Here is a 264,120-nt window from a genome sequence, read left to right as displayed (position 1 = left end):
GCCTCCCCGTCAATCAGTCCTCAGGGCCTGCCTCCCCGTCAATCAGGCTTCAGTGCCTGCCTCCCTGTCAATCAGGGTCAGGGCCTGCCTCCCCGTCAATCAGGCTTCATGGCCTGCCTCCTGTCAATCTTCAGGCTCTTCTGGCCTTTTTCTCAGCTGAGCTCTGGCCTCCACTTATGCCTTCCATCCGCAGTCACGGGGGCGAGTGCAGGATTTTTTTTTCTGTTTCTTTTGGGGGGGAGGGAGGGAGAGCAGCCCGCTGTCCTGTAAGGGCAGCTTCTAGCCAGCATGGCTGGTCGGGGTGGAAGGAGAAAACCGGGAAGGGGTGGCCCTTAGCTGCCAGTCTGGAATCTTAGGACCAGAGGAACTTGGAGAGCCCTTGCGCCCTCATTCTAACCGCCTCTAAATGGAGACCCCCAAAGCGGGGTGGGCTCCCCAGCAGCTTGTGAGCCCGTAGGACCTCCGCAGGCCTCCTGGCCTGCTCCTGCTCTAGTCAGGGACATAAATAATAACACATTATTATTTCCTCTTGCACTTCCCTCTCTAAAAGGCAGATAGAGAAGGTGCTCAGGTCCTTTGCAAACTTCTTCTTTTTCCCTTGCCCTTCCTCTCTCTGATTACACCCATTCGCTTTTCTTCTCTATGCTTTTTTTCTCTCTTTCTCTCTCAAATAGGCTATTTTGGAGAGCAATTTTAGGGTCATAGCAAAATTCAGAGTCAGGGACAGAGACTTCCTACCTGCTCTCTCCCCACACCCGTTCATAGCCTTCCCGGTTACCAGCATCCCCCACCAGACGGGTACATGTGTTTCAGTGGGAGATCGAGCCTACATTAACACATTATCACCCAAAGTCCATAGTTTACCTCAGGATTCATGCTTCGTGTTTAGAGCTTATGCGTTGGCACAAATGTGTAATGAATGACAGATCCAGCATTACAGCATACAGAGTCGTTTCATTGCCCTAAAAATGTGTGCCTCCTCATCCTCCTGTCCTCTCTCCTAACCTCTGGCAACCGCTGATCTTTTATTGTCTTCACAGCGTTGACTTTTTCAGAGTGACTTCCTTCACTTAGTAATAGTCATGTGCGTTTTTGTTTCCTTCATGCCATCCCATGACCTATCAGCTCAGGAACTTGTTGTAATGCTTCAAAATGGTGTGAAATAATAGTAAAAGCGTGATTTCAACATCAAACGAATAACAAAGCATGTCCGTTAATGAACCACATCCAACCTCAGGGCTCCCACAGACTCCCAATCTGAATCAGAAGCCCCAATTCTACCACGACCGTCTAGAGGACTTGATGCTGTAGTTGGGTTTTCCTCGAAGTTATATTCTTCATCACCGGCAAAGCTTTTTTTTTTTTTTTTTAGAAAGGTTTGACAAGATCTTTAAAAGATGAACAGTAGGCAGAGAACCAATTAAGAATGTTGAGCAGGCCGAAACCAGTTTGGCTCAGTGGATAGAGCGTCGGTCTATGGACTGAAAGGTCCCAGGTTCGATTCCGGTCAAGGGCATATACATTGGTTGCGGGTACATCCCCAGTAAGGGGTTTGCAAGAGGCAGCTGGTCGATGTTTCTCTCTCATCGATGTTTCTAGCTCTCTATCCCTCTCCCTTCCTCTGTAAAAAATCAATGAAATATATAAAAAAAAAAAAAAGAAAGAAAGAAAGAAAGAAAAGAAAAGAATGTTGAGCAGCCTTGAGTATCTACCTATAAACCAGGAGGTCATGGTTCAAGTCCTGGTCAGAGCACATGCCCAAGTTGTGGGCTCCATCGATCCCCAGCGTGGTACGTGCAGGAGGCAGCCAACCAGTGATTTTCTCTGATCATTGATGTTTCTCTCTCTCCCTCTCCCTTCCTCTCTAAAATCAATTTTAGAAAATACTAAAAAAAAAAAAAAAAAAAAGAATGTTGAGCAGAGTTGTGGTCAAGTTTGGACAAAGAAAGTCCTTGCACCCTCAGCCATCTGAACCCAGAAAGGGGGCTGGGTGGGTTGCTGGCACCACTGTGATTGACATTCATGAAGAAGAGACAAACATCAGAAACCAGGCCCCATAAAAGCAGAAGCTGGTGCTCAGAAAAGCACCCCAGCCCTCCCTTCCCCCACAGGATAGAACTTGGGCCAGATATCTACATATCTACTTCCTTCCCTACTGACTAGCAGTTCTCAGAAAGGAAATGGAAACCAAGTGCTGTCTCATTTACCGAAACTGAAGACCTCCTGGAGCAGGGGTCTTCAAACTACGGCCCGCGAGCCACATGTGGCCCGCAGAGGAGTCTGATCCGGCCCACCAGATTTTTTGGGCAGTGAGTGCAGCCGAGGTGTTACAGTAGGAATTAGTAGTTCATATAGTCCGGCCCTCCAGCTCTCTGAGGGACCGTGATCTGGCCCCCACTTTAAAAAGTTTGAGGACCCCTGTTGGAGAAACAAGGCGGTGTAGGCAGGTAGGGGCTCCTGGGCTGGGCCAGTGACTCCTCCAGGTGTGGCTAGTAAAAAGAGAATGGGGTGTCCCGAAGAACAACTCGTCACCCAGATGAACTTCCCTAATCTCACCATTCAGTGAAGCAGAGAAATCCATCCCTCGTCTCAGCGGGTGAGGTCAGAATGATGACTTGCTGATTCTTCACTACATTCACAAGATGGTCTGCTTCCTTCTCAGTCTCGTTCTGCAGGCCTCCTCGTGTGCGCAGCACAAACAGAAGCTTATTCTGAGACGATGAGAGGCTTATGCTCAGAATCGCAACATCGCTGCTTCCTGTGAAGAACAGAGTGCTGAGTGAGACCCACTCAATACAGGAGGGCACCCGTTAGGCTCCTGGCACCCAAGGTTCCTGTTATCTGAGTTCTCATGGACAAAGGTTTGCCTGCACGTGTTTCCTGCTTGGCACCCACTCCCCAAGTTCACACCCGGGTTCTGACTTCTGGGATCACAGAGTTCGTTTTCACTTTCTTTGCACTATCCACCAGTTTAAAACGATCACATCAGTAAGACAAATACTTCTGGGTACCAGACATCTTGTAGGGTGAAACTAAGAATAAAAATGAACAAGAACTATAGTGCTCTCACATTATAGAGATATGTAGTCCACTTTAAAAAAAAAAAAAAAAAAAAAGATATTTTATTGATTTCTTACAGAGAGCAAGGGAGAGGGATAGAGAGTTAGAAACATCAATGAGAGAGGAACATCGATCAGCTGCCTCCTGCACACCTCCCACTGGGGATGTGCCCACAACCAAGGTACATGCCCCCGACAAGAATCGAACCTGGGACTCTTCAGTCCACAGGCTGACCCTCTATCCACTGAGCCAAACCAGTTAGGGCTGTAGTCCATTTTTAGCATAACTGGCAAGGTAAAAAAAAAAAAAAAAAGTCTTTTGGCATATTTAAAAAAAAATTTTAACCAAAAGATTCATAAGTAATGTTTAGTAATATTTGTAACAAGAACTGCACAAACCATCCCTATAATGATAAATACTATCTGATCTCCAGTGTCTAGGTTAGAAGAGAATTTTTTATACTATTCACTTGTTTCCCATGTACCTGTGCCTACTCTGGAATAGCATCTTCTTTATATCCACTTGGGAAATCCTTCACTGAGATACGTTTCTAGAAGTGAAATTACTGAGTGTGTGCTTGAGACCTCTGATATGCATTATAAAATTGCATTTCAGGCATTTCTAAGAGCTTTACACTATGTTTGTCCTTTGTATATTTATTAAGTTAATTTACTCAACCAATATTTATTGAACAACTACTATGTGCCAGCACTGGGACTGCCTCAGTAAAAAGAAGACAAACAAAAGCCCTGACTTCACAAGCTTCCTTTCTAATGTGAGCAGACAGACAATATACAGATAAGTAAGATGATACGGCATGGCAGAGGGTGATGTGTTCTAAGGTGAGAAATAAAGGAAAAGAAGGGATAGGGGTTCATTAGGAATGGCTGCAGAGCTGGGGGGGTAGGGGGGCCGGAAGGTAGTGTGTGAGGACAGATACAAAGGAAGGGAGGGAGCCTCTGACAGGCCCAAGCTGCCTGGCTCTTCCTGGGAAGCATAGGAAGGCTCTGTGACTAATGCAGAGAGCAAGGCCTGGAGGAGGGGAGGACCAGAGGGGGACACTCTGTAGAGGAGGACCTCAGCTTCTATGCAGAGACAGGAACCTGTTGGAATGTTTTCAGCAAAGACCTGTGTTGCTGATCTGACTCATCAGGTACCCTCTGAATGCTGGGGGGAGAATAAAGGATCAAGGGTGGAGGCAGGAGAATCAATCTGTTAGGTCAGTGGTCAGCAAACTCATTAGTCAGCAGAGCCAATTATCAACAGTACCACGATTGAAATTTCTTTTAAGAGCCACATTTTTTAAACGTAAACTTCTTCTAACGCCACTTCTTCAACATAGACTCGCCCAGGCCGTGGTATTTTGTGGAAGAGCCACACTCGAGGGGCTGAAGAAACACAGTTTGCCGACCACTGCGTTAGGTGGTTCTTTGATTAATCCCTTGAGATGTATGGTGGCCTGCACCAGGGTGGCAGCAGTGACGGTGCTGGAATGGGACCAGCATCTGTATCATGTTGAAGACAGAGCCAATAGATTCTCTGTCTGGTTGGAAGTGGAGTATGAGAAAGTGAGAAAATGGGATGAGTCAAATAGGACTTCTAGATTGTTGGTCTGAGTAAATGAGCGATGGCGTTGTTTTTTACTGGAATGGGGAAAACCAGAAGTGGGACAGTTTTGGGGTGATTTTAGGAGGGCCATTTAGGCATGACAAAGATAGAACACCGTAGGAAAGGGATGCTGGAAGCGCCAACTGAGTGAAATGTTCCTGGAAGAGGTGGTGGTTGTTGTGTCCAATGCTGCTGACAGACCAAGTGAGATAAAACTGAGGGTTGATAATTTGGTTTAGCACAAATGAAGGTCACTGGTGACCTTGACAAGCAAGAGCAATTGTAATGGAATTGGTGGTGGTAAAAGCCTGAATGGATTGAGTTAAAGAAAGAATGGAAGTCAAGGAATTAGAAATGTCAGAGCAAGTATAGATGGCTCCTTTTAAGGTGATTACTGTGAAGGAGAGCAGAGGAACGGGGCAGTAACTTGAAGAGAAAGTCAGACAAACGAGATTATCTATGTAAGAAGCGGAAAATAGGATCCTGGCTGTAGGCTGAAGTGAGTGGTTCATTAGGGACAGAGAGGAATGGGGATTTCTGGAGACACATCCTTGTCCTTGAATAGACGAGAAGGGGTGAGAGCAAGTACCCTGGGGAAGGGGTTGATAGGAGCATAGAAAGTTCGGTAACCAAAGGGAGATGCTAGTGCATGGGATGATACAGTGGGTGAGTGGGTGAAAAGTCTCTTCTGGTTGCGACTGTTTTCTGAATGAAATAAGATCATCAGTGTAGAGGGAGGATGGAGCGGAGAAGCTGGGAGTTTGAGGCGTAAGAAAGGGGTTGCCAGGGAACTTGGGGGAGTGGGCGGACTAGGGAGATGTATTTCAGAGCAGGGTTAAAGTCCCAGCAATTCATAGTAAATTGAAAGTTAGGGTAGCGCACACAGTTTTGTGTTTTTCTTCAGACCTATTCATCTGTGAACATCTGTACACAGATGAGGCTGAGAATTGGACTTGGCCAGTATTGGAACCTTGGCAAGTGACAGAAATCCTGTTTTTTGCCATGTGTGTTGTACAAACCTTTCCCAGTTTGTAATTTGCCTTTTTCCTTCCATCTGTTTGTGTGTTTTTTTTAAACTACAGAAACTTTATATATTTATATGGTCAACCCTATGATGCTTTCCTACATTTTTTCCATTGTTTTTCTGCCTGGATACTAAACTACTCCCGACTGTAACATGGAAAGGAAACTCTGCACACGGGCCGCTCCTGGAACCCCTGCCCACCTGCCCCGGGACTGGCTTCTCCCCATAAACTTCAGTTTTGCTCGCAACTTCATTCTTAGATTTCGCAAGTCAATGAACACAGACTCAAACACCCACATTTTGGTTTCGCTATGATTTTCTATTCTTTAAATCTTACTGGATTGATTACTTATGTTTTTATGCACTTTAAATTCCCCTGAGATACAGTTGCGGTTTTATTTTTATTTTGTTAGTGATTCCACAAGCAAATTTCCAGAAGAGGTAATTTTCTGATACTTTACATGTCCAAAAATATCTGATGTTTTTCCAAATTATTTATATATATATATATATATATATATATATGTATGTATGTATGTGTATGTATGTATCTGTATGTATGTATGTATATATGGTAGTTTGGGCAGGTATAGGATTTTTATATTATAATCTTTTTCTCTTAATATGTATTGCTATGGCCAATGGATAGAATGTTCCTGGCCCTTTGAGATAACATGGAGGGACCTGGAGTGTATTACACTAATCAAAATAAGTCAGTCAAAGAAAGACAAGTATCACAAGCTCTCACCCACATGAGGAATCTAATGAATAACATAAACTGATGAGCAAAATAGATCCAGAGACATAGACGTATGCAACCGAATCTTAGAGGGAAGGTAGGGGTAGGTGGGGGAGTGAGAAGAGATCAACTAAAGAACTTGTGTGCATATATGCATAACCCAGGGACACAGACAATAGGGTGGTGAGACCTGGGGCAGGTGTGGGTTGGAAGAGGTTAATGAGGGGAAACAGTACTTTCAACAATAAAGATTTTTTAAAAATAATAAACACCTAAATATCAAAAAAGAAGAGATTTATTAAATAAGTTAGCGTATAATTAGTAAAGAAGTCCATAAATCATTTTTTTAAATGAGGGAGATAAACATCCATTGATAAGAGAACAAGTCCCTGTCGGGGGGGAAGATAATGCATAACAATATGTGTACTGTGATTAGATTTTGAAAAATATTATAAAACCCTACATGGATATATTATGGTATATCTATTTTTTGTATCACTATATCTGGGAGAATATGTACCAAAGATGAACAAATCACTATAGAGATTATAATTCATGTATGGGGGAGGAAGAACTTCCACTTTTATTTTATAAACTCTGAATTATTTGAAGTTTTAAAATGATGCCTTATTACTAATTAACAAGTAAATCATTTCCTACAGCTTCACCCTTCCTCATGCCTTGATTTCACTTGACACTGTTAACCACACTCCCTCCTGCCTTAGGTGCTTCTTCCAAGTATTCCTATGACACACCGTACTTGTTCCAATTACAGAACCTTTAACTTTAACTTATAATTGCCCATTTGTCTACTTTTCCAAATAGAATGAAAAGTCAAGAGCTTCCCCTACTTTGTCATTTTATGCGCCACCCTACCAAGTACCAGGACAATAACTAGTCATTGGAAGTGTCCGTGTGACTTGAAGGAGAACGTGTGTTACCTAGTTCTCTGGAAAGGAGAAAAGGCCATGTTCAGAAGGCGAGAAGGGGAAGTGATATACGCAGGGTGGAAAGTCCTGACGGGGAGCTGTGCTCATTGGCTGAGCAGCCAAACCACAGGGGGATGGTTCCCTTAACCGCCAGCAAAGAAGGTCAAAGGAAAGGAGGCAGAGACTTGTGGGAGAAACCATGCCAGGGTAATAAGAAGGTAACTTGCCCTCTCCAATGGGGAACTCCACACTTGGGTAAGAGAATATTATGTAAATGTGTTTCTCTGATGACTCAGTAGTTCACATATCCTAGATGAGAGGGATACACAGGAGCAACATGGAGCTTCTGAAGGGTAAGTTCATCACTGTAAAAGCAGGACTTGCTTATTAGGTTAAAGACTAAGCTATCCCCAAGAAATAAATACCAAAAAGTAAATATACATCTACACACAGAGGCCTAAATAATATGCAAGTTCATTTCCTTCTCATGTTCCAGGCCCACGGTGAGCGGTCCAGCTTGTTAGGGAGTTTCTTCCCCCGAATGCCACCCACGGACTCAGATCCCAGCCATTTATTGCCTCACTGTTCCCCAAGGTGGCACTTTCGTTCTTATGGTCAAAGTTAGATCGTGGGCACATTCGGGATTCCAACCAGTAGTTAAGGGAGAACAGAGGAACTCAAAGGCAATGACTTATCTCTTAAGGGAGAGATGACCCAGAAATTGCATCATATAACTTCAATTTACATATAATAGTTTCTAGTTGTGAAAAGAGGAAGAAGATCTAGTCTCTAGCTGAGTCTCCCTGTGTGTAATTACCTAGTGTAATCTCTATTTCCACGGAAGAAGGGAAATAATGGATTTTGGTGAAAAACTTGTTTTGCAATGTAAAGAAATCAATATGACGCTCATAACCTGTAACTCCGGTGGTCATCAAATGCTGGTCTAGACTCCTTACTAACCCATATGCAGTACAGAAACCAAGGCAGTAATTAAAGCTAACTGTATTCAATGTAAGCAGTGGTCCCTTAGTATGAGATAACATTCTTATTATTTTTTTTGTTAAAATATCTTTAATGTAGAGTAATGATGGTAGATAGCATTTTAAATGTCCTTTGTAAAATAATGTAAAATAGAGCTTTGGCATCATACCCATCCCCCCATTTGTACATGTGTATCGGTTAAGATTGTACAGATCCTTGAAATCCTTACCTGGGACCAATGCTCTATGTGACAACCAAGCACAGAGGATCAGCAGAGAGGCCAGTAGTGAGGACATTTATTGTCCTACTCCTCCTTCAACATACATGGAAGGTGGCATCTCACCCCCAGAATAGGATTCTTAAACTCTGCCCACTGGGCCCAGCATCCTCCATTTTCCTTTCCACAGCCAGTGAGGTCCTCTTCCTCAGGCTCCCATAGTTTCCTCCCTTGGCATTGCACTGTATCAAACGTTGATGTCTCTCTCCTGCTACTTGACTATGAGCACCTCAAGCATAAGAACCATTGCTCAGTCTAGCAGGCTTGGCTCAGTGAATAGAGCAACTTCCTGTGGCCTGAAGGGGCCTGGGTTTGATTCCTGGTCAAGAGCACATATCTTGGTTTCAGGCTCCATCCTGGCCCTGGTTGGGGCTTGTGCAGGAGGTAACCAATGGGTGTGTCTTTCCCACATTAATGTTTCTTTTTGTGTCTCTCCCCTTCCCTTGGACTCTCTCTAAAAAAGTCAATGGAAAAATATTCTTGGGTGAGGATTAACAACAACAAAAATAAAATATCATGTGTTCATTGAAAGTGCTCATTCATTTTCAATATAAAAAAACCTGTTATTAGTTCACCATGGCTGCCACAACCAATACTATACACAGGGTAGCTTAAACAACAGAAATTTATTTCTCACAGAGTCTAGACATCAAGATCAAGGCATCAGCAGAACTGTTTCTTCCGAGGCCTCCCTCCTTAGCCATGGCCACTTTCTCACTCTGTGCCCTCGCTGTTTTAACTCTGTGCACACCGATCCCTGGTGTCTCTTCCTGCATCCAAATTTCCTCTTCTTATATCCGTCGATTGGGTTAGGATCTCAGAGGAACATCCATGGATTGGGTTAGCATCCACTCTAATCACCTCGTCTCTTTAGAGGCCCTATCTTCAAAAACAGTCACATGCTGAGGTACAGGGCAGGGTGGGGGGCAGGGGGCTAGGGCCTTACCCTATCAGTTTCGGAGTGGTCACAGTTTAGCCCATAATAACATCAATATGACCTTTGCTGATTTAAAAAGTAATCTATCTTTTTAAAAAAATCAAAGTATACAGGAATGTGTAAGTAGAAAGTCACAATCCCTTTTACACCCAGGAGTGGATTCCTGGAAACTGAAGAGAGGGTTTATTTATTTTTAAATTTGTTATCTTTTAATTACAGTTTACATTCAGTATTATTTTGTATTAATTTAAGGTCTACAGCATCATGGTTAGACGATCATGTACTTTACAAAGTGTCCCCTCCAATATTTCTAGTGCCCACCTGGCACCATACATGATTACTACGATATTATTGACTAGATTCCCTATCCTGTATTTTACATCCTCGTGACTATTTAGTAACTACCAATTTGTGTTTCTTAATCCCTCCCCCTTTCCCACCCAGTCTCCCAACTCCCTTCCCCTCTGGCGACCATTAGTCTGTTTCCTGTATCTATGAGTCTGTTTCTGTTTCATTGGTTCACTTATTTTGTTCTTTACATTTCACATATATAGTGAAATCACATGGTATTTGTCTTTGGCTGACTTATTTCACTTAGTATAATAACTTAAGTCCGTCATGATGCTGAAAATGCTAAGATTTCCTTCTTTTTTTATGGTCAAGTAATAGTCCATTGTGTATATGTACCACCATTTTTTTATGTGCTAGCCTATTGCTGGGCATTTGGGTTGCTTCCACATCTTAGATATTGTAAAGAATGCTAGAATAAACATGGGGTGCATATGTTCTTTCAATGTTGTGTTTTGGGTTTCCTGACATTTATACTCAGAAGTGCAATTGCTGGATCATAAGCAGTTTCCGTTTCAGTTTTTTCCACGGTGGCTGTACCAATCTGCATTCCCACCACCAGTACACAAGGGTTCCCTTTTCTCCACACCCACGCCACTAGTGGTATATTGCATTTTATTTGATTAATCCCCTATTGATGGACATTTGAGTTATGTCCAGTCTTCTGGTATTATAAAAATACTGCAATATGCCGAGACTGGTTTGGCTCAGTGGATAGAGCGTCGGCCTGCGGACTGAAAGGTCCCAGGTTCGATTCTGGTCAAGGGCATGTGCGTTGGTTGCGGGCACATCCCCAGTAGGGGTGGTGCAAGAGGCAGCTGATCAATGATTCTCTCTCATCGATGTTTCTAACTCTCTATCCCTCTCTCTTTTTCTCTGTAAAAAATCAATAAAATATATATTTTTAAAAATACTGCAATACGCCCAGAGCAGCAGCTGCCAGGCTGGGAGCGGCCAGGCCTGGAGCGGCCGGGCCTGGAGCAGCTGGGTCAGGTGCGGCCAGGCCCGGAGCAGCAGCAGCCACTCCGGGAGCAGCCAGGTTGGGAGCGGCAGTGGCCAGACCCGGAGCAGCTGGTTGTGGAACGGACCAGAGCAACAGAGGCCAGGCCCAGAGCAGCCAGGCCCGGAACAGCTCGCTCCTCGCCTGCCTCCGCCCCAAGGCTGCCTCTCAGACATGGCTGGAAACTTTTGGGGGAACTTAAGGGTCTGCTGAATCAAATGAGGAAGGCTTAGATCTGGATGTGTTGAGTTAGATCAAGTATAGTGCTGGGGTGTTGATCTGTGAGTGCCTGGTGTGGGGCCTGGATGAGGTTGGTTGATCTATTTGGAAATGTCTTTTGTGTGAAGTGTATCCTTGGGCATGTGGAGGTATTATTGATTTGAGAAAATGCTAAGTAACTGATTTACTATCTGAAAAATTTAAAGTTCTAAAAGTTTAAGGTCTCTTGCCAAAAAGAGGTTTTAAAGCTAACACCTTAATTTTAATGGAGAAAGGGAATGACAAGCCCTTCCCACCCAGAACAGGTAATCCAATTCCAACCAGCAGCTATGTTTAAACAACTTACACTTGAATGGCTACACCTTTTGATAGCCTAAGGGCAAGTTTACATGTAAACAAGTTTGCTCTCAATTCCCAGGGCAGAAAAAAAAAAACAAGGTTTAAAATTATTAGATTTTAAAATTTATTCTTAGAAGTGTAAAAGTTTATTAATAAAAAAAAATTTAAAAAAAGAAGATTGAAAAACATGATGAACAATAATAGTGGTTCATTGTAGTAGAATCGGCGATATGGGAGGGGAGTAGACTGACTGTTCTGGGGGGGGGAAGGGAGGGAGGAAGAGACTGAACATAAACTGTGCACCTATGGATGATGACAATGGGGGGTGGGAAGGGGGCAGAGGGTGGGATGGGAACCTGGTGGAAGGGGGAAGAAATGAGGAACCTTTGTAATATTATGAACAATAAAGATTGATATAAAAAAAAATACTGCAATACACCTATGGGAGGATATCTGCAGGATAAATTACTTCCTTTTCATCTTTCACCAGAATCTCATGTTCAGTTGATTAACAATGTTTGCACTGGATGGGAATATACACTAAAATCTTTGGTTTCATAGCAAAGACTCACTCATGTCATAGACGAAAACCACCTCTCAAGTATCTATTCCTCACACTAATTAACACCAAACGCTGCTGTCTGGCTACGAATGAGCACTTCCTTAGTGCCTCCCTTGCATTGGCAGATTGACAATGGGATACACACACACAAGTAACACCATCAACGCCTACGGAAAATGGAAGCACAATACCAGGAATGGGAGCGCAACGCCAGGCAGTGTCCTCATAGCACAGCAGCCCACTCACTGCCTCAGAGTTCTTAATTCAGGTTGACATCTCAGCAGTCTCTACGTTGGTTGGTGGGTTGGTTAGTTAGTTGGTTTTCGTGTTTTCCTTTTGCTAATCCTCACTCAAGGATATGTTCCCATTGGTTTTTAGAGAAAGTGGAAGGGAGAGGGAGAGACAGAGAGAAACATCGATATGAGAGAAACACATGTATTGGTTGCCTCCCACCCATGCCCTGACCAGGGCCAGGGATTGAGCCTGCAAAGGAGGTACTTGCCCTTGATCTGAATTGACCCTGGGACCTTTCATTTGGAGGGCAGATGCTCTAGCCACTGATCCAAACTGGCCAGGGCAGCAGTCTCTAGGTTTGTGGGCCTTCTGGGGAAGCTTACAAAGTTCAAAACTTTGTAAAAATTACCTGCCGGACTTCTTAAAACTGTGATCCCTGGGCTATTTCACAGGCTCCCACTAGCAAGGACAGAGAAATGAAATTCATCATTTTCTAGTCACCAGTCCAATGCAGAAGCCAAGATACCCTGAGCAAATTCCAAACCGAGAACTGACTGTGGCGTTCATACATCACCCCTTGGGCTTGTCATTGAGTCACCGCCCTCAGGAGGGGTAGGCTATAATAAAAATACCAGCAACCCTTTACTGAGCACCCACTACCAGCCATTACCCATGAGCGCCACATGCATTCTTGCTGTAGCTTCAGTCCAGTGCTGAGGTCAGCTGGGTCCACAAGAAGCTCATGCCTGCCCTCTCAGTTCTTTCCCCCTCCCAATCCCCCAGTAGTCCCCATCCTAGACTCTCATTTGCCCTAAGAGCTACTGAAGTGACAATATCCTTGCAGGAGGGGACAGTGTAAACGGAACCATTTACATACCCTTTTGACTAATGTTATCATATTCTTTACGTGATAAAAGAAGGATGGCATTTTCACAGGGAGAGGAGGTGATGGATCAATAGATGCATTGGGGGCAGGGGGCGGGGGGAACAGAATGCCCCTGGGAAGGGCACAAGGCAGGACAGACACACCGTGAAGAGCTGTTTGCCTCAGAGTAGTCCCTGGAATGTAGCCACCACCATTACTCCTCTCCCAACTTTATTTTATTTTTAAAAATATATTCTTATTGATTTCAGAGAGGAAGGGAAAGGGGGAGAGAGAGAGAAACATCAATGATGAGAGAATCATTGATAGGCTGCCTCCTACATGTCCCCCACTAGGGATCGAGCCCGCAACCCGGGCACGTGCCCTGACCAGAATCGAACCCTGACCTCCTGATTCATATAAAGGTTGATGCTCAACCTCTGAGCCACACTGGTCGAACTCCTCTCCCAACTTTAAATCTCTCTTATGAATGCATGGGAAAATGGAGGGGGAGAGACAGAGAGAAACATCAATCCAGAGAGAGGCCATGGCAGATTGTTTGACTCTGCAGTGTGATCATAATTAACTTTATTTATTGGCTCATCAAGTAGTGGCACGCTCCAGGATCAGAGACGTATAAGCAATGCATTGGACAGTCTTCGGAAGTTGCTTATGGGATTTATGAAGGGTCTTTGGGATAAAAAAAAAAAAAATTACAATCAGCTCAAAGAACCGTTTCACAGTGACTGTTTTCCAAGAATTGATCCTGGGTCTCTGAGCACACCCTACGGTCAACTCCCAGAGGCATGAGTTACCAAAGCCCAAAGCTGCTCCCTCTGAAGACTTCTCAGGGCAGCGAGGGGGGGCAGGTGGAGTGGAATTCCTGTAAAAGTAGGTCACATGGTTCATTGCACATCCTTTAGCCAGGAATTAAGCAAAAAGGCAACCTCACTAGCTCTTTGATCTGAGTCTGTTTGAAACTGTCGCTGGCAGCAACCTGGCTTTGGTGTCTTCTGAGCCAGGGCAGGGGCCTGGGCTGGGCCGGATCCTCCTGCCCCTCCTGGCTGGCCAAGTGCCGCAGGCTCAGTGCGTGTATGGGGCAGGAGGAGGAGAACACCCCGAGGGTGTCCCACTGGATGGAAGCCCTAGCTGGAAGCACACAGGTAGGCTGCAATTAGCATATCCTCCCAGAGAATTTCCCGGAACAGACTAAAGACAGACACAGGGTCTTATCCAGTCAGCTCCTGTCCTGTCACAAGGTCAGCGCCCCAGGGAATTGCACAACCTTTACAGCTTCTTGGGAAATGCACCGTCAGTGTCCAAACCTCTTGCTCAGCCTTGATAAGATTTCTGAGCGATTGCAAAAGTGAAAATAAAAGCCAAAGCTCTTTTGTGCCTCGGTATTTGTGAATAAGACAGGAAGTGAGATTTGAGAGCCATGGACCATGGCTGAACCATCCTACACTTTCTGTGGGGTGCTCAGTGGAATGCATGGTCTCTATGCGGAAGAAACGATGCTGCTAATGACAGGGCATACTCTTGTCATATCCCTCAGTGACTGATGTAATGTTAAGACTGCTAGGAGTTCAAAGACCCTCTGCTCCACACCTCCTTACCACCAACTTGAGATAAGAGAGATGCCACTTGCTGCTGGGCACTCAGCTCACATGGCAGAAAAAGCACTAAGCTTTGAATGAAACAAACAAACACAAAAAAAATCTAGAACTTCAGTCTCCACCCAGCCCCTTTCTGGGGGTGGCTTTCAGAGAAGCCAGGGGGCCTCAGCTTCTGTATTGGCAGGTTGGAGGGATTTCTGCCCCTAACAGGCCGTGACTGTTATTTTACTGAGTACGAACAGTGCGGTGCCGACAGGAATGTGGACGTACAGTGGCTCCTACAGAGTCAAACCAGTAAAATTCACACATAATACATGAGTTACTTTTAGAAAAAAGTCATGGAATTGGAAATGTATGACAAGAGAGTTTTTTATATGTTTATTTTTCTGACTTAATAGAGTACTACATGTCCATTGTATTAAAACACACACACACACACACACACACACACACACACACACACACACCAGACCAGTTGTCGGCAAACTGTGGCTCGCGAGCCACATGCAGCTCTTTGGCCCCTTGAGTGTGGCTCTTCCACAAAATACCATGGCCTGGGCGAATCTATTTTGAAGAAGTGGCGTTAGAAGTTTAAGTTTAAAAAATGTGGCTCTCAAAAGAAATTTCAATTGTTGTACTGTTGGTATTCAGCTCTGTTGACAAATGAGTTTGCCGACCACTGCACCAGACTATAAAGAAAAAAGTGAGGATTTCTCAGAATTCCATGTGAACATACAGTTGCTCCTCCATTTACAGTGGAATTACTTCTCAATAAACCCAGTGTGACCTGAAAATCTCGTAAGATGAAAATGCATTTAACACCCCTAACCTACCAAACCTCATAGCTTTTCTTTGCCTACCTTAAACGTGCTCAGAGCAATTACCTTAGCCCACAGTTAGGCAAAACCATCTAACACAAAGTCAATCCTATATAATAAAAGGCTAATATGCAAATTGAACGAACGGCAGAACAATAGAACAACTGGTCACTATGACGTGCACTGACCACCAGGGGATGTGTGTGGGACATGGTGGGAGTTGGCCGCGGCAGGATGGTGGAGCAGGTGAGCGGGGGCACCAGACCATGGTGGGGTGCCAGTCGCTGTCATTGGGGCAAGCCTCTGGTGGTTACTGAAAATTCTTTGTTTCAGCACACTGTGGTCCCACCTGGTGCTTGCACCTGCTTCCAGTACCTGGCACCAGTCCCCATCACTTGGCACCATCAGTGGGTACAAGCAGCAGCTGCTGGTCAATTGCCCCTGAGGGCTTCTCCACCTCCCCCTGCTCCTGAGGGGCAATCAGGGCAGTAGCCACCACTAGCACCCGCTGACGGCATTGGCCTCCCTTTCACCTGCTGCTGGCACTGGTCCAATCACTCTAGGCCATCAGTGGGTGTAAGTGGGGCCAGCAACCTCAGAGCAGGGCTATCTGCAGACAGGAGACTGGGGGCCATGGAGGGAGGGGCCAGGCGGGGGCTCAGAGGATGGACTGAGATCTATCCCTGTCCCTACCGTAGCCTTGTGGCCCACAGTTCCTTTCAAAGTGCACAAGTTCATGCATTGAACCCCTAGTATTATAATATTGAACAGCTAGTGCAATGTAGTATGTGTAGCTCTTTTGTACCATTGTAAAGATGAAAAGTTTTAAGTCCAACTATCATCAATCTATCTTTACTTCCCAATATGTTATTGGAGAATTCCTCATATACATGTGGATGAGATCATGCTACATCTGCTTTTGACATGTAACAAGATATTATTGGTATAACTTTGCAATGTATTTAACAACTCTCAGAATTCCGAGCAAAATGAATTGGGCATACTATCTGGAAAGCTGATCTGATCCGAAACATGATGGTGATTTGAATTCCCAGAAAGGACTGAGTGAGTAAAATAAGACTGATGGGCAAGAAGCAAAGCAAAAGGAAGCCCCAAATTCCCAGATTATAGACCAGGCACTGTGCCATTCACAGGCAGAGGCCATTCACTGCTAATACCTATCGCCCATTGTGGCTGCTCCTCCGTTACCACCAAGTCTCCTATTTTCCCTGAAATTACTGTCATGATCATATGACGGTGGTTGACTTCATTTTCTTTGTCCTCGTTACACATTCAAACGTTCCCCTCTTCTGTGAAAATATACTTTCAATACAGGCCAATGTGCGGGGGGACTTGGACCATTTCACCATCTGGGAAGAAGCAGGCTTGCTCCCCTCGGGGTCAGATGCTCTCTAGCATCAACCCGTGAAGAGGTTGGGGCCCCTTCATCCTCATTCTGGGGGTTCTCTGCACATCTCTTTAACCTGGTTCCTACATCTTCCTCCTTCTTGGTTTGTTTCTTTGTTTTAGTGAGGGACACAGCTCAAGAGCCTCCTGAGAAAGACTATAAAGGCAGTGACCTTGTCCTGACCTTGCGTATCTAAACACACCTCCATTCTATACTTAATACCTCCGTCCCATACTCCTCTGCTTCCTGGGAGATAACTTAACGTTATCTCCTTGCCCTTACGTTGAATCTCTCATTTCTAATGTTACACTTCTTAATGTCTAAGTTTCCTTTGAGCTTACGGAATGTTCCTTTTACAGATAACCCAGATAGCACTCCTATTTTCTCTGAACTCTGAGGACAAGAGCGTTTGTTTCCCATGGTTTCCGTTGGCAGAGTTTGTTTCTTTCAAGTTGCTTTCTCCCATTTGCTTAGGTCTTTTTAATAGGTATTCCTCAAATACTTGGTGGTCACTGGCTGTGTAGTTTTTTTTTTTAATGTATTTTATTGATTTTTTACAGAGAGGAAGAGAGAGGGATAGAGAGTTAGAAACATCGATGAGAGAGAATCATCCATCAGCTGCCTCTTGCACACACCCTACTGGGGATGTGCCCGCAACCAAGGTACATGCCCTTGACCGGAATCGAACCCAGGACCTTTCAGTCCGCAGTCCGACGCTCTATCCATTGAGCCAAACCAGTTTCGGCTGTGTAGTTTTATTAAATACAGGACATTAAGAAGAGGAGGTGCTGTGTGCATAAGGGGACTCTTCATTGGGTTTGCTACAGGATGATGTGACGCAGGCCAACACCTGGGCCCAGGTCAGTGCAATTCCTCTTCAGCTGATGGGATCACCCAGGGGATTCCTCCCACTTTCTGCCAAGAAAACAGAATCCTGGCCAATAGGATTGTGGGAGCACAGTGGAGAAAAAAGATTGAGTAAGCTTCAACACACAATTTACAAACTTGCACTTCACCTTCATTCTTCACTTGTAGCTCCATCCTTTCCCAGAGTCCCTCTGTGTGTTCCTACCACAGGAATAAGCCTTCAGTTTCATGCTGAGTGAGGGAGAGGTCACCTTCTACTTGCAAGGAACAGGGGTGGGAGATTGGGGATTTACCAGCTTCTTATAAAGACTTCCCGCCAAATCCCTTGTGAAACGCCCACCCTCACTCCCACTGCCTAAGCTCCCTGTTACTCAGCATTTTCAGGGATCTAAATTGTACGTCGGGTTGGTTATCAACAAGTTTAAGATTCACTTTTTTGGTGTCCCAGCTCAATTACTACATGCCCACCTGAGTCCTAGTTTCTAAAGTGTTAATTCGATCATCTCCTTCCCGTTCCCTTTGTCCTCATGTATTTATGTTTTGTTTGAAACTACTTTATTGTCCTCCTAGCTAGGTGAAGGAGGGAATGGGTTGGAACGCTTATGTTTAATCTGATATTTTGAACTGGACTGGCCCAGATTCTAAGCTGTTATTAATGTGTTATGGAGACATATATTGTGAGGTTTGTTCTAACTGTTCTAGAGAGACAGACATGAAACCTAGAAAGCACAAACACAGTCACTGAAGAAACATGGTAAGCATGGTTGGATGAAATGTCCATCAGCTCTCTCCATCTTTTCCTGTTTTGGTCACATGCTCACCAGAAATCTTCAAGTTACATGAAACTCAACCTCAATGTCCGAGGTAAAATTAACAACCTAACACCAAAACCAAGTTCTCTTAAGGCATTTAACACCTTATGAAGTGGCTCTGGATCTGTGCATTTCATGTCAGAAACCATGCTCATACCTGCTCTTTCCTCAGCTCCCACATCTACTCATCACCAAATCATCTCCATAGGCATTTATCCTGAGTCCATTTCTTTTCATCTCTACTGCGAAGACCCCATTGAAGTCATAAACACATATCCATTATACTTTTTTTTAAATCTTTATTGTTGAAAGTATTACATATGTCCCTCTTTCCAACACCAGCCATCTCCAGCCCACCCTCAGTTATACTTCCACAGCGGTCTCCTAACTGACCTCCCTGCAGCTATTCCAGCCCTTTCCCATGCTGCAGTCACAATGTTACACCCAGATTTGTGATTCCCAAGGACCACCAGGGAGCCGAGTCTGATGCAAAGAACAAAAGAGCCTCTTATCCATGCCAGCATGGGCTCTGTCCCACTTATACCAACAGCGGCATGGTGGAAGAGCACAAGCTTCAACAGGTCAAGAGGTTTTATAGGGGTGTTGATGTCACTGCTTTGGCTGACCCTGATTGGTTGGGTGAGGGCTAGGATCCAGTTACACAAAATGGAGGATAGCTCCTCCCTGCCCCACAGTACAAAATGGAGTCAGGAGTTAGCCCCGCCCCGCCCTGCCCTCTCAACACCTTTGCAAAATGCAAGTCAGATCTTGTTCTAGTAGTCTTCCTCCTTAAAATCTTCAGTGAGTCCCCCTGCTGTAGATAAGGACACAGTCCCTAACAAGTCCTGCAGGGACTGACCTGTCTCTGACTTGTCTGCTAATACTCCTTCCCTTGCTGTCTGGTCCCAGCGAGGCTAACTTTAAGATCCTCTTTTATTCTGATGTTTCCCACCCCCCAGTCGGCCCCTTCAGGCAAAACAGCTCCCTCCTACAACTGCTCCCAGCAGCCTACCTGCCCCCTTCATGTGAGCACAGCTATCACCTACTTATTCCTTAGGTCTCAGTCCTAATTCTTTAGGGGACCCTGGTAAAATCAAGCTTTTTAATATGTTAGGTGTGTTTTTTTGTTTGTTTGTTTGTTTGTTTTTTATTGATCTCAAAGAGAGGAAGGGAGAGGGAGAGAGATAGAAACACCAATGACGAGAGAGAATCAAGGATCAGCTGCCTCCTGCACGCCCCACACTGAGGATCCAGCTGCAATCTGGGCATGTGCCCTGACCAGGAATCAAACCGTGACCTCCTGTTTCATGGGTCGATGCTCAACCACTGGGCCACACCGGCCGGGCTAAAGTCAAGCTTTTTAAAAGTTTACTCACACATGCTTTGTTTCTTTATAGCACTCGCCTCACTTAGTAATTAGGCCCTTGTTTTCATCTGTCTTCCTTCCAGAGAGCCAAGGACCATGAGTCAAAAAGCATATCCATTGCTTTCACCACCATGTTCTGTTCTCAGGGCCACAGCGAGCCTCCTCCTGAGTATGAGAGCCCAGGTCACTGGCCTGGCCCAGAGTCACCTACTCAGTGTCCCTTACTCTCCAGATCTCCCTGGGACGAGGCTGCCGTGAGGCCTCACCCGAAAGCACACCTAGGGCTTCTTCCTCCACCAGGACTTCCCCACTCCTTTCTGGTTTCACACCCAAGAACTTCCTTCACAGTCATTTGCCCACAGAGCTTCACGTCCAGATCTTCCTCCTAACATCCTCCTCTTGCTCAGCGACAGGTATTAAAATTTAAAAATAGCTTTTCCTTTGTCTGCTGAGACGGAGTGTGCATCTGTGCTCATCACAGCCAAGTCCTCTGATTTCTGCTTTTGTGATCTTAAGTCTTTTGCCCGTCTTATTCACTCAGATTAGGTTGTGTGTGTTTTTAGGTGTGATGTCCATACAGGAAAGGAAATAAATCTGAAGGCTACAGCTCAATGCATTTTTATACATGTCCCCACCCATGTCAACACCACCCAGACCAAAACTGTAGCTAGGAAGGGCTTGCTGCCGTCCGGGCCCTGTGCTCAGCACCTGGCTCAGGATGACTTACATAAATCTCACAGCAATCCTGGAGGTATGCACTGTCCTGCCTTTACAGATGGAGACACTGGAGCACGGAGAAGGTAAGTAAACTGAGTCAGGCTCAAGAGTCATGTGTGGCCCTAAATGGTTTGGCTCAGTGGATAGAGCATTGACCTGCGAACTGAAGGGTCCCAGGTTCAATTCTGGTCAAGAGCAGGCACATCCCCAGTATGTGCAGGAGGCAGCTGATGGATGTTTCTCTCTCATCAATGTTTCTAACTCTCTGTCCCTCTCTTTTCCTCTCTGTAAAAATCAATAAAATATATATTTTTAAAAAAGAGTCACGTGTAGCTATTGCAGGGCCTCTCTCCTTCCTAGCTTAGGAAACAACACAGGGAAGGACGAAGCACTGTGGTCACATGAGGGACACAGAAAGGCTCACCTTTCTCACATAGACACTGAGTGACCAGATTATTACGATCTTTGGATGCATAATAATCTGGCCACTCCGTGTACATCCTATATAATAAAAGGCTAATATGCAAATTGTCCCCTCAACCAAATGCCCATGTCTCCTCTCCCTGATCAGGCTGGCTGGACTCTACCCATGCGTGAATTCTTGCACCGGGCCTCAATTTGCATGGGAGTGCAGGCTCTTTCCCCTTTTCTCCACTGTATTTATATATATATATATATATATATATATATATATATATATATATATATATATATATGTATTTATAGCCAGATTATTATTTATTCAGAGATCATAATAATCTGGCCACTCAGTGTATATTGATCTTGCAACTCACACAGTTTCTGTCATCACAACTCTAGCAAATATCACAGGGAAACTTTTCATTGGTTCAGCATGGGTCACATGCCCATTTCTGAACCGAGAATGGAGTACCCTGATTGGCCACCCCTCGGTGACCTGACTGTTCCAGTTGCTGGGGCATGGGTGAGCCTCCCTTGAACCACAGGGGAGAAAAGGGGGAAGAGCCTGCACTAGCATGCAAATTGAGGAAACAGAGAGTAACAGGTTTCATGTCTGTAGATTCCCAGGACTTTGAAAAGCTTTTAAGATGTTTTTCTTATTATTACTGGTTTGCCAACCTTGGGTGTGCATTGGAACCAGCTGGGAGCACCGCCCAGACCAATTAAATCACGTCTCGGGGATGGGGCCTGGAATGGGTACTGCTGCAGCTCCCACGGGGCTGCCTGCCGGGGCCCAAGGGTGGACACACATGCTGTGGTTTGGTCCGGGGCGGAGGAAGGGTGGCATTCTCTTGTTTTGCATTAACTTGTCATTCACAACAGGAAGCCTGAGAGTAGAAGGAGGTCTGGAGGTAACAGGGACATAGCTTTAGATTTTTTTCTGCATTTCTACTTAAAAATAGACAGAACAGTTAACGAGAAAAACCAAAACCCCTAAACAACATATGCAACCTACTGGGTACAAGCGGTCTCACCAACCCCGACGGAAACACGGGAGAGGGCAACCACAGGCAGTGTTTTGTGGGTGAGGGCAGAGGCATCTAAAGGAAGGGAGACAAGGACACCCACAAAACAGTGCATCTGTGGCAGTGCCCCCTGCAGAGCAGCCTCACCCCAGGGAGATGCTCCTGGGAATGGAATCAAATGGAGCAGAACAGAGCCCAAGAAAGAGGCCTTCCCACCAAGGGGGTGGGGGAGGGGGTGAGGAAGAGTCGGGAACTTCACAAAATAGCCAACTGCAACATATGGATGGGAAAACAGGAAACTTTAAAATCGAATTATCTTTGGCAGGAAATTTTCTGATAAAATTTCTGAAAATTTTCACTTTACACACTTCTTATTTATTTATTTTTCCCAGTGAGCATTTAATATGTATTGCTGGAACAGTGAGTATGTATTTTGTAGCATGAACGTGTTAAAAGGGTGTGTGTGTATATATATATGTGTGTGTGCATGTGTGTGTTTATATGTGTTATACACGTAAACAATTAATTTAATATTGCAAAGTAGTTCTCTGAAATCCAGGCATCTGAACTAGCTTGTTTATCCCAAAGGCAGAGCAGGTGGGCCTGCTTGGAGGTCACCAACGTGAAGCCCGGAGTATTTTGTTACCTTTATCCAGGTAAGCAAGGGAAGTGGGACATTCTGAGAAAGACTGAAAAAAAACAAGCTGCTAAGGAGGAAAGGGGGACATAGGTAATACCTTCAACAATAAAGATAAATTTTTAAAGTAACAACAACAACAACAACAATAAAAATAATAATAAATAAAGCCACAGGCACCATAACCTTGCATTGCAGACTTGGTATCATTTGCACACTGAAGTTATACACGGTAAGTGGCTGAATAAATGAATTTAAAACATGAATGAGTGTAGAATGTAGAAATATCTTTAAAGCAGTTTTCTAATGAACCTTAAAAATCAAGTAAGGGTTTCAGGAAAATGAAAACCCTAGAACAGTGATTCCCAAAGTGGTCTATATCCACCCCCAGGGGTCTATGACAACCTGCAAGGGGTCTACGTCAGCGAAAAAAAAATTTGGGGGTCCATGAAATGAAAATGGGGGTCCATGATAGTGGATCTCAACATACACTGATAGTACCTATTTACTTACATCATATTATCTTATAATATAAAAACATATAAATTATTTATAAAAGTACCTATGAAGTAAAAAATTTATTATATATGTTTATAAAATTGTGTAAGTTGTAGGATAAAAACCTGCACATAATGATATACCAGTATCATCTTGTTACAAGCATACGCACAGTAAACATTCTTGCCAATTTTTGTCTCAAAGCTTCGCGAACTTGCACCGACTTGTTCAATTCGTCACTCTATAAATATGAATGTGAGAAAAATATGTTCATTCGTTTCCTGAATCTTGAATAGGAAAGTGCTGAGAAAATATTTAAAAATATATAAACTGGTAGTTTATCATACAAATTATAGTGAATCAGTGTTATTTTGTTTGAGAATGCCGGAGAAAAGTAGGTACATTATTTTTTATTAAATTTTAACACTAAACTTCACTACAGTTAGAAATTTACAAAAAAAATCAATATCAGGTAAGTAGGGGGTTTACCCAAAACCGAAAAACATGGCAAGGGGTCTACGGCACAAACAAGTTTGGGAACCTCTGCCCTAGAACCTTGAACTGCAGAGCCCTGGGAAGTGCTGGGTAGAACTCAGTTTCAATCATTAGAGTCGCCTGAATAAGTGACTCACTCTTGTTCTCTGCTACAAACATAGGAGACACTTCGTGAGCATGCACAACTTCTCTCCCTCCCCCGCAGTTAGCTATGGCCCAGCCTCCTCTCTCCCTTAAAACATGTTAGAGCCCAAGTGGGAGAGTCTAAAGTTCCCTCCATTAAAGAGAGAGAGAGAGAGAGAGAGAGAGAGAGAGAGAGAGAGAGAGAGAGAGAGAGAGAGAACCTTGGAAAACTTCAGCACAACTGCTGTCCACACCTGGCAGTGGTTACGGTTGGGCCTTGGAATGGGCCTGTGTTTGGGAGATGAGCCAACCTATTCCTCCTGGGGCGGCCCCGGGCACAGGGCTTGGCCTCTCTGCGCCTCACTTTCTCCATCCGTAAATGGGTTTAATACTGTACACATGCTATTGTGATCATAAAGGAAGCAACGAAGGTAGAACATTCAGCCCTATGCCAAAACATTGGCTATTAGCAACAACGACAACAATACCTTACAGTTACAACCTCAGTATGGCAGGACACTGGTGTGAAGGGGGAAACCGGCATTGAAAACCACCCATCTCTGAGTCTGTTCCACTCTTCTGGAGAGCATTGTGCTAAACAAAGTGAACCCGTCAAAGACCAGCGTCACATACTCTCACGCACATGTGAAACTTAAAAAACAAACTAGACCCAAAGACAGAGAAGATGGAACAGACTGGAATCTCAGAGGGAAGGCCGGGGTGGAGGGGGTGCGGGGTGGGAAGAGATCAAGCAAATAACTTGTCTGTGTCTATGCATCACCCATGGACACAGACAATAGGCTGGTGCAGGCCTGTGGGGGGGCGGGGTGCAGGCTGGAGGGGGTCAATGGGGAAAAAGGGGGACATCTGTAATACTTTCAACAATAAAGATTAAAAAATAGTCTGTTTCATTTTTAGTAAAACTCTTTAATTCCTTCTATATTGTCCTCATCTTTACTCATGTTAATACGTCATTTACTCTTCATTTTTTAAAACTATGAGTACCTACTATGTGTAAGGCACATGCATAGTTGATGGCAACTGGATAGAAAAGGTACAGGTTTTCTCCCCTCTTACTTGGCTCCTATGACATAGCATTTCCGTTTCGGAGTACTCCTCAGTGAAGGGTGATTCAAAACCAAAGAGGTACCCACTGGGAGGGGACCCCCACAGACAGCTCCTCTTCTGCCTCTGAGCCAACAGGCCTGGGCAGCCTGCAGCTGTGCCAGCTCCTTCCTTCACTCCCCCCCCTGCCCCTCCCCCACCCCAACCCGCCAGCAGCTCCCCTCTGTAGAGTGGGAGGTGGGAGGTGAGAGGGACCACAGATTCACCAGCTGATCACACAAGAGCCCCAAGCTCCTCTTAGCACTTGTGTTCTGAGCTGTCCGTGCCCAAGACCTTCGTAAGCACGCCGCCCTCGATTGGAGTCCCTGATGTGGGCAGAGCTCAGCCACAGCTGCTTCCTGCACGCAGTTGCAGCTGGCTGGTCTGTGCCCTTCTCACTCAGGTGACTAAACCCTCTGGCAGTTTAGTGCTTGTGTGGACGGACTTAAAACCTGCTCTGCAATGTGCGATTTTAGTTAGAATTTATTTTTTAAATATATATTTTTTATTTCAGAGAGGAAGGGAGAGAGAAAGAAACATCAATGATGAGAATCATTGATCAGCTGCTTCCTAACATCCCTTCCCCACGCCCACCCCCTACACCCCACTGGGGATGGAGCCCACAATCCCGGCCTGTGTCCTGACTGGGAATTGAACCGTGACCTCCTGGTTCATAGGTCGAAGCTCAACCCCTGAGCCCCGCCAGCCGGGCTGGGGCAGTTTTAGTGTCTGCAGTCTCTCCAGTCAGTTTTCCTACCAGCTGTCAGTCAGGGACTCTGTGTGTGTTCCTTACCAGGGCCCAGCTCCCACCAGGACTCAGCAGCGTGTGCACCCCCCCCCCCCACACACACACACACACAGACACACACAGCTTCTGAGCAAAGTGCTCAGCCAGGGGGGACAGGGGCGGGGTGGAGGGTGGAGGGGATGACGGACTTGAACCAAATGCCGTGACTGCAAAACGGCCACGTGCTCCTCCTCGGCTGGGCTGTCCCAGGACCACACTGAAAGGAGCCGCTCTCTGCAGAAATCAGAATACCGCCTCCTTTCCCCCACTTCCTCAGGATGGAGCTGACTTCTGGCGTCCTGTGTGCCTCTGTCCTGTTCTCCTTTGCCCGTCGGGAGGGGGGCTTGCTCTCTGTGCTTCTCAGATAAGTGCGTTCCCTTCATCGTGGCCCTTTTCCTGGTTTACAAAAGGACATTTTAAAATATTACTTAGCCTCCTCTGAAACAGACCAGACATCAAACAGAAAACAAACCCCTCTGTGAGGCTGGCCTGGCCCATGGCTATTGGTTAGTCACTGAGACCTGTTCCGACACCCACCGGCTACCGAGAGGGAAGGATTTGTCTGCCCCAACATGAAACAACCCACACAGCTCCATCCTGAGCTCCTGCTTCTCTCTGTACTTTGGTTCTTCCCTGACCAGCGGCCTGTCTCTCAGGCCCTTCTCCGCCCCAGCAGGCTCTTCCCAATCTCCCGTGAACCCGGGAATCAGAGAGCCTGTTCCTAGAACTAAGTGAATCAAGAGCATCAAGTTCAGAGCAGCTGGACTATACCCTCAGAGGCCTTTGGCTCCAATAACCGCAAGTCCTGACTCATCGTGCTCTGACAAGGAGCTGTATTGTCTCACGGAACGAGGAAGCTTGCAGAGGCTAGGGTTCAGGCGCCGTCCTCCAGGCCCTACTCCACTCCTGGATAGAGCTGCCAGCTCTGCCTCCTCTGTGGCTGCACCCTCCAGCCGGGGCCACCTAGCTGCCGTGGTCCAGGCCGCGCTCCCCGAGCAGCCGTTTCCCAGGAGGTAGGAGGAGCCCTGCCTCTGTTTGGGGGGACTAAGAACCTTTTCCAGAGGCTCCCCAGCTGGCTTCCCATGAGGTCTTGACCTGACGAAGGGGTGGAATTCTCATGGTCGCCTTGGACTCCTGAGCATCCATTCTGGACCAAACTGGAATTTTCTCAGCAAAAAGTAGACTCCGGGAAGGTAACCAACAGTCTATGCAAGAAACTGAAATCATTGGTGTGCTTATGATTTTTTTAAACCATTTTTTTATAGGTTTGGAACTGTGTCTGTAATCAGTTCAGATCTGGAGCCAATCACTTTTAGAAAACTGAGATGTATTAAAATCAAATCAAATGATAATCAGAGATGTTTCGTGAAAGACTAGCTTTGGGGCTCCCTGTACCCATAAATGAAGACCACTCTCTCCTCCTGGACCTGATGCTGCAGTTGGGCGGAAAGAAAGGAGTGGGTGCCTTCAGGCCCGCTTTCCTGAGCTCCAGCCTCTCTGCAGAGCAGAAGGACCTGGAATGCGATCCTGCGGGATAATGGGGTCGCTGGGAAACGTGGAGCCCAGGAGCAGAGGCAACCCCTGCAGAGGGCAGAGCCCATCCAGTGGAGCACAGGGGGCTCCTGGGAGCTCCAACTGAGAAAGAGAAAGACGATTCCATGGCTTTCTTCTCTCCCTTCTCTCCCAGGGCCTTCCCTGCGGGCAGAGTGCAGAGAGAGCAGTGACTATTAATCCACTTGGACTACATTGCTCTCAGGCCTTCCCACCCCAAGAGATGGGCTCCTCCTGGGCCCTGGCCTCCCCTGCGGTGTGTGGAGGCTGCTAGAGGTCCATCCTGGGGTTCATGAGGTGAGGAGGGGAGGGGAGCGGGGTTGTCTAAGAACCCAAGTGTCCTAGTGACCAAATTAGAATTTTCTCAGCAAAAAAGTAGACACTAGTGACACCACCAGGACTTGGAGCCCAGCCACCCTGAGCACAGGTGCTCTCCCTATGCCCAGCATGCCCAGCGTGCAAAGTCCGTTCCTCAAGCTCCTTCTTCTCCAGCCTTTGCCCTGCCCCTGTGCCCACCCAGGCATGGCATTCCTGCTGTGGATGGTCACCACTCAGCTTCCAGACACTGTACTGGTTGGAACGAGAGGGGCTGGGTGCAGCTGCATGGGGGGAGGGGAGGGAGAGGAAGTGAAACAGAGCCTCGGCCATGGGCCTTGGCAAGTGAGAAGGGGACAGGAAACCCACAGCTGCCGATGGCAGATCCTGGATTCCACTCCCTCCCGACGCCAGATTCAGATGAAGAAGTGGAAGTCCCACTCCACTTGCTCTGATTACTCATTTATCTATTGCCAAAGCCACGACTAGGATTTGGCTGGCACAGATACCAGCCAGCCGAAGTGGCTGCGCCCTCGAGCCGTGCGCACACACAGAGGGAGAACCCTGATCTCCACAGAAGTGGCCGTGCGGATAGGAGTCTGGGGAAAGGTCGGGAAAGCTTGGCACTGGAACTGTTTATAGGTGCTATGGAACTATAATAACAAAGACAAGTCCAAATTAATTTTCTAAAAAGCCTGCCTCGTCCATATAAAATAGCCTTAATTAGGGACATATCCACGTGGAGCAAAATGTTTTATAAATATCATTCACTGGTGTGAATATTGATCACATATTTCCACAGCAACAGTCAAACACATGGGACTTCAACACTGGTGTTGCCTTCCTTCTGAAGTTGGTCATTGTTTTTACAAACTTGGTCAACTGAAAATATTCTCTCTATAACTGTCAATTGGGTAAAGGATTTTAAGAAAAGTTTTGTTTTTCTATTTTATTTATTTAAAAAAATTTTTTTTATTGATTTCTGAGAGGACGTGAGAGGGAGAGTGAAACATCAATGATGAGAGAGAATCATTGATCGACTGCCTCATGCACATCCCCTACTGGGGATCAAGCCTACAACCCAGGCATGTGCTCTTGATCAGTGACCTCTTGGTTCATGGGTTGATGCTCAAACACTGAGCCATGCCCGCTGGGCTTGTTTTTATATTTTAAAATTGAGTCACAACACCTATATATAGACATCAGTTTCTAGAAGAGGAGTTATTTTTTACATGTTTTTATTGATTTCAGATAGAGGAAAGGAGAGAGAGATAGAATATCAATGATGAAAACCATTGATCAGCTGCCTCCTACATGCCCCCTAATTGGTATTGAGGTTACAACCCAGGCATGTGTCCCAACTGGAATCAAACCATGACTTCCTGGTCCATGGGTCAATACTCAACCACTGAGCCACGTGGGTGGGCTAGAAAAGGAGTTATTTTTAAATAGTGCATGGTCGGTAAGCTACCGTATTTCCTCAGAGTTGTCTCCCTTGCCTGAGAAAATAATCTAACACTAATGGAATGACTTGATTAATTAGTGCAATTAAACAAATGTTTAGGTGCTGGGAACCAATTCCAGAATGTAATAATAACAAGGGTTTTTCCAAAAGGTTGGTGAAGCTTGGGCGGCTCAACAAGGGTGAGCCACATATGTAGTTTACCTGTTGGAAATGGCTAAGGCACTTCCCCCAAGCCTGAATAGTATAATAGCTTGCTGCCAGACAGCTCAGGGCATTTTATTGCCTCCTGTTGGTCAAACACCTGAACAGCTGTAGGCTATTCCCCAAACTGATAATGCTTCTGTATTCTACCCTTTGATACAGTACCCTTAGAAGTGTATTATCTCCACCTTGCCTTAGGACAGTGGTCCGCAAACTCACTAGTCAACAGAGCCAAATATCAACAGTACAACAATTTAAATTTCTTTTGAGAGTCAAATTTTTTCAACTGAAACTTCTTCTAATGCCACTTCTTCAAAATAGACTCGCCCAGGCTGTGGTATTTTGTGCAAGAGCCACACTCGAGGGGCCAAAGAGTCGCAGTTTGCCGACCACAGCCTTAGGATAAATTGTGTTAATAAAAAAGCGAAGTCCTGAGTGAGTGAGGAGAGTCTTTAGCTCCCTTTAGCTGAAGCTCCTCTGACCCCCAATGCCTATCAACATATCTTTCATCTCCGGACTCCTCTTTAATCATCTTCGCGCAGCTCATTTCTCCAGAATGCTGAACCCTCTGTAAGGCTGGGAAAAGGACCCTGGCATTTAGGCCTGGGTGTTCATTCCTGTGTGGGACACAAAAATGTGCTACCGTCAGGGTGCTGGCCTTGGAGAGGGGAGGGCAGGTAAGTAGGGGGAGGCAAATGGAGTGGGCGAGAAGCGTGCAGAGAGCTATGGGGCTCAAAGGAAGAGGGAACACAAACATTTGTAGGGAAAATCGTGCTAAGAGCCGCTGTGGAGGGAGACGCTTGCGGTGAGCCCTGAAAGGTGGAGGAGACCAAAGACACATTCCTAGGCTGGGCTCTGGAGCACAAACACCCAGGACATGCCAAGAGTTAAGATAGGGATTTAAAAAAAAATATGTGTAAAATATTTTAATTTCACTCCTTCTAAACACACATTGCTTTTCAGGGTGCTGACCTGTGTCCCGGCCATTCTGGACAGCCTTCCATTGCGAGCCCAGAGGGACTTCCACCAGCTGGGGGACCCTTCCCTTTGGTGCTCCAGACACGATGCCCCCTCCTCCCACCCCATCGCTCACAGTAAACCTTCCCTTGTGCTTTACGGAAAACAGCCTTACTTCGTTCGAACTGAGTCCACGCATTCAACAAATATTTACTGAACAACATCTGCTGTCTCAGGCAGTGCCAGGTACGAGTCATTGGCAGGGAAATACAAGTCATCTGGGAAATGCAAATCCCAACCACAGCACTGCCCCTCACACCTGTCAAATGGCTGCAGCGAGAAGACAGGTAACAGCTGGGGAAGGGGGGCGCAGTGTCAGCAGGAAGGGTCAAGTGATGCAGTGGCTACAGAACGGGGTGGAGCTTCCCCAAAGAAATGGGAGGTAAAGCCCCAGGGGACCGGGCAATCCCACATCGGGGTATTGGTCCCACATCATTGAGAGCAGAGTGGCTCGGAGAAGTCTGCCCTCCCGTTCACTGCAGCACCAGTCACGCTGGCCAAGATGAGGAACCGACCTCAGTGCCCACACGGATGAGTGGGCAAAGGAAATGATGAACACGACATGTGGTGGACAGGGTTGGTCCTCCGGAACCCCTGGTCAGGCCTGCTGAGAGCCATCTATGTGGGAAAAGTGTTGTTTTAGGATACATCAGAGGCAATCATTCTTTGCCCAATAAATATAAGACACCATACATCTCAAAGGAATTAATCAAAGAACCACCTAACGCAGTGGTCTGCAAACTGTGTTTCTTTGGCCCCTTGAGTGTGGCTCTTGCACAAAATACCACAGCCTGGGCAAGTCTATTTTGAAGAGGTGGCATTAGAAGAAGTTTCAGTTGAAAAAAATTTGACTCTCAAAAGAAATTTCAATCGTTGACCTGTTGATATTTGGCTCTGTTGACTAGTGAGTTTGCGGACCACTGTCCTAAGGCAAGGTGGAGATAATACACTTCTAAGGGTACTGTATCAAAGGGTAGAATACAGAAGCATTATCAGTTTGGGGAATAGCCTACAGCTGTTCAGGTGTTTGACCAACAGGAGGCAATAAAATGCCCTGAGCTGTCTGGCAGCAAGCTTTTATACTATTCAGGTTTGGGGGAAGTGCCTTAGCCATTTCCAACAGGTAAACTACATATGTGGCTCACCCTTGTTGAGCCGCCCAAGCTTCACCCAATTGTTGGTACAAAAAAGGTACATAGATTTGAAGCAGGTTGGCAGCAACAGACGGGCGGCTGGGTAACATTAATGAACACGGTGGATGCCCCGGGAATTCCTAATCAGCCCTGACCGAGTCCTGGGTGAGCAACCCTCCCCTCTCCCCCCTCCTCCTCTTCCTCCCTCCTCCTCTCCCCCTCTCCCCCTCCCCCTCCCTGAAGAGCCGCGACTGAGGCCAAACATCCTGGCCTCTCAGGGCACAGACTACGACACCCAGGGCTCTTGGGGGGAGCCGGCAGTGCGTGTATGAGGAGCCAAGTCCTCTGCGGGTCAGCAGGACTTTGCCTTTCATTTTCTTGGTCTCCCAAACACTCCCCTATCTGCTCAGAAGAGGCGGCAGTCTCTAAAAATAAGTGAATAGCAACCGTGTATTTTTAAAAATATGTTTCTGGATATTAAAGTAGAAACATCTTTTTTTAAATATATTTTTATTGATTTCAGGGGGCGGGGGAAGAGAGAAACATCAGTGATGAGAGAAAATCATTGATCCACTATCTCCTGCATGCCCCACACCAGGAATCAAACCTGCAACCCGTGCATGTGCCCTGAGCGGGGATCAAACCCTGATCTCCTGGTTCCTAGGTTGACACTCAACCACTGAGCCACACTGGCAGGGCTAAAGTAGAAACATCTTAAACCAACCGTATGCAGTCAACTGTCTCATTCACACGTGGGGGTGGGAGGGCAGGTGCTCAGATAGAATCTTTTCGGTGCAGGACAGTTATCTCCGGGCTCAGAGATAACTCCCCCAAAAGAGGCAGGTCCGGGCCTGGCGTGGCTGAGCCCTAGGCAGTGCGCTGACACCACCCAGTGCACCACCTGCAAGCAGCGGAAGCAGGGCCTGGCAGGGCAGCCAAAGGTCAAATTCCACGAAACCTGACAGGCTGGAAGAGCCATCGCTGATGAGCATGGCCGGGAGGGTGTCCATAAACGGCCCACTTAACCCCTTCACCACCTGACTCTGCACCTCTGCTGGCTGGAATGGCAGGAGCCTGAGCCGCATACCTCCCCTCCCTCTGAGCTCTAATGGAAGTTTGCCGAGAGCCTTGTGACCCGCCCAGAACACGGCACCGGAATGCAAAGCGCTGGGCCACAGCCGCTGGCGTTCTGTTGTCCGTAGTCCTAGCCCTGCTTTATAGTGTTGACTCAGAGCAGAACTGAGTCAGAGGGTTCTGTTTCTGCCGTGCATTCAAGAAGGTGGCAATTATTGCAATGTGCCCTTCTGGTGGGGTGCAGCTGGGATGGCGGACACACACTGAGGCCTCCGGCTCCTCTCCTCGTGCCCCCCCTGACCAGTGGAAGCGGGGTGAGGTGCAGGGTGGGGTGCAAGCTGGCGGGGAGGGTGTCCCTGGGCCGTCCCTGACAGGTGTCTGGGTACATGCATGGATTTGCCTGGGAATCAAGCCCAGGTTTTGATTAAGAAAACATTTCAGCTCAGATGCTGTGGCTTGAGATTTGAGTGAGAGAACAGAACGAGCAGCTAGGGAGTGAGGCTGGGGATTTGGCTTCCGACTCATTGATTCATTTCCTTCTGAGTCCTGAAGACACAGGCCCAGACCATGCCCAGCCCTCAGGCCCCGCACCACACCCTGATGGCCATCAGAGGGTTCCAACCGGCTCGGCTTCCACTTCCTTTTCTAGACGTTTCTATCGGTTCTATCTTCTGGAAACCTGCCAACCCAATCCTTTATTTTATTAATTTAATTGGTACATTTCTCCCACTTTTTAATATCTGAAATCAAGAAGGGATTGGCAATCAATGCATTTGGATCCCGGCCCTCCTTTAAACACGCCCCATGTTTTCTTCTGTCAGAGATTTGGCTAAAAGTATTTTTTTTTCTTTCTTTTTTTAGATCAGTGGAAAGCCAACCCACCTTTCCAGACCCAATTGAAACCTAAAATCTCCTTTCAAAAAAAGACACACCGTTCTCATCAGCCCTTCTAAAAGCTAATTTACTTTCTTCTGACCCACAGTGGCACTAACATCTAAGTTTATAGATTCTATAAATACCTACCTGATGTTATAGTGATGTGAGTCCCTATCTTATTTCTCTTTCCAGATTATGAGAATCCAGAGGGAAAAGTATGCCTCTTACTACCTTGCCTTTTTCATAGCAAGGAGTACATATTTTTCTCCATTTGATGACCCATAAATATTACTGCAGGGAAAGAAGAAATAAGCCCACAGCTGTACACAATTATGCCTAAAGAATAAAACTGAATACAAAAGGGCAGGAACAATAACGATACAAGATGCCCACAGTGCTGGTTAGACAGGGGGAAAGCCAGCTGCAGAGCACTGTGTATGGGATGGGTTTCCTTTTGCTAAATCAACAACCAATTCCTCCCTGCCTTATGGGACATGGATGCTGGCAGGCAGGCGCAGGCCTGAAGGTGAATATCAGCACCTCCGGAGAGTGGGGCTGAGGAGATGAAACTATGGAAGTTCACAATAGATGTTTCCCTTTTTAGTTGTTTCTCACACACACATACACACACACACACACACACAGTTACTTGGCTTTGGACTTACAAATATTAACAAAGTACGTGAATTCGTTTTGCCATAAAAAACAAAGGGGAGGGAAGGTGGGGCTGGCTGGGTGTCGCTTTGTGGGGAAGGGGAAAGAGAAAGCCCTAACGTCAATACAGAGAAGGTTGTGGGTTAGGAGCTATGACAACCAAGCGGTCAGATTAATTCAGAAAATAGGAGAATAAATAGCTCCCTGAACCCAGAGGAAACAGAATTCTGGGGCCTTGTAAACTGGAGGATTTACAAGCCACTCGCACAGAAAACAGAGGGGGAAGGCCAGGCCGTTGGCCAGAGAGGCAAAGTACGCTAGTTTAACAACAACAAGAAAACCTCTTGTGTGTAAGAAGGTGTAACTGAAGCCAACTGCTGCTCAAGAGGCATCTCTCCAGCCGAGACCGGTTTGGCTCAGCGGTAGATCGTTGGTCTGTGAACTGAAGGGTCCCAGGTTCAATTCCGGTCAAGGGCATGTACGTTGGTTGAGGGCACATCCCCGGTAGGGGGTGTGCAAGAGGCAGCTGGTCGATGTTTCTCTCTCATCCATATTTCTAGCTCTCTATCCCTCTCCCTTTCTCTCTATAAAAAATCAATAAAATATTAAAAAGAAAAGAAAGAAAGAAAGAAAGAAAGAAAGAAAGAAAGAAAGAAAGAAAGAAAGAAAGAAAGAAAGAAAGAAAAAGAAAAAGAGGCATCTCTCCAATGTGTCTACCTCGGAGGAGCGGCTCACCCGAGGCACTGCGGGCGGGAAGGCAGTACGTGTCTATGTAGCCCGTGGCACCGCCACACTAGTTCACCACGCGGGACGCGTGGACTATTTGTCTTTACTATTCGTCACAACTGTTAACTGTTCTATTTTTTTTTTTTTAACTGCTGACCATGCACCGGGCATCGTGCCAAAGGCCTTCTGTTTTATTTTATTGGTGCCTCCCAACAACCCTGTGACATTACTCTCCCCATGTCACAGCTTAGGTAAATTAAGCAAGGAATGGAGTTAGGATTTGAACTCAGAGACTCGGTTCGTTGATCTTTTACTTCTTGCCTCTGCACAAAAACGTCCGTTACAGAACCATACCTATTATCGCTAGACATCCTGTTATTCCTATTTCACCTTCCCACCCCACTCTCGTGTGAAGGTAGACCCCCAACGGCCGTCTCTGGGCTGGAGTCACCAAGAATCCCCATCACACTCTCGGGTCCGCTCCTCCATCCACTCAGCTTCCTGTGTTCGTGAGAAACATAAGGAATAGGCTGTTGGCAGGCAGATGGTCCCAGCTCTCACTCTTGTCCTTTGCTAGCTTGTGGCCTTAATCCACCTTTTTCCTTTTTTTTTTTTTTCTTCTTTTTTTCAAATTATAAGAGAAAGTTTATTCAGAAATAAACTTAGACCTTAGGAGGAAAAGGGCAGAGAGAACGCATCTGGGGAATGAGGGAGGAGGGAAAGGCCTGGAGGGCCCCCAGGAAGAGGCGCTGTGTCCTTGCTCGGTGCATACCTGCAGCCTGACTCAGCGGAGAGAGACAGAGGCATGCGAGTCGCTGCGTGAAGCAGTACAGGTTCACAATCCCTTATCCACCAATTTGGAAGTCCAAAGAGGTTTAATAAATGAAAGACTTTTCATCACTCATTTGGCATCGAAACCTGACCAGACCTGAGCTCACCAGGCGACAAGGCGTGCCCTGGGCTGGCTGGAGGCTGTTTAATCGCAGGGATCGCAGCCAGTGCTGTTCACACATCTCGCTGCTGAAAAGTCCATTTGCTGTATCATAGGGCGGTGCCCGCCCTCGCCCAGGGTTTTATGTAGAGATGGTATATTTCCCTTACTGTCTATCCAAGATCCAAAAAGCCCTAAATTACAGAGCACCTCTGGACCCCAGGCGTTTCAGAGAAGGGATTCCATACGCATACGTTCCTTCTCGTATCCACCCCTACCTTTCTTTAGAGAGTTAGAGTGTTAAGTGCTTTCCCGAGTCTAGTGCTTTGATTATACCAACACTTTTTTACTTTAGAAAATTCACGTGTCCGAGTGGAGCCCTTTTTAAAACATTATTCTTGTAGTGGAGTCATTACCCACTGTCCCCCTTCCCCCATCCTCCACCCCCCATACACACCTGTCCATTGTTTCATTGTTCATTGATTGTGAGTCACTAAAACGTTTTCCACGGGTGTAACTTTCCACCCCCACCGTCCCTAGACAGAGTCTAAATGTGGCAGACCGCTTTATGAGGCCGTTGTTGGTTGGTTGATTAGTTAGCTTTTTTGGATTATGGGAAGCAGGTTATAATCCCATGCCAGGTGATTACCCATAATGTGGTTATAATTAAGGCGATCCAGACTGATGAATCTGAGGGAAAGGGGGCAGGGTGGGGGAAGAGATGAACCAAAGAATGTATCATATGCGTATGTCTATTACCTATAGACGCAGACAATAGGGTCAATAGGGTGGTGAAGGCCTGGAGTGGGACGGGAACCGGGTTTGAGGGGGGGTGGGGAGTGGGGACGGGACTGGAGGACATCTGTAATATTCTCAACAATAAAAGTTTTTTTTTAAAAAAAGAAGAAGAAGAGGAAGAAGAAGAAGAAGAAGAAGAAGAAGAAGAAGAAGAAGAAGAAGGAGGAGGAGGAGGAGGAGGAGGAGGAGGAGGAGGAGGAGGAGGAGGAGGAGGAGGAGGAGGAGAAGGAGGAGAAGAAGAAGAAGAAGAATTAAAATAAATTATGGAGATCCAGATGAGCCTTAAATTTCTGACTGATCTGAGATTCCCCTATCTGAATTTTCCCAGTATCTTACACAGACGTGTTTTCCCGTTTACCTGCCACATGCTTTTCTGGCATTTTGGCCAGCATTCCTGGCCTGAGGTGTTACACCATCTTATTTGAAAAGCCATTAACTCTGGCACTTCAGACATTTAAACATTGCCACTGACTGCCATTCATTAAGTGGACATTTCTAGGACGAGGGTCTGAGTCATGAAACCTAATTCTCGGAGCCAAGGAAAGATTTCCAACTGCAAGGTGGGGGCGGGGGGGTGCTTCTCACTGACCCTTCCCCGCTTTGCCATGGGAACCCGTCTGTGGCCAGGACAGCAGACTCCGCCCGCAGGCACCTGGCCTGGGCGCCTCAGATAGCCCAAGGGCACCCTTCCCCAACGACTCCGATTCCGCAAGGAGCCACCAGTCTTACCGCATGTGTATGAGAGTGCATGAGCGTTGTTTCATCCATCAGTGACTACAGCTACGGACGGGGTGGAAGTAGCCTATGGCTTACATTTTTTTAATTTTAGTGGGGAAAAATGGACATTTCTTAATGTTTAACAGATACAGCTGTAAGTGTCTGCTATTTTACAAGCCTTTCATAAGGTTCAAGTTGAAATAATGTTGATTTTAAATCCACACTTTAAAAACATTCATGAAACATATATATATATTGATTTCCTGAGAGGGAGAGAGAGAAAAAAAGAGAGAGAGGGAGAGGGCAATAATGAGAGAAAATCATTGATTAGCTGCCTCCTGCACACACCCTACTGGGGATGAGATTCTGGTTGATAGGCCAATGATCAACCACTGAGCCACACAGGCCTGGCCATGAATTCTTCTAACGTCTGTGTGGCATAAGTGAATGTAAGTATGCCCATGCACCAGGGACTGATCAAAATAAAGATGCCAAGTATCGTTCTACCTCAAAGCACATTTCATCCAGAAATAAGATTGAAGACCTCAGACTCTGCTGAGTAATTGCTATGCAATCTGCCTGCTTTCTTCCATGTACCAGGTTATCCTTCCTGACTCTCAAGGGCTGCCCTTGTCTCTCAGAATACTGTTGGACAAGCTATGGGCTTGAGACCTAAAGACTACATGAGGCAGGCAATGGCCCCCTCAGAACGTGGGCTGCCCGGCCGGCTGACATTGGGCTTGGCCATCACTTGTTCTGGCTATCCTACCTAATTTTATATAATAAAAGCATAATATGCTCATTAGACTGGACGTCCTTCCAGACGACCTTCCGGACAAAGCTGGGGCTGCAAGGGGGAAGGCCTACTCTCGCATGACTTTCCTGCACCAGGCCTCTAGTTGAAATGTAAAATGCCAGTGTTCCATTCCCCAATGTGATATAGCTGTTCAACACCACATGGCTGCACCGAACTCATGTTGTTTCTTCTCTGAAAGACAGGGTGTGGTTCACCGTGATCTCTTTCCCTGCCACCACAACTCCTGGCAATATTTCAAAAGGAGGCTTCCCTGTCACCTGGGTTCAAGAATGAAGAGCTGGGACGGCATGGCTAGGTGGTTGAACATCGACCTATGAACCAAGAGGTCACAGTTGGATTCCTGGTCAGGGCACAGGCCCAGGTTGTGGGCTCGATCCCCAGTGGAGGGTGTTCAGGAGGCAGCCAATCAGTGAGTCTCCTCATCATTGATGTTTCTATCTCTCTCCCTCTCCCTTCCTCTCTGAAATCAGTAAATATATATTTTTAAAAATGAAGAGAAACTAAGTTGACCACAGCCAGCCCACGGTGCAGGGTGGTCAGTGAGCCATCCCATTGCAGGTATAAACTGCTGAGATCTGGGGGATGTTTGTGACTGAACGTAACCCAGCCGATCTTGCCTGGTTTTGAGTCCCATTTCCTAGCTCCATGACCTTGGACAAGTTAGTCCCCTTTTCTGAACGTAACTCATGTGTCAAACAGGGATGATATGTAAAATTACTGGTACATAACAAAAATACTAGTTGTCATAACTATGAACTGTTATTGTTAATAATAAGAATTATAATTCTTATATCCATGGGGAATTTTCTTCAAATTTATTTTAGTGATTTTCGGGGGCGAGGGGGTGGCGGTGTTATCTGAAAGAGAAGGTATAAGATATTCCTTTTTAGTAATGCACAGTGACAGAGCCAAACTTTCCGTGCATACACGGCTGGCCATCCGTAGATAGAACAAGAAATGCCTCTTCAGTGTGATACAGCTGTTCAGCAGCACAGGTGTCTTCGCTGGAGTCGGTGTGTGTGCTTTATTCCAAGTTCTCTATCATTGAAGACAGCCCAGCCGGTGGCAGCCCCTCTGAGACTGTGGACCAACTTCTCATATGTTTACATCTTTCTCTGAAAAGAATCCTGAATGTTCATAGGAGTCTCAAAGGGCTTTGTGAACCCTCTCCCCCAAAACCGGAAACTACCATCCCTCTAGATAGGTTCAGAGGGTTTCATCTCTGCTGCTAACTTGGAATTGTTCAGCATCTGGCAGTGATTCACTCAGAAACGCATCCAATTAAAAGACTTCAAAAGAAGCCAGTACTTCTTACAGTGAACGTGTAAGTTAAATGAAGCTGGATAGACACATACACATACTCACATGTGTGTATATAAACGCGTTCTGAATTTTAAACAGAGGGGCCTGATTAAATGGGGTTTCTATTTCGGGACTATTCCCAGTAGAGCTACCTATATTTGATAGAAAGCGCTAATGTACTATGAATATTCATAGACGGGAACTGCCTCTTAGGGCCCACAGCTCGGTCCTGTGCAGGACAGCATGCCCTCCGCCCCTGAGCAGGGGATTTGATCCCTTCCCCCTCAGCAAACAGAACTAGAACTGTTACCAGCGTCTAGAACGGTCACCGTGTCTTATTGCAGCATTTGACTGAAGCCTCATCCCACAGCCCCCGGGGCCAGGACTGCCTCTGAGACACTGCCTTTGGCCTAAGAACGGGTTCTATCTGTTCCTGTCCCTCTACTTGCTCTTCGTTTCATCAACACGTCCTTCTGGCCTTGGACGAAGGTGGGAAGGGGAGGGCCGAGAACTGGGGGCAAGGGGCAGCATCACCAGGCCGGCCACCTCCCTCTCAGGAAGTCAGTAGAAGGTCTGTATCAGTCAGCAGCCAGCCTCCGTCCATTGCTATCAACATACCCTCACATTCGGGGTCTAGAGGGAGCCCCCAGGGAGCCACTTGGTGCCGCTGATGTTGAGGTTGATGCGTCTCTTAGTCTCTCTCTGCCTGGCACGGTCACCTCCCCACCCCTCTCTCAGCCCTGGACACAAGATGAAAACTTCCCAACCCTGTGAAAGCATGTAGTAACCCTCCATCCCATCAATCCAGCGCTACAGCCTTTTCATGAGAGAACAAAAATAAAACCAAACCAATCCCTACGATTACATTACCACCAGAAACGGTTACTGCAAATGTAAAGACAAAAGGCTGGCTGCAAGGCTGACGCAACCTTCAGGGCATATTTTATGGGGAAAGCGATCCCTAAATCCTCAAAAAGAGTTTCTTAGGTTGAAAAAGTACACACAAGGGCTATTAATTCCCTATGTACTACCTCCAGCTAAGTAAATACTGGGGGTGGGGAAGGAGTCAACTATTCTTCCAAAGAAATACAATTTCCTGAAAATAAATACTGGATAATTCCTATTTTTGTCATGAAAAGTATAATCCTGCCATGTGTGCCTCCGGCAAGCGGGACGAGTCACTCAGCAGCGTTACCTTCTTCACTGGGCTGTTTCCACTGCAGCCGGCCGCATAGGTGCGTGTGACTGTCTTCCTCTACATCCTCACCCACTCAGACTACGACCAACATAAATCAACTGACCAAGCACATATGCAGATCAAAGAAAGGCTTCGGGTTAAAAGGTAATTGACAGTTAGATTGGGTATCCATGATGTGAAAGACACGCGTTTGAAAGCATTCTTTACAACAGAAACTTCCCAGGTATTTCCAATGGTGTTTGTCTAGAGCACATGTGTCAAACACAAGGCCCGCGGGCCAAATCCAGCCCGCCAGGCCTTGCAATGTGGCCCGCACTGCACTCCGCTGTCAGTTTATGACATTGTCAGTTTATGACTGTTCAGTAAACCATTCGGCCCGCGATTTAGGCTGGATTTTAGATTTTGGCCCCTTCTCTGATTGAGTTCGACACCCCTAGTCTAGAGTATTTACACTCAGAGAAGAAATAAACAAAAAAAAACATTACAGGGTGTCTATTACTGGGAAAATATGATTTTCTTTTCCTGTTTCTGAAGCTTAAGCTTTTTTAAAAATTATTTTTTAAATAAATTTTTATTGATTTCAGGGAGAGGAAGAAAGAAAAAGAGAGAGAGAGAGAGAGATCAGAGATGAGAGAGAATCATTGGTCGGCTGCCTCCTGCATGCCCCCTACTGGGGATCGAGCCCACAACCCGGGCACGTGCCCTGACCAGGAATCGAACCGTGACCTCCTGGCTCATAGGTGGGTGCTCAACCACTGAGCCATGCCGGCCAAGCTGAAGCTTAAACTTTTAAAGGGAAAACAGAAATGATGAAAAGCGTACAATTCAAAAGCTGGGTACAGTTCTAAACCCCTCAGCCACATATAAACATTTTCATTTTGTAATAAAAGAATTCGAGCTTTAACAACTCAAACTATTTATTCCAGTGACTGCAAAGTGTGGTCTCCCGACCGGCTGCACCAGTTTCTTCTGGGAACTGGTTAAAAATGCACAATCCTGGGCCCCACCCAGGAGCCACTGACTGAGTTGGGAACTCTGGGCGTGGGCCCGGCCCTCTGTGATTTAAAAAGCCCTCCACGTGATGCTGACCCAGGAAAACTCTGAGGACCACGGATTTCTTTCAAAAGCATCCAGCGGGCCCCTGCTGTGTGCCAGGCGCTGGGTAAGGCATCGGGGACACCAAACTAACCACAGGACCCACAGTTAAAGGAATATAGTGAGTAGAGCCATTGGCTCTTGGAAAACAGGAAAATAGGAGACCCCCCTGGCCTCCGCTGGAGCAGATTGGACTTCTAAGGAGAGGGGAATGGGAGAATGAGGCAGTGGTGCTCATTCAGGGTCACCTGCAAGGATCTCTCACAACCACCGCCCTGGGCCTGCCAGGACCTCTCGAGTCACACTTTCCTGGCAAATGGCTCACAGAATCTATTTTTTATTTTTATTTTTAAAATATATTTTATTGATTTTTTTACAGAGAGGAAGGGAGTAGGATAGAGAGTTAGAAACATCGATGAGAGGGGAAATCGATCAGCTGCCTCCTACACACTCCCCACTGGGAGCGTGCCCACAACCAAGGTACATGCCCCTGACTGGAATCGAACCTGGGACCCTTCAGTCCGAAGGCCGACGCTCTATCCACTGAGCCAAACTGGTTTCGGCCGCAGAATCTATTTTAAAATGTTCCCCGTCTCCCTTATGCTCCCCCGGCAGGAGTAACGGTCCGCTGTGGCCTTGGCTCGGCTGCTGAGCTTCTCACCACCTCCCTCCCATCGGCTTCTCCAGGGGGATCTGTGTCTTACCTGCACCGAGACAGAGCCCAGGGGAGCCACAGGCCACAGAAGGAGAATCTCTGGGGACAGGGCTCAGAAATACACATCTGCACAAATCGCCAGGTGATGGTTAAGCGCACGCAGTTTGCAGCATACTGTCTGTGGGTCTCCCCGGGAGCCACTTTTCAGTGCTGCACTGCAGTCTAGCCCCCAAGGTTCTCTCAGCAGGCAGTGCTCCCTCCTCCTTTTGTCCCAGGACATGTGTGATGGGCAAGTCCCAGCTCCCCAAGGATGGCCACATCCTGGTCCTCAGAATCTGTGACTCTGCCCTGACAAAACGCCTTTACAGGTGTGACTAAGAGAAGCACCTTGAGATGGGGACTATCCGGACAGGCTCAGTGTAACCACATCCTTGCAGGGAGGCTCGTGGGTCAGAGGAGGGAAGACGTGACAATGAGAGAGCATTACGGGTGCCACGCTGCTGGCTTTGAAGATGGAGGAGGGGGGGCCACAAGCCAGGGAACGTGGCCTCCAGGAGCTGAGGAAAGCCAGAGCGCAGATTTCCTCCAGGGCCTCCGCAGGAATGAGCCCTGCCCTTGCCTGGGGTCAGCCCTGCCCTCTCCTGGGATCAGCCCTGCCCTCGCCTGGGTCAGCCCTGCCCTCACCCATCCAAGCTCTGACCCAAATGAGGGGCCATGAGTTACCCAGCAAAGGAAACGAGTACAAAATGTAAAAGATGCAGAAAGGAAAATAATTCAGGGACACACGGTGCTATTTCTGAAGCAGCCTGCCTTGTTTGGAGACCCTCCCACCCCGGAGATGTCATAGTTAGGGTCCCCTTGGGATCTATATTTATTAAACAATTCCTCTGACTCAATTAAACCTATAGTGAAATGATCATAGTAAGCAATTCTATAACCTTAAAAGAAAAACAGCAGCCCGGCTGGCGTGGCTCGGTGGTTGAGTGTCGACCTACGAACTAGGAGTTCATGGTTTAATTCCCAGTCAGGTTGTGGGCTTGACGCCTAGTGTGGGACATGGAGGAGGCAGCGATCAATGATTCTCTCTCATCGTGGATTTTTTCCATCTCTCTCTCTCCCTTCCTCTCTGAAGTCAATAACATTTTATTTTAAAAGAAAAACAACTCTCAGGTGCTCGGCAGTAGTAAGATTCCCTTCCCAGGTTACGTTTCCACAGCACTGTCGTCAGAAGACGTGGAAGGCCCTCTACTGGGCACAGCTCACAGCACCCGCTTCACTCCTGTTACCCCCGGAGAGCGGACATGTCTGAAAAGACTCAGTTCAGAGAGAGAAATCCGGAAAAGCATTCATAGCGGACATTCTTCCCGTGATGTCATCAGCTGTACCCTAAAGCCTGGGAAGGAACACACCCTGGGAAAGCCGTCAAAACCCTCTTACATTAGCAGAGACTTTTAAAGATAAAAAGGTGAACAGCTAACTCTCGCTCACACATTGCTGGCTCCGTGCTCACGGGGTGGGGAGGAGGTGGGCTTCTTGAAGCTGTGCTTTCCCAACTGGAGCGAGCACCACCTCCCGGGGAGACGTGTGAAGCACAGATGGCGGGACCCCCCTCCCAGGTTTCTTCCCCAGAAGGTCGAGGCGGGCTGAGGGATGGCATTCCTGTGGGCTCGGGGCGCCGCTCGGCTGTCTGAGTCTGAGCGTGGCCACAAGAACAGCGGCTCTCACACAGCCTGCTTGCCAGCATCTCAGAGCTTGTCCAAGTCTTGGCTCCTGAGCCACAGCCCAGGCAGCTTACGTCTGATTTCCTGGAGGTCAGACTTTCCAGATGGTTCCAATGTGCAGCCAAAGATGCAAACAGCTGCCTAGAAACCAAATAATAGCCGTGGAGAATGAACCCCTTAAAGGTCAGAGACCAGGGGCAATGGCCCAACCTCTGGCTGCTCCTGGGTCCTAAAACCCCCTCTCAGGCAAATGTTCTGACTCTGATCCAGAGGAATGAGAATACAATGCCACAGCCCACTTCCCAGTCACACAATGACATTTCCATTGCACCTCAAAGTTAGGGAGAAACAGTAACCTGTTGAAAATGACAATGCAATTCTAAATACTGCCTGTCTGTTTAAAATTGTATAATAGTTTCATAATAAATTGCAAGACAAGCCTTTAATCTCTCTTTTTTTCTTTCCTTTTTTTTTTTTTTTTTTTTTTTTTTACAAAAAGACTTAAAGGAATGATCTTTTCTTATATAAAATAAATAAAATAAAATAAAATAAAATCCTAGTGCTTTATTTCTCAAATAGCTCCAATATTTTCTTTTTCTTCCTTTCTTTCTTTTTCAGAGAGTGGAAGGAAGGGGGAGAGAGAATGAGAGAAATATTAATGTGAGAGAGACACATCGATTGGTTACCTTCCCTACACGCCCCAACCAGGGCTGGGGATCAAGCCTGCAACCAAGGTATATGCCCTTGACCAGAATGGACCAGGAACCCTTTAATCCGAGGCCAATGCTCTCTCCACTGAGCCAATTAGGGGGTGATTTCCCTCTCCCCCCCCCCGCCCCCCCGCCATTGTTTGCCTCAGGAGAGCTCTCACCTGTTCAGAACATCCGTGATCTGGTCTATTTACTAATTCCCATCCTAGATTTGATTGACATCTGTACAGAAAGATAATTTACTTTGGATTTGAGCACCCCTCAATAAATATTACAAATCCCTTAAGCAAATGTGTTTGTAATGTGAGGTAAGAAAGATCTATTAAAGCCCCATTTATTTCTCCCGGGCTATTTGCTGTAAACGTTCCTTAAATATTCACTCCCCTATAGAAAGGAAACTTAAAAATGGAAAAACTAAAATAAAGAAAGAAAACATATACATTCTTTCTGCTTTTACCTCCTGGTGGGAATCTAGTTTCTCGCCATCCTCTTTTCTGTTTTCTCCGGGTGTGGTGGAGGACGGGAGCGGAGACTGACCCTCGGGACCACATCTCTCTTTAGCTCATTTTGCTGGGAGATCCTGTGACTCCACGGGCTGGATCACAGGGGTCTCCCACTGCACACAGGCCAGGCTTTATCTGTGGAACTATTTAGTAAAGAAAATCAACCCACCGGGAAAGTTAAATGAAGGTGAGTTATGTGACTTACTTCATCAATGTCAGAGAAACTAAAATGTGAAAATGTATGTCAACCGGGTTATTTCACATCAAACGAGTCATACACGTGCACATAAATAACTGCTTTCAGACTGGGAGGGGGACCCCTGATTTAGTCCAACTAATGTGCACATACAAACATACCAAACAAAGATGTGATGTGTGAGTCCGACTTTCGTTTGACTGTAACATAAAAGCCTGTTTCCAGTGTCTGTGTATTATTTTCTGATAACACGAGGGCTGACAAGGATACCCCCACCTGTTTATAAGTGTAAGTAGGTCCATACCACAAATACTATAATTGCACTCTTGTTGTTGTTGGATAGTTTTCTACATAAACACATGAAGATTCCCACAGTAAAACCACCCGTGTGGGCTGCTACAGTATGTGAATATATCCTAATGTGTTTAACCCATCCCCTACGGATAAACATTTAAGACAATCCAATATTGTAAACACCTTGGCAAGAAATAACCATGTAGCACGCACCTAACTATTCTGAGCATCTCCAGGGAGGTTCCCAGACACAGCTCACCTCTGTGCTACATGGGTCTCCATGTCCCTGTGCTTGCCACCCGGTGCCAAGGTCGCACCTTCTAGATTTTTATTAGAGAACTAGAGGCCTGGTGCACAAATTCATGCAAGATTGGGGCTGCCTCGCCCAGTCCAGGTCAGAGCTGACTGTCTGGGGGAGGGACCATGGGAGGGTGGCTGGTCGTGGGAGGTTGGCTGGGGAAGTGCACTGACCACCAGGGAGCAGCTCCTGCATTGAGTGTCTCCCCCCTGGTGGTAAGTGTGAGTCATAGCTTCTAGCCAGTCAGCCAGTCATAGCAAGTCGCTTAGGCTTTTATATACTAGTGTATAGATTGTACTTTACTATATACTATGTACTAGTATATAGATTGCACAATGCCACTATTCCTAGTAGTTAGGATTGTGCTGCCACTAAAATTAATAAACCCCCAAATTTCAGCAGCTTAACCTAACTAATGCAATTTTATTTCTCACTTACCTAAAACCGGTTAGGCTGTGGAGATTAGGGACTCTTTCTCCAGCCTCCTTCAGAAACAGCCTGTGGTCCCAACAAAACCCACCCCAGCTCACCGGCACCGGCACCCAGCCCACAGGCAGGAGAGAGGCCAAGAAGGGTGGAGAGGCAGTACGAGCTCATCGCTCACCACCTCTGCCCACAGTCCCTTGGGAAGAAGTCCTTCTTGGGTGCACACCTGGCTGCATGGGAGGCTGAGAAATGCCTGCTATTTCTGTGCCCAGAAGGAAAAATCAAACAAGTCTGGCGTATCGCCAGCCAGTTTCGGTCACAGCACTGTAGGCAGCATGCAGCCTTGGACTCTGTAATTCCCGTCCATAGGGTGTTGGCGAGGAAAATAATGCTGAAGTGCAAAGGTGTTTATTCTGAGGGGGAAAATCCATGCACAAAAATAAATATATAAGTAAGCAGAATGTTCATGTGGAGCCCACTTATGCAAGGAAATATCACACAGCAGTTAAAAATGATTTTTATTAAAACTTCGAATGCTACAGGAAAATGTTTCTGATGTGATATTAAGAAAAAAAAATAGGACACACATTTTTACACATAAAATGTACAATGTGCATGCTTTAAAAGAGCAATCAACGTGGCAGAAAGGAAATGTGCCAACGTGACAACACCTGCCACCATGTGAAAGGAGTTTGTCAGCTTCTTCTCTTTATGATTCTTGTTGTCCAAATTGCCCAAAAGGCAATACCGTCATAATCAGAAATAAAATACACAGTCTCCTAAAACATCATAAACTCACAGCCACATCTGAGTGTTCTAGTACTCTAACCACCCCAAGTGCCAATGTATTTCATAATGAATTCAGGAAAGTAACATAATAAAGTCACATATCTTTATCCTTTTAGAAACATTACTATCCTATATAATAAAGAGGTAGTATGCAAATTGACCTTCACTCCAACACACAAGATGGCTGCCCCCATGTGGTCAAAGATGGCCAGCAAGGGAGAACAGTTGGGAGGGCATTTGGGGGCTGTTAGGCTGGCAAAGAAAGGCAATTAGGGCTGACCAGGACAGCAGGGGAGGGCAGTTGGGAGGGACCAGGCCTGCAAGGGAAGGCATTTGGGGGCGATCAGGCTGGCAAGAGAGGGCAGTTAGGGGTAACTGGGAGAGCAGGGGAGGGTAGTTAGGAGTGACTGGGCCTGCAGGGAAGGGCAGTTGCGGGGGACCCAGGCCTGTAGGAAAGGGCAGTTGGGTGGGGCGGCAGGGGCGGGGGGGACCCAGGCCTCAGGGGAGAGCAGTTAGGCATTGATCAGTCTGGCAGACAGAAGCAGTTAGGGGAAATCAGGCAAGAAGGCAGGTGAGCAGTTGGGAGCCAGCAGTCCTGGATTGTGAGAGGGATGTCTGACTGCCTGTTTAGGCCCCATCCCACCGGGATGGGGTCTAAACAGGCAGTCAGACATCCCTTGAGGGGTCCCAGATTGGAGAGGGTACAGGCTGAGCTGAGGGACACACCCCCTCATGCATGAATTTCATGTACCAGACCTCTAGTTTAATTATATAGTTCAGGAAGGATAAAGGTAACAAAGTTTCTCCAGAGATGACACTCCTGTAGGAACGCAGTTTTTATGTATGTTTATATAATGCTTTCTGGTTTTTAAATCTTATTTGCAAAAATTGTCTGCATCCCTCTTTAAAGAGAGTCATTCTCTATGGCGTTGTTTTCTTTCTCTCTCCACCCATCCTCTCCCCCCACCCCCACCTCCACTCCTGCAATGTGCACACCATAGGGGTACCTGGAACTTGGCACGGCCAGATGGTGCTTACTGCTCCTCGGGTTTCCAGCAGACGCTCACTGTGTGCAGCCAACTGCTTCTGCTTCGGCCGGAGGCTGACAAATAAAGACACCCAGCCCACCCGGCTATGGTCCCTCGCTGGTTTCTCAGAGCACGAAATGGATGTTGGCCACATTTCATCAACAGTTTCTACCAGCACTTGCCTGGCCAGTTTCAGACTCTTCCTCACCAGATACCCCCAGCTCTCGGCCACTCGCCTGAAATGTGCCTATTATCCTCCCTGATGCGGACATATCTCAGAGACCTCGTGGGGAAGTTCCGTCCCTGACCACCACACTAAAGCAACGGATGCAGCGGGTCACACCATTTTTGGGTTTTCTAGAACATAAAAGACACCTTTGCACGGCAGAGGGGTCTGCTTGTTGTGCCATAACATGACGTCTCAAAAACCATGTGCACAGCTACATTTTAAAATATTTCATTGCTCAAATCATGTGACCCTCATCTGAGCTGTTAGCCACTCATCTTGTTGCTGGTGGAGAGTCTTACCTTCAACTTGTATAAAAAAAAAAGAAAAAGAAAAAGAAAAAGAAAGAAAGAAAGAAAGAAAGAAAGAAAGAAAGAAAGAAGCAATACCTGCGAAGCACAATAAAGAGAGGTGTGCTGGGTGGAGTGCTTCAGGTCCATTGCTTGTCAGTGTGTGAGTGAAGGGTTGTTGGTGTCTCTGCTCCCACTGAGGGTTGTTTTTATGTCAGAACGGATTAATGCTTCTCTTCCTCAGCCACTGTGGAGCGAGGCTTGCTTGTCTAAGTCTGTGGTCCATTAACATGCATGACTAATTGTCTGCCTTCCCTTCCCCATGTGCTCTCACGGGGATCTGACAACGTGGGCAGAAGGGCCGGTGGAAGAAATTGGGGGTGGGGTGGTGTAACAAAGCCTGGTGCTGCTGCTTTCTTCATAGAGACTGTCCTTCCCACTTATTTTTTCTCTCTCCTTAAAAATGAATTCCTGGCGTTCTCGCTCACTCCCACGTTGCTGTGTCCATGGATTATTTTCTATTATAAGTTGTATTTATGATGCTTTCCTACTTCAAAACCTGGGTACCTATTAAATGCCTTTATAATTATCCCCAGGTCTGAATATATTTTTACCTATTTTCTGACCATGCTTGGCAGACAGTGGGTAGCAGTGCAATGGCAAAAGTATGAAGCTACTGACACAATTCTGGGATCTAATCTTTAATGTTTTTTGTGGGCTTTTTTTTTTTTTTTTTTTTTTTTTTTGCCAGGGATTATGTAGAAACTTATAATTATGTGTGGCTTCGGATTTACTTCGTCTTTATCTCCTATGAAAGTATAATCAAAATCGGCCTGCTCCTGCTCGGCTGCAAATCTCCTTAACACGTCTTTTCAAACGGCTTCCCAATTTTCATTTTCTCTGTCTTTTCTTATTATATTAAATCCTGATATCTGGAAACCGAACCATAGAGTCGCATGGCCACGTTCTCCTTAAGAGCGCAGATCATATCTCTTCCTCCTTTATTTTTACATCACCGCCGTGGTGCTGGAAAGTCCTCGGCAGATTGCAATTAGGTGTCCAGCCTGCCATTGTGCTGCCCCCAATACCACGATTACGGAGAAGCCACCGCTTCGTTTAGCACCCCGCTCAGATGGCTGCAGCGATGGCTCTGACGCCCAGTGCCATCCCCACCCTTTAATTACAACTTTTAATCTTCCCTGGTTTGCCATTCTTTCCGTAGATTAATTCTATTCTTTTCTCTAAAATTCAAAAACAGTCTGAGTTGAATAATGTTTATGAATAAAAATTATAATATCCTGTTGCCTTTCTCCCCCCCCCCCCCTCTCTCTCTCTCTCTCTCTCTCTCTCTCTCTCTCTCTCTCTCTCTCTCTCTCTCTCTCCCTATGGATCAGCCGGAGGGATTTTGTTCTTCCCAAACTCCGTGACCTATGACATTGGGAGGGTGCTGCGATGGCAACCCAGATTGATCCTGGGCAGTCAAATGCATTTCTGAGAATTTCACTCTTCCTCTACTTTTGTTTTATTTCTTTAAAAATATTGTTATTGGTTTCACAGAGAGAGGGAGCGGGAGACCAATCCTATTTTCTGTGGATCCTCCCTGACGCCCATCCCTCTGCACAACCCGCAAGGACCCCAGGGCCCAGGGCTGCGGGCACAGCGACCATCTCCTGAGTGTGGGGGACAGCGGTGCTCAGGGCTGGCGGTGCCAGGCGGTGGAGAGCAAATCTCTTCCTCACGAAATGGGCGGTGGAGAAATATGGGTAAAGAGGGACTCTGAGAAGAACATCCCCGAGGCTTTCTTACCACTTCCCTCCCTCCGTCCAGGGGCTGTGATGTTCCTGGTCTGACCCGGTCATGTCCAGGGCGGTGCTGGGACCAAAGGGCTGAAGTCTAACAGGAGCCGTGCTGGCAGGAGGCCCTGAAGCAGAGTCCCCGCTCAGAGGCTCGCTCTCGGCCCACGGCCCGTACTCAGCACCAGGAGCCCTGGACCGGCCCGCTCATGTCCGCAGCCGGGGAGAACCCGCAGCACCCACTCTGCACCAGCCCCGAGGTGGGAGCCGGTCAGAGCCTGAGGCGGGGTCCCGGGGGCCACTGACCTGACCAGCCCAGGCCACTGGGGTGCAGAGGGCCCGGCTTGAAGCCTCTGCCCGTGGCACCCACCGTGGTGGACAGGTGGCCCTTCCTTGTGGGTTCAAGTCGGGATGCACAGAGCAGCCCTGCAGCGCCAGCAGCTGTGTGTGGCGTGACGGGGCTCCCTGCTGTCCCTGCTGCAGCTCCTCTGGGCCTCCCTCCTGTCGGTCCGCGCGGGTGAGCCTGGCTCTCCTCCCAGGGCCCTGCGTCCTTTTCCTGCCACGCCGCGCCTCCGTCGACAGAGAAGGGAGGAAGGCCCCATTTTCCAGTCCCAGAAAGGGCCAACGTGGTACCTGTGCACCAGGGCATTCTCTGCTGCTGTAACAAAGAAGGCTCTCTTACCCTTTGAGACAGCATGGAGGGGCCTGGAGAGCATCATGCTGAGCGAAATAAGCCAATGAGAGAAAGACAAGTATCCCATGATCTCACTCCTGTGTGGAACCTAAAGAACAAAATAGACCGACAAACAAAATAGATCCAGAGACATAGACGCATGGAACAGACTGTCCGATCTCAGAGGGAAGGCGGAGGTGGGAGGGCGGGTGGGAAGAGGTTAACCAATGAACTTGTGTGCATCTAGGCATCACCCATGGACACAGACAATGGGGAGGGGAGGGCCTGGGGCGGGGAGTGGGTGCAGGGTGGAGGTGGTCAATGGGGGAAAGGGGACATCTATGATTCTTTCAACTATAAAGATTAAAAAAAAAAAAATCATTCTAAATTCTCAAGGTTAGCCAAGCTTGTTCAATATGGATCAGCGGGTCCTGTGGTTTGGTCAAGAGCATGAGACTCTCCAAGAGCAAGTGGAAGTTTCTGGACCAACCTCTGGCCCCGCTTTCCTGAGCTCTGTGTCTCAGAGATGAGAAGGGCTAACTGAGGGGTATGGTGTTTCCTGTACAGACAGACATACACACACCGCACAAAATGCTTCACCCTCCCAGGGGCAAGGACCAGTTGAGCCAATATGATGATGAACCATATGGTTTAGATGTCATGGTCAAAGTTCATCATTCATATATATATATTATTGATTTCAGAGGTGAAAGGAGAGGGACAGAAATATCAATGATGAGAGAATTATTAATTGGCTGCCTCCTGCACACCCCTCCTGCATTCTTCCTCCCTTCTCCCCTCTCCCCCACACCCCCAAAGATGGAGCCTGTAACCCGGGCATGTGCCCTGACCCAGAATGGAACCAGTGACCTCCTGGTCCATAGGTCGACGCTCAACCACTGAGCCACGCCAGCCACTGAAGTGCATCTTAACTAAGCAAATCAGGCCACCCAAATCTCCAAATTCCTATTCCGCTGGCTCAGATCAGCCCTGGGAAGTCAATTACCGTCATTGAGACTCCATTTTCTCCCAGCATTCCTCTAGGCATAATGAAAATTAACAGGACACGGCGCTGATTTCCTCGGGGAAGGAAGAGTCCCCTTCTGGAGCCCAGGCCCATTCAGAAAACAAAGCATTCTAATTCCTCACCATGAGCTTTCCGAATGCTGGGGGGCGGGGCGGGGGGGGGGTCATTAGTCATCGGCAAATAAACTACAGGGTCAGAGTTCAGTTCAGTGCGCCAGATCAGTCACGGTTAACCAGAAGATTCGCCTGAGGGATGAAGCGGGTAGACATTCGCTCAGGCTTTAAATCGCCCATGAGAATCAGGCCATGATTATAAAATGGGATTCATGAAGTGCTCTTTCAAATCCCAGGGAAGAGTCATTTCTGAAGCCATTTGTTAAGTTATTGCTTCCGACGATTGCCATGTCTGCAATCCCTGTCGGAGAGCCGAAAGAGAACCTAATTTTAGCTACTTTTCCTTTAACCTCTTACCTTTCCTAGGAAAAAATTTATCCGGGAAAATCAGAAAGTCAAACCTCCTAGGAATAAACACTTTAGAAGACAGAAGGAAGACTGTGGGGAATGTTTTCACAAATGAACTCAAGAGGCGTTACTAGCCTTGGCTGGTGTGGCTCAATGGATAGAGCGCCATCAGCCTGCGGACTGAAGGGTTCTGGGTACAATTCCCGGTCAGGGCACATGCCAGGGTTGTTGGCTTGATCCCCAGTGTGGGGCTGCAGGAGGCAACCGATCGATGATTATCTCTCATCATTGCTATCTCTACCTCTCTCTCCCTCTCTCTCCCTCTCTCTGAAATCAATAAAAAAAATTTTTTTTAAATGGCGTTACTTAAAACTAGTGGCAAGAAAGGCCCCCCTGGCCACAGCTGTGGGACCTGCTCCTGAAGGTCAGAATGTGGCAGAAAAAATGTTGGTGGGAAAATTAGCATTCCTGTGGCCCCAGAGATGAGGTGCAATTGTGTGCATACATGCATCACCCAGGACACAGACAATGGGTCGGGGAGGAATCGCCATGTGCCTTTACCCAGCACCATCACCTCAGCACACATTGGGGACCCACTAAAACGCCGTGGCCCATCTGAGTGCTGACGGTGAGCCATTGACACTCACCACATGCTTGGGAACAAGCCATCAATGGCTCTCTCTCTCTCTCTCTCTCTCTCTCTCTCTCTCTCTCTCTTTCTCTCTCTCTCTCTCTTTCTCTCTCTCTCTCTCTCTCTCTCTCTCTCTCTCTCTCTCTTTCTCTCTCTCTCTCTCTCTCTCTCTCTCTCTCTCTCACACACACACACACACACACACGCACACACACACGTTTAGACTTGTACTATTGACGTGGGTGTCGGAAAGGGAATGAAGGGGGATTCGGTTCTGGGATGGGGGCCTGGGAAGCTGGGCAGAAGTTGGGTTTACAGTCCTGGCTAGAAATAGACTGGAGGGTGGAAGCCTGGGATCTGTCAAGAGCAGAAACAAATGTTGTTTTCATGCTCACATCCACACAGCTGGCTCTGCCGCTCACCCCGGACCTGGGCATCTTTTTCTTTTCTTTTTTTTTTTTTGTTTTGTTTTGTTTTGTTTGATTTCAGAGAGGAAGAGAGAGAGAGAGATAGAAACATCAACGATCAGAGAGAATCATGGATCGGCTGCCTCCTGCACACCCCCTACTGGGGATCGAGCCTGCAACCCAGGCCTGTGCCCTGACCAGGAATCGAACTGTGACCTCCTGGTTCCTAGGTCAGCGCTCAACTCCTGAGCCACACCGGCCGGGCTTAAAGATCGCTGTGAACACCTGGACTTGGCTCGCCACGGCCAGCCTTGGCTTCGTTACCAGGGCGTGAGGGCGGCAGAGTCAGGACAGCGCAGTGCACCTGGGAGACGCCCTGTGAGCGTTCAGTCCTGGGGGGCCCGGGGCCCAGGTCTGCAGAGCTTTGGGGGCAGCGCCAGCGGGTCACACAGTGGGCATCGTCTTCAGGAGGGGCATCAGCCAGGTGACCCTACTGTGTGAGGAGTCCCCATTCCTACACTCCCGTCGTGCCTCCCTCTCTGGAAGATAGAGGTGGGGAGAAGGGGCTCTCCCAGCGTCCTGGTCGGCTGGTGGCGGATAAGCAGGGGTGCGCACCGCTTTACTCCAAGGAACCCCTAAGTGTGACCGTGTCTCCCAGACCAGGTCCCACGTCAACGCGTCTGCTTCCACTTCAGAGCCATTCTCTCCACCCCTCATCCCCCCACCCTGACCCAAGCTCTGAAAAAGGCCTCACCTTGGACTCCCCTCCACCACCCCAAAGGGACCTCATCGCTCTCTGGACACTAAGGGCCTCAGGACCGCCCTGGGCTCAGCCCGCCCCCCCCCCCCCAACCCAGAGCCACGGATGCTGCTGTGAGCACTCAGGGGGGCTGGCGAGGGCCCCGCAGCCGCTCTCACAGGCCACTTGCTGCCCCCCTGCCCTGCCCCCCTCATTTCCCAGGGCAGGGGCAGAGGCAGAGGAGGTGCGGAAGTTGAAGCCACAGGCCCAGTATTGCTCGGCTATGGGGGCGCTGAGGCAGGATTTGAACCCAGGCAACCAGGCCCCCGGAGCCGCGTCCTAACCAGCGTGCACGGCGCCTCTCACCTCTAAAGGCGCAGCGGAGGCCGAGGAACCACTCTGTGCCACGCAGGCGTGTCAGAAAGAAAAACACAGCAATGTTAGGGTCTGTGCGCTTCTTCTGTAACCGTTTCGTTTAACAGCAGCCTCTGCTCTGGAGGCAGGAGGCTTACGGCTGACTAGGCCAGTGTCGGCAAACTCCTTAGACCACAGAGCCAAATATCAATAGGACAACAATTGAAATTTCTTTGGAGAGCCAAATTTTTTAAACTTAAACTTCTAACGCTACTCCTTCAACATAGACTCACCCAGGCCATGGTATTTTGTGGAAGAGCCACACTCAAGGGGCCAAAAAGCCGCATGTGACTCAAGAGCCACAGTTTGCCGACTACAGGTCTATGCTGTTGGCAGCAATGGGTGGGACATAAATAAAACACGTGAAGCATGTCTCTGTCTTGTCGCAGGAAAAGGGAGTTTTCTAAAGCCGTGGGAACGGTCTCGGTGGCTAAGGGCTCCTTCTTGACGCAGATGCACGTTCCCGCTGAGCAGCTGGGAAGCCTTCATGTCCTCAGTCTGGCCCTGTGGCCAGTGGCTCCTTCGCTCTGGCCCCGCACAGTTTTCTCATCAACTGCTTTGCTTCTGAGTGGGTTGTGAACCTGGGGCTCACCACATGATGACAGAAGTACAGCTTTTAAAACCCTGCCTGAAAACCTCATGCTAACGACACGGCATGTGTGTGTGGAGGGGAGCGGGGTGGGGGTAGGGTCAGTGCCTAACAGGTGTTACAAACACGTAAAGCAGTGTTTCCCAAAGTGTGGTACGTGTACCCCCAGGAGTACGGGAAGAGTTTGGTGGGGATATGCACTGCACCGTGCTTAGCTACGCCTAATTCTACGTTCTCATGAGTACGAAGGGTACTCAGCGTTATGAAAATTATAGAAGGGGTACACGTATGTCAAAAGTTTGGGAAACACTGATGTAAAGAAAGTGAAAGAAGATCCATTTTTTACTGGAAGCAGCCAAACAAGACTCACATAAGACCATGATCAACTCATATAATCTCTCTTGTTCGAAGTACTTTAAGATAACACTGCAATAATTCCAGCAGAAGTTACATAAGGCGAAACTAACACAAACGCCTGGGACTTAGCACTCGATGAAAATGTGGAAGCACCGGACACTGTGGAGAGAGATGTTTGGGGACGTGTTGCTCAGGAAATTCCAATCGAGGGAGATGACGAGAAGACACCCCAGCATCCGAAGCCCAGAGGACATGTGTCCCGCACCCCCGGGCACGGGGTCTAAAGCGATAGCTCAGAAGGTATTTCAACAACAGACAAAAGTGACTCCAATTGAAGAGGAAACCGGAGCACTAACCCACAGAGAGCCAGCCAAGCTGAGCAGCACAAAGAAAGCCCCGTGGCAGATGCAGAGCAAATCCACGGGGCCACCCCACGCCACCCAGACTCTGTGGGCCAGGGATCCTGCCCGCCAGTGTGGCAAATGCGGCATGTTTTGTTCCAACACTCAGTCAGAACAGGAAAGGAAAATAGAACCATATATATATATGTGTGTGTGTGTGTGTGTGTGTGTGTGTGTGTGTGTGTGTATGAGTCCCAACAGGTGGGATCCAGCCAGCCAGGGGGAGGGGCCACAGGCAGTTGGCTAGTCGGCCCCACCCCACCCCACCCCCGTCAAACTCCCAGTGGAGGAGATAATTTGCATATTAGCCTTTTATTATGTAGGGTGTGTGTATGTATTATATATGAAAACTGTGGTTCAGATGCAAATAAAGCAAATGTGGTGTGACTTTGAACCTGTCAGAGGAAGGATCCACATGACCTTGATGATTCCCCTCATGAGGATGTGAGGTTAGTCACAGACATGACATGTCTCCCCCCCTGATCTGTAGTGAATACTCTCCATATAATTCTGTCACAACCATGAGTATTAGCCACTGGAGAAGAGAATGTGAATGAATAACCTTGACCACGTACAAATAAGGGGTCAGCAGCCAGAGTTGGGGAACGTGTGGGGAGGAGAGGAGAGGGAAGTATGGGGAGATATGTCTTCATGGCACCTCATGAGAGAAAGAGACGATGAGAAGTAGAGGTTTCCATGCACTGTTTAGTTACAAGGCAATGAGTAGAAGAACCTTCCAGGAGTCAATATTCCCACTGACCCTGACAGGAAAGAATATCCATCGCCCTGGCCGGTTTGGCTTGGTGGGTGGAGCATTGGCCTGCGGACTGAAGGGTTCCAGGTTCGATTCCGGTCAAGGGTGCATGCCCGGGTTTCAGGCTCGATCCCCAGTGAGGGACTTGCAGGAGGCAGCCAATCCATGATTCTCTCTCATTGTGGATGTTTCTGTCTCTCGCTCCCTCTTCCTTCCGCTCTGAAATCAATAAAAATATATTTTTAAAAAACTAACACCTGTCATTTGCTCAGATTTCTACCACCCTCGGGAAGAGCATCCATCCCCTCTCCAGGACACATGCCTCTCCAGCCAGGCTCCTCTGATTCCAGAAGCGTCTCCCACGGAGCCAGACAGCTCACGTGTAGAAAGCTCTGCGGACCCTTTCTGCCTGTGACAAGCGTTGGGACACAAGACGGAGGTGCATGAACAACCATCGTGTTCCCTCGCCATCAAACTCCTGCTGTCTGGCTGGTGGTTCTCAGCCCTCTCCCTTCAGCCCCCGAACCTACTGTGACCCAGCTCCAGGCCACCCTTCAAGCCCACATGGCCAGTGCCCGAGGCTCCCAATGGCCAGGGATGGCCGACGGTATGGATGGAGAGACCATGGAGGTTGGCGAAGGGTGATGCTAAGGATCTGAACTTCTTCCCTATTTGTCTGGTCACAGCGAGTTCCTCTCCTGCCTCTCTCACTTACGTCTCTGAAACGTCAAGCTGTACTTAATCCATCACCCCTCAGCTTCCCTCTGTAAAACGGGGGCGATAGTGTCCGCCCCACAGTCTGTATTGATGATCACATGAGATAACATGCAGGGCATTTAGCTAAGGGCTTGACACATACCCGTGTTTCCCTGAAAATAAGACATCCTCCGAAAATAAGATCTACTTACAAGTTTCCTTCTGAGTGAAATATAAGGCATCCCCCCGAAAATAAGGCACCCCCCCCCCTAGGCTAAACATGAGAGATTTGGTCCACTGATTCTGAAAGAAATGGAGTCACAAGAAATTCACCAGGAAATTCAGGAATTGGATTGTTATGATGATGTTCCAGAAGATGATGACATGATTGTCATTGAATAAATGAGTAAATTCTTGATACTGTAGGATTCACAGTTTGTCTGGTTTGTGTTGACAATTACCGTACTACCGTACCGTATACAGGTAATAAATTTCCTTTATTTTCATTTAACAATAAATGTACCGTATTCTTCTTCATGGAAAAATAAGACATCCCCTGAAAATAAGACCTAGCACATCTTTGGGAGCAAAAATTAATATAAGACACTGTCTTATTTTCTGGGAAACAGGGTAGTAGGTGGCAGGACATGTCACAATTTCCCTGCCCTTCATAGACTGAATGTGTGTTGTATATGAAATGTTCTTAATATGTGTGTTCTTCTTGTCCCTCCATTTAAACATCTGTGGCCATCAGTAGAGCTTTTAGAAGAATGCTCTTTTCAGTCTAAATCTGCAGAATTGTAGGGCCAGTGCACTACCTCAACACAGCAGAGCCACCCTAGCTCATCACCGCCTCCGCCAGACCAGAAACTGGATTGCTGCTGCCCCCTGGTGGCTGACAGGGGAATTTGCGGAAGTATTTCATAGAAGCTGTGTCCCAGAGGGAGAGCTTGGTGATGGCAGGGAGTCTCTGTTTCCTGAACAACGGTGTCTGTGAAAGGGAACGTGTGCTGGTTTGTCTCTGCCTTTTGGAGTATAAATCAAGGTCAAGGTGACACTGGGCAAAGATGTAAGTCTGGCCACGGTTGGCTCAAAGGATCTGAACTTCTCTTCTGTTCCTCTTCCCTTACTGTCCTTGACTTCCCTTGTCTGCCCTATTCATTCTCCCCTTGTTCAGAAAAAAATGTAAAAATCTGATGAAATCATTCACTCTAGGGTGAATCACCAAGGGAACGTGGCTGGTGTTCTCAATGTTTACAGTGTCAGCCCCCACACCACAGGGTCTCAGGTTCAATTCCCAGTCAAGGGCACGTACCTGGGTGCAGGTCTGATACCCGGCCCCAGGTCGGGGCGCATGCTAGAGGCATCTGATCAATTTGTTTCTCTCATCTCTCTCCCTCTCTCTCTCTCTCTCTTTCTCTCTCTCTCTCTCTCCCTACACCCCTCCCTCTTTTACCCCCTCTCTCTTAAAAAAAAAAAAAATCAGTGGGAAAATACCCTCAGGTGAGGAATAATGACACCGAGCTCTGATTCTGGCCACCTCGGCCTGGGCGGGTTCCAGGTGGGTGCAGTGCGTGGTGGGACCCGGGAATGGATGAAGCTCAAACTCAGCTCCCGTGGGAGCCACGTGGGAGGGCCACGAGTGTCGGTGCTGCTCACACTGCCGGAGCCCAGGCCGGAGCTGGGCCAGGGGTGGCCGGAGCGCGGGCGCCTTTCCAGTTCCCACCCTTCCATCGCAGCCACTGGTGCGGGGACCGGCCTGGGACGTGCTCGCAGATGACTCAGAGTTGGGGCCACAGATGAGGGCGTTTGCCTCCGCCCGCCACTCTGACGGGCAGAGCTCCGTGCTGTCCTCGGTTACGAAGTTTGTAGTGTCCACTGCATACGTGTTCCATCAGAACTGTGTCCTGCACGCGTGTGGCAGGAGGACAACGGGACAGCGAACTGTTCCTCCTCTATCAGCACGATCTATGAGACGAGCTAAAGGTGGAGGGAGAAGCAAGCCCTTCCACCCAGAACCACTGTGGCGCTGGTGACTCACCCGAGGGGCGTTCCCTCTGGCCCGGTGACTCCCGCAGAGAGACCCGGCCTCGGGTGGCCCCTGGGGCACTCCACACTCGGGTCTCCTGCCTCGTGGTCACCCCCACCATCTGTGGCATCTCTTCCTCCCTCTGGGCATGGTGATGTGAGGGAGGACCCGCCCCTCTGTCCCTCTGGGCATGGTGATGTGAGGGAGGACCACCCCTGAAACTCTTCAGAGAGGAGGACCCAGCCGCAGCAGCAGGTGTCACATTTAGCTCCACAGAGACCAGCTGGGACCCAGAGAGCCCTCTTCTCCTTCCAACCCCCCAAGTAAGCGGGCTGCTGCTTCCCTCTGACCACTCTGGTGGCGAGCAGACTCCTTTCTGTTCTAAACTCGATCAGACGTGCAAGGAGGAGAGAGCGGTTAACGCGGCTCCGCTGCGCGTCTTGGCAGCACCCCAGCTTCAGCCACTTCATTGACAGGAGAGGCTGCGGGTGATGCAGCCCGGTAAGGGAGAGGTAGGATTCGGAGTTAAATATCACACGTGCCTCGGTCTTTCTTTCTTGATGTTCCAACCAGTAAGGAAACGCCTCAGGCATGTTCCCGTGTGAGCACATGGGGCTCGCGGTGCCTCACGTGTGGCCAGACAGTGAGCTCCCCCCTCTGCACCTCCCACCCCCTCAGGCCATTGCTGTCTCTCCCTGTGGGAGGTCTAACCTCCACTTGTTGGGGACATAGTAACCTGAGAGTGTTCGTGTGGGAAGCAGCCTGGCCTAGGTTTTCTTTTTTCTTTTTAAACAAATTTTCATTGATTTCAGAGAGGAAGGGAGAGGGAGAGAGAGAAACATCAACGATGAGAGAGAATCATGGATCAGCTGCCTCCTGCACACCCCCTACTGAGGGCAGAGCTCCAAACCCCAGTATGTGCTCTGACTAGGAATCAAACCATGACCTCCTGGTTCATAGGTCGATGTTCAACCACCGAGCCATGCCGGCCCAGCTCTTCATTCTTTTTTTTTCTTTTTTTCTTTTTTTTTTCTTTTTTTTTTTTTTTAAATATTTTATTGATTTTTTTACAGAGAGGAAGGGAGAGGGATAGAGAGTTAGAAACATCGATGAGAGAGAAACATCGATCAGCTGCCTCTTACACACCCCCTACTGGGGACGTGCCCGCAACCAAGGTACATGCCCTTGACCAGAATCGAACCTGGGACCCTTCAGTCCGCAGGCCGACGTTCTATCCACTGCGCCAAACCGGTTTCGGCGGCGCTTCATTCTTGAACCTGGGTGACAGAAAAGCCTCTTGGTGGAATATTGCCAGAAGCTGTGGGGCAGGAAAAAGGAGGATTCCGGAGAGATGGGTGAGAGAGAAGGCAATGGTGGGGAGGACTGCTGTGGCGCCTACATCCCCGTCCCTGCCAAACCCACACCACGGAGTCCTTTCCAGACCTGCCTGCGTGTTTCCTGTGTGGGAGCCTCCGGACGCAGAGCTGTCCGCTGCCACACAGGCCCTTGAGTGCGCACTGGTCCTGACAGCTTGTGGGCGGTGCTGCAGCCTGGAACGCATGGAACTGCTGAAGCCCAAAGGCCCTGGCTTCGGAGGGAGGGTTTCCCCAGATCGTCCCGCCTGCAAGGTCCTCGACTTGGGCCGACAGGGACCGACGGGGACCCACTGGAAGTCACAGGCAGCACACACCTATTTTTCTAACAAGTACTTATTTTTATTGATTTCAGAGACAAAGGGAGAGGGAGAGAGAGAAACATCAATGATGAGAGACAATCATTGATCAGCTGCCTCCTGCATGCCCCCTACTGGGGATCAAGCCTGCACCCCAGGCAGGTACCCTGACGGGGAATAGAACCAAGAGCTCCTGGTTCACTGGTCAATGTTCAACCACTGAGACACACAGAGAGAGATTGATTGCTTCCCACACATGCCCCTTCAAAGGCTGGGGAACCTGCAACTGAGGTGCATGCTCTTGACCAGGAATCAAACCCACCACCCTTTTGGGCTACAGGCCAATGCTCTAACCATTGAGAAAACTGGCCAGAGCAGAGACAGGCTTTATTTAAATGACCATATAAATACTCAATAGTAAAAAAAAAAAAGGCTCTCTAAAGCAAGGCTGCATCGCTAGCTCAGACAAGAGTAAATCCAGATTTGTGAAAACTGAAACTTAAGGTTAGGTTCAGGGCCCAGGGCGGGCACTGGCGAGCGGAAAACTGAAACTTGAGCTTCATTTGTTTTATAGCAAATTCACACACAAGCTGCCATTTTTAAATCAGGGACTCGTTGAAGAAAGACAGTGTCCTGGTCCCGAGCTCAGCTTATTATTAACTGGTTGTCTATCCCAGACGGAGAGACAACCCATTCAAACGGTGTTTTCTGAGCCATGTACCGGGTCGCATGGTCCTATTCTGAGTACCTATTCATGTAGGAGGGAACAACGTGACTTTTTCATGAAGACACACACATGGATACTGGAACGTGAGATAATAATGATGGGAGGTCGTCGCCTTTTCAGGAAACTTATTTTAATCACAGTTGAAGCCAAATGTTCTTCTCCCTGCATCTGAGACCTTGAGAGAAACTGCAGTGCTGGCGCTGCTGTGCGTGTCCATCCTTTCAAACATCCCTTTTCCCATCTCTGAGGACAAATGGCTGGGGCGGTGCTGCCGAATGAGAAGTGTGCACCTGAGCCGTCAGCTTCGGGCTCTGAGGGCAGCCAGGGAGCAGTCAGCAGGAGCACCGGGAGCATCTTCCCTGTAGAGAGTGGGGAACCCGGAGCCGCCAGCCTGCCCGCTGGGCACATCCCTGGGGGCACCCCCCAGAGTGACCTGGTGAGAGAGCAGCCAATATCACAGCTGCCCAGGGAGACATCGTCCCGGGACACCCGTGGCAATCCTCCACAAACGTGAGTTCACATCACCAACCATCTTCTCCTAAGACCCGGGGAAGGAAAAGGCTGAGAGGATGCATGGCTCCTCATGCCTGCGTCAGTCCTCGCTAGCATCTCCTTCGTCAAAACTCCTGCAGAAACACTGGAGCCCTAAGAAGAAAATCGAGGAGGAACGAAGCCAGCCTGTGGGTACCCAGAGATTTCACTTCTTGGACAGTCTGTGTCCTCTCAACACAGACCTGGCTTCCATGGTGCTTTCAGAAGGCATTCGGTTTTATAGCCGTTTGCATGTTTCATCCATTTACCCCAGATCTCGATGAGGCAGATAATTGTTGGAACAGACAGACCTTCCCACGTGCAAGAGATGATGAACCTATTGCATTCGATTTTGGTTTTCGTGTTAACATGCAATGTAGACATTTCAACACCAGAGGGCAGTGTGTGAATGAAAACAAAGTTCCATCGCCACTCCTCTAATTTAATTTCCTTGTTCAGTACACCAAAGTAAAATCGCAATCTGAAGTCCCTTTCCCCTAAAGACATTTTACGTCATTTCATGCTTTAGGAATTAAACTTAGAGGTGGATAGACGTGTGAATCGTGAGGCTAATTAATCAAGTGAACTCAAATCATAATGGAAATTAGAAAGATTAATTTCACAAGCAATCATTAGTCATGGAAGCTCTCGTGTACGAATAATCAGAGCTGTAAGTGTGATATGGTAATTGTTTCATTACAATGGGTTGCATATTTTAAAATAGGTCAAACACTCCTGGCCTTGGTGTCCTTGCTCATAGCCATCCTACGGGGAGGAAAGCTGAGCGGTTGCTGGGGGAGAGTCCTGTGTGTCTTCGAATGAGCAAGAGAGAAACTGGCATTAAATGGTGTCGTCAACAGGCTTGCTGATTGGCAACTTGCTTTGGTCCGTGGATGAAAAGGTCAGCCCTCTGTGAGGAGGGGGATGGTGCTTTTGATGAGAGATGGACTGCGGCGGGAGGGTGAATTATATTATTTTTGTCCAATATCGGAATTAATATTTTGTAAGTGTTATTTCATTCCAAATCGCACTTGGCATGGGGCTTGATTTTAAAAGTGCCCCAGTGTGCACTCACCGTTGGCGACAGCGTGTGTTAAAAACCAACCTGGTCTCTATACTTCTCAGCTGCGATGCCTGTGTGACTTCTCCATCAAACTCACACGCAAAACACGTGCTGTTGTGAACTGTCCGTGAGAAATCAGGGTGCAGGCGTACGTGGGATGGACTTTCAACAAGATGCCTTGTTGTTTCTGAAACTGTGGTGGCATGGCCACGAGAGCTGTGAAGACTGCTCCGTGGTTTCTTAGGGGTGAGCGGAGCTCTGGGGCAGGATGCATGCTGTCACCCGAGCAAGTCTCTTCCACGTAAAAACCTCCTTCTAGCCAGCGGTCGGCAAACTCATTAGTCAACAGAGCCAAATTGCAACAGGTCAACGATTGACATTTCTTTTGAGAGCCAAATTTTTTAAACTTAAACTTCTTCTAACGCCACGGCTTCAACATAGACTCGCCCAAGCCGTGGCATTTTGTGGAAGAGCCACACGCAAGGGGCCAAAGAGTCGCAGTTTGCCGGCCACGGCTCTAGGTGAACGGCCCTGACCTTGTTCCCCACATTTCCTCCCTCCACCTCGCTGGGTGTTCCCGGCGGTCTGAGTTGGCTCTGCTTTGATGGCCTGACTCCAATATTTGACTCATGTCCTGAGAACTGTATTCACCCCTTCAGCCAACAGCGGTTTGCGTGCCCACCACGCTGTCACCCTTCCTGGTCCTGGAGAGATGGGGGACACCAAACAGACGGCACCTGCTAATGCGTCCTGGGCAGAGATCAGAAAGGCAGAGGAGGCCGCTGGGACCCACAGGCTGGCAGAGGCTCCGCGGGCTCGGAGTCGGAAGGAAGCCCATGATGAGAACCCACTGGAGTGGGAGAAGAAGGACCAGCCTCGCCAGGGGTCATGTGGCACTTATTCTCCCTGCCCGGGGGCCACTGGAGGCCTGCGGTCTGGGAGATGACCCCGGCTGGTTTCCCCTTTGAAAGCCTATCCAGGAGGCAGGTAGGGAGGCCCCGGTGGACGGTACACAGTGGGACTGCGCTGTGGCCATGGGATGAGGCAGCAGGCAGACGCGGGGCGGATCTGAGGGGATGGGCTTGCGGTTGGCAGGTGAGGGCAAGAGAGTCAGATGGCCCCTAGGTTTTCAGTGAGAACCGGGCAAGGAGCCTGAGCAGAAGCGGGTTTGCCGAGGGGGGTTGAGGGGTGGGGGAGGTGCTTTGGCCACAGTAAACTTGAGGCAATTATTAAAGATCCAAGGAGAAACATGGAGTTGGCAACGGCGCATGGGAATCTGAAGCTCATGGAAGAGATAGGACTGGATGGCTAGATCTACAGTAGATTCCTTTGACCCTCAGTGACCGGTGGGAGGAGATCCCCATGACACTCAGTGACTGATGGAGGAGGAAGTCACTCAACATATCGTGTCGACAAGAAGCCGTCCACAAAGCAAAGCGACCAGGAGGACCCGATCTGCCTGAGGGACTCGAGATGGCCCCTGCGAGCTGAAGGCCATGAAAACCACGTGACTTCTTTAAAAATATTTTTTATTGACTTCAGAGAGGAAGAGAAAGATAGAAACATCAGTGATGAGAGAGAATCCTGGATCGGCTGACTCCTGCAGGCCCCCTAATGGGGATCCAGCCACAGCCCGGGGCGTGAGCCCTGACTGGGAATCAAACCCTGGACCCTTCCGTCTGCAGGCTGACGCTCTATCTATTGATCCACACCAGCTCGGGCAACCATATGAGGTCTTCACCAGCATCACAGGAAAGGGTGGCAGGCCCTCGTTACAGGCAGACCATCACCTACCCAGTGAGAGCTGCTTAGGGAAATAGACGGGTAATTGCTCGCACTTTAATCCACAACGCGCCCCAGGCCACTTTCCTGCCAATTCCGACTGCGTCCCTCATAAATATTCCAGAGAGCATGTGCTTCCCCCAGACGGGGGTTCAGCCAGGGGCGCACAAGAGGGCTTGGGAAGGAAGCCCATGTCATCATTTTCCCATTTGTCTTTTGTGTGTGACTCTTTGTAGCAGAAAGAGGGGAGAAAGCGGAGCCCAATAAGGGAAGGCTAGACGCTGAAGGGGCCTCCACCGTGGGCTTAACACCCCCCGCCCCACGTTTTCATTTCTACCCTGAAAACGCATTTTACACAGTCCGTCCACCCTCAGTGTCCAGCTCCTCTCTCTTTGGGGGAAAGACTTAAGCAAAGCTCTTCCCTCGACGGCGCCCTGTGGGTCGCAGGCAGCAGGACTCCCGGGTCAGTGTCAGGCTTGCTCTCTTGTTCCTCCAGAAGAAGCTGTGCTTCGGGGAGTGGAGTTGGGGAGGAGAAAATTTCAAATGGTGGGTCCTAACTCCCTTTAAACTCGAGGCTGAAACTGCCATTTTCAAACCAACTCACTCTGTCAGGGCTCCTCCCACCCAGAAGTGAATGGATGCACACACACCACGTGAACACGCATACACACTGACTACCTGGAAGCCATATACACACTGGCTACATGGAACACTCATGCACACTAAACTACCTGCAACACATACACACTGGCTACATGGAACACACATACACACTGACTACACGGAACACATGTGCACACTGACTACCTGGAACACATATACACACTGACTACATGGAACACTCATGCACACTGAACTACCTGGAACACATACACACTGGCTACGTGGAACATACATGCACACTACACGGAACACATGTGCAGACTGAATACATGGAACACACATACTACATGGGACACGAGCACTACGTGGAACACACTGGCTACATGGAACATGCACACGCTTATTACATGGAACACAGAGACTATGTGAAACACACATCATACTAACTACATGGAACACAGAGACACGCTGACTACATGGAACACTCATGCACACTGAACTACCTGGAACACAGACACACTGACTACATGGAACATGCACATGCTTGCTACATGGAACACACATATACACGTACTACATGGAACACACATACACACTTCCCTCCTCCCACCCTTCATTGAGGAGCCCACCCCAAAGTCAGTGTCCTTCACTGTCACATCACGCCCAGCAGCAATCCCGGGGCCAGCAGCGCTCTTGGTTTCTTATTTTCATGTAGCAACAAAGGATAACCATTCCACATGTGACAACGCTAAGAGAATAGATTACAAACCAGTTTTCACCAGAGATGCCCTGATTACAACTGTTTGCAGCCGTGGCTGCAGGGCTTGCTGGGAGCTCAAACCAAGCAGCAAACAGCAGAACCTGGGGTGGGTGGCAAGCTTCTCATCAAGCGAGTACAATTGGGGGGTTTTCAAATATTTGCTTAAAAGTGTGTCCGTTACTGCCCAGCCAGTGAGGCTCAGTGGTTGAGCATTGACCTATGAACCAGGAGGTCACCGTTCAATTCCTGGTCAGGGCACAGGCCCGGATTGCAGGTTCCATCCCCAGTGTGGGATGTGCAGGAGGCAGCTGATCCATGGTTCTCTCTCATTGATATTTCCCTCTCTCCTTCTCTCTTCCTCTCTGAAATCAAGAAAATATATTTAAAAAATAGAAGCGTGTCCTTTACCTTCCAAGAGATCAGCTCTGGCCAAGCTGATGTTGACACAGCTGCTGTGCTCCCAGCAGAAGGCCCGGATTGCCCCCCCGCCCCCCCATACCCCCAGCAAGCGGCCCTGCCCGCCCCCTCATAAAACATTCAGACCCCTCCTGCCCAGGTCTGTGTGCCGCTCTGGCCACAACCGCCCTGGGAACCAGGTGTGATGATTACCACTCAATAGCACCATTGTAAAGGCCGGGAGCAGCCTGGGGCTCAGCCAGGGTTGCACAAGGAGGGTTGGCAATGGACCCTGCCTTGAAGCCAGGAGGGCTATTACTCCCATAACAGCAGTCATTTATGACCGCCCACCAGGGCCAGCTGCCTCGTGTATGAAGTAATGAGGGCAGGCGATGTTCCTGAGCGGCTCATGACATGCTGGGCACTGTGAGAGTTTTTACCTGGATGTTGGAGCGCTGCCTCTGCTGAAACCATGACCCCCAGGCCCACACGTGGTGTGTCTGGGGGAGGTGGTGAGGTAGGGCTGGGGGCAGGGGTGGGATTCTCAGGAGCAGGCACCGCTTTCTTCATGCTTAGTCCAACACGCACTGCGTTCTGGCAACATCTAGGGATGTAGGGAGGGACTTCCCAGTGGAAGTTTCCCTAAGGGACAAGGGGTGTTAGAGCAGAAAGGCCTTTGTTTCTTTTTTTAAAAAAAAAAACACACACACACATTTATTTTATTGGTTTTTTACAGAGTGGAAGGGAGAGGGATAGAGAGTTAGAAACATCAATGAGAGAGAAACATCGACCAGCTACCTCCTGCACACCCCCCACTGGGGATGTGCCCGCAACCAAGGTACATGCCCTTGACTGGAATCGAATCCGGGACCCTTCAGTCTGCAGGCCGACGCTCTATCCACTGAGCCAAACCGGTTTCGGCAAAGCCTTTGTTTCTTTCTTCCACTATCATGTGGGTTGGTGTTGGGTATAGATTTTATTTATGTATATATATTTTTAAAATATATTTTAAAAATATATATACATATTGATTTCAGAGGCAAGGGAGAGGGAGAGAGGCAGAGAAACATCAATGATGAGAGAGAATCATGCATCGGCTGCCTTCTGGAAGCCTCAGACTGGGGATTGAGCCCGAAACCCAAGCACATGCCCTGACCTGGAATTGAACCCTGACTTCCTGGTTCAGAGGTCAATGCTCATCCACTGAGCCATGCCGGCTGGGCTTTATGTATATTTTAAAGCAAGGGTCTTTCAAATACTCTTCTCTTGTATTAAACTCAAAAACTGGTCTATAAAAATAAGAACAAAAATGAAACCTTTATTACCTGTTTGACCCTTAAATATATATACACTCCGCCTATGTGAAATAAACAGTGTTGGTGTTCTTCCTTTTTTAAACATTTATTTTTAAATTTTCTTTTTATTTGTTTTTTTAATACTATTAATCAGGCTTCTTCCCCCAGTGCTCCGCAGGATGCATACTGAGAATTCATTTTTTTTTTTTACATTTATTTTTATTTATTTATTATTTTTTTAAAGTATATTTTATTGATTTTGTACAGAGAGGAAGGGAGAGAGATAGAGAGTTAGAAACATCGATGAGAGAGAGAATCGAACCCGGGACCCTTCAGTCCCCAAGCGGACGCTCTATCCATTGAGCCAAACCGGTCTCGGCAACGCTGAGAATTCTTAAAGCCATACACTCTCTACCAACACAGAAAGGCTATGTATCTCTATGTTTCCATGCCCTGTCTTCCAATAATAGTCAACACAAAGGAAGTTACAAATGCCGCTGAAACCGGTTTGGCTCAATGGATAGAGCGTTGGCCTGTGGACTGAAAGGTCCTGGGTTCAATTCCAGTCAAGGGCATGTACCTTGGTTGCGGGCACATCCCCAGTAGGGAGTGTGCAAGAGGCAGCTGATCGATGATTCTCTCTCTTTGATGTTTCTAACTCTCTATTCCTTTCTCTTTCTCTCTGTAAAAAATCAATAAAATATAATTAAAATAAAATAAAAGGCCACATGTACCCCCCCAAAAAAAGAAAGTTACAAATGCCCATGATGATAAAAATATATTGATAGCAAAGAAAGTAAAAAAATTAATTTTTAATGCAAATAGGAGGGGGAACATTAAATGCTTTGTTCTGTTAGGCATCATACAAAGGGCAAAGAGACCCCCCTCCACGGAGACTCTACAATTGACAAGGATCTCCGGACTATCAAAAATAAATTGAGCTAGAAAAAGTACCAGCGTGTGCGCTACCTCTTTTATTTTAAGGGCAGAGCTTTCTAGAAAAACTCTTATTAGCAAGAAATGTCTTTTGCTGCCATGGTGATCTTGTCATTTGAAATGTTCAGTTACTTTTTATTTTTATTTATTTTTTCCAGCAAATTTTGAATGTGTTATGAAGGTGATAGCTGAACCTCTTTTCTTCCCTAGGTACTCCTCTGGTTGACATTTGCATATTCATTTGCATAATGCTATTCCTGATAAAGCTCTGGTTCTTCCAGGAAGAAAATCAGCAATTATTATTTGGGCATGGAATAATGAGAGCACAGAAATGTTAGCTCCCGACCTCATTTCAAATCTTTTAAAACGGGGCATTAAAATAATATGAAGACGTGAAGTCTTAAAGAAAATTACCATCCCATCACCCAGGCCCAGTTTCCTCCCAATGATCAGGGTGTCAGGGTGTCCCCAAGGTGAGGTGGGGGGAGGTGGGGGTGGCGTGGGGTGGGGCTGGGTGGGGCAGGGGAGGGTGGTGTTGTCAGTGACCAGGAAGTGGAGGAGAAGGCAAATTATTCCAGGAAACCCTGCGACAGATGAGGGCTTTGTTCCCTGGAGGCTGACTCGCCTGTGACAGCTGGCGCTGAGATCCCACTATTAGGGCAATATTAGCCTGTCCATCTGCAGCCCCGCCGAGACAGCCCTGAATGAGCCACTATAGCCCCAAGCAGCACTTGCTTTTAATCACCGTTGAGTCTTATTGAAAATCACTGTAGCCCTGGCTGGTTTTGCTCAGTGGATAGAGCCTCGGCCTCTGGTCTGAAGGGTCCCAGATTCGATTCTGGTCAAGGGCACATGCCTGGGTTGCAGGCTTGATCCCCAGAAGGGGGTGTGCAGGAGGCAGCCGATCAATGATTCTCTCTCATCAATGATGTTTCTCTCTCTCTCTCTCTCTCTCTCTCTCTCTCTCTCTCTCTCTCTCTCCCCCCTCCCTTCCTTCTGAAATCAATAAAAATATATTTAAAAAAAAGAAAATCACTCTATATATACTAGAGACCTGGTGCATGAATTTGAGAATGAGTGGGGTCCCTCAGCCTGGCCAGTGATCAGCATGATCGAGGCCCACTCGCCCAGTCTCAATCGGCCCCAATCAGGGCCGGCTGGCTGGGGGAGGGACCACAGGAGGTTGGCTATGGGAGCACACTGATCACCAGGGGACAGCTCCTGCATTGACTGTCTGCCCCCTGGTGATCAGTGCATGTCATAGAGATGGGTTGACTGGTCATTCAGTTGCTTGAGCTTTTATATATATATAGACTAGAGGCCCATTGCATGAGGAGATTTGTGCAATAGGCCTTCCTTCCCTTAGCTTCCAGCACCAGTTTTCCTCCAGCACCCGGGACCCGGCCTTCACTCTGGCCGGAGTTTGCTGCCTTTGTCTTCGCTAAAGACTCCAGCAGGAGTCTGCCATCTTTCATCTTTGTCTTGGCTATAGACTCCGGAGTCTGCAGTCTTCATCTCTTGCTGCGGCTGGAGTGCTGCTTCTGTAGACCTCTTCGCGCCCCACCCGCCCTCCCTCTCACAGCAGGCATCCTGCCCTGCCTTGCTACTTCGAGCCTGGAGCAGCTGGGCGGCCACCATCTTTGTCCTTCTAACTTGCATATTCCCTCCTGATTGCCTGGTGGGTGTGGTAGAGTGATAGTCAATTTGCATGTTTCTCTTTTATTAATGTAGATAGACACACCCATTTGCCCATACATATTTGCTTAGAGATAAAAGAGGATTGTTTTGTAACCTCAGCATGTCTTTTATCTTTTTAATTTTAAAACATTTTTATTTTTTAATTAGATTTGAGGGACAGTATAGTTTCAAGTGCACAACCCAGTGATGATGCATTTCTATAACTTACAAAGTGATCATCCTGATCAATCTAGCACCATCTAACACCACACAGTTATAATATTATGACTACTAGTGGCCCGGTGCATGAAATTTGTGCACATTAAAAGAGGATTAATTAGAGAAAATATTTTAATATTGCTATTTGCCCTTTCTCTATAATAGAAGTGTCAGAGATGAAAGAAAATTAGTAAAATGTATATGAAAATCTTCCTCCTGTCAGAGTCTGGGGTGCCCCACAGGACCCACAGTCAAGTCCCCACCCACTCACATGCACCACACACACATTCACACACACACACACACACACACACACACTCACACTTTCTCACACACACACTCTCACATACACACACACACAAAGGTAGTGAGGTAAATATTAAAAATCATTATTACAGCCGGTACCGGTTTGGCTCAGTGGATAGGGCGTCGGCCTGCAGACTGAAAGGTCCCGGGTTCGATTCCGGGCAAGGGCATGTACCTTGGTTGCGGGCACATCCCCAGTATGGGGTGTGCAAGAGGCAGCTGATCGATGATTCTCTCTCATCAATGTTTCTAACTCTCTATCTCTCTCTTCCTCTCTGTGAAAAATCAATAAACTATATATATATATATATATATATATATATATATATATATATATATTTTAAATCATTATTACATAAAACTAGAGGTATGATGCATGAAATTCATGCAAGAGTAGACCTTCCTTCCCCTGGCTGCCGGCACCGGCCCGGCTTCCCTCCTGCACCCAAGACCCAGGCTTTCCCCTCAGCCCCAGCTTCACCCGGAAGGTCGTCCAGAAGGACGTCCAGTCGTATTATGCTTCTATTACTATCGATTACTTTATGGTCAGAAAACACAATTTAAAGCATAGAAACATATATTTCAAAAGAATGAATTCATAGGCTTTTCTCTCTCCATTGATCTGGAAACTGCTGGCAGAGTTGCTTGGGGAATGCCCATTGCTAGACTGAAATGTGAAGCCATAGTGCTAAGCACTGTTTATTCTTTATAATTCCTCAACGTTCACAGATGAACTCTGTTTCTCTCTCTTTCTATGTCTTCCTCCCTCCCTCCCTCCCTCCCTCTCTCCCTCCCTCCCTCCCTCCCTCCCTTCCTCCCTTCCATCTTGTCTAACTAGAGGTGTTTCACTCAAAGTTCCTATAGGTGTTGGGTATGATTATTTCTGCCAAGCTGCATTCCAAATGGTTGAGATGGGGTCTGGACTATAAATAGGTTCCTTTAAAGAAATGGTTTTCAGAAAGAAAACATATGTACATAGACTCGCATATTCAAACCATATGCAGCAGACTCTTTTGGTTGCTAACACAACACTCATCTTTCTTTTTCTTCTTCCTCTCCTCCTCCTCCTCCTTTTCTTCCTTCTCCTCCTCCTCCTCCTCCTCCTCCTCCTCCTCCTCCTCCTCCTCCTCCTCCTCCTTCTCCTCCTCCTCCTTCTTTTAAATCATGGCAGACTCCTATTGAACTCCCCTGGCTACTCCTCTCCCATGTGACTCAGTAATGAATCTTGGTTGGTCTAAACCCCTGATTGGCAAACTGCAACTCGCAAGCCACATGTAGCTCTTTGGCCCCTTGAGTGTGGCTCTTCCACAAAATACCTCTGCCTGGGCGAGTCTATTTTGAAGAAGTGGCATTAGAAGAAGTTTAAGTTGAAAAAATTTGGCTCTCAAAAGAAATTTCAATCGTTGACCTGTTGCTATTTGGCTCTGTTGACTAATGAGTTTGCAGACCACTGGTCTAAACCAATGCTGGTGGAACAACTTCTCTTTCCATGATTATTTTAAGCAGAGGCCTGTGATCGTATTCTGGCCAATAAGCTATGAGGAAATAATTACTGGGGGCGGGGGAAGGGATCTATTCTTCTACGGGATGTTCATGTGCGTAGGGAATGACTGGCTGCAGCCCTCGTTGTGCCTGGAGCACATTAAGAGGGAGGATGAGTCTGACAAGAGCAGACTGGAGACACACACAGAGAACCTGGCTCCATGGGGCGGCATGCCACCTCTGCATTAGCCAGCCTTGGAGCTGCCTCTGCGCTTACCTTTACTGAGAGAAAAGAAACCGCTCCCTCATTTAGCCGCTGAGGTGGGGACGTTTGACTTCCTGTGCAGAAAGCATTCTGGTCAGAGCCGTGCCAAGCACATGGCCTAAAGCGGAGTCCTGTGAACACAATACTCCCACTACACTGCTCTCTCGGGCTGTCTGTCCTTCCTTCCTGCTAAGGAGGCCTGGCCTTGGGCACCAGCCACCTAGGGCTGCGCTGTGTTTACCTGGCCTTCCTGGCGGTTGGTTGACACCAGCTGCTGCCGCTCAGAACAATGCCTAGGACCTGGCTTTCCCCCTGCCGCCAGCTGGCCTCAGAAAGGGGGAGGTGCTGTGGATGTGAGGGTTAGTCACATCCCAGGGATGGCTCCTTTCGGTCCCTGAAAAGCCATGAGAAAAGGAGTCACCAGGCAATCAAGGTCCCATCACTTGATGAAGCCCCAAGGAGCATCTATTTACTCAGTTTCTTGGGTGGAGCCCTCAGGAAGGTTCAAAGGCAGCAGGACATGCCACAGACATGGACAAAGACGCCGCAGGGAATATTTAAAAGCCCGACTTGCTTCAAAAGCATCTCTGTTACTCTACTCGTCCTTGCTGTCCAGCCCCAGGGGTTTCCGGATCAGCAACGAGGCTGTGTCCCCTCATATCCCTCCTGGGTTGTCATATCTGCCTCACATAATTGGAAGGAGGGGAGGGAGAAGGAACATTAATGGATCAATACTGACAGGAGACAACCATCTCCACCTCCTGACAGCTGGGTCCCAGCTCCCCGTATTGGCAAGCCTGATGTCGCCCTATTGTTCATCATATCTATCCCACGTTGTCAAGTTTCAACCTTGCAAATAAGAATAGGAACCCACGTTATTGACAAGCTCCTTATCCCTCAAAATCCTTCAGGAAAAGGAGGAAATAAACCCATGGGTTATTCACACACCCTTCCGCTCGCCTCCCAGAGGCCAGGCCTGGGAAGACCCTTGCCCGTGGACTCCTGTTCTTGGCTCCCCGGTCTCCGCTGATTTCAGCCGAATTTAAACCTTGGCAGCTGGTTGTGAGATCGAAGCCGGGGCTGAAGGTCACGAAGCCTCCGTTCCCCAGCAAAGTTAGGCTGACAGTCTCATTGCCAAGAGTGAGAGGTGTTACGTAGGTGAAGTGCTTGGCCTAAGGACTCGCACGCAGTCCAATGGCCACCAACAGGAAGGCCTGCCGGATTGTGTCTTTGTTGCTGACAATTCTGCTAAGAACACTGGAGTTGGGTCCTGGAGGCTTTTATGCAGTTTGATCATAATCCCCTTTTCCTAGCTTCATCCTAAAATGGAAGAAACTCAGCCTACTATGGAGGAATTAAGTCATCTTAAACTAATTACAGGCAGAATATTGACAGTGTTAGATTAAACGTTTATTTAAAAACTAATGGCCCAATGCACAAAATTTGTGTACGGGGTTGGGAGGTGGAGGGGCGGTTCCTCACCCTGGCCTGAACCCTCTCCAATCTGGGATCCCTCTAGCAATCCAGAACCACTGGCTCCTAAATGTTCACCTGCCTGTCTGCCTGATGCTCCTAACTGCTCTCCTGCCTGCCTGATGCTCCGAACTGCTTTCCTGCCTGCCTGATGCCCCTAACTGCTCTCCTGCCTGCCTGATGGCCCTAACTGCTCTCCCCTCCTGGCCTGACATCACCACCCCCCCACAACTGCCTAACTGCTCTCCCCTGCCAGCCTGATCCCCCTAATTACTCTCCCTTCCTTGTCTGATCCCCCTAACTGCCTATCTGCTCTCCCCTCCTGGCCTAAACCCCTTAACTGCCTATGCCCTCTCCCTTCCTCTCCACACCTTCAGAGCTCGGCTCAAGAGTGCTGAGAGCTCTCTGCTAAGACCCCAGCCCTGTCCTGATGCCCCTCTCTGGGCTGGGTGGTGCCATGAGCCTGGGCGCACTTCCGCCCCCGAGTGGCAGCCTGATGTCCTGGTGGTGCAAGTCCCCACCCCCATCCCTGCCCACCAGCTCCTGCCTGTTGACTGGTGGGTCCTCACTGGGACACCAGTAGGATTAATTAGCATATTATCTCTTCATATATATATATATATATATATATATATATATATATATATAGTATATATATATTGTGTATATATATATATTGTGTATATATATATATATATATATATATATATATATTTTCAATTCAGAAAATTAACACTTTTTCTTTAGTAATTATAATAACGCTTCTTTTTCTCGTGCAAAGAAAGACATTGGTGCAACAAGGCCCACTTTCATCCTGATTTTACTACATACTGTACCAGCAGGAGATACGATTCAATCCACAAGGGGGAGACAGGCTCACGCTAAGTTTCCTCAGGGAAAGTGATAAAAGAATAAAAATGTGATTCTGCTCAAAGACTTCTTGAAATTTCTAAGACATTTTAGGTTTTGTCATTTTTTAAAGTATATTTTCTATTTTATGAAATAAAAAAGTATCATAGAACAACTTAGCAAATCTCTTTTTCTGTTTGTTGTTGTTTTTGTTAATTCTTTCCCAAGGATATTTCTTCATTGACTTTTAGAGAAAGTGGAAGGGAGGGGGACAGACACACAGAGAGAAACATCAATGTGAGAGACACACTGATTGGCTGCTTCCTACACATGTACCAACCAGGGCTGGGGATGGAACCTGCAACCGAGGTACATGCTCTTGGCCTGAATCAAACCTAGGACCACTTCTGTCTGTGGGCCGATGCTCTACCCACTGAGCAAAACCAGCTGGGAGTATCCTGGGCATGTTGTCCCGAGTGCGTGTGTAGGCTTCTCTATGCACATCATCGGGGTGGAGATTTCGGTGTGTAGGGGGCATTTTTTCTCCCCTGGAGACTGTCGGGTGGATCTCCAATGTGTCTGTACAATTTTGATTCCCACGTTCACTGAAAAAAAGCCTCTATTTCCAGCATTGCCTCACCAAACTTGGGTACTACTACTGTCCTCTCAGTCTACTGAGTGTGGAGCAGTATCTCATTGTGAGTATAATTTCCATTTCCCCCATCTGTGAGACTGGGCACACTTTCACAAGTTTCTGAACATTCTAGATTCTTCTTCTTCTTCTTTTTCTTTTTAATAAACTCTTGCTTCTCACACTGAAATTTCCATCAAGGCGAGAACAGTCTGTATTATTCATAGTTGTATACTCATTACCTAGCACATAATAGGTAGTTCTAATTCTTTTCTGAATGAATGAATGAAAGAATGAATGAATGGGTGAATGAATAAATTAAGTGCCAGGTGCCCTGATAGATGCTAGTAAATGTATTATTTCAAAAATTTCAATGACAGTCGGTGCTATAATTACTTCTGACCTTGAGGTTCATGGAGCTTAAATAACTTGCCAGTTCCACAGCTAGTCCATGGTGGAGAGTAGATTCAAACCCTGGTCTGTCTCATTCCAGAGCTCACACTCTGAGCATCCCACCTCCCTTCACAACTCCGCGGAAGGACAGGAGAACAATGGACAAATGCACTAAGGAGCCTTAATCCTGTTACCAATTCTTTGTCTTAAATGAGCTATTTTACCTTGATTCAATCTCCAAGGGGGAAAAAAAAAGTGTTATGATGTCTGAAAGTACATTTGCTTTGGAAGACTCAGAAGATTTTATTACTGTGGAGTCCTCGGACCCGGAGGGAAAAGACCCCTATTAAAGATGAAGGCTGTTGCCCCTGGGCTTCCCCTAGAGACCACCTGTATGGGAGCTCATGCTCTGCACCCCAAAAATAGTCACACACCCCGCCACCTATGAGATGGCCCCTTGTAACGTCCCAGTGGCATCTGAGACTCGCTTCTCCAAATCCAACTTCCCATCCTGCCCCTGTCCCAGCCAACCCGCCCACCAGCTTCCCCCCAGGGGAGGACAGCCCGCCTGGCCAGCTGTGCAGAACAGCAGGGAGTCACCCTTTCGGAGACCCTTCTTTCCCATCTCACACCCAACCCTCGGCAAATTTCGCTGGCTCTGCCCCGCCACGTGTGCCAACCTGGACCTCAGGTATCGTCCTCCCCTTAGCACCCTGTCCCATCTCCTCTGCCCCCAACTCTCTCCTCAACCCAGTGGCAGGTGACCCTCTTCTCACTCAGCCCATGCCTCCTCCTCACCTCCAAAGCCTGCACTGGCTCCCAGCTGGCTCGGTCTGGATAGAGGCTCCAAGGAGTTAAAGGATTCTTACGATGAAATGGCAAAGGAATTTTAAGAGAGTAATACCCAAATTTCTTTTTCATCCTCAGCTGCTCTAAGAAATCTTTTTTTTTTTTTTTTTAATATTTTTATTGATTTCAAAGAGGAAGAGGGAGAATTAAAAGCATTGATGTTGACAGAGAATCATTGATCCACTGCCTCCTGCATGCCCCCTACTAGCTCACAACCTGGGCAGGTGCCCTGACCGGGAATCATTTCTTGCCCGGTGGTAGTGTGGCTCAGTGGTTGAGCATTGACCTATGAACCAGGAAGTCAGGGTTCAACTCCCAGCTTTTTTTCTTAGGCATCAGGAAGGTCATTCAAGGGATAGTCAGACCTCTTACCACTAACATTTCATCTTTTCAAATGACAGGGTGAAAATAATCACGTGAGAAGCTTCACATTATTCATGTGGAGGGGTTGGAAAAGCTCAGTTAATCATCGTCTTTTTAAGATTGACTTTCACAACTGATTAGGCCCCAGAAGAGTCTGGAAATAGGAACCGTCACAATAGGTTAAGGAGCCCAGACTTCAGCTCCGCAGATCCATCAACCAGCAAGCACACGAGAAGTCTTGTAGGAGCGCTGAGTTCTTGGGGGGAGGTGACAGGGGAGGGCTGGGGGCGTTGCAGAGGCTAGAGGGGGCTTTTGAGTGACAGGAGCCCTGTCCCTTTGGGAAGGCCCTCTAGGAGGCATGGCTCTCGGCTCCCACCACCCCCTCCGCAAACCTTTGCTGACGGATGGGGACTTTCTTTTTTCACTGGTGGGCTCACAGGGAGGTGCTCACAACGGCCCCTCTGAGTTCCTCCTTCGCCACATGGTTTCCCGGTGGATTTCCATGTGCAGGGATAGGCCAGCCCCGGGCACCCGGCTCCTCTTTCCTGGCGATCCAGAGCGAGTCCCTGAGGCTCAGCCACGGGAGTTTCTCTCAGTGCTGTGGGGCAAAGGGCCTCTTGCAGGTGGGGTGGCGGGAGCCTTTCTCTGCCAAGGGCCACCTGGATCTTTATAACATCATTCTCAGCCAGACAAATTATCAGCTTAGAAACGCGCCTGCTCTGTTTGCTCTAGCATTTCCTTAACACACCCCTAACACCTTGGTAGGGCCAGACCGAACGATTTCTCGGGCCTCATACGGCCACGGCCCCACCTGGTCCAAAAATCAGGCCTTCCCCGGCGTGGGCAGAGCGTGTGGGCAGAGCATGTGGGCAGAGCAGGGAAATTAGGTGTGAAAGGCGAATTGGAGGATGAGGAGTGAGGAGTCACCAGTTCAGGGACAGAGTGAAGGGCCTGGGAGTGGCCGTGCGGGGGCCCACAGGAAGCTCTCACCCTGTGTCCCCGGGGTCTGCAGCCTGGCACCGGGCTCCGGGCGGCGGGCTGAGGCTCAGGCTGAGGCTGTGGACATGAGTCTCCAACTTGTCCGCCAGACCTCAACAGGACACGTGCCTTCCCTAATCAGCTCCCCAAGATCCATTTCTTCCCCAAAGAGAACATTCTTCCATGGATCCGCATGTGGAGCAGTGGTTCTTCCTGAACGCTGGCTCCCGAAGTGAAGTCGAGTCCTCCCGCTGGCCAGGCGTAGACTCAGCACCAGGGACCCAGAATCTGTGGTCGGACCCACCGCTCTTTGATGGCTGCAAGGTCAAAGCCAGCGCAGTGCTGGCAGGACAGCAGGTGCCTGCTCCTCTGGGGCTCCTGGGGGCACTGCCTCCGGTATCATCGCCCCTTCACAAGCCTCAGGGCCTGGGTTCAAGGCAGGGAGGCCACAGCAGTGCCCGAAGGCCATGCTCCTGGCGGGTGTGCGCTCTGCCGCTTTTCTGAGGATTGATCCTCCCTCCACCTGCCACACGGACTGAGACCCTCACTAAGGCCCCTAGAGGCTCCAGGCACGGAGGTCCGTGGGTGCAAGAGACACACCCCAGTGTCTGGGCAGGGGACCCGCCAGCTCCAGGGAGGGGGGACTCCACAGGGAGGGGGAACTCCCTAGGGAGGGGGGACTCCACAGGGCGGGAGGGGGGGCTTCATGGGGTTGGGGACTCCCCAGGGAGGCCCTGCCCTACAGCTCTGTCCCGAGCAGGCCGCTAGTTAATGATAAGAAGTGGGATAAGAGCTGCTTGTGGCCTGAATGGCTTCCTTTTGGGGAGGAGAACGGAAAGGCAGAGATTGGCACAAGCACCAGCTCCCGGCGTAGCTTCCCTCCAGGAAAGAACATTTCGGAGCCCTCACCCCTTGAGGCTGCCTGGGAGGCACCTGCCCTGCTAGGGGGTTGTCGTGTGTCAGGGTGGGCCCTCGCCTTGAGGGGCCTGGCGCCCTTTTCCCAGGGGAGGTGCTTAGGATTAGAGCTGAATGAAAAGAGCAGCGGTAAGCAGACACCCACCAGAGAGGTCTGTTCCCGCAGCCAGTCCTGCGCTTTCTGCAAAGCTCGGAATTAAAAGGGAAAATCCCCGGAAAATGCAGTCATGGGGGTCCTTTGTCTGTATCCTACCCTCCATCTGCGGAGGGGAAGGGAAGGCTCCAGGCTCCACGGATTGACCTTGGAGGTGGGGGGGAAGGGGGGCGGCTTCGGGGTGAAAGGGACAATTAGGAACAAGGGAATAGGAAGCCTCCAGGGGCCTTAGGAAGCCCAAACTGCTGTGAGGGCTCTGCCTGGGGGCACACAGGAGCTCCTGGCTCAGAACGGCTCCCCACTTCAGGTCCCATCCAGCATAATACTGCCCTTAGAGACAGCCCAGTGCTCGGCGGAGAGCGACTGACAGGCGCTCGGAACTGACACCTCCTCCTGGGAGGACTCCCACGTGAACCCCCCAGTCAAAGGACCATGCTGTGACCTGTAGTGTTGAAATCCACACCTGGGGACCCGGTTTCACATGGTCAGTGAGCACTGTGAGCAAACCCTTGCTCTCCCTTCTTGAGTTTGGTCTTCAATTTTCTCCTACCATGGAGTCCTGTCCCGCCCCTGGACTGCGGGACTCACATGGGCAGCAGTCCCCTACTCTCCCTGCCGCCCCCTCCCTCGCCCCTCTTCCCAGGCTTCAGCTTCAGACTGGGAGTCACCCCTTCAGATCCCCTGCTTCTCAGGCCTTTGGACTGAACTGACTTAGACCACCAGCTTTCCTGGGTCTCCAGCTTGCAGACAGCAGGTCGTGGGACTTCTCTGCGTTTATCTATCTCCATCTATCCTCTCTCTCTCTCTCTCTCTCTCTCTCTCTCTCTCTCTCTCTCTCTCCCTCTCTCTATCTTTCTCTCTCTCTCTCTCACACACACACATCTGTCATCTCCTATTAGTTGTTTCTCTGAGAATCTAACACAGCAGCCCCCCCTGAACTTGGACAGAAAGTTGTACCATCAGTTGAGGGTGGCTGTGGCCTCACAGTCCTCCATTCACACTGGCATTGAGCATCACAGATTTTTCTCAGTCTTGCATCCTGAGGCAGGTTTTTCCTCTTTTGAGATACTCGTCTTTCAAGGTGTGCATTTATAATAGACTAGAGGCCTGGTGCACATGCAAGGGTAGGCCTTCCTTCCCCCCGCTGCCGGCACCAGCTTCCCTCTGGCACCCTCCAGCCACCGAAGGCACCGGGGACCAAGGGTTCCCTCACAGCCCCGGCTTCATCTGGAAAGTCGTCTCGAAGGATGTCCAGTCTAATTAGCATATTACCCTTTTATTAGTATAGATGCCTATTTCTTCAAAATTGCCAATTTGATCCAATGGATAGCCATTTCCTTGCTGGACATTCTTCTGCACCTTCTTCATATGCCCGACAGCTGAAGGATTTGATTGAAAACTAGCCCACACATTAATAGCGTGAAAAGAAATCACCTCTGAAGGACTTGGGGATCTGAGATTTCCATTTGAGGTCTTTCTGATAGGGTTGTGCTATCTCTTTGATTAGGAAGAAGCGTGTTATTGGTGTTTTCACACTTTGCTTTTTAATCCACATCTCGGACTGTCTTTTCATTTCTTCTGTGTGTTTAGGCCTTGACTTCCTAAAACTTTATTTTAGTGGCATTGTCTGCCATGATCTGCTCTGTGGATTTCTTGCTCAAAAGAGATCACATGCAGGCAATCCTTGCTTTGCATGACTGCCGGAAACCAGTTCCAGCATGTCATAATTGCAAGAGTTTCATCAAAAGGTTGATGGAACTTGGGGACTCAATAAGGGCTGAGTCACATATGTTATTGCCTGTTGGGAATGGCTAAAGGCATTTCTCCAAACCTGAAAAGGATGATTGCTTGCTGCCAGACAGCTCAGGGCATCTCAATCTACATGTTATTGCCTCCTCCTGGCCAAACACCTGAATAGTTGTAGGCAATTTCCCAATCTGACAATGGGTTCTGTACCTAACCCTACCCTTTGATGTGTATATCTCCACCTTGCCTTAGGACAAATTGTGTTAATAAAAAGCAAGGGGTCCTGAGACAAGGAGAATTTAGTTCCTTTAGCTGAGTCTTCTCTGACTCTCCCCAATATGCCTTTCAAAATTACATTTCGTCTTTGGACTCTTATTTATGCACAGCCCCTTCTCCAGATTGCTGAACCCTTCTAGATGCCAGATCAAGACCACCAGCATAACATGACACTGTTATATGCATAGAATTCATGTATTTTGGGACTAGGTGCTTGCTAAGGTATGTCCATTACCACTGAACCAGACAAAAGAAGTGGTTTCTTCCTATTTGCATGCATTTTAGTTGACTTTGGTGCTGTGTGAAACAAAGACTGCCTGCATTCTTTCATTTAAAAAATACATTATTATTATTCCAAACTTCTCCATACTCAAATACTTCTTCTGCATGTTGTTTGGTGCTTTGAACCAGGGCACAATCAGAACATTGAAGGAATGTTTTCTAACAGAGGAAAGGTCACAAAGGTGGAAGACTAGCCAAACACAGCCTTGCAGAGTGACATGATGTGGAGTGTGGGTGGGTGGTGGGGGCGTGTGTGCACTTTGTATGTTTCTCTTTAAAAAAAAAATGTATGTCTAGTCATTTCAAAGAGGAAGGGAGAGGGGGAGATAGAAACATCAGTGATAAGAGAGAACCATTAAACGGCTGCCTCCTGCCTACTCCACACTGGGGATTGAGCCAGAAACCCAGGCATGTGATGTGACTGGGAATTGAACTGCGACCTCCTGCTTCATAGGTGAATGCTCAACTACAGAGCCACGCTGGCCAGGCTGTATATTCTTATACAACTCAGCTGGGTGCAGTTTCCTGCATTGCACACAGGCAAAGGCAAAATTAGTGCCATACTCAGATTATTCCCTGATGCATCAAGCCTGTTGGGACAAATTCACAATTTCAAAATAAGTGTAAAGGCAGAATGGACTGTATGGAGATGACCACTGTCAGGCAAGTGGAGATATTGCATAAGCATTTGTCTAGAATGCAAAGATGAAGACATCAAAGATGAAGATATAAATCAAAGAGCCATCAGTGTATACTTATATTTAAATCCACGAGGTCATCCAGGGATTGAGTATAGATAGAAAAGAGACTCAGGCTGAGGTGCTCCCACATTGAAGGGTTAAGTGAGGACCAACTGGCGAAGGAGCCTCAGAAAGAGCAGTTTGAGATGTGGGAGTAAAACTGAAGATTGTTCTAGAAACAAAGAAGAATGTGTCTCCAGGGGAAGAGAATAGTCAGCTTTGTTCAATTCTGCTGGTAAATCAAACGTGATGGGGACAGACAGTTAATGATTGTTGGAGTGGTATGTGCAAGGGCTGGTGGCAGAGGGCTCAGGGGAGAACAGAAGGAAAGGACTGGGGGACAAGGATGGATAACTCACTCCATCAAGGCTTTTGGACATCACAGTAGCCACATGTCTGGACAGTCAAACATTGTCCCCAGCTCTCCCTTACCTCCTCTTCCCAGGGTCTAGGAAGCTCAGTGTTCTAGAACTCTGGCACCTGCCCTGGTAGGACGGGGGAGAAGCCCAGGAAGGCGTAGGCTGTCAACATGACTATGTGCTCCAGGGGTGGGGTGGGGTGGGGGGAGGTGGTGGAGGGAAATCCACTCTGCACCCCTGACCTGCCCCCCTAGAAGCAGAGGCTTCCTGTGACTTGACCACCCTGGGGGCACTTTAGAGTCTGCCTCCTGGAAGAGGCGCTTTGGGAAAATTAGGCGCTAGTGGAGCCTTGAAAGCTACGCCTCCCACCAAGCCAGAGTCAGAAATGAGCGAGTTTTAGGTAAGTCCAGGCCTTTCCCCCGGAAGTGTGGGTGAGATCCATATCCTCTAGGGCAGTGGTCAGTCGGCAAACTCATTAGTCAACAGAGCCAAATATCAACAGTACAACAATTGACATTTCTTTTGAGAGCCAAATTTTTTAAACTTGAACTTCTTCTAACACCACTTCTTCAAAATAGACTCACCCAGGCCATGGTATTTGGTGGAAGAGCCACACTCAAGGGGCCAAAGAGCCGCGGTTTGCCGACCATGGCTCTAGGGAATGTTTGCCAGGCCTACCTGGTGGATCACTAAGAAAATCAAAGGAGGTAACATGTGTAAGAAAGCATCTGAAAACTGGTAAAATCACTCAAGCTGAAGGCGTTATTACCACCAGCATTAGGCTCTGGGCCAGAACCTCTCTCATTTTTTTTTTTTTTTAAATATATTTTATTGATTTTTCGCAGAGAGGAAGGGAGAGAGATAGAGAGCCAGAAACGTCGATGAGAGAGAAACATCGACTAGCTGCCTCTTGCACACCCCCTACCGGGGATGTGCCCGCAACCAATGTACATGCCCCTGACCGGAATCGAAACCGGGACCCTTCAGTCCACAGACCGATGCTCTACTGCTGAGCCAAACCGGTTTTGGCAGAACCTCTCTCATTATCCGTGGGCTTAATGTGAAACTTTACATTTCTCTCAACCTTCCCCTGGAAGGGAGAAAGGCTAGGCCTACACGTTTGCATGTGCACTTTATTTATGCCACTGCATTTGGCTTGTGGAATTACCATTCTAGGTCCTGAGATCACTCGTTTGCTTAACAAAGGCAATGCATGTTCCACGTGCTATTAAATAAAATTAAAAACATAAAGTACCATAAAACTCAATTAAATTCTTCTCAAAGGACTCTGCAAAGCGAACACTTTTACAATGCCAAAGTAATTTCCTCTAGTCGAGCACAAGACGCAGCTTAAAAATTAACATATTGCATGCACACAAGACTAAATGGCCCAGCTGGCGTGGCTCAGTGGTTGAGCATTGACCTAAGAACCAGGAGGTCATAGTTCAATTCCCGGTCAGGGCACATGCCTGGGGTTGCGGGCTAGATCCGCAGTAGGGGTCATGTAGGAGGCAACCGATCAATGACTCTCTCTCATCATTGATGTTTTTATCTGTCTCCCTCCACCTCTCTGGAAACACACACACACACACACACACACACACACACACACACACACACTAAATGGTTTTGCCCTGGACTGCCATAAGAAGAGCTGAACTCAGGGACTCCGTTTTTGAAATTGAATCCAATAAAACTTTTATTTTGGCTTCATAAACCCCATTCTCTCTTTCCTCTTCCTGCCTCATTTTATTTGTGAAGCTATAATGAACATGGCTTAATAGAAAAACGTCCTGAGTCATGGGAATTCACTTTGAACGTAGTTCTGCTGTAAAACCTCTTCTTGGCATCAGTTTCAATGAGCTGACCCTCCCCTTATTCTTTTGTTTAAAGATGATGGAAACCGGTAGGAGGGAACCCTGGGGGTGAGGGGGATGGTCGGAGCCCTCACAGCCTGCAACAGGAAGTCCCAACGGGGCGACCCACAGCCACAGGAAGTGGGGCATCTTTCTTCCCAGAGTCACTGCAGCTGCGCAGATGGGGGAGGCCACATTCCTGGGGCGACCTTCGCTTAATCACTCTGACCAACAAAGCCCCAAACTCTGTCCTCAAAGTTGCAAGAGTACTTTCTGCTTTTAAAAGAAGTTTGACTCCTCATTTCTTCGGGGCCAGCCACTGCTGTGGGACCCGCCCCTGACGCCCCCCAGGAGCCTCCTGTCTTTGGGTTACCGCTGCCTGGGACTGTTCCCAGTACAGGGGGGAAGGGATGGAGACACCAAAGAGTCTTAAAGTAAAGATCAACCTCAGAGTTTGCCACATTTTATATATTCTTTTTAAAAATATATATATTTTTATTGATTTCAGAGAGGAAGGGAGACAGAGAAATAGAACCATCAATGATGAGAGAGAATCATTGATCAGCTGCCTACTGCACGCCTCACACTGGGGATCAAGCCTGCAACCAGGGCATGTTCCCTGACCGGGAATCGAACTGTGACCTCCTAGTTCATAGGTCGATGCTCAACCCCAGAGCCACACCGGCTGAGCTGTAGCTTCTTTTATGCATTTCAAATTAAGGAGGGAACATAAGGAAGATTTAACGGAGGTAGGAGATTAGATAGTTAGGATTAGGTGCTCTCTTGGGGGGTCTGAAAGGGGACATTTCCAAGGTGCTCACCTAGATGCACAGACACACTGGTCTGGCCTTTCTTAAGACAAACATAAGCCTTTTAATAAAGAAGCTGGAGGCTTGGGACATAACTACTCACCACGAGCTGCCCAGTTAGGAATGCATGGTCACATCACCCTGTGAGGCTTCTTTCCATAGAACCCCATTTTCATCCGCAGAGGCCATTTAACCCAGTGGTCAGCAAACTGTGGCTCGAGAGCCACATGTGGCTCTTTGGCCCCTTGAGTTTTTAGCAAAGGCCAGCTTGGGAGTACCCTAATTAAGTTAATAACAATGTACCTACCTATATAGTTTAAGTTAAAAAAATTTGGCTCTCAAAAGAAATTTCATTCCTTCTTGTACTGTTGATATTTGGCTCTGTTGACTAATGAGTTTGCTGACCACTGTTCTAGGGGAAGTATTGGCAGAGCTTGTCCTGGATGGGTTCGAGTGGCTAGGCAACCAGGCCTCAGTTTATAGCGGGAGTTACTGAAGGGAATAAGAATTTTGACCTCCTTGACAAATCCCTTCCATCATCAGTCCCACTCATCCCCTACTAAGTGAATCCCAACAAGCGAAGCGATAACATAGATGAGTTCATTTGTCAGCAGCCCCACCCTCACCTCCGTCAGTGCCATAGCACCTCACTCTGAGATGCAATCATAAGGTTTTAGTTGAAGAGAAAGGCCTCCCACTTAAAATGAAAGCATTGGCCATTCAGAGGCTATGAGAGACACCCTAGAATCTCCCTCTGCACACCGTGCTGGGAAGAGAGCGAGAGGGATCAGAACACAGACAGTACCATACATCTGCCTTATTACCTGTTACCCCAAGGAATTCTGACATTTGGAAATCTCAGCAATCAAGATTTTGAAAACCATCCATCAAGATGCTTCTGTGGTTCAGCAATAACTCCAAGGATGGATATCAATGGTTAAACAACACCTGAAACAGCCCTTATTAGCTTGCTATTAGGTTTTATCTCTACCTTTAGAATTGGGGGAGACTGGGATGGCTTAAGGAAAGCACAGCAGGAATGTTCACGGAATAAGAACCAGATGCAAAGAATTAACAAAGGCTCATTTTCTTCAAAGGGCAAGGCCAATGCATGATTTAACGCGGAAAAGGGGAGAAGAGAACTCTGAGGTTAAGGGCTTTGTAGCTGTCGTGAATCTCAGAGTCATTTCCTCATTGCAGCAAACTAGAGTGGAAGGCCACCATGTGCCCTTTACTCTCCCCTCTTCCCTTCCTCCAGGGCGGTCACATTCCCAACCAGCTTGATGGGTCTCCAAAGTAAACACAGCATTTCCAGTCATCTTCTCGGTGGCTGTTCCTCTAATGCCTGGTTACTACCAGGAGCGCATCTGGCGGGTGACTAGGAAGCTCTGCTCCTTCTCTCCGTGCTGCTGGCTGGAGCGCAGGCACAGTTGTTGGAGCAGAAGCAACCATCTTAGAACTTCAGGGGAACTTGGTAACGAAGGCTACTGTGGACAGAGCCCTCAGAGGAAAAGAGCCTGGCCCACCCTGGGCCAATCTCCAGACATAGACATGAGAAATAAACAAACGTCCATCTTGTTTGATGCTTTCTTTAAAAAGTGTATTTTTATTGATTTCAGAGAGGAAGAGAGAGGGAGAGATAGAAACAATGATGAGAGGGAATCATGGATCGGCTGCCTCCTGAAAGCCCCGCATTGGGGGTCGAGCCCGCAACCTGGGCATGTGCCCTGTTGGGGAATCAAACCACAATCTCCAGGTTCAACCACTGAGCCATGCTGACCGGGCTCTTATTAGATTCTTAATTGAAAATTTTCTGTTGCTCCAGCTTTATGTAATATTAATTAATAAACCAAGAGAGTGGTCTTGATCCTTGTCTCCCAAGGAAGACACTGAGATTCAGATGTGTTAAATAGCCCAAGGCCATCTAGCCGATCAAGTTCAGAGTGCTCTTTGTTCAACGCCAAAGCCTGGGAGCTCTGCATTGTACCATGTTTAAACTGCCATAGACAGTTAGAGTTGGGTAGGCCTTTGGGTAGAAGGAAGCTTAGTTTTGCTGTTCTCTAGATCTGGGACAGAAGAAAAGGGTTTTCCTTAGAGTGAGAGTTTGGTATATGTGCTGCCGAAGAGAGCACTAGAGTGAGAGTTTGGTAGACCTATGGTGCAGCCTGATCCATAGGAAAAGTCACACTCTTGTCACTGAGTTTGTCTCCACCATTGTTTGACAAAGAGGGATGATTCGAATATTCAGTCTTTTCTTTTTGAACAAATGTTAATGGACCTCTCACTGCTAAGCATTGTCTGGCATTGGAGAAACAGCAAAGAACAAAAGGACAGATACTCTTGCCTTGATGGAGTGGAAGTAGATAATACATGGAATAGTAAAATAATACCTTTAATATATATATATATATATATATATATATATATATATATATATATATATATATATATATTTTTTTTTTTTTACAGAGAGAAAGAGAGAGGGAGAGAGAGTTAGAAATATTGATGAGAGAGAAACATCAATCAACTGCCTCCTACACACCCCTACTGGGGATGTGCCCTCATCCCCTTGACTAGAATCAAACCTGGGACCCTTGAGTCTGCAGGCCAATGCTCTATCCACTGAGCCAAACTGGTTAGGGCTAAAATACTATTTTAGATGAAGAAAACTAGAGCAGAAAAAGGAGTCAAGGAATGCTGGCGGAGGTGACAAGGAGAGAAGAAGAGGGGAGGGTGCATTTACAGGGAGCGGTCAGTGAAGGCCTCACTGAGCAGGTGGCATCTGAGCCAGACCTGACCTGAGCTGGAGCACACAAGATGGATGTCTGAAGGAAGAGCCCTACAGGAGAGGGACTAGCCAGGACCAAGGCCCTTTGTGACACAGCAGCGTATCACCTGTCTGTTAGTGCAGCAAGGAGGCTTGCGTGCCTGCGGCAGAACCGGTGCAGTTATAAGATAGCGTGGGGGGCCTGAGGGTGGAGGCCTGGTAGGCCATTGTAAAGAATTTGGCTTTTCCTATAAATGACACGAGAAATAGAGGATTCTGACCAGAAAATTAAAAACACGACTCAAATATTTAGAAAGAAACTTTGGTCTGCTGGGTAGAGAACAGCCTGGAAGGTCTGAGACGTTGGAGCAGGAGACCCCTCAGAGCCACTGGTGCCCTCTAGGCAGGCTCGGAGGGCCGGCTCCGGTTCCAGGGATGATGGAGGAACATGTGGTAGCTGAAAATGCCGACAGATAATAAATCCTTATAAACTCTGGACAGGATATTTTGAAAAAAATGTTCAAGGCCCTGGCCAGGGGTCAGAAGCAGGCAGAAACTGGAGAAAATTCCACCCTTAAAAGTTAGGCCTTCACATAAAAGACTGGATTCTGGAACAGCCCTAACGCAGACCTCCCTGCTCTACCCGGGCCCACAGCCTGGCTTAGCTAACTGCACTCTCACAGTGCAGTTTAGTGAGTTCTTCTGTCTACTTTGTTCACTCGAAGTTTCAAACACAAGCACTTATCGAATATCTTCAGTACAATGCCCTGTCTCTCAGCACAAGCACCCACATGTTTACATGTTCCCCCCAGGAAATCTCAATTAGTGGCAGGAACACACACTCGCGAGTCCTTTGTCTCGTCTAGCTGCCTGGCTGATCCGCAGACATGTACCGTCCTGATGAGTTACAGAGCTGTGTGAGGTCATATGAGGCCAGAGAAAACACACGCTCTATTTCTCACTGCTCAGGGGCAGCGAGGACAAAGCTTATCACTGTTTTGTTTACTTATTTTTTAAAAATAAATCTAATGCTCACTCAAGGCTGCACTACAGGAGGAAACTTAACCCAAAGTCCCTGCACATAGGCTTTCTATGTCCAGTAAACCATGACCCTCACAAGGCATCGCCTTCTCAAACTCACGGTGCCCATCATTTGGTTGTCTCCTCTCCTTTCTTTTTCTATATACTTTATTTTTTTTTTTCAAATGGTTGTTATGGTTTAGGTCTGTGATGTCTAACATGATAGCCGTTAGCTATACGAGTGGCACCTGAGCATTTGAGATGAGTAGTTTGAATTGAGGAGTGTTGAGTATGAAATACACATTGCATTTTGAACCTTTAACTAAAGAAAAATTATAGAATATCTCATTAATGTGTGATATTGATTTCATGTTGAAATGATCACATTTTAAATGTATGGGATAAAATAAAACATATAAATACTAGAGGTCTGGTGCATGAAACTTGTGCACAGGCCCTAGGACTGGCCAGTAGTCATGGCTGATAGGGGCCTTCCAGCTGCCAGGCAGGGCCTCCCTTCCCCAGTTGCCGGCTGCTGGCTGGGGCCTTCCTTCATTCCGCACCATCCCCTGGTGATCAGCACAGGTCATAGCCAGTGATTGAATTCCTGGTCTCCCAGTTGAACTCCCGAGGGGACAATTTGTATACAGTGGTGCCTCACACAACGAACTTAATTCGTTCCAGGAGCAAGTTTGTTATGCGAAAAGTTCGTTATGTGAAACGCGTTTTCCCATAACAATACATGTTAAAAAAAATAATTCGTTCTGTAGCATAAAATATGCTAAGATGACATAAAAAAAGATAAATTTTTTGTTATTATTTTTATTTAGATACATCTAAAAACATAATTTTTTTAGAAGCCATGATATAAAAAAAATATTGAGTTTAACTTGAAAGGACGACTGCCGTGATACGTGCGTGATTTAATTCGTAATGAAGAACGATTGCCGCGATACGTGCTTAAGTTAAGCGCAGTGACTAACGACTGCCTGCAGTGCCTGCGCGGAAGGATGCAATACATCTGCAGCAATCGTGGAAGCTCGGGCGACTTCGTTGTGTGAAACGAAGTTCGTTGTATGAATCATGAAATGAAGTTCGTTGTGTGCAGCGTTCGCTGTGCGAGGCGTTCTTTATGCGAGGCACCACTGTATTAGGCTTTTATATATATAGATAGTATTAATTTTACTTGATTATTCTTACTTTTTAAGTGGCTGTCAAAAAATTTAAACTTAACTTAGTGAATTACACTTGTGGCTTACATATTTCCACTGGCAGGGCTGGTATACACGTAGAGAGAATTTTCTGAGGAATTCACTGTCATTTTTGAAACTAATCAATACTGCATGTACATTTCACTTGGATTTTAAAATTTTATCCAAAAATACAAGTTGACATATTTGCTTTATATATATTTTTAAAAGGGCTAGCTGGAGAAGTGCTCAGAATTCAGAAATCAAAAAAGAAAAGAAAAGAAAATTATAATGAAAAATCCTCTGTGCAATGAGAGGGTTGTAAGAACAGAGAATCAGCACTTTGTGTCCAGAAAGTTTAGCAATTTTCCCAGCTTACTGGATTGTGGGAACTCAGATTTTCCGAGGAATAAATATGCTATTTTTAACATTTTATGATACTATTTGTCACAGGCTGTCCCCCGAGAGTACCAACAATCAATTTCAAACAAAACCAACTGCAAACACTCCTGCACATGAAAGCTGGGCCATCTGGCCTGCTCCCGCCCCGGCCACAGCGGGTGCGCCCGTAGGACTCGATACTTAAGCCTCCAAAAGCCTTCATCCCACTTCCCATCCCGGGGATGGACGGAGAGGCTGAACCATGGCCCCGGGCCAGCCCTGTGCCCGGTGAATTCAGCGCTTGCAGGTCCCTGGCTAAGACTGCAGCCTTCCTGAGGGAGGCCCGTGCTGTGTCCCAGCGACACCACTGCAGTGGCTCAGAGTGCGTTTCCCCTAGTGGAGAGGAGAGCTTTGGTCTAGAAAGTACCCAGCCAGCACCCCCTAACCGAGCCATCACAGTCCTGCCCTGAGCAGAAGGCTTCAAGCAGGAGGTGCAAGTCCTATGAGGCTGGGGCTGCGGTACTGACTACCCCTCCACTCAAGGAAGGAACAGCCCACAAATGGAAATAAAAGGGGGGAAAAAAACAAAAACGTGCTCATTCAGTCAAAGGCCCTAACGCTGCGATTGGCAAACGCGGCTCTCGAGCCACATGCGGCTCTTTGGCTCCTTGAGTGTGGCTCTTCCACAAAACACCACAACCTGGATGAGTCTATGTTGAAGAAGTGGTGTTAGAAGAAGTATAAGTTTAAAAAAGTTGGCTCTCAAAAGAAATTCCAATCGTGGTGCTGTTGATATTTAGCTCTGTTGACTAATGAGTTTGCCGACCACGGCCCTAAAGCAATGGAAGACGCCCAAAGGGGGGGATGTGGAGGGACGGAGAATTGGGTCCAGGGAACCCAGGCGTCTCCCTTCCCCAGCAGTCTTTCAGAAAAGTCAGCAACTTGGCACTGAAAACCCACTGATGTTGTCACCTTTTAAAATAAGCCCCATGGTGAGTTCTTTCCTAAAGGGAAGAAATCCAAGCAAAGTTACCCCTAAAATACGTTTTCCAAGGATATTCTCCATGTCAGTTGATCTTTCAATGACGAGCGAATTTAGAAGATGCTAGTTCAGGTAAGAGGCAGGGTCTTCAAAACAGCATGTATTTGTCAGTACACACTTGTTGGACAAGGTCACCTACTCAGATTCAATCGGCAGACGCACCACAGCTCTCACCACACCATAATGCTCACGAGAAAATACACACGTATTCCCAGCTGTGATAACAAGACTCGTAGGAAAGCACTTGCCTCAGTGGGAGACAGATTTCATTGTTAAGAGGGTCATTTTCAAAGTATCTGTGAATATTTAAGCAGAGTGATGTGAGCCAAAAAGTTACCACAAGATCAAATGTTGGAATAAATGCACATTATGCCATAATCATCTTAAATAGTAAATGCCCGTTGCTGTGGCCACACTCATATGGAGTAAATGGTAGAGAAGACAGGGAAAGTTTCAACTTGTGTTAGGCTCAATGTAAAGTCAGTGCTGCCATAACTTCAGTGTTAACTGCAATGGCAATGTCGTAAGTTGCATATGTATATACTGAGCACAACTTTTATTTACATATTTTTATGAGGAGTCTTACATTTTTTATGTTGTACACTAGAGGCCCGGTGCATGAAATTTGTGCACAGGAGTGGTGGGGTCCCTCAGCCCAGCATGCACCTCTTCAATCTGGGACCCCTCAAGGGATATCTGACTGTTCGTTTAGGCCTGATCCCTGTGGGCCTAATCTGGCAGTCGGACACTCCTCTCATAATCCAAGACTTCTGGCTCCTAACCGCTTGCCTGCTTGCCTGCCTAATTACCCCTAAGCACCTCTGCCTGCCTGATTGCCCCTCACCACCTCTGCCTGCCTGCATGGTTGCCCCTAACCACCTCTGCCTGCCTGCCTGATTGCCCCTAACCACCTCTGCCTGCCAGCCTGATTGCCCCCTAGCTGCTCCCCTGCTCGCCCAATTGTCCCTAACTTCCCTCCCCTACCATCCTGCTCACCCCTAACTTCCCTCCCCTGTAAACCTGGTTATCCCTAACTGCCCTCCCCTGCAGGCCTGGTCCCTCCAACTGCCTTCCCCTGCTGACCATTTGTGTCCACACGAGGGTGGCCATCTTGTGTGGTGGAGTGATGGTCAATTTGCATATTACCTCTTTATTATATAGGATAGTCTTTGTAATATTCTTCTCTGTATTTGATGGGTGTATGAATAAATGAAAGGGAAGCAATAATGCAGGAAAATATAGAAAAATATCTGCAGAATCAATATAGTATTTTCATTGGAAGTTCTCACAATATGTCTTTTAATTTGTTTTTTATTGATTTCAGAGAGGGAGGGAGAGAGATAGAAACGTCAGCGATGAGAATCATTGATCTACTGCCTTCTGCATGTCCCTTCCTGGAGATTTTGCCCACAACTGGGGCATGTGCCCTGACCGGGAATTGAACCAGTGACCTCCTGGTTTATAGGTCGTTGCTCCACCACTGAGCCATGCCAGCACTGACCCCCCAGGGCAGGCCATGATCAAATTCTTTCTCTTAGCAATGAGGTTGGAGGGCAATAAGTAGATAAAACACTGTCACCTATATTTTTAAGAAGCCGGGCCGCTAACACCCTGCAATGACTCTTTCAGCATCTCCCTGGGCTTTGCCCATGCTGAAACCCCCTCCCATGCAGGCAGTTTGGATAGCGAGAGTCAAGTGCAGGATCAGACACATGAAGGACTTTCCCCATGAAAATTGTGCTGAAAGAGAGCTGGTTCCTCTGAACATATCCAAAGCCTCTTCATGTTACACCGTTACACTGCGGCTGAAATACCTCAGGCTGGCGATGACACAGAGTTAACAGTAACACTGTAGAATGTTAATCACGATGAAGAGAGAAAAATAACGAGGCAAAGTAAAAAGCATTCCCCCTTAAAAACTGGCATTTAAGGAGATGTGTTAATTAGGAAAACACCAGGAGACAGAATCTTATTTGTTTTCTAGGATTTTTTTAAATCTAGAGTATATTGCATTATTCTGATTTCTATTTTCAATTGCTTCTAATATATATATATTAGAAGCAATTGAAAAATATATATATATATATATATATATATATATATATATATATATATATATTAATGTATTTTATTGATTTTTTTACAGAGAGGAAGGGAGAAGGATAGAGAGCTAGAAACATCGATAAGAGAGAAATACCAATCAGCTGCCTCCTACACACTTTCTACTGGGGATGTGCCCCCAACCAAGGTACATGCCCTTGACTGGAATCGAACCTGGGACCTTTCAGTCCTCAGGCTGAGGCTCTATCCACTGAGCTAAACAGGTCAGGGTTTGTTTCTACTATATTTAAATGGTGCATTTACCAAGGACAATGTGAGCTCCAGGTGCATGTCATTCTACCCCCTGCTCCTAGAACAGGACTTGACATATAGGAGGTGCTCAGGAAACATCCCACTCAATCGTTCAGCAAATACTTAGGTAGTGTCTGCCGTGTGCCTGCCCCAGCCTGGAAGCTGGGAATATAGAAAAGAAGAAAAGTGAAAAAACCAAAGTCCCCACCTTTGTGGAGTTCCTCTCACGCAGGGACGAGAAAAACTCGTCAGCCTCATGATGAGAGCGGTAAGCAGTTAACATTAGCTCGGGGCTTGAAAGGAAAGCGTGCCTTTGCCGTGATTAGCACACATTTCTGACTCAAAAAACCCCTCAGTAAGGATGAAGAATAGGGTTCTCCTGAGAAAACGGGGAGGCCCCGGGGTGAGGAGGAAGGCGATGAGGAGTGGGGGCAAGCAGCAGAGAATAAACGTTCCCGAGACACAGTGAGCCGGGCTGAGGAGGGAGAGATGGAGGTGAGGTGCGGACCACCATCATGCACCCCCACCCTCGGGGCAGTGGGAGGAGGAAGGGAGTGTGGAGAGACGTCCAACCTCGGGCACACAGGCCGCCCGCCCGGAGTGGGTGGGGGCGTGGCCTGGCAGAAAGCAAGTTCATTCAAACACACAGGATGTGGCCACTCAGAACGTTCCCACAGCGAGTCTTTCTGAAAAGTTAATTTTGTGACTTAGACAAATAACTCCGGTTTCATGAAATCACCTTTATAGCCGAGTTCTGGCAGGCTGATGGGGAGGAGGGCTGTAAGAGGAAGTCCTTCCTCATTGAAGAGGACGGCGAGGCACCCAGCTCGACAGCCGCTGCCACCCAGCCGTGTTTCCTCCCATCATCATCACCAGCCCGAAACCCCCTCTTCATTATGTTTTTAATCCTCTCCACGGATACTTTTTCCTTTGATTTCTAGAGGGAGGGAGGAAGGGGAGAGAGAGATACACCGATGTGTGAGATACTTCCATTGGTTGCCTCCTGCACATGCCCCGACCAGGGCAGTGGGTTGAGCCTGCATCCACGGTGTGTGTCCTCGATGGGGACTCGAAACTGCATCCCCTCCGTCCACAGGCCGACGCTCTAACCACGGGCCCACACCCTCCCCCTCCGCCCTGGTGGCTACGCCTTACCAGCTGTGCTCAGACAGCTCAGCCAGCCCCTGTCGCCACAGTGTCGCCTCCCAGTCCCCCGCCTCTCACCCCTCCTCCCATCAGCCCATCCATCAGCAGGGCCTAGACTCAGGCCGGCTCCCTGTGCTCCCTGCGGACCGCAAGGCCCTGTCCCTCGGGCATGGAAGGAAGCGCATGTTCCCAAAGACCGGGGAGGGAGTGAACAGTGGCCCGAGGGACGAGGTCGAAGGTGGTGGACGCGGTCCAGGCCGGCAGCGTGGAATTCTGCTTTGTCCGCAGGCTTTTTAACATTTCTGACCCGAGTGCTATGATCTTTGGGGGTTAGGACTTGGTGTTTTTCAGGGAGGCAAGAAAGACAGGGCATCATGTTGCAAAACAGCTACAGAAATGTCTCCCGTCCTTACCGATTAGATGCAACACAGATGAGGTCGGCCTGTTTACAAGATGAGGTTCAAGTGCAACGCAGTCTTTCTTCCCTTCTTTCTGGGTGTACCCATGTGCACACCCACATGTGCTCATCCATGCATGCGCACACCACACACACACACACACACACACACACACATACACACACACCATCTCCCGAGCTGAGGCTCTGGACCCTTTTATTTTGGAAAAACAATGTAGCCACAAGAGACGGAATCATATGGTCTCAAGTAACAGCGCGCATCTGATGGTTTTAAGTGTCCGTCTGTCAGCTCCAAGGGCAGGGAATCTTGGGAGCAGCGCTGCTACGCCAAAGCCCCCTCCAGCCCTCCCCCAATGTCAGTGCAAGTGGGGCTCTCCCGCTGGCTGTCAGAAACAGGAGCCGGGCCTATGGAGTTTGCTTCTCTAGCATCTGAGCCCAGATTTCGGGGAACAGCAGTGCGCTACTCCCTACACCCCTTAAACGGAGCGTACGCTCAGCTCTGCGGGTGCAATTGCTTCTCCTCCGGGGCCAGAGCGGGGGTGGGGGTGGGGGTGGGGGGTGGGGTTCCGGACCATCTGGAGCCAGCCTCGGCCTGCCTGCAGCAGCCTGTCCCACTCTGCTCACTGCCATCTACCCCGAGTGCCGAGGACAGGCTCCCGATGTTGAGACCAGTCACACACACACACACACACACACACACACACACACACCCATCCCCACAGTCCAGTGGCTGGGAAAATACTCCCATCGCTGTGGCCAGTTTTGTTTGCAGAAAGCAGATTGGATCACATCATCCGAATGTTCTTCTAAACGGAAGTATTTCATCAGAGGAGCGAGAATTAAGAGGGAGGCAACCGAGGAAGCTGCACTTACTTTTTTAAAAAAAATCATGTGCCCTGTGACAAACTCTATCCCTGGGGGGATACCACAGACATGTCTGCCTGTGGTGAGTGCTGAAAAGCGTAGTGTTTTTGTAAATGTTGTTTCTCACTGTTTCACTCCAAACTGCCTTTCCAAGAGCGTGTTTGTGTCGTGGCTCGTCCCTCACGGGAGTGGCTGCAGCATGCCAGGGCCCCCGAAGCAGAGAACTGAGCCCATCGCCTGGAAGAGCGCGGAGTGTGGCTCAGAGGCTGTTTCCGAGCTGCTGGTCACCCTGCACGCAGGCACCCGGGGCGGGACCTGCCTCTGAAGAGAACAAGGTGAAGTTACAGCGGAAATTAAACAATATATATATTTGTATTGATCTCAGAAAGGGAGAGGGAGAGAGAGACACATCAATGATAAGAGAGAATCACTGACCGGCTGCCTCCTGCCAACCACTGTTTAGGCAGTTCTAGACGCCACCCATGGCATCCCATCTGGGGGGGGGGGTGGGTTTGGGGGGATTCTGGCAGGAAGAACAGATAATTCTCAGCCACAGTATCCAAGCGCTTGTCACTCTGCATGACCAGATGCATCTACTGTTCAGGTTCAGGTTCAGGTCGAGGTCCAGCCGGGCAGGCAGTGCAGGCGGCTGAGAGGAAACAGCCTCCGCCCGTCAGAGATGGGAAGCCAACTGGTGCCATCCACCCCCGACCGCTGCCATCGTCTGTGCCGAGTCTGGGCACCAGGCCCCGGCACAGAACCTGTGCCCCGTGACAGTCAGAGGGTTTTCCAAAGAAAACAAACACCCAGACACCCACAAACACCGTCCTCTCCATGTGTGTTGTCACGTAGATTCTACAAGTGACGCTCCGCTTGGGGCTGCCCTCTCCCCTCCGGGAAATGGCATGTCTGGCAGCAGCCAACGTGCAAAACCCTTTTTGAACTTGATTCCCCCAAAATGCTGGGTCGGTCGGATGGATTGTCCCCATTGGAAAGTATCTGGTGGTTTCACGTGAATATAACAGGGCTGAGTCCCTGCCTAACGGACAGTCCAGCCTTCTCAAAGCTTCTACTTTAAAACCTGTTTACAGCCCTGGCTGGTGTGGCTCAGTGGATAGAGGGCCGGCCTGTAGACTGAGGGGTCCTGGGTTCGAATCTGGTCAAGCGCACATGTCTACGCTGTGGGTTCCATCCCCAGTAGTGGGCGTGCAGGAGGCAGCCGATCAATGATTCTCTCTCTTCAGGGATGTTTTTAATCTCATCAGGGATGTTTTTCTCTCTCTCTCTCTCTCCCTCTCCCTTCCTCTCTGAAATCAATTAAAACAAACAAACAAACAAACAAACAAAAATCTGTTTACGAACTTCAGCAAATTCATTCTTCAGGTCATTTTTAAGGGCTATATGAAGGAATCTTGATTACTTTGCTTACATATGACACTATCCCTTTTAGAAGTTAGGATTTAAGAAACAATAGAAAGGCAGTATCACCAGAGACATTGTTACTGAAACAAAGAGGGTGAATATGTAGTTAAAGGACTACTTTCAGGTTCCTCAATGGAGGAAAATGTGTATTTTCTGCTTTGCAATGACTCAACAACCCTCTCCCTCTGTGTATGAGCTCAGACTGACACCAACTTAGTTCCGATCTGACCTGCAGACACGTGGCAATTATCATTGTTGCATATGAAATGAATGTTCCGTACATTTCCCTTTGCCTACAATTTGCTCTCCTCATGAAGAACTGTGTGTGCCTTATAGCCCTTAAAAATGACCTGAAGAATGAATTTGCTAAAGCCTGTGTGTGCCACCACGCCTGATGGGACTGTTCCTCTCATTTGCAATGTTAACTTCAGGAGAACGGAGTTGGCAGTGACCGCGGTAGAAAAAAAGGCAGTCCCGAGTTTCACTCGCTCAGCACTGCACAGGAGAGCATGGATGGGCGATGACTCGGGAGCGATTACAGATCCATTCCGTGGAGAAGACAGCGCGGGACTAGAGACACCAAACGAAGACTCGGACTCCACTTCCAGCACCGTCTGGCCCAAACGATAAGCCACGATCATCGCCCACGACCTGCAGCGGAGACGGTGAGAGAACTGGGAATGCCATCGGGCCTCTCCCCTCCACAGACGCCGAGTCCCAGAGTCCCAGAGGGAAACAGCCTCCCCTAAAGGCAAACCACCCGCAGGCATCACACCGGGCGTCCCTGTATGAAGACTCTAGGGATGACGTCACAGGCGGATAACTAGCAATACAGACACCACGGAGTCCGCGAAAAACCCAAGAGCACGGCAAATTAGAAGTTGTTCATTTATTATATTTCAAGGCAACATTTAATATCTCCCCTCGGCCACCCACCCATATGGTCCCACTAGAATTCCCGAGCCCAAACCCCAGTGGCTGAAAAAGGGGCTGATTTTGTTCGTAAATTAGAACTCTGAGTTATTGTTACCCCAAACACCCGAGATGGTATTTCTTCGTCTTATTGCTCCTCCTTCTAGCACAGGAGTGCTAAGGTGTCACGAAGCCCTAATACTCACACAGTGTCGTCAGCACACAAACAAGGAGCAGAAGTGAGCGTAGGCAGGGCTGCGGGGCCGGGAAGATCTTTTCAGCAGAAGGTGCGGGTCCTCCCGATGTCCACGTAGGGAAAAAACTTATTTACACAACTCCCCGCTCCCCCAAATCCATCCCAGGAGACTGCAGAGCTAAATATAAAGCTTCTAAAAGAAGCCTTAGGCCAATGATCTTCATAACCTTGAGTAAACAAACATTTCAGAAACAGGAAACACAAAATACTCACCACGGGCCAGCGCTGGTAAACTGGGCTACACAAACATGGGCCATCTGTGCACCGAGATCCGGGGAGAGAGGAAAAGGCAGCCAGAGGCTGGTGGGGAGAGACACAGGCCACGCACCTCTGAGGGAGGCCTCGCACCTGAAGTACAATTTCAAGTGAAAAAAGAAAAAGAGCCACGACTCCAACCGAAACATAAAAAACGGTGAAGTACCTGAACAGGACCTTCACCCGCGATACGCAAACGGCCAGCGCTGGAAAGGCGACCAGCTCACCCGCCATCGGGAATATGCAAGTTCAAGCCAAATCCATCCAAAGGACCAATCCGTGAAAGACTGACCGTCCCAGGTGGGTCAGGATGCAGGGCCCCTGGGGCCCCCGAGCATGTCAGACGCGTGGCCCTCGGAGTCGGTTTGAGAGAACCGACTAAAGCAGAACCCCTGCCCCTCTAGGGCCCCGCAGCCCACTCCCAGGTGCAGAGGCAGCAGGTGTGTGGTCACCAGGAGACACACGCAGGAACGTGGGCAGCAGCGTCTGCAAGGAGCCCGAGCAACAGTGCAGTGATTACAAGACTGCAGCCCATCCGCGGGGGGTTATTATACAGACACACCCAAACTAGTCACCTGCAACAACGGGAATGACTCTAACAGTGTGATGTTGGAGGAGGAAGGTCAAGAAGAGTGTATACTTTATGATTTCACTTTATATATGTGTATATATATACACACACACACACACACACACACACACACACACATACTAGAGGCCTGATTCCCCCAGCTGCTGGCACCAGCTTCCCTTTGGCACCCGGCATCCGGGCTTCCCTCTCAGCCCTGGCTTCATCTGGTAGGTCGTATGGAAGGACATCCGGTATAATTAGCATATTACACTTTTATTATTATTATATCTATAATAAGTAGGGAGCAAAGTTAACAAATGGACTAGAAAAGTTACTTTTGTGGGGATTATGACTGGGATGGAGAAGGGATTTCTGGGAGCTAACTTTGAGGTGTACCTTGTTTTGGGTGCGAGTTGCACAGGTGTGTTCACTTTGTAAAAATCCTGCCATAGGTACATTTCTGATGTGTAGATCATTAAAACACGTAATGAACCAAATAAACTGATGAATGAAATAGAAATGGAGGCATAGACACATGGAACAGATGACAGCTGTCAGAGGGAGGGGTTAGGGGACTGGATGGAAGAAGGTGAAGGATTAGCCGAAGCACACACATCACCCACAGACACACAGCGGAGTGCTGACAGCCAGAGGGGAGGGGGGGCGGGGCTGGGTGAAGGTGGGCTGGGGGTGGGGACATCTGTAACGGTGACAACAATAAAAACATTTTTTAAAAGGAGATGCCAGGTCCATTAATTGGTGGGAGAAAGGAAGGACAGAAAGATGGAGGGAGAAAGAATAGAAAAACAAAAACAAAAAAAGGAAAGTGGATGCGGGGGGGGGGGGGGGGGGTAAGAGGGTAGGGGAATATATAGTATAAGTGAAGTGATTAAGAGAGTAATCTTTAACGCCCTCATCACAAGAGAAAATAGTAATCATGTGGCTTGATGGCTCTTGACTACTCATTCTGTCGATCATGTTTATAACACATACACATACATCAAGTCATCATATTGCACTCCTAAAACTACAGACGTTCTCTGTCCATTATCTCAAAACTGGAGCAAAACCATTCCTGACGAAGCACGATGGGAAGGTGGCGGGCGGCTGCAGTTCTTCCTCTCAGCGCCGCCGGGCCTTTTGGTAAACAGGGAATTTAAGTTCCCAGACCCTCTTCCTTGGTTACAAAGTTAGATTCTGCTGACTGGCATGGCACTGAGCGGGTGTGGCCACCCTGCCAGCAGCAGCAGCAGCTGCAGGAGGGGAAAGAGGAGGAGGAGGAGGAGGAGGAGGAGGAGGAGGAGGAGGAGAAGGAGGAGGGGGGAAGGGGTGCTGGCGCTGCAGGCGATTAACTCCAGACTCTGAAACGACCTCCAACGCAGAGAGCGAGGCCAACAATTCCAAGACCTGGAGGAAACCAACTCCAAACCACGGCCACGGAGCAGCCACGGAGCAGCCACCGGAGGGGAGCCAGAGAGGCCGCAGAAGGTGCCAGCGGGACCACACTGGCCGGCGCGGAGCCTACTGCACACGGGGATGAAGGAGCCCACGAGGGACCTGCTGCCATGAGGTCCACAGAGCCGACCCTCTGAGGGGAACACCAGCTACGAATGGGAAGTCTCCCTGCTGTTTTTCCCACAGGAAGATCCATCATCGATAGAGTGACCCTGAGAACTGCAGAGCAGGGAAACCCCACGCCCAGCTTAAAGACGCGCCGACCACCACGCCGCCTGGGACACCTCAGTGGACACCTGGAGGAACTCACTGGGCCTTCCCTACAACTCCACTGTCAGCACGATGGTTGCTGGAGCATCTTAGAACCCAAAGCCTCACCTCTACATGGAAAAGAGCAGATAAAAAGCCCAACACAGTTGTCCGTTATCCGGAGCCTAAAGGAATGTTAAACCCCGCTCTCAGGATCCTAATTGTACTCAATTACAGGAACTTAGGAGTTCTCCCTGAGTCTTCCAACGGCGTGATAAAAAGCCACTTATTCTCCCAGACGTTAGCCAAATGCTCAATGCAGGGGACTGAGCCCGACGCTCAGAATCCTGGGCCCTGGTGCGTTGCCATTACAGACACACCCCAAGCCACGGTCTTTGAACTCGAGTTGAAGGTCTTACGTCTGAATACTGCATCTGACGTATTACCCAAGGCTGTGTGAGGCAAACCTGTGACCTGTCTCCTGCAGGGCACGTCCCAGGCCCCTTTCCTGCCTGGAGGCAGATGGAAGTCAAAGTCAAGACCACCAGCGCCAGCCACACTGCAGCCGTGGCGACGGCCACGGGCCAGTTTAGTATCGCTCCCGGTGACTGTTCTCTCAGGGAGCACGTGGCCTAGCCGACAAGCTCCCCCAGGGGCTGCACGACCAAGTCAGGCCTGTGTAGCCAGGAAAGCTGCCACTGATATTTGAACTCTCCACGCAGGCTGGTGACGGAAGCTCAGAGCTTAGGAGCACCGGTGTGCACCGGCTCTAGCAGGGCAATGCCAAGGTCGATCCATGGCCTATCGGCAGGCAGTGGGGGCAGAAGCAGGCCGCGGGGTCGGCGTGGTTTGTTGCTGGTTTGCGACAATTGAGTTTTCTTTGCAGTGGTGACCTAGGTGTCATTTCGGGGTCCCCTGGAGCGTGCGGCTCCCTCCTCATGTCCAGCGAGGTCAATGGAGCCCTGCTTTCCCCAACGGCGAACGCTCACCTCGGGACTGAACCAGGGTTCACACTCCACTTCCGGGCTGCAGACCTGGAAGTCACTGCTCTCAGCGGGCACCCTCCTCTTCACTGCTGGCTTGCTCCCTCCGGGAAGGAAAGGGGGCGTCTCTACAGACACCCGAAGCCCAGGAACACTCCCTCGGCGGCACTGGGGGTGCTCTCCCCCCGCTGCCTTGTTTAGGGGCCTCGAGGAGGCGGGCCTCACCCTGGTCCATAAGAAAGCTTTCTCGCTGAAGCTCAGAAAACCTTTCCACCAAAGCTCATCACAACCCACCAGGGTGAATTTCAGGATCCGAAACCACCGAATACTGCGGTGACGTACCAGGATGTGTATGCCAAGAGAGTCCCACTTAAAACCACTTTGTAGAGATCTTTTTAAATCCGAGCAGAATACTTACCCAAAGTTTGAGATTACAGTGGTGCCTCACACAACGAACTTAATTCGTTCCAGGAGCAAGCTTGTTATGCGAAAAGTTCGTTATGTGAAACGCGCTTTCCCATAACAATACATGTTAAAAAAAATAATTCGTTCTGTAGCATAAAATATGCTAAGATGACATAAAAAAAATATGCTAAGATGACATATTTTTATTTAGATACATCTAAAAACATATTTTTTTAAAAAAACAACACACATTTTTTTAATTTTAAGACAGACTAAGTAGAGTCTACCGAATCTTGCACATCTTCATCCATTTTCTGCTTTTTGGCCGATGGTTTCATGAAAAACCTGTCCAAAGTTCGCTGTGCGAGGCACCACTGTAAATGGTTCCTCTATAGCAGTGTTTCCCAAACTTCTCTCATGATGAGAATCACCTGGTGGAGTTGTTAAACTACGGATTCCTGAATCCCAACTAAGAGGTGCTAAACTAGAATGTTTGGGAGCATATAGGTAAAATTGTATACTTAACTTAGTGCTCTGTACAATTTTACCTATATGCTCCCCAAAATTCTAGTTTAGCACCTCTTAGTTGGGATTCAGGAATCCGTAGTTTAACAACTCCACCAGGTGATTCTCATCATGAGAGAAGTTTGGGAAACACTGCTCTATAGGAAACGAATGCTGAAAAACATATCACTCTAACAGCCATTGCACACGATCCGCAAACAACGAGCCGGGGACCTGGAACAAGGAGGCCCCTGGAGAGGCTCCTCCCCTCCATCAGCGCACGGCCTGGGAGGACGGCAGGGGCCTGGCTCCACACGGCAGCGCATCCGGACAACGGGAGACTGTGCCCCTGCCAACAGGACAAAGAGTGAGAACGGCAGAGTAACGCCGACAGCACACTCGCTTTTGTCTACTAAAGAGAAGGAAGCCAGGAGCCTGTGTTTTCATCTCCTCCGATAAGCTCGCACACAGCAACGCAAAGGCAAAGGAACACAACGGTGACTTCCGGGAGGGCGCGGGAAAGGGCGAGATGGAGAGTGGTACCTTCCCTCTTCTTAGACGTACTGGCATTTGAACAATGGGAATGCAAGAGTTACGCTTTCTTGAAAGGCTGGTTTCCTTTTCCTTTATTGGTTTTAGAGACAGAGGAAGGGGAAGAGAGAGAAACATCCGTGTGCCGTCCCGCTTATTTCTGCATCCACTGGTTGGTTCCTGTCTGTGCCCTGACAGGGATCCAACCCACAACCGTGGTTTTCCAGATGATGCTCTAACCAAGTGAGCTACCCGGCCGGTGTGATATATTAAATATTAAAAAAAAAAATTTTTTTAATGTGGAATCTAATACACAAAATAAAATAACAAACAAAATGGAAACAGACTCTCAGAGACAGAAGGACAGCTGTTAGAGGGGAGGGGGTTGGAGGGCTGGGTGAAGAAGATGAAGAAATTAAGCAAAAACCCTTCCAAAAGACCAACAACAAAATACCACAAAACAACAACAAACCTCATAGACGCAGACAGCAGTGTGGGTTGACCAAAGGGAAGAGGGGTGGGGAAGAGGGTGGAGGGTGGAGGGTGGAGGGGGGATAAATGGTGATGGAAGGAGACTTGACTTTGGGCGTGAACACACAGTAGAGTGTACAGCGGATGTACTGTAGAATTGTGTACGGAAACCTGTATAACTTTATTAACCCATATCACCCCAATCAATTCAATAAAATTACAAAATAAAATAAAAACACCTCCAGGCTCCGAATTTCTACTCACCTGTTTGAGGAATCATCAGCCTAGCCCTTTGGGTAGACGCTGGAGGAGACCGAAGAAAGCAATTGATTCCTGTGTCGGCACCAATGCACACAGAGGCTTCTGGGAACATCTTAAGGAAGCAATGGTTTCAAGCACAAAAATGAAGAAAACAACAACAACAACAAAAAAAACAACCCGCAGAAAATACTTTCAATGGAGGTTTCTGGTTTCTAAGACAAGTGAAGTTCAATGACACAGAGAGCACAGAATGTCTGGTGGGAAAGCCTTTCTGTGAGACACTGTATTGACACACACCATAGGAAAAGTAGCTCGGAATACAAAAATACAGCTGCGACCCAGGAAATGGCACCAGATTAGAACAGTTTTATTATTTAACAGACCATGGCATATACATTATCCTCCAAATGGAAAACAATTTGGTTCCAAAGTTTAAAAGGCAGCTTCCAAAACGAGTCCGTAGTGTAAATTTGAAAAAAGAAAAGAAGTCCTGCAAGTGAACAGTTTTGATTCTTGATTAAAATATGCCCCCTGCACAGTCACCTCTCTCATACAAAATGTATTTTATAAATAAAACTTTCCAAAAAAAACCCCCCAAGATCTTGTATGCTTATTGCACATCATATAGAACGTTTGCCGCCACCTGAAAGGACCCCAGCCCTCCCTTTAGTCAGCTGTTGAAAGGATTTGTTCAGATATGTGTGAAACAACACCCTGCCCATGTAGGATCATACATGCTGTCTACCAGAAACGGAAAATATAACCTTACTAAGCTGCTCCTGTCATTTTTTTTTCCCCCTAAAGGAAGAATGACTGTTTTCTAAGCCATGGCAAGAGGTTGAAACCAATGAAAAGTCCCGTTCAAATGTCAGTTTCCTCTTTTCACACTCGGAGGCATGTTACCCAGTTGTACATTTCTCCTTCCTAGGACCAGCCCTTCTCGAAGGGCATAGTGTCGAAACCACACCAGGGCTTCCGCATCACGCTGTCCATCAGCAATAGGGACTGTTCTGGTCTCCACAAAACCCCCACAATCAGCCAGGATGCCACGGCCTTAAAAGCAAACAAACAAAAATTCCCACTGACGTTCCCTACCATCGAGCCCAGAGTCTCGCTGAGGAGGCCTTCAATAAATAGCTGACGAGTGAACGAGCCGTCCTTAAGACCGCTCCCCATCCTTAGCTGCGTTAGTGATGTATGAGTAACACGCGGGCTTGGGGTGCACAGATCTAACACGAGGACTGAACAGAGGACACGCTGTGGACACGGTCGCCACTGCAGTCCGGTCCCGGGGTCACGCACAGGAGGTGTGCCCTCAGGGTTAAAACGATTCAATAAAAAGTGATTAGTCGAGTGTTTTTATTTCGCCAAGGGGCTCTAATGGTATCAGCCTTGGACAATTCCCAAACATATGATGAGCCCGAACCAAACCAAACCAAATTGCACTATTACAAAGAAACGAGTCCGTGCGCGCAGAGGGGGCGGGGGCGGGGGTGGGGGCGCCCGCTAAGGGACCGCCACTTCCAGGAGCCGGTTGTTTTTCCGCTTGCACGTGGGGACGCTCCCGTTCTTCTGGTTGCCCTGGATGAACTTCACGCACACCTTGTCCTGTCGGAACTGCACCAGGAACCTGGGGGAGGACAAGGCAGGTGAGTGCTGCGCGGAACACTGGCGATCCGTGGCTCCAGCTTTCCAACAGACCCTGATCTGGACACGCTTCTCCTCCCCATCAGCACCCTGAACATGGGGCCATCAGCTCCGTGTACACAGGTCCCATCAGCACCATGTACACAGGGCCCATCAGAACCGTGGACGTGGCCCCATCAGCAGGTGGCACACACCGCTGTAGCTCCGGCTCAGCCCTGAGTGCATCCCTCCAGGGCGGCGGGCGGCAAACTCATCAGTCAACAGAGCCAAATAGCAACAGGACAACAATTGACCTTTCTTTGGAGAGCCAAATTTTTTAAACTTAAACTTCTTCTAACGCCACTTCTTCACAACAGACTCGCCCAGGCCGTGGTGTTTTGTGGAAGAGCCATACACTCCAGGGGCCAAAGAGCCGCATGTGGCTCCAGATCTCGAGCGGAAAGACCAATGGGCTCCTTTCCACGCCTTTCTATTTCTGTGGGGCAAGGGGTCCTACTCAGTTATCAACAAAGGAAGGAACGGATTTCAGGGAAAGAGGGTTGGAGGGCCCAGCGTCGAGGGCTTCTCAACTTCAGCTGTTCACAGTCTGGCCGCACAGCCTTGGCCGCACCTGCCCACTCTGCTGTTATTTCCCACCTAAGTGTGTATTTTCAAAGTAGGGAACCGTGTAGCCGGCTGTGGGGGGGTGTAAAGCCCTCTGTGCCTCCATCCCGTCCAGGCAGCCGGCCAACCACAGGCTCTCCACCCCCGCCCGAGGGGCTCCGCAGGGGATACAGACCCGCCGCCACCACCCGGAGCCCAGCATCCCCAGTCACAGATGTCAACGAAGGGAGCTTCGAGTTCCAAAACAGCGGCCGCCAGCCGGGGGTTCGCAGACCGCCGGGGGTCCGTGAGGTCCGAAAGGCGGGCGACCGCTGCTCTAACAGGTTCCATCAGCTCAAAACAATGATTGACTGGACCCCAACTAGCCGTTAGCTTTTTCCTCAGTAGTCTGTGAGAAAGGACTCAATAAGGAGAGCGTTATTTCGTCCACACTGCCATTTCCAACGCAGAGTACAAACAACAGCCCATCTCCCACCCTATCCAGACACCATCCTTCGTGCAAAATGAGAACAGACACTGAACTAAGGGTCTGTAAGCGCCAACACACCCAGGAGGCCATGTTCGGCTTACGCAGGGGTAGGAATGGGCGTGGATTTACTACAGAAAGACTTCTAGAAAGAGCTGAAATAGAACAGGCTGGCAAAACCGTAACTAGGAAATAGAACTGTTTCCTGAACAACCTGGTTATGTGCAAAGGATTATGATAAATGCGAGGAAAGTACATAAGCAGATAGCAAACAATCTACCGAAAAAAAATTAAGTATCAAACCACACAGTGGCTCAAATTCATTCAAATGATCTCATATTGATAGACTTAATAATTGGGGAGGGAGAGGGGAGTACTCCAACCTGCCTGCAAAAAATGTCTCTATAATTAGGGCCCTAATGTCAAGGAAAAATGTAAATTTCAAGAGCAGGCCCCTGTCCACATGGAACACTCACTCTGTAAAACTAGTTATCAACATGTGAAACTAAAGGCATCAAAACACAGCACACCGCCGAAACTGGTTTGGCTCAGTGGATAGAGCGTGGGCCTGTGGACTGAAGGGTCCCGGGTTTGATTCCGGTCAAGGGCATGTACCTTGGTTGCGGGCATATCCCCAGTGGAGGGTGTGCAAGAGGCAGCTGATTGATGACTCTCTCTCATCGATGTTTCTAACTCTCTCTCTCCCTTCCTATCTGTAAAAAAATCAATAAAATATATTAAAAAAACAACAACACACACACACACACAAAAAACACACCACTCTATTTCATGCTACCACCACCACCAAGCCCCTCTTTCCTCAGTGTCCTCTACTGCACTGCAGTGAATGGTTATCACCATTTGGGTTCAAAACCTAACTCCCAATCTATTAATAAGGCCTTGTTTCCCTTCAAACTACACTTGAAACCTATTGCTCACAGCTCCCACTCACAACCTAGCCCAGTGGTCAGCAAACTCATTAGTCCACAGAGTCAAATAGCGACAGGACAATGATTGACATTTCTTTTGAGAGCCAAGTTTTTTTAAACTTAAACTTCTTCTAATGCCACTTCTTCAAAATAGATTTTCCCAGGCCGTGGTATTTTGTGGAAGAGCCATACTCAAGGGGCCAAAGGGTAAGGTGACCAGACATCCCGCTTTTGGTGGGACAGTCCCGATTTTTGAATCTTTCCAAAAATCGGAGCTTTTTTTTTTAAAAACGCTGCGGGACTAATTGTTAAAAATCAGGACTGTCCCACCAAAAGCGGGACATCTGGTCACCTTACCAGGGAGCCACATGTGGCTCGTGAGCTGTAGTTTGCTGACCACCGCCCTAGCCTAAGCCACACCCTCCTTGCCCGTCATCCTCAGTGAGGACAGCCTGGAGAAGCTCCCAGCTCCTCCCCTCCGCTCCAGAGCTCCACAGGGCCGGCCTGCCTCTCTCTCCTCTCCCTCGGTCCCAGAGTCTGCCCCAGGCCTGCCTCTCTCTCCTCTCACTCTGTCCCCGAGTCCACCCGGGCCTGCCTCTCTCTCATCTCACTCTGCATCCAGGCCTGCCCCGTCTCAGGGCTTTTGCACCTGCGGCCGCCCTAAAAGGCCACCCCTGGACTGTTGCCTGGCTCCCCCCCTGGATTCCAGCCTCAACACAAGTGTCACTAAAATGAGACCCTCCTGATCTCCACAGCCAGCACCCTCCGGCCCTTCACCTGCTCCCCCCTCTAACGTACGCCAGGTCACCAAGTTATTCTATTGGTGCATGCTTTCCTCTCCCACTAGAGGTGAGGTGCAGGAAGGAGGCCCCCGGTTGCTCCCTGCCCACCATCATCTGGAACTATGAGACACACACTGGGCTCTCTCTAGCAGGGGCTGCACCGACGAGTGAGCTCAGGTCGCGTCCGTCCCCGAAACAAGGCAGCCGGGAGCACGCAGGGTATGCCATAGCGCATGCACGTACTCATCGGAAATCTCGATGTTGAGCTTCTGTCGGGTCTGGCTGAGAGTCGTCCGGTAGAGCTTGGTGGCCATCTCGATCAGGTGGTCGCTGCTGAAGAGGAAGTCCCCTTTGCTGGCCGCCTCGGAGCCCTGGAGGACAAAGTGGGCCAGACGGTGAGGAGGCGGCGCAGGAGGCAGAGCTCGCAGGCCGCTGAGCGAGCACACGGTCCTGTAAGCATCAGTTTGGGGCGCATCCTTCCGGTAAACGGGCGACAGAAGCAGTACTTCTCCCACACCGCTCCCCGCACGTAGGTAACCCCCAGCTCCCCAAAGCTGTTGGACGGGCGGAAGCGCCCTCAGGGTCCCCAGGAGCTGGCTGGAAGCAGACTCGCTGGCCTCCCGCCTGGTCACCTGCTTCCACACACAGGTCCGACCTCTGACCTCACCTGGAACTCGCTCTCAAAGCGCTGCTTAAACCCTCCCCGTTGATTCGGTTAAAGAAGTCAGAGCTGTAACAATCGCCAACAGTCAGCCCCGGGCCGTGGCTCTGCTCGCTGTGCAAGGGACCCCCCTGGAGGGCGTCTGAAACACGGGGTGCTGGCGCCCCTCTGAGACCCTGGCCTGGCTGACCGGGCATGTGGCCTGGGCAGCAGCGCTGCCTTCAGGGGTGGCCGGGGCTCAGGATCATCTCGGGCTGACCATGCCTCCACCAGGCTGAGAGTCACAGCCGAGGAAACAGGCCGAACGAGGCTATAATGGATTGTCTCAGGTTCGGACGCCGCTGGCAAAGCCACTGTTAGTGAGACACATGTCGCTGAACGTGAAGACTGTTTGCTGCCTGTTTATTTGGTGACTGTTTCCCGGGTGGCAAGCCCTATGGGAAGCACTTTACATTTAATCCTAGAACGACACTACGAAACAGGTGCCGCTGTTCTCCTGTTTTAAAGAGAAGAATGCCGAAACCGGTTTGGCTCAGCGGTAGAGCGTCGGTCTGCGGACTGAAAGGTCCCAGGTTCGATTCCAGTCAAGGGCATGTACCTTGGTTGCGGGCACTTCCCCGGTAGGGGATGTGCAAGAGGCAGCTGGCCAATGTTTCTCTCTCATTGACGCGTCTAGCTCTCTATCCCTCTCCCTTCCTCTCTGTAAGAAAAATCAATAAAATATATTTAAAAAATAAAAATAAATAAAGAGGAGAAGAATGAGGTCGGCACGGGACGCTAAAGGGCCTGGCCAAGGTCATGGCAAAGTCAGTGAGGCCGACTCCAGGGGTTCAAGTCAGGACGGTCCTGGTTCAGCTAAGAGCTCAGAACACAGACTATCTCCAGGTCCAAATTCTCGGGCAGATGACTGTAGTCACATTCTCACTTCAAAGCCCCAAAACTGAAGACGATCAAGACAGTTACTAAGTCGGTTTGTGGATGACACCACCGGAGGGAGCAGCGTTTGAAACCTCTTCACAGCCCCACCCGTTTATTCTCAAAGCGGTGCCCAGCGCAACGGGCGCAGACCGGAGCCGCTCGCTTGGTCCGACGGTGGCTCCAGCCAGCACGTCGCTAAGCGATTCAGCTCCTTCAGTTCCTGAAAACCCTGAGCCTGAGATTCTCTCCCGGAGGGACTGCAGCCAAAACCCCCCCATCAGGAAGAGGAGCATGGAGTCTTCCGGCAACAGGACCGTTCAGGTATGGGGCACGTTGCCCCGATGGCCAAACCCTTTCGGTCAGGCCAGCGGGGGCTCCTTACCTCCTTGAGGTGGATGGCGAAGAAGCCGTCGTTCTGCGAGCTCATGGACACTTTGGTCACGTCCACCAGGGGCACCTCCGACTTGATCTGGCCGGACTTCTGATCGGCGAGGAGGAGGTTGTTGTTGGTTAAGAGGAAAATCCGGGAGGTGCTCTGAAGGAAAGGAAACAGAACAGGATGCAAAACCAGCGATGGAAAACGAGCCCGAAGGCCCGTGAGTGTAAAGCATTCGTTATTTGCAGAAATGCATATTTCACCCCAATATGCCTCGGCAAGCATGCCTCTGCGAACCGAGAACACGTGAAGCACAGGCAAGACATGTTAATTCACAGACCAGTGTGAATTGGTACATCAACAGGCACAATGCCTACGAACCTGGAAGGCGCGGGGTGTGTGTGTGTGTGTGTGTGTGTGTGTGTGTGTGTGTGTAGGGAGTGGGGGGGGGGGGGTGGAGAGACAACACCCCCCACAGCCACCACGCTGGGAACGTAAAGTGCAAATTTTATTTATTTAAAAAATATATTTTATTGATATTTTACAGAGAGGAAGGGAGAGGGAAAGAGAGTTAGAAACATCGATGAGAGAGAAACATTGATTGCCTGCCTCCTGTACACCTCCTATTGGGGATGTGCCTGCAACCAAGGTACATGCCCTTGACCAGAATCGAACCTGGGACCCTTGAGTCCGTAGGTCGACGCCCTATCCACTGAGCCAAACCGGTCAGGACTAAAGTGAAAATTGTAACATTCGACAGATGCGGCCCACAGCCCACAGGGGATCATTCACCTTGCCGTTCGCACGGTTGATTTTGTTGACGACCTCAGCAATGATGATCTTTTCGTCAATGGCATCTTTGAGCTTCTTATACTTGGGATTCTTATTGATTTCCAGGTAAGCCCCTTGGAATGGCTGGCCAACACTAAAAAGAAAGAACAAAACCAAATCCCTCCCATCAGACACAGGGTCAGGTGAAAGTACTGCTGGACAAGACAACAGGCAGCTGATTCCAAAGAAGGTCAGGCGGCTCCATAGAAAGTAAACTTATTTTATGAGGAGCTCCAGTGGCGCAATCGGTTAGCGCGTGGTACTTATACAGAAAGTAAACTTATTTTATATGTTTTATATGTTGTATTTGCATCTGTCTTCAATACTAATGTAAGTTGGAAATGGAGCCTTAAACCGGTTTCAAATACACACACACACACACACACTGAGTGGCCAGATTATGATCTCTGACCACATAATAATCTGGCCACTCCGTGTATATCCTATATAATAAAAGCAAATTGTCCCCTCGACCAGAATTCGACCAGCAGGCCAACCGCCCATGTCTCCTCCCCTGGCCAGGCTGGCTGGATCCCACCCATGCACGAATTCATGCACTGGGCCTCTAATACACACACACACACACACACACACACACATACTGAAAACATTTAAATATATACACTAAGTGGCCAGATTATTATGATCTCTGAACACATAATAATCTGACCACTCAGTGTATATATTTAAATGTTTTTATTGACTTTTTTTTTTTTTTTTTTTTTAGAGAGAGAAGAAGGGAAAGGGAGAGATAGAAACATCGATGAGAGAAACATCATTGCACACCTCCCCACTGGAGATCGAGCCCACAACCTGAGCATATACCCAGACTGGGAATCGAACCAGTGACCTCTTGGTTCATGGACCAATGCCCAACCACTGAGCAACACCGGCTGGGCTCAAATATATTTTTGATGTGATCCTGGCATTTGGTAGGCAGGACTTTGATAAAAATCTTATCGCATGGAACAATCAAGGTAAAAATCACTCACAGGAAAGACCCAGGACCCAAGTGCAGGGCCTCACCTGAAGGGAAAGGCAGTTCCTCTGATCCGTGACTATCAAAGTAACAGCTGCCCACAAAGGGCTTATTAATCCCTTTAAACAACACGCAGCAACGGAACACAGAGCACAAACATCGCCATCACCTGATCCAAAGGAAAAGCCCATGTTCTCGCAGAGTAGGACAATCAATAATTTTCTAGGGAGAGTAGGGCCAGAGCAATAGGTCTTAGAAGGAAACTACAGAACAGGTGATATTATCAGGAAATTCTGACTCCAAGAGGCAACACATGAAAGAAAAACCAGGCCTCTCCTCCTAAGAGGTGTCCCTACATGACAGAAGTGGCCACGTAAGCATCTAGAACCGGAGTAATTATCTCCCAGACAGAGTGCTTCCCACAAGAGGCGTGATCGTGCACATACGCCGAGACACGATTTTCCTGGAGACCTGATGGGGGACACGCTCAGGGCAGCTTCTTCAAAGACGCACAAGCACACCAACAAAACCCTGCCGCTGCATTCTGAGCTGGAAAGTTCTGGCAATGTGCACATACCACTTTGAAGGCTTGTGTGGTGGGTGGAGGATTGGGGAAGCACAATCCGTGACGGCGGTCAGTTTCACAGCTCCCAGGACGGACAAGGCCGACACCCGTGGGCCGAGCTTCACACAGTGGAGGCGAAGGAGGGGGCACCCGGGCGGAAGAGGCTGCCCTTCACCCCGACTGCCGTGGGTGATGCCTCCCCACCCCCCAAATTTATCTTGACGTCGTTAACATTTTTGTTACTGTCCACATTCAAATGTGTTCTTAATAATAAAAAGCGCTAAGAGCCTTTGAACTGGTTTCCTTAAAAATGCATTTTCCGCCCTCTAGTTAAGAGTCATCCACTGGGAATGTTAATTAAGAAGGCTACTCTACATGCTAAAAATAGAAAGAAGAAGTGGAATAAAACTAGCTGCCGGAGAAAGCAGAGAGACGGTGCTCCCGCCTGCATACGCTGCGTACAGCAGGCCGCCTGGCCGACTTGGGATCCAGTCACCGTGTTTGACTTAGAAGAGTACGTACCACCTCGAGCCGCCAGCCCAGCCCACCAAGGACGCCGTGTCCCTTCCAACATCTAAACCAAATGAGTCTGGCCAGTTCGGATCTTTTAATCCTCTGAAAGGAAGCGCTTTCAAATGTGCATGAAGACACAGAGAATACAGGTGTACCATATGCAGTGTATGTGAGTACATTTAGCATGTAATGCATTTATTGATACATTTCTAGGCCATTCTTCGGGGGAAACTAAAAGTTGTTACAGATTTGGCTTGAAACCATACAATTTATTTTTTCATAAATGCCAGATGAAAAGGAGGTGGGAATTCTTGGGGAATGATGAACTTGGGGGATGTAGGAATACCTGATGAGCCGTCTGTATCAGGGAAAGGAATTCACTCGGCGAACCTGCCATGGCTATGCCTTCCTTTACTGAGTAGTTGGTGTCTACAACCAAGGAAGTGAACTCGCTGCCCGGGCCTCGAAAGCCATGCCCGTGCAGTACTCAGAAAGTGTACGCTGGCTCGCTCTCTCATGGCTCTTACAAACGAATTCTGAGCCAGCTCATTAAATAAAGCAGGAAGACTGGAATGGTGATGACGGTAAATGGCCAACAGAAATTGGGCCAGACTCTGAAACTTACGGAAACAGGAACTTACAATGCAAACTTATCTTAGTAACCTACACAATTTTTATTTTAAAAAGTGACTTCTAATTATTATTATTTTTCAAATGTTTTTATTAATGTCAGAGAGAAAGGGAGGAGAGAAAAACATGGATTGTCTGCCTCCTGCACGCCCCCTATTGGGGACCGAGCCCCCAACTAGGGCATGTGCCCCGACCTGGAGTCAAACCATGACCTCAGGTGCAAAGGCTGACACTAACCACTGAGCCACAGCAGCCGGGTGTGAGTTCTGTTTAGTGAAGTGTTCGAGCTGATGCCAATGGAATAAAGGCAAGAAATGGCCGTTGCTCCAGAGCGTTTGTTATTTCTACATAAATATGCTCATAAAGTAAGGCATGCAATTAAAAAAAGCTCTCATGGAGCACCGAAACCTCTACTAGAAAAGACCTGCACGTATCTGAGATATTTTTGAAATGCTGACCGCTGTGAGGGAAGCACAGACCCCATACCTCGATGGGTAAAGCGCCTTCTTGTCTTTGAAGAGCTCGCTGGCTTCCAGCTTCTCCTCGTAGATAAGCTTCTGCTGGTCTGTGAACTGGTCCCGGTACTTTTTACACTGCAGGACAAGAAGACAAGGGAAGAAAACGTAAGACATCCCATGTACAAATAGGTCATTCCTCATCCTCACATGTAGTAAGCCCATTTAATATGGCAAGAATAAATGTGGATAAACTCTGCATTTAAGAGCATCGGTGTGGCCTTCCCTGTCCATTCCTCTGCTCACAGTGCCGGCTAGGGACACTCTCTCCGCACGAGGGTCCTCTGGCGGCCTGGCCTCTCACCATCTGCTCATTGCGACGGCGAACCCTGCTGCCCCCAGTCCCGAGGCCGCCACCCTCCTGGAGACTCGCAGGAGGAAAACCACCATGTAAACTCAGAGCAGACAGGGCTGACCCGCATCAAAGAAGAAGAAGACCCGTGCGAAGAAGTTCACATGTTATTATTCCTTTCTCCTATAGCCCTGGTGGGCAAACTGCAGCTCTCTGGCCCCTTGAGTGTGGCTCTTCTGCAAAATACCACGGCCTGGGCGAGTCTATTTTGAAGAAGTGGCGTTAGAAGAAGTTTAAGCTTAAAAAATGTGGCTCTCAAAAGAAACTTCAGTCGTCGTACTGTTGGTATTTGGCTCTGCTGACTAATGAGTTTGCCGACCACTGTCCTATAGGGTCATTCCTTCAGAGAGGATGAAAACAAAACAAAAGGCAAGTGGGATTTGAACAGGAAAGACGACACAGCCACACACACCCCTTCCCTGGACAAGAGGAGACCCCGGGCACACCTGCCACGCGCGGTCCCCGGTGAGAAAATAAAATACCCGCCCTCCGCCCCCATCCTCCAACAGTCCCCTCCAGGCTAGAGGAAGAGGTGGCAGATATTCACTTCTCACACACACAGAATGTGGTAAGGAGTCTCCAAAAAGAAGACTTTTTTTACCCTCCACAAGTGGAAGATCCTCTTCAGCTCCTTGTGAGTGGAATCCAGGAACAGGAAAGGCCTGGGCGGCCAGTTCTTGTCGATGGGAGACAAGGAGGGCATCTTGCTTTTCATCTCCAAGAAGTACTTCTGCATCTGTGTCGGGTTTGAAGGGAGATGCCAGGTGAGCGAAATACCAGAAAAGTCCTTGTTTTTCACAAATCAGATCAAACAGCAGCCTCTGCCAGGACTGGGCAAATGTCAGGCCTGGGAACTCTGGACCGTGACGTCTCGACTCCCATCCCCGTGCGGGCTTCGGGAATCGGAGCCCCACCCACCAGTTAAGATGAAGGAAGAACATGGACAGTCGTCCTATGTAATAAAGAGGTAATATGCAAATTTACCCTCATGCCCTTGCACAAGATGGCTGCCTCATGTAGTCAAAGATGGCCGCCATAAGGTGGCTGACAGGGGAGGGCAGTTGTGGGCTATCAGGCCACAGGGGAGGGCATTGGGAGTGACCGGGCCAGCAGGGGAGAGCAGTTGGGAGCTACTGGGCCAGCAAGGGAGGGCAATGGGGGCGATCAGGCCAGCAGAGGAGGGCAGTTGGGGGCGATTGGGCCAGCAGGGGAGCGGTTAGTCGTTGACCAGGCTGGCAGGGGAGTGGTTAGGGGTGATCAGGCTGGCAGGCGGGTGAGTGGTTGGGAGCCAGCAGTCCCGGATTGTGAGAGGGATGGCCCAGATTGGAGAGGGTGTCCCAGATTGGAGAGGCTGGGATGAGGGCACCCACCCTGCAACCCCATGCACAAACTTTGTGTACCAGGCCGCTAGTTCTAATAGAAACAGGAATGCTTACTCCAGCTAACAGAGCGCTGTGCTATCACGCTCTGTGGCTAGTGTTACTTAAATTTCAACTAAAACAAAACAAAGTACATAAGCCAGCTCCTCAGTCACAGGTGGCACTCCGAGGGCTCCAGAGCCCTGTGTGGCCATGTGGCTGGTGGCTGCCCACAGCACCGCAGACATAAGCCATCTGCACCCTTCCAGGCCCGTGGACGGCACCGCCCGCCGGTCCTCCAGCGGGGCCGGCGCGGAGGTGTCAGGCCGTTACCCCGAGTTAACCCTCCAGCGCTCACGAGCTCGGTGCTGTGATCCCCCCGAGAATGAACCGAGGCCCCGGAGTGAGGGGCTCGCTCACCCCGCACCCTGTGAGGTGCTCCCTGCGCTCACCTCTGACAGCACAGGGAAGCCAGGCCCATCTGGGCGGCTGGGCCCTGCCAGAGCCTTCTCTCCTGCTCCCGCTCCCCACGGCTCGCTGGCCGGCCTGGCTGAGGCAGCTCAGGGCAGCTCAGTAGGGCAAGACCTCAGTATCCCCAAATCCCCACATTGAAACCCTACTCCCCAACAGGAAGGCATCAGGAGACGGGGCCTCTGGAGGTAATGAAGTTTAGAGGCCACAGGCCACGAGGCTAGAGCTCCCATGATGGGCCTGGCACCCTGATCAGAAGGGACGGAAGAGAGCGGCTTCTCTCTCCTCGCTGCTGCCATCGCCACAGCCGACAGCCTGCCCGGTGACCCTCGGTGCCCGCCTCTAGGTCTGCGAGAAGCAGATGCTGACCCTTCCAGCCGCCCGGTCAGCAGGGCTGTGGTCAGAGCAGCCTGCACTACAACACCCGACTTTCCCGGCTCATGTTCCCCCAACGTGTGTTCTCCCCGTCAAATAATAACTTTTTATTTAAGCAATGACATCCTATTAACTACACTTGGGCCACGGATAGCTCTCCTGGGACAATGCTGCTGCGTGCGAGGGAAGGGAGAAGCCCCTGACTCAGTGTGACCACGAAGACGGAGCGTGGTACGGGAGGCGCCTGTGACGGCTGGTGTGTCAACGCGTGGCCCACGGTGCCCGGGAGCCTGGGCAGAAGGCAGACTTACAATCCTCTGGATCGTGAACTCGTAGATTTTCTTCCCTGCGTTGGCTCTGAAGAACTTCCTGTACTCCCGGCGCACCTGAGGGGGAAGCAGATGGGGGTCAGCGGGGTCAGCGGGGAGCAGGTGCCTCTGGAGGGAGGGGGACGGCAGGCGCACACCGAGCCCGGCGCCAGGTCAGAGGCAGAGGAATGCAGACATGCCCCGTGGCAGTGCCCAGCGTTGCGGTATTTTAAACCCTTTTAACTAACTGCTCAGAAACCTGATGATTCGATGAAAAACATCTTATAGGCCCTTTTGTAGCGGCAAATGCGTCCCAGACCAGAGCATGCTTCAGGAAAAGATGACAGAAGGCGATTTTCATTTGGAATTGCTCTTAAAAGGGGGGGGGGGGGAAGGCCTGAAGAACTACACTGCCGTTTCCAAAAGCCATGCATACGAAGTTGGAAATGGGAGGGTACTAAAAATAAGAACAGAATTAGATTTGAACTAGCACTGTCTTCCATCTAACTGCAATGATTTTCCTCTCATCCCCGCTCCTACCCATCTTCCCCCGGATACTGCCGCTGCGCTGAAGACATCACCTCACAGCCATTTCCCGCTGGCTACCCGCTGTATTCACGCGGTATGCTACTGTCTAACCAGACACCGGTGCCAGGCGTTTGCTGAATGCATGAACAATGCAGTTAAATTTTGAAATCGAGGGGAAAATAAACTATTTTTTATCATTAAGCTATATATGGGAGAGTTAGACTTTCGCAAGATATTAGCCAACTTGAATCATTCAGGCACTATAGGTACCTTTCGCTTCTAGTTTTCTGGGTTTAACTGTAGGCTTAAACTATTTCTCCACCAGGAATGAGCAACCTGCCTACCACATTTAGTGTGTAGAAAAGTGGTATTTCACATGTGTCTTTAAAATGAGGACTTCACACAGGAGCCCAGATGGCAAGCTTCTCTGACCAATGTCCTCAGATCCAGCCATAGCGGGCCATCCCCATGTGAGGAGGACGGGGTGGCCCTGAGTAGTGCTCACTGCCCTCAGATGGGAAACGCATGCTCCAAGCTGCCGGAGGCCCCAGTGGCTACTCCACCCTCCCCTCTCCCCATCTCTCGCCCCGGGGGCCAGCCTGGTCCCTGTGGGGATGTGAGGGCCAGGCCCTCTCTCCATGCCTGCCCAGCACTGAGGTGTGAACACCCTCCCCACACCACGTAGGCAGTCATCCTCTTATTCATCGTCTCCGTGACTGATGCTCATTTCCCTTTCGGCTGTGGAGTTGCCAGATTCGTAACCATTTCAAACCTCAAACTTACAGGGGACAAGGACAAGGAAAATGGCTCCTGAAATTATAGCAGTGCAGGAATGCAGGGACTTTAAGGTTAAAGTGAGGTTTCGGAAACACATATCCTTGGACACATAAGCCCGACTCTAGTGATTATCCGTGTAGCTGAGCTCACAGCAATGTGCTTCCTGAGAGTCACAGGACAGGCCCTCCTCCCCAAGCGACAGCTACACACAGAGGAAGCCTGAGACCACAGGCTGACACACAGACTCGGTTCCCTTCATGGGGTCACGGGGTCCTACGGGGCCTGCTGACCTTTGTCATTAATTCCACACAAATCACGTCATCTCCGGGGCAAAACCACTGCTGTTACCAACATCCTTCTTTACAGTAAAATGTATAAAAGTACTGCACTTTTGGACTTCAGAGAAACTTAACCCTCTAAACATGGTAACATGAAATGCTTCTGTTTTGATAGGAACTGGGGGGGAAAAAGACGGTTATGTCCAGCCCAGGTACCTTCAGCTAAAACAGCGTTCGTCCACACACTGAATCCGGTTTCTAGGCAGCGAGCAGACGCTCCTAACGTGCGAGGATTTTTTAAATCACACCCCGTTAGTTAAACCCAGAAAACTGAAGATAACCATGGCGTGCTGGTAGCAATCCTCATGGAGGTAAAAATCCGGCCTGGTGGTGTTGGCTCCATTCCTTACAGTCATTAGGATGCAAGTTGGAACAGGTGAGTAAAATGGGAAATGAAATCCTTCGTTTGATTTTATTTAGAAAGTAGCTATAGATCTGGTTCAGAATTCTTAAAACAGAAGATCTTTAAAGTTCCTTCATTACTTTAAAAATTCATTGATAAATATTCAATGTAATCAATCAAGAAGGTGAATTTACTAAAAGTTTATATGCTAAAACTCGCAGGGAAAGTGCAGATTATTCAAAGCAGAGGTTGTGGATACTGCTAATGCTATTCAGAGTCAAGGCCAATGGTTTCTGAATCATACTCAACTATTTAGAAAAAGATGAACTGTAATAATACTCAAGTAAAAATAACGAAGAGGAATCAAAAGGGACCTAAGACATCTGGATGGCTCCCAAGGGGGACGAGCTGCTGAAGGTTAGACAAAAGCCCGTCCTGACCAGGTGGCTCAGTCGGCTGGAGCGGCTGTACACCAGAAGAGGTTGCAGGTTTTTTTTTTTCTTTTTTGTTTTTTTAAATATATATTTTTTTATTGACTTTTTACAGAGAGGAGGAGAGAGGGATAGAGAGCTAGAAACGTCGATGAGAGAGAAACATCGACCAGCTGCCTCTTGCACACCCCGTACCGGGGATGTGCCCGCAACCAATGTACATGCCCTTGACCGGAATCGAACCTGGGAACTTTCAGTCTGCAGACCGATGCTCTAACAGTGAGCCAAACCGGTTTCGGCGAGGTTGCAGGTTTGATTGCCAGTCAGGGCACACACCTAGATTGTGGGTTTGATCCCTGACTGGGGCGCGTAAGGGAGGCAACCAAGGTTTCTCTCTCTCCTTCCTCTTCCTCTCTCTCTGAAATCAATAAACATAGCCTCAGGTGAGGCTTAAACAAGAAAAAAAAAAAAAAAGAAAGACAAAACCCTTATAATGTCTAAAGGTTTTCCAGAGCTCAGAGTCTCATTTGCCTGCGTGCATCCTCACCTAAAGTGGGAAACACCGCTTGGAAATACATTAGAAGCCTCACTGGCGTGTAAAGTCCTCGTATTTGTCAAGATCTGTACCTGTGAGCAGAATCCTCTGGTTCCTATGCTGAGCAACTAGACTGAAAGTCACTTAGAGAAGGCTCCGCCCAGCAGCCATAAGAGCAGGGGAGGTGGGGGAAGGGCATCAGAGCCAGATTCTGCCCTGCCCCCCTCCACCCGGGCTGGGCAGTCAGACCCGGGCCAGCTCCCAGCTCAGCTGCTGAAATTCTGTCTCACGAATTAAAAAAAAACACAACAACACATGTCATCCTCCTAAAGATGACATAAAACAGAACTTCCTAACAAAGAGTCTTAAATAAAGTGCGCTGCCCTGGCATTACTTTAAACCTCGTACTTAAAGAAACACACCCCAGCCCCAGCCGGTGTGGCTCCGTGGTGGGAGCCTCGGCCGCTGGACCAAAGGATCCTGGATCCGATTCCCAGTCAAGAGCACGTACCTCGGTTGCAGGGTCCGCAGCCCCGGACCGAGCACATGCGAGAGGCAACCCATCAACGTGTCTCTCTCACATTGATGTTTCTCTCTCCTCCTCCCTCCCTTCCACTCTCTCTAGCAACCAATGGAAACACATCCTTGGGGGAGGATGAGAAAGAATAATAAAAAGAAATAAAGACATACATCACAACAAGATCAGAAAACGTTAGTGTACAGCTTTGTCTTCCAAAGGAAACACCATTGGCAAGATGGCCCGCGGGAGCCAGTGCAGAGCCGTGAGCTCTCGGTTAGCGAGTGCGAGGCCCCGCGCCGCCCGGACGGAGAGGAGGGGAGGCAGTACCTTCAGTCCAAGCCAGTAAGCCCAAATGACAGCGACCGCATGCTTGCGCCTAGCCTCCTCCTTCAAGCGCTTCAGCTCCCTCCGAGCCTGGAAGGTTTCAGACAGAGAGTGAGAGAGAGAGCCAGAGGCAGACAGCACACGACCAGGAGGAGACCCACCACAGCGGCCGCCAGGAGCAAGGGATCCAGGGGGCAGAGGGCCCTGCAGGCAGGCCCACACACCCACAGGCTCGGCGCCTGGCTGGTCGGCCTATTTTCCGTGCGGAGACAGTCCCAGGGGAGGACAGCCTGCGTGGCCCCGGGGTAGCACTCCTGTACCCCTAACTTCCATCCTTTGCCTTTCCCCCGTTCCCCCTCCCTCCGCACAGCCTTGGACTCTGAGTGGCTCCTAAGAACTCGGGGACACTGGCCTTTGCTGCCAGCCCAGGGGCTGAGGTGGGGAGCCCCGGGGCCATGCGATCGGATGTGTAAAAAGGCAACCACTGAAAAGGGGAAGAATAAAGGTTGTTCCTCCCTCAAAATTCTGCCCGGTTAGAAAACGGAAAGTAGCGTGCTATCAAAATGTAATCTTAGCAAAGGCCCCAAACGGGGAAATAGACTGAGATAAAAAGTGAAACAACCTGTAGGTTTAAAAGTCAATCTCAGGGGAACGCTCATTGGAGGCACGTGATGTGAAAGGGCAGGAATACCCGGGCACTGGCTTCACGCTGCATTGTGGGGCAGACGGGGGCACGCGCTCACAACCTCCGCGTCCCTCTGCCTCTGCTAGGACTCTGTCCCCCCGTTTGCTCAAGGGGCCAGCCTGGCCCCAGCTGGTGTGGCTCAGTGGTTGAGCATCAGCCTGCGGACTGACGGGTCCCAGGTTTGATTCCAGTCCAGGGCTCATGTCCAGGTTGCAGGCTCCATCCCCAGCAGGGGGGCACGCAGGAGGCAGCAGATCAAATGATTCTCTCTCCCCGTGGATGTTTCTCTCTCTCTCTCCCCTTCTCCCTTCCTCTCTGAAATCAATGAAAATATATAGTTTTTTTTTAAAAGATAAAGAGACTAGTGTGCTCTCCACCAATTTCCAAGAGGAAACACACACGAACAACTTCGGGGAGGTTGTGGCCACGTAAGACCGTTCTGCGGGCAAGTGTCCCCTCTCGCTTTCCCCCCAGAGATGGGCTTACCACGCTGGGAAGGTGACTTACACACCCAGGACTGTGCTGCTACGTGGCTCCCATTTTTAGCAGGGCCGACCTCTGATCCCCCCGAGGAACCAATACTCTAAAGACCCGGCCCCTGGGGGCACGTGAAATGTTCACAGCGCCCAGGACGCTGCCTGGGGATCAGCGAGGGCCCCCAGAGGCCTTCGTTTCGGAAAACAAACAGCTGGTGCGGAAATGCCTGGGATTCTTCCGTGGCCATCCCAGCTGGCTCTGGGTGGACGTGGCTTCCCGTGAAATCACAGAAGGCCATTCTTTGCACACAGAGTATCTGGCTTAGGGTAACCAAGGGCGGCCCGTATGCCTGGAACATCGCCTCCTTCACGGATTAATACACTCTAGGCCAGTGGTCGGCAAACTCACTAGTCAGCAGAGCCAAATATCCACAGGACAACGATTGAAATTTCTTTGGAGAGCCACATTTTTTTAAACTTCAACTTCTTCTAACGCCACTTCTTCAACATAGACTCGCCCAGACCGTGGTATTTTGTGGAAGAGCCACCCTCAAGGGGCCAAAGAGCCGCATGTGGCTTGAGAGCCGCAGTTTGCCGACCAGGGCTCTAAGGCATGCGTTAAGGGGTTTCGGCCGTTCACATGTGGTAGCAGCAGCTCTACGGAGGCCCAAATCCGACCATTCTCCACATGCCCCTCGCTGCCCATCCCCCTCCCCGTGGGATACCTCCAGAGAGAGGCCGGTACATGGCAGGGCAGGGGGAAGGGGGAAACGGAAAAACTAAACATGCAAGCCCCCGAAGAGTTTTAATGAATCAGCAGCTACCCTAGCCCCTCGTTAGTAAGCACAGTCCCGTTAGCCTATCTATGCATGCGGCAGCTGTCCCGGCACTGATGCCCCCCACGGCTCCTGCCCGCGCACGCCGGCCGCGGGGACGCGCACTGCGCGCGCCCTGCTGCCGCAGTCATCCACCATGCCATGCGAGCGCCGCGGGCTGACGACGGCCCACCCCAGGCCGGGGGACGGGATGCGCGTCAGTACCTTAGCTCCGAGCCAGAAAGCCCAGATCACGGCAATAGCGTGCTTATTCCTAGCCTCCGCCTTCAGCCGGCTCAGCTCCCTCCGCGCCTGCAAGCGTGTGACAAGGAGTGACAGAGCGCGTGAGGCGGGAAAGGCGGCCGCGGGTGTCCGACGGAGAAGGAGGGCAGACAGACACCATCACCGCCACACGGTCATCGCCAGCGCGCGTGCCACCCGTCCCCCTCCTGCACCCCGGGAGCGGCAGAGAGCGCCGAGGCAGAGCGTGCTCAGGAGCTCAGCCGGAACGGTCCTGCCCCAGGAGGGGCCCCAGCTCTGCACGCCCCGAGCCCGCCGTGGCGGGCGGCCGGCCCACCTGCGTCCCGTGCCAGTACGCCGCGATGGTGGTGGCGGCCTCCTCGCAGCGCTTCTGGTGCCTCAGCTCCCGCAAGATCTTCCGGGCCTGCGGTGCAGAATCAGCCGGGAGAACACATGGTTAGCCAACAATGGGAGCCGCGGTGACCTGAGAAAACCCGGAGAGACCGCCGAACCCCCTCCTCGCATGGAGGACCCACAGCTTAGAGGAAAGGGAAAGGGGCACCTGGCGGTATGACGGCTCAGTGGTCGGCTTCGACCTGTGAACCAAGAGGTCGCGGTTCAATTCCCAGTCAGGGCACATACGCAGGGTGTGGGTTTGGTCCCCAGGAGTGGGTGTGCAGGAGGCAGCCAATCCATGGCTCTCATCACTGATGCTTCTATCTCTCTCCCTCTCCCTTGCTGTCTGAAATCAATAATATGTATAACTATCTCTCTATATATATGTAGCGTGTGTGTGTGTGTATATATACAATATATATACACACACACACACACACACTAGAGGCCTGGTGCACAAAATTCATGCACAGGGGTTGGGGGTAGTGGAGTTTGTCCCTCAGCCCAGCCTGCACCCTCTCCAATCTGGGACCTCTTGAGGGGTGTCCAACTGTCCTGGTGGGATCAGGCCTCAACAGGCAGTTGGACATCCCTCTCACAATCCAGGACTGCTGGCTCCCAACCACTCCCCTGCCTCTGCCTGACTGCCCCTAACTGCTTCTACCTGCCAGCTTGATCACCCCCTAACCACTCCATTGCCAGCCTGATCGATGCCTAAGTGCTTCCAGATGGCTCCTAACTGGTCTGGTCTCCCCCAACTGCCCTCCCCTGCAGGCCTGGCCCTCCTCAACTGCATTCCTCTGCAGGCCTGCCCCCTCAAAGCTGCCCTCTTCTGCTGGTGTGGTCACTCCCAATTGCCCAAAACTGCCCTCCCCTGCTGGCTACCGTGTGGCAGCCATCTTGAGTCTACATGAAGACAGCCATCTTTAATCACATGGCGGCAGCCATCTTGTGTCTTGGAATGAGTCAATTTGCATATTACTTTTTTTTAATCTTTATCACTCAGATTATTACAATTGTTTCTCCTTCCCCCCCCCCCATATCTCCCTTCCACCCAGTTTCCGCCTCAACCCCTGCCCTTACCCTCCCCCCACCGCCACTGTCCTCATCCATAGGTGTACAATTTTAATCCAGTCTCTTTCTGCACCCCCACACCCTTTTCCTCCTGATAATTATCAATCCACTCCCTTTCTTTGCCCCTGATTCTATTATATTCACCAGTTTATTCTGTTCCTCGGATTTTTAATTCACTTGATCTTCTTCCTCTTCTTAAATAATACCTTTCAGGATTTCATATAATACTGATTTGATGATGATGAACTCCTTTAACTTTTTCTTATCTGTGAAGCTCTTTATTTGCCCTTTAATTCTGAATAATAACTTTGCTGGATACAGTAATCTTGGTTGTAGGTTCTTGGTATTCATTACTTTGAATATTTCTTGCCACTCCCTTCTGGTCTGCATAGTTTCTGTTGAGAAATCAGCTGATAGTCATATGGGTGCTCCCTTATAGGTAACCAACTGCTTTTCTCTTGCTGCTTAGAAGATCCTCTTTTGTCTTTTGCCCTTGGCATTTTAATTATGATGTCTTGGTGTATTCCTCTTTGGATTCCTCTTGTTTGGGGTTCTGTATGTTTCCTGTACTTGTAAGTCTATTTCTTTCACCAGGTGGGGGAAGTTTTCTGATATTATTTCTTCAAATGTGTTTTTAGTATCTTGCATTCTCTCTTCTTCTGGCACCCCCATAATTCTGATGTTGGTACACTTGAAGTTGTCCCAGAGGCTCCTTACACTATCTTCAACTTTCTGGATTCTCTTTTCTTCTTGCTTCTCCAGAGGAGTATCCTTTGGCTCTTTGTATTCCAAATCTTTGACTTGATTCATGTGATCCTCCAGTCTGTTGTTGGATCTCTGTATAAAATTTTTTATTTCAGTCAGTTTATGTTTAATTTCTAGTTGAGTCTCAATAAATTTATTGGCCTTTTCTAGGAAATTCTTGAAAAACCTTATAACCGTGGTTTTGAACTCTATATCCAGCCTTTTGTTCTCCTCCATCTTTTTCGTTTGAGATCTATTTCCTTGTCTCGGCATTTTCGCTACTTCCCAGAGTTGGTAGGATGGCTTTGTGTGTTTGGTGTCCTATATGGCCCAGTGGGTCAGCTTCCTCAGTTACCTGAGGTAGACACTCTTGGTGCTCCCCTTTATGGACTGCATGTACAGCCTTGTTGTAGCTAAGTCTTTATTGTTGTTGGTATCCCTGGGAGGAACTGACCTGCAGGCCAATTGGCTGTGGGTATCAGCTGTGTCTACTCTGGGATACCTTCTGTATTGGAGACAGTCTTATAGGATCAGACTTGCAAAACTGCAGAAGGCTTGGATGGGGCGGAGTATCAGGGCTGAGCTGACAGTCTTGGCTTCCCGTAAGCCCTGCCCTTGTGCGCTTGCCTGAGTTTCTGCCTGACCTCTGCCTTCCACAGTTACCCTGAGTTTCTGCCTGACCGTCTCAGATTCCCCGTGCAAGAGCGTGGGTGCCCCAGGAGCTAGCCTGGAATTGGGATGGGTCTCTGTTGTCTGAAGCTTCTGACTCCTTCCGATATGGAAAGGCAGGCGTGAAGTGGCCAGGTCACAAAGGGGGCTACTGGCACACGGATTCATGCACTGGGCCTCTAGCATATAAATAAAAGGGGACACTGCTAATTAGCCCAAAATGGACGATGAGAATTCCTAAGTGAAAACACATCCAGCCCGACAGGGTAGCGCCCACTGAGCCTGGGACAGCAGCCTCACATGCCTGTGTGTGGGACGGGGAAAACCGGGCCACAGCCAGACAAGCTGGCGCACAGCAGACAGAAGGAGCAGGCCTCACACTGAGGCTGCAGGATCTCCAACAACCCCCCCAAATCCGTTCCATCGCTTTCCGTATTGTCATCATTGGAGGACATAACTGTAGCTATAGTTTTAATTCAAGCAACGTTTAAAGATGTGCTAATATGAAATTCTCACGTCCAAAAACGCTTCTCTCCAGCAGTTGCTGGAAACTGATCTTGTGGAGGCAGGAGGCCTGGCTGGAGGTGGGCCCTGTGTCCTGCCCCCGACGTCGCTGGGCTGGAGACCCCACCCAGGGCTCCGTAATGAGACCAAAGACCCATCTGCCGGCGGCGACAGCACTTGGGCTACAGGCTCGGATTTGGTCTCTGGCATTTGCTGAGGGAGGACTACGTCCTGAGGCTGTTCGTGGGCCCAGACAAAGCTCATTAGACGCCTGGCCCACGGGCCCAGGTTCTTTTTTAAAAATTCCTTATTGTTGAAAGTATCACAGCCCTAGTCAGTTTGGCTCAGCAGAGGGCAGAGGGAGCGTCGGCCTCCGGACTGTAGGGTTCCAGGTTCAATTCCGGTCAAGGGCACATGGCTGGGTCACAGGCTGGATCCCTAGTGTGGGGAGTTCAGGAGGCAGCCCATCAATGATTCGCTCTCATCGTTAGTGTTTCTATCTCTCTCCCCCTCTTCCTTCCTCTCTAAAAACATATTTTAAAAAAAGAAAGTATTACTTATGCCCTCCTTTTCCCCATTGACCTCTCTCTCTTCGCCTCCCCGCGTATTGTGTGTGTCCGTTGGTTATGCTCATATGAGTCCAGGCCTCTGCTCTGAAGAGGTTCCAGGCATCTTGAAGTAGTGGCTCCGGGTTCAGCCCAATCCACACAACCTCCGACAGAACAGGGTCAGCACAGGCCTGAGTACCTCTGACCCCGAGTGGGGTTAGCAACACCTTCCGCAGAAGGCCTGCCGGCGATCATGTTGGGCTTTGCAGGTCACATGACCACTCATCAGCGCCCCACTGCAGCGCGAAGGCAGCTGCAGACAGGAGGCAGACAGAGTGGGCGTGGTCCACGGCACCAAGCTTTACGTGAACGAACTCTGCGGTTCACATCTGCCTTTGTTATAGGAAATTTGCATTTCATATCATTTTTTACATGAAACTGTCTTCTTTGTCTTCTAACAATGCTTTAAAAACATCAAAACCTTTCTTTACTTCCTGGCCATTCGATAACCATTAGGCTACCCGTGGCCCGTAGTTTGCTGACCTCCAGACCAAGGAGGTGCCCCCCTGTTACCCACTCTCCCAGCTCGAACGGCCAGAGCTCAGGACCTCCTGACCATGTGCGCATTACAGGGCAGCAGAAAGATGATGGCCAGGAAGTGAGAGGCGGCGGGGGGTCGGGAGAGGGAGGTGGGGGGGGAGGGTTTTGCACAGGTGAGGGCCCCCTGCGGCAGCCTGGACTACACACCGCCTCCCTCGCCAGCAGGGCAAGAGGATGTCGAGATCACGCACAAAATTAGTTCAAGGACTTCCTGCTCCGAGAACAAAGCTCTGGAAGAGAAAGCCAGTGAGGAGGAAGCGGCCCAGACTGGGCCACCGGGGCCCCAGCTGGCCAGTGTCTATCCTCCCGCCTGGCTGTGTAGGGCGCAGGCAGCAGGCAGGAGGGACCCCCTGCAGGGACCCCAGGGCCCCAAGCAAAGAAGGCCTATCCCTGTCACTCACCTTCCAGCCCCGGATGTACGACTGGATCACCAGAGCCGAGCGCTTTGTCTGCTGGTACCGCTTCTGTTGCTGTAGGAGGGAGGGGAGGTGTTAGCACACACGGGGGCGGGCGGAAGCAGGCGTGCGGCCCTGAGCACGCAGAACGGTGCCTTCCCGTGTTATCGTTTATTGTATTGTTTATTCGGATGACCACGGGAGAAAGCGTGGGTTGCTCGCTTGGTGCCACTGCTTGTTGGCCACCCATGTGCCTCCCGGAAACCAACATGTAAAGATACCGAAACACACAACAACCTCGAACCACACCCCACACCCCTCTCAGTGCTGCACTTCCCAGGCAAGGAGCTCCCAGCAGCAGGAAGGGCCAAGTGTCTGAGAACTAAAGAAGGCCAACCCTGCCGAAACCAGTTTGGCTCAGTGGGTAGAGCGACGGCCCGCGGACTGAAAGGTCCCAGGTTTGATTCTGGTCAAGGGCATGTACATTGGTTGCGGGCACATCCCTGGTAGGGGGTGTGCAAGAGGCAGCTGGTCGATGTTTCTCTCTCATCGACGTTTCTAGCTCTCTATCTCTCTCCGTTCCTCCTCTCTGTAAAATATCAATAAAAAATATATATATATATTAAAAAAAAAAAAAGACAACCAACCCTTTTAGCCAAACCCCAAACTCTACGAACATGTGGCCTCCGCTTTCTGGAATTAAAGCCACTGTCAGCGCTGCTACAGTAAATGGAGAAGAACCAATGGTTTTGAAAACGCTGACTCTACCACTGCCCAGGGGTTAAAGGACACAGTCTCCTTCGGTCCGCGACCACGTTCGAGAGGGAGACGTCCCACCCTATCTCCCCCAGTGGGAGGCGCTCTGACACACGGAACGTGAGCTGACGGAAGACGTCCTGCATTCCAATCGCATCAAGGCCACTCAGCAGCGGGGCGACTGTGGACAAGCTCCCTAATGGGTCATGCCGTCGTTTTCTCGTCTTTACAAAGGAACCAGAGCCCTAGCTGGTTTGGCTCAGTGGGTAGAGTATCAGCCTGCTGACTGAAGGGTCCCAGGTTTGATTCCAGTCAAGGGCACACACCTGAGTTGCAGGCTCCTCCCTGACCCAGGCCCTGGTTGGGGCTCGTGCAGGAGACCATCCATCACTGTGTTTCTCTCACATCGATATTTCCCTTTGTCTTACCCTCTCTCTTCCACTCTCCCTAAAAATCCATGGGGAAATAGCCTTGGGTGAGGATTCAAAAAAATTAAAAACTAAGACTAAAGGGACCACAGAGGCACGCGTTTCACGGGCTCGCTGGGAGAGTCAGGCACGGGCAAGGGCATGCACAGAACACGTGAGGCACACGCGGCAGCTGGGTGCAGGACTCACAGCGTATCTCCGGAACCAGGCGGCCACCACGATCTGGCTCTTGCGCATCAGCAGGAAGTGGGTGCGGCACTTCCACCCGCGGTAGATCTTCTGGATGAGCGTGGCCAGGTCCTCCAGCCGCTGCTTCCGCAGGTCCTCCAACTTGAATAGCTGCAAGGAAACAAGAGGCAGGCCCGTCACAGACCGAGCACACACCCCTGGCATCCCGGACAGAGGTTCTCGGGAGGCCAGAGGGCACGATGGTGGAAGCCACCGCGCTGAGAAGAAACAGGAGTAACTAACTGTCTTCATGACAGACACCAAGGCCCACAGCCCACGGGGAAACGATTCTGACGAATTCACGCAGCACTGAATTCAAACAGCACCTTGACACCGCCATTCAGATTCCAGAGACAAGGCACTTGGGAGGGATCAGGGGAGGGCTGAGCGCAGCTCAGGTGTGCCTGCACACCACCCAGGAGGGTGCATTTATCAGTCAAAGAGAGGAGCTGGCCTCGTTCCTCTTAAACATCTGCAACCCTTGCCAAAACCAGTTTGGCCCAGTGGATAGAGCGTTGGCCTGCAGACTGAAAGGTCCCATTCTGGTCAAGGGCATGTACCTTGGTTGCAGGCACATCCCTAGTAGTGGGTGTGCAAGAGGCAGCTGATTGATGTTTCTGTTTCATCAATGTTTCTAACTCTCTACCCCTCTCCCTGCCTCTCTGTAAAAAAAATCAATAAGATATATTAAAAATAAAAAAATCTGCAACCCATTCCAAATTCTCCAGATTTCCAAATCGCCAATCAACTGTTATACGGACTGTACTCTGTCCCTGTCTATTCTTTCACGAAGCCTTCCTTAGAATCCTACCGAGTAGAATTTTAAGTGTCTCTTCTTAACTTAAAAAAATTTTTTGAGTGCCTTCATGTACTTCTACATAATAGGGCTGCCTTTCCTTAAATTGTTAAAATAATGCAGACATTACAGACACAGACTGAGTTTATCTCTGATTCCTACAAATTAGCGAGGCGTCGTTGCAGGAACAGGTTCTTTGTGATTTCTCTCCTGCACGGCCTTGTCCGATCAAAGGCGTTGGACGTCTCATAAGAAACACACGCGCTTCTGCCATGACCCCGCACTAGCCCCTCCCCTTGGGCATTCGAGATAAAACGAGGACGGGGCGTTCTTGGCAGCATCGGGGGTCACGTCCCCAAGGGGACAGACTTTGAAGACCCGTCCCCGTGATGACGACGTACGTTCGGAGTGGAAAGGTTTCGGCGGCATACCGTTCTCGGGTTCCGGATGAATATCTTGGATCGGCCGAAGGAATATTCTTCCACAGGAATCTCCAACTCATTAAACAGCACCTCCACACCAGCCCTGCAAAACAATGGAAACAGTGAGCGTTCCGAGTTACCGAAGCAGCTTATCGGAGCTGAAATCACGCTATCAGATTCCCCGTGGCACCAAACAGCAGTCCCATTCCCAAGCAGCACAATCGCTCTTTCAGGGAGTATCCTTCTATCGAAGAATCAAGACGGAACCCCACAAATTAAACCGAGCCCGGGAGATGCCAAAAGAGCAAACTTGGGTTCAGAACTGCATATTCTAAGAAAAGGTAGTACGATGGCCAAGGTCTTGATTTCATTCCCAGAAGCAACACTTGTATCAAATACACCCACAGCAATGGACCCCCGGGCCAGGAAGGGGTGGGTGTAAGTAAGGGATCTATTTTTAACTCACTCCATTGATTCTCAAGGATATTTTAAACATTGCTTCTGCCCATCAGGGTGTGGACAGAGCCCGAGAGAGAGTGCTCAGTGCAGGACGAGGGAGAGCATGGGACGGGAGCGAGGCCTGGGTGTGGCTGATCTCTCTGTCCTGGACCCTGGCTTCGACCTCACTCTTTACAACTGAACACCCCACCACCTGCGGGCCGAGCGCCAGGCAGGGTCAGCCCCCTATTTTGAAGAAGTGGCGTTAGAAGAAGTTTAAGTTTTAAAAATGTGGCTCTCAAAAAAGAAATTTCAATCATTGTACTGTTGATGTTTGGCTCTGTTGACTAATGAGTTTGTCGACCACTGGCCTAGGTCAAGGCACATGCGGGTTGTGAGCTCGATCCCCAGTGGGGGGAGGGGGGGGTGGTGGTGCAGGAGGCATTTGATCAGTGATTCTCTCTCATCATTGATGTTTCTCTCTCTCCCTCTCCCTTCCTCTCTGAAATCAATAAAATGTATTAAAAACAACAAAAGGGGTGACTTCAATGACTGGAGGGTCACTAACAGGCAAGGAGGGTCACTAACAGGCAAGGCCTGATTTCATTCTGGAAGTGACTCTTCCCCTATCCCCCACCCCACAAGCACAGCAGCTCTCCCTGCACATGGAGTGCCGGGGGCTCCCCAGGGTGCGGCCTGCCATGGCCCAGGCTCCGCCTGAGACTGGATGGGTGAGTGCCATCAGGGCCGGGGAGGCGGACATGTATTTTATTATGTACATGCCTCTGAGGAGGGCCCCTGCCTCCCATCTAGTTCTGCCAGCAAAGACACTGACACCTTGGATTCTACCCAGGCGTGCAGACCTGGGTAGAAAGTGGGACCCTCGCTCCCACCCCTGGACTCTCCCTGAGGTTAGTCCTCTCGGCTGAGAGCAGTGGTCCAACATGCCTGTCCAACTGTACCCTCCATGACTCCATACAAATGCACTGATCAACTATGAACCCCTCCTGACTGACCACAGGACAGGTAAGTTGCCAGCATGAGTTTGTAAGCCCTGTTTGAACCTTAAAGAAAACTGAAACTTCTGCCTTGACCGGTTTGGCTCAGTGGATAGAGCGTCGGTCTGCAGACTGGGGGGATCCCAGGTTCGATTCCGGTCAAGGGCATGTACCTTGGTTGCCGGCTCATCCCCAGTAGGGGGTGTGCAGGGGACAGCTGATCGATGTTTCTCTCTCACTGATGTTTCTAACTCTCTCTCCCTCTCCCTTCCTCTCTGTAAAAAAATCAATAAAATAAATAAAATAAAATAAAAACACACCCAAAAACTGAGACTTCTACAATGAATTAAGGTTAACACAGAATGACCAGGGTGGAAAAGGGTACGAAGCAGCGATTCCATCCCATGTTCCATACACTGGTTCTGCCTCGGAGCCTGTGAACAACACGGGTGAGCCGTGTACTTTAAGACTTCACAGCTAGGCATGGCAGACGAGCGCTCACCTTGCAGGCCCTCTCCAGTGAGGCCAGGTCTGCGTACACAGCATCTTGTACCGCTCCAGGCACGGCTCGTAGGCCTGCCGGAAGGCGTAGCCCGCCCGGCGTACCCGCACATTCTCCAGGAGGCCCAGGTACCGGATCTGGTGGCACACCAGGGCCTCGCTGAAGATGTGGGCGGCCTTCTTGTCATTGGGCTTGATGCACCTGAAAGGAAACCAGGACGTTACACTCTGCCCCCAGGGATAACCTCTGTCTGGGTCTCCCAACGTGAGAGATGAGGACTCACTACTCCTGGGAAACCTAGTCATTCCTTTTGAAATTATTGCAAGTCACTTTTGAAAAGCCTAAAATTTAAGACACTACCTCTACTGCCATAAAAAAGCAAGTCCTGTCCCGGCTTGTTTGGTTCAGTGGATAGAGTGTCGGCCTGCGGACTGATGGATCCCGGGTTCGATTCCCAGTCAGGGCACATGCCCAGGTTGCAGGCTCAATCCCCAGGAGGGGGCATGCAGGAGGCAGCCGATCAGTGGCTCTCTCCCATCACGGATGTGTCTCTCTCTCCCTCTCCCACAATAACCTGATGAGTCAGTCCCCCTGCCCTTTCACCGAGTGAAAGAAGTCTGACATAGACGACACATTTCATGATCCCCTTAGGACGCTCAGAGGGCTTCAGGTTAGAAATCAGTCCTGCTGCCACCTCGGGGAGGGGGGAAAGGGGGGGGGACAGGGACGGCACAGGGCCCTTCTGGATAATGGAAATGTTGTGTATCTTGGTCTGAATCGGTCACACATACACGGGAAACTTCAACAAGGAGTACAATGAGCACTCACGTGCTTGGCCATATTTCATTATGCATTTATCTCAATGAAGGGATTAAAAACACGGCGCCATGCCCTGCCGGTGTGGCTCAGTGGTTGAGCATCGATCCCTGAACCCAAAGATCACGAGTTCGATTCCCGGTCAGCAAACATGCCTGGATTGGGGGCGTGCAGCAGGCAGCCGATCAAGGTTCCTATCTCTGTATCCCTCTCCCTTCCTCTCACTATAAATACCAATAAAAACATATTTAAAAGAAGGAACTCAGTGTCTCGATGTCCTTGTACTTCCTTCCTTTTTAATAGGGCAGCACCAAAGGATGACATCTACCCATTTGGGAAAAAAAAAAAAAAATCAGGAAAGAAACTGGTCATAAGGTTCCTGGTTATCTTCTTATGAAACCAGGGTTGTTACCTAATTAACATGTTCTACTCAAAGTGCAACCAAACAGGGGATTTTGCCTGCTCATATGTTGCTAAGGAAATCTTAGGTAAACAAGCCAAACACAAAGCGTTCCTCGCTGTCTCCTGGTAACTGGGCTTTCAGACTTGAGAAGGCGCGTGGGTGTGCGTGTGCGGTGGAACCCGACCTGACACTCAGCTCCCAGTACCTCGCTCCCCAGATGCACCGAGAGCGACTCCGCTTGGCGCCGTCTCCCCCGAACCTGCCGGCCAAGCTGCCCGGGACGCAGGGGGAGCCCAGAGGCTTCTCCGAGTGTAGCTACTGCTCTGAAACCTCCCGCCGGGCTAGCAAAGATCTCCTCCTCCCGGCCCTCAGCCTCCGGGGAGAGGAGGCGGCACACACTCCCGAAAACCAGAGTTGCACTGAGACCCCCTCGCTCCAACGTACCAAGTTAACATAAAACAAACCCAGAATAATCCAACCGTTCATGCAGAATCCTTTTAAAAACCTGCCTATTGCTTATCTTCTTCAAACTAAGAACATACCTTGTTCAACATTTTTAAATCACTTACTTAAAAAAAAAAATAAAGGAAGTTGAGACCCCCGACCCGTACCAACAACCCAATTAATTCCATTAAATGTCTGTGCCACCCCCCCCTTCAATCCCTTACTGGGGGGCAGAGGGGCCACTGGGGCATTTTTTAAGCAAGCCTGTGACACGGGGTCATCTGATCGGTGCGTGCTTTTGTCACCCTCTGCGTGGGCTGCACTGAGGCTGAGCAGACAGGACAGGACTCTCCCCGGAGGGGCCTTCCCCCGTGAACCCTCGGGAAGGTGGGGGCCGAAGTACCGGATGTAGTTGGGATTCTTGGTCTGCAGGTTCTTCATCAGCGTGGCCACGGACGCCTTGAACTGCGAGCCGGCGGTCGGGGGCCGCTTCAGGTTGATCTTGGTGGGGTTCCCCTCGGGGAACAGAGACTTGATGAGGGTGTGGCCCGCCTTCCACATGGCCTGGGACAGGTCTCGGTACAGAAGGTCGTTGTTTTTGTCAACAAATCCTTCCACCTGGTACAGCACCTGTAAGCGACACGAGACTCAGCGATGGGCACTCCCACACCTGGATGAAATATTCCCAGACACTCGCACGCCAAGGTGTCAAGCCACTGGTGACGTGGTCCCGGGCCGGCTCCCTCCCAGTGTCCTCTTTCCCATCAGGTCCCCAGCACGTGAGTCGCCCTCTGATGCCGAATGAGCGTCCAAGGTAAAGGCCAACTGCCTAACTCACAGCAGAGTTTTGAATAAATTCTATGACCATTTCAGAATCTGTAAGAATAAACTCCAAAAATGTTAGGCTTAGCATTTTCAAAGGAATCTCTCTTTTTTTGGTGTTCGAGCACATTTTTGAGGTTTAACTTTTATTTTTTTTTAGTTCACAAGTGCCAGTTCTAATCTGTTTAAAAGCAGACTGGAAGGCCCAGCCAGCATGGCTCAGTGGTTGAGTGTTGACTTATGAACCAGGAGGTCACGGTCGATTCCCGGTGTGGGGCAGGAAGGAGGCAGCCGATCCATGATTCTCTCTCATCACTGGTGTTTCTCTCTTTCCTTCCCTCTCCCTTCCTCTCTGACATCAATAAAAATATATTTAAAAAAATTAAAAAGTGCACAGGAAGAAATAAAGTAGACATAAGACCAAATTTTCATCGACATCCCAAGCCAGCAGCACTGACCAGAAAATATATTTTAATTACATAGGCCAAGGAAGAAAATAAAGTACAAGTTTCAATATTTTAAAATTAAAGGTAGGTCAAAAACTACGTACTTCATCTTTACTAAATACATAATTAAAAAAATTTCCCTCTTTGGAGTTTGCAGCCTTATTTATAACAAAAGAAGTATTAACTACATGCAATATTCTTTTAGAAGTATAAAAATTAACCTATTATTAAAACTGGCTTTAACATTAAAAATTAATTCTCCCAGATATTAACCAAATGAATAAGTGTGTGTTTTTTTAAAGTAGATATTCTCCCATGTCATTTCTAAACCTAAGAATATTGTTTCCTAAGTGATTTGTGCTTTTAAACCCTTATTACTTAAATTTTTACTGGCAAATCCCCTTTGTGTTGATAGATCTTTTTTATAGGACGGCTCAGAGCTTGAAAATAATAAAATCATTCTTTAGAACACATTCGAACTCTGTCATGAAGTTCACCGGCTTTCCTTTCAGCCTGGGCATTAGTGAGATTTTGCTCGACGTGGTCCAGATTCTGTGGAATATTTCCTGATTCTACTATTTACTTTCTCACTGTTCAACTGCAGCTGGCATTCAACCTTCTGTTAGGTTCAGGTGCACACACGGTGGTTAGACCTCGTAGAAGCGATGAAGTGAACCCTGATACACCTGGCATCCATCGACCCCTCCCCTCCCTCCCAGTTAGTACACGACCCCTGACTCCATCCCTGTGGGCCTGCCCTCCAGCGCCCCCTCCCCTGTCGGTGCCTACCTTGCCCACATGCCCACCTTACCCTGCTGCCCGCCCACCCCCACCTCACCCTGTCCCCCCACTACCTTGCCAGCCCCCCCTACCTTGCCTGCCCCCTCCCCGCACCTTGCCCCCCCCCACCTTGCCGGCGTAGTGCTGGATGCGGAAGCAGCTGTGCGGCAGGGAGGTGTCGTTGAGGAAGCGCGAGCACCGGCTCATCCTGCTCTCGAAGTGCTGGTGGGTGGCGCACACCTGGTTCAGCTTCTCCAGGAAGGTGTCGTCGGTGACGGTGCCGGGCCGCAGGCACTCCTCGTCCAGCATGGCCAGGATCCCGTTGGTGTTCTGAGGGTGGAGCGGGGGGAGTCAGCACACAGTCACCCCGGCCCCGAGGCACCGCTCACGCACAGGAGCAGCAGGAAGCAGACAAGCAACCCCACAGAGGCCTGCGCGCCCTCCGTGTCCGGGGGTATGTGTGTGGGGGGGGCACACCCTGTGCCCGTCCCCCGCCTATGCTCCCCCCACAGAACAGGCTCCGGCGTCACCGTGCCCGGAGCTGGCTAAGAGCTGACGATCACACGGTCAGGAACAGGTGAGTGAGGCCTCATACCCAAGGCAAACACAAACGTCAGACACTCAAGTGACAGATAACAGCCTCTGCAACACTGTGGTCACAGACCACAGAGCCCGGCCTGGGCCGTGATGGATCCCGAGCTGGAGGAGGAAGCTGGTGTCGGACGTTTCCAAACGGCCCGTGTGCTCAAAGCCAAGCTCGCTTTCTGGGGAAATGAGCTAAAAAAGGGACCCCGGGCGCTGCTTTGAACAATCAAAGCCACCGGGCTGTGCTGGAAGGGTGTCTGCTGAGCATGAACTCCAGCTCCCTGTAAAACCTCTGCACGGATGTCCAACAGGAGGGAGCACGGGCTGGGCACCAGACCCCGTGATCATACTCATCCCACGAGCTAGGAGCCCACGAAACTGGGCCAGAGACCGGCACCTTCCGCTCTGCCCCTCCGTCCGCCTCTGGGGCCCCTGTGTGTGCATTCCATGAGGACGATCCGCCCCCCCGACCTTCCACCCCGCCCCTTCCAGCAGGGAAGCCCCCAGTGGAACACACAGGGCCATAACACTCTCCGCCCCACATGCATTCAATCCCACCAAACCCCGGGACGTGCGGGCTTGCAGGAGCGAGGGGGTGGACGGCCCCCGAGGAAGCTTCATTGTTAGGTGATTCTGGAAGGAAACGCTTCCTGTAAGGACCCGGGCTCCCACGTGAACTCAGATGGAGTCTCTTCCATCACACACACAAGGGGAATTTCGGCTGAGAAAAATCTGGTTAAATTTAGCGTATTACCACTGTTGTTTTTCCTCCTTAAAGAGAAATAATGAAGTGCAATGCTGTGTTTACGAAGGGAAACGTGTTGGTCATGACTTCCGAAAGTTAAACTCCTCGGTCACAAAACTTACGGGGGGAAACTTTCAGAAAAATCCACTGCTTTTCCGCATGTTAGACTCGCGTTTGAACTGCTTAAGGATATCGGTGTTCACATGCCGACGCCGTTCAGAGGTTTCCAAACAAAGTTCACTTTTTAACTGAAAACTAATGATGCTTTATAGGGGTGTCGAACTCAATCAGAGAAGGGGCCAAAATCTAAAATCCAGCCTAAATCGCGGGCCGAATGGCTTACTGAACAGTCATAAACTGACAATGTCATAAACTGACAGCGGAGTGCAGTGATGACAGCGCGGTGCGGGCCACATTGCAAGGCCTGGCGGGCTGGATTTGGCCCGCGGGCCTTGTGTTTGACACATGTGCTTTAGAATATTGGGATTTTTTGTTTTGTTTTGTTGGTGTTTTTTTAGATATATTTTACAAATCCGTGCACCGGTGGGTCCCTTTAGCCTGGCCTGTGCCTTCTCAAAATCTGGGACCCCTAGGGGAATGTCGGAGGCCCAGTGCACGCATTCAGTCCAATCCCCGCAGGCCAGCCGAGGGACCCTCACCGGTGCACAAATCCTTGCACCAGGCCTCTAAGATACATGTAAGATCTTTGGTTAATCTCTTCCCACCCTGCCCCCTCCCCCCTTCCCCTTGAGATTCATCAGTCTATTCCATGTTTCCATCCCTGTGCATTGAGCATCTGCCCCCTGGTGGTCAGTGCATGTCATAGCTATAGGTTGAATGGTCAAATGATCACTTAGGCTTTTATTTAGAGAAACTGGTTTTCACAGAGAAGGGAGAGGACAGAGAGTTAGAAACATTGATGAGAGAGAAACATCGATCAGCTGCCTCTTGCACGCCCCCTACTGGGGTTGTGCCTGTAACCAAGGTACATGCCCTTGACCAGAATCGAACTCAGGAACCTTCAGTCTGCAGGTCGAGGCTCTATCCACTAAGCCAAACTGGTTAGGGCTAGGAGACTATTTTAATGTTTGGTTTCATCAGGATTGTCTGAGAAAAGACACAGGCTAATTCCATCCTTTCTAAAAGGACTGTGAGCGGTGACTAGGAAGGGACAGGCCGGACATGGAGTGCCTGTAACCACATTCCGGGTGCATGGCTCTCGCCTACGACTGACATGAAGGCTGCAGGATGATCAAGGTCACGCACTATTTCTAACTACTTTGCTATCAAGGCCAGGACGGTTCATCATCCTAAGCATAAAACAAGAGTTTTCATGAACAAACCCATGTTCCTGCAATCAACTCAACCTATATAATAAAAGGCTAATATGCAAATCGACCGAAAGGCAGATTGACCCATTGCTATGATGTGCACTGACCACTAGGGGGCAGACGCTCAACACAGGAGCTTCCCCCTGGTGGTCAGTGCGCTCCCACAGGGGGAGCACCACTCAGCCAGAAGCCGGGCTCATGGCTGGCGAGGGCAGCAGCAGTGGCGGGAGCCTCTCCCACCTCCGTGGCAATGCTAAGGATGTCCTACTGACATCTTAGGCCCACTCCCCTAGGGATCCAGGACTGCGAGAGGGCACAGCCCGGGCTGAGGGACATGCCCAACAAGTGCACAAATTTCGTGCACTGGGCCTCTAGTTTATAATATGATATGGAAACAAAAATCTTAGATTCAGAAAGCTTACTAAAAAGTATCCTGTAATTTCTCAGACTTCAAGCCTTTCCCCGTATACATGCACATATGTGTGTCTCCTGAGAAATCCATGGCCGTGGCCGCCTGTGAAGCCACACATGCAGTCTCCCCCGACACATGCTCCGAACCAATGGGGGCTTACACCTGGCCAGCTCCCGGGGCCCTCCACCCGGCCCCTGAGCCTGTCCCTTTACCTTCGAATAGCATGCTTTTTTTAAAGAAAAATTTAGTAAGCACATTTTCCAGCTTTCTTCAGATGTCACTGACATATATAACGTCAAGTTTAAGGTGGACAACGTGTTGATTTGACACACATAGACTGCAGAACGATTACCAATACAGCCACAGCTGTTGGCTAATGTCACTATGGCCAAAACAATCACCATTTCCTTGTGTGGTGAGAACACCTAAGTCCTCCTCTCCTAGCAACTTGCAAGTACATAATGCAGTATTGTTAGTTCCAGTCCGCTCACTGTACTCTGCCTCCCCAGAGCCTAATCCTCTTATAACTCCCCCCCCCCAGCCCTTTACCCCCCCTGCCAGATTCTGGCAACCACCACAGCACCCTGTTTCTCTGAATGTGGCTTTCTTTACATTTCAGATAATCGTGCTCTTGTCCTGGAGCATCTGTCTCGGTCTGGCTTCTCTCACAGAGCATCCTGTCCTCGAGGTCTATCCCGGTTTGCTCTAAGTGGCAGGACTTCCTGCTTGGTCCTGGCTGAGTAACACTCACACACTGATCCCCACCCCACCTCCTTTACCCACAGAGGAAGCTGGTAGGTTACCCCCAGCTCCTGGCTACGGTCGCTAATGCTGCAACGAACACGGGAGGGCAGACCTCTCTCCGAGATCCCGGCTCCCCTTCCTCTGGCTACGAACCCAGAAGTGGAATGGCTGGATCCCACGGTGGCTGTATTTTTAATCTCTCAGGGAGGCTCCGCAGTGTTTTCCATAGCCACGGCACCCATTTACATCCCCAGCAGCAGCACACAAGGCTTCCCTTGTCTCCCCGTGCCCCATGGAAATGATCTCTGTGATAACCGCCACCGAACCGGATGGGAAGAAGTGGCTGGAGCTTTAGAAACGAAATGGCTATTTTGCTTCCGCAAAAACCCGCGCGGCTGCTCCGGGCCTCCTCCGCCCGGGGTCCACACCCGCAGGAGCCAGGCCTGCTGCGCTGCGGGAGCATCATGATACGGCGACGGGATACGCCCAGGGAATCGGGCTGAGTATCCGAACCTCCCGTGGTCCAGGCCATCGTTCAAGAACCACGTGCGACCCCGAGGGCGGGAGCAGAGCCTACGGACTCTGCAGTTCCCGGAGAAAAGCGCCCCAGGAAGGGAAGGCTCAGGCTCAGCCCTGACGGCAGGCAGACGGCTCGCAGGGAGGGGATTGTGTCTCCGGGAGATGGAGAAAGCCGTGCCCAACACTCACGTTTTCTATCAGGTCGCAGATGATGGCGTTGTTGAAGTAGTCGATGTGCGTCCATTCTATGTCCTGGAAAACAGACCGGAAAGTCAAAGGTCACATCATGATGCTGCAACCTCACCCGACAGGGGATGGCTCCTCCCCAGCGACTGTCCTTCACTTCCTGTCTCCATGCTCCCGGTAAAATCAGGGCTGCCCAGGCCATCTTCCAGGCCCCATGCTTGCTTGCTTTTCTTTCTTTCTTTCTTTTCTTTCTTTCAAGTATATTTTATTGATTGTTTACAGAGAAGAAGGGAGAGGGAGAGAAAGTTAGAAATATCGAGAGAGAAACATCGATCAGCTGCCTCCTGCACACCCCCCACTGGGGATGTGCCTGCAACCAAGGTACATGCCCTTGACAGGAATCGAACATGGGACCCTTGAGTCCGCAGGCCGACGCTCTATCCACTGAGCGAACTGGTAGGACAAGACCCCAGGCTTCCTAAGCCGAGGTCCACCCTGACATCCTCATGGAAATGAACACCCTGGACCTGCTCTGAGACGGCTGCCCGTTCTGCTCCCCCATCCCTGGCCCTTTCCCATGCTTCTCCCTGGCCCTGGGCCAGACACGGACTCCACAGGCCCTTGGATCAACATTACTGTGTGTGTTTACAGTGTTTACACGGAAAGAAGTCAGCACTTGATCCCAAGAACCTAAGGCCTCAATTTTTCTGTTCTTAATTTGTAATCCGTGGGGAACATTAAGTTCAGTGAATCCCACGTTGGACAGCAGTGAGCTATTTACTTCACGTGTGAAGACAGTTTGGTGCGGAGAGAAAATACCTTCAATCTCAGGAGGGACATGAGAGCCGACCCCCAGGCCCCGACAGAGGCCGATCTGAGGCTGCATGGAATGGTCTGTGTTTGCTTACATCCTGCCCGTCCGTGTAAACAGTTACTTTTCTTCTAAAGGGAAAGAATGGGTTCACCCAGCAAGGGGGGCAGCTTCCTACCCTTGCTCAGAAGTGTCCTCAGCAATCCATACAAACTGTTTAAAGCTACAGATCAAAGCCCTCGCGTTCTCTTTACGATGAAAAGACAGGAAGCGGATTAATCTGGCTTCTAGGATGTTTATGTTACCAAAATGTGTCAGGCCAGTACAAGAGTTTCTAAAGCATCGGGATCATGCTAAAAGGAAAACATTTATGACGTTGCTTTCAAGGAAATGGGTTGTTTTACTAAGTCAATGGGGATAAAAATCACATTAGAAAAGTCTATACTGAGAAATAAACATTTAAAAAGAGAATTCTGCATCCTTAATGACTTCAATTGACACTATAAAAATGAGGAATACCTACTATCATTACCCTTGTACTACAATAGTACTATAATATTAAGGCAAATAAATGCAAAGGAAATAAAAACACATAAAGTCATTCCCTTTCATTTCTTGAAATAACTATACTTAAAGATTGACTTTTAAAAATAAAAAGGAAAGGGTATGCCAAAACAGGTTTGGCTCACTGGATAGAGCATTGGCCTGGGGACTGAAAGGTCCCAGGTTTGATTCCAGTCAAGAGCACATCCCCAGTAGGGGGTGTGCAGGAGGCAGCTGATCGGTGTTTCTCTCTCATTGATGTTTCTACTCTTTATCCTTCTCCCTTCCTCTCTGTAAAAATTCAATAAAACCTACTTTTTAAAAAAAATAAATAAAAATAAAAGGGTAAAAACCAAGTATGTGCTTTACCATTAAGGATAAAAGGACTTTGTAAACATTCCTTCTTATTTTTAAACTAGTAGCCCTGTGCACAAATCTGTGGGCCAGTAGGTTGCTGCTGCCCTCCTGTAGCTCCCTGCCCGCTGCCCTGCCCTCTCCTGTAGCTCTCCGCCACCTGCTTGTAGTTCGCTGCCCCTCTCTGCTGCAGATCCGTGATCTGGTTGTTAGACCGTCAGTCGGTCGTTACGCCTCACAGCGTAATGGATAATTAGCGTATTCCTCTCTTATCATATAGGATGTCATTAAGTGAGACCGTCTCCATAGCACTAGTATAATAGCTGGGATTATAGCAAGCATTCAACAGAGGTGACCTATTTTCACTATACATTTTTAGGAAACCAGTGCTTTCCAAGATGGAACGACACCACTGTGTTTTTCCACAGATGGTTCTCAAATGCACTGTGTCACGTAAGTACCACACCGTCAGCCCCCAAGGTCGCTGGCGCTCCCCCTCTGCAGTCCCACTCTCTCCTGCCCCCTGCCCCTGGCGACCACTGGCCTGTCTTTATCACTTGGCCTCTGTAGCTTCGCCTTTTCTAGAACAACACACAAACAGAAGCGTCCAATTGACAGCCTCTGGCCTGGCTTCTTGCACTTAGCCTAGTGTGAGACTCGCTCCGGCAACCATGTGCCTCGATGGTTGGTTCCTCTCGGCGGGCTATGCAGTACGCCCTCGTGTGGATGTACCACAGCTGTTTGTCCACTCACGTCAGACTTCCCTGAACACAGTATCATGTCCCATCATTGCAGTAAAACCCTGGGGGACTGGAGTCGCTAAGCTGGTATTTATGGAGCACCTTCTGTGTGTCACACATTTTGCCAGGCACCAGCAGCACAGCAGGGGGGGGGGAAATCCCCATTGGCCCAGATGTCAGACAAAATTAATGTTCAAAAGACAGCAGGTAGCTGCACTTAGGGGACACTGATTGTAGGGTCAGGGCTGTACAGCCTCTGAATCCAGAATCTGTATCCTGCATGAACAGGGGACATTTAAAAACTATATGTCGCTGAAACCATTTGGGTCAGTGGATAGAACATTGGCCTGCAGACTGAAGGGTCCCAGGTTTGATTCCAGTCAAGGGCATGTACCTTGGTTGCGGGTACATCCCCAGTGGGGGGTGTGCAGGAGGCAGCTGATCAATGCTTCTCTCTCATCAATGTTGCTAACTCTCTATCCCTCTTTCTTCCTCTCTGTAAAAAAAAAGAAAAAAAAATCAATAAAATATATTTAAAAAACAAGCAAAAAAAATGGTATGTCCACATTACCTCCCGTATGTACTCCTCCTGCTCTTCTTTAAGGGTGAGCTCGATGAAGATCTGCTGCAGCTTCTCATTACAGTAATTGATGATGAACTGCTCAAAGCTGTTGTCCTGTACGGAAAACAAGGAACCATGCCATCAGCTCTCCCACAACCGTGACCTCTAACCTCTCACTCCGCGAGCAGCGTCACACCCGGCCTCAAACTGACCTGGGGCCCGGCACACAGTCCCCAGGACGGAGGCTCACACTCTGAGACACGTAAGAAACGTCCATGGGGCAAGCGAATGAATGGAGGACACACATGGAGGCAGTATGTGAAGGATCGTGATTTTCAGTGGAACATCCCACACACAGTGAAGAATATAAACAAACACATTTCCCCCTGAAGATTCAGAAGGAAAAAACAGAGCTCCATAACCTGTCACCCAAGTTTTTAACCTTCTATCTACTCTCACGTGTAACTTTGGAGCTCATGAAGGTCTCCCTGTGTGTATAGATGTGTGTACATATTTATTGATTGGTTTGTTGTTCATCTGTCTCATGAGAAGGTACACTTCTAACTATAGGTCCCTTGTTCACAATGTAGGCACAACAGCACCCCAACTAGCACTTAATAAGTACTCTATATGCACCTGATGAGCCAGTGAATGGACTCCATATGCACCTGATGAGCCAATGAATGGACTCCACATGCACCTGATGAGCCAGTGAATGGACTCCATATGCATCTGATGAGCCAATGAATGGACTCCATATGCATCTGATGAGCCAGTGAAAGGACTCCCTATGCATCTGATGAGCCAATGAATGGACTCCATATGCATCTGATGAGCCAATGAATAGACTCCATAAGCATCTGATGAGCCAATAAGTGAACGGCATGCCTACAGAAAAACAACTCACGGAATCAGCATGTCAAAACCGTCTCCTACTTAGAAATAATCTCTCCTCAGAGGCTCACAGAGCTACTACTCTTATGACTCTCAGCACTTTCTCCTTCCTAGTAGAGCTATCTCCTGTGAAATCAGGGCGGTGATCCATGCCTAAACCATCTCTGAACAGTCAATCCACTGGGAGGTATATCCTGGAGCTGGGGTCTTCAAACTACGGCCCGCGGGCCACATGGGGCCCGCAGAGGAGTCTGATCCTGCCCGCCAGGTTTTTTGGGCAGTGAGCGCAGCCGAGGTGTTACAGTAGGAATTAGTAGTTCATATAGTCCGGCCCTCCAGCTCTCTGAGGGACCGTGATCTGGCCCCACTTTAAAAAGTTTGAGGACCCCTGTCCTGGAGGCACAAAATGCTCGTCTATTGAATGGACACCCTTCATCGAAACCACATGGTCTAGGAAGAGGTAGTTCTGGTAATAAAACTGGTGGGTTTCAACTCTATCCCTCCTCTTTGCAGAGAGAGAGAGAGAGAGGGAGAGACAGACACACAGACGGTGGTATTGGGAGCAAAGGATGGTGGGACCCCACCAGGATCAGCCTGACTCTTCTCCCCCCGAGGGGGCGGGGGAGGGCAGGCACAGGAAAATGAGTGAGCTGAGAGGGTCAGCAAGCCACAGAACTGATCGCCCCTCCCTGTGGATCCATGGAACTTCCGGACTTTGAACCTCCCCTTAAACAATAAAAGCGAGGAAACCTGATCTTTTCAACTCAACTGTGGCCCCACCTGGGACGTAAGTATTGAAAGGACACGTGCAAAGCGCAGGCAGCTGGCCACATTTCCCCTGGAAGTCGGCTCACCACAGGGAGGACCCAGCTAATCAGAGGACTTTGGACTAGAAACCGTAGATCACACATGTATACGGTCACGGCTGATCCTTTCATGTTAAATGCAGTCAAGGATAAAGGGTGTTTTTTTTAAATCCCAAAGTTTATAAAGGTCACATCTTGATGCTCAATACTTTCAATAAACAGAGTCTTAGACACAAAGGCAGTCTCCAGTCCCCATCTTCGCATAAAGACTTAAAACCAGGTGCTGCAGTCCTCAGAGGTTAACCATTAGGTTAGAAGCTGCAGCCAATCGGGTAGAGATATATTACTATTACTGTTGTTATTACTGTTATAACCAGTATAACAACATTACATACGGGAGAAATTCTGATTTTCTTCGTTTGGTAAAATAGGCCCTCATAGAATGCTACTAGCACAAATGAAAACCTTAGAGATAAAAATCAGTATTTTAACGGTTTATATGAGCAGGTCTTTATGTTTGTTTTTATTTTTTTAGAAAACAAATTCATAGAATACATCCTCCCTAGTAATTGGGTAAGGCTGTGCCGTGGGGCTTTTTTTTTTTTTTTTTTTTTAATAAATGTTTTATTGATTTTTTACAGAGAGGAAGGGAGAGGGATAGAGAGTTAGAAACATCAATGAGAGAGAATCATCGATCAGCTGCCTCTTACACACCCCCTACTGGGGATGTGCCCGCAACCAAGGTACATGCTCTAGACCGGAATCGAACCTGGGACCTTTAGTCCGCAGGCTGACGCTCTATCCACTGAGCTAAACTGATTTCGGCAAGAGGCTGTGTATTTTTATACTAAATCTCCCAATGGCAGGTGCTGGGGGGATGGGAGCAGTATGCTCAGACCCAGGACGCAGCTGTGCACAGCCTGAAGGACACCCCAAGGCCAGGCCACGGGACACACACGAATGAGGGCCCAGAGCGCAGCCTCACGGCCACAGCACCGCGCGCAGAGCGGTCAGAGCGACACTGACTCTCCTCGGTCTCTGAACACCCTGCGAGGACTCTGTCAGTGCCCACATGGCTGCTGATGGCCTCGCTGCCGTGTGCATGGATGGGAAAGCACGTCACCCAGGCACGCACAGGCCCCATGGCACACGGGACACTCGCTGCATCCTGGTATGAAGGGACAGATACACACGTGCAGTCAGCGCTTCGTGTGCAACAAACGCCTGGGAGTAAACTCTTAGGGACAGTTAATGGCGGTGTGGATGGCAGGAGGGCCGTCCAGGCGTTACTTCTGTATTCCTGATGGCGTAACGCGTTAGATTCAGACACGTGGACCTACACGAATGTCTGAGCGGAGGCTCTGAGAGGCGAGACCTCTTCGGGGAGAAAAGGGTCTGACTGACGTAGTGACACGCCCCGTGACTCGCTCGCAGCCCTAAGGCTTCGGAGCCTAAAGCCTCCCATTCTGAATTACCAGGAAAAAAATAGCACGTGCGTGGCATCCACCCAGAGTCAGGGCGGGCAGCTGCAGGTCACCAAAAGGTGAGGAGTTCAGCGAGATCCAGGTCCTCCCTCCCCCAGCTCCGCAATCCCGCCCCCCATGCCACCCTCCTCTGTGGGACCCACTCCGTGCAGCCCACCCCTGTGCTATAGCCGGGTGTCTCCCCTTCAAGCACAAGCAAGGTGCTAGAGCGTTCTGGAGACTCTGAACAAAAGCTTGGCTCTCTGACCTATCCTGTCGCTGAAAGAGCAAAACAAAAACAGAAAGCATCGGGGCAGAGCGCAGCTAGCTCCTTCCATCCTAAGGCCTACCTCACAAGTACTTAGGGAAAAGCCGAGTCACTTTAGATGGTCAGCACTGCCGAGTTTAATTTCATTCTTCCAAGGGATGGCATTTATTATTTTAGAGAGAGATGCTCTAAATATTACCCACAGATCAAAGGCCATGTTTTCAGTTCTAAGAACATCCAGACTGAGCTGTGGAGAACTGGAGCGGTTGAATTATAACCTTCCTCCTGCACAAAACCGGGCTTATGTTCTCCTGGATGTATGGCTGGGCTTTCCTCCTCTGCGGGTTTTTTTTTGTTTTTGTTTTTTAATACATTTTATTGATTTTTTTTTTTTTTTTTTTTTTTTTTTTTTACAGAGAGGGAGGGGGATAGAGTTAGAAAGACTGATGAGAGAGAAACATCGATCAGCTGCCTCCTGCACACCCCTTACTGGGGATGTGCCTGCAACCAAGATACATGCTCTTGACAGGAATCGAACCTGGGACCCTTCAGTCCGCAAGCCGATGCTCTATTCACTGAGCCAAACCAGCCAGGGCTTCTCTGTGAGTTTGAATGCACTTCACCCAATGCCAGGCATCAGTGCTCCACGAATCCGCTTCCCAGGCTGCCGGGAGGTTCACGCGGCCTGCGTGGCTCCCCGCGCCCAGGAATGTGGCCCCCAGCCCGCGGGCCAGCACCCTACGCTGCCGGGCATCAGCTCCAGCTCCTGTTCAGAGAAGGACCGAATGCATGCCAGGTTTCTGCCAGCTCAGCTGAAGCCGTGTCCTTGGGAACAGTCAGGGAGGCCACCAGGCAGGATTCGGAAACAGAAACTTCGGGGCCTTTACTGTCCACTGAGTCAAGCGAGGCCCAGGGTGTTCTAACCACCAACCCTCACTCCTGCCGTCGGTGTTCATGGGACAAAGACGGCTCCTCTCAGAGCTCAGGTTATTTCCACGCATGCAGACAGCGTCACAGACACTCTCAGGTTCACCACTGAGGTGCTCTGCCCCCTCCTCCCGAGGCCACGGCCCCGTGACCTGGCTCCCGGGCGCTCGACCCCCCGGGCCTCTGACCTTCACGGATTCCCGTTTTTCAGAGCACCAGGACAGCGGAGCGGGGCGTTGGGATATGTATGTATTAGAAGGAGAAAGACGTGTGCTAATTCGGTACCAAAGGGCATGTGGGAGTGCCCAACCAAATTTTTATTCTGACTTCCCCAACTAAATCTATTTATAAAATAAGGAAGTTGTTAAAACCAAGATGTTTGGAGGATTGTCTGAGAAGATGTAGACGGGCAAACAGAGAGCACAATGAAGACAATAAAAAAAAATATATTTTTAAAACTTCATTACAAACTTCAGCAGAAATTATTTCAACCCTGAGGCAGAATTCGTCGTGTAAGAACACAGCCGGTGAGACCCACTAAACCTCTAACTCAGCACCCCCTCTTCCCCCGACCCCCGTGTGGGTCGCACAGAAACGAAGTGACTGGCGCTGCTGGCATGGCCAGAGCCCAGCTGTTCCTTCCTTTTTCGCAGCACCATCCTGCCTCTTTCCAAACAGCTTACAAATAAATGAACACCTCAGGAATAATGTCCACACACCTTGTTGGAAATTTCCCGCTAAGAATTCTGCATTTGCCATTTCAAAAGTCAGGTGCTAACACAGGAAGTTCTGTTACACACAGCAGTGTTTCCAAAATGCCACTCTTCGTACTCAAAACACATCCAAACACACACACATCCTGTTATATCTGCACAGAGGTCATTGGTTGATTTGAAGTTACATTAATTATATAAATATTGTCTATGGAAGAGTTAATTTCCAACTCTTTGAAATTAACAAAGATAATACAAAAAAAAAAAAAAAAAAAGAAGAAAAAAAGCGTACCTCAAAAATTTCAAAGCCGTAAATGTCCAAAACGCCCATGACCTTCTTCCTCACTTTGGTCTGTGCCTTCAAAAGTTTCAAAGTGATGGGTTAATTTAGGCATGAAAGTGACACTAAACGCACAGCAAGGTTAGCAAAGAGCTAACATGCTAATTAGACCAGACGGCAGAACGATCTTTCGGAAAGACCAGTGCTTGGGGCCCAGGGCTGCAAAGTAGCTGGGGTGGGTTTCGAGGGCCGAGCCCCTTGCACAAATTTCATGCATCGGGCCTCTAGTGTGTATATATGTGTGTATGTGTGTGTGTGTGTGTGTGTGTGTATATATATATATATATATATATATATATATATATACACACACACACACACACACACACACACACTAGAGGCCCGATGCACGAAGATTCGTGCAATAATGGGCCTTCCTTCCCCTGGCTGCTGGCACTGCCTTTGCTCTGGCATGGAGCTGCCTTTCTGCTTTCCCCTGCTGCCCAGAGGCCCAGAGTATCAAGGGGTAGTGCAGAACGCCTGTGTCATTGCCATGGTGATGACACAAGCATCCCGCCCTGCCCCCTGGCCACTCAGTGCCTGCATATGCAAATTAACCTGCCATCTTTGTTGGGTTAATTTGCATACTCACCCTTGATTGGCTGGTGGGCATCTCAAAGGTACGGCCAATTAGCATGTTACTCCTTTATTAGGTAGATTACAAGTCAACTGTGCCTCGTTACCAGCATAACTGTGACTTAGTGTTGTGTTTTTTTAAAAAAATATATTTTATTGATTTTACACAGAGAGGAATTGAGAGGGACAGAGTTAGAAACGTCAATGAGAGAGAAACATCGACCAGTTGCCTCTTGCACCCCCTACTGGGTATGTGTCCGCAACCAAGGAACGTGCCCTTGACCAGAATCGAACCTGGGACCTTTCAGTCCACAGGTCGACGCTCTATCCACTGAGCCAAAAACGGTTTCGGCCTTAGTGTTGTGTTTTAAATGTCTGAGATAAGAGGTTGGCATGGAATCTTTCAGAAATTTGAATAGCAGATGACGTTTAAGGAAGGCAGTAGTGATGCTTAATTATGAAAAAGGATTTCTCAGTCTCACAACAGGCAGGGCCTTTCAAAGTCGCCCAGGCCAATCCCCTCATTTGATGGAAGAATGGTAGTAACGAGAGGGGTCACATGACCTTTCGGGCAGGGTGTCCAACTAGTCAGCAGAGAGGCCAGGACGCTGAGAGTGAGTCTGCAAAGACTGTTTCATTCACTAGAGAGATTGCTCACCATATGGCACAGCAAAACAGAACCCGAGAGATTTCAACCCCACACGAGGGAAATCCTTCTCAAGGAACAATCCTGGTACACGGTAACCAATGATTTGATTATAAAGTTAAGGTATCTTTCCGCCTGAAGTTTATACTCCGAATGCCATTTACTGCAACCAATCTATTTGGTTCGGGAGGCTCCGTACCTTGATGCTTTCATTGATTCGATTCACCAGCCATGAGAACAACCTGCTGTAGAGGTTTTTAGCCAGAGCGTCCCGGGCATAATACGCCTAGAAGAAAGAAAAAGAAAAACTCAACATTCCCCCGACGACCACAGTGCTTATCTCCCATAAAATAAGATTAAAAAAATACACATTTACAGCTCTTTTATCCCAAACTTCTTCTCAAAGCCAGTTCTCATTACACTCTGGATGGCCAGTCAAGCCTCTGAGAACTGGTAAAGGAGTGGTAACCAATACCCTGATGATAAAATTCAAGCATCCCCTGATGTAAAACTATCGAACTATCGGACACCCCGAGTCCCCCCCGTCGGGGCGCTGGGCGCACCCACCTGCGCCACGTTCAGCGTGGTGGACACCTTCTCCTGCTTGGCCTCCACCGTGCGGAAGCTGAACGCCCGCTCCAGGACCGCCTGGTCGATGCCCGTCAGCTCGCAGATCTCCTTCAGCTCTGTGGGGCGGGAGGATGGTGACTGGGCGTGCCCTCAGAGCCACGCTCCCGGCTCAGGAGTCCCTCTGCGGCACGTTCACCCCACACCGCACAGGACACCCCGGGCGCAGCTGTGAGCACGCTTCTGGCAGCTTCACTAGAAAGCCGTTTGGAGCCGATCGAAAGCGAGGCTTCTTTATCTGGATTAAACATGGTGGGCAGACACTCAGGACGCGTTGGCCAGACAAAACGGGTTCTGCCTGGACTTACCGTTCTTATCCTTGATTTTGCTTTCGTCTAAGCCGTTCACTCTCGACTCGGGCTTGAACTCGATGTTCCCCAGTTTCAGCACCGCGGCCACCACCTCCAGGACGGCCTCGGCCTCGTGGTCCATGAAGCCCACGATCTGCATGGCATTCTGGGGGACAAACACCCGTGTTCTTTCTGTAGTCCTTTTACTTATTTATTTTTTTAAATGAATCACATAACACGTTTGTTTCTGAAGTAACAAAAACAACAACCACCAAAAAGACAAAGTGTCCCGGAATACAGCATCCAGTGGGGCTTTCTCTTGGGCAAGGGTTCAAGCTGAGGGTCTGGGAGCCCCCAGGGCCCCTCAGGGGCGGTGACAAAGGTGGGGGGCAGGGGGACAGGAAGGCAGAGGAGGCTGGGAGCTGAGTCTTGGGTTCCCACCCTGTTTCTGTGTGTGTATACATCCATCTTCTATACTGGAACTCTACTGCTGGAAAGAAAACCTTCCATAACCTCCTCGTTCACGTTACACATGAGAACAAGTGTGGTTGCAAAGATGAAGTTTGCAAACCGACCCAAGGCACTGTGGGTAACAAGGCACATCCGTTCAGTCATAAATTTGCACTGAGTGCCAACGATTTGCCAGGCAGAGTCCTTGGAGGGCTGGTCTAGAACCCACGTCTCACGACTGTGTCCAGGACTCCGGAGGCCTTGCCTTCGACGGCGTCCACAGCTTTAATAGGGACGCCCGTGGAGACACGTGTTCTTTCCGAGAAGAGCCCGGCTTGTCGGGTTATGCCGAGGCCACCCAGCATTTCTAACATACATAGCGGTAGAGAGAGCAGGGAGAGAACCACAAGGCGTCCCGCTCACCCTCAGAGATGAGCTGGTGACAATCCAGTTTCCTCCAGGATACGGCCCACCCCTCACCCCCACTCCCCACCCCCCACCACCGCTGTCTCGGGTTGAAGTAAACATCCGTTACCACAGCACGTCCCGAAAGCAGTGATTGTCAAAGTGCCACGGGAACACAGAACAGCCTATCAATTAAAAGACTTTCTCTAAAGGCGAATATTCCTGATTTTGTCACAATTGCTCAGAAGTTACTTAAAAACACAACCTTCTGTCTCAAAAACAGTTTTGGCTTCCTATGGTCCTAGACCACATGTGTCAAACACAAGGCCCGCGGGCCAAATCCAGCCCGCCAGGCCTTGCAATGTGGCCCGCACCGCGCTGTCATCACTGCACTCCGCTGTCAGTTTATGACATTGTCAGTTTATGACTGTTCAGTAAACCATTCGGCCCGCGATTTAGGCTGGATTTTAGATTTTGGCCCCTTCGCTGATTGAGTTCGACACCCCTATCCTAGACCATGTTAAACTTCCCCACCTGAAAACGCACTATTGGCCTCTGGTTATGAAAACAGTTCAGAATTTCAGTGCAACCTCAAAAGAGTCAAACTCCAAACTCATACAGTCAGAGGCTCCTGCTGACGAACAGGAAAATCGTTGGCTCCCTCCCATACGGCATGGCCTTCGCCTTGCACTTCCGCGCTAGCGAAGAGACCACAGCCAACGCAAACACAACCGGGGCTTGCGGAATCCTGAGCCTTTCTGGAGCACGAGGGGACACAATTTGTTACCAATTCCGACTGAGCGACAAAGCGCGGTCGCTGTCACTTTAAAGAGCAATGAGAAGGGTAAGCTTACCCTCACGGTTCTGAAATTGGCCGCATCGTCCACTCCGTTCACTCTGGCCGAGTCCAGACTCAAGTAGTTGTATCGGCTGAAATCCCGCTCGAGTTTAAGTTTCTCTGTTGAAACACACACACAAATCGATCAGCCACCTCAACAGCCCGAACCATCTTTTAACAGGAAAACCAGGAATCGCTGTTTTCTGAAATCACCTTTCTCAGGGTTGTTCCCAGTTCTCCCACATTTATTCTTCACGGGCCAGGCCCCTTCCATAGGTTTATCATATAAAATGTCTTCAGTGTCCTATTTCGTGTTAACAGGATACCTGCCTAGCCATCCCTGCACCAGGGCATGCTGAATAGAGGGCAGGGATAAGGGTCCCCCTACCCCATGTGTCGGGGTGCTTTTGAACTACTACATTGGGGTATGTTCCAAAAAGCGGCGTGCTGGGTGGGAGGCTGACCACTTCATGGCTTGTTTGGGGTCCCCCAGGAAGAAGTCCTCCCTCTGGGGTGACACCCACAAGCTCTGAGCAGACCAGGCTCCCCCCTTCCTAGTAACCCCCCACGCATGCGCGTGCAGTGGGCACTCCAGAGCCGCTTCCATGGCCTTTGCCGACTGTTCCTGAGGATGAATCTCCCCACGTGGCGCTGACTCGCCGGAGCTCCTCCGGTCTCAACCATTTGTGCAGAACTTTTCCTTCCTGGGCTATTGCGCTTGGGTGCTGCACCGATGCACTTAACGCATTATCTCAAATATCCAGAGGGGAGGTTTTCAAGCTCTAGTTGCAAACGCCTTCCCACTTTATTTCTCAGTCTTCACGGAACCATGCTTCCATCCAGGTGTGCATCCACAGCTCCCTGCTCCGTCCCCTCTCCCCATATGGAATAAAGCTATTATTCCATCTCACTGTTTTTACGCTATCATTAGCCCCTCCCCCAATGTGTAGCTCTTTTAGGAGGCCCTCTTGAGACAGGAGAGGCACAGGGACATATATCAAACCAACACTGGCATGGAAGCAAAGCAAACACACTGTGTTCTTCAACCAGGGTCATGGAAAATGTGTGAGGAGGAGAGGAGAGCAGGTGAGACACTTTTAAAAGGATGCTCTGGGGGAAGGAAGGGGAGGGAGGACAGGAGGGAAGAGATCAACCAAAGAACTTGTATGAGCCTAAGCATAACCCGTGGACACAGACAAGAGGGCGGTGAGGGCCTGGGGTGGGGGCGGGGCTGGCCTGAGAGAGGTCAGTGGGGGGGAAATGGGGCATCTTGTAATGCTTTCAACACTAAAGATGTTTTTTTTAAAGGTGAATTTAGGAAATAGTTCAAGAAGAAAGAAATGAAGAGAATGCTCTAGAAAACACTGTGACATGGCCTGCCCGGGCCGTGATGAGAGAGAGCACCATCCATTCACTGGCACGAAGACTGGAGCAGGCACTCACCCAGGAGCTCCTCGGAGGCGCCGGAGAGCAGCTGGTAGAAGACGTGGAAGTTCCTCTCGCCCCGCGGCTGCTTGACCACGCGCGACTTCTCCAGAAGGTCTACGGGGAAGAAGGACCAACCCAGGGCAGGTCAGCTTGGCTCTCACACCCACCACGGTTCTCCTCTCCCTTCCCCCGTCTTCTCCCGTTTCCGATTGATAGAAAAGTACCGGAAGGCACATGTTCCAGGCACATGTTCGAGGCCATGTTCTATGACTGTACGAAGTCAAAACTACTTTTGAGACAGGAGGTTGTGTTTCTGAAACATCAGAAACCCTCTGGTTCCAGGGAGGAACGCAGCCCTAAGGGAAGCCCCGGTGAAACGCACTGCGTCCCTCAGACAGCAGCCTCACGCCCAGCGAGGTCCACAGCACACGCAGCCACCGGCCCGGAGACAACACGCTGACACGGACCGCCCCTTCACATGGCGTGACATCTGCGTCTCCCGCACGGAGCCTCACACGTCCAACCAGGCAAGGAAGGGCGGCTTTACCCACCCACAAAGCAATTACGGTAATAAATCATTTAAAGAGTCTGAGGTCTGACGGTGTTTTTGTAGACTTTTCTCACGGAGTCCCCCACCCGTTTATGAGGAATTACTTAACAGGTGGAAACTGATGGGCCGAGAGAGGAAGTGCGACTGGAAGTCAGGCCGCCGGACCCATGTGCAGGCCCCGCAGCGCAGCCACACGCCCGCCCCTGGCCCGCCCCCGGGAACAGTGAGCCACGTCCTTGACAGCGGGACACCTTGGAGAATAAAGGTGGCTCTCACTCAGTGCTACCCGGTGGTATTTGACAGCATGCTGTCATGATTCCAGGTCATTTTCATCCCGTAAACTTGCAAGTTTTCAAACTTTCTCCAAGGGAGGGAAGGATAGAGGGAAGGAAGGAAAGGAAGGAGGAAGAGAGGGAGGGAGGGAGAAAGGGAAGGAGGAAGGAAGGGAAATGGCACTGAGCTCCCTAATTCGCGTCATGGGATCCACACCAGCATCGGCCCAGGTCACGTTCAGTGCACACGTGTGGCATGCCAAGCCCCAGGGGTCAAACACAGGAGGTCACTGTCAGCAGGAGGAGACGGGTTTCAAGGAAATCTAAAAGTGGGCCAAGAAGCAGAGAACAAAAGCACATAAACACAACGCTACGGGCAACAGGGCGGGGCGGCGCTCTTAAACGCTCATCCCTGTCCTTCGGCCTGGATGGCGGCCAAGGCCTCACCCAGCGCGGGCTTCCTACTGAGCCGAAAGAGAGAAAACCGATGGAAGGCACCAGGGAGACAAGATTTCATCTTTCATCGAGAAAGACTATGCAGTGTCCATCGTCTCTAGGGACTGGCCATTTCCATCAACCAGCAGGTCAACGCTGAGGTGCAGAACAGAAGACAGAATCGGGGGGAGGCTGAAAGGCAGCCTGACATCATTCGCCCCATGGCTAAGAGCACCAGCACCGTTCCAGACCAGTGGTGGGCAAACTCATTAGTCAACAGAGTGGCAAACAGTTTACCGACCCCTGTTCCAGACGGAAGAACCCACAGCTCTTCGTTGAGAAGCTAATCCTTACAGAAATCCCTCAAGCCTGGAAGAAAGTAGCTCAATTACATTATAAAATATATAAACAAACGCTACAGGCCTAGCCAGTCTGACTCAGTGGATAGAGCGTTGGCCTGCGGACTGAAGGAACCCAAGTTCGATCCCAGTCAAGGGCACATGGCTGGGTTGCGGGCTTGATCCCCAATGGAGGGAGTGCAGGAGGCAGCCGATCAATGATTCTCTCGTCATTGATGTTTCTTTCTCTCTCTCCCTCTCCCTTCCTCTCTGAAATCAAGAAAAAAATATATTTAAAAAAAATAAAAACGCTACAGCTTACCTCACCCATTCATGCGCACACTGCTTCAGTCATCAGCCCACACACCCACCGCTCCCCCCGTGTGCCGGGCACCATCTGGGAATGAGTGGGCACTGACTACAAACACACAGACCTTCTCCTGTTGGCGCCCAGCATCCCCTGCTCACCTCACCCCCGCCACCCACAACCAGAGCAGCAGCTCTGCCCACGGAGGGAAGCCAGGCCCTGAGAGAGAGCACGAGCACGGGGTGGGGGTGAGGGGCAGGGGGCAGGTGTCCTTCACCGCCGAAGCCTACCCCAAGCCTCCCCCTGGGGTAAGGACCGTGCCAAGTCCCCCACGCATGAGCCTACCCGACAGTGACACCTTATCGATAAGGACAGATAATGACCTGGCGCCACGCATCAACCCCATGCCAACGGGCCAACCACGGTGCTTCCTCAAGACACCAACACTTCCCACACTGGGGAGAGGGCCACATGGTGCACCGCGACACGGCGGCCGGGCTGCTCCGGACAACGGCGCGCAGTCAGGCCGCGGCTTCCCGCTCCGGCCGGTGGCCGCCCGGTCAGAGAGGAGCGTTCCCAGCTGAAGTGCCCACTCATTCCCAGACGGTGCCCGGCTCATGGGTGGGCAATGAGTGAGTGGGCTGATGACTGAAGGAGTTTGCACATGAATGGGTGAGGTAAGCTGTAGCGTTTTTATTTTTTAAAAATGTATTTTTTCTTGATTTCAAAGTGGAAAGGAATGCTGGTCGGTGCACTTCTGGACCCGCGCAGCTCGCCCGAGAGATCGGTGATTGCGATCACATTCAAGAAGGAAGCGGGGGCCAGGGGCCGGGGAAGGGGACGCGCCCTGCCCTTCCTCCCGCAGGTGCTTCTCCTGGTTATCTCACTCCCCGGGGCCCCACTTCACAGATGAGAAAAGCAGGCCCCGTGCCACGGTTACCAAGCCACAGAGCCAGGCTTCAGTGCGGTGGTGGCGAAGGCTTTCTGCTCAGCCTGCTCTTTATAATTTCCCAGCGGAAAGGATGCAGACCCCAGAAACACATGGACATGTGTGCTTCACAGGAGGCAGCCGATCCGTGATGCTCTCTCCTCAAGGAGGCTTCTCTCTCTCCCCCTCTCCCTTCCTCTCTGAAATCAACAAAAGCATTTTCTTAAAGAAATATTATCTCCCACCAACCAAACATCTGGACGTGCTCCCGTATTTTATCTCAAATGACCAGATGTTTGCCAGTGTCTGTCTTACACCCGTCTCCTCATGCCAGTCCCTCCGCGATGCTCTCGGCTTCAGGTGAGACCGTGGCACAGCCCGCCTCCTCCGGGAAGAGAACCCGCGACTGCCTTTCTTTTCTACTCGCTGGGCCCACGGCCTGTGCCCTTCCCGGGGTCACGGTCCCAGCCGCCAACCTGCTCTCACTCAGCGGCGGCCGGACAAGGAGGCAAAATAGGCTTTCCCGCAACCTGGCGGGTCTTGTCTTCTTTTCAAGTTTGATGCTGGCTTTGGGCAGTTTGGAGAGAACAGGAGGGGTTTGCCCAGCGCCTCACCCCGGTCCCCGAGGCCGCAGCTCCCCGTGACCCCCTCTGAGTCAGCCCGTCTACGCAGAGCGAAGTCTCCTGCTCTCACCACTAATGGACCCCTTTCCTCTCCCCAGCAAAGGATCCTCCAAAATACCAGGGTGTTCCCATTACCACAAACTTCAAGGCAACTTCCTTGTGGGAACGAACAGTAACCAGCACCACATGAAACCCATTCGCGAGGACACAGTAATCCTCCCTGGAAAAGAACTGAGGGTTTCGTGTTTATTCTCCATGGATACCCAACAACGGGAGGGCGGGCAGGCATGTCTGTGTGGAGCTCACACTTCAAGACGTAAGACCCACGTTACTGTCTAATCCTTGTAAGAAAGAAGGTAAGAAAGTAATCCTTACACGTTTTCCCAGCGCCCTCAAAAGGAATATTGAATCAATCATTTCAGAATCACAACACATTGGTGTTAGGTTCCATAAGGAAAACAACAGCAAGCGTATCCTCATTTTAAAAAACGTGTATTGCCCTAACCGGTTTGGCTCACTGGATAGAGCGTCGGCCTGTGGACTGAAGGGTCCTAGGTTTAATTCTGGTCAAGGGCATGTACCTTGGTTGTGGGCACATCCCCAGTAGGAGGTGTGCAGGAGACAGCTGATCGGTGTTTCTCTCTCATCGATGTTTCTAACTCTCTATCCCTCTTCCCTTCCTCTCTGCAAAAATCAATAAAATATTTTTAAAAAAAACAACAAACACTACCTACCCACTGGCGTTCCTCTAGCCTCGAGTAGGGCTGGGTTTGTTAAATAGAATAACCGTCGGAGAATCTTCTTTATTACTGGACTGGCTTAGGGTCAAAAGTAATAAAATACAGTTGGACTAATACACATTTCTTTAGCAGACTCCTAAAAAGTTTTTCAAAGGAAAAGATTATGCCGCCTTTAAAAAATACTTAAAATTATAGAAGACAACTTGAAACCTATAGGTTAAAAGTCTAAGCAGTATACAAAGATGTAGTCTTACACCCATCTCTTAAAGACGCATGTATCAACAATATTCCATTTTAAACACATGCTTTACTATTCTAAACTTCTTTAAAGGAATTCAAATAAAATACTCACAGTTACTGATCACTCCTCCCAGGGGGTCACCTTTAAAGTCGAACTCGATATCCATGTATTTGCCCTGCCAAAGAAAGACTTGGTCAGTTTTCAAGATCGCCTCAGAATACTCAGCCAGCGCAGCACCCTCTTAGAGAACAGCAGCGGCGTAAGCCCTTTCTACGTTTGTTTAAATGTAATTAAGAAAGACACCGTTTATGTAACCATGACGCACAACAATATGCCTCCAGGAATAATTCACATTAAATACCCCATTCGCTCCAAACTACCATATCCCATGGCTGATCCAAGAGCAGATCATCTCGGCCATCATGTAAGTTTCCCAATTTCAGGTATGTTTCAAATTATGGAGGGGGTGTGTCTTCCATTCAACAATAAAACTGCGGGAAATACGTATTCCTGGCATATGCATTCGTGTGGAAGATAAATCAGTTCATTTTTATAGGCAAAAATATGCGTAAGCCATGGCTAGAAACTCCACACACACACGGGGCCCGGGGGGAACACTTAAAAGTATTGTTTCTATATCTACTCAAATCAAATACAGGACCACGTGGGTGACCGGCTTTGATCTAGATGACACAGCCTCCTTATACAACCAGATCCGTGTTATACTTTATAGACGGCGTGTTAAACACGGGGAAGCACACGTGGCGCTTCACAGGGTCATTTTCCCAGAACTGCTCTGTCACTGCCTGGTTAAAGAGTAACCAGGAATAGAGAATGGCCCGACAGCTGCTTTTTGTTTGGAAAAGGGTGTGGTGGTCGAAGAAAGAGGCTTTGGTGTTCTACCTTCCTAAGAGCCAGAGAGATGGTTGGTAAACCACTCTCCCAAAGAACGACTGACACTCCTCTCTATTTGCGAAATCGAGGGGAGGGCGAGGATGAAGGATTGCCCAGCACCCAGTCCATAGAGCCACTGGTGACTCTTTCTTAGCTCGCACACTCCTGCCTTCTCCTTCCCGTTATCCTGGGTCTTATGCCCTTTTAAAGCCTTCACAGCCCTAGCCAGTTTGGCTCAGTGGACAGAGCATCAGCCTGCGGACAGAAAGGCCCCGGGCTGCGAGCTCAATCCTCAGCAGGGGGCGTGCCGGAGGCAGCCGATCAATGATCTCTCTCATCATTGATGTTTCTACTATCTCTCCCTCTCCCTTCCTCTCTGAAATCAATAAAAAACATTAAAAAAAAAAGAAAAAAGAAAAAAAAAGGCCTGGCTGAATAGTCATGAAGTAAAGGCCTATAAAGGTCTATGAAAGTAGTCAGCAGGGAAACCAAGGCCCAGCTCCTGCCCTCAGACCTCTTGGCCTCGGGGGCTGGAGAGAGAGACACAGGACTGTACAGGGCATGGGGTGCCTCCTGCCTGCCGTGGGCCCTGGTCCCCTGCAGAGAAGAGGGGCCGCGGAGAAGCAGGAAGTCTGCCTCAGCGTCAGAGGCCAGGCAGGCAAGGAGGGGGAGGAGGAAGGAGCAGGCGTCAGAGCTGGCCTCCTAAAGCCGTGGTCGGCAAACTGTGGCTCTCGAGCCACATGCGGCTCTTTGGTCCCTTGAGTGTGGCACTTCCACAAAATACCACGGCCTGGGCGAGTGGCCGTGAAGTGGTATTGAAGAAGTGACGCTAGATGAAGTTTAAGCTTAAAAAATGTGGCTCTCAAAAGAAACTTCAATCGTCGTACTATTGATATTTGGCTCCGTTGGCAAATGAGTTTGCCGACCACTGTCCTAGAGGATGGGGCGGGATGCAGAAGCCCACCGTGACATTGAGATGTGCGCCTGACAGCCCAGCTGGGTCATAAAGGTTCCCAAACAAGGGTGCCGCAGCCACACTGGCCTCCTGACAAGACCACTCCGGCTGGCGTGCAATGGACTGGAAGAAAACCAGGCCCGGTGTCTGATAGGAGGTGGCAGTCATCGGGGAGAAACGTGAGTGGCTTTAAGCAGGAGTCGCAGCAAAAGGGGAAAATAAACAGAGCAGAGAGCGAGACGGCAGGTCGCCATGACAGGTCCTGGGTGGGTGCACAAGGTCAGAGAGGATTCAAAAGCCCAGGAATGCAGCCGATCCGTGGGAACGCTGGTCTGAAGTGAGAGCATGCCTAGGAGACAACCACAGGGTCGACCAAGTATCTCCGTAAAGAGATGGAGAAGGTCATGCTAGCTCTGGCTGGTTTGCACAGCGGGTAGAGTGTTGGACCATGGACTGAAGGGTAGCGGATTCAATTCCTGGTCAAGGACACGGGCCTCAGTCGCAGGTCTGATCCCCAGTCCCGGTAGGGCTCAGCAGGAGGCAACCAGTTCACATCTCTCTCTCACATCGTTGTTCCTCTCCCCCAGCCCCCCTTTCCTTTTCTCTAAAGATCAATGGAAAAATATCCTCGGGTGAGGATTAAAAAAGAGAGAAGTTCATTCTGGGTTTACCCGTCACACGCTGTCAAAGGAAATGCAATTTCCATGAGTCATAAACACGGCGATAGATGGTCGCTTTGTACACAAGTAGAGAAATTACTAAAAAGCTGGGCGTGAATGACTTAGCCTATAATCCAGTATTAATTTCATATCCTGCCACCTCTGTTACATTAGGATTTCTCTGAATTTACTTAATAAGCCAAGCCTTCCAGCAGCGCTCAAATGTCACAAATAGTCAAGACTGAGCAACATGGTTTTCTTGATATTTAAGGTCTGTGGACTAAGTGTATTTGCACATGTTTTTTGTAAAGCGTGTGTCGTTTGCAAAAAAGCCAAACACAAGACCTCCACAAAGCAGCGTGATCTCTTGGAAGGACCTCTCTCTGCCCACGCTCCCGGGGCTGCTCCTTCTATTTGTGTAATGAGATTAGCTGTGTTTCCACAGCAGGGCGGGCAGGGCTAATCCAACGGGGAAAAAAGGCAGAGCCTTCTGCTGTCCAAGCCATCAACCCTCTCCTCGGAGGCCACGCTCCCGCCCGGAGCACTGGAACCCAAGGGGGAACAGCCAGAGGAGCTGACGAAGGGAGGGGGAAGGGCAGGCAGGGTCTGCGGCAAAGAAGGCGTCAAAAATCAGAATGGGTCCCGAGTCGTGTACGAGAAGAGAGTTTATCAAGTCAATGATCTTTAAAACTTGTTAAACTAGAAAAAAAGGAACCGATTTCAAGTCCTGGCCGGGTTAATCCATTAGTTAGAGAGAGCATCGTCCCAATACACCAAGGTTTTGGGCTTGTGTCTAGTCAGGGCACACACCAGAATAAGTGCATAGGTAAGTGGGACAGCCAGTCAATGCTTCTCTTTCCCTCTCCCTCTCTAAAACCAGGCAGTGAATAAAAAGAAGGAACCGATTTCAAAGTGCTAGCCTCACACTCAGCATGCTCCCCCTGCTGCCTCCAGGAAAAACCCGAGGCGGGCCGGGGCTGGGTGGGGCTCAGCTGGAGAGGCCTGTAGGCAGATGTGCAGTCATGCAGAGATGAGGGGAGACGAAGCCGGAAAGTTCTCTCAGTGGAATCAGCATTTTTTCTAACTCAGCCCCATGCCAAGCAACAACTGGCTTCAGCTTCTATTGTTCAGCCTTCTCTCCCCGCCCCCATTAGCTGCCAATCCTAGTGACTGTCTCTCTTGAGCTTCAGAATACACCTCCTTCAGTCCTGGTATCGCTGTATAAAGGACAAAACCGGTGCAGCATACAAACTCGGTTTCTCCCTCCTTCTACTTAATTTCTGGTTCTTAATTATGATTTCTAAATACCAAAATTTAGACAAGTGAAGAGTTATTCTAAATAGCCTCATTCAAATTGCTCATGGAATCTTAGGATAGGCGATGAGAAAACACGAAAAACAAAAATAGCTTGTCACTCCAAGAATAAGAAAAGGGAAATTCCAGAAAGCCAACCACCTTCCATATAAAACTCTCCGTGTTTCAATAGCAATGGTGTTCTTGTTGTTCAATGTGCTTATTAAGAAATATTAAACATCTCCTGGCTGTTTACACACGCACGAGCTAAATATTAGTGTTAACACTTGTGCTTTACAAATACTTACAAATCGAGAGGAGTTGTCATTCCTGACGGTCTTGGCATTTCCAAAAGCTAGGAAGAAAGGGATTGGTGCATGGTTAAGTGGACAGGAAGGCATGTCCCACAGAAAGATAAAGCAGCCATCATACTTGCCATTTATAAATCCTAGAACTTAAAATGTCTAAAATTTCCACAGAAGCACACTTAACAGAAGTCTACTAAAGCTCCTGTGTCTTTTAAGTCCATAGAAAAAGAATGTCATTCCTATGATTCATGGAATTTCCCCCCAGTTATTACTGTAACTCAATCTCGTTTGACTCAGGATCTCGTAACCGTGCTGACAGCAGGGGATGGGGTGGCTAGCAGGCACGGCTTCTGAGCCCTTCACCATTATCCTCGGCGAATAGGGTCATTTCGGTGATAACTACTACTGGCGATTGCCAAAAGTGTTGTGGAGCTTGCTTAGGTCTCCAGGTTAAATAAGGCCCCGAGAAGCTTTAAATTGCTAAATTAGTTTGGAGTCAAGCTATTTATATCAGAAAGACGAAGAGATTAGAAAACTAACATCCTTGCCAAAACTTAAGTGAAACTTTCTAGAATGTAAAGAAAGCCAAGCCCGGCTCAGGGGTTGAGCGTTGACCTATGAACAAAGAAGTCATGGTTCGATTTCCAGTCAAGTCACATGCCTGGATTGTGGGCTTGATCCCCAGAATGGGGGCATGTGGGAAGCAGCTGATCCATGCTTCTCTCTCATTCTTGATGTTTTTCTCTCTCTCCCTCTCTCTTCCTCTCCAAATCAGTAATACATCCTATATAATAAAGGTCTAATATGAGAAGTGTCTGACTGTTCCACCAGTCACTATGATGCGCATTGACCACCAGGGGGCAGACGCTCTGACTGGTAGGTTAGCTTGCTGCTGGGGTCCAGCCGACAGGGATTGGATGAGATTAATGATTGACTGGCTGCCTCCTGCGGTCCAGTTGTGCACCAATGGGGTCCTTCAGCCTGGCCTGTGCCCTCTTGCAATCCAGAACCCCTTGGAGGATATCAGAGAGCCCGTTTCAGCCCGATCTCTGTAAGCCAGGACGAGGGACCCCACCGGTGCATGAATCGGTGCACTAGGCTTCTAGTATATATATATATATATATATATATATATATATATATATATATATATATATATATATATATATAATAAAAAAAAAAAGAAAGCCAAACTGGCCCAAGACTCAAAATCCAAGTGGGTTCCAATCTCCACTGCTTCAGAGCCGAGTTCCCACACAGGCCCCTTTGAAATGAGGGCACCTAAGAACCACAGGTGGATGCCACCCGGGCATACCGTGTTCTGTTGAGCACAGGGGCTCACAGTGTCATAAGGTAAAAGGACTGCTTCACACACTGTGCACAAGCAGGGGAGACTAAGTAAATGTGCCGTGTAAGCAGACACGACCCCTGTCCCATGGTCTGGAAGCCCCCCTGTGCGCCTCACACTCCACTGTGCACATCCATGGCCTAGGGCCATGGTCGGCAAACTGCGGCTCACGAGCCACATGCCGCTCTTTGGCCCCTTGAGTGTGGCTCTTCCACAAAACACCATGGCCTGGGTGAGTCTATGTTGAAGAAGTGGTGTTAGAAGAAGTTTAAGTTTACAAAATGTGGCTCTCAAAAGAAATTTCAATCATTGTACTGTTGATATTTGGCTCCGTTGGCTAATGAGTTTGCTGACCATTGGCCTAGGGATCTTGCGAAGGCACAGACTTGGGTCCAGCAGATCAGGGCATGATATTCTGCGTTTCGGCCGGTCCCTCGGCTGTTAACTGGGATCCGTGGGCCACACGGCAGCTGGTAAGACTGAGACACGATGACGTGTGAGCAGAAGTGAATGTCCAGATGGAGAGACCAGCATCACATCTCTGGAAGCTTCCATCACCTCATTCAATCCAGCGGAGAGAAGATAACTGGAGCAGCATGAGCTCACACGGTAACTCAGGCCGTAAAACTGGTCTGAGTGTTGAAAGCAACCTCAGGATCAGGCAAGGAAGTGAGTGTTCAAGTTCAGGTTCATTTTAGATATTCAGCAGCCAAACCTGATGTATTTCACATTAGCTGGCTTTTTATTTTTATTGTTTAAAATATATTTTTGTTGATTTCAGAGAGGAAGGGAGAGGGAGAGAGAGATAGAAACATCAATGATGAGAGAGAATTACTAATCGGCTGCCTAATGCACATGACTTATGGGGATTGAGTCCACAATCCAGGGATGTGCCCTTGATGGATCCTTCAGTCCACAGGCTGATGCTCTATCCACTGAGCCAAACCGGTCAGGGCACATTCGCTGGCTTTTTAAATGTTTTTTATTTATTTATTTTTTTTAAAGTGAGTCCTTGCAGAAACCGGTTTGGCTCAGTGGATAGAGCGTCGGCCTGTGGACTGAAGGGTCCCGGGTTCGATTCCGGTCAAGGGCATGTTCCTTGGTTTCGGGCACATCCCCAGTAGGAAGTGTGCAGGAGGCAGCTGATCGATGTTTCTCTCTCATCAATGTTTCTAACTCTATCCCTTTCCCTTCCTCTCTGTAAAAACTCAATAAAATATATTTTTAAAAAAGGTGAGTCCTCTTCAGTTAAGGCAAAGTTCACAAAGTCAGCAGGGCAGTTCTCAGGGCAGAGACACTGCTTGGGGGGGGTGGGGGGGTGGCAGGTCCCCGACGCCGAATTCTCTAACATAAAGCAGACTGAGGCGCTATGCTGAGCGAGGAAGCCTGACACGGGAAACATCCCAGAAAGGATGCTGACCGAGGTCCACACTTCCATCCCATGTCCACCCCGCGGGAAGGCCGGATGGCCGTCAAGGCCACCTCGAGAACGGCGAGTGAGTGCGGCCCAGGGTCCGGGAGGACCGGACTCAGTCTTGGGTTTTCACGGGCCCGTCCTTCCTGGTGGGTGTCACCATGACGAGGTGCCAAGTGAACCAACTTGCACGGCCCTGAGGTCCAGCTCCAGATGCCGATGCATAAAAGGCAGTGTGTTGTGGAGTGAAGGTCAAGGGCGAGTGAAGGAATTGCTTCAAAAAAACTTTACTCAGGGCGGCATTTGCAGGCCATAAGCCCTCTTTTCATCACACAAGTCTGAGTGGCACATTGCTGAGCACAGCTCGGAACACTGGCGTCTTTGACCGTGGGCCACAGACGCAAAGACAAGGGCTCCCTCTCAGGCACTGGAGACGCATTCCTCTGAGAGCATTGTTTCTCCAAGAGCAATTGTTCTAGATGTCCGTCTCCAGGAGCAGCTCGAGCTGGGATCCAAGAGAGTGCGTGCCCACAGAGGCCTTCCCCCCATTTCCTGCCCGGGGCCTCGTTCCCAACGCCATCGGCTCAGGGGCCAGATTCCAATCACAGAGGCTGACGGCGGCGGCGTCCACGGAGCTGCTCCCTGAGACTGCGGCATTCTCAGAACGAACACGCAACCACACGGGCAGCCCCCGAACGTAAAGGCAGAGGGCAGGGACTACACAAGTCCCATACGGGAATAAGAGAGATACAGAACTTTGTGTGCTAAGTGACTAAGGGGAAAGAACCACCGATAACAATAGAATACATGTTTCAGTCTCTGTTCTTCACCAAGTCAAGGTATATTAGTGACTTATCCCAACATCTGGGGGGTAAGGATGCATGGCATCTCCTGGTGATAAAGTGGAAGAGGAGAGAGAGGCCTGGAAATGTAGGGGTTACTACACTGGGGGTACCTCTCCCCCACTCCCCCAACCCAAAGCAGTCCTGCGTTTTAAACACGTTAAATCTTGACCGTCTTCGGCTTTGAACAAAGGGTTGAGCCAAACAATTCTTTTAGAGCAGGGATTCTGACCGGGTGGCTGTAGGCCCCAGGGCTCTGCGTTCCCTGAACACCAGAGCCCCGGTCCATGCACACCGACCCCGCACACAGGGAGGCCTACCTTCCAGGACCGGGTTGGACTGTAAAAGCTGCTCCTTGACTTGGTTGACTTCCGCCCCTTTCCCGCACACAGCCGCCACATAGGACATGACCAGCTTGCTGGCTTCTGTGGGTGAAAGGAAGCCAGGTTAGCACACGAAGCTGAGATTAGAAAAGGAGAGATTTAGAGGGAGGAATTGGGAAGACAAAACCCACCAACAGTGTTTCGAATGCCTGTCCACCTGGGAGGATGTAGTGCCTTGGAAATCTTTTACAATAAGTGTCCTTCCTCTTCAAGAACACGTCCTGAATTAGCTCTAACGGATACTGTGCTTACGGCACCCCGGGCCGCTAACCAATCCACAACAGCCCAGGGGGACTGTCTCCTTAAAGCGGCCTTTCTCGTAACATGACTCTATCATACACGTTGATTCAAGCCCAGCACAACTTGGTAACCTGGTACTCTTACCAAATATATTTTAAAATGTTTAAAGGGCTGTTCTAAACCAAACGGGCTTGCTCACAATTAGAATAAATTGATTACTCTTCAACTCAATTAAAACACTGAGCAGCCCTAACCAGTTTGGCTCAGTGGATAGAGCGTCGGCCTGCGGACCGAAGGGTCACAGGTTCAATTCCGGTCAAGGGCATGTACCTTGGTTGCAGGCGCGTCCCCAGTAGGAGGTGTGCAGGAGGCAGCTGATCAATGTTTCTCTCTCATCGGTGTTTCTAACTCTCTCTTCCTCCGTTAAGATGCCGAAAGTTTTCTAGGGACCCAGCTTGCCCAGGTCTGGTGGCCCAGTTTCCTAAAGAATGAGGCTGCTGAGTCAGAGAGACAAGTATCACATGATCTCCCCCGTATGTGGCATCTAATGGACAAAATAAACTGCTTAGCGGAGTGGATCCAGAGACATGAATAGACGGAGGAACCTCAGAGGGAAGGCGGGGAGGGTGGGAGGGTGAAAATTGATCAACCAAAGACCTTGTGTTCAAATAATATAGTGGTGAAGGCCTGGGGAGAGAAAAGGGGATACCCCAATAATAAAGATTTAAAAAAGAAGAAGAAAAAAAAGAATGAGACTGCCCATTCAACGAGGCCTGTTTGTGTGCAACGAGACCGGACTCTGCAGCTTGGAAGGACGCCCTCCGCAGTCCCCAGGCCTCTGTGCGGCAGCATGACCCAGCGGCACCCGCACAGCGACCCGCCCGCAGGCAGCGCCCGCTGGTCCCTTCGTGGTGACAGCGTGGGTCTGGCCATGAGAAGCGCAGCCTCTACGCCGAGGGGGTCGTGACTGGCAAAGTGTTCACTGAACAACAGCTCCACAGGCGCGGCCTTGCCCGTGTGCCCTGGCCTGTGCTCGCTCAGCTCTCCCGGAGGGATGCGCCGCCTGAACACGCGTGTGCTGCGGCCACCGTGAGCCGGCGACACCGCTCAGCGACGGGCAGAGAGCTGCGGCAGATGGAGCGCAGGCGGGTCGGGGGCTGGGAACTAAAGGCCGTCCTGAGCGAGGCAGGCGGCTCCCTAGCGCTGTACCCAGTGGCTGGGTGCGTGGAAACGGAAGCGGCTGTGAGGTTAGAAACCGCATGGTGTGTGTGTGTTCCTGCGTCAGGATCACCTTCCCAGGCCCAGGTGACCTCAGATATCCTCGGAACCGCATGGGGATGGCTCTCCATGTTCCGCCTCCCCGCCCCATCAGGGCTCGAATCGCTTTCTGCAAGCGCTTTGCATCCACAGCGGAAAACTGGGAGCTCACTGCCTAGAGCTATGTGGGCACTCTTACAGAAGCATCAGTGAGGAGAGAGAACCTGTGGGCACTCTTACAGAAGCATCAGTGAGGAGAGAGAACCATGGACTGCTGCCTCCTGCACGCCCCACACTGGGGATCGAGCCCGCAACCCGGGCCCTGTGTCCTCACTGGGAATCAAACCGCGAACTCCTGGTTTGTAGGCCGTGCCGACTGGGCCTCAAGGAATGTTTGATTTAGCTCAGCGATCCTGAAATAAACGGGGCCCATAGACCCTCACGCGCTCACCTGCCTCCCTGTGTGTCACAGCACATACCCTGCAGGTAAGAGCGTCTCCAGCACTGAAGACCGATGACAGCATCGGCTCTCGACCCGGTGAAGCAGGCACTTCTTATAAAATAAGCCCTCCGCTGCCACAGGGTGACGCAAGCGGTTAGTAACGCTGCTTCTTGAAAGGAGGAATGCCAGGCAAAGTGCCGAGCACATGCCGGGCCCTCAATAAATGTCAGCCCACGAACCCAAGGGCCGGGGGTTCGAGTCCGGTCAAGGGCACGTACCCCGGTTGCAGGTTCCCCACCCCAGTTGGGGCACGAGTGGGAAGCAACCAAGTGAAGTGGCTCTCTCACATCAATGTTTCTCTCTCCTCTCTCCCCTGCCTCTCTCTAAAATCAATGGGGGGATGGGGGGGGGGGGGGGAATCTCCTCCCGTGAGGGTTAACAAAACAAAGCAAAAAAGAACAAAAAAAGAAAAGGAAGAATGCCAACCCTCTGGCAGGGTCCCAGCAGGCCCCTCTCAGTTTTTCCATAGGCAGATCCGGAGCCAACAGGAGACGGGCCCTCCCTCCTCGAGGAAGCACTGTTCCACTCTCCCAGAAGGAGGAGGTCGCCGACGTGGCCAATTAGTGGCTACGCTGTCTTCTTGGCGCATATGCTCCCTAGAGGAGGAACTGCCAAAGTCCATCAAAACCCGTGGCCGGAGCCCACGCTGATGACTCACTTAGGAACAAATGGGTTCAACCAGATCCGAAGAAAGCACAGGGTGGGTGGGGCAAAAGTAGGTGCACACTTGTGAAGAGGTGCAACCGTTTATTCTTATATTATTATTATTATTGAATATATTTTTACTAGAGGCTCGGTGCACAAATTTGTGCATGGGTGGGGTCTGGCCTGCCCACCCTGATTGGGGCTAATCGGGGGCCGAGGTAGGCAGGCCCCACCCCCTGTTCAAACTTCCGTTTGAATTCCCAGTTGAGGGGACAATTTGAGTATTAGCCATTATATAAGAAGATTGATTTCACAGAGGAAGGGAGAGGGAGAGAGAGAGAGAGAAACATCAATGATGAGAGAGAGCCGTGGGTAGGCTGCCTCCTACTAGGGATGGAGTCTGCAACCCGGGCATGTGCCCTGACCTCCTGACTCACAGGTCAGCACTCAACCACTGAGCCACGCCAGGCCCGTGGAAATCAAGGCTATTAATCTGACAACGAAATAGCCAAGAAAGTGGAAACATTTCAATCCCACTTTGGCAAACCAGCAGAACTGACCAGCGACGCGTCTCAGCTATAACACAAGTGCACGCTGTAAATAAGCCACAGGGACGTGTGATCCCGCCCTGGGGTGCAGCCCACTCCGCACAGCTCTGCACGGTGACCAAGGCAGCGATGTGCAGAGGTGACGACACCATGAGGTTCACACAGGTAGGAGCACTAGGATGCACACCTGAAACTAGCACACCGTGTCTGTGACTGTAATTTTAAGAGAGCGTGTGGAAGATGACATGGACATGCAGCCACCATCTCCCTGCCCGCCCCCTCCCCACCCACTTCCTCCTTCCTGGGCCCTCAGCTCCGCGGAGGAGAGGACAGCGGCAGAGGGAGCCTGCAGGGTGCGCTTCGGGGCAGCTCTGCCCAACCCTCTCCAGTTCGCCGGGCCCGGGTACAACCACCGCCCACCCCAGGCCATCCATCACCCACACTGCTTTCAATATAAGCACACGGGAAAAGCAAGATCCCTCCAAAACATATGCAGAGGTTCCTGTCTCTTTCCACAACATTTTGCACCTAAATCTTTGTCATCACACTGAAAATACAGACAGCCCACCTAACGCTACACGCGAAACTCTCAGTTCAGTGGGCTTCCTGCCAATTCTGATAGTTAACACACAGCATCCGCTCTGCGTGGCCCATGTCACCTCGGGCAGAGAGGAGCCGTGGCTGGGGCCTCCCGGAGCCCGAGGACCCGGCCTTTGTCAGGCAAGCAGCCCGAGACCCAGAGCCTGTGGCAAAGGTGCCGCGCGGCCCAGCGAGCAGCGTACTCCCTGCGACACTCGCCCTCGCATGGAGAGGGGGGCTGACCAGTGGTCTTACCTGTCTTTCCAGCTCCGCTCTCCCCGGTGATGAGGATGCACTGGTCCTTGTCTTGGTCTCGCAGGGACCGGTAGGCTTCATCTGACAGGGCAAAGCTGTGGGGCGATGGAAACAAGGTCTTAGGGTCAGCTCACTGCCACGTGGTAATCCCATGTAAGCACATGTAAATACATGTAACCTTAGGGTGCAGCTCACTATCACATGGTCATCACATGTAACCCCATGCAACCTTACTATGCAGCTCACTGTCATGCGGTCATCCCATGTAACCACATGTAACCCTATGACGCAGCTCACTATCACATGTAACCCCATGCAACCTTACTATGCAGCTCACTGTCATGTGGTCATCCCATATAACCACATGTAACCTTAGGACGCAGCTCACTATCACCTGGTCATCACATGTAACCTTAGTACGCAGCTCACTATCACATGGTCATCACATGTAGCCACATGTAACCTTAGGGTGCAGCTCACTATCACTAGGTCATCACATGTAGCCACAGCCCCTTCAGGGCCCGTTGATGTGCTTCAGATAGAATGATGAGACATCCACTCGGTTTCCTGCCGATTCTGATAGTTAACACATAGCATCCGCTCTGCGTGGCCCATGTCACCTTTCCCCACGCATGTTCCATGAGCCAAATGGCTCTGATGTCTCGTCTCTCACACTGTACACTATGCAACACACATGCTCTGTTTATGGCTCCACTTATTAGCATCGGGTCAACTCAGAGGACCCGGGAGGGAGATGTTACATCACACGTTCACAACCGGACTGGAGTTTCAAAATAATGAGGACAAAAATGTGTTCAAACGTGAGAAAAATGGCCCAAAATACCCAACAGCTGACCTCACCATCGCCAAGCGACATCCGGGCCTATGTCCTCACCAGTGACGGGAGCTGTACGGTCCCCGGGTGAGCGGAGCGAGGTCCTGCCCCAGGTCTGGGTCTCATTCAGTCCCAGCCCCGAGGACGGCCAAGGCCCCCGGTCCAGGAAGGCTGCCAGGCCTCCTGCGGACACCCCTCCGCAAAATTCAGGATGCCCTTTGCTCCCTCCAGCTTAACGGAACGGCATGTTGACCACATGCACTTCATTAGGGAAAATGCCTGCACCTAATCATCAGTGAGCAGGAAGAGAAGCTGGGGTGATGGGGCCACCCCGGGCAGGCAGGCAGGGGCATGGCCACCAGACCGAACGGCAGAGCTCAAACAGCATCAGTGACCGGGAGCCAGCACGCCCCAAGCCCTTCCCGTGGAACCACTTAAAAATCACAGCAAAACCACCGTGAATAAATGCACACACACGTGCGCGCACACACACACACACACACACACACACACACACACACACGGCTTCAGAAATCGCCAGGCCCTGCCATGGGTTGACATGAAGTCAAAACCCCCAACTTGAGCACGTGTTTTTCCTTGTCTGTCACAGACAGAAACACTTCACTGTTGTCCCCCAAACCCGGCACAGTTCACCCAGCGGAGAGCACGTTAGAATCTAACGGAAAGGCTCTAAGGGACTGCGCTGCTTCCAGGCCTCCAGAGCCCTGACTCCAGAATGCCGGGAAGCTTCACCAGATCACAGCGCCCAGCGCCGGGAAACGGGCTGGCCACGGGCACACCCTCGAGGTCCCCCTACCCGTTCTGTGCGAACACTGGCCTCGCGTCGCTGCTTAAAGAAACACCCAGAGGGCCCTGGCTGGTTTGGCTCAGTGCGTAGAATGCTGGCCAGCGGACTGAAGGGTCCTGGGTTCGATTCCGGTCAAGGGCACATACCCGGTTGCTGGTCCCCCAGCACTGGTCAGGGTGTGTGAAGGAGGCAATCAATTGATGTGTCTCTCTCACACAGATGTTTCTCTTGGTCTCTCCCTCCATTCCACTCGCTCTAAAAATCAATGGAAAAAGATCCTTGGGTGAGGATTAACAAACAAAGCAGGAGGGAAGAAAGGAATTAAGGAAGGAAAGAAGGAAGGAAGGAAGGAAGGAAGGAAGGGAGGGAGGGAGGGAAAAAGGAAGAAAGGAAGGGAAAAAGGGAGGAAGGAAGGGAGGGAGGGAGGCCCCAAGGTGGGCCCTGAAGACACAGCCCCTTCCCCACCCTGTCCCTCCCCTCTGGCAGCATGGGCACAGCCCAGCACCATGCCAGCACGTAACCACACTCTGAACCCACACACCCGCTTCCCAGCTGCCCTGTCATTAAGGAGCCGAAATAAACTTCAGAGACTTTTTACTTCAAAACAGTTGTGACCCATCTGCTTCCCATTATTCTGCGAACACATCAGCACTGTTACCTACCACACACACACACACACACACACACACACACACACGCACGCACGCACACGGTGGTTGATCGTCGGTCACGTAAGGGGCAGTGTGGGTCCTCGCTCGCCACGGCAGAGCAGTTTTCCCCGGGTCTTCTGTCCCTCGCTGGGCGCTAAGCATAGAGGCAGGCAGGCCGACCTTGGATGTGGCTCCTTCCCGATCAGCTCGGGGTGGCTCACCGGAGCCACAGGTCACCAACCCTCGGTGGCTGCCAACAGCGGCCTGTGGCTCTGAGGCCGAGCGGCTGGGCGGGGCTCCTGTGCCGTGCGGTCAGGGCAGAGCGGGGCGGTCAGGGCAGAGTGGGGCGGCATGTTCCAAACCGTCCAGTCCTGAACGTCCATCTCCTGGGGGCTCTGCCTTCCTGGTCCTCAGGCAACGGCAGAGTGGCCTTCCCCAGACCCCGCGCCTCCCACCCGGCCGTGTCCTTTCTAAGTTCATTTCACTGATGGCAAAGCCAACAAGATGCTCCGACAACACAGCTCCGCCACGTACAGCTCCTGTGCCCCCGAGCCCGCCCGGCTGCCCAGTTTCTGGCTCTCCCCCTGCTTCACCCTCACCCCCCAAGCTGCGTGTGAAAGCACTCGCTGCAGGGCCCCCTCCCCAGGGCGTGTGGCTGGTCCTCCCCGCCAGCCAGAGAGGTGGACACAGCAAGTGTCCCGGGCACCGTTCCGGGACTTAGGTAACCGCCTGGAGCTTTTCATTTCAGGTCTTTTCCTTCGAGAAAAGAAATCATGGTAGCCTGTCCCTTTTCCTCTGTCTGGAACCCCAGAGCACGCCTCTCACATCCCATCAGGGGAGTTCTGCTCTGGCACTGAACCCTCTTAAAAGGGTGCAGCCTCAAACTCTCAACCCACAGCTCACACCTCCAAATCTCAACTACTCTGTCCTTCCTTCCCAGCCCGGGGGCAGCCCCAAACCCCAGGTGTTTCCAAAACTAAGGAACAAAACAAAAAAAGTGGCGTGTGTTTTTTCTAAAACTTCCTAGCTATCCAAGTGTTCCACCGATTTCTAACTTCCTGTCGAACCCGATGGCAAGCTGGTGTGGTCCATAACGGAGGACATGGGAGAGAAGGAAACGGAGGAAAATGGTGCAACCGGGAGGGGTTTTGTTTGCCTGCTTTCTTGTTGTTGTGTTTTTTCAGGGAAAGCAGATGCTGACCGTCCTTGTAAAATATTACTGCAGCTATCTCTTTCTTTATCATTGTCTCGTGTTCATAAGGCAGAAAACGTTCGCCCACTTGAAAAATATCACCTCGATAAGTTAGCGTTGTGCCTCCCCCAAACATTCCTTCACCCTATCACATCTTAAAGGAGAACTTCAAAAAAGTCGTTATAGTTATTTATTACAGATAACTGTAACTTTTCATCCTGGGAGGGTTGATTGCATTCATGTCCCATGCCAATATAAACATGGTAAATTAATATCTTTACAACCATAGAGTCAACGCCTCAGGCCACAACATTATACGCACTCCTCACAACCCAAGCCTTGGAACAAGGGAAGATAAAAAACAGGAGTGGGTCTCTCTTCAAAATGAATTGCAATGGTACACTAGGAAGCCTTGACCGGTGTGGCTCAGTGAATAGAGCATCAGCCTGTGGACTGAAGGGTCCCAGGTTCGATTCCAGTCAAGGGCATGTATCTTGGTTGCGGGCACATCCCCAGTGGGGAGTGTGCAGGAGGCAGGTGATAGGTATTTCTAACTCTCTATCTCTCTCTCTTCCTCTCTGTAAAAAAAAATCAATAAGATATATATTTTTTTAAATGTACACTATGAAGCAAAAAGAAAAGAATACGAAGACAAACATAAAGAACAGAATCAGGGAAAGAGGGATGGTAAACAGACCTAAACGGCAAGGTTTCTATATTTTGCATACTAAAAGATTGTATAATTCTAAAAAATAAAAATTAAAAAAAAAATCATCAGATAATTCCAAAAAAGGCAGGAAAAAGAGAATAGACACAGCGGAGACAAACAGAAAATAAATTATTAAATAGTGGGCTAAATGTAACCACATTGATAATTACATTAAAATATTGATGGACAAAATACCCCAATTACAGAGAAGAGAATGTCAGAGTGGACACAAAAGTGAAACGCAATTAAATGCTGCAGGAGTCACTCTTAAAAATATGAAGACATGAACAGGCTGAAAGGAAATGCTATATCAGGAAAATGATATACCGGGCGGAATCAATGGATCAAAAAAACATGCATTGTGCTTTTCTCTTTATGCATCTAACGTCCCTAGTGGCCGTCTCAGCATAAGAAGGATGCTCGCTTGGCCATGTCATACCATAGCCGTGGTCGGCACACTGCGGCTCGCGAGCCACAATCGGTTCTTTGGCCCCTTGGGTGTGGCTCTTCCACAAAATACCACGGCCTGGGCGAGTCTATTTTGAAGAAGTGACGTTAGAAGAAGTTTAAGTTTAAAAAATGTGGCTCTCAAAAGAAATTTCAGTCGTTGTACTGTTGATATTTGGCTCTGTTGACTAATGAGTTTGCCGACCACTGTGCCAGAGCGTATAGCAGGTGCAGGTGAGGCTTAAGTCTTTCAAATGAGCGACACCTGTTCTTCTAGGAATATTGGATCAACAGCAAATTTCCTAAGTTCACATACATTCCTTTATCCTAAACCTATGTAGCTACACTGATTTCTTTTGGCTACATCGTTGAAAAAAGGTTTGTTCCTACTGCCTGTAAAGCAGAAATAATCTCATCTGAGACTAACCACTTTATGGTGACATCTGTTTTGAAGTGATAATAGGAAAACATCAAATAAAGCTCAGAAGTCAGGTGTTAAAATAGTAGACGACAAAAAGGCACACACGTTTAAACTTAGATTGATTTGCTAAACACAGACCCCGCTGTATTTCTGTGAAATTTCATAGACCGCATGAACCAACCTCAGGGTACACCAGGCCTCTCATTACATGACTCAAAGGTATTTTTTAATCTGACAGGCACATATAACACTAAGAGGACAAAACTCCGCCTCTGGATGTTCCATGTAAAAGGGCTCACGGTGTTACACTGTGTTGAGGGAGAACAGAAGCCTAACCCTCCCAACCCCCAATTCCCAAATCCTCCCAACCCCCAAGTCCCAAACCCTCCCAATTCCCAAATCCTCCCAACCCCCCAATTCCCAAATCCTCCCAAATCCCAAATCCTCCCAACCCCCAAATCCCAAACCCTCCCAATTCCCAAATCCTCCCAATTCCCAAATCCTCCCAACCCCCAAATCCCAAACCCTCCCAATTCCCAAATCCTCCCAATTCCCAAATCCTCCCAACCCCCAAATCCCAAACCCTCCCAATTCCCAAATCCTCCCAATTCCCAAATCCTCCCAACCCAATTCCCAAATCCTTCCAACCCCCAATTCCCAAACCCTCCCAACCCCCCAATTCCCAAATCCTCCCAACCCCCAATACCTAATCCTCCCAACCCCCAATTCCCAAACCCTCCCAACCCCCAATACCTAACCCTCCCAACCCCCAATTCCCAAACCCTCCCAACGCCCCAAATCCCAAATCCTCCCAACCCTGTGGGCCTGGTCTTATCAAAAGCTAAAGGAGTTCCTCCCTGGGGCTGAGAGGCACAGAACAGTGAGTCAACACCCTGGAGACAGAGAGTGGATGCACAGCCAGGTGTGGGGACCGGTTTAGGAAACAGATAAGGGGTTTCTCTAAGCTGCTCCAGGGAGGAAAGCACAGACTAGAGAGGGATCCGGGAGGAGGAAACATCTGCCTGCCAGCCGGAGCTGCCTCTAGAATCCAGGGCACTGCCTCGTGGCCAAGACTTCCTCCCAAATCAGTGCCCTGGGCTCAGAGCCACAGGGGGGGCTTCAGGCAGCATCCTGCCGGGGCCTGGGGCCTGGCATGCCCGAGATCCCACTTGTGGGAGCTGCTCCGGGTCTGCCCTCACACAGGCAGGGAGGGGGGATGGCTCCAGGTCTGCCCTCACACAGGCAGGGAGGGGGGATGGCTCCAGGTCTGCCCTCACACAGGCAGGGAGGGGGAATGGTTCCGCTACCATGAATTACTCTCCTCCGAGTGAAAACGGAGTGGTGCGTGGAGGCTCGAGGTGAAGAGCCACCAGGCGGGCACCCAGGAGTCCGAGGCGTGTCCTCACCCGGGTTTTGAGGATGAGGAGCAAGAGAATCTCTCCTCTAAGCTTAAAATCTATCAGGAAAGATACTGAAGCCCCCAGAGAGGGGGTGTGAGGAGACAGGGACCCCACCAGCGCCCCTGGGGACACCCAGGAAAGGAACGTGTGGCTTTTCCTACGAGAGGCCCCTCCGGAGAGCGGCAGCCCCTGAGCCGAGGCCCGGCAGGACAGAGGCCGGAGGACGCAGGGCCAGAGGAAATGAGGTTATTTCCCCGTCCAGAAAGGAACAAACACCTGATCTGGGGGAAAGGACAGGACAATCAGGCTCTTAATGCAAATTCCAGGAGCCCGGGGAGTATTTTTAGTTTCCGTTCACAAAAGAAATACCAACAACCATCTCTGCTCCCGACTCAGAAAAACACCCACAGAGTTACAGTCCACAGGATAACCCTTTCTGCTCAAAGCAAATACAATCAAAAACAGCATCCCCTCATTATGCTGAGTGACACAAGCCAGCCAGTGAAAGAAAAACACCACGTGACCTCACTCATTTATGGATAATAAAGACCATTATTAACTGATGAACAAAAATAGATACGGAGGCAGAGAAGCATCAAACAGACTGTCAAAGGGCAGCAGGAAGGCTGGGGAGAGTTTGGGGGGTGGGGGTAATAAATCAACCGAAGGACTTGTGTGCATGCATATAAGCATAACCAATGGATGCAAGACACTGGGAGGGGGGTGAGGGCATGTGCCAGGGGATAGGAGTGGCTGGGGGAGGGGTGTGTCAATTGAGAATTAAAAAAAAAAAAAAAAAAAAGGAAACATAGGCACTACTATTTGTAATACTTTGAACAATAAAAAATATATATAAATAAATAAAATTTAAAAAAAATTCCCACCACAACTGCTTATTCTGGGGGGCGGGGGGGCCAGTCTAGCCATTTATAGTCAGTTTTTAAGTCAGTCTAGAGACACAATGGACTAACCAGGTAAGAAGCTCTTTTTCCTCCTTTCTGGCCTGAGCGCCCATCAAGGGGAACGCAGTTGTCTATAGCCAAGCACAGCGGTCGGCAAACTGTGGCTCGAGAGCCACAGGCAGCTCTTTGGCTCCTTGAGTGTGGCTCTTCCACAAAATGCCATGTACCATAATTAAGTTAATAACAACGTACCTACCTATATAGTTTGAGTTTAAAAATTTTGGCTCTCAAAAGAAATCTCAATCGCCCTGTTGATCCCTGGCTCTATTGACGAATGAGTCTGCCGACCACTGGCCAAGCACCGTTCACAAGCCGCCTGGACATAGCGCCAGCACCTGTGTCATCCTTCGGCCCAGGACTCTCCATCCCTGATCCCCTCCTCACGGCGGCCAGGTTTAACCGTTTGCTCTGATGTGTTCCTGGAATAAAGTTTCCCCCAAATCTGAAAACACTCACAGCTAGTTTGCACCATCCCTGCTTTCCAAAACCCTGGTTCTCGGAGTCCCGGACTGTAAGTCCGCCGCCTGCTCAGGTGGGGGTGCCAGGGAAGTGTCAGAGGCTCGCCTGCGGGTGTCCTGGGCAGGCTGGGCCTGAAGGACTGGATCCCAATGTGGCCCAGAGGCCCCCCCCCCTCCATTCCTCCCCCTTCTCTCCTCCCCCCTCCTTCCCCTACACACACTCCGGTGCTTAAGAAGTACCTATTCACAAAAAGTTTGCAAATCGAGGACATGGACAACATGCAGAAACCTGCCTCTGGGTTTCCAACAGAAAACAAAAGTCTCAGTTTTACAAAGAAACTGTGACTGAGCGGAGGAAACCGCGGGTGGCACATCAGACCTTCCAGTCGGAGCCCCCTGAGAGCTCGGGCAGGCTGGGGCCTGGGTGACAGACAGCCCTCCCGGAGAGCCCCCAGGGGGTCCAAAAAGGATGGCCGCCCCTTATCTGCAGGCCTTCCAGGAGGTTCTCCCTCTCTGACCCCAGCCCCGATCCCCAGCCCGGGAAAGGGGCTTCCACAGAAGATACTGAAGCTCTGGATGCCGGCAGGTCTGTCTACACAGGATCTGGTGACTATTTTTGTGTGTCCTTTTTTAAATGCAAAAATGTCTGCCTTTAAAAATGGCTTCAAAGTGCCCACATAAGCCCGGGTAAACCAAAAATACCCTCTACCTGGGCCGCAGGCTGGAGGCCCTGAACATCCTTCCTGCCATGCAGACAGTCCCTCCCTCCGCACGCTGCCGGCTCTGTGGCTCTGCCAGGAGCTGCCCGGACCGGGACGCCAGGTGGGGGCAGGGGGAGGGGAGGAGGGATACGGGGACAGACAGCAACGCCCTGAGCTACTGCTGCCTTAGACTGGCTGTGGGCACAGAGAGAAAGGGAGGGAAACACGCTCAGATTCTCCCCCACAGAAAGCGCAGGTCCAGAGGAGCCCAAACACAGAGCACTAAACATCTGCCTCCAAGGGTTCTAAGCCATGTCCATGCTGGCAAACGGGCCATGTTGATTGAAACTGTCACACACACAGAGCATATGTGTTTGAGAGAAATGTTCTGACCAGCAAGCAGGCAGTCAGCGTGTCATCCACCCCGTGCCTGCGGGAGGAATGTCATCTGACAGACTGGATTCGTAAAGGCGCTGAAAAGAAAGTTCTGGAAGCCAGCAGCCACCCTCCGGGAGGGGCAGGCAGGCCAGGAGAGCTGGGGGAAGGAAGGACACGCCCCCAGGCTCTCTGTCCTGGAGAGCCAAGAGCTGGTCTACCCTCTTTTACAGAATATCAGCTCAAGACAGCTCTATCTTCAACAAAAATCTTGAACTTAACCACTTCCTTCATGTAAACCCAAACCGGTTTCTGGTTACACGGAGAGGTCAAAATCAGGTCAGCTACACACACAGAATGCAACCCCTACAGCTGTGACTGACAGGTCTCAGAAAGTAACCCCTACAGAAGTGAGTGATAGACTACAAAATGCAACCCCTACAGCTGTGAGTGACAGGCCACAGAATGCAAACCCTACAGCTGGGAGTGACAGGCCACGGAATGCAACCCCTACGGCTGTGAGTGACAGGCCACGGAATGCAACCCCTACAGCTGTGAGTGACAGGCCATGGAATGCAACCCCTACAGCTGTGAGTGACAGGCCACGGAATGCAACCCCTAAAGCCCAAGGTGACAGGCCACGGAATGCAACCCCTAAAGCCCAAGGTGACAGGCCACGGAATGCAACCCCTACGGCTGTGAGTGACAGGCCACGGAATGCGACCCCTACAGCTGTGAGTGACCGGCCACGGAATGCAACCCCTACAGCTGTGAGTGACAGGCCACGGAATGCAACCCCTACAGCTGTGAGTGACAGGCCACAGACCAGCCAGGCCCTCCCAGGACTCTCCATCTCCCCTGGCTTTCTCCCTTGCTGCTCAGTCCCCCCACGTCCCACTGTCCCGGGTTAGAAAGGCCGTCGGCAGGGGTCACCCCTGCAGGAGGGCCCCTCGAGGCCCTAGCAGCTCCCGGCCTAAAAAGTCAGAGTCACAGCGGTCCTTGCCAGCAGCCGGGCCGCAGCCCGCTGAGAACCAGCTGCCTCTGCTCCCCACACCCTGCAGCCCGGGGCTCGCCCACTCTCTCGCCTCCTGGGAGTCCCCCGTCACCGTCCCTCCATACCCCGACGGAGCACTCCACTCCAGAGAACACAGCCTCCCACGGTCTGCAGATCGCCTTGGACTCAGGGCTGTTGTGAGAACACCGACAGTAAAGGTACATCCAAAACGGTCGCAGAGCGGCACCCGAAGGACACAGGGCGACCTGCTGCTCCTCGTGCTCCTGAGTCAAATCAAACCCGTAAGTTAGGCACCTGTCCCCCTGTTCTCAGACTCGGACGCACATTCGAGTCACCTGGGGAGTTGATGCCTGTCCTCCCTCTCCATACTCTACAGATTATGATCAAATTCTGCAGTGTGTCTGCCCAGCCGGTGTGGCTCAGTGGCTGAGCATCAACCCAGGAACCACGAGGTCACTGGTTGGATTCCCAGTCAGGGGCCATGCCCAGGTTGCAGGCTCGATCCCCAATAGGGGACGATGGATGATGTTCTCTCTCATTGACCTTTCTCTTTCTCTATCCATCTCCCTTCCTCTCTCTAAAAATCAATTTTAAATATATATATATATATATATATATATATATATATATATATATATATATATATATATCACTCCCAGCCCCATAACCACAGCCGACGTCCCGGTATGAACTTCTGCTTGGCTCCAATTCTCCACGAGCTACTCGTTGGAGAATGCTGGCTGCACAGCAGTGGCCTGCCTCCAGCCCACTGTCAATGAGGAGATGTAATCATTAGCTCCCAGTCATCTTCCTACTCACGGATAAGCAACCAGAGACTAAAAACTAAAATCCAGGCAGACCGGTTCACTCTTCTTGGTTTTGGTTTGGCTTTTAGGGGTAGAGGAACAGAGACATGGTAGATGGGTAGGCAGAGAGATTGAAATCTACCAGCTTCCATCTTTAACTACATCCATATTTGGAAAAAGAACTTAAAGTTGTCCTTAAACACAACTTAAAAGGCCCCAGTGTCGGGGAAACGGACTTTTATTATTTATTCACTACCCACCTGGGAAGAGCCGAATCCAACCAATTAACATTGCACTGGCTTAAGTTTCAAAGCTGGTTGGAACCGGTTTACCGTAATTCCCAATAGATGACTATGTGAATTAATATAGATGAGATCAGCATCTAATTTTCTAAAACTCAATAAACAGACTGGTTCCAAAAAAACACACACACACAAATAACATGAATTATAGATTGGACCAAAGGCATATCTATTGCCATAAACTTCCAAAGCATTAGAGACACATCTTCAAAAATTCACATTAACTTTTTCTATAAACAGCAGCAATAAAACACTTCGAAAAGCCTTTTTTCATAAGAAACCAATCAGCCACCAGTCTCTGAACAGCAGTGTGAAGGAAAGAGAGTAACAACAGAAGCGTGGAAAATGAGCCCACGGGTTTTCTCCTGCAGTTTAAGATGCTTTCCACTGAGATGAACATGGGAATGTGGACATGCACCGTGATTACAGTCATTACAAGAAAAAGAAATATCTGGGGAGAACTTTAAGAGGACCTATTTTTTTTCTAAATTAAACTACTGAACTCATGTTTAAATTCAGGCAGGAGGAGCTTGCTTTCACCCATGAGTTAAACTGTCAAACCGTTAGAGGAAATAACGAGGACGTCATGCAACAAACAAGCTAAATCCCCTTCCATTTCCCCCTCCTGAGCCCGTGGGAAGGAAGAATTTCCCAGAGTCCTTTGCAGTTAGGTTAGGGTGGACCCATATGACTGCTCATTGGCCAACAAATAAGGACTGACCTTGCGCTCTCTCCACCTGCCACCCCTGGTGTTCCACTCCTTACAACTACAAGTTCTTACAACTACACGTTCGTAGGCAGCATGGATGTGTCACAAATTGGAGTAGAGATCATCATCACCTGGCCACTCAGTGTGTATATAACTGTGACATAATGTGTGCTACGGAAAGTGTATGCTAGGGCACCAAGTGGCCTTTCGGAAAGGTTTGGATACAGGTGTATCCCGGATGCATCTAGAAAGACAGGTAGGATTTAAATATGCAGAGAGGGATGGAGTGAATATAATGGAATACGAGGTCCGGGTGCCCAGAAAAGGGAAATGGAAGAGGCAGTGGAATCATCCAGAGAAGCACCGCTCACAGCTCACTGATCGCCAGCTACACATTTTTTCCAAACTCACCCTCTTCATTTTCACAGCCAACATTTTCTCTTAGGACTGACTTTCATTTCCTAAGTTCTATCTAAGTTCAACGCCAGATATACGCAAACAACCAAGAAAAGGTGAAGTCCCTAAATATGAAAACGAGACAGAGATGTTCAAGTTCTGAGACTCTCTTATGCTTCTCTATTTATGCCTGCAAGGTAAAATATGGCCATCACCGACACAGGCCTGCTTGGTACTCTGATAATGAACAGTATGTGGCATGATGACAGGGAAGCAAATGTTCAAAGCATTGCACACCCTTTCTATTTGTTTCAGGAACAATGCCCACGGACATCCGTGCACAGTTCCACCGCCCTCCTTCCTGCCACCCACGGCCCAGGTAACGCGTAAGCAGGCAGCCCTGACTCACCCGCTGCCTGTGAGCTGGGACAGCTACCGATGTTCAATGTATAACTTACACCTTCACACGGCTCTCACATTCTTCTTTACTACAGTTCTCTGGCCTCAGGTAGGTTTCTGCCATTGTACATGTCCTTGTTTTTATCCATAATGCCATTCACAGGAGCACATCATGGATAAGCCTCTGCTATCAGTAATGACCAAGGCCATTATAATTATAGGAAGAGGCAGCAGCAACACTGTAGGGTGGTGTGGGAGGGATCTGAGTGCCAGAACATGTAATCTGAAAGCATCAAAGCAATGCTTCAAAACTAGCAATTCCTAAGGAAAGGTCGAGGAGACCGTACAACCCCTCCTCGTGAAAATATAGGAGCTGCAAGTGGAAATGGACCCGTCTGGTGGCCACTGAAGGTCTTCAGGAGGCAACCTAAGAAAGAATGCCTGCATCTGTCCCCAGAGATGAAGGTCTCTAGCCTGGCCACGGGTGTGGCTCAGTGGTTGAGTGTCGACCTATGAACCAGGAGGTCACGGTTCCATTCCTGGTCAGGGCACATGCCCAGGTTGCAGGCTCAGTCCCCAATGTGGGGCATGCAGGAGGTAGCAGATCAATGATTCTCTCTCATCATTGATGTTTCTCTCTATCCCTCTCTGAAATCAATTAATATAAAGTATATATATGTATTTTTAGTTAAAGGTCGCTGGTGCAAACCAGCCAAATCTTCTCTCCATCCAGGTGCTTTCCAATATTTTGCTTTCGAGGTGAACTGAAGAAAAAAGATTGGTATAAAATATACGTGTATATTCTAACTATCTGTCTATTGCTAAATCTTTGTGAAATTGGGCTAACCCAGTGGTCGGCAAACTCATTAGTCCACAGAGCCAAATACCAACAGTACAACGATTGAAATTTCTTTTGAGCGCCACATTTTTTAAACTTGAACTTCTTCTAATGCCACTTCTTCAAAACAGACTCGCCCAGGCTGCGGTATTTTGTGGAAGAGCCAAGGTATTTTGTGGAAGAGCCACACTCAAGGGGCCAAAGAGCCGCATGTGGCTCGCGAGCCGCGGTTTGCCAGCCACGGGGCTAACCTATCTATATAATGCTTAGGATACTCCTAACGCAATAGAGGATGTTCTTTTTAGACTTCAAGCTGACCACCCGTGCGTCTAGACATTGAGCACTCACAACCCCAGTCAGGGCTTCAGATCCAAAAGAAGGAGCTTCCTCTGTAGAAAATCAGTCCATTGTGGGTGGAACGTTCCTCCGCCTGAGGAACATGATTCATTGCCAATAGCAACTGGGGGTTTACAACTGTAAGTCATTTCAACGTTCAGTCACTCCCCGCTCACTCGTTCGCATGTCCCATTGATACACCTACACATGCAGGCACAGTGAACGAATCGGAGAACGCCTCCCAGCTGGGGACTGAAAATGCAAGACGGGCCATTTTTCCAGACACATAAGCTTATGATTTTAAGTACAAAGTTCTCCATCCCTTCAAACGCCTCTCGCCCCTTCCTAAAGCCCTGGCCCACCTGGTCTTTTATACAGAGCTAATGATTACACGACAGAGACCACCTGTTTATAAGATCCCTTCTCACAGCTCAACACAGGTGGCTCTTTTAGAATCCCGAACCTACCCATGTTCTGTGCATCCTTCACCTTATTTCCTGTCATTGCAAATATGCTATTTTAAATTTTTTAAATTGATTTCAGAGAGAGATGATAGAAACATCCATGATGAGAGAGAATCACGAATCAGCTGCCCTCCTAAGTTCTGGGGATAGAGCCCGAAACCCGGGCATGTGCCCTGACTGAGAATCGAACATGTGAGCTCCTGGGTTATAGGTCAACACTCAACTACTGAGCCACACCGGCAGGCTATGCTATTATATTTAAATGACCTGTTTACACAGCCACTCCCCTCTCCTCCCACTGGCCTAATGATTCCTGAAGACAAGGACCATGTGTATTTTGGACACAGTTTCTGGCTAACAGCAGGCCCCCGAGCTCTTTCATTCACTCAGGCAGTGAACACCTGCAGAGTGGCTGTTAGCGTGAAAGGCAGTGGATCATGGGCCTGTGAGGCGAACACAGCCCTGCTCTCACGGAGGGGACACTGGTCCAGGGGGCAGAGTGCGGACGCAAGTGAATGTGCAATAAAACACCAGGCGACTCAGGAACAAAAGTACGAAGGAGAAGAAAGGAGCCGGAGGAGGTGGTGAGTGACTGGAGGGTCTGTGACTGCAGGCGGTGGAATCTGACAGCTCAGGTGTTCCTCGCTGAAGTGGGAGAGCGAGTCAGCCTCAGGACTGGGGGGGAATTAGGGGGAAAGGGGTTGAAAGAGCAAATGCAGGCGGTGGCCAGTGCTCACATCCAATGGAGGCCATAGGAGCCACTCCGAGAAAAACAATCCAAAGGAAGGCTTTGAGAAGATGGCTTTAGCCAGCAGCCACCACTGAAGGAGGGAAGATGAGGAGGGGAAGGGGAAGGTGTAGGGGAGGAGACATTCGCAGAGTAGAAGCAGGGAGACCCAATCAGAGGCTAACACAATAATCTAAGCAAAAGAGGAGGGTGCTGCCGAAACCGGTGTGGCTCAGTGGATAGAGCATCGGCCTGCGGACTGAAGGGTCCCAGGTTCGATTCCGGTCTAGGGCATGTACCTTGGTTGCGGGCACATCCCCATTAAGGGGTGTGCAAGAGGCAACTGATCGATGTTTCTCTCTTATTGATGTTTCTAACTCTCTATCCCTCTCTCTTCCTCTCTGTAAAAAACCAATAAAATATTTAAAAAAAAAAAAAAAAAAAGAGGAGGGTGCTGGGCAAGCTTGGAGGCAGTGGGGGCGGTAAGATTGGGATCCATAAAGACACAGCCAACAAGGCCCAATAGTGGATGGCAGGTAGGATGGGAGAGAGAAGGAAGGCATGAATAAGCCACAGGATGGTGTGGCCACTGACCGAGATGAGGAGGAGGAGAGGGAGTCGGGCAACGGAAGTCTGGTTTGGCCCGGCCAGCATGGCTCAGTGGTTGAGCATCAACCTATGGACCAGGAGGTCACAGTTCGATTCCCAGGTTGTGGGTTCAATCCCCAGTAGAGGGCATGCAAGAGACAGCCCATCAATGATTCTCTCTCATCATTGATGTTTCTCTCTCTCTCCCTCTCCCTCCCTCTCTGAAATCAATAAAAAAAAATATGTACGTGTGTGTGTGTGTGTGTGTGTGTGTGTTTTAAAAGAAGTCTGGCTTGAAGCATACTAAAGTTCAAGATGCTGGCAGGACAGACACCCAAGGACATGCTCTAGAGGTGAATGTCCCAATATACCAAGGCTGCAGGTTCGATCTCAGAGCAGGACACGTACAAGAAGCAACCAATGAATACATAAACACATGGAATTACAAATCTCTCTCCTTTTCTCCCGCCCACCCCCACCCGCTCTCCCTTCCTCTCTTGCTCTAAAAACCAATGAAGAAACAAAGGGGCCACCCCACCCCATCCACCCTGAACGCGCCCTCTGACCAGGGCTTTTGTGGTTCCAAGGGCAGTTCCCTTGGTCAGCTATGAAGTCACAGACCAATTCCTCTGGGGGGCGGAGGCCCCAGTGCCACTGCTCTGGGCGAGATGGATCCCTTCCAGACGGCTGTTGCAGAATTGCTCAGAGCTTGCCAAAAACCTGTCACATTTCTGGCAGGAAGCAAACTCTTTACTGAGGATCAAGCGCTCCCCTTTACGATGAGGTCCCACTGAAATAACCATGCGTGCGGAGGGTGAGGAGACTTCTCAGGCACATGAGCCGCTTGCCGTTGATACATGTATGCTGATGCCACAATGACACTCATGGTGAAAACATCGTGGTGGCCAAGACCTAACTTCTGACTTTAATTGTCAAGGTTTGTAACCTGAAGGAGGATAAACTGAGGTCTCTTCCTGCCACGAGTATATTTTCTGAAAGGAAACTGTGCTGGAAAGAGTCCCACTAAACTAAAGCAAGAGACTGAGAAGAACAGTCAGAGTGTCAAAAGCAGTAAATTCAGTACATGGGGCTTTATACCAGCGAGTGTATATGAGGCCCAGAACGTTTCTCACCAGGAACCCAGCCTACGGAAGCCTGCAACTGAACAGCTGTCCTTCCCCCTACTCCTTGAGAAAGCGCTTTCATACCCAGCTATACAAACACCCCCTGAGAATTCAGGATCTAGCTGTTGTAACAGTTCTCAAAGTAAATAAACTTTACTCACTGAATGTGAGCTCTGCTGTAGGGAAAATTCTCATAGCACCAAAGGGGCAACCACGGACCTTAGCCTCAGCCTCCACACCCAACCACAGCCCCTGTGCATGCTGAGATATAACTACTATCCCTTCTCCGTGACATTGCTCTGGTCTTCCTTTATGGAGTAAAATGAGATCGGGTCGAACAAGGTCTCAACCGCACAAGCCCTCTCGCAGCATCGTCCCGTGGCCAGCAGCGCGTGGCCCTGCAAAATCACTTTGGCACAAAATCAGGGGCAGAGGCTCCCTGGAGACAGAGCGCTGATGTCTGGACAACCGACATGGGCGCTGTCCAAATCCTCCCGTTAATGGCTTTCCCTTTCAGGAAAGAGCGGCCAGAGCTTTTTCAAAGCCTGAAGCCATTTTTCTCAGTTCTTACGATTTGTTGCCGGGTGTTTTGTTTTCCAAAATGGAGACCAATTGTGCTTGCGATGAGGCGGCATCCAGCCTGATGCTAGGACACACGCCTGCCTGCTCCTGGCCGGGGACCAGGCCACCCCTCTTCCTTCCAGTGGCGAGTTCCCTCCACCAGATGCTTCGCATAATCAGACGGTTAAGTGCTCTACATCAAGAATAAATACATTAAACCTGAACGCTCAGTGTGAAAGAGCACCATAACATAATATTTTAGCTCACTTTATTATAAAAGCTAGAAGCCCGGTGCATGAAATTCATGCAAGACTAGGCCTTCCTTCCCCGGCTGCTGGCACTGGCTTCCCCTCTGGCACCTGGGACCCAAGCTTCCCTGTGGCTACCGGATTCGTCCAGAAGGTCGTCCAGAAGGACATCTAGTCTAATTAGCATATTATGCTTTTATTATTATAGATGAGAAAGAATTCTCCTCACACTGCACTAAGTTTTGAATAAACTCAGCAAATGACCTACCAGAGTAGTTTGATTTCATAGACTTGTCTAAGGTAATACCAGTCATACGTAATGGGAAACTCGTTAGCACGCCTTTTGTCCTATAGTGATTGAGCTCAAAAAGGAACTGAGAGCCACAGAGACACACAGGATCAAGTCTCGGATCTACAGAAGCTTCCGCCTCGTGGAAGAGATGACACTGGACCCCATGGCCACGCAGTGAGAAAGGCAGTGGGTGTGATCATATGAGCGGCTCTGATAACTCAAAGGCAGGAAAAGGCGAGTGTGGGTTGGGCGAGGGCTGACCTAGCCTTGGAGACAGGCCCAGGGGGTGGGCAGGCCGTCAGCGGTGGAGAGGGGAAGGTGGGGGGCCAGGAGGGAAGACATGGCGGCTGTGCCTCCACAGGAGGCTCAGTGAAGAAGCACCATGGTGTTTAGGGTGGAAAGGAGAGCCGAGGGGCACTGCGAAGGCCCAGCAACCTGGAGCGCACTCAACTAGTCAGAGGGAGCTCATGACGGCTCCTGGGGAGGGAGGCAGCATGACCTGCCTGCAGGTGACAAACTACACCTGGTGTGGCCGGGTCCAAAGGCAGTCCCCCAGCCAGAGATCAGTGCATTTAGTAACGAGAACACCCCAAGTGTTTGTCAGCTCACAGAGCTGAGGAAGGTTATGTAGTGCAATCGTTTTCCTCGTCTCCCGCCTATCATTTTCTCCCAGAGACCGTTCTTCCTGGATGCAGTTTCTGAGTTGTCTGAAATGTACTAAGTCCTCTTGAGATTTATAAAAGAGTTTCTTTAAAAAAAATTATACATACTTATATATGTAAATTGGTTTTTTTTACAGAGAGGGAGGGAGAGGGATAGAAAGTGAGAAACATCGGCCGAAACCAGTTTGGCCCAGTGGTAGAGCATCGGTCTGCGGACTGAAAGGTCCCAGGTTCGATTCCGGGCAAGGGCATGTACCTTGGTTGCGGGCACATCCCCGGCAGGGGGTGTGCAAGAGGCAGCTGGTCGATGTTTCTCTCTCATCAACGTTTCTAGTTCTCTATCTCTCTCCCTTCCTCTCTGTAAAAAATCAATAAAATATATTTAAAAGAAAGTTAGAAACATTGATCTGCTGCCTCCTGCATATTCCTTACTGGGGATGTGCCTGCAACCAAGGTACATGCCCTTATCCGGAATCGAACCTGGGACTCTTCAGTCCGCAGGTTGACGCTCTGTCCATTGAGCCAAACTGGTCAGGCCAAAAGTTTCTTATGTGCAAAGGATTTAAAAATCACACCGGACAGACACTCATTCCAGTTAGAAAGGCCAAGAGCGTCCGCCAGGCCACCCCCCGGGGCCCTCGTTCCTCTGGGCCCGCCACCCAGTGACACCAGATAGTCCTTGCGTGTAAATGTCTATTAGATGTTTCTCCCTCACACAGATCCTGCAGGTTAGTCATTACTTCCCCATCGAACAGAGCCAATTACTTCATTTCTGAGTTGGAGTTTGTTCCATGTGATCTGCTCAGATTACAGAGCTTGTAAATGGAAAAGCTGGGGCTCGGCCCAAGTCTTGGTCCATATATTTTGGACCCTCACTGATTTCCAGGTGCTCAGACGTGGCAGGTGAAGCTGGCATCAATCAAATAATCCCATGAAGAAATGTTAAATTATGCCTGAGTGGTGTGGCTCAGTGGTTGAGCGTCGACCTATGAACCAGGAGGTCATGGTTCGCTTCTTGGTCGAGCACATGCCCGGGTTGCGGGCTTGATTCCCAGAGGAGGGGGGGGGGGGGATGTAAGAGGCAGCTGATCAGTGATTCTCTCTCATCACTGATATTTCTCTCTCTCTCCCTCTCCCTTCCTATTTAAGGGGGGGGGGGGGGCCTTTCAAAAAAAAAAGGGAAGAAATGTTAAATTTTAATTGTAACAAGAGCAACAGATGTGACCTTGGATATGACCTTGGCAGAGACAGAGTGAGGGACAGCTCTTCCCTGAGGAGGTCTGACGCAATCTGAGGTCTGAAGGGGGAATACCTGAGCTGCCTTGAGAAGGGAGGGCAAAGGTGTTCAAGGCAGCAGGCACAGATCAGCAGGGAAGGTGGGACAGGAGTGTGGGGGCTGAAAGGACCCAGGGCGGTGGCTGGGGGCGGCTGGGACGTGAGCCTCACAAACTCAGACCCATCAGGTAAAACTGGCCCCCGTGCCCCGCAGTGTTTCACAGGCCACGGTGAAGCTCTGTCTTTATCCGAAACGCTGAGAGCTTGTTGTACTGCTGCTTGGGGTGTTTTCCTGGGGGCGAGGGGTGAGCCACGCAGCCTCTGAGAGGGACTATCCAGGAATGGGGATAAAAATGGATATGACAGGGCGTGCACGTCCATGTTCTAGAATAGACATCTATTGTCTATCTAACACCCCCCAAGTGGGGATTCAAGCTGCAAATAAAATGGCAGTGCCGAACTGGAGGTAAACCGAGGCACAGCTAAGTTTACCCTTGGAGCCGGGGTGCAGGAACATAGGCAACCCGAGGCAGTGGGAGGGAAGTGCACGGCACTAGGCCCGGCCATGAGCATGGGGGACCCGCTCCCAGCCGAGAGGCACGGCAGGTGGCCCTGTTCACACCCCAGCTCCGCACCCACGAGCTGGGTGGCTCCGGATAAAATCGCTTGTCTTCCCGGGACAATTTCCCAATTTGCTGTAATACCCACCCCACGGGGTTATTTCAAGAATCACGTGAGCTGTGATGCCCCGTGCTGTACCTGCACACAGGACATGCTCAGAAAGTAGAAGGCACCATCACTGTTATCGTAGCACACAGCAAAGGAAGGGAAACCCTGTGTCAGCATTCATCTGGGACATGTTCTCACACGTGTGTGCACCTAAGAATGTCCGGGAAAGCGTGTGAAAAATCTAGATTCCTGGCTTGGTGGTGGGAAGGCCGAGGAAGCTGGGCTTTTCATCAGCTCCTCGGGATTCTGACACGGCTGAGCCACGCTTCTGACTTTGAGAAACGCCAAGGCCTAGAACTTGAAAGGGACATGCAGGCGTCGAATAAAGGATTTCACTGAAGGGGCTCCAGCACAGGGGTGACTTTATAAAACGAATTTCAGAGTTTTTGTTTTTGTTAAAGCAGAACGAACGACCGTCACTAGCAAAGCCTGCTTCTGGGAGTGGACTGGCCAAGCAGAATCCGGGTGACCGGCAGAAAACAGGGTGGTTGGGTCGTAATAACCATCTTCACGAACTATTTGACGTCGGCGTTCCGAGTGGCCCCAAAATGCTGTGAGGAGAAACTACATCAACACCGGACAGAGGTTTATGTGTTCTCTCATTACTAGGTTTTACTTTCTAAAGCAGGGGTCTTCAAACTACGGCCCACGGGCCACATGCGGCCCGCAGAGGAGTCTGATCCGGCCCGCCAGGTTTTTTGGGCAGTGAGCGCAGCCGAGGTGTTACAGTAGGAATTAGTAGTTCATATAGTCCGGCCCTCCAGCTCTCTGAGGGACCGTGATCTGGCCCCCACTTTAAAAAGTTGAGGACCCCTGTTCTAAAGCAAGACGAGTAAGGTCCACCTTCGATCAGACAGAGAAAATTATTCCGTGCTAAGACTCAACCCAACCTCGGAAGGTCTTTTCCCTTCTCAGTCCAGGGTTCCTCAACCGTGGCCCTAATGCAATAACTGTACGTGATTATCTGCAGGAATTGTTTGTACTAACAAGTGACCTTCAAAAGGGAAAAATCAAACCAGTGGCTGAGCTCAGGGGCGGTGAACGCGCGGGCCTAATGCACTCGGTGCCTCGTGAGCGGCGTCCGTGAAGAGCACCAACGGCAGGTATCGCGTGGGCCTTCTGCTCGGGCACCGTCACACATCCCAACCCTGGGGCCTCCTCCTTCATCCGAGAGTAGGAGACGCCGCCCGGGCTCCTTGTGATCGCAAGCCACGCACATTCCCGCCCTGTTTGCAAAAATAATCAGCAGCAGCTGCTGCTCACACAGAACCGTTCGCGGAGAGATGTTTTCCATACGGAGCCCAAACATTTCAGAACTCGCAGAGCCTGGCGCCAAAGGAAGCACTCTGCCTCTTTAAATTTAAAATAAGGCATGACAATGCACTTCTGCATTCCTCCATCCCATTAAAAAAAAAAAAAAAAAAAAGACTAAAGCATTTCCCGGGACATGCAGGGAACAGCTGGACACATCTGTCAGCTGCCATCTCCGGAGCGCAAGGAAAGCACCGCGCAGACTGCCGTACTCACATGTGAGGGCTCAGCTCGTAGAAGTTCCTGTTCCTGTAATCCTCCACTTTCTCCGGGGAGTAGATGGGCAGAGAGCGGTACGGGTTCACGGAGATGACCACACTCCCAATGTAGGTCTGTGAAAGGAGGGGGACACACAGAGCATGAGTACACACACAGCGTGGATTTTAACCTCGTTAAAGTCCTTTATAAAAAGGATTTATCCTTAAAAAAAATAAAATAAAATTTAAAAAAACACGCTAGTTCACTGGGCCATTCATTTTCTGTTTTTCGAGAAAACGTTCCATTTCTGAAGACAAGAGAGTCCGTCGTGCGTGTTCCTTTTGCTGATCCATGGAAAGCGTGGATTTGTCCATGGAAAGTACTTTTCAGAACCTCTAGGTTAATTCGGGATCCTGGCTCAGAGCCCTCCGGAGCCCGTGCCAAACATGAAGTCACCGACCACTGTGAAGTGCGGGCAAGGCCTGCGCATTCCCCGATTCCAGCGAGAGCCGGTGTTTCCCTCCCTCCTCGCTGGCCCCCCCCTCCCACCGCAGCCATTCCTACCCACGGGGCCGGGCCTGGCACGGCCCTTACCCAAGCCTGCCAGTCTCCACAACGGGCTCAGCACAGTTATCCCTCGGGCAGCAACCAGTTTTCTCTGACCTCTAACGTGCTGCCACACCAGAATGTACTTTCCGAAGGACAGGACTTTTACCGTCCAATTTAAATTCGGCCCGGCCAGCCTGGCTCAGGGGTTGAGCGTCGGCCTAGGAACCAGAAGGTCACTGTTTGATTCCTGGTCAGGGCACATGCCCCAGTTTCGGGCTCCATCCCCAGGGTGGGGCCTGCAGGAGGCAGCTGATCCGTGATTCTCTCTTATCATGGATGTTCCTCTCTCCCTCCCTCTTCCTTCCTTTCTGAAATCAATAAAAAAAAAAATTAATTAAAAAAAAAAACAAACACCTCCCAGTTCCCAGGCAATGTTTCACATTAATTCCTGGCATTCTATCACTGGGACCCAATCAATCTGGCCCGACAAGAAATGACTTAAAAAAAAAAAAAGACTCCAACTTCCCTAACTTATTCTATTTAGACAAGACTTTTTTAAGACGGTTTCTGCACCCTCCAACCGACCTGGGCAAGCCGATGGGAGATGCTAGAAACTGAGTAACTGACTGAGCCGCTCCTAACGGATTCACTGGCCTTAGTGACACGGGTAACATGGAAACACAGGGTCAGCTATTCCTTTAATATCTGCTGGTAGAAAGATCAGCCTTCCTTAGCAGGAAAAGGACACGGATTTACCTTTGCCGGTAGTTTCCTGAATACAGGAGTCAACATCAATGTTTGTTTGCTGTCAGCAGAACAAACAGTGTGAGGTTGCCCTGAACACTAACGCCAACCTGGCTGACTCCCGGGTCAGGAGGTCAGAACATGCCTGGCTCGCACTCCTGTGGGGACACCTGCCGCTCAGCCCAGCGCCGACAGCCACCCCGCCCAGGTGTGCGCTCCGCCGCCGCCACCTGGCCCAGCCCTTCCCTGTCACCCAGAAAGGCGGACCACTCCCGAGGTCCCGTAAAGATTCCTTCACCGGGTGAGTGGCCTTCCCCACTCACAGAACAGACGGTGCAGCCCACAGCGTCCCTGCAGTCATTCTGCTGCGGGAACAGCGCGGCGACAGGGACCACATGATGGTGCCCGACCATGATGCAGCCGCCGAGCAGAGCCTTAGCGACATGCTCTCGCCGCGGGGCTGGGCCTGCTGGGAAAGGTTTGCAAAGAAGCCAGACAGACCTTCCACCGGCTTGCAGAGTCCTGGGGACAGGACTGCCCTCTTCCCCTCAGAGGCAGCAGGTTCCGTCCTCCCCCTCCCCGCTGCACTGGTCCACGCGGCTTGGTGCAGCCAAAGGGACTAGGAGATAAGACGCAAGCAGAGGCCTGAGAAGTGTTTGGGCAGCTGGGAGCCATGATGGGAATGAGCTTGTGCGAACCTGCTGGCGACGTCCGGTCGAAAGCCGGGATGCCCTGGACTGCACAGCCTCACTACCCTCAGGAGGCCCAGGCCATTCTAAGTCCCTCCTCCCTCCCCCCACCTCTGGTCCGGCCCCAGGCAGAGGCCTACAGCCACAGGCGTGATCCCAGCTGACACCAGCAGAAGACACGCCGGCTGGCCTCAGCCTTAGTTGCTATCCCAAAGAATTGGGCAAAAATAAATGGTTGCTATCTTAAGCCGTTCATTTTTGGAGGGTGGTTTGTCCCACGGCAACAGTACTGATACACCAACACGGCTCCGAGGGTCGGGAAAGGGCCCAGGCCGCACAAGGTTCTCAATCGAAAAAAGCAAACAGTGGAAGAACCTGGGCCAGTGCTGGGCAAACTCACTCGTCCACAACAGAGCCAAATACCAACGGGACAACGATGGACATTTCTTTGGAGAGCCACATTTTTTTTTAAATGTAAACTTCTAACGCCACTTCTTCAACATAGACTCGGCCAGGCTGTGGTATTTTGTGGACAAGCCACACTCAAGGGGTCAAAGAGCCGCATGTGGCCCTCGAGCCGCAGTTTGCCAACCACTGACCTGGGCCATCCCCACATGCCACCGTTTCAGACGTGTGATCTCTAATCCTGAACCCCCAGGAGGTGTGTCCTTCGCTCTGACATCTGCCCTTGCTGTGATGGGTTTCTTCCTTGAAGGTCCTCTGGGCTTCAAAGAGGTAAATGTGCCCACATTTCTGCCGGGAAGAGAACCTGAGTGTGCATAGCCCCAGCCCTCCTCTTTCTAGGACCTTCCTCTCTCTCGGATCCTCCTCTCTCTGGGACCGGAAAGGCCGCCAGGCCGGTGACGCCCACAGTTCCATTCTCGATGTAGGCAGGTAAAGACCTGCAGGACCAGGTGAGACCTCCGGTCGGGGATCGAAACAATAGTGACCCAGCAGCTCATTTATTTTTATATCAATTTGCACTTAGACTTACCAACGATACACTCCATTTTCTTAAGCCACTGTGTGCTCCTTCAAGTTGGTATTTTCTATTCTGCCGTGTCACAAAAGTATGGTAAACTGACTCAAGTAGCCACTGGCACTACAAGTCAGAGATCCGGCTCGGAGCTTAAGGGGAGTATGTGCACAGCAGGGCGAGCCTTCATGTGTGCTTTGTTCTGAATGTGCGGAGGGGGAGGAGGAGGAGGGAAAGTACTGTCCACCTTCACAAAAGGGAGCAGGACAATAGCCCTCCGCTTGCCCCCTGAGTTCCACTCGCCTATTCCACCGGGAGGAAGAGGCTGGTATGTCCTCCATCTCACACCAACGCTTTCCAGAGCTCCGGTGACGCCAGTCCCAAGTGAGCCACAGGCCAGGCCACCACTGCGGCTGTGCTCACACCTGAACCTGGGTCCTAGGTCCCAAAGGTCTCAGAGAAGCTCCTGCTAGGATCCAGAAGATGTTCTTCTATTCGGCTGTTCACACCAAAAGCGGACCCCAGGACCCCTTCCCCGTAATGGCCAAAGCTACTCACCAATAGGTTCTATACACCTTTCCCAACAGGCACAGGTCTGCTCTGGCTCTCATTACCCTCAAGGGATGGACGGACAGATGGATGGATAGATGATGGGTGGATATATAGATGGATGATGGGTGGGTATATAGATGGATGATGTATGGATGGATGATGGATGGATGGATAGATAGATGGATGATGGATGGATGGATGGATGGATGATGGATGGATGGATGATGGACAGGTGATGGATAGGATGGATGCATGGATGAGTGGATGGATGGATAGATGGATAATGGATGGATGGATGATAGATGGATAGATGGATAATGGATGGATGGATGGATGGATGATAGATGGATAGATGGATAATGGATGGATGGATCGATGGACGGATGATGGATAAAATGGATGGCTAAATGGGTGATTGATGGATGGATGGATGATGGATGGATGGATGAGTGAATGGTTAGATGATGGATGGATAGATGGATAATGGATGGATGAATGGGTGGATGACAGATGGATGGATGGGTGATGGATAGGATGGATGGATGATGGATGGATGGATGGATTTGTGTATATGTGAACATTCGTACATATTTTCTCAATCAGTGTACTTGTTTACTCCTACCCAACCTGTAACCAACCTCCAGACCATCCCACCACTTCCTAGCTCTGCACCTCCTGATCCAACCCCTCAGCATCACCCTCTTCCCCCGTGACAGAGGAAAGCTCACTCCACTCCCACAACCATGTGACACTTCGGAGGGAAAAGGGAAGGGAAGGGCGAGGGAAGACAAGGACACCAGAGAGAAAGGGAGGAAGGGGGTGGGGGGGGAGGCTCTACCTTTCCCCTAAGGGCACATTCAATTAGCAAGTTTATCGTCTACTTCTCAGAGCAAACACTAAAACAAGAATGTACAAACATTCCTAAGTCAAAACAACCCTTGTCTTCATACTTCAGCTATCGCCCGCATTCCAGAACAGATGCCTGTGGATAAGCAAATAGCACTCGAGCAGACATTCCTCCTGTGATTACAGTGCAAACCCGTCTTCCCGGGGCGCCCAGCGGCCACCTCCCCTCCGAGACGTTCAGAATCGGAATCGGAAGAAAGGCCCGAGATATGCAGCCCACAGACCACGGATTTCATTCCACCAGAACGTTCTGCCACGGCCCCACCCTCGGAGATCCCATTTCAAAGAGCCGGAGAGGGCCAGGCAGTGGCTTCTTCTGAAGTGTCCCCTGATAAGGTGCCGTGAAAGCAGAGCTGAAACCGCACTTGGCGGCCCAGGACTCCCGGGGCCAGGTTCTCCCTCAGGCCATGTCACTCCCGGCCCCTCTTCCAGCTTCTGGCCCCTCTTCCAGCTTCTCTCCCCTGTCCATATCCGATATGTCACACCCTACGGTAAGGTGACCAGGCGTCCCGCTTTTGGCGGGACAGTCCCGATTTTTAACAATTTGTCCCGCATCCCACGGCGTTTTAAAAACAGTTCCGAAAGAATCTCTCTGAAAATCAGGACTTTTTTAAAATGCCGCGGGACGCGGGGCAAATTGTTAAAAATCGGGATGTCTGGTCACCTTACCCTACGGGGACATGGCGGCCTCTGTAAACTGGGGCCGTCCTTTGGCTGAGGTTTACATGCCTGGCCCTGGGTCGCTTTAATAAGACGTGCATCATGACCAATGATGTGTACCTGAGTATACAGGTACACGCACACACTTACATATTTAAAGTGTCCCAATCCTGTCACCGCAGGGAAACGCACTGGGGACATGGCAATGCGATAGGCAAGAAGAACTGGACTATGTGCCTTCAGGCTAATGACTCATCTAAATGGCATCGGGGGAGTAAAGGCTGAGGAGCAGTCCCCCAGGGCCCCCTCCACGCTGCGGCTTCCACCTGGGAGCCGGCAGCAGTCCAGACCCAGGCGGGAGACTCAGGTCGGTCTCCCTCCCCGCTGCCCTGCCGCCTGCCGAGCCGGGGTGAGGGGTGACACCTCCAGGCCAGCGGCACGCTGTCTCAGAGCCGGGCGCCCGTGGGCGGTGCCCGGGGAGGCCTACCACAGAGCCCAGGAGGCGAGGCTTTCTGTCGTTAACCTAAGGGCTCCAGCCCCCAAAGCAGATGAGACGGACCTGCAGTGATTCTGGACCAGAGGAGCCACCTGTCCTCCCAGCTCACCGTCTAAGGGAGCGACTGGGGTGAACCCAGGTGGTGCTCCTCAACCTTCCTGACGCCGAGGCCCTTTCGTACAGCTCCTCACGGGGTGATGACCCCCAACCACAACGTTACTTCCATTGCTGCTTCACCCCTGTAATTCTGCTATTGCTAATGAACTGTAATGTAAGCACCTGTGTTTTCCGATGGTCTTAGGGACAGGTTGAGAACCGCCAGCAGGGTCACCTAAGACCATCGGAAAACACAGATATTTACATTCCGATTCGTAACAGTTATGAAACAGCAAAATTACAGTGATGAAGTAGCAATGAAAATAACTTTATGGTTGGGGGTCACCACACCGTGGGGAACTGTATTCAAGGGCCGCGGCTTCGGGAAGGTGGAGAACCACTGGGTTACATGAAGGCAAGGTCCCTGAGGACCCCAGAGACCCAAGAACGCCCGGGGAGGCGGGGACTGAACCCACCCAGGAAACCCCAGCCACCGGCCACGGAGCTACCAGACCCTCATCCTGGGACCAGGCAGCACGTGGACCAGGGCAGCGCCGGCGAGGGAAGGCATCCCTCGAGGTCCAGCATCACGTGCTCCCCTCTGCTCCCAGCTCTGCTCCCGGCCCAGGAGCTTGTCTGAGGTCACACAGCAAGCAGGTGGTGGGGCTGGAATTCACACCCAGGAGTCTGTCCCGAGTTCATGCTCTTAATAGTCCTGCTGGCTTTATGTGGTTGCTATGACAGCAAATAAAGGATACGACCAATATGAAAGCATTTTTTTTTAAATATGCTTTTATTGATTTAGAGAGAGAGGGAGGGAAGGAGAGAGAAATAGAGAGACAAACAGACATCGATGTGAGGGAGAACTGTTGATTGGTTGCCTCCTGCAAGCACCCCGATCTGGAATCGGACCCGAAACCTGGGTATGTGCCCTGACCAGGAATCTGCTCCTCACTGGTTCTCTCTCTTCCTGCTCCGAGCTGGCCTCCCACACCGGAGCCCGTCTCTGCCGCCCGTCTGCCCGCACCGCTCTCCTCTCCCTGAGGCATTCCTGGGTTCTCAGCCTGAGGACAGATCAGCCCTGGGTGTTTGCATTGGGTCTTTAAGTCTCTGCTGTGCACACATCGCTGGCCGCAGGTCAGGAGTCACACCTGGGCAGGTCACACACCCGCGGCTGCCAAGGAGGCCACAAGCCGTCGGCCTAGTCCGAGGCAGGTCTGTCTGTGCCAGCGTATCATACCCTTTGTCCCTGCTGCGGGCACTGCAGACCATGAATTAAAGAACTATCCTGAGCTCTGTGCCACGCCGAAATGCCAGCTAAAAATACAGCCCGCAGCCTTCGTTTCAGAGCAGGACAACTCACCGCCCCCCATCTCCCCTGAGATCGGCTCAGTAAGGAGACAGCGTGCGCCCTTCTCCGGACTCAAGAGAAGGCTCTTCACTGAGGCCCAGAGGGGCTGTGTGACCGTGTGCTGCTGGCCAGGCACCTTGGAAGCAATGGGGTGTGGCTCACGGAGGGCGGTAACGCAGCACCAATGAGAGCTGGACAGTGAACCCCAAAGAAGGCAGGGGCAGGGGAACAGGAGGGACAGAGTCGGGGACGGGGAGGGAGGTCCTAGTTACTAGGAACCTCAGTGTCTGAAACCTGGAGAAGTCATGCTGGGTTTCCAAGTTTTGGACCTAGCACGTGCTTCACCCCTACTAGGTGCCAAGCACCGGGCTAAGCTGCTAGGCATCACGATCCCTACTTGATGGATGAAACAACAACGGACCCTCGGTTTTTCCCAATGGTCACCGGGGTTGTGAGAGGCCAAGACTGAGCCTCAGGTCTACCTGCCAAAGACCACGCCTTTCCCAACATGCCACACGGCACCCTACCCTCCACCCTCCAAACACCCTCCACTCTCCAAACACCCTCCACAACAGGGTGAAGAACACAAGAGCCGCCTTTACGAAGTAGGATCACCCCAACTTGACCCGCCCTGCACCTGTAACCGCGGAAACAGCTGCAGGTGAGGAAAAGACGGCAAAATTGGCCACACATCCCGTGCTGACTGTCCCCCCACCACCACCACCACATTCACAAAGAACACCGCTCCGCTCCCAGCCACCTCCATCCGGAGAACAGGATGAAAAACCCCTCCTGACCCGTTCCCCCGCCTTCCAGAGGGGAAGCAGCCTCATCCTGCCGGCACTGCTGCTGCTGCGAGTGAGCTGGGGCCTGGGACTGAAGGCACCCGCTCCGTGTCACCCCGGCTCCTGTCGCTGTGCTGCCGAATGCCAACTCCACACGGGCCCGGGGCACTGATGACCTGTTCAGTCCTCCGTCTGGGGTGGGGACCCCCCCATTCCCAACCTCCACATTCTTCAATAACAACCCAATTATTCTGAACAGCACTTTGCAGACTCCGAATGCCTCCTTGTGACCCTGGCCGGTGTGGCTCAGTGGGCCGAGTGTTGTCCCATGCCCTGAAGATTCCTGGTCAGGGCACAGACCCAGGTTTCGGGTCCGATTCCAGATCGGGGTGCTTGCAGGAGGCAACCAATCAACAGTTCTCTCTCACATCGATGTCTGTTTGTCCCTCTATTTCTCTCTCCCTCCCTCCCTCTCTCTAAATCAATAAAAGCATATTAAAAAAAAAAAAAAAAAAGAATGCTTTCATATTGGTCGTATCCTTCATTTGCTGTCATAGCAACCACATAAAGCCAGCAGGACTATTAAGCATGAACTCGGGACAGACTCCTGGGTGTGAATTCCAGCTCCACCACCTGCTTGCTGTGTGACCTCGGACAAGCTCCTGGGCCTTTCTGAGCCTGTATCCTCGCTGGTTGAGTGTTGACCTGTGAACCAGGAGGTCACAGTTGGATTTCCGGTCTGGCCACATACCCGGGTTTTGAGCTTGATCCCCAGTGTGGGGCCTGCAGGAGGCAGCCCATCAGTGATTCTCTCTCATCATTGATGTTTCTGTCTCTCTCCCTCTCCTTTCCCTTCTGAAATCTATAAAAATATATTTAAAAAGTTAAACTTTCAAATTAAAACTTTAAAAATTAAAACGCCAGCCGGGCTGAAAGCTTAATTTTTAATCAAACCTACATAATCTGGAAGATTACCCTCTATTAAACTACTCCTGCTTCTAGAAATGGGATTGGAGTAGCGAGGTAAGAAAATCACGTGTTTATGTTATGTATGCCTGTATTAACTGAATTTTCTTTCCAGAAGCATTTGTTACTTTTGTAATAAAAAAATAAAAAAATAAAAATAAAAAACCCTACACTTTTTAAAGGAAATTAAAAAAACAAAAAACAAAAAACAAAAACAATAAAGAGACCTTCCGGGTGGCAGGACCAGCACTAGTGTGAGCGTATATTCCAGCTGCTGCCAGGGGCTCCAGGTCCCTGCCAGCCGCCGGAGCCGGGGGGGGGGGGGGGGGGGGGGGGGGGCGGCGTCTCCCTGAGACCCATCCAGACGGATGCCTCGACCACACCCTGGGAACACTCCAGCAGGGGGCCAGCTAAATCGCGCCCCACCCCTGGCCCCCAGGGACCGAGAGGTGACAAATGCTCTATGTACGCCTGGGGCAATTCATCACGCAGTGAGGAAACTGATATAGCAACTATACAACTCCCAGGGACACGTGTTCTACCCATAGGTGGGAACTTCCATGTTTATGTATAAAAGTGTTTCAGGAACCTCAGATGAATAGGTAAGACGTACGGGGACTACGTCTAATACTCCTGAAAAGTAAGACTATCTTTAGCAGACTTTCAAAGAGATCCTCTTACACCTCCCATCAGTTTAAGATCCTAAAATCGGACTGATTCAGACAGCTTACGTCTGGATGGTCCCCAAGCCCGGCCATTCAGATGGAAGACAAAGGACAGCTCCTTGTCAGCACCCAAAATACTTCATCAGAGGACAGACACCCGGCTCTTTTTGCAAACTGGCCGTCGGCTCATTCCTGCCCAAATTGCAGCCTTGCTGTTCCTGAGCCCAACCACAGCCCTGGCCGGTGCCCCTAAAAATGGCACCGCATCTGGCTGGGTCACCTCCACGACAGCCCACGAAACCCGGCCACCCTCCCATCCGGCGGGTGAGGAAGGGGGCGGGGAGGGGAGAGGGGAAAGAACGGGTGACACAGGACTGAGTCGAGGCAGAAAGCAGCTCTGCCCAGGATGTCACAGCCAGCATTTCCCAAGAGGCCTCTGGCTGCAGGCGGCCCGCTGCTGGTCCCGCTGCCCAGGGGGAGGAACAAAAGCAAAGGGTTCTGTCCCCGCAGGTGCCCCCCCCCCCCCAAGGCCAACGTCCCTGGATGACTCTCACCTGATCTCCTCCATCTGCAACTGAAGAGACTCACTGCAAAGACCATGTAGAGACTCTGCCCCAGGCTTTTTAAATGAGTTCGTGAGCCCGCCTCTGAGCACAAGATGAGCATTACCGGGGCACACACCTGAGTTTTCTTCACAGAAGGACCTGCGAGGCCAACCTTATGGGGATCCTAACTCACCACTAACTCCTAAAATTGAGATCATTTTTACTGGATTTTCGAAGCGGTCCTCGGACAACTTCAGTGAACGTAAGACCCTAAACTTTCAGACAAACTCAGACTTCTTTACCTAGATGATCCCCAACCTTTCAATTCAGGCAGAAAGCAAACCTCCCAGCCGGTGAGGCTCAGTGGTTGAGCCATCTGGGCCCAGGGCCCTCTGCTCCCAGGGCCCCTATCCACCACAGTTCTGAAACCACGACTGTGCCGTGTGTGTGTGTGTGTGTGTGTGTGTGTGTGTGTGTGTGTGTAGCCATTTCTATAGAATAAAACAAAGCCATGAGACTGCAAAAGAGATAAAAATTTTTAAAAAGTGAAGAATCAGACAGTAAACTATTGCAGATCCTGCCAACTGGGCCTCTGGCATCAGGTAAACAATTTCACAGCCAGCCATGAACAAAAGCGGAGCAGAAGCCAGAAACAGGCTTCCCAAGGCTGCTCTGCATGACCTGCGAGGCTGCAGAGGGGGAATCATCGAATCTACAGTCTTTTTTATTTACAAAAACAATACATGCGTGATTAACAAGCCCCGTAACACAGAAGTCCAAAAGAGAAACCTTTCCCCGTCCCCACATCCCACCCCACCCCATCCCTTCCCATCTGGTACCCAAAGTTAGTATCCTCATATGCACACAAATACACGAACACGTGCACACGTCCACAAACCCCCCAATAACAAAAGGCAGGATCATAGTACGGACACGACTCTGTAACCAGAGGTAATTTTTGGCTTAAATACAATAGAGAATGCTCACCCTCCAACAGGATGGGAGTTACAGTTACAAGGTGAAGCCACACATCAAGGAATTGATGGCCCTAAAGCCGTGGTCGGCAAACTGTGGCTCTCGAGCCACAGGTGGCTCTTTGGCCCCTTGAGTGTGGCTCTTCCACAAAAAAAAAAAAAAAAAAAAAAAACCATGGTCTGGGCGAGGCTATATTGAAGAAGTGGCGTTAGAAGTTTGAGTTTAAAAAATGTGGCTCTCCAAAGAAATCTCAATCGTTGTCCTGTTGATATTTGGCTCTGTTGGCTAATGAGTTTGCCGACCACTGCCCTGAAGTATGGTGGAAAGATTAGTTGAAATGAGTATCTGAAATCGGGAAGCAATTTTCTGCTTTTGTTTTACCCCAGAAAGGGCATCCCTAACACAGTTAGAAAATGAAATGACGTGGGGCCGACCCCAGACCCCAGACGTTGCATTGGCTCTGGACTCAGGCAAACCTGGGCATTCTATGTAGAAAGGGGACTGCCTCATTGTTAGTGGGCACAACAAATAGGTCCCTGAATGCAGGCAATGTTCTGCCCTCCACCCTATTTTCAGTTCGTCTGGAAGTGCCTGGGGCTGCGGAGGGCCAAAAGGAAAAGGGATCGCCCTGTGGTGACAGCCACATTGAGGCCTGCTATCTGCATCTCAGAGCCTCGGCCTCAGCCTGCCTGCTGTATGCTATCAGGCCACTCTTTCAATGAAAGCTGCAGAGCCTCCAGGTTTCCCACCCCAACTGCTATACCTCAGGGGGAAGGTGACACCCGCCTCCCTGCCAAACCAAACAAAGCCTCTTCCCGTGGGGTTTCATGCCTCTTATAACGGCTCTGAATGGAGGAGGTGCGGCCGAATGACCAAATCAATGCCCCCAAGGCAGTCCCCACCAAATCAATGCCCCCAAGGCAGTCCCCACACAGCTCAGGTTGCGGTCCACGCCCCCCACCCCAACTGCATAAGCCCACGAGGACAAAAAGCTCAGTCCCCAGGGGGGGACTACCATTTCATTCAGAAACGATCCAAAGTTACCCTCTGAACAGGGCGGGCTGCCTGGAAAGGCAAGCTCTGGGCGACATACAATCACATGGCGTGGCGGGTGTAATTTTTAAAAATGTACCCACTCCACAAAGGTCATAACCGATCCGACGTGAACAATCCCACTCATCTCTCGACACAGACGCCCCGTAAAGAGGGGAAGAACTCAGCCGTAGCTCGTTTGGCTCAGTGGATAGAGAGCATCAGCCTGCGGACTGAAGGGTCCCGGGTTTGATTCCAGCCAAGGGCACCTGCCTGGGTTGTGTGCTTTATACCCAGTGGGAGATGTGCAGGAAGCAGCCAATCAGTGATTCTCTCTCCTCATTGATGTTTCTATCGCTCTTTCCCTCTCCCTTCCTCTCTGAAATCAATAAAAGATATATATATATATATATATATATATATATATATATATATATATATTTTTTTTTTTTTTTTTTTAAGCGGGGAGGGGGTAGAACTCAGATGCTACACACCCCCATTCAATCTGCCCTGCTTCCCCCTCAGTCTGGGACAGGGAGCCACGCCCCTTCCTTGGTTTCAGGGACCCTGCACCTCGACCTGAACGGATGCAAATGGCCCTGCTTCTCACCCACTCCTGGAAAACTGCACGCCTGTGTCTTCTTCACTCGTGTTTTAAATATATTTAAGGAACTGGATAGTTAAAGGAATCTTGTGAAATCCTTTATAAAGAACTTCTACAACATGAAATTTCTCCTACTCGTGTATATATTTAGATGCTTCCATTTTTGTCTATGAACACTGTAATTCTGGACAGCAGGACAAGACTATTCCCAAACATCTAAGGACCAAAACATATTTTTATCTGGTCATTTGCTCCCGCCTCTACCAACTACAAATGTCAAGACGATTCGTATCCTTGAAAAATATTTTTTAATTGATTTTTAGAGAGAGAGAGAGAGTGAGAGAAAGGGAGAGGGAGTTAGAAACATTGATGACAGAAAACCACCACCAGCTGCCTCCTGCACTCCCCCCACTGGAGACCAAACCCGAAACCCAGACTGACTGGGAATCGAACCGTGACTTCCTGGTTCATAGGTCGATGACCAACCACGGAGCCACACGAGCCAGGCCACAAGACTCCTATCTTTGTGGACAGTCCACTCCCTGCATTCTAATGAGCAGCTGCTCAAAGGTCAGACTGCGAGTGGTACAAAGGCATCCAGGTCGATGCCTGTGGATTTCCTAACACCTCCTGCGGCCCTGCCCCTCAGAAGCAGGAATTAAGGATTCTCCGTGGGCTGTCCGTGCCCCCAACACCTGGCACAACGCCTGCACCCCGTGGGCACCCCGCACCCACCCCTGTACACAGACTCCCAGGACTCTAATCAGCGTCCCTTGGGTGCCCAACGAGCAAACACAAAACTGGCTGAGGGTACGAACACATACCTCTGGACTCTGATAAACAGAAATAAAAGACAGAACCAGAGAGAAGCGTCGGAGGAAGAAGAGCCAGCTCTCTGCCACAAAACGCCAGGTCTGAGCCCGCCCGGGGCCCCGAGTGCGGACTCACATAGATTTCGTTGTGGTCGAAGCGCTTCTTGAGGTTGTGGATGAAGGTCTCCTCCGTGAGGGGCTCCAAGAGGACCATGTCGCCCACGCCGATCATGTTGTCCAGCAGGGACGTCTTCACCTCCATCTTGGCCATAGTCCCCAGCTGCAGGGAAGATGAGCACAGGGTCAGCGTGGAGGAGTGGCCTCCTCTCCCATGGGTGCTGGGCCCCGTGGAGAGGTGAAGGGCGGGCAGTGCCCAGTGGCCTTCCCTGTCTCCCCAACGTCAGGACCACCCTCCAACAACCCCTGTGAGCAACCTCTCAGGTGGCCACCGTCCCCGTCACGGCCCTGGAGCCCCACGCGCCAACCTGCTGCCACCCAGGAGCCTCCCCCCGTCCCAGGCCACCGCCCGGGCCAGGCCCATCGTCAGGAAGGGCCACCGGGAAGCCACGGTCTCCGCCTTCTCCTTGAGGCCACCCTCTCAGCCCCAATCAGAAGCCACAAGACTATAGCCAAAGAACCCAAGCCATCCCTTTCCACCAACCCATGCACATCAATGTCAGACTTAAACCTACGTGCACCTGCCTCCCCCAAGGTGACATCCCCCGGGGAGGTGACACCCCCCAGGATCCCATGGCGACATCCAGAGTGCCTTTTCCCAGGAAACAAGGCTTGGGAAACGATGCTAACGTGTACAGAGAACCCGTCACACATCAGACAGTGTGCGGAGTGCCGTATACAGTAGGTATTCAGTAACTCCATTACCCCACTGACTCTGAGAGAGGTATTGCTGTCACTGCCCTCCTTTTACGACGAGGGTGCTCAGAGACATTCAGAAATATTGCTGAGGTACCCGAGAGGGCGACAGAGCTCAATGGTCACTTACCGCCCCAGACCGAGGGGGGTGGGGGGTGTCACGCTGGCACCAACACTGACTTCTAAAGGAAAACACGCCACCCGCTGCACAGCTAAGGGTGCCTGTACCCCACAACCTGCCACCAATGGCCCCGGTCCTCCCACTTCTCATTCCCACAGACACGCAACTAACGCAGCAAAGTAAGAGGAGCGTGCAGCGGACGCCCCTGTAGGCTCATGTGCCCCATTCTGAGGAGGAAGTACATTTCCTTCTCGCCATTACGGAGTCACCCAGGCAGATCCGGCCTCAGAAAGGCTGGTCTCCTTCCGTAAACCTTAGCCACTTAAATCAACGCCCCCTGTTCTGGCCTGGAACAGCGAGCAGGTCCCCGAGAGGCAACGGAGCCTGCATTTGGTCGGGCGAGGAGGCCTGGGAAAGGCTGGGAACTCTGTCAGTCCTAGTTATTCACCGCCTGTGGTTTATAGGAAGCCACAAGCACCTGTTTTATTCCTGATCCTACTGAAACGTTTCTAAGTGCGACCCAGAAACCCTAATTGGTGTGGCTCAGTGGATAGAGCGTCGACCTGTGGAGGGAAGCGTCCCAGGTACAATTCCGGTCCAAGGCATGTACCTTGATTGCAGGCACATCCCCAGTAGGAGGAGGCAGATGATCAATGTTTCTCTCTCATCGAGGTTTCTAACTCTCTATCCCTCTCCCTTCCTCTCTGTAAAAAAAAAAATAAATCAATAAACTGTATTTAGAGAGAGAGAGAGAGAGAGAGAGAGAGAGAGAGAGAGACCCAGAAGCAGCAGAGGCCGTCCCATAACCAGAAGGTCCCATAACCAGAAGGAAGTCCATGCTGAAGTCTTTAATATTCAAAAGAAGAAAAACAGAGTTAACTCTTTTGTCAACCTGGGTGTGCGTGGCTTTTTTCAGTTTCACGTCAGTACACCTGGAATTAAACAGCCCAGGTACCGCTGGTTAAGCCCCACAGCAGCAGCACCAAGAATGGCCCCTGCACTTCGAACGAGGCCAGACTCGAGTTTAAAACAGAAACGAGGCGGGTGAGGCCCTGGCTGCCCTCGGGAGATGCAGGGGAGCCGGGGAGAGAGCTGAGCCCAGGCCAAGGCCCTGGAGAGACTTGCACGGGAGTGGGAACGTGAGCGGCCAACCTTTGTCGCCATGAATTAACATTTCAATCAAATTTCAAGCCCTCAGACTCGTGGAATGCCAAAAGCACTCTAGGTGCGATCCGTTCCCTCACTGTGGCGGAGGAGAGAAGAAGGCTTAGGGATTGGGGGGGATGTCAACCTGAGACGGGTTTGAAAATAAGCACCTCTCACCGGCCATCCACACGAAGCACGGGCTGAGCGGGGACTCCCTGCCCCCCGGGGGGGGGGCGGTTCTGCACACACAGTCCGTCACAGGAGGGAAAGACAAGTTCCCCTCAGGTAACAGTCACCACGCAGCCAGCCTTCCTCGTTACACCTGCTTCCCCGTCTTTTGAAATGTCTCATGCATGTTCCGAATGGGTCCTAACTGCTACACTCCTCCCCCAACTTTGTTTTTTTTATTTATTTAAAGTTAATAAACTTTTATTTATTTAAGGAATTTCACATGTTCTAAGTTCTTCCACTGCCTTAGTTCCTCTTGAGTTTGCGTCTTGAATCATCTTACTCCCTTTTTTTGCTCAATCCTGATGTCATTTCAAAGCGGGAGGAGGGCAACACCAAGGCTGCGTCACAGGCAAAGGGTAGAAGGGGGAAACTCCGAAAACACGCCTGCCGCAAATCCAAATACAAAACCGCAAACCAGCCGACAAGGTGGTATCGGGGCCCACAGGGGGTCAGTCCAGCACCGTGGTGTGTGCTGTGCTTGTCCTTTCGGCATCTGGGCGGAGGACAGTGACCCGCGCACCTCCTCCCGGGGACGGTGGTGTGGGATGCTGAGAAACTGTGCCCAGGTCCCGCCCGGCGTCCTGCAAACGGGCTGACTGCGAGCTCCAGCCGTGGTCTGGCCACAATGGTGCAAAGATACCATTAAAAAACGGAAAGCGTCATTTCCAAAACTCCTCAAAATCCAGAAGAACGCAGCATAAACATCACGCACCACCTTAACATGGCCATCTGTGAGCTAACACGTACATACACACAGTTCACCGCCGTCACCAACCTCAAACCACAAGTCACCTGCCACGCTAACGTCATCCGCGCTCAGGAATGTTAAGACCAGCATGTCCCAACCCAACGGTCCCACACGAGTGATACCAAATGAGGTGCACGTCCGTGTGAAGTGCAAGGCCATTCTACTATTTGTTTTCATATATTTTATAGATAGAGAATTAGAAACATCCATGAGAGAGAAACGCCTAGCAGCTGCTTCCTGCACACTCCCTCCTGGGGATGTGCCCACAACCAAGGTACATGCCCTTGACCGGAATCTACCCTGGGACCCTTCAGTCCACAGGCCGATGCTCTATCCACTGAGCCAAACCGGTTAGGGCAACAAATGTGTATTTTTAAGTTGAAACGGTTTTACTGTAGCATTTGAAAGAACATTCACACATCAGACCTGAGGGTGCAATGAAGACAAGGATCAATACTAAGTCATGAACATGATTTTAAACTTGAAAGGACTGCCGAAACAGGTTTGGCTCGGTGGACAGAGCGTCGGCCTGAGGACTGAAAGGTCCCGGGTTCGATTCCGGTCAAGGGCATGTACCTTGGTTGCGGGCACATCTCCAGTAGGCGGTGTGCAGGAGGCAGCTGATTGATGATTCTCTCTCATCGATGTTTCTAACTCTCTATCCCTCTCTCCCTCTCTGCAAAAAATCAATAAAATATATTAAAAAAAAATAAACTTGAAGGGACTTTGAAAGCAAAGTTTTAAGAGCCACAACTTCCTGACAGCAGGTGCTGCTGCTTTGGGAACTGCGAATGAGGCCATTTCCACGTCCAGGTAAGGCCGCTGGCACTGGACATCAGGGACAGGACCTCCGGGAGTCCTCTCTGCATACAACCCAACCCCGTCTCCATTTCCACTCATTTCCCTCCGGGGTGGTGAGTAGCACCATCTTCATCGTCATTTCCCCAAAGGTGAGGTGCCCAACCTCTCGCACGGGGCAGGCATTCAGAGAAGCACAAGCATGCAGATTTCCAACGGTCGAGTGAGTCCTCCGATCATGCACATCCACCCAGCTGCCCCCACCGGGCCCGCGGGTCAGGCCGAGCGGAGCCAAATGATCCCGCAGCGTCCAGCCCCTTTGATCCGTTCCTCGGAGCACATGAGGCTATCCACAAAGGGCAGGAAACGGAACCGAGCCATTTGGCTCCCAAGGATGAGATCACGAAGGCTTTTAAGAATAACATGAGAAACGCATTGGAGGAAGAAAGCAGGGCCAACGTGGCATGATTTCATGGACAAAAAAAATAAACCTTAGCAAACCCTGCTGGGAAAACAAGGGCGAACGGGGGCCCGGTCTATAGGCTGCGAGTCAGTACCCGACACAATGAGCTGAGCAGCTGAGGAAACCTGGAATTCCCTCCCCAGCTCTCTGACAGCAGCACCAACCTCATCTTGGAGAGCAGCGGGACTAAATGTCCATTCGACTGGGCTCACCCACCGTGTACAGTGAGTCCTGCCCTCTGGGACGGTGTTAAGTGCTGGGGGACAGGGCAGGAGCAATCGGGGTACTTCCCTGGCCCGTGCCAACCCCCGGCAGCTCCCAGTCCAGGGAGACAGCCAAGAAAAGAAGCAAGTTTGGAAATTTCAAGTGATTTCTCTAATGATGAAAAAAAATCCATGTTGAGCAAAAGAAGAATAAAAAGCCTAACTCAACACACACTCATGCTTTTAGTCCCATGGTCGGCAAACGGCCGCTTGAGAGCCACATGCGGCTCTTTGGCCCCTTGAGGGTGGCGCTTCCACAAAATACCACGGCCTGGGCGAGTCTATTTTCAAGAAGTGGCACTAGAAGAAGTTTAAATTTAAAAAATGTGCCTCTCAAAAGAAATTTCAATCGTTGTCCTGTTGATATTTGGCTCTGTTGACTAATGAGTCTGCCAACCCCTGCTTTAGTCTAAAAAATCCTTTGCATTCATTAGAATCCTCGTGCAACCTGATTCTGCTTAACCGATGAGTTGGCCATCATTTCTGGTGTTATGATTTCATGTGTCTATTTCTGCCTCGGGGTAGGAATGTACGACAGATCCACAGAAGCTGTGAAACGGTGGCGCTACACCAACAACATCCCAACATCCCAACCTGCCCCTTTTTATTCTTCACCCTCAGCCCCAAATCAGCAACCATCTTATCAACAGCCGACCCACCAGGCTGGGCCTACTATCTGACACACTGTCCACCACCCATACCAAAATACAAAGCAAAGAGAAATAACCCTCTCCCTCCCCCTAAATCCCACGGAAGCCACAACGAACCCAGGTCCTCATCCTTGCCTTTCCCCGTCTCCCCATAGCCAACCTTTTCCATTGATTCTGTCACCTTCATCACGCCCGATCCATCCCCAATGTCACTTCCAGACACAGCCTTGCCCTCTCCCTGGGAAGCCAGAGCCTTCGGGGCAGCTCTCTGCCATCCGGCCACCCCAGCCTCTGCCGGCCCACTCCTTCCCGGGTCCATGCTCCTCTGGACCCTTCCTAAACCACGGTGCCTTTTCTAAATTACAGTCAGGCCCTGTCAAGGAAAGAAGCCTTCCAGAACTCTCCAGGGTCTTTAGGACAATCGTCACAGGCCTTAGCAGACCCCGGACGGGAAAAATAGAAGAATCAAGAATTGCCTGTGTCCCAGCAGCTCCACATTAGGGTAGGAGAGCAGTGATTCAGACAGACACCTGCACACCCTGTCCAAAGCCGCATGAACAACAGTCCGAAGGGGGCAGCAGCTGACGAATCCACCAATGGGTGAACAACGTGGGGCGTACACACACAATGGAACAGTAGTCAGCCTTAAAAAGGAAGGACATTCTGAGACATGCCACCACATGGGTGAAACTTGAGGACAACATGCCACGTGAAAGAAGCCAGTCCCGAGAGGGCAAATCCCGTACAACCCCTTCCATGAGGGGCTAGCGTGATCCAACTCAGAAGGCAGAGGGTGGACCGGGGCCCCAGGGCCTGGAGGAGGGGGACCGGGGAGTTGCTTGTGGGCACAGGGCGTCACGCTGGGAAGATGGGGCGTTCGGGAGAACGATGCTGGGGACGGCTGCACAATCATGTCAAAGGACGCAAAGCCACGGACGTGCCCACTGAGAAAGGTTCAACGACCCCTATCAGGTATGGCTCAGGGGATAGAGCGTCAGCCTGCGGACTGAAGGTCCCAAGTTCAATTCCAGTCAAGGGCATGTACCTTGGTTGCGGGAACATCCCCAGTAGGAGGTGTGCGGGAGGCAGCTGATTTATGTTTCTCTCTCACCGATGTTTCTATCTCTCTCTCCCTCTCCCTCTCCCTTCCTCTCTGTAAAAAATAAATAATATATATATATATATATTTTTTAAAAGGTTGAATGATATGTCTGATGTTACGTCTACTCACCACAATTTTTTAAAAATGTCCTCATCAGAGGCCCCAAGATTCCACAGCCTGACTGCAGCCTTCCTGCTGTGTGTGTGTGTGTGTGTGTGTGTGTGTGTGTGTGTGTCCCCTCCCCCGGGACATCTCCCGCCCCAGGCAAACCCCGCAGGACACACAACCCCACCAAGGCCTCCCACGGCTCCTCCACGGGACACGGCTCCCTGGGCTGCGGGGGTGCGCCGCCGAACCACGCCAGCTTACAGGACAGACTCTGGCCAGACGCGGTGAGCGCCGGGCCAGGGCATCCACTCGAGGAGGGGAGGGGGTGTCACTCCGGGACAGGAAGCCAGCCTGGGCACGGGTGGAGTGAATGATGACAGCCCTCCTGGGTCAGACGGAAAAGCTGCCTCAGGTCCTGCGGGGGTGGGTTCTGGTTGGGGGCCCTCAAGAGGCTCAGCGGAGCTTCTTGTCTTAAACACACGACCCCAGCCGGCCGGGTGGCTCCGTGGTTGAGCACCCCGAGGAGCTGAGCCAGCAGCTGTCCCCTCCTCGGCCAGTGCCCCAGGACACCCTGCAGTCAGTCACCACACAACTACTGCCCACGGCGGGCACGACACCCGCCCGAGACAGGGTGGGAAAGCCCCAGCCTTCACCCCCGCCCCCCCACTTTCCCCATCCCCGTCCCCCCCCCCATACCAGCTTGGCCCCCGCAGCGACCAGAACCCGAGCAGGCCTGGCTTTAGGGGCCTCCGATCAGGCTCTCTGCTCACAGTGATGCTAGTCAATGAGCCGATGCCGGAGAAGGCCCGTGAGCTCCTGGGGGCAGGGACGCCCACTCTGTATCCACGGTTCCGGACGCGTGAGTGTGACCGTGGGCTCCTCACACTGCTCCTCCCCCCGGCGGAGTTTCACGTCCCACCACGTCGAACGCGTCTGGGTTGGCAAACCCAGGGCCCTGGCACCCCCAGATGAAGGCAGAATGGCCCCCACATTGCTGGCGGGCCCTCCGGCTCTGCCTGGCCCCGGGCAGCGCGCCCCCGTCAAATGCGACCCATGATCATGAGCCCGAGGCCCGGGCCCGGGGTGACCAACTTCCTGGGGTGAACTGGCGTGGGATCCGAGGGTCCCGGCCGCGCACTGATGGCCTCCCCTGTCCGCCTGGGCCCTGCCCCTTCCCCTGCCATGCCGCAGCCTCACTCTTGACCAGACCCTCTGACCACTCCGCGTTCCCTGAGAATGAAGCCACGGTGACTGGCACCTGGCAGCCACTCACACAAGGCTGCTTGTACCTGGGAGCTTGGGGGTCCCTCTAGGTTGGTTTCTGAAGACCCGCGACTGAACCAAGTTCTGCTCACACCCCACAGCAGAACTAGCTTCTCTTAGAAGAGGAGCCATTCAGCTCTTTTGAGTGACAACGGAGGGGCAGGTGGGAATTCAACGCCCTCTTGCTGTCTGGGCTGCGGAAGCACTCTGCAGCAGGCCACAGGGCCAGCACCACCCACAGCGGCTCCAGGCCCAGGGGCCGACCCTGCAGGCGGCCAGCTCACCTGGGACCCCAGGCACACATCCAATTCTGAGCCTCGATTTCCCCAGAGAGGCTGACTACATCCTCTCCTAAGACCCTGTCCCTGCGTCCATCCTTACTGAGTCAACCATCAAAAGAAAAGGGCTCGCCTCCAGACAGAAGGAGCTCCTACGTCCTGGGTCTGGTTATCAACACTCTTCAGAACCAAAGAAGGCGAGCCCCCAGGTATCTATCAATGCCATGTACTCAGAGGTGAAAACACTGTGAAGTATAAAGGGCCTAGCCATACCCAGCACAGAAAGAAACGCACAGAATGGTTGTATGAAGGCACGGAGGCACGGGTGAGTTTACCGCCACATGTCAGCTGCAAGTGGCAGCTAAATTTTAATGATACATCTAGTCATGAAAGCACAAGGGATCTGAAGGTACAAAGAAAGAACCCTGTGCCATACAAGAAGAGAAAAGCAGGCATCACTCAACAGTACCCTTCAGAGATGCCTCTGTCCTGTGTTTAAGAAACAGCTCTTCCGAGTCATAAAAATTCAAGCAGTTACCCACCAAGCAAAGGCCACGGCACTCCGTAACCAGGCAGAGGTGTTTACAGGGTTTCCTGAATATTTACTGGTTGAGAAATGATCACACAGAAAAGCTAAGATGGGCCAAAATAGACACTGACCATGTAAACAGAGAAGGCAAAACTGCATTGTCATTGACAAAGAATTTTAAAAGAAAATGGCTTAAACCGGACCAGATTAAAATCAATAATCATATTACAGTTTGAAAGTATTTCCTAGGTCAACTGTTTTTCCAGTTTCTCTGATGTTGGGAGCATTTACTAAATTTGAAATCAAATGCACTCTTACACATCTTTACATACATTCTAAAGTAGGTGAATAACAGTTCTGCTAATTTCCACAAGTTCTATAGGATACAGCAGTGGTCAGCAAACTCGTTAGTCAACAGAGCCAACTATCAACAGCACAACGACTGAAATTTCTTTTGAGAGCCACATTTTGTAAACTTCAACTTCTTCGAACGCCACTCCTTCAAAATAGACTCGCCCAGACCGTGGTATTTTGTGGAAGAGCCGCACGCAAGGGGCCAAAGAGCCACATGTGGCTCGCGAGCCACAGTTTGCTGACCATAGGGATACAGAAATATTTTATATACGTATTATAAGGGTACATAACAAATGCTCCCCCCACACACACACACACATTTTCTCCCTTGAATATAATATACAACCTGTTAAGCGATACACAAATGAATTTTAAGGATCATCAGTTTGATTATACACAGAACCATACCACAGTATTTTCCAGGAAAGTCTGGTGAGCAAAGACATATTCAGTATGAACTATGCTGTCATGCCTGATTAAGGAAAGTTCATCTCCTTCCACAAGTAGTTTATTAAAGCCAAAAAGGTATTCTACAGACCCCTTTATTAGACTCAGAATCATCAAATTAAAAGGCATGGAAACTTAAAAATGACAATCCACCTCCAATCATGTCTCTCCACAGGTAGGCAGGCAGACAGAGAGAGAGATATAGAAACTACAGAGATAGTTTTTTTTTAAATGACATAACTGGAAGGCCCCTCGCCCAGAAATTAAAACTGCTTACCAGCGTTTCTTCCCCATTGTGCTTCCCCGCTGACTGACCCAGCACATTAGCGCCCGGCGCATATGAAAGGGAGAGACAAACATTCGTTGTGACAGGGAGGACATCCCGAGGACAGCAAATATTTTGCACACAGATAAGAAGGGAAAGTGGGTCACCGTCCTGGGGCTGGGAGGACGGGCCCCGCCCCCACCCAGGGCTGCCCTGTGTGACCCACCACGGGCATGCTCTCTGCTCACAGCCTCCGGCTCTGACCTGGGAGCCGGAATGCACGGACCCCAGAAAAGGAGTCAGAGACGCAGCCACGGCCTCCCGGGCACCGGCCACCTGCCCGGGAGAGGAACGACGTACGAGCAACCTAACCACTGAGACCAGTGCTCACATGGGGCCATGTCTGCCTCCAACAGAGGGGTGCAGGCCGATGCTCACCGCTAGAGGGGGGCACTGTTATCATGACTCAGGGGGTGGCCCACCAGGGTGGCCAAACGGGTGGAACTTGTCCTGAACCTTCTGAGGATGGGTAGAATGTGGCAAAGCAGGAAAAAAAAAAAAAAACTTGAAAAGAAAATGATGAGCCCTGGGCCGGTGTTGCTCAGTGGATAGAGCATCGGCCTGCAGACTCAAGGGTCCCAGGTTAGATTCCGGTCAAGGGCATGTACCTTGGTTGCGGGGCGCATCCCCGGTGGGGGGGTGTGCAGGAGGCAGCTGATGGATGTTTCTCTCTCATCGATGTTTCTAGCTCTCTATCCTCCCTTTCTCTCTGTAAAAAAAAAAAGTCAGTAAAATATATTTTAAAAAAGAAGATGATGAAATCTATTCAGAAGACTAGGCAAAATGGTGGGAGAGCTGGCGGGGTCCTGATGGGCTTGGAGCCGAGAGAAGGTGAGCTGAGGCAGGACGGAGGGCCGGAGGGCGGGCGAAGGAGCCTCCAGGGGTGCGGGGAGGGGGAGGGGGAGAGGGCGCTGGCAAAGCCTGGCCCCAGGTCCCCGCTGCAGTCATTACCGATGTCAGTGCATCAGAACCAGCCAGTGTGGCTGAGAATCACTGGTCGTGGGTGGGTGGTCCCGGGGAAAATAAAGTTGAGGACAGACGTTATCAATAATGGGGAGGTTCCCCCCAAAATAAATAAATAAATAATAAATCTATACTGGGATAGAGACAACAAAAAATGTCACGTTTTCTTGGGGGAGCGTCTGAATTCACTGAGGGGAGCAGGAGCAGGAGTTGGGCTGCTCCGGGAGGTTTGGGACTGACCTCACCTGGAACCGACCTCACAGGGAGCTCCGAGGACTGTGCGTGCCCCGCAGGCTGCCCCGTGCCCCGCAGGCTGCCCTGTGCCCCGCAGGCTGCCCCGCGCCCCGCAGGCCACCTCAATGGAAATGCATAAAAAGGCACCAGGCCAGCTTCGAAGCTCAGGAGTAAGGACCGGCGAACTAACAGAAATGCACCAAGAGGAGTAACGGACGAGGCCACCGCGCTCGTGGGGGCCCGACGGGGCAGCGGGCACGGCGGCTAAGAGGCGGGAGCCGGAGGGCTCTTCGTCCGCACGCACGAGGCCGCCCTCGGGCTGGGGCTTTCCAGAAGGCCAGGCCAAGCTGCAAGTCCTACAACATGACACACCCACACGTTACTTCACACCGAGTCCTGCGCACACGCACTCATCGGCCAAGCTCTTGCCGTAGTGGCCAGGCCTTTGCGTTGGGGGTACGTCCTCGGACGGCAGTACCCCGAGGTCCGTCTCTTATGAACCACCACCCTCGTGGCATCCGCCTCAGGGCCAATTCACTTTTGCTTTATTTCGTGTTGATCCTCACCCGAGACTACTTTCCATTGATTTTTAGAGAGAGTAGGAGGGAGGGAGGGATGGAGGGAGACAGAGAGAAACGTGGATATGAGGGAAACACATCCATTGGTTGCCTCCGGCAGTGCCCCTACCAGGTAGGGGATCGAGCCTGCCACCGAGGGACATGCCCTTGACCGGAATCGAACCCAGGACCCTTCTGTCCACGGGCCGACGTTCTAACCACTGAGCCAAACCAGCCAGGGCTAGGTCCACTGTCTTTAAAGAAGGGGAGACTATAAAGACACCTGGGCAGTGACACCTGAGGCACACTATGACTCAAACTCAGGATCCCACAGCCTGAGCTCAGATTCGGCCTCCCAGGCCTCCCCGAAGCCTCTCCCCTGCCCCAGGGGGTCAGTATGTCCCGAGAGCACCATCCCCGCAGGGAGCAGACCCCACCTGATGTGGCAGGCATGGTGTGTGCATGCACACTGCTCTGAGCCACTGAGACGCTCAGGCTGCACGTGGTCACAGCTTAGCCCACCCACCAAATGGCTGGCCGTCCTCTCGGAAATAGCTTTTTACCCTGACTAGAGGCCAGTGCACGAATTCGTGCACGGATGGGGTCCGGCCAGCCCCACCACCAATCAGGGTGTGAGGGCCAACTGGGGGCAGGGCCAGCCACAGAGAGGGGCCGCAGGTGGTTGGCCAGCTGGCCTGCCCCCATGGGGTAGGGAGGGCTGATCAGGGGCAGGTCCTGAGCCATTGGTGGGCTGACCACGCCCCCAATCTCGATGTGGAGGGCCAATTGGGGGTGGGGCCAGCCAGCAGGAGGGGCCCCACCCCCTGGTCAAACTCCTATGGAACTCCCAGTTGAGGGGACAATTTGCATATTATCCTTTTATTATATAGGATTTCCCCAAGCCAGCCTCCCCTAAATTGGATACCATCACTTTTTTTCTTTTTTCTTTTTTTTCACTTTTATTGATTTCAGAGAGGAAGAAAGAGGGAGTGAGAGAATCATTGACCAGCTGTCTCCTGCGAGCCCAATGCTGGGGACTGAGCCCACGTCACCTGGGCAAATGCCCTGACCCAGAATCAAACTGTGACCTCCTGGTTCATAGGTTGATGCTCAACCACTGAGCAACACTGGCAGGGTGAGATTTGTTTTGTTTTGTTTTGTTTTTTAAATCCTCACCCCAGGATATTTCCCCATTGATTTTTAGAGAGAGTGGAAGAGAGAGGAAAGACAGAGAAATATCCATGTGAGAAAAACATATTGACTGGTTGCCTCCTGCATGCGTCCGGACCAAGGTCTGGGCCGGGGAGAAGACCGCAACCGAGGTATATGCTCTTGACCGGAATCGAACCCGGGACCCTTCAGTCCACAAGCTGATGCTCTATCCACTGAGCCAAATGGCTAGGGCTATCATCACTTTTAGAAACTTTCCAGGTAGTTTCCAAAACATTCAAATGAATTCTCACAGAGACAAGTATTTTGGCCTCGATTTAAAATCGTGATATTAAATACAGTCAGTACTACCACCACGAACGGGTTTGGAATCACCACCGCTGAGTCTGGATGAGCATCGGTCTCCACGGCAGGAAACCCTGGCTCAGTCGGGAGCACGCCGGGAGTGCTCACCGGGCACCGAGTGTGTGATGGGCACTGGCTGACATGTGTATGGGACTCGGGAAAGAGGACCCAGGAAGGAAGCAGCCCTAGACACTGAGAGAGGGAACGGCACCCACCTGTCGCCCGGCTAAGATCCTGGATGGTTTTCAAAACCATGTTGACTCTGTCGCAAATGTACAGCCGAAAGTGCTCCAGTCATGTTAAAAGGCACAAAAATAACCCTTCAGACCCACAACCAGACAGAGTCAAGAGTACAAGGTCACATGTCATTCCAATAACCTGCCTCTTAAAGATAGACAGAATAAACATACACGCCACTATTAAAAAACTAAATTTGAGTTTCATACTTTAAAAACTGTCGACAGACATAAACATTCCTCTCAAGGTTGCCCAGCAAAGTCTGGCACTTCTATTTTGGGAGGCCAAAGAGTGACGATCCATCATTTGTAGGCGTTTAGAAATCAGATAGTCAGCATCTTCTCTAAAAACATGACATCTTAGGTAGAAGTCATTCTGATGCACTTCAACCGTGGACAGAAACACCACGTAACACATGTACACCAGAGACCCCAAAGCAGCCAACCAGGGTTTAAATAACCTACACTCACAAGTCACCCCAGACCCCTTCACCAACACCAACACGCAGCTTCAAAGAGCACAGCCTTCACCTCTACGCAGCTTCAGTCAAAAAACAGGCGACAAAAATGTCTGCGGCAGAAAGGCCTAACATCTCCCCCATAAAGCAATTCCGCCCCAGAACCTCCTGGGACAGCTATCCACCCAGTCTCACGCCAACCAAGGTCTGCCTTTGGGAAGAAAAAAAAGAACCCAAACCCACACTCTTGAGAGAAAAAATATTACTTACTTGGTGAAATGAGGTAAACTCAGCTACAACTTTTACTGAACCTTGGCCTAAATCAGTGGTCCGCAAACTCATTAGTCCACAGAGCCAACTATCAAGAGCACAACGATTGAAATTTCTTTTGAGTTTATTAATTAAAAAAAAAAAACAACAAAAAAAGGAGATTGAAAAACCTGATGAACAATAATAGCTGTTCATTGTAGTAGAGTCGGCGATATGGGAGGGGAGTGGACTGACTGTTCTCGGGGAAAGGGAGGGAGGAAGAGACTGAACATAAACTGTGCACCTATGGATGAGGACAATGGGGGATGGGGAGGGGGCGGAGGGTGGGAACCTGGTGGAGAGGGGAAGAAATGAGGAACCTTTGTAATAATATGAACAATAAAGATTGATTAAAAAAACAATAATAAAATCAATAAAATCAATAACAAAAAAACAAAAACAAAAAATTTCTTTTGAGAGCCACATTTTTTTAAACTTAAAACTTCCTCTAACGCCACTTCTTCAAAGTAGACCCGCTTAGGCCGTGGTATCTTGTGGAAGAGCCACACTCAAGGGGCCAAAGAGCCGCATGTGGCTTGTGAGCCGGGGTTTGCCAACCACAGGTTTTAGTCTTATCACCCAATGATGCTCCCTACAGAGTTCGCCCCGCCCAATTGTTATGCCTAAGAGAACAGATGCTTGGGGACAGGAGGCAGCGCTAGCGTTGAGGGGACAGGAGACGGAGTTAGCGTTGAGAAGGAGGTGAAGACGATGCGATTCATCCCAGGACGAGGAGAGAACCCACGACAACAAGGAAGTGGCCGCCAAGGAAGCAGCAGGAGGTGAGGGGGAGGCAGGAAGAGCATAGGTCACCAGGCCCCGGACAGGAGTGTGACCAGCTGAAGCAGGCGGAGCAGTCAGCAGTGTGGAGGGCGAGGGAGCCCGGGGCAGGGAGAGAGGCAGGTTGGGCATTGGGCTTAGCATCCATCTCGTAGGGGTTGAATTGTGTGTGTGTGTCCCCAATTTCTGTGTCCCCCCAAAAATTCGTACATTGAAACCCTAGTCCCCAGGACCTCAGAATGGGACTGTATTTGGAGATGGGGCCATTAAAGAGGCGATTAAGCCCTATCCGGTTTGGCCCAGTGAATAGAGCGTCAGCCTGCAGACTGAACGGTCCCAGGTTCGATTCAGGCCAAGGGCACATGCCTGGGTTGTGGGCTCGATGCCCAGCAGGGGGCATGCAGGAGGCAGCCGATCAGTGATTCTCTCACATCATGGATGTTTCTATCTCTCTATCCCTCTCCCTTCCTCTCTAAAGTCAATAAAAATATTTTTTAAAAGAGGCGATTAAAATGAGGCCATTAGGATGGACTCCCTCCGATATGATCATCTGAGGACGCAGCAAGGTGGCCTGCAACCCAGGAGGAGGCCTCAGGAGAAAACAAACCTGCCGGGGCCCGGATCCTGGACTTCAGCCTCCAGAACTTCGAGAGGAGAGAAGTGCTGTTGTTTAGGCCCCCGCAGACGAATGCCCCTTCTCCCGCCCCTGCCACCAGCTCCCCTCTGCCTCCCCTACAGCGAGGTTCCTGACAGCCTCTCTGACAGTGACCTCCACAGCAGCGCGGCCACACCCACCTGCGGGAGATCCACCCGCCTGGGCCTCACACTCCTGCTTGTCCCTCAGTTCCAGGCCCTGCTGAGGCTCACTCACTGCCTGGAGGCTCACATCCCCAAGGGAACCTGCCCCTCCAGGCCGGCCTGCCCCACACATCCCAGCATCACACGGGCCAGAAACACGGGAGGCACCGCACGCCGTCTCCGGCTTTCCCTGACAGTCTCCTCCCCCGCTTCCCGATTCAGTCACGAGATCCACCTCCTGGTTCAAGGGGGAAGCACAAATGTTCACAACCATCTCAGGCACAGTCCCCTTGTTCTCAGTAAGGACTGTCAGAAATCACCCACCCCGTGGAGAAGGCCGCCTGCACAAACGCCCATCACAGTGTTAGACAGCAATGCAAATGCCCAAGTTGAGGAACTGATGGCACTCACCAGAATAACATCTATACTAATAAAAGGGTAAGATGCTAATTAGAACAGACCTCCTTCCGGACAAACCACAGTGGCAGGGGCTGAGGCAGAGGCAGTTAAGAGGCAATCAGGCTGGCAGGGGAGAGCAGTTAGGGGTGATCAGGCAGGCAGATAGAGTGGTTAGGGGCTAACAGGCAGGCAGGCAGGTAAGCAGTTAGGAGCCAGTGGTCCCTAAACTGGCAGTAGGACATCCCCCAAGGGGTCCCGGACTGGTGAGGGTGCAGGCCGGGCTGAGGGACCCCCCTACCCCGTGCAAGAATTTCATGCACCGGGCCTCTAGTACAACTATAAAACGCATTTCAAAATCCTGAAGCAATAAAGAAAAATACACACTCTACGGTTGCAATCATGTTAAAACATACACATAAAAAGTTTAGGAAGGAATATTTAGAAATGACCACAGTGGATATTTTAGAATAGTCAGCTCAAGTGGTATGGCGTTTTTTTTTTAGCTCCATGCTCCAAGCTTTGTGTAATGTTCTTAAAATGACTCCCTAGTACAAAATATCCAAAAGAGTGTTCTGGGACTCCTGGGCGAACGTTCTGGAATCGGCTGGTTTTAAGATAAAATGGGTATTTACTATAGAATTCCCTGGAACTGTCGTGCTACCTCCGTGATCCATCCATCTGCTACAAGATCCAGTACAGGCCTATATAAAACAGCTTCCCCCGAAATCCTATTACATATGTAGCCCTCAGCATGAGGCCCTAAAAACTGAGCATGTCTTTCAAGAAACCCACCGGACACAAACGGCCGCACGACACTGGAGCCGGCCCCCCCTCCTCTGTTAACTCTCCTGGGCAGGAGGGGTCACCACTCACACGCTGCTGCCGAGAACACCAGTGCAGAGCTAGGAGCGGGTCCCGGAAGGTGAGCGGCCGCCCTATCAAATGCACAGCAGGCCCGCTGACACCCCGTCCAGGGAGGAGAGCAGTCCTCAGCCAGGCCACCCTGGAGTGCACGAGGTGGTCTCCAGGATATAAAATGGTGCGTTTCTTTAACATGTCACCTCTACCTTTCTGTTTGTTTTAAAGCTTTTATTGATTTCAGAGAGGAAAGCAGAGGGAGAGACAGAAACATCAATGATGAGGGAGACTCATTGACCAGCTGCCTCCTGCACGCCCCCTGCTGGGGATCAAGTCTGCAACCCGGGCCTGTGCCCTGACCTCCTGGTTCATAGGTCAATACTCAACCGCTCAGCCACCATGGCTGGGCTACCTAAACCTTGTTTTTGTTTTAACTGGCCATAAATGGCGAGTATTCAGATTGGGCTGACAATGTTACCATTCTTTTTTTCAACACTCAAGCCTTAGCTTTGGGATGCCTCAGCCAAACCCCGCCAAACAAACCCTGCCAATTTCTCCTCCACATTTTGGCGAACGTGCGATGAAACAGGCAACACCACAAACGAAGCACGAGTTCTGGTGCCTACACCCACGTGGGTCTGTGATGAAACCTGACAAGCAACGTCAGGTACGCAGACCCTCCATGGCTGCGTTTCCATCAGCCTGGCTCACGCTGTTGGCTCTGCTCTGGCGATTCCCTGAGAATCCACCCCATCCAACTTGCAGCCCCACCCAAACTGACTGCTGCAGCTTTTCCCTAGGAATGGCCTGTCCTGGCTCAGGCTTCAGACGTTCCTAAAATCTCTCAGACAAGCAGCAGCTGGTGTCAATGTGCCCCAAAGCTATCAAGAAGAAGCCCAGGCTCTAGCCAGTTTGGCTCCGTGGATAGAGGGTCGGCCTGCAAGCTGAAAGGTCCCAGGTTCGATTCCAGCCAAGGGCACATGCCTGGGTTATGGGCTCGATCCCCGGTGGGGGGTGTGCAGGAGGCAGCCGATCAATGATTCTCTCTCATCATTGATGGTTTTATCCCTCTCTCTCCCTCTCCCTTCCTCTCTGAAATCAATAAAGAAATACTTTTTTTTTTAAGAAGAAGAAGAAGAAGAAGAAGAAGAAGAAGAAGCAGCAGCAGCAGCGGCGGTGGCAGTGGCGGCCCTGGACCCAGCACTAGCTCCAGCCTGTCTTGCTTCAGGGCGTGGCCTCACTTGGGCACTTCCAAGCTCAAGACAAAAAGCAGCCTTCTGCAGATTGCTCAGTAGCTCCTGCCAGGTGGCCCCAAGGACGTAAAAGGAAAGCTGGAAAGTTCACTGAACTTTAAAAAAAGTAACTGAAATCAATGGGACTTTGAGGAAACGTGTCAGATTTGGCAACGTTTTCTTTGTAAAAACATATTTTGGTAATTTTCCAGAATTCTGTTCTTCTAGTTTGGAAAAGTTTAAAATTCTGACACATCACAAAATGGTACCGACACAGGTAACCCTCAGGAAAACAGGGAAAGAGGAAAACTTTAGTTTTAGCACTCTGTCCATCTTTCAGGCCCAGGGCCCCGCAAGATTCCTGGTGCTTTTAAGAAAGTCACAGACCCTCCCTCCTCCCCCACCCCAGAGTTCAGTGAGTGAGTTAGGGAGCTAACTTATTCTTTCTTTCACTGATTCTCAGTGTGGCTAAATAAGAAGCAATTTAATTTAGATTTTTGAGGGTGAAAAGTTACACTTATTTTTACAATTAAAAATAAGAAGCACCCCTAACCGGTTTGGCTCAGTGGATAGAGTGTCGGCCTGAGGACTCAAGGGTCCCAGGTTTGATTCCGGTCAAGGGCATGTACCTTGGTTGCGGGCACACCACCAGTGGGGGTTTGCAGGAGGCAGCTGATCGATGTTTCTCTCTCATTGATGTTTCTGACTCTCTATCCCTCTGCCTTCCTCTCAATAAAAAAAAATCAATACAATATATTTTTTTAAAAAGAGTGATCATGTAATTATGGATGTTTGAGAGACATCCCTGAAACTTATAAAGCTGTCGGAGTCTGCCCCAGTGTCCCATACACTCAGTACTCTGCTCCTCCGGAGAGCAGACTCCTGACCTGGTCCGGGGTGGCAGGTGTATATGAAGGCCTCTCCACACCCTGAAGACGGCGGCCAGTGGGAACCCCTTCCCCCTGGCTCACCACGAGGGGGCAGAGGGAAACTGAGCTCTCCTTATTCCCAGACTGCCGGAGGCCCGCAAAAGAACCAGCGGAAAAGAGCTCGGCGGAAGCTCCATGCAGGTGAAAAATAAGCGTTTCCTAGAAGCCGGGGGGCTGGCCTGCCTTCCGATAGGAATAAAGCTGTGCCGGTCCTTCAGAATCACTTCCAAGGGGGAATGATCTGCGAGGAACCCAGCATCACGGCCACCTGAAGACCGCAGTGGGGCTTCGGGGTCTGAGAGTCCGTGATTTCAAAGGAAGCAGCGCGGAGGGCGGAGCGGGGAGGCGAGCAGCGCGGAGGGCGGAGCGGGGAGGCGAGCACGAAAAGGGAAGCGGGCCAGCGGGATCGTTCCCCCGGACGGCTCTTCTAGAGGGTTCTTCCTGGACGGAGTGTGTGGAAAACCGTGCTCAGGAAGCCGGTGGAAATGAGTAGGCACAGACGCACCACAGCAGGGCCATCCCCAGCATCTGCTCCGCTGCTGTCCTTTCCACGCCGTTCCCCAAATCTCCTTAAGGAGACGGAATTCTTGTTGTTGTTTTTAATACCGTTTAAGACCTTGGGATGCACCGTTTTGAGATTACATTTTTTTTTTTTTTTTAGTTTTTTAAAAAAATATATCTTATTGATTTTTTACAGAGAGGAAGAGAGAGGGATAGAGAGTTAGAAACATCAATGAGAGAGAATCATCGATCAGCTGCCTCTTGCACACCCCCTACTGGGGATGTGCCCGCAACCAAGGTACATGCCCTTGACCGGAATCGAACCCGGGACCTTTCAGTCCAAAGGCCGACGCTCTATCCACTGAGCCAAACCGGTTTTGGCTGAGCTTTCATGTTAACACAGTGGAGTAAGTGCCATTTCAAAGTGTCTGGAGTCCACGTCTGGAGTCCACGGGGCGGGGGGGGGGATTGGAAAGGGGGGGGGCCAGGCCTCCTCTCGCTGTCCTCTCCCCACAGCCCAGGAGGCTGGCGCCGGGCACTTCTAGAAGCTCGGGATTCTTGTTTGGTAAGAAAAGGAAGATAATCGTTTTCACTTCTCTCTAGGCCTCCCCCTCTAACTCTGCTCCTGGAAGAGTGGGAGTCCATTCCAACGCCCCTCTCCTCGCACAAAATCCCCTTCCGTCACCGTCAGCCCCGCCCCGCAGTGCCTCTCCGCCCTGTCATCACAGACATCAGGCCCTGAGCGCCCGCTGGGACCAGATCAGACAACCCGAGGGCCCACTGGAAGAGAAAGATGCGCCCCGAGAGGGAGTCAGGAGAATCCCAGGCAGGGCTGGCTCTGCTCTCGCCCACGCTCCCTCGTGATGCGGGATGGGGGAGGGGAGGCAAGCACAGGACCCAGAGAAGGAGGAGAAGTTCGGAAGCTTCCAATGGATCGTTGCTCCCAGCTCTGCCCTAGCCACTCGCAGCCACAGGCCCCAGCCAGGCGGGAGGGAGGGAGACGGTGCGCTCTCGACTCCTTAAAAGTGGCCCAAAGCCCTAACTCCGTGGTCGGCAAACTCAATAGTCAACAGAGCCAAATATTAACAGTACAACGACGGAAATTCCTTTTGAGAGCCCAATTTTTTAAACTTAAACTTCTTCTAACGCCACTTCTTCAACATAGACTTGCCCAGGCCATGGTATTTTCTGGAAGAGCCACACGCAAAGGGGCCAAAGAGCCGCACGTGGCTCACGAGCTGCGGTTAGCCGACCACGGCCCTAACCGGCTTGGCTCGGTGGATAAAGAGCATCGGCCTGCGAATTGAAGGGTCCCAGGTTCGATTCCAGTCAAGGGTATATACCTTGGTTGCGGGCACATCCCCAAAGGGGGGCGGGGGGTAGAGGGGGGCGGGGGGTAGAGGGGTGCAGGAGGCAGCTGACCGATGTTTCTCTCCTGTCGAAGTTTCTAATTCTCTCTCCCTCTCCCTTCCTCTCTGTAAAAAAATCAATAAAAATATTTTAAAAAACAAAAGTGGCCTGAAGCCTCACAGAGCACCACCCCAGGAGGCCGTGTGCTGCTCTGGAAAGAGTCTTGGGCTCGACCTGTACCCCCCGCAGCAGGTTTCCCCACCCCCTCATCGCAGACAGCCCCCCACCCCACCCCACCCCGCGGAAGGGCAGCGACGGGAATAAAGGGGCAGAGCTAGTATGCAGAGTACCAGGCTGAGGCCCGCCGCGCCCCACCTTCAATCGGCAGGAGCGCAGCCGTCCTACACAAGATAAGCGACTGGTTCTCTGGAGACCTGGCACTTCCTGCCCACAATGCCCATGGGGACTGACAGAGCGCCGTGCTGAGCACAGGCTGAGCATGGGGTGCGGCAGGAGTGGAGGGAGGCAGCAGGAGGACCTGCCACCCGCCCGCCGGGGCCCACCACGCTAGCCAACACCTCCCCCCACGGAAGGGCACCTCATGCATCCCCACGGCCGCACAAGGACCCGTCTCGCCCTGCGGGGGCAGCGCACGCACCAGGAGGATGCGCCCTGGGATCAGGACCCAGGCCCCTGCCACGCCCTCGGAGGCGGGAAATGGAAGGAAGGACGAGGACTGAGCGGGCATTGTGTCCGGCTTCCTCCCACCCTCCTGCTCCCGTTGGTGTTCAGCCTTTGTCTCGGCAGCCAGCCTGTGCTGGCGTGGCCTTGGCCACCACAGCTGCCACAGCTGTTCTCTGCACTTCACCACCACTGACTCCCCGGGCACCCCGATGTGGCCTGCTCCATCCTCCGAGGCACAACAGCTTTCCTGATTTGCCTTTAGTATTTTCTTTTTTTTTTTAATTGACTTCAGAGAGGAAGGGAGAGGGAGAGATAGAACATCAACAACGAGAAAGAATCCTTGATCGGCTGCCTCCTGCAGGCCCCTCGCCAGGGATCGAGCCCGCCACCAGGGCATGTGCCCTGACTGAGAAATGAAGCCTTACCTCCTGGTTCGCAGGCCGACGCTGGACCACGGAGCCCTGCAGGCTGGGCTCCTTCGCTGCTTTTTAACATATCGCTGCGTGCTTAACGAGACGGGAATTGACGGAGGAGGTACTGACCACGGACAAGACACCGAGGGGAGGCTCTGAGCGTGGGATGCTAGTGAGCATTCTCCCGTCCTGGCCGCTGGGAGGTTGGGAGGTGCTCCCTGTGAGAACGCAGGCCTGGTGTCTGCACACCCTCCCTCTGCACATCCCGTGGAGGAGGAGCACGAGGGACCGCACCTACGCCACGGCCCTGAGAACCCCACATGGTGTCCCAGCCTGAAGTAACTCACAAGTGAAGTGGGCCTTCCCCTCTTCAGAGTCTGAGCTTGGAAACAAAAAGCCAGTACCGACTTCTCCCTCTGCCCAGCAGCACCCTGGGAAATCCACACACAAGGGGTGATGTGCGGGCTGGAAGCTATTCCGCCCTGCACCTGATGGTCGCTCTTGGGTCCACGTCAGTATCTTCGCCCGGCATCACCCTCCATTCCACTCAAGGACGGTCAGCCCGGCTGCCCTGGCTCCGGCTGCCCTGGCTCCGTGGTTGAGCGTCAACCTGTGAAACCGAGGTCATAGTTCGATTCCCGGTCAGGGCACATACCCAGGTTGTGGGCTCAATCGCCAGTAGGGGGAGTGGTGGAGCCAGTCAATGATTCTCTCCCATCATGGATGTTTCTCTCTCCCTCTCTTTCTCCCTCTCTCTGCCTCTCTGAAATCAATAAAAAAAAAAAAAAAAAAAAAAAAAAAAAAATTTAAAAAAGAAAAGATCCTCTCTGTACAAAAATCAATAAAATATATTTAATAAATAAATAAATAAAAGAAATGAGCCGGTTTGGCTCAGTGGTAGAGTGTCGGTCTGCGGACTGAAAGGACCCAGGTTCGATTCCGGGCAAGGGCATGTACATTGGTTGCGGGCACATCCCCGGTAGGGGGTGTGCAAGAGGCAGCTGGTCGATGTTTCTCTCTCTTTGACGTTTCTAGCTCTCTATCTTTCTCCCTTCCTCTCTGTAAAAAATCAATAAAACATATTAAAAAAAAGAAAAGAAAAAAAAAAAACAGAAAGGACAGATACCACCTCCATTCCCTTTCCAGGTTGAAGCCTCGCTTCCCCCGTGGGGAAAAGACGGACACGGAAATTCTGCGGAATGCGTGTTCCCACGAGGCTCAGAAAGCCGATGATCTCAGAGGATATTCTAAAGAAAGACCCTTGACACTTCCCGAGGAAAGAATGTCTTTTTCGAGGCCACGGCCAGGACACAAAGCATGTGCTGGGAAAATCTACCGCGGCTGCTGCTGCTGCGTATGTTTCCAATTCTGATGGCCCATTTCCTCTTTATAATCACATTCCTCCCCTCCGCCTCCCTCCTCTCTAAAAGGGACACAGGCAGTCGGTCTCAGGGAAGAGGCAACTCGGAGCGCCCTGAGACACACAGGCTGAGAGAGGAGAAGGCTAAGCGAATGCCAGCAGGCATAAAACGCTGGAATCCTCTAGAAGGCCGGCTCCATCCGCCACTTTTAAATGTTTCCAAAAACGAACTTAAATGTTGGCACGCCTAACTTTCTAAACATAAAGCTTCATTCACATAAAGCGTATCCGTGCGGGCCGCCACCCAGCACAAAGCCTGCTGGCGACACAGCTTGGGGGAGCTGTGAGGCCAGGAGTCTGGCCTTCCGACCATCTCACGGCGGTTTAGGAAGAATCGATTACGGCAACATGTGTGGATGGGATTCCCAACTGCAGAGGGCTGCTAATCAGATGGCTGCTGTTCCATTGATAAAAGATGCAATACCCCACAGTGTATCCTTTAAAGAGAAAGGATGTGTGGCTCAGTGGTTGAGCGTTCACCCATGAACCAAGAGGTCATGGCTCGATTCCCCGTCAGGGCACATGCCCTGGTTGCAGGTTGCATTCCCAGGAGGGGGCATGTGGGCGGCAGCCGACCAATGATTCACTCTCACCGTGGATGTTTCTCTCTCTCTCTCTCTCTCTCTCTCTCTCAATTCCGTAAAAACATATTTTTGAAAAAGAGAGAGAAAAAGGACCTTGGAATCAGAGAAGAGAATTCAAATCTTCCCTCCACCACTTACCACCTACAGAATCAGAGTGCAAGGGGCAGTTCCTGACCTTCGTCCTCGGCTTCCCTCTAGCAAGGGGTGAGGATACATGCAAAACCCTCTGTACACAGTGAGCCCTTCCTAGCCTGAGTGACAGCTCTAGTCGGCCATTTAATTCACGTCCACATGCCCAGGGACCGAGAGAAGACGACTGAGAGAAGAAGAGAAGAGGGAGAGAGGAGACTCTCACCCACAAGGAGGACTAACGTCCAGCACCCGGATCCGATCACCTGAGGATCCCTTCTTATTACGCCAGCACCACCCACCCCTCGGACTCAGGAGCTCCGAGTGGCTCTGCATAACAGAGCCCAGCACCAGGGAGTGTCCATCTGTAACACCACGCTGGACGCGCGGCGGGCGATTCCACCATTTATCCCATCCCATGAAGGGGGTAAGGCCTACACAGGGGCATCCATCAGACACCTGTGGCCAGAGACCAGCCATTTAAGAATATTTCAGAGAGGAAGGGAAAGGGGGAGGGAAATGGAAACATCCATGATGAGAATCATGGATCAGCTGCCTGCTGCACACCCCACACTGGGGATCGAGCTCACAACCCGGGCCTCTGCCCTGATCAGGAAGCGAACCGTGACCTCCTGGTTCGTAGGTGGATGCTCAACCACGGAGCCACGTCAGCTGGGCAGAGACCGACCATTTAAGAGGATCGCCCAGCCGCGACCCCAGGAGCAGTCCCAGGTCCCATGCTTTGCATCGGGTTCGTGTGTGTGCCAGGGAGGACCTGGGCGGCATCGAATGATGCTCTATTTCACACAACTCACCACATGAAGGAAAGATCCAAATGGCAAGAGAACGGGAATGGGGAGCCTCGCTCGGTTCCCTGCCTGGGCGCCGCGTGTTGCCAGCTTGCCTGTTGGACGGCGTCCCGCTGCCACGTCACCGCGCCGTGGCTCCTGAGGACACGTCCACGGCTTCGCCTCCTGACAGTCTGACCACATCCCTCGGAAAGAGACAGCCCTCCGTGGCCGCGGCGGCCGCAGCTCTTTCCATTACCACTGCTCGGGCCAGGAAAACCGCTTTTCCCCTGAAGTAAGCTTCTCCTTTGCCTTCCAATCTTACGAGGCTTCCAAACTGGTTCGCCCGGAGATAAATGGCCCCCCGGGGCCGTTTCCAGGGGGCCCTGGGCTTGTCAAGGAAGTAGCTCTGGGCCACTTTGCTGGCCTGCCCGCAACCGGGTGGCCAGGACTGTCTCCTAACTCATCCCCGGTCACTCTCGGGACCCTTCCCTCCGGGTCCCACAGGCACCAACCATGAATGCCTGGGAATGTCAGCCTCCTCCCCAAACAGTGCTGCTTGGAATACCCCATTCAAACAACTCTCATCATTCAACACCCCCCCAACACACACACACACAACTCCTCCCAGGTCAGCCAGTCCTCCTGGGTTTCCTGGTTCCCATCTAGGAAAGAGTCCCTTAGCAAATGCCCCACAGGCTGCATTGACTCCTCCCTCCCCCGAAGAAAAACCCCCGTTCGCCAACATGGGAAGCCCTCCCTTTCTCTGTGGCAGAAGGCCCGCCATGGGGGGGGGGGGTGCGCAAAGCCTGGCTCCTCTCTCTAAATCGCCGCACCGGGGTGTGCGGTGTGTCTTCTGGGAAAGACTGGACAAGGGTTTTCCAATGCAGCGTTACATAACCGGAGTCCTTTCTTTAGCAATGGCTCATTTTCTGGTGGTTTCCCCCTCCCCCAAAACATTCCTGGGAAATTGTTATGGTACACTATTACAAAATATCTTATGTCCGGATGGATTCTATAGAATGAGCCTCCGCCCAGTCGGCCAGTACCCATGGGCTGCGCGCATAGGCACCCCGACCACACAGATACCCTGGTTCGCAGGGAAAACAAAACCAACAAAACCTAAAAGAGTGGTCTTCCTATGTGACGGGCAAGATCTGATTCCAGGAAACCAACCTCGGGGAGCGCCCAGAACTCGGGGAAGCTCACAACTTGTTGCAGCCACGAGCGCTCCCCCGCAGCCTGAACAAAGCATTGCCAACGCGCTTCAGAAGCCGCGGGCCCGCGGGCGGCGCGGGGTGTGTTTGTAATTAACTCTCCATCCAGGACCCGCGTCACCCCCTCCCCGGCCTCTCCCGGCCCAGCACCCTCCGGGGCGCCCGCTCCCAATCTGGTTTCCATCCCGGCCCCGCCCCCGCCCTGCCCTCCCGGGAGCCGTGCATCCACCCTGTCCCGGGCAGGAAGCGGCGCCGGGCAGCCCCTCGCCGGCCGAACAAAGGAGCGGGCGCAGCTGCCGCGCGCAGCCCGCGGCCCCGGCCCCTGCCCCGCCGCAGGGGCGCGCCGCACCTGAACCCCGCTCCCTGTCCCCCATTGTTCTGCCTCCGCCTCCTTCCCCGAGGAGGCCACCCGCGTCCCTCCAAGGAACCGGGGGGCCAGCGAGCAGCCGTGGGCCGGAGAGATGGCCGGGGCGCAAGGAAGGTCGGGGTCCCTGTGCCCACGGATCCGCGGGGCGAAGTGAGAGCAACTTGGTTCGCGCGCCCCCTCGCCTCGCTCCAGATCCCGAAGCCACAGCGGGGCCGCCCGCCCTGCGCGCACTCCGGGGGCCGGGGACTCGCCGCAGCACCGCCTCGCCCCGCCGCAGACCCCGCGGGGACCCCGGCACAAAGGCGCGCGGGGGGCGCACGCTTCACCGCCCCCCGAGGGCCGCGCGGACCCGGCGGAAAGGGCAGGGGAGACGGGGAGGGGGAGAGGGAGCGAGCTCTCCGTACCTTGCCGGGCGCCCTTGCCTCCTCGTCGTCCTTTCTCCGCGGCGCCGGGACGCGGGCCACCGGGAGGGTGCAGGTCCCGAGAGCCTGTCCCGCAGCTGCGCCCCCTGCGCTCGGGCTCCGTCCTCCACGCGCGGCGCCGGGGCTGCGGTGCGCGCTGGGCGGCGAGCGGAGTGCGGGCGCCGCGGAGCGCGGGCTGCGGCGGGAGCTCGGCCACTCCCTCCCGGCGGGGCCGGCCCAGGGGCGGGGGCGGCGACCTCGCCGCCGGATTCGCCCCTCCGCGCGCCCGCGGGACCCGAGCCGCCGCCTCCCGGCCGCTCACCTCCGGCCTTCCCTGTGCCGGCCGCACAGCGCCCCCCGGCGAGCGCCAGAGGCAGCGCCGCACCCCGGGGCCAGCCCAGATACGACTGGAATGGAAAAGGAAACGGGGCGGGGTCGATTCCCCCGACCCTGACCCCCACGTCCCAAAGGAAGGCGCGGTCCTTGTGCCCCTTTCACGCGCCGACTGACTCCCGTGGAACCAGGGGCGGGGAGAGGCCGGAGGGTTGGCAGCGAGGAGCCAGCCTGGGGCCAGTGCCTGCCCAGAGCGGGATGTTCCCGGTCCTTCCTCCTCTTCCAGGTTAAAACGTTTAATACCCAAGAATATCATAAAATACTCACTTATCCAATAAAGGGGGGAAAGTATCGATGGCAAAGTGTGCTTTCAGGGGTAGGTTTTTCATATCGATGAGCCCGCTTCATCTCGCTTGAGGCTACGTAGGCACTGGCCAATTCTGTTACAGAAAATAAAAGATGGTTGAAAAGTTCAAATGCCCATTTACGTGTGAATACGGGGCAGTGATCTGCATGTCACTTAGGTTGGAGCCCTCACTCCAGCCTGCCTCTGGCCGCTTTGCAGAATTTATTTGTATTATTTAATTATTTATTAAATCCTTATTATTGAAAGTATTACCTATATAGTCTGTCCTCTTTCCCCCTCTACCCCCCATTGACCCCTTCTAGCCAGTCTCCCGCCCCAGGCCTTCACCCCGCTGTGGTCTGTGTCTGGGGATTATGCATCTATGTATACAAGGTCTTCAGCTATCTCTTCCCGCCCAGCCACCCTCCCCGCCTTGTGAAAACACGTGTGCTGAAATATTGAATTCAGGTTGCGTCATTGAAATCGATGTCCTCATGCTTGCCACTTCCTGCAGACGAACCAAATTGTTATTTGACTTATTTTTAATTAAACTTGTTCTGATTCCTATACATTATTGAACTACATTTATTTTTGTTATTCCTTTTATATGATTCAACATGCCAGAACGGAGATAGACCGTTGGAGGAGAAATGAATAGTATCGTCACCTCTTTGTGGAATTCAGAACAAGCTGCCCGACGCAGGTCCCGGTTTCCTCATCCCCAGGAGGGAGGGTGCCTGTCCAAACTGACTCAGTGGGTGCGTTGAGGATTACTTGACTCAGGTGTTAAAAGCCATGTGGGCTGAGCAATCGTCACTCCTGGCTCTGGCTATTTTGTCCTATAATGAAACGAGGTGCCATAAACGGGGCCAGGTTTCAATGGGCTGACCTATATCTGGAAACTGTCACTAAAATGAGGTGAACCAAGGATCAGACCATATATAGCAACTCCGTCCCCACCAGCAGCAGGCCACAGGCACTGGGGTTTGTCAAATGCCACCGGTGGAGTTCGGAGAAGAGGCAGTCGTGTGTGTGTGTGTGTGTGTGTGTGTGTCCCCCGGACAGCATCTGTGGGAATGCCCATCATCGATGACACCAACAGGTACCAATCCAGGTCTGCGGAAGGCAGGAGGATGGTCTCAGCAAGACAGACGAGTGCCAGGCTCTGGTGTCTTTTTCTACTTTCATCTTCATAAAATCCTGGGCGGCAGGTTCCTCTCATTGCTTAAAGACCAGGAAAGCCAAGGACAGACAGGGCCTCCCGCTAATCCGTGGCTCTAAGATCTGTCCACCCAGCTGTTAGCACGCCTCCCATGAAGGAGTGGAGGCTACTGCCTTCCCAATATGGGCAGGACTTGGTGACTTGATTCTAACAAATACAACGGAGCTGAAGCGATGCTATAGTCATAACTTTTGTGTGTGTTTTCTTATGTGGGTGTTTTTGTTTTTTTTGTTTTTTTGTCATAAACTTTGATTCTAGCTTGTAAAAGGAAGTGTAGCTTTAAAAAAGAAATATATATATATATATATATATATAGTTGATTTCGGAGAGGAAGTGAGAATGAAACACTACTGGTGAAAGAGAATCATGGATCGGCTGCCTCCTGCACGCCCCCTACTGGGGATCGAGCCCACAACCCGGGCACGTGCCCTGACCGGGAATTGTGACCTCTCAGTTCGTGGGTTGGTGCTCAACCACCGAGTCTCACCAGCCCTACAGGACTCATGTTCTCGTCCTTAGTTATTTTACATCACCTCGAATGAGTGAAGGGCCTTCTCTTTCTAAAAAAATCTGTCTTTGTGTTTGCCTTTCTGCCCTCTCCTTAGCTGCCTACAAACAATGTTCACCCATATATCCTTTGAGACCAAACTCAGTTCTCACCTCTTCCTGACCATCTTCCTGAATTGGCTTCTGCTTTTGTTACTATGGTAACATCTTGATGCCCCATCCTTGCGGTATCCTATTAATTTGCTCCAGTTTGTGAAATCTTTCCGGTCGTTTTCTTATAAATGCTGGCCTCTGCCACTAGATTAAAGGAATAATTCCATTTGAAAACACAGGGGCATGAACATAAGAATGCTTTACAGGGCTGACTGTGTTCCAGAAAGTGTTCTGACTGATCTGTGTTGTGTTCACTTATGTAACCCTCACAGCAGCCCAGTGCAATAGTTATTATTACTATGGTACATCATTTTACAGATGGTGAAACTGAGGCAAAGACATATTAAGTTACTTGTTTAAGGTCACCCAATAACAACATGAGAGCCAGGATGTGAATGTAGACAATCTGGCTTCAGGCCCAGGCTCTTACCTCAGAGCTACATGTACCACGTCCGCTCACATCCGTGAGCATTTCATCTGTGAGCTCCTTCTTTTTTCTCTTATCTTTGAAAACAGTACAGTCATCCTCAGTGTCCCCTTCAGATACTAAAACCCTCGGATACTCAAGTTCCTCATAAAAAATGGCGTAGTCTTTGCATGTAACCTACACACATCCTCCGTATATTTTAAATCGTCTCTAGATAACTTACAATACTTAAGTAATCACCTAATGGAAATACTGTGTAAATCACATGTGTCAAACACAAGGCCCACGGGCCAAATCCACCCCTCCAGGCCTTGCAATGTGGCCCGCACCGAGCTGTCATCACTGCACTCCGCTGTCAGTTTATGACATTGTCAGTTTATGACTGTTCAGTAAACCATTCGGCCCGCGATTTAGGCTGGATTTTAGATTTTGGCCCCTTCTCTGATTGAGTTCGACACCCCTAGTGTAAATAGTTGTTGTATTGTGTTGTGTAGTGCGGTGGTCGGCAAACTCATTAGCCAACAGAGCCAAATGTCAACAATACAACGATGGAAATTTCTTTGGAGAGCCACATCTTTTAAACCTAAACTTCTTCTAATGCCACTTCTTCAAAATAGACTCTCCCCAGGCCGTGGCATTTTTGTGGAAGAGCCACACTCAAGGGGCCAAAGAGCCGCCTGTGGCTCGAGAGCCGCGGTTTGCCAACCACTGGTGTAGGGGATAGGGATAGTGATAAGAAAAGGAAGTCTACACGTGCTCGGTACATCCACAACCACTGTAGGCCTGGCTGTAAATGCATGTCAGCAACAACGCCGCCTTCTTCCCCAAATATTTTCAGTCCGAGGTGGGCCGGATCCCAGGATGAGAAACGTGCAATGCGCAGGGCCATCTGTGTTGTCTGATCGCTTTAGTACACATCCCCGAGTCCAGAATCCTGCTCCAAAAGTGGTAAGCACTGAATGCATATTTCTTAGCTTCATTCAAAAGGAAACCTCTTTATGTATTTAAAGAGAGCCTTAGAAATAAATGGTTACTGCCCAAAATGTTATTGGAAATTCAAATTAGGCATTATAAAAAATATTTCAGTAGCATTTTCTGCCTCCAGGGCTCGGCAACAAAATCACAATTCTTACTCTAAGTATTTAAACATGGGTAGGTAGAAAGTAGCTAGGAGAATGGATCTGGGAAGTTCTCATCACAAGAGGAAAACAAAAAATGTTATAACTCAGCCCTGGCCAGGTAGCCCAGTGGGCTGGAGCATTGTCTTGATGCACCAAGGTTGTGGGTTCAATTCCCATCAGGGCATAAATGGGTGGAACAACAAAGTCAATGTTTCTCTCTTTCCCTTCGCCTAAAATTAATCAATAAATAAAATTTTAAATGTAACTGCCCAGCTGGTGTGGCTCAGTGGTTGAGTGTCAACTTATGAACCAGAAGGTCACGGTTTCATTTCCGGTCATAGCACATGCCCAGATTGCAGGCCTGATCCCCAGTGGGGAGCATAGAAGAGGCAGCTGATCCATGATTCTCATCATTGATGTTCTCTCTCTCTCTCTTTCTCTCTCTCTTCTCTCTCTCTCTCTCTCTCTCTCTCTCTCTCTCTCTCTCTCTCTCTCTCTGCCATTCCCTTCCTCTCTGAAATCAATGAAAAAGTATATATTAAAAATAAATAAATGGCCCTAGCTGGTTTGGCTCAACAGATAGAGAGTCGGCCTGCAAACTTACGGGTCCCAGGCTCGATTCTGGTCAAGGGCACATGCCGGGGTGCAGGCTCGATTCCCAGTGTGGGGCGTGCAGGCAGCAGCCGATCCATGATTCTCTCTCATCACTGATGCTCCTATCTCTCTCTCCTTCTTCCTTCCTCCCTGAAATCAATAACAATATACGCAAACAAACAACAAACAAAACACATTTCCACGTATTAACAACAGAGATAGCATGTAGCCCACTTTTAGGGACCACTGAACTAAGTAAACCAACACGGCACTTGGAAGCATCAGCCAAGGCCTAGAGCAGGTGCGCGCGTGGGTCAGCCAGGTCCTCGGCCTGCCTCTTCGGGGGAAGATGAGCGTCCCCGAGGACAAGACTTGCGTCTCTCCCGCTGCCGTGTCCCCAGCGCCTCGGCCCACACCCGGTGCTCAGTCAACACCGCTGAGCTGACGAGCAATCCCATCCCTCAGTGCGATCTTCGGTGCAGGAAGGCGCCCACTAATCTCAGTCATTGTTTCCAGATGGATCTTAGCACACGCTCAAGCCTCCCCACAGCAGGCCGAGCAGAAGCCTTGCTGAGGGGCCACGGCGACCCTCTCCTTCGACTCTGAAAAAGCAGGATTTCACAGACGAGCACAAGGCACAGCTCGCCGTGTGGACAAGCTGCCCAGCTCCCAAAGCACGCGTGGCCCTGCCCTGCAGACGACACTGCACCAGGCCGCAATGTCGGGCGGCTGAGCGAAGGGAGCAGACACAAGTCTTAGACCAGTGGTCAGCAAACTCATTAGTCAGCAGAGCCAAATATCAACAGGACAACGACTGAAATTTCTTTTGAGAGCCGAAAACCGACTTCTGTGCATGGGCCACGATGTTTCAATCGCCCTGTACGTGCGCGCTCACACATGGTATTTTGTGGAAGGGCCACACTCAAGGGGCCAAAGAGCCGCATGTGGCTCTCGACCCGTGGTTTGCCGACCAATGTCTTAGACTCTCTCTCCGGGTCCTCCTGCCAGGCCCCACCCCAAACCTCACCCACCCCAACCCTCCCCTGCCCGTGGGTGCTTGACAAGCCTCTCAACATAGTCCCAGTCGACGAGATCAAATACTAAAGAAACTGGAGCCGGGACCGGTTTGGCTCAGTGGATAGAGTGTCTGCCTGCAGACTCAAGGGTCCTGGGTTCAATTCAGGTCAAGGGCATGTACTTTGGTTGCGGGCACATTCCCAGTGGGGAGTGTGCAGGAGACAGCTGATCAATGTTTCTGGCTCTCTATCCCTCTCCCTTCCTCTCTGTAAAACATCCATAAAATATAGATTTTTTTAAAAAAAGAAAAGAAACTGGAGTCTCTGTTAAACCGGGGCCCTATGGGCCGTGGCATTCCAAGTTGTACTGACAAGTTATATTCTTCATGCAAACAACGTCCAAGTTTGGGGGATAATAAACATGAATTCTTTTTATAATCAGGGGAAAAAAACAACAAAGCTATTTTTGTCTTAAACAAAACATGGAACCGTACAACTTCTTTGGTTGTTTCTCTGGATCGGCCCTCGTGAGACAATAACCTTCGCCGAGGACTACTAGAGCCTGTCCGCCAGCACGGCAGCGCCGGCATGTGCTCGGAAGGAGCAGAGCTGGAAACGCGCCTGCGAGTGCGAGAGCGTGCTGAGGACCCACAGCCAGCTCAGCTCTGCAGCTTCACACGCACAGCCCTGGGGTCTCTTCACTGCACACTCTTTTTTTACAGATGTATATATTTTTATTGATTTCAGAGAGGAAGGGAGCAGGAGACAGAGGTAGAAACATTCATGATGAGAGAGAATCATGGATCAACTGCCTCCTGCGTGACCCACACTGGGGATGGAGCCCATAACCTGGACACGTGCCCTGAACTGGAATCAAACCACGACCTCCTGGTTCACAGGTCAACACACAACCACTGAGCCACACCGGCTGAGCACCTTCATTGCACGCTCTTTAATGGAAGAGGACCTTCTTTCTATTTCATAAGCCGTGGGCCCCCAGGGCGTGGGCATGTACGTGTGGGAGGCTTCCGTGGTGAGTGGGGTGCAGGGGGAAGTCCTCCTTCCCAGCCTGCTGCTTGGCCATGACGGCCCCTCAAAGGAGAATTACCGCTGCCCTGCAGAGGGCAGTGCATCTAAGATCCGTGGGCCACGGTGACAGCCTTGCCTTCGTGCAGAAGAGAGAATAAAGTCAAGGTCTTTAGTGGAGCTGCTAGGAATGGGGGCCAGGGGCCTGTGTCTGCGAGAGCCCTCAAAACGGAGTGGCCCACTGTGCACCTGTGAGAACTTACCTATGGAGTCTGCAGATTCCCATGAGCTGCTGCCTACGCCAGTTGCTATGGCAGCACCGTAGTTCTACCTGGCTTCCACTCTGATAGCTCCTCCATGACTCTCTGCTCATAAAAGGAGCCCTGCAGTTCGACAACGAAAACCCCCAGTCCCCGTCACTGTGCTGAGGCGTCCAGGGGACGCCCACCTTGGTCACCCCAGGGGGCGGTAGCCATCAGTGCCCTGAGGAGGGGAGGATCCTGTACCTGGACTGTCCGCAAGTTCCTAGAAAAAAAATTGTAAGTAAAATGTTGTTAGAATAAAAGTCTGCTTGGAAGGTGGAAAGGTTCAAAAGATTGAGCTGTGATCCTCTGGCAAAGGGGGCTCTATCTGACCCGAATTCTGAGGTAATAAGGTTGCATTTTTAAAAAATATATTTTATTGATTTTTTTACAGAGAGGAAGAGAGAGAGATAGAGTGTCAGAAACATCAATGAGAGAGAGTCATCGACCAGCTGCCTCCCACCCGCCCCCCACCGGGGATGTGCCCGCAACCAAGGCACATGCCCCTGACCGAAATCAAACCCGAGACCCTTCATCCGCAGACCGATGCTCCATCCACTAAGCCAAACCGGTTTCAGCTAAGGTTGCATTTTTTATGTTTTCTGCTAAGGGAGCCTGGGTCTTAAAAGCTCTCCCCCACCACCAAGTTTGGAAAAACTTAGCAATGATTTCTCACCTCTCTTTCACACCTTCCCCCTTTGCTCCTACGACGGCATTAAAACTGATCTTGCCAACATCCTCAGTGACCTTCCAGCGATTACTTATTATTATTATTATTATTATTATTATTATTATTATTATTATTACTATTGGTGGTGGTGGTGGTTGTTTTGGAGAGAGAAGAAGGGAAAGAGAGAAACATCAACTCCTTGTTCCACAACAAATAGCAACAAATGTTTAAAAGAAAGCCAATTTGGAGGCATAGGGGATGGGTGGAAGCGGAAGAGGGTATAGGGGGATAAATGGTGGTGAAAAACATAAAATAAGAACAAAAATTATTTAAAAAAAAAAAAAAAAGAAAGAAAGAAAGAAAAGAAAAAAGAAAGGCAAGTTCTTATTGTGTGTTTTTTTTTTTTTAATATATTTTATTGAATTTTTACAGAGTGGAAGGAAGAGAGATAGAGAGCTAGAAACGTCGATGAGAGAGAAACATCAACCAGCCGCCTCTTGCACACCCCCTACCGGGGATGTGCCCGCAACCAATGTACATGCCCTTGACCGGAATCGAACCCGGGACCTTTCAGTCCACAGACCGATGCTCTACCACTGAGCCAAACTGGCTTCGGCGGCAAGTTCTTATTGTTACTCAGCCTTGGAACTGCCACCTCCTATTCTTCTGGTCTCTGCTCTCATACCGTAATGCTACAGAATGTGCATTCCTGTGAGCACGAATACACACAACTTATCAGGAGGTCCCCTCATGGTCTCTAGCACAACCTCAGAGCCAGGACCTATGTGTCTCCTACGCTTCCTGCCCAGGTCAGTCCCTAAATGTGTTAATCAATGAAGCTGTAAACTCTGGGAGAGATACCGGGCCACGTTAGCTGTTTATCTCTTGCTCCCGGGGTGGAGGAAGACGACAGTGGCCCAGGACCGATGGCATGTCATCTCCTCGTACTTGTTCATGCCTGGGCACTCCTCAGTCAGGCCCAGGAGAGCAGCCACTGCAGCCGTAGCCAAGGCCACCGGGATGAGCAGCTCTGTGCGGCCCAAGCCCGCAGGGACAGTGCCTGGTTACCGGAGCCTGGTTACACTGGTCCCATCCACCCCCAAACGGAAGTCTTTGACCACGGGTATCTCACCGCAGGAAGCAGCGTGCACACACACTCATCAGTAGCACCCCATACATCTCTGCCCCACGCGCTGCCGGTGACAGAGCTATCTCAGCACAGCAAGCGCGGGGCTGTGCGTGCAGACACGGCTCCTGTCACCTGGCAGCAATCATGCCCCACAGGTAAGGCATGGAACCCAAGGCCCCAGGGACGCCCACAACCAGGAGGATCTTCCCTGAGGGGCCAACGGGTTCTGCTTCCTGTCTGTTTTCCTAGCAAGCTCAAATATTTTTTTTAAAATATATTTTATTGATTTTTTTTACAGAGAGGAAGAGAGAGGGAGAGAGAGGGATACAGAGTTAGAAACATCGGTGAGAGAGAATCATCGATCAGCTGCCTCTTGCACACCCCCCACTGGGGATGTGCCCGCAACCAAGGTACATGCCCTTGACCGGAATCGAACCAGGGACCTTTCAGTCCGCAGGCTGACGCTCTATCCACTGAGCCAAACCGGTTTCGGCCAAATATTTGTTTTTTAATCCTCCCCTGAGGACATCCTTGTTGATTTTATTTTTTAAAATATTTTTATTTATTTCAGAGAGGAAGGGAGAGGGATAGCAAGGTAGAAACACCCATGATGAGAGAGAACCATGGGTTGGCTGTCTCCTGCATCCTCTTCCCCTGGGAATCAAGCCAACAACTCAAGCATGTGCCCTGACTAGGAATCAAACCATGACCTCCTGGTTCATAGGTTGACACTCAACCACTGAGCCACGCCGCTGGGCCATGCCTATGGATTTTAGAGAGAGGGGATGGGAGAGAGAAAGAGAGAGAGAAACACGGATCAGTTGCCTCGCATACTCGCCCAGACCAGGAATGGAACCGCAGCCTTTTGGTGTAGGGCACGCTGCTCTTAACCAACAGCCACACTAGCCAGGGCAAGATTTTGTATTTTGACATTAATTTATCTAAAAGAAGGTAAATGGAAAGAAAGTTAATTATAAAACCCACCATGTGCTGCCCAGTTAGGAAAGCACCATCAGGTCACCCTGTGAGGTACTTTTCATAGAACCCCTTTTCGGCCACAGCGCCGTCAGATGTGTAAGCCCCGTCCAAGGCGCCGTCGGCTGTAGGAGGCTTACGGTGCGTATACATGTCGGGAGGAAGCCTAGGGTAAGATCGTGCACAACATGTCCTCACTCCCCATCCCCCCAAGAACTGGTGGTCTGAGCTGCTGCTGTGGTGTTTGCTGCTGTTGCTGGACTTTTTTCTGTTTGTTTTAGTTATTCTTTCCACCTTTACTGTCTTCCTACCTCAACCCCTCGTGCCCAGGAGGTTTAGGTCCTTTTCAACATTGGCAGGATGACGAATATGCCAGCCTGCCAGTTCCCATGGCTGATTGAGTCGCGTACAAGGAAGAGTCCATTACCCTGTATACATCTGCCAACCTCATTAGCACAACCATCAACCCAACTCTGTGTATTCACCCTGTGAGGAGTCTTTATGTAAATCACACTTTCTTTCTTTTAAATATTTTTTATTGATTTTTTTTTTTTTTTTTTTTTTTTTACAGAGAGGAAGGGAGAGGGATAGAGAGTTAGAAACATCCATGAGAGAGAAACATCGACCAGCTGCCTCTTGCATTCCCCCTATTGGGGATGTGCCCGCAACCAAGGTACATGCCCTTGATTGGAATCAAACCTGGGACCCTTCAGTCCAAAGGCCGACACTCTATCCAGTGAGCCAAACCTGTTAGGACTGTAAATTATACTTTCAAGATTGAAGCGATTGCTTGAGGATGATTCCCTCTCCCACAGCTCATATTCTCCTCTACTAGAGTTGTGTAAACTGTTATAACAAGTCACCATCCCAAACGGAGATGGCGCAAACGCAGTCCTAGCTTCTCTCTTGTGCAGGGGCCCGTCGGGAGATGGCATCCTTGTTCAGAGGCTGCCTTCCTCCAAGAGGTGATTTAGGAACCTCGCTCATCCCCTCTAATGACTGTCCCCCGGAATGATAAGGACTTGCTGTCATCCGGCTTATGAAGACTTCCCAAGACCTGAGATCTGAGAGGTTCTGAGGTTGTAATTCCTCAGTTGGTTTTAGAAAGATAGGACTCAGGAGCAGCCAGAGGGAGAGATGCAAGGACCAGGTGTGCAGACAGAGGGTGGGGCTTCCAGGCCTGCTCAGCACAGGAGCTGCCTCCACGTGGTCACCGCCCCAAAAGGAAGCTCCTGCTGTTTGTTCTTCTTATAGGCTTTTCCATATATATATATATATATATATATATATATATATATATATATATATGTGTGTGTGTGTGTGTGTGTGTGTGTGTGTGTGTGTGTGTACATATATACACACACATACATATATGTATGTGTGTGTATATATATATATGTATATATATATATATATATATGTATTAATGATTTCAGAGAGGGATAAAGAGATAGAAACATCAATGATGAGAGAGAATCATTGATTGGCTGCCTCCTGCACACCCGCTATTGAGGATCGTGCCTGCAACCTGGGTATGTAGCCTTGACTGGAATTGAGCCCAGGACCCATCAGTCTGCAGACTCACCCTCTATCCCCTGAATCAAACCAGCTAGGGCTCTTCTCATAGTTTTGAGTCCTCTATTTCAGTCAGGGCTCTGTTAAGAAAACAGAAACCACAGTAGGTGTTTCAAACAGAGGAATTTAATACAGGAACTTGTCATTCATGTGATGGGAGAACCAGAACCAAGGGGTTAAGTGGGGATGGTGGAAGTGACCCGAAGATTAACAACAATCAGAAGCCACTATCTCTCCCCTCAACCCTGCCCTCCCCCGTCCCCCCATCGGGCCATCCACTTCCAGGGCTGAAGAGAGAAGGTGGTGTTATCAGAATCTGGAAGACAGAACTATCAGGGAGAAGGCAGCAGCTGGGAGGGAGAGCCCCTGCCAGGCCCTGAGGCCACAAAAGAAGGAGCTAGCCAACAGCAGCTGGAAGCGAGGGAGAGAAGCAGCCCAGGCCAGAGACCCACTCACCAGAAAGAGAGGAGGCGGAACTCCCTGCTCTCGCCTCCTCTCACCCCACACTCTCCCATGATGCCTCCATGATGCCTCCCATGATGCCTCCAAGGGTACCTCTCATGGACTCGCTGTCGGGGAAGCCGGAGAGCAGGGAGCTCTCTGTGAGAGAGAGTAGAGCACAGGCCAGAACCATCAGGCAGCCATCAGCACACGCCTCTTTGTGAAGACGGCGCTGAGAGGAATCGGGAGGAAAGCCACATGGCTGAGGAATTCCTCGAGGATAAGGCTGTTATCACCGGACAGGAGCGCGCCTTGTCTCCCACGCTGCTGCTGGCGGTGGACTGCTTGCGATATCCAGAGAAAAGGAATGTTCTGAGACTCGCACGGGAGGACATGAGGTGGTCGAAGGCTTTTTTTCTGTGGAATTACACCCTGGGTTCCCGAAGTCCACTTTGCTTCAGTTCAGTCATAGAAGACGTGTAGCCGGGCCTGCAGTGGAGCCAGAATCAGAGCCAGTGTCCAGAGCTGCCTTCCCAGACTAGAGCCAGGTCCGGTCCAGCAAAGGCTAGCTGAAGTCCTCTGCACACGGGGGCCGCATGACCATGGGTGAATGCCAGGAACCAAGACAGAGTGCCCTGAGAGCCCAAGAAAGCAAATCCCTTTATTCAGAGGTCTATGTATCCCCAAGTTTCCTTGCACTTGCACTGGCCATACCCATTCTGGCCAATGACTTCTCTTTCCAGGTGTGACTGCCAGCAGGCACCTTCCCCAGTCCTCCCAGTTTTCCTGGGTGTGAGTCTTCTTCCCCATTGTTGGATCCTTGGTGGGGTATGGAGGGTGAAACTCCAGCTTCCTGGCCAAGATGCCCCAATGACGAGCCCATGACGTCTGACATCCCCTTCGCCTCTTTCCTGTTATTATTAGCGAGCTAATTACACGAGATCAAGGACAAGGGAAGGGAGGTCCGATGAAGGAAAGTAGGGAAGGAGAAAGGGGTGGCAAGGCAGGAAATCAGGAGGAGATGGACAAGACGAGGAGGGAGCTCCCTCCCAGAGGCCCCATGGCTACCCCCCTGAACAGCCCAACCCAAGAAGCACAGAGCATCCAGGATGGTAGAAACCAGCAGGGAGCAAACTGAAGTCCACACTTGGATGCTATTGAAGTGTTTTTAGATTTGATACATCTTTGATTCACATTGATGTGAATTTAATTCTTTCCTGTCAACACGAAGCATAGCTCTCTTCCAGGAGACTCGGGAAGGGATTTCAGAAAGCCGGCCACGGCGGGTCCCCGTGTGGGGTTCGCAGAGAGAGTGGAGGAGGCAAAGCAGCAGAAAAATGCATGTGGGGGGAGGGTGTGGGAGGAGGGAGCCCCAGGGATTTCTCCAGTCATACTTGCTCATGGCTGTTTCAGATTAAGGCACTAATTTTGGATCCTGGGATAAATAAGGAAGTTCCTTGAGAAGTAGGAGACGATTGCTAAGAGCACAGCTCTGCCTGCAGTAAGTGGGGAAAGTCTGTTCACACGCACACCAGGCTTGTGTATTTTGCAGTGTTCTTGTGTTTGCAAAAGGAACCCAATTCACACTATTTTTCTTCCCATGTCCTGTTTGTCTGCTCGTGTAATTAAATAACCATCACTTCCTTGATGCAAGTGTCTTTTTATTTTTTTTTTAACACATATTTTCATTGATTTCAGAGAGGGAGGGAAGGAGAGAGAGAGAGAGAGAGAGAGAGAGAGAGAGAGAGAGAGAGAGAGAGAGAGAGAAGTAGAAACATCAATGATGAGAGAGAACCATGGATCGGCTGCCTCCTGCACGCTCCACACTGGGAATTGAGCCTGCAACCTGGGCCTGTGCCCTGACCAGAAATTGAACTGTGACCTCCTGGTTCATAGGTCGATGCTCAACCACTGAACCACGCCGGCTGGGCAGTGAGTGTCATTTTAGAATCAGCTAGCCAGGCGCCCTGGAGTCCACGCCCACTCTTTCAGGCACCATTTGGTGCGCTCCTATGGGCTCCACTTGCTGGGCCAGACCAAAGCGTCTTGGCCCAGCGATGGGCTTCAGGTAAGAGCGTGGCAGCAGCAGGTCCCTGTGGAAACAGGTGACGGTTTTGAAGAAGGCAGGTGTTTGGGGTCAAGTGGAGCCTCCAGCACAGGTAGCGGGAGTGCTGAGCCAGGGGCCGGAGTTTGCACAAATCCCACTTGATCGGCCCTTGCTCAGCTGCACACGAACGGAAGCAGAGCGCCTGCCCGAAGCTCTAAGTGTCTTACAAAACCATCTCGCCAGCAGGAAGGCCTCATCTAGGAATGGTTTGCGTTTTCGCTTCTGTTTTCTGAGCCCCTGGAAGAGAATATTGCTATGGGGAAATTCCCATTTAATACTCAGTCTCATCAGCGGAGTTATTGATAGGAAGTAGTTCGAGGCAACCATTCCTGTTAATGCCTCCCCGTCACAGAGCCAATGAAATGCTGATCTTCTTTAGGATTTCCTAAAACAGTAGCTCCAGTCCTACCCTTTCAAATGCTGAGAACATGCCGTTTCTGAACACGGCTTCTCAGCTGTTCCTGTTGTAGCTTACAGGCTACATTTCTCAAGCTCTTGAAAATACGGGTCCACGGGAAGGGAGAGAGATGTTGGCACACAGTAAGCCTGAGAGACCATTCCCACTTTAAGATGTTTGTGATCATCAGCTAAATCAATAATTAATGAGTTATTAGCCTAGTGGTTCCTTTCTCTTTACCTCTAAAGCTCCTTAAAAAGGTAGTTATTATACCTATTAGAGGCCTGGTGCACGAAATCCATGCATGGGTAGGTAGGATCCCTAGGCCTGGTCGGTGATCAGGGCCGATCGGGGCCTTCCAGCTGCTGGCTGGGGCCTCCTTCCCCAGCTTCCTTCGCTCTGCGCAGCCTCCTGGTGGTCAGCACACGTCACAGTGAGCAATCGAACTCCCAGTCTCCTGGTAGAACTACTGAGGGGACACTTTGCATATTAACCATAGATAGATAGATAGATAGATAGATAGATAAGTTTTCAAATGCCTATGATAAGCCAGGCACTTGCTTCATTTAGTGCTCACAAAATCCCTAAGTGTCAGGTAAATTAATCATGCCCATTTTAGAGAAATGGAAATTGAGATTCAGAGAGATTAAGTAATTTTCACAAGAGTCACACAATTATTAAGCCGTGAGCTAGGATTCACACTCTTGACTTCAAAGCCCACGCTCTTTTTTTTTTTTTTTTTTAAATCCTTATCCGAGTACCATTTTTTCCCCATTGGTTTTTAGAGCATGGAAGAGAGGAAGAGGAAAAGAGAGAAACATGGACCAGCTGCCTCCTGTATATGCCCCGACCAGGGATTGAACCAGAAACCTAGGTACTGTATGTTCCCTGACCAGGTGCCAAATCCACAATCTTTTTTGTTCACAGGACTATGCTCCGACAACTGAGCCACCGGCCAGGGCTCTGTCCTGATTTTAATCCACAGACTACCAAACGCCCTTCTTCCATCAGCCACCTCCCTGCTGACTGAAGTGTCTTTTTCTAGGTCAAGGGTGGGGAACCTTTTCTCTGCCCGGGGCCATTTGGATATTTATAGCATCATTCTCAGGCCATACAAAATAGCATCATTCTCAGGCCATTCAAAATGATCCACTAAAAAAATTAGTCAGGTGGGCAGGGGCTGGACAGGGGGGATAAAGGAGTGGGGATGCAAAAGGGTGGGCGGGTGGGGGGAGACATCTGTAATACTGTCAACAATAAATAAAATAAGTCAGTAAGGATGGGCAGTAAGCCCAGCTGAGCCTGGCTCCGCCCAGCACCAGACAGAGCAGAGAGAAGTGGGCAAACAAGAAGACTTGTCCACTTGGATATAAGCTTACTTATCAAACATTTAATTTTCTCTATGTATGGTTAACAATAATAATTTACAAATAAGGGGGGAAAGGAGACTGCTATATTTGGTCAAACATTTGATTAACGCACCCCTAACGCCCTGGCAGGGCCTGACTAAGTGATTTCGAGGGCCTTAAGGTGGCCCCTGGGCTGGATGTTCCCCACCCCTGCTCCAGGTGTTCTCAGTTCTTTCTCAGCTATGCCACGGGGCCTGGAGTTGTACTTCAAGATGCGCCGGCAGCGTGCCTCCATTCGCCTGGAGTTCATGCCATTGGGCACCTTGGCTTGTCCCTCCCAGCGGTCTGACTCCTGCCGTTACCAGCTCTGCCTGGTCCTGGCTGGAGGAGGAGGAGGAGGAGCAGAGGGGTGAACATCCCCCGTGCTGCTGGTCTGGCTTGCTCCACGCCCTGCACCAGGGACCCAATCTCACTCAGTGATGCAGGCACAGCAGGGCGAAGAGGAGGCGAGAGGGAGGAGGGGAGCGAGGGAGACAGGACATGCTACAGAATCACTGCTCCATACAACTAACCACAGCACTCACTGCTCCCCAACAAGTCTGTTCGCGTGAACGGTCTGATTACTCTGACAGAGCAGCCCGAGCCCCCTACATGAGCTTCTCCCAGGGAGACATGGAGATTCGGTCACTGTCCCCACGCAGTCTCAGCGCACCTCCCGCCGTCCTCCGAGCTGTCTCCTCGCTGAGAGCTTCAGATGGTGAGGGAGAGCCAGTCAGCCAGGGCAGGGCAGCAGCTCCAGGAGGCCCTCCCCTGCAGCTGCTTCTCATCCTGGGAGGCCTGGCCCAAAGGACCCACTTCAGACGGGCGAGCGACAGAGGCAGAGCCGTGCTGCCGGTGTGCTGCCGGCCTGCAGAGATGCTGCCCGCCTGTGTTGGAGGCGGAGTCTGCGCTGAAACCGCTCACTCCCAGCCCCAGGCCAGGCCCCCGCTGCAGGCAGCCCTGGGCGATGCAGGAGGCTCATGGCTTCGGAGGGCTCCAGACGACAGCTTGTGTGACCCCAACAACTAGCAGCACCCCCAACACGTACTGATCAAGCCTGTAGCGATGGATCCTAAATGAAGGCATTACCCACTGGGCCTTTTATTTTTCTTAATCCTCACCTGAGGAAATGTTTATTGATTTTTAGAGAGAGAGGAAGGGAGGAGGGGGGGGGGGGGGAGAGAGAGAGAGAGAGAGAGAGAGAGAGAGAGAGAGAGAGAGATTAGTTGCTTCCTCTGACTGGGGATCAAACCTGCACCCTAGGTGTGTGCCCTGACTGGGAATCGACCGCCATCCTTAGGTACATGGGACGATGCTCCAACCACTGAGCCACCCAGGCCAGCCAGCCAGCCACCACTCTTCAGACACCACGTTACTCATTCCACCCATTCAGAATACTATCTCCCCCAGAGAACTCAGTCCAGAAGCAACCCCACCGTTCATTCCAGAAAGGGGCTTCTGCGGTAGCATTTTCCAAAGGCTTTTTCCTGGCAAGTGCTGCCCGTTTCCCCAGAGAGCTCTGCCGAGCGGCACGGTATACCCTTGGGACCCAATTAGTTCCACAACTTAAACCAGTGGCTCGCGAGCCACATGTGGCTCTTTGGCCCCTTGAGCGTGGCTCTTCCACAAAACACCACGGCCTGGGCGAAGTCTGTTGAAGAAGTGGCATTAGAAGAAGTTCAAGTTTAAAAAATGTGGCTCTCCAAAGACATTTCAATCGTCCTGTTGATATTTGGCTCTGCTGACGAATGCGTTTGCCGACCACTGGCTTAAACCACTCCGAGGCCTCTTCACACGCCCATTCTTGTTAGTGCATCAGAAGAGAGTTTCATTAGATAGAACCATTTTTCTGCTTAGCGTGCTTTTGATTATTGTTATGGAAATGTGAGCCAAAATAAGGAAAAATTCCTGTGTCTTGGATGGGGTCTCCCCTTCCCCCTCCTTTTAACCTATTTATATCCTCAGAGGAGAATAACAGTTGATCTCAATCTGACAGAGTGGTTTCTGCTATTCCTGTTGCCTGATTCTGAAAGTGAGCTACAAGGCAGTATCTGAAGAACATATAGGCGAGGCGCTATGCCGTTGTCCTTTTCCATGGGGTGTGTTTTCCACCTTCTACGACGTGCGTGAAGGAAAAATAATGTAACACTCTCCAGGACCCCATTCTGCCTGTCACACTCGTAGGGGTGTCGAACTCAATCAGAGAATGGGCCAAAATCTAAAATCCAGCCTAAATCGCGGGCCGAATGGTTTACTGAACAGTCATAAACTGACAATGTCATAAACTGACAGCGGAGTGCAGTGATGACAGCGCGGTGCGGGCCACATTGCAAGGCCTGGCGGGCTGGATTTGGCCCGCGGGCCTTGTGTTTGACACATGTGGAGAGGGTACTATGAATGAAGAAAGGGTGCGCGGAATGTTCCAGAACGTTCTGCCAGCATCTTCGCCCTCTTCCTGACGGCCCCTCCCAGCTCCCTTCAGCTCTCTCCAGCGGATGGAGGCTCCTTTGGGACCCAGCAAATGTTTCCCATCCCAGCACAGGTCTTTGTAGGACGTCCAGAAAAGGGGGAGGGAAGTAAAAATATTTTCCCAAGTCAGGAGGCTTCTGGTCCAGAGGAACAAATGTGGGATCTGGAAGGACGCCAGGCAGCTTCCTGGAAGTGGAACAACCCAAGGCTCCTCTCATCTCTAAAGCGTGTCTCATTCATGGAGGCAGCCTGAGCCAGTAAGAGAGAAACTTCGAGAACGCAGCAGCCTGGGTCACACGGGATAAAACACTCTCTTGGAGAGCAATCTGCTGCTTAAAAGAATTCTTAATGCCTCCCACTCTCCTTTCTTTTTCTTTTCTTTTTAGCTCATCGCTGGTTTTATGGTTCCACGGGCGACTCAGTTGCTATTACACCCAGGGGTGAGGCGGGAATTATCGTTATCATCTTCACGTATGGAACGCCTATTTCAAACCCCTCTTAGACACACTTCCTGCCAGGACCTTCTCCCCGTGGGGCGCTGTGACCTCCCGCACTGCATCCCGCATGGCATCCTGAGCAGGGCTCGGCAGGGGGCCTGCCTGGACCAGCAGGGGGGCCATCCCAAATGAAGCAAGAATTTCTTTTGTTTGTTTTTGCAGGAGAGGAAAGAGATTGTGAAATAAATAGCACGTCCTGCTAGAGAGAGAAGAAAAGCTGCAGCCGCTTCTTCTCCTCACCTTGGGGAACCCAGAGGGGAGAAGGTGGTTCCTCCGAGGGCCCCACTGAAACCCCAGGAACTACGGAGTCCACAGCCCCCACTGGGCCCTGGTCTGCTCCCCTGTTAAAGAAAGTGGCTTAAAGACCATGGAAAGCGCCAGGACAAAACTGCCACCCACTAAGTTCTCATTGGACATGCGCTTGTATTCAAAGTGGAAATGGGCCCTAACCGGTGTGGCTCAGTGGATAGAGCGTCCGCATGCAGACTGAAGGGTTCCAGGTTTGATTCCGGTCAAGGGCATGTACCTTGGTTGCGGGCACATCCCCAGTAGAGGGTGTGCAGGAGGCAGCTGATTGATGTTTGTCATCAGTGTTTCTGACTATCTTTCTCCCTTCTTCTCTGTAAAAAAAAAATCAATAAAATATATATATTTTTAAAAACAATGAAGTGGAAATGGCTCTGTTAGATACTGCTTATAAGAGTTCATGATGTGCAGTTAGAGTTTATTCTGAAAGTCAGAATTCCTGGGGTGGTGTGTGGTGGGGGGAGCATTTGATCCGGCACTTTCCATGGCTCAGTGTCTCCCAGCAAATAGGTCGGGATTGGCTACTGTGGCTGAGCTGCTCCGGGAGGCGGGCGAGAGGCGGGGGCCGGGACTCAGCGCCGCTGAGGGCGTTCACAGTCTAGAGGAGAGCATGCTGCACCCAGGAGCCGCAGAGCACGTGGCACGTTCTGTCATAAAAATAATTGCGCCCATTATTTATCGATTGTGCTTTGGGATGGGTCAGCATGTTGCAAATATTGTCCAACTTGTCTGTCACAACAATTCCATCAAGTAAATGCAATTATTCCCATTTATAAATGAGGACACCATTAATTAGCTAGTTAGAGAGGCTATCTAGCTCATCCCGGGTCATGCAGCTAATTAATGCTAAGGCTGGAAATTGAACTTGAGCTGTTTAAACCTAAATTCTATGTCCTTAACCACAACACTGTATTGCCTCCTTAAAGTATAATATTGAAACAGTATATATTATTTTTATTAAAATAATGAGCACATTATTATTATTAATTATTATTATTATTATTTTGTTTTGCTGTTGTTAATCTTCACTCGAGGATACTTTTTCCATTAATTTATAGAGAGCGTGGAAGGGAGGGGGAGAGAGAGAAAGAGAAACATTGATGTGAAAAAGACACACTGATTGGTTGCCTTCCACACATTGGGCTAGGGAATTGAACCTGCAACCCAGGTACGTGCCCTTGACTGGGAATCAAACCTGGGACCGTTGGGTGTGGGGGCTGATGTTCTAACCACTGAGAAACACCAGCCAGGGCAATCATGAGTATATTGTTAAACATAGATAGTAACACTTATGGAGGAACTCGCTAGATAAGACTGCCCAGGAAAGATCGGAGATACATTGAAAAGAAAATAACATTTGAGTTAGTCAACAGAGCTATTTCCATGGATATGTCATAGATTAGAATCGAGTATACACTCTACTTAATTTTCCACCCCACCCAGCTACCAGAAACCTAATTTTCAACCTCTTCTAACCTGCAAGACATTTCCACATTTCTTTCACCAATTGTGCTAGATTTGTCACTGAATATGTTTGGTCACTGAAACTCTCAAACCACTGTCCCCTTTTAAGGAGGAAGCAAAAATAACACATACATACACACACACACACACACACACACACACACCCTAATATATCAGGAGCTTCTTTAAATAACAAACTTCAATGGCTCAGGCTAAATTTCTTTAATCCCCTATAATAAAAGCCTAGATGGCACAATGCCCTCACACAATGTCATCACAAGATGGCTGGCAGGGGAGGGTGGTTGGGGGAAATCAGGCTGGCAGGGGAAGGCAGTTGGGGGTGACCAGGCCTGTAGGTGAGGGCAGTTGGGAGGGGGCCAGACCTGCAGGGGAGGGCAATTGAAGGCGAAATCAGGCCTGTAGGGCAAGGTAGTTGGAGGTGAGATCAGGTTGGCAGAGGAAGGCAGTTGGGGGTGACCAAGACAGCAGGGGAGAAGTTAGGCATCATTCAGGTTGGCAGGGAAGCAGTTAGGGGGTAATCATGCTGGCAGGCAGAAGCAGTTAGGGGTAATCATGCTGACAGGCAGAAGTAATTAGGGGTAATCAGGCAGACAGGCAGGCAGCCGAAGGAGCAAAGCCTGGGTCCGGGGTGCCAGAGGGAAGCCAGTGTCAACAGCTGAAGGAAGAAAGGCCTACTCTTGTATGAATTTTCGTGCATCAGGCCTCTAGACCTATAATAAAAGAGTAGTATGCAAATTGACTGTACCTCCACTATACCCACAAGCCATGCCCATCACCCAATCAGGAGCAAGTATGCAAATTAACCCAACCAAGATGGCTGCTGCCACGGAGCGAGCAGGATGCTTGGGTTTCCCCAGCAATGGAGAAAGCCAAGCTTCCCACACACCCTGGCCAGCCCAGGATTCCATTCAAGGCTACCAAGTTTGAATTATAGAAGATAAATAAATCCCAGATTCTAGGACCTTCACTTGGGTCACCAGGAGGTGTGGATGGCCTGCAAACCACCATAGGCCCCTTGCCCAGGCTACGCCATGCCCCAAAGGAACCCCTACCCCGATCCAGGACACCCTTCAGGGCAAACCAGCTTGCCCCCACCCTTGCACCATGCCTCTATCTTATCTAATAAAAGAGTAATATGCAAATTGACCATCATTCCAACACATAAGATGGCTGCCCCCATGTGGTCAAAGATCCTGCCCCCATGTGAACACAAGATGGCCATCACAAGATGGGCAGCAAGGGTGGGCAGTTGGGAGGGACCAGGTCTGCAAGGGAGGACAGTTGTGGGTGATCAGGCCAGCAGGGGAAGGCAGTTGGGAGGGACCAGGCCTGCAAGGGAGGGCAGTTGGGGGCGATCAAGCCTGCAGGGGAGGACAGTTAGGGGTGACCAGGCCAGCAGAGGAGGGAAGTTGGGGGCAACCAGGCCTGCAGGGGAGGGCAATTAAGGGCAAACAGGCTGGCAGGAAAGAAGTTAGGCATCAATCAGGCTGGCAGGGGTGATCAGGCTAGCAGGCAGAAGTGGTTAGGGGCAATCAGGAAGGCAGGCAGGCGAGCATTTGGGAACCAACAGTCCTGGATTTTGAGAGAGATGTCCCAGATCGGAGAGGGTGCAGGCTGCACCACCCCCCCCCCCCCATGCACAAATTTCATGCACCATGTCTGTAGTGTATTAATTATGGTATATACTACAATGTTAACACTGACTACTTTTCATTTTAGAGGCTCCAAGTTTATGAGTGTAATCAATCTGTTTACTTCTAAATTTGACAAGTTTTCACAGATGAACGTCTGTCCCTGTTAGCAGTGTATATTTAAAATAATAGGCACCAACCTTGGCCGGTGCCTATTCTAGGAAACATTCTAGGAAATGTTAACAGCATATTTATCACCATTTCTATGCCTCACATTTAACTTTTCCACACACTGCAGTCAGCCTTGCGCTGATCCCTCCAGAGTTACGGGTGGCCTCCTTGTCCTCAGATGCAAAGGACAGCTTTTCAGCTCCCATCTTCCCTGACTTCTCTGTAGCTGACAGTGCTATTGACGCCTAACCCTTCCTAACGATTGGGGGGTGGGGCGCGAGCCTCCTGGCTGTCCTCCTCTCTGATGCTCCCCTGTTTTCATGTCTGACTTCAGATTCCTAGCCTCACGATTTAGAAAACAGTGGGTCCCCTGGGGTGCTGTCTGAGGACATCCTGTCTCTCACTCCATGCTCTCCTGAGAAGGTCTCATCACAGTTTCCATTCACATCTGTCCGCTGATAACCCCTAAAACTACACAACCACAATCTTTTTGTTTTGTGAGCTTGAGCTCCACACGTATAAGTACTCTCTTTATTGGGGGGGGGGGGGGGGAGGAGTATTGATATTTAGAACGAGAAGGAGAGAGAGAGAGAGAGAGAAACATTGATCAGTTGCCTCCCCCACACGACCTGACCAGGAATGGAACCCACAACCTGGGTATGTGCCCTGACCAGGAATGGAACCTGCCACCTTTTCGTGTCCAGAACGACACTCCAACCAAAGGAGCCACCGGCCAGGGCCACAAGTGCTTCCTTAAGAGTTCCTCTTGAATATTTGTTAAGTGCCTCAAACTCAAAATATCCTGAACTGAACTTTTGAACCTCCCTTCGCCACTGCCGCTCGCCCCGCATCCTCCATCTGGGAAATGGCAAGACCGTCACCCTCCTGTTTAACCTGGGCTCTGACGTCTCGCCAGCAAAGCTGCTAATGCCCGCCTAGTGTCTCGGAGCATCACCTCGGGCCACGCTGGCCCAGGCTGCCATCAGCATTTGGCTAACATAACACAAAGGCCTCTGTCCTGGTCTCTCCCACACCAGCCTTCCCGCCTCGACCCAGCTTCTCCCTTCTATTGGTAACAAAGACCTTTCAAAAGGCACGTCTGATCATGTCGCTTTTCTAGTAAAACCCTTCCGTGTCCGATTGCCCAACCGGCAGCCTCTCCAGCTTCGAGCCTCTCTGCCCACTCTTGCTTCCTCTGGGCCATTCTGGAGCATTCTCAGTTGTTTGAATTGAGCAAGTTCCTCCCCACTTAGGGGCTTCTGTGAATGTTCTTTGGCCTGGAATTCGCACCCAGCCTCTTGTTGGCGAATGGCCTGACTGCCTCTCACGGTCACTTCTTCTCAGAGACCTTCCCTGACCCCCAGACCAGACTCAGTTCCTCTGGGTTACATTCCTGTTACACCTGGGACTCGGCACATTTGCAATGGATTGCATGTATGTCATTACTTGCTTTTTTGTTTGTTTGTTTGTTTGTTTACATATATATTATTGATTTTTTACAGAGAGGAAGGGAGAGAGATAGAGAGCTAGAAACGTCGACAAGAGAGAAACATCGACCTACCGGGGATGTGCCCGCAACCAATGTACATGCCCTTGACCGGAATCGAACCTGGGACCTTTCAGTCTGCAGACCGACGCTCTACCACTGAGCCAAACCGGTTTCAGCTGTCATTACTTGTTGACTGTTTCTTCTCCTCGCTGGATTTTAAGCTTCCTGGGGGCAGCATCTGCCCAGCTCAGCTCTGCAGCAGCAGCAGCTAGAAGGGACTCGCTCACTGGAGAGGCTAACTCTATTTCTTCTCCTAACGACCATCTAACATCAAGATTGAGTGGCCAGGGTATGATGATCTCTGAATGCATAATCATCTGGCCACTCGGTGTACATCTCTTGAGTACTTCATTTATTTAATATCAAAGATACTACAAATCGTGCACCTGATCAGTTTTCCCCTTTGCACTGGCTGGTAGAAAGCTCAGGGAAAATAGGTGGCTGATCTCCAGCAAAAGTCTGGGATACTTTTGGTATCCCCTATATACATAGTGGCCGGGTTATTACGCGTTCAGAGATCATGATAGTCTGGCCCCTCAGCTTATGTAATCAGTAACCGTAACTCTACACGAGCATTTAAAGCTGAAACTCAGGGTCCTCTCCTTGATGGTACGTCCTGAGCCAGTAAAACACTGACTGCATTGGGTTCCCAGCAGCTGGAAGTGGACACTGAGAATTCCATTCCGTTGAGTGCTTGTTCGGGCCTCTGAGGCGAGCACTGTCCCCACAGGCGTGCAGAGCGATGGAGGCACAACTGTCCCCATGTCTTGGGTGAGGATCTCAGAACACAGAACGGTTAAGTCACTTGCTCAGGGCCCTACAGGTGGTAATGCTGGGGCTGGGGTTTGAGGAAGCCTGAACTAGAATCTGAAACAGGTCCGCGTCTGTCCGAGACACCACAGGGACCATGCACCTGAGAACGTACTCCTCTTAGAGCGACACAGGCATTGTGTCCGAAGGTGCCTCAGCTCCCCAGGCTGCCTGGACCCCCGCTGAGGCCTCCGAGGGCATTGCCACCAGCACCAGAATCAGGCCCACCAGGGACCCTCATCTGGGGGCAGAGTGCCACCTGGTGGAGATGAGTTTTGTGCTCCTTGGATCCTTCCTAATATTTATCCTCAGCAGAGCTGCCTGTCCTCCTGAAGTTCAGGAACTGTTGATAGGTTGCTAGGCAACAATGCAGGTGGGTGCTGTGCCAGGCTACCCAGGGGTGAATTCCCCTTCTGTCCTTCTTATTGCATTGATTTTACCGAGTCTACAGTGAAGTTTGATTAAATAAAGAAAAAAATAGAAGAAACTTCTGTCGTTGTCACTCAGTGCTTTCCCCCCCTTTTTCATAAGAAAGAAGTCGGGACTTACATGTAAGTCGGCTTGACTTCCCTGCTTCGGTTTCTCTATGTTTTCAATGGTGACAATAACAGCATTGGCTTCAGAGGGCTGTGGTGAGGAGAAAATGCATGCGGCTGTGTGCAGGGCGAGCACACAAGAAGCACTCACTGAAGGGATGTGTCTGCTAGGCAGATACCACCCTTCTAGGCCCTAGGGGATGAAGACAAAGAGGAACCACTCCCTCTCTGCCGGGCTCCTTTTGAAATCACGATGGCAACAGAGAGAAGCTCCCCAGTCACAAGGAGGTGTGAGATTATGGGTGAGAGCTGTCCAATCATCCTGCGAGGATTTCCTGAGTCTCTCCATGCTGAGAAAGGCTGGGAGCCAGCGCTGAGAGCCAGGAGCCTGGGAGCCTAGGGATGGAATGAGCAGGTGGGCAGAGCCAGGGAGTCACTGCGACACACGCTCCGTCAGAGGGACGCGGGGACCTGCTAGCAGACACCTGAATGTCTGGGCAGTTGGGAGGGGGTATCATCTCAAAAGATGATAGCCCGGCCGGTGTGGCTCAGTGGTTGAGCGTCGACCTGTGAACCAGGAGATCATGGTTCGATTCCCAGTCAGGGCACATGCCCGGGTTGCGGGCTGGATCCCCACTGTGGGGCATGTAGGAGGCAGCCCATCCATGATTCTCTCTCATCATTGATGTTTCTATCTCTCTCTTCCTCTCCTCCCCTCTCTGAAATATATATTTTAATCCCTAACTGCTTTGGCTCAGCGGATAGAGCGTCGGCCTGCAGACTGAAAGGTCCCAGGTTTGATTCTGGTCAAGGACATGTACCTTGGTGGCGGGCACTTCCCCAGTAGGAGGTGTGCAAGAGGCAGCTGATCAATGTTTCTATCTTATCAATGTTTCTAACTCTCTATCCCTCTCCCTTCCTCTCTGGGAAAAATCAATAAAAATATATATAAGCAAATAAAGAAAAAATAAAATAAAAGATGACAAGTTAATCTGACAATTGCTGGATTCCATCTATATTTTCCCATGCAATCACGATCACTTTAAAAAACAAAAAAACAAAACAAAAAAAACCCTCTTGATCTCTTGCTGTCTAGCTGTTTTCTGATCCAACAAGTCCGACCAGTTTCCCAGTCTAATTGGTCCAGCACAATGGGCTCCGGCTGGAGCAGGCCGCGTCCCAGCCTCCCGGCTCGGGCCAGTCGGCCTCACCCAGGTCAGTGCGAGGACTTCTGCAGCTACTCACACTCCCCTCCAACGAGAGATAGTTCCCAGCCAACCGCAAATTACAAGCTAATCGCTCTGGTCTCAATAAAACTGGCGAACGCAACATCTCATTTTAAAGTTAAAAACCTCCCCTAGGTGGACAGCCTCAAATTAACTACAATTTGCAAAAATTGCTCAAATCGTTGGGTTTTAAGAAAGCGACTCGGAAAACAACGGCAATGTTCTGTGGACACGTTAGAGAAAGATGGTGAGATGTTGGTACAAACACAAATCGGAGAAGAGTCTGGGGTGGCGAAGTACAAAAGCAAACTCAAGACAGGATGGCCTGCCAGGAAGGACGTGCTTTTGGGGTTAAAAACCAAGATCTGAGCAGTTGCTTAGTAGGGCCATAGAGTGCCACAGCTTACACGCTACTCAAAGGAACACGTTACTGGCTTCCCCTTAAACGCCACGCGCAGACCTCTGAGGAAGGAAGGGTACGAGTTTGCTTTTCCCTGTTGCCTGGCAACCACAGGGAACCACCAGCACAGCAAGGGTCAAAACACAAGCTATTTATGTCAATAAACAGTTTCCTATTTCTAGTATTGGAGATATCAGAGGGCAGATTTCTAAAGAAGCTCTTCCTTTACATCTCTCTTAAAAAAAAAAATGTTTTCATTGATTTTTAGAGAGAGAAGAAGGTTGGTACAAAGAGGAAATAGACTGGCTGCCTCCTGCCCACCCCTGTGGGGGATGTGCCCACAACCCAGGCATGTGCCCTGACCGGGAATCCAACTGGTGACCTCTTGGTACATGGGATGCTGCTCAACCAACCTAGCCACATCAGCCAGGGATTACATTTCTTTTATTTATTTACTAGTGGCCCGGTGTGTGAAATTCGTGCAAGAGGGGGGTGTCCCTCAGCCCGGCCTGCACCCTCTCCAATCTGGGATCTCACAGGGATCGGGCCTAAACCGGCAGTCAGACATCCCTCTCACAATCCAGGACCACTGACTTCTAACCACCTGCCTGCCTGCCTGCCTGATTGCCCCTAACTGCTTCTGCCTATCAGCCCCCACCCCCCAAGCACTCCCCTGACAACCTGATCACCCACAACTGCCTTCCCCTACTGCAACCTGCCTCCTCCACTCAAGGTGGCGAAGACACCGGTACTGGCCCCCTCCATGCCGCTTGGAGCCGCAGGACCCCGAGGCCTCACTTCACAGAGTGGCCACCGGGCCCCACCTCTGCTGCGCTTGTAGCCTTCTTGTGGCAGCCATCTTGTGGTGGCCGTCTTGTGACATCGCATGTGAGGGCCACATAGGCTTTTAGAAAAGATCCCTTGGTTTGAGCACTGTCTGTGGAATAGTTGGGGTTGGTCCTCTCCTCTTTCTGTTGCCTGAATGCGGGTTCTCGTCACCTGGTTTCTGGCTATGACAGACACCTCTAAATGGTCCCCCTGCCTTCAGTTTTCTCCTGCACCAATCTTCCTTCCACGAGGTGGTCACAACTCAACATCGAAAGCTCAAAACTAGACAAAGCTGAAAGAACACTGTTTATGGATCTATATGTAATAGATAAAATAATTCCTCAAAGAGCAAAGGAATATAATGAACACAAAACACAGACTAGTGGTAACCCCTTGGGGGAGGCAAGGGATGTCACAGGGAAGCAGATCTGAACAATGGTTCGGCATTTTAAAGAAGAGGGGGAAAGAAAGAAAATCAGCAGAATCCTACTTCTCGAAACCCAGGTAAGCTAAGCGTAGGAGTACTCATCGCCAGGGGCCCGACAGGAACTGCTCCAGAAAGTGTCTCAGGCCACGGGCCACGGAAGCAAAGGGCAGATGAGACAAGCAGAATGGAGATGGAGATGGCAAACACAAGTTCAGCAACACCAATAACAACACTAACAACGTTGCCAAAAATGCTCCAATTAAAACGCAGAATTGTCACATGCCAGGAAACCAAGTCCCAGCCGTTCACAGTGTCTTTATTTCTCATTGAGTGTCACTCACATCCAATGCTGCATTAGTTTCAGGTGTTCAGCATGGTGTGCGCTGTATACAGGAAACTAATATAATGCTACTAGAGGCCCCATGCCCGAAATTTATGCAAGGGACTCAGCCTTCGCAACCCTGGCTTCATCCGGAAGATCATCTGGAAGTACGTTTGGAAGGTCATTTGGCTGTCTGGTCTAATTAGCATATTATACTTTCATTAGTATAAATATGCCAATTATATATCAATTTAAAAGTAAATAAAATTAAATAATTTTTTTTTAAATTAGAAGACCTGGCGACAGTTGCCTCGGAGTGGAACCCTGGAGCCACTGTGCTGGCTGCCTGGCCATGCTCGGTCCTCACATCCCATCACTTCCCATCTGGCTGTCAGGAGGCGGCAGGTGAGACTTTCTGTCTAAAACTCAAAAGATGAACTGGGTGGCTGCTCGAATGCTTTCCCAACTTAAATTCTCAGTGCTTTCATCTACCAGGTTCTCGGTCCTCTTTGTGGGCTTATCAGGAGAAATTAGAAAAAGCTTTCCTGAACAAGGAGACGTGACCTCAACCATTTAGAAGCTTTGTGTGTGTGTGTGTGTGTGTGTGTGTGTGCTCTTTCTCATCAAGCAGCCAGAACAGCCGGAAAGGAAGATTTCCCCCAAGTTAACCTTTAACCAGTGG

The 264,120-nt window shown here is 50.3% G+C and overlaps 1 protein-coding gene across 8 annotated transcripts; it reads right to left on the bottom strand.

Annotated features, from left to right (window-relative positions):
* Positions 1-105,977: 105,977 nt before the first annotated feature.
* Positions 105,978-235,294, bottom strand: MYO1B (myosin IB). 8 transcript variants are annotated; one of them, XM_084892122.1, is made up of 31 exons: positions 235,056-235,288; positions 208,368-208,511; positions 194,847-194,962; positions 172,891-172,985; positions 168,802-168,906; positions 164,878-164,924; positions 160,880-160,943; positions 156,350-156,448; positions 154,923-155,026; positions 153,232-153,379; positions 152,864-152,982; positions 152,496-152,582; positions 151,027-151,092; positions 145,673-145,777; positions 142,657-142,719; positions 138,261-138,461; positions 136,487-136,713; positions 134,421-134,621; positions 132,492-132,585; positions 131,226-131,375; positions 129,859-129,927; positions 125,260-125,346; positions 124,908-124,994; positions 122,710-122,796; positions 118,914-118,988; positions 117,000-117,134; positions 116,018-116,124; positions 112,806-112,938; positions 112,020-112,172; positions 110,302-110,429; positions 105,978-107,261 (listed from the first exon to the last, which is right to left on the bottom strand). In XM_084892122.1, exons 2-31 carry the CDS (start codon positions 208,500-208,502, stop codon positions 107,138-107,140), a joined length of 3,411 nt encoding a protein of 1,136 aa, XP_084748248.1. In that variant the 5' UTR covers positions 208,503-208,511; positions 235,056-235,288; the 3' UTR covers positions 105,978-107,137. The 8 variants fall into 8 exon arrangements, with proteins under 8 accessions (XP_084748248.1, XP_084748242.1, XP_084748241.1 ...); XM_084892116.1 differs by lacking the exon at positions 235,056-235,288 and adding an exon at positions 233,814-233,835; XM_084892115.1 differs by lacking the exon at positions 235,056-235,288 and adding an exon at positions 217,883-217,925.
* Positions 235,295-264,120: the final 28,826 nt, after the last annotated feature.

Source organism: Pipistrellus hanaki (assembly GCF_964339955.1).
Source record: "Pipistrellus hanaki genome assembly, chromosome: 8".
Classification (NCBI taxonomy): Eukaryota; Metazoa; Chordata; class Mammalia; order Chiroptera; family Vespertilionidae; genus Pipistrellus; species Pipistrellus hanaki.
Note: the sequence above shows the minus strand (reverse complement) of the source record. Positions and strands in the feature narration are given on the sequence as shown.

Coding starts and splice junctions, on each gene's coding strand:
- MYO1B (XM_084892122.1), bottom strand. CDS start 208,502: ATGGCCAAGATGGAGGTGAAGACGTCCCTGCTGGACAACATGATCGGC. Junction 168,907..172,890: donor GAGCGGAGCTGGAAAGACAG/GTAAGACCACTG, acceptor TTTCACCCACAG/AAGCCAGCAAGCTGGTCATG. Junction 132,586..134,420: donor CACTGGAGAGGGCCTGCAAG/GTGAGCGCTCGT, acceptor ATTGTTTTGCAG/GGCTGGTGTGGAGGTGCTGT.